At 44.3% G+C, this 288,358-nt stretch overlaps 3 protein-coding genes and 1 pseudogene across 6 annotated transcripts; 1 reads left to right on the forward strand and 3 right to left on the reverse strand.

Annotated features, from left to right (window-relative positions):
• Nucleotides 1-14,556: 14,556 nt before the first annotated feature.
• CACNB3 (calcium voltage-gated channel auxiliary subunit beta 3) lies at nucleotides 14,557-185,410 on the forward strand. 4 transcript variants are annotated; one of them, XM_083169063.1, is made up of 14 exons: nucleotides 56,796-57,070; nucleotides 122,497-122,619; nucleotides 129,631-129,753; nucleotides 132,091-132,206; nucleotides 132,734-132,804; nucleotides 151,144-151,163; nucleotides 157,223-157,303; nucleotides 160,753-160,811; nucleotides 161,060-161,169; nucleotides 163,183-163,334; nucleotides 165,571-165,666; nucleotides 169,975-170,133; nucleotides 170,623-170,679; nucleotides 176,948-177,085. In XM_083169063.1, the coding sequence occupies exons 1-13, from the start codon at nucleotides 57,026-57,028 to the stop codon at nucleotides 170,650-170,652; spliced, it is 1,185 nt and encodes a 394-aa protein (XP_083025189.1). In that variant the 5' UTR covers nucleotides 56,796-57,025; the 3' UTR covers nucleotides 170,653-170,679; nucleotides 176,948-177,085. The 4 variants fall into 4 exon arrangements, with proteins under 4 accessions (XP_083025188.1, XP_083025187.1, XP_083025189.1 ...); XM_083169062.1 differs by lacking the exons at nucleotides 56,796-57,070; nucleotides 170,623-170,679 and adding an exon at nucleotides 14,557-14,703 and having other exon boundaries at nucleotides 176,948-185,410; XM_083169061.1 differs by lacking the exons at nucleotides 56,796-57,070; nucleotides 170,623-170,679 and adding an exon at nucleotides 31,483-31,650 and having other exon boundaries at nucleotides 176,948-185,410.
• On the reverse strand, nucleotides 116,789-116,908 carry LOC146061279 (5S ribosomal RNA; annotated as a pseudogene).
• A 16,086-nt stretch (nucleotides 185,411-201,496) lies between the features above and the next one.
• DDX23 (DEAD-box helicase 23) lies at nucleotides 201,497-220,661 on the reverse strand. Its single transcript, XM_083169065.1, has 17 exons — nucleotides 220,523-220,661; nucleotides 217,041-217,228; nucleotides 216,458-216,541; nucleotides 214,897-214,990; nucleotides 214,707-214,772; nucleotides 212,746-212,884; nucleotides 212,238-212,371; nucleotides 210,244-210,356; nucleotides 209,400-209,543; nucleotides 208,049-208,274; nucleotides 207,411-207,556; nucleotides 207,111-207,288; nucleotides 204,116-204,358; nucleotides 203,881-204,032; nucleotides 203,621-203,729; nucleotides 203,203-203,377; nucleotides 201,497-202,992 (listed from the first exon to the last, which is right to left on the reverse strand). Exons 2-17 carry the CDS (start codon nucleotides 217,226-217,228, stop codon nucleotides 202,769-202,771), a joined length of 2,415 nt encoding a protein of 804 aa, XP_083025191.1. The 5' UTR covers nucleotides 220,523-220,661; the 3' UTR covers nucleotides 201,497-202,768.
• Nucleotides 220,662-267,378: 46,717 nt separating this feature from the next.
• Nucleotides 267,379-274,820, reverse strand: RND1 (Rho family GTPase 1). The gene is made up of 5 exons (XM_083169066.1): nucleotides 274,594-274,820; nucleotides 273,425-273,512; nucleotides 269,201-269,310; nucleotides 268,524-268,658; nucleotides 267,379-268,152 (listed from the first exon to the last, which is right to left on the reverse strand). Exons 1-5 carry the CDS (start codon nucleotides 274,711-274,713, stop codon nucleotides 267,907-267,909), a joined length of 699 nt encoding a protein of 232 aa, XP_083025192.1. The 5' UTR covers nucleotides 274,714-274,820; the 3' UTR covers nucleotides 267,379-267,906.
• Between the last annotated feature and the right edge of the window lie 13,538 nt (nucleotides 274,821-288,358).

Genomic DNA, 288,358 nt, shown 5'->3' on the forward strand with positions numbered 1-288,358 from the left:
CATTGGTCACATTATACACTTAGAAAAAAATCCTTAGAAAATATTGTATTTTAAGCACCTCCATGGCCACTCTGCAACCCAGCACAAAACAGTGTGTGCTGGGCAGAGGAGAAGAGCTGCTGCAGCTGCTGCTGTCACTTAAGGGGAGGGGGCCCGGGGCCCCCACTGGGCCCTTCCATTAGACTTTGGCCTGGGTAATTTGTACCCCCTACTCCTTTCTCTGGGCACCCCTGATAATATCACACAGGAATGCCCTTTACACATGACACACATTATGATATGTCCTTATAAACATAATGCCCCTTACACATTATGCCAACCTTTATTAATGCCCTTCATACACATAATGACACTTATACAGTACAGTATGTCGCACATTATTAATGCATTTATACATGACACACATAATGCCCCATACACATATGCCGAACACTATCGCACAACCAACCCACCCGCAGACAACACTCGCACAACTGCTTACACTGTGACCTCTGCTTGGATACAGATGTTTCCTCATACATCTTGCCTCAATAGGCAATTCAGCTCCTGGACAGTTCTGCTAACGTTGGGTGCCTATTTATTTATTTATTTATCTTATTTGCATTGTTATGTGACCACGACACACAAGGAGCTTCCGATGATTAAAATGATATGTGGCATGTCTATATTCTGTGTGCGACTGTGGCTGTACCTGCATACGGAATGCTACAGTATTGTCACAACTGAAGGGCTGGATGAAGTCGTGTGGTGTGTAGCAACCGGAGACGGACCAGAGGAGGAAGGGTTAAATCGTGCAGGTTTAATAAAAGAATTTATAAATGGAACAATACACACTTGAATACTTTCTTTAAGTGGCAGTTAGTGGTAATAATGATTGGGGCAGCAAGGCACTTGAAAGAAGAAAAAGTTCATTTAAACAATGACGGTTCAAGGCACTGAGGACGGCAGGCTGGGGTCTTGAAGAATGAGGGAATCCGGAAAGAGAATGTGCTTGATGGTAATGAGGGATCCTTGAAGACTGAAAGAAGATGGATGATGACTGAAGAATGGGAAGTTGCTTGGAAGCAGACGCTTCAAGAGCGTAGGCCAGGAAGCTCAGGGATGCAGGCAGAGACCAGACTGTGGAGAGAACTGGCAGCGATGGGGTTAAGCTGAACCGAGACCAAACACAGAGCACTGAAGCAAGGCACCAAGTCAGGAGAGGTGAGTCAGAGAGCCGGAGTCAGCTGGGAGCTGTGAACGCCTCTGGAGACTCTTTGTACTGACACTGAACAGGCCTAGGCAGATCCCCTATATCCCTAGAGGGCGGCTGCCATTGGCTGTCAGGTCAGTATGGGCGGAAACCTCAGACAATGACCAATCTGCTATTTGCCCTTAACCAAGATGGCGGCGCCGGCCTCCCAGCGCCCCTACAGCACATACCGCTACACTTGCCGGAGTTCCACGCTGCCTGCTGCCCACCAGACTGCCGCTGCCCGCTGCCGCTGACCTGGAGACCACTACACGCTAGCCGACGGCGGGCGCGAACGGGTGAGTAGTATGCCCGCCGCGCACCGCCGCGGCTGCGTGTGACAAGTATGTTACAGTGATTTCCATGAATACACTATTTCAGGGGTCCTCAAACTATTTTGTTCTGGGACCCCATCATACAATAAACATAATTGCAGGACCCCAGCAAGTTACTGCAGAAGGTCATCACATCACATGTGTAGTCAGCAGACAGCACAAACATGGTAGCATTGTGGAGGCACAAAATAATGGGAGGAGTCTAAAATAACAGACAATTCAACAGATTTTCCAGACTGAGATTAAAAAAAGTCATCGACCCCATGCTGAGAAGGTTGGGACCCACTTTGGGGTCAGGACCCACAGTTTGAGAACCGCTCAGGGCCAGCGCTACCCACTCAGCAGCTCCTGCAAAGCAGGGAGGCGCCATACTGAAAAGGCGCTGTCTCCATCCCTGCTCTGCTAAAGATGCATCAGCCCTCACTGTCACTGCCTCCTGCACGCCACCCGCAGTGCCTGTCTGACAGCGGGCGGCAGTATGGAGAGGCTGAGCAGCTCCCTGCACCGCGCACACACTGTCCTCCTCCTGCGACCTGCACCCTCTTCCTCACGGACACTTGCGCTGAGGCATGTAGCGCTGTCTGTGAATGCCTGGATGACATGTCATGTCCGGATCCGCCCCCTGCCCATTGCTCCCTGCGCCTGTCAGCTGTCTACCAAATGACGAACAGGCAGCAGAGCCACCTCCCCTTCCTTCCCTCTTCTCAGTGTGCTGTGCCAGTGCCGCTGCCAGTCCTCAACACTCTGCCCCTCTATCTCCTCCCCTCCTCTTCCATCTCCTCCTTCTCTTCCCTCCTTTCCCCCTCAGTCACGAGTGCTGCACATACTTTTGTACTGCTTTTGGATCGCATCACACACACATTGCATGCATGCCGTGCGATGCGATCTAGCCCATAACGTATGCGATTCTCGCAGTGTGTATGGGCACCTTTAATGCCTGCAACATTTTGCGGACACAGCACTGAGATGGTGTATGCATACATGTACATGCACCCGAGATCCTCCATAGGATCGCATGTTGCATACACTCCCACAATCGGGCTGCAGCTTGTTGCAATGGCAATGTGAAAGGGCGCAAAATGTATGGTTTGCAGAAGGGCGCCGGACACCCTAGCACCGGCCCTGGAACCGCTGCACTATTTCATATGCAGATACAGCCTCACATTTTAATCAGCAGAAGTTGCCTATGCCTAGGGCCGGCTCTGGCCGGGGAGTAGCTGCAGCCCTTAGCATTCTTCCTGTCTCCGGTTCAGGCAGGTTCCCCACATGGCTGGGCTGCAGGGAAGGAGCCGGGGGAGGCAGCGTGCGCTTATATTGAGTGGAGCAGGAGAGCACAGAAATGTTATGATCAGGCAGCATCACAGAGACACAGAAAAAAGTAAGAAGCTACTGTATTTTTTTTTTTCAATTGATTCAAATGAAATGAAAATGGTGAATGTATATATAATATATATAAACACACACAACCCATGGAAATAAGCATGTGACTCCCTGTCAATGAGCATAGATCCCCTCCAACAGCAAGCAGGGGCGCCAGAAATTTTTTTGGCAGGGGGGCGCAAAATTCCTAGTTACACCACTGAGTATGCAATCATATTGGCTGGATGTATCATCCAGCGCAGCAAACATTTTTTTGGCAACACTGGAACTGCTGCCTTCATCAATGCACCATAAGGGTAAATAACAAAAATAAATAAGAAAATGGGTTCAGTGTGTGCGGTGGAATGGCTGAGTGGGGATACGGTCATTGGGTCACCAGCAAGTAGGTCGACACCATCAGGTCGACATGACTTAAGGTCAACATGCAGGAAGGTCGACATGGGAAACGTAGACATGGGTTTTTTTTTACTATTTTTTGAGCCGACATGTGCCAACAGGCTGTATTTCATGCCATACCATCCACTAGGGCGTGGTGGGAGAATAAAAAAATGTGCCGAGCACAGCGAGGCACCAAGCATTTCCAGTGTAGCGAGCCATGCCAGGGGACGCGGTGGTATGTTTCAGTGTCCATGTCGACACGACTGTTAAATGCCCGACAGATGGGATCCTGACTTACAGGGACTATTTTTCCTCAAGGGTGTCCACGAGGAAGAATACAACCTGTGGCGAGCCACCGAGGCCACAAGGGGCTTCATTGCGCTCACCCCACCAGTTGGAGTTCTGGCAGTCAGGATTCCAACATAGGTCTAATGGCCGTCAGAATCCCACCTGTTGGCAGCTCATACTACAACCTACAGACACATCCAGTGGTGGCTTATCAGAGTGGAGAACAGATGACCACATACAAGCTCACAACACTCATCTATAAGTGGGATTTCCAGGTAAGCCCAAAAGTCATCCAGTCAGTTGCAAGGGGCATTGAATAATTTGGGTCAGCATTACTCTCTGTAGTTTATATTCTTTCAGTAAACTTTTTCAGCATTCTGACCTGGGAATGAATGCACCTTTAAGTAATGTAATTATTTCTGGTTTTGTAAGCAGTCCCAGAATCAAATTGCCTGTGAACAAAGTCTTCCATTCAGCAAACACTTCCTTGCTGAATTATGTATAAACTGCTGCAGGACTGTCATGGTTTGTCCTATTTCTGTAGCAGGAGTGGCTTCTGGGGAAAACAATGATTTCCTGGGAGAGCAATGAGCCCACAGAACACTTCCCTGACTTTATTTACATGAGGACTGGTTCAAATGTCCCTGTATTATAGATAATTGCATTAAAAATATGTAATCCATTTAAAAAAAAACATTTTTAAAATGTAGATTACACTTTAATATCAATGCATAAAAAAATGTATACACACGGTGGTAAATTACCTAGATTTATTATGCCATCCAATTGAACCTTGGCCTACATGGAAATCTCAAAACGGAGCCCCCATTGGGGGCTTATGAAAATTGGGCAATTCTCCTGTTCTTCGGAAGGGTAGGCAAGTCTCCCAGAGCTAGCTGAAGTCCCTCCCAGGGCCGGTGCTAGGCACCGGAGTGCCTAATGTGGGGAGCCCGATCACTTACACGCTCCAGGGGGCCACCTGCCGGGTCCAGTGATGCGCCGCACACAGGGCCGGCTCTACCATTAGGCAGCTTTAGGCAGCTGCTTAGGGCGCCGGGATCTGGGGGGCGCGACCAAGTCTGCAAATAAAAAAATAAAGGATGTCTATGAGGATCCTTGTCGTACTTAATGCAGGTGGCGGCTGTGGAACTTCTAAGATCTCACTCCCATACTTTCCCCTGAGACTGTACATCCCTACTTTGCTGCCAACTCCTCCTTGTCCTCTGTTGTGGGTGGCAAAGAGGAGGGTGCAGAGGACCTCCAGAGAAGCAGAGGACTTGCCCACCTTCCTGGGGGGCTGGGAGGACCACATGATGTTTTTTTTTTGGGGGGGGGGGGGGGAGGGGGAGTAGGTTGAAGTCTCACCTAGGGTGCTGAGAAGCCTTACAACGGCCCAGGGCGCACAGCGCCGTGACGTTCGGTGGGGGGGCTGCCATGTGATGTGGCCCTGGCCGCCGCGACTCTCCCCAGGGAGGGGAGGGGGGTGTCCGGCGCGTGACATTCTAGGGGGGGGGGGGGCTTGGCAGGTGATGTGGGTCGCCTTGACGTGACGCAACGCTCCCCAGGGAGGGGCAGCTTGCTGGGTGAATGTGATGCGGCACGGGGGGGGGGGGGGGGGACCAGCTCCAAACTGCTGCCCTCCAGCAGCCGGTACCCTAGGCAAATGGCTAAGGCTGCCTACTGGTGGCGCTGGCCCCTCCCCATAAACTGCAAGCTCTTACAAGCTGGGCCCTCTTTCCTCAAGTGCTTTTCCTTCCTGCACTTGTTCCATCCTCTCCTTATCACTGCCAACTTACCTAATATATCTGTCTCTTCTACAGGAGCATACTGACACACGAATATACGGCTTCTAGTGCGTATGAGCAACACAGAAATGTGTTTTTTTTTCTGTAATAAAACAGAAGTACATCCACCAACACATGACACCCACACTGTGCCCTTTTATTAGTGTTTTCTTATTTTAGATTTTCTTCAGAAAACCACATGACTTTTACCTGATAATACATTTTTCCACATTAGAGGGTTGTCAAAAATATTGATAAGTATTGGGTAAGTGTATCAGTCCTTAATAGCCCAGTAGAAGATAGAGACTAATGACAACATACAAGGCTAATGAAGGGCCCAGGGAAGCAAAAAGCTGTAAGATGGTCTGCAGGGCCGTAGAAAGCGGTGTCGGCCCTGTTAACAAGGTGTGTGGTCATGTTCCATAGAATTAAATACAATGAAGGGAAAAACTAATGGTGGGTCTGTGCTCTCCACAGAGGGCGCTGTTCAGATCATCTCTCGGCTATCTTGGAACTACAAGATGCTTCAAAGGCATGTAAATATATGCTGGAAAGACAGGTACCGGAGTAGCCTGTGTGAGTTATTATGCCAGCAGCAATCAGGTAGTACCGTGCCCAAGATGGTATTAGATCTAATCTGAAAGTTTATCATCTTTCAGCCCCGGGCGCTGCGTACACACACACAGCGAAGATGGATGTAAAACCATCGCTGGCATGCTGGTAGAACCAGCAGATGGGAGACTTTGCTAGCGATGATGCTGGAGCGCGCATCATCGCTAGTCTCCCATCGATGGCCCATACACAGTAGGCGATTTTCAGCACAAAATCACTCAAAACGGCTGTTTTAAATGATTTTCAGCTGAAAATCACTAAGGGCGGGATGTATTAATATACATCGCCACTCTTTGCATGGCAGCCTCCGCGATGCTGCCGCATATGACTAAAATATGCGGCTAGCATCGGGTTGCGGTGACGGAGACCCCCGCAATACCTTTGATGTGGTCTGCGGGGGTCTCCGTCACCTCCCGGCGGCTGCCAGCGTCCCCCTGCTTCTCCTCCTCCCCCCTGCAGCCGGATGTCCTTCCGGCTGGGACACCTGCTGGGGGAGGAGGAGATCAGGAGGACGGGATGGGGGGGGGGGGGGGGTGAGTGGACGGCGGGCGGCGATAGAAGCCCATAGGGATAGAAATGCGTTACTGAGCATGACAATGTACTACTAGTCTTCTGAAGCATGCCAGATTGATGGGTAAGGCTGCTTCAACCGTGTCCACTAATCATGCGCAGCAATACCCGGATTAATCCACCTGACTTTGCAGAAGATACATAAAAAATACCCTGAAACATCTATTTAAAAACCAAATGCCTTTTGGATTTCCTGAACTGCTTAATCAGTGAAAGAGGGAGCTGCCGAGGGCTGTTTTCCTACCTCTTGCTTTTTCCCTTTCAGAAACCTAAGACGCCTGTCCAAACCCCAGGGATTCCTGCAATGTGAAAGCGTCCATTAAATGTTATCCCAGGCTGAGGCTGCTGCAGGAAATCAAAGTGTGTATAATAGCTCTTTCTTACTTTTTAACCCTTAAGGCAGAATATCTGTGCTATAATGACATTTTGCCTTGGATTTGTCACAAATTAATAAAAATAGTGTAGGAAGGTTGCAAAGGGGATCCCCTACAAAATACTGCTAAATCCAGCGCTGTCATTTCATGGGGTTCCAGTCAGAATGTTGAAACCAGAGTAAAAGAATGTAAACACTATGGGCCACATTTAACAATGTTACAATAAGTATGAGCAACATAGTACCTGCCCGCACTGCCACTGCCACAGTGCAGTTTTGGTGGTAATTAAAACGATTGTGCCGTGAGGTGAGGGGAAGTGTTATACCGTGTTCTCACTGCGAGTGAAAAATACACGGCTTTTCCCCTGCATTGAAATGCCGGGGACTGTCGCGTTGGACCCCCGTTCTTACTGGAAGGCAAATTCCCGGGTGAAGAAGTTCTACCCGGGAATTTGCCTTTTAACACGGGTTTTTCGGCAGTGTGAACGGGTCGACCCGTGTCTGCATACCCGGATCTCAGACACGGGTAAAAAGAAGGGTTTTACCCCTGTCTGAGATCCGGGTATGCGACCCGTTCACACTGCCAAAAATCCCATGTTAAAAGGAAAATTCCCGGGTCTACATGCTAGACCCGGGAATTTGGCTGCAGTGAGAACGGGGTATTATTGACCTACCTGACCCTCTCTGTCGCCTACCTGACCCTCTGTTCCTGGACTTCCCTGGTAATGTACGATTACCATCACCTGTGAGGAGCTAGGTAATTGATAAGAAAGGTGTTTCACCACAGGTGATGGTAATCCTACATTACCAGGGAAGTCCAGGAACAGAGCATTTTCTCCCTGAAGGAGAGGGTCAGGTAGGCAACCCTGTGTTATTTTACCTGGCAGCAATCTTTTTCTGCTCTCCCAGCCAGTGGCGATGGGGTTGGTAACACCCTGTGCAGTAAATAGTCCCATCACATGTGCTGATGATGCATGGCCATGGTCCTGAAAACGGAACATGGCCTTGCATGAAAGAGCTATGGCCTCACATGAATGGGGAGTGGCCTCTTGTGAAGGCTCCATTTACCTTAATCCAAGTGTGTGGCCCCATGGGAGGGCATATTATTACAGGAAGTCCTGTTTACATCATCCCCAGAAATGCGGAGCCGACCCAGGAAGTTTGCCTTCACTACTGGCTCCTCCTCACCCCCTAAGTGTGTATGTGTGTGGGGGTGAGGAAGCGCTACGGAATATGTGTGCGCTATATAAGAAACTGTTAATAAATAAATGTAGTGATACATACAAGGGCATAAAGTGTAATGATAAAGTGCTGCATATAAGGGCATGTAGTGTTATGTAGTGCAATGATGTAATGCTGCATATAAGGGCATTTAGCTTAATGATGTAGTGCAGCATATAAGGGCATGTAGCGTAAGGATGTAGTGCAGCATATAAGGGTATGTAGTGTAATGATGTAGTGCAGCATTAGGCATGTAGTGCAATGATGTAGTGCAGCATATAAAGACGTGTAGTGTAATGACATAGTGCTGCATATAAGGGCAGCCTGAGTAGATAATCTGAACTTTTGTCAGTTTTCTTTTAAGTAATTACTGTATAACAGGACAGAGTGAGACTCTGAATGTTTGTTCAAATGTATGCTAACTTGCAGGAACAGAAGTGAACTATGTTCTTACACCAAAGATTGGTATGTGCCTATTGTTTGCAGTATCAAGATACAGTTTGTACAAATGTATTTTTGTATCCATTCCAAGGTCACTACCCATGCTTTCTTATGAACAAGAGATCTTTATTAGTTGCCAAGTATAGTAGCAACAGTGTAGAAATCAATAATTAGTTGTTTATTCATAATAATAATTTAGGCAATGTTGCCCCCTATTGCTAAATACAAGTAAAGCTTAGATGGTGTATACCAGAGGTGACCGGACTTTTGTAACCCAGCATCTACTGTTTGTACACTTACGTACCGGTGATCTACTGGCATCTCCCCCTGAACCAAATATTTGCCTCCCGGTGCAATACGCCCCTTACATATTATGCCACACTATACGAGCCAAAATTCACACTATGCTACACGATACGAGACAAAATTCACATTATGCCACACGGTACGAGCCAAAATTCACATTATGCCACACGGTGTGGGCCAAAATCTTGCACGTGCTGATCCCTCTTCCTAGAGGCTTTCTTCATTTCACTACGCTGATTACCTTGAACTCTTCTATACCAAGCTTCTTGACAAAGGTCCATGGCAGGGACCGAAACGTTGGGGCATATTGAAAGATATGATTTCAGCACAATCCTATGATTGGAATAAAAACATATAACTTTGATGGATTTATAACAAAGTTTGATACTTGTTATTCCGGCGAGTGTCTCACATCCATATTTGGGTGCATGCGCTTGTGCACCTCTTGTAAGGCACCCCAAGTTGTACTGGGTTGAGTGAGAGTGCGGTCTCCCCTTGAACTATATATATATTCGGTACGGATGAACCGGCACTCCGACTCAATTGGCAAATGCCCCGGGTGCCTACAGTAGAATGTAGGTACAATGGAAATAAACTGAGTCAGTCCTGGGGTCTTTTAGATGAAAGAAAATGTGCTTTATATGGTAAAAGCAAACATATGCATAAATGTCGACGTTTCAATACACTGAATGGTATTTTCTTCAAGACAACATATGCAGTGAGACTTACCCCGCACGGGAGTGACTCAGGAGTGACTCAGTATATATATATATATATATATATATAGATGGGTGGATGTCCGGCACTCCCCGCTTGCTGGTGTTATCTGTGCCCGGGTGCCTTCCCCTGTGGCAGTGCAGCCACCAATATAATTTCCAAAGTATGGGCGTCACTCCGGGTCTTGTGAAAGCAAGTGAAGTTTATTAGCTTCTATATGGTCAACGCCGTTTCGGGAGTTAACCCTTCGTCAGGACCAGAAGACAGTCAAACGTGCACTTCACTTACTTTCACAAGACCCGGAGTGACGCCCATACTTTGGAAATTATATATATATAATATATACACTAAACATCATCACTCACCTTTCCTAGTTTTGGGGTGCCCTATGGCTTGTGACCACATTGTTTAAACAGACATTGTAGGGGATCTGCACACACTAAGTTAACTGATAATAAATATTGGAGATTTGGTTCATGAATTGATCAATGCATTTAAGCCTGCAGCCCCCTTCACGGGACCCCACTTTTCTGCAGGTCCTAACATTATTGCTCAAATGGATACAATACACATAGCTAACACATCAATGTTTGATTCCAGGCATGCTATCTGGTCTAAAGCTCACAGCAGACTGTGCTTTTATAGGTGAGCAGTTACCAACACACCTGTCACTAATCAACTAGGGAACTGGTTAACATAAGCTATGCACTATAGGTTAAAATAGGGTGCATGAGAGAATGTGACCACAATAAGACTAATTTAAAAAAGTAATCTAATAAACAATATATACACTAAACATCGGCACTCACCTTTCCTAGTTTTGGGGTGCCCTATGGCTTGTGACCACATTGTTTAAACAGACATTGTAGGGGATCTGCACACACTAAATTAACTGATAATAAATAGTGGAGATTTGGTTCATGAATTGATCAATGTATTTAAGCCTGCAGCCCCCTTCACGGGACCCCACTTTTCTGCAGGTCCTAACACTATTGCTCAAATGGATACAATACACATAGCTAACACATCAATGTTTCATACATTTGAGCAATAGTGTTAGGACCTGCAGAAAAGTGGGGTCCCTGGATACATTTGAGCAATAGTGTTAGGACCTGCAGAAAAGTGGGGTCCCGTGAAGGGGGCTGCAGGCTTAAATGCATTGATCAATTCATGAACCAAATCTCCACTATTTATTATCAGTTAATTTAGTGTGTGCAGATCCCCTACAATGTATATATATATATATATATATATATATATATATATATATATATATATATATATAATGAAAAATAACATCAGGGGGGCACTGTAAAGTATTCCACCTCCTAAATTTATTAACTTTCCCTAAGGGTGGGCTGTAGAATATAGAGTAATCAATACATATGAAAACTTTAAAAATAACAGTTTTATTCAGAGTAAACAATAGTAAAAATGTGAATCCACCATTACTGTTATGATTAGCCCCTGTTCTATAAGGATTTAACAGAGAACTAGAGCAATAAAGTACCTGGTGAAGTAGCAGGATGATCTAAAAATAACAAATTAGTAAAACTAAACTGAATATAGGATATGGATGTATGAATGAAATATGGGAATAATAAAAACCAAGCTGTGACTAATATTAGGAAAAGGTCACAGCACCCTACTGTAACAGCTACACCCAGAAACCATTGGATGCCTGCAGTGCTAAGGATTCACCTTTAACAGCCACATTTGAAGGGGCAAATTAGGTCCATCCCAACTCCAGTGCCACCAGGTCTTACATTGAAACAAGTTACCAGTGGAATCTAAGGGAAGACAAGAGGAAAACTAACTAAATAAAACCTCACTGCTAATAAGCAAGTTTGTCGCAACCAAATATAACAAGTGACTTCGTCACTAATAAGCCATGCAAAATATACATGTAACAATACTATACAAACAGAAGACCTAGCTGCAATGTGCAGAAGGCCCAAAGGACTCACGACACCCGGAGTAAGTGACTAGTGAACCAGAGGTACAGATGATCAGGAACCTCCGGAGATACAGCTTGCTGTAATGGATACCAACTGCAGGTGTAGAAACTCCAGACTAGGAACTCAGACAGGGAATACAGGCTAAGGTATGCTGGAAACAGGAGGCTGTGCCCCAGGCACATGGCTTGGAGCTCAGGCTGGGAAATGCACCCAGGAGCTGCACTGTGTCAAACTAATGCTGATCACTCAGTAGGAGCTCAACAGGAAAGTATCACCTGCAGGGAGGAGCTGATCAGAATCCCTAATGAAGGGTAACCATCAAATTAGATATCCAGAACCCAGTCCAAGTTGCTGAGCAACAGCTTCATAACAAAACCAGAAAAAGCACACATGACAATTACATTCAGGATATAAAGTTTTATAATGGTAATTAAGGATTAATCTTTTTCACAAAGAATGCAGATAGTGAACTTCAAAACCTACATTTTTCGTCCTTAGGACTTCATCAGGCATGTGTTAAAAAAAAATATAGAATTGGGTTACCACCTAATATTTATTCACATGGCATTGGGTTTCCCCATTATATATGTACTGGCATAAAGGGCTAGATGTCCACTTTATGGATTATAGTTTATAGCAATTTAAAAGATATTTCCAGGATAACTTGGTTTATTTTTTAAATTGCTGCTTGGGTGTTGATGCTTGGGTTTTGATAGGTCAACTGTGTCTAGATAGACAGGCCATAAGTTGACACCAACAGGTCAATATGCACAAAAACTGATGTTTCCCTATTCAAGTGTCGATGTTTTCCATGTCGACATTTTGCTTGTGTCAACCTTTTGTCATTGTTGATCTTGGGCATGTAGACCCTTTGTCAAGGTCAATCATGTACATGTTGACCATTCGGTGTCCATCTATTGACTGTCTACATAGAAACTGTCAACCCTTTGATCCATAACTGGCTTCAGATTGTGTTGGAGAGGGGAGGGAGTAAGGCTGTGACGGTGCTAACAGGGATAAAGGGAGCTACTAGCTTGGGAGCCCCAGGAAAGAGGGAATAGAAGGTAGTTATGACAGATGAAAAATTAGGACCAATTGTCCACACAAAAAAGTGACCTGTATAACAGGTGGCCCCACAGACAATTCAGACAACCAGGAATCTTACTGGGGACTTACAGGGGTCCATTTGTTCTTTACACAAAAATCCAGCCATGCTTGCAACTCTTGGAAATAGGGGAAGGTTACTTTAAACCCATTGATTCAATAGAGAAAACATGAATCCTTACCGGACTCAGCAAAGGGTTCATGCTCATGTTGGCATAGTCTAGTATAATGGCAAAAAAGGTTGATAACCAAGTTATCTGGTGGAGGTGCAGAAGCTAGAGTGGTTCTGTCAAGCTGCAGTACAGTAATGTGGGGGTGTCACTCCCCAGAAAGTAAACAGAAAAAGGAAGGGGTGACTGCGCTAAGTGTGGTAAATGAGGTTGAATAAAATTAGATAAAATTATGTTGCCAATTAACATGTGAAAAATATTTAATGATGACAAATAAAACAAGGATTAAAACGCAATTAAATAGGACAATAAGAATTGGTTATCTTGTAATGAACCCAATAAATTGGCTAAAAAGATATCAAGAAAAAAATCAGAAAAACCAGGGGGTATAAGGACTGATTTAGAAGTCCATACGGTACCGTATTTAATGAACCAGCCGGTTTGTGATGAAGTCCTGTTTCGGTTGTATCTCTCCTCATTAACATATGGCTGTATGGAATCTCTCCTCATAAATATATGGCTGTGTGGGTGGGTATGGGTAACCCCATGGGCAATCTTGATGGAGGATGCAGAACCCCCTGTAGTTCTTTGGCCCAGTAGATGTTGTGGGGTGCCTCTAAGTGGGCAGAGATCCCAGTGATGATGGTCCAGCAGAAAAGAGGTTTTGCAGAGATTTTAAACAGGCACTCAGCAGAGAGTTAGTAGGTCCAATTGAATTGGTCAGTCAGCCCCAAATGGTTTCACCAACGCGTTTCGCTCCTCTTGGGAGCTTTTTCAAGGTGTTTATAGTCTAGTATCATATTGGGTATTGGGTCTTCATGTCTTTATGGACCTGCCAGAAGTAGGAGGACATTAGCTTGATGGCCACGCCCTGGTGGTAGAGAAGTGACTAAAATGTCTCAGAGGCACTTTCAGGTAGGGTATTTAGTACACTTGTTCTTTATCAAATTTAGTATACTTGCAAGTCTTTCTAAATCCATAAGTGATGCTCTTAATTTGGCCTATATACTGTATGGCTACTTGCCCAGTGTTTCAACATGGTGGATATATATTAAGTCGGTAGTCTCATCATTTATATCACTGATTGGTTGTTTTAAGTGCCCACCAATTGTTGGCATTCTAGTTGACCACTTCTGGGACGAGATATACTAAGCCATGAAAAGTGATAAAATGGAGAGTGATAATCAGCTCCTACCTCTCATTTTTCAAACACAGCCTGTTACATGGCAGTTGGGTGCTGATTGGCTGGTGGTTTATCGCTCTCCATTTTTTTTTTTCACTTTTTAAGCTTAGTACATCTGGCCGAGGTAAATAACTGAGTGATAAAAGATACATTTTGTGACACTTTATATTTCAGGTCTTATCCATTTCCCTGGTTTGCATTTGATATTCTACTGCTTTCTGCAACTGCTCTCACTCCCACGCTGCATCTGTTCTCAAGAGATCTCTGCTTTACCTCATCTGATTCCACAACTTTACATCTCCACTGAGAGCTCACAAATCCATTACTCCACAGTTCCCACAACTTCCTTGCTTTCACATTTCTCTTTGACATACCTGAACATTTCTGTGCATATACTGTATATAGAAACAATGATCTTTGTCATCCATTAGTCATCTGAGCAGTGAGAACAGTGTAGTGATGATGCTGAAATAATGTGGGCAGGTCTACACTAAAGTCCTGTAAGACCAAAATGCAGAGGGCTGAGCTTCCAGAAGCTTTGCGTGCTGTGATGTGAGAGCTGTGGCAGCAAGTGCTCCTGATCTGCTCTCTGTCTGCAAATGGTCCTCCTTGCATGTCGCTTTCCAATTCCAGTGTGTTCCTGCTAAACGAGGTAATGCTTTGCTTCAAAAGTGTTTTTATTGGTAATCCGAAATAGATTTAATATTTATTAATAAAATAAATGAGTGTGTATATATATATATATATATTTATATATATATATATATATATATAATATTTTTTTTGCACTGATACAATATAATTAAAAATACAATTGTAACTTTTTGCATTATAATAATAATTATTATTATTTTTTATTATTGTGAATATTATTATTGTGATTATTATTAAGTAGTAGTATTAGTTTTGTCTTATCTTATAGAACTGTAAGTGTTACGGTATTTGCCGTGGCAGTGGCAGTGGAACAGGACGTTATGAGGTCACAATCGTGATAAACCAAAATTATATTGAATGCCAGGAGGGAGATTAAAAGGAGCCTGTTAGAACCAACTATCTCCATCTTCTTGACCGCACACATTTGCTGTGTATGTCATGTAACATTTGGGACTCCTAATGCAAATAGCAACTGTTTAAGTTTAAACTTATTTTAAACTTAGATTAGAATGTTCACCTATGGATGAGCCTTGTAGCCTGATACTAAATTGCATTACAAACTGATCATTAATTGCTGGCCTATTTATTTAATAGATTTCATTTATCAATAACTATATATCAGTGAAGAGGATACTTGCTTTTTCTGTATATTTTCAGCTGGCAGTGCTGCTCTGTAATGGGTAGAGTAATGCTCTGCAGGGTTTTATAAGTGACTATGTAATACCAATTTATCACAGAAATGTCCCTAAATCCTGGCATTTAGTCGGCATTTAAATGCCGGTTTGTTTTGCCAGTCCCAGTCTGACCCCCCTTTCACACAGAAAAGCAAATTACTGGGTCAAACCTTTCTACTCGGTAACTTGCTGATCCACACAGGTGTTTCTTCTGTATGAATGGGGTCAACCCGGGTCAAACCCAGGAATTTCGACCTGGGCTGACTTCTCAATACAAGAAAAGAACCCTTGTTGAATGGCACAGTAGCAGGTAGAGATGCTTAACCTGATCATTTTCTGTGTGAAAGGGGTATAATAGTTTTCTAAACTACTCATTAAAAAATGCAATCTCGTTCTTAATTCCTTTAATGAAAGTCATGTGTTACATAAGAACATAAATAATATTTCAAGGCCTTTGTTAAAGTATCTATCACCTACACCCAGTGAGACAGACAATATTCATAAGAACGTAAAATATCCAACCATGACAAACAAGCAACTTATTTCTAGTTAACTGATAAGCTCAATGCCCAAGAATAAAGGTTACAATTATACCCCTTTCCAGCAGAAAACCAGATTACTGGGTAATTTGCTGTTGAACACGGGTCCTTCTTCTGTGTGAAAGGGCCAACCTGGGCCATAAATCCCGGGTTTCCGATCCTGGATTTACCAGAGTGGAGGACTTGTGATACATGACCCGGGTTGACCCTTTCACTCAGAAGAAATACCTGTGATATTCAGCAAATTGTCGGGTTGAAATTTTTAACCCGGTAATTTGCTGTTCAGTGTGAAAGGGGATCAGGCTGCTCCCCGCAAAATGACTCGGCACTCTAATTGCCGGTTAATTGCTGGGTCAAATGTCTGAGAGGGGTAATATATGCTGCTACCAGTGAAACCTATTTGCAGGAAGTTACATGGGTTGATGGGAAGAGTTAGTCAGCGTGAAGTAATTCTGTGCAATGGGTGGTGTACAGTATGCAAACTGGTTCACATAGTTTTGTAGCGCTACTGAAAAACTAGATTTAATTTTGCAGAGCCAGATATGGTGGAGAGACACAGATTGAGCACTGATCCAGTCTCATACTTATAATAGGGCACAGCTAACATCAGAATGTTGCACACCAGCTGAGAGCACTTCTAGTACGCATATAATAACAACGTTTAATTGCACATAAGTAATGCATGCACTAAAGACAGTTCTGATGTCCTCTCATTCTCATGATTAACCCCACCGCTGCTGAGATTTTCCTTCTCACCCACCTATGAGGAATGCAAACACTCTTATTTTAATGTTAGGCATTTTTCTGTCTAGTACCCACACAAATCATGCTTTTGTCAGAAGTTCCCAAACTCTGCCATTACAGTAGTTTTAAATATATCCATGTTTTAGCACAGGTGAGTCAATTTGATATAACCATCTTAAGCATGGAAATTCTTAAAACCTGGACTGTAATGGCAGAGATGGGCACCTCCCCTTTATCTATATATTGTTTTGAAACCAGAGGTTCCCCAACTCTGCCATTACAGTACAAATTATAAAGACATACATGCTTTAGCACAGGTGAGAATTTTTATCTCAGTCAATTAGATACTGAATAACCATCTGGGGTTAACTATGGGAATTCTTGAAACCTAGGCTGTAATGGTGACGTTTGGCACCTCTGCTTTATATATTTATTGTTTGAGAACACATGGGGTCAAATTAATAACCTGCAAAAAGGGGGAATTGCCATTGTTATGGCATAATAACGCTGGCATTGGCATCTCATCTCACCCCCTCGTGACAAAGATCCCAGACTCTCAGATTTGTACGCTGCTCTGTGGGGTTGTGAACAAAAATCATAAAGTTCACAGCTGCAGAGTATAGTCAGCAAGGCTCGCTAATTAAATCAACCTCTTTGGATGCTGCAAAGTGATACTGCTTTTTCTTATAACTCAAGGCAGTAATGTAGACTAGTTTACTGAACGTAACAAAATGGTATTAGAACAAACATCTCATTTTTCATACTTAAATACAAAAAAAGGGGGGACTAGCACTGACTCAGCATTCTACTGTAATATTCAACTGTAAAGTTGTTCTCAACATTCTGGCCTCTACTTTGATCAAGCCCCTCATTCGGTCCGTTCACTGTCCTTGAGACACACGGCTGAAAAGCAGGAACGATCAGAGACCAGAGAGAACACATTGTATCTATCTCCACTCAATATTAAAATAAAATAAAATATATATCTAGGTTGCTCAGATTTGTTGCGTGCATATATATGTATAATTATATATCTTTGTGACATTAGCCACAACCGCCTGGTACCACAGTGATATACACTGCGGTTACCTACAGTGACAGCCCACACAATATTTGTAATACTTTCGCCATAAATGTATGGTCCCAGATGACATACATATCTTTTTCGTATAGAAATTAAGATTACAGACCTAATTAGGGTCTCTTTTATATGAATTTTCCCTATTTATTCCCTTTTTTCTTGTCACATACCCATTAAAAATTAACATCAGCCAGGCTATCAATGTATCTCATGGGAGAATATCCCCACATTGAGATTATATCTGACCGAGGCTGATACATACACACCTTTACTTCTTATCTTATCTCCAACCTTATTCTAATTTATCTTCAATTATATAATCCTTGGATATTGTGACATAGTTCTTTCTGCCCTGTCATACTATAATCGATAAAGCAATACTTGCTTTCCCTCTTCTCTTCTTTTTCCCTTTCCCTTTTCTCTTGAGACTTTATTAATAATCGTACTAGTTTTGGAGGTTCTTGCAGTGAGTTCAATATTTTAACGCATATCAATAAAAATTTATATATTTTATATTTAAGTTGTGCCCCAACAAAGAGAGTCATCCTTTTCTCCTTTTGTATAACATTTTTCATACTTGTATGACATCAAAGTTGGAAAATATGTACATTACATAGCTTGTTGTACCTTGTCGTCAAAGGTCTTCTGAAAATGAATGGAACTACTATTTTGTTTTTGTGTATGTAGATTAGTGCAGAAATAATACAGTGTTCCGAACCCTTCATAATTTTACTTCTGAAGGAGAGTACTATTCTCTTTAGAAATAAAGTAATGTTTCTGTAGAAACCAGAGCATAGTTGCCTACCCTCCTGCATTCTGCAGGAGACTCCCTGAAATAGCAGCAATCTCCCTCTCTCCCTCATTAGTCTAGCAATCTCCCTCATTTCACCTAGCCCAAATTACACTGTTACATTTTTGAGTAAAAAAGGAATGAGAGATAGATACATTTACATTGAATCATCAGCACCATTTCCCAGCACTTTACCAAGTATAGTATCTCTTACTACCTGCTCTGGGGCTCATCTACATTTGGATATACTGTAAGTCATTTTAACAGATACCTCTCAGAGATATAGCAGTGCACACCCACACTTCTAGGTGCCCCTTTCACAATTTCTTTTCACAATCTCTCCATATATGGAACTAGACACGCCCTTTGGGTGGATCATGACACGCCCCCTCAATGGGGAGCTGTGCAAAATTCTGCTACCAACTATAATCTCCCAGAAACTAGTTTTCAAAAGTTGGCAAGTATGAACCAGAGTGGAAGAGATTTTAGCTTTTTTAGCTTTAAGTTTTAGCATGGCCCTGAATATGTAAGTATGGGCTGTTGGATATATACAAAGACCCCGCTTCTTGAAGTAAATGTGATTCTATAGTCTTTAGGCTACAATCAGTGGGGCAGAAATAGGTGGGGGTAGAGTAGTATCTGCCTAGGGCCCTGCAGGTCCTGGCTATCCAAAATTGTGGAGGAGCATTGTGCAACTACTGCAAGATGTTCATGACATGACATGGACCTGTCCACACTCCCAAAGTCTCTTTCTCTGGCTTTATTCCCTATACTGTATGTGGGAAGTCAGTTTACTTTACATACTTTACATGTGACACAGTATTTAGCTTACTTCCAAATGACCTAGAGCCTGATTCAGATTTCTGCGCAATGCTGGTGTTCACACAGCTGAGCATTTATCAGTAGACTGTCCACACGCCGGGGTACTCTATTAATGCCACTGCAATCAGCAGCAAAAATATAGTGCTACGGATTGTTTGAGGGAGGGAGGCCCCAAACTGGAATCTTGCCTAGGGCCCCATGAGGTCTACATCTGCCTCTGGGTGGGGGAGTGGGTACTGATTACCCAGGCTTGATGGAGGGGCCTGGCGGTGGCCTGGCTCTACTAATTGCCTTGCTCCCTTCCTTGCCTGTCTGTGCCTTCTGTCTATGGGGCAGATGTATTAAGCCTTAACAAGAGATAAATGCAAGGGTGATAAGGAGAGATAAACATCCAGCCAATCACCTGCTAACTGACTTTTTTCAAACACAGCCTGTAGCATGGCAGTTAGCACGTGATTGGCTGGGCATTTATCTCTCCTTATCACCCTTGGATTTATCTCTTGTTAAAGCTTACTACATCTGCCCCTATGTGTCCCCAGGCTGGGCTGCTGTATGTGTTGTGAGGCTTCTGCTGTGCAGACCCTGATCTGTTCCTGGCTGGGTGGTACAACAGTGCCTCCCTGACTGTGGAGTGTACAACATCACTTTGTGACATTACAAATGCTATTTTTACTGAGATATTTTGTAAGGAGGCGTGACCATGCCCCTTATTAGCACAGCCATGCTGTCTACAGCCACAGCTACACTGGTCAGAACCAATCACCAAAACCATTTTTTTGTGATGCTTGGTAAATTGGGCATTTATGCAGTGCCCATAGAAAGCTATGGAGACTGCTGTTGCTATTGTACACATCTCTGTTGCTATTGTACACATCTACATCAATATCTTTGTAATAAGTGTCTCTCATTGTGGGGGCAGTTCTCTAACACAGAAATGCGGTAAAAAAAACGTTATCTGGGTTTTTACCGCATTTCTGTATGCTCTAACCCCCCTCCGCAGTGCCAGTGCTGCGGAGGGAATCACCTGATGATTCCCTGCAGAAGCCTATGGGCTTCTTACCGCAGCGCTGTTTGAGGGATCCGTCACGGATCCCTCCCAGCATGCCCTGCGGCCGGCGCATCACTCTGCGCATGCGCAGATGGACTCCCGGGTCACAGACCCGGAAGTCCAGTGCCGGCACGCATCGCAAGGGACAGCTCTTATCGCAAGAGCTGTCCCTTGCGTTAATAACCACATATGTTAGAACATATGTCGTTATTAAAAATTCAGTGGCCGGTGAAGGGGGGCGATAAAGGGCTGCGGATGTTACAACATCCCGTCCTCTATATAATAAATAGCTAATGCTTTTCCTCACCTCTAAGGGGGAATACACAAGACCAGGCTTGTCCAACTTGCAGCCCTCCAGCTGTTTCAACTGCACATCCCAGCCAAAGTTTTGCTATTAGGGAATGCCGAAACTATGGCAAGGCATTCTGGGGTGTGTAGTTTCACAACAGCTGGAGGGACACAGGTTGGACATGCCTGCACTAGATGATGCTCAATGGAACAATTCAAGTGTAGTTCCATTTGGGCGCACCCAGCCGCTGGTGCTGACATTACTGTTATGTTGTTCCGTCATTTTGACAGGCTGGTAACTAGTACTTAAATAATGTGTCCGTCTCCTGAAAACAAATATACTATATAAAAAATCTTAGTTCAGAAGTAATAGTAATAGGTCATTTAAAGAGGAAGTGATGCTGTAAATTTAATTTCCTTTTCATTGGATAGCAAGTATCTAAACATAATCCTTAAGTATTTTCAGAGACAGATATGTACAGTAGGAGCATGACTTGAGGCCTCCACATTAATGGTTTCCACTGTGGGGGAATGGGGAGAAGGTAATATGCAGATAGAGTAAGTGCAAGGGGGGGGGGGGGGGGTGTTTGATACCCAATCCAATATACTAGTTCATCAGTTCTCAAACTTTGGGTCCTGACCCTAAAGTTGGTCGCGACCATCTCGACATGTGGTATTACTGTCTGTCAGGCTGATGACTTCTCTAGTCTCTCAGTGAGTACCAGATGCACTTAGCTTCAAAAGTGATAAAATGGAGAGTTATAAACAACCAACCAATCAGCTCCTGCCTGACATTCTTCAAACACAGTCTGTGACATGGCAGGTAGGAGCTGATTGGCTGGCTGTTTATCACTCTCCATTTTATCACTTTTGAAGCTTAGTGCATCTGGCCTTCTGTGATCCAAGAAGTCCGAAAAATCAGTTGAGCTGTGCCATGCAAGTGCCGTCTACTGACAACACGTTTGTCGTGCATTTTGCAGTAACTTCCTGGGGTCCTGTTATAATTTTTATGGTCTGACGGGGTCCCAGACCAAAAAGTTTGAGAAGCCATATATATTTTATATACTATTCTTCAACTGCATTCAGATTTGACTATGTACTGTATTATACTGTAGCTATGTGCTTTAATATATTATTTACCTAAAAATAGCAGAGCAGAAGCATTTTGCTGATAGCATTACTTATCATCTACATAGTCAGCAAGAACTTTGCAGTATCCTGTATTATTGATTTGAAGAAAACAAAAAGTAATTTGAACCATCAGTTAATTTTTTATCTGTTCTTTTTAAATTTCAATTAACAGAATATTCCTTTTGTTATTCTATGAGGTAAACATCCATATATTATATAAGCAGATTTTGATATTTGTATATATTTCAGTTAAAAGTATTTTCAGAGTAACTTGATACGTTACTAATGGTTTATTGATTGGTATTTTAATGTTGCGCAGCTGTATTTCTGTCCATTTCTGAGAGGAATGAGCTACAGAGTATGATACTGTTCCAAGAAATCAGGCTCTAGTAGAGTATTAAAAGCCCTGCAGTATACACTACATAGCGATTTACTGTCTGGGAGATGCTTCTTTTTTACATCAAAGATATCCAAGCTGGTCTCAAAGCACCAATGCTATACTCTGAGCTGGTCCTGAGCACCGATGCTATAATCACTCTGGGGCATACTTATCAAGCTTATCAGCCTCTTAAATAATGCAAAAACAGCAGTTCCCACATTATGTAAGTGTCCTTGCAATTGTACAGAGGAATACAGGATACTGCAGTCCTCACTATTTTCAGTAGGCACTGTTGTCTAAACCAATATACTAAATTCCCAAAAGCTCAGCTTGCTCTGATAGCTGAAGCCTCATACACTGCTTTTCTTCGTGAAATAAAATCCTAACAAATGCAGACACTAATAACTAAATATAGGTCTCATCCATTTTGATATAAATAGTTCCTTACACGTAATAATTGGAAGGTTATAAGGCAAGGATAAGTTAAAAAAAAAAGGCATTAAAACTTAAAGTAAAAGTACTATAATCCTACTTTTAGAGGTAACTGATGAAAATCTCCAGTATATAAGCTAAATCTCTAAATATCATGGGTCAAATATAGGGTGAGAGATTTTTGGAGAGGTTTCCCATTTTTTTTTAAGTGGCAATCAGTTACATAGTAAAATCAACCTGGTTTTGCAGTGTAAATGGTGTAATGGTTAGCATTATGGCCTCATTGCACTGAAGTCATTGGTTTGATTCCCACCATGGCCCTAACTGTGCAGAGTTTATTTAATCTCCCCATGCTAATGCAGGATTCCTCCGGGTACTCCGGTTTCCTCCCACAATCCAAAAATATACTGGTTGGTTAATTTGCTCCTAACAAAAATTACCGTAGAATGTCTGTGTGTGCCTGTACATGTGGTAGGGAATATAGATTGTAAACTCCACTGGGGCAGGAATTGATGTGAATGTTCAAATATACGCTGTAAAGCGCTGCGGAATATGTGTGCGCTATATAAGAAACTGATAATAAATAAATAATAAATAATTGCCACTTTAAAAAGATGGAAAACTCTCCCAAAATCTCTCACTTTCTGAAACTCTCACCTTACTACATATGGCCCGATATGTCATATGAACTGTAGGCAAAGGATATACTAAACTGACTGACTTTACAATACATATGGTAAGTGGAACCTGAGCAATTTTAAAAATCACACGTTTCTATAAAACATGTTAATTGATATCTAACTTACCAACTGTACACAGCATATAATATATTATACATCATTTTACTATGATAGTTTTTCAATTAGTTGAACACATTCTGTTTCAATACCTCCATACACAAATTGATCCCTTTCTGATAGGGCATCCCTAGCTCCCTTTTCTACTTGTAGTGTTCTTAGTTATACACCACAAATCCATAGCACAGGATTCTATTTACAGCTGTGGGTCTCCTAATTCTGTGACTGGAAATTAAGCAAAGCATTACGCAGGGGCATTACTGAAAGAGACTTCCCATTTACTGTGTATGTGTAGCCTATCCAACTGAATGCTCTTATTGGACATGCTAAATGTATTTGGAGTACGAGATGGGCGTGTACCAGCAGCCGAGAGATCATACAAGTCCAGGGCAGCTGGAACTTATGAGATGCCACTTTCAAACTTTTGTTTGAGGTGCTGGAAAGTGGGTATTGGTGACAGTGTGGGGTTAGTCAGGGGTGTGACAGATGCTGTATTTACATGCAGACAGCAGCATCAGGAGTGTATAATATGTGATTGTATGTAAAAGCTTGGTTCAATTTCACCTAGGTCCTAGATGGATCAATAGCCTCTGTCCTATTTTTGAACCTCATGGATAAACAGACCTGGGGGATGAAGGTCTCTTTATCTCAGGATGTCAGTAAAGGATCCCTCACCCAGAGCGTACGGCTCTGCGGGAGGGTTGCCCGGTTTCTGGGAGGAGGTCCCAACTTTCCAGGAGAGTAGGCAACCCTGAATCACGTCCTCTACTGCCACAAATTCATAGTGATCAGTTTGTAGCGCCTTTGACCCCAAAGAGTGTATGGCAGAAATATTGTACTGAATGAGATCCCTGTTAATTCAAGGCAACAGATTTGAAGGATGTTTGTTGATGTGACTTTGAGAACAAGAATTAAGTTTTAAAATGTATATGGCTAAATACGATTATTGCTTTTGATTATTAAACCCTGGCAATGGTTTTGTGATAGCACTTTGGACATAACTTATTCTTCTTTTACAATGTGTTTAGCTATGATCATATTAATGCTTCTCTTCTACACTTTGTAATGTAACTTAGATCTGATAGAATGACATCATCCTTTGAACTGACCTTTGTTGGGAACTGGTGCAAATGGAATCTATTATCTAGGGATTCGGCAGTCAAGAAAGCTTTTAGGTGTTAAACATTTCTGTGTACAAACTTATGCAGGTCTAGTGATGCAAGGGGATATTCTTCACTGGTAGTATTGGACGCATTAAAGAGAATATTAATTTTTAATTTAGATTGATTTATGGGGAGCAGTAAATTCCCGTCTTTTAAGCTGACAGCTGAAATTTGTAAAATAGCTAAATGTATTGTGATATACACCTTTAATTCAGATTCAACATCCACAAACTGAATTAAAATATAAACAATTGTGTGCATGGAGCTAAGCAGGTAGTCAGCCCAAACAGGGATATTTAATAGGAGTGTTCATCTCATCTTCATCTAAAATTTAGTGGTGTCATTCATGAAGAAATAGGGGGAAAAAACAAGTGAAAACCAAAAGGAAACCCAAATCAAACACAATAAATGCACCAACCACCAGGATTGCAGCTTAAACTTCAATTTGGGTCTCTCTGTGGTGAAATTTGAAAAGTTGTTTTTGAATTTGCTGCAAGTCAATATTCAAATCTATTTTATTGAAATTTATACATATCGAAGTTTCAATATACGGTACTTGTGTATTATAGCGGCTCCCATCGCATCGCATACCATAAGGCAGGGGTGGCCAAACCTGTCCTCAAGATCTACCAACGGTGCATGTTTTCCAGGCAATCTGTGGATCTATAGTAGGAATGAATGCAGCATGTTTTAAAATGTTACAGTTAGTAACGACTACAGCTGTGCACCAGCTAGGTAACCTGGAAAACGTGGACCGGTGGTAGATCTCGAGGACCGGTTTGGCCACCCCTGCCATAAGGCATGCGATGGTATGCGATGCGATGCGATATCGCGCGATATTGTACAATGTCATACAATTTTAAAATTGTATTACATTGTGTATGGCATACAATGCCATACAATGCGATGCAATGCGATTCAAAATTGTATAAGCACCCTAATGGGTGCTTACAATGTGAAATGCACCCCCACGCCACCCCCCCACTATAAACGTGAACCCGAAGCGTGGCGAGCGCAGCGAGCCCACGAGGGGTGGCGGTACGCGTCCTCCGACCTTTTCATACCCCCACTATCCACGTCGGCGTGGAGTTGAGAATAGAAAGTGTGGTGAGCGCAGCGAGCCACCGAGCCCGAAGCGTGGCGAGCGGACGCGGATACCTTCACAGGTATCGGCGTCCCCTCGCGGGCTTCACAGGTATCCGCGTCCCCTCGTGGGGCTCGCTGCGCTCGCCACACTTTCTATTCTCAACTCCACGCCGACGTGGATAGTGGGGGTATGAAAAAGGTCGGAGGACGCGTACCGCCTCCCCTCGCGGGCTCGCTACGCTCGCCACGCTTCGGATTCACGTTTATAGTGGGAGGGGGTGGCGTGGGGGTGCATTTAACATTGTAAGCACCCATTTGGGTGCTTAAAAGCACCCTTTAGGGTGCTTATACAATGTTTCATCGCATAGGGGGCAAAAATTGCGCATGCCATCGGGTGTATGGCATGCGATGCGATAAAAACATTGCGCGATGTACATCGGGGGCACCGCTATAATACACAAGTACCCAATATACTATGAGAATAAAGCATAGAACAAACATACAATTAGAAATAAAAAAATAAATATCAAATCATAAAACATCTTAATGGTTGATGAATGACCATGTGCATGAATAAACCCTTAACACTTAACTTAATTCTATAATAAAGACTCGGAGTCTATTGTTTGGCAGAAATTGTTAGCCGATTTATTCAATAACTTTAAATGGCTGAAATCAAATTAAATAAATAAAGGTGGTCAAAAAAGAACAGCTAACTTCTATACACACCCATAAAACTGCGCCAACTTAATACTCAGCCTAACAACAAATGGTATCCAGTCAACCTTCTACCTTGACTACCCATCAGGGTGGGGTTGCTGTCCGTGCTCAGATGATCCAGCAGATGTATACAGTCAACGAAGGTGAATGTACCAAACAAACCTAAAATAATCAATAAACAGCTAGATATGATCTAAAAACAGGTAACCTGCTGTTCTCTCCCGCCAAACAGCTAACAAAATGATGATTCCACCCCCATGTACCACAAAAAAGGGGAGGGAGGGTGTGAAGATTAGGAAAAAGAGGAAGATTCCTCCTCTCACCAGCCTATATGAACCAGCTAGTTCCTGCAATCCCCACATCCCTATTGGATGCCCAGTCACATGTTCCCACAAGGTCATCCTCAGCCTATAGATAAATGGAAATTTGGGGTATCCCTTCTACCTGTGTACAATAGGGAAGGGAACCCTTAGGGGCGCAGTAAGCTAAACTGCTTAAACTGCAGCTGCAAAATATCAGGTGTGTCAGACCTGAAAAGGTCTGCGGTAATCTCATCCTATAGATGTTTAACCCTCTCCACTCCTATCTCAATCATCCGTTCTTCTTTTAGAAAATTTAATCTAAAATTTTGACTCACCAAAGAAGTCACTGTTTGCAGATATATTTCCCAGAAATGTGTTACACTTGTAGATTGTTTTGTTTTTATCATTTCCAGTTCATCTAAAACCAGATTGATATGGTTTAAGTCTTGAGACTGAGCTGGCCATTCCATGATTTGAATACTGTTCTCTTGTTCTCTTTCTCAAAGGTAGTTCTGATACAGCCTGGAGATAGGATGTTTGTCATTATTTTGCTGTAGGATAATCCTGTGACCAACTAGAATTAGAATTTGGAGTATTGTATGAAGTGGCAATCCACTGTGGTATCCTTATTGGTTCCTTTTACCAATTACTATGTGTTTGTTGCCAATTCAGGATCCAGCAATAGATCCTGAGGCCAGCATGCATCCGCCTTTATTTTTTAGCAGTTGGTGTTACATTTAGAAGAACTATCTCATTGACTACTAGATGGCAAAGAGATGAACAAAATATGTATTATTTTATGTGATAAAGAAAAAAAGATTTAATATTTTGATAAATTAATTCATTAAGGCTTTCTTCTGTTCTTCAGTGGTCTACTGGTGGTGCTACTTGGTCAAGGCTGGCTAATCTTATTTTTCCATTTGAGAATGGATTTCTCATTGTCACTCAATCTGTTGCCTATTAGACAAGCTGTTGATTTACATAATCCCCCCAACTAGTCAGCCCTGGCCCCCCCAGGGCACCAAAGGGCCAGGGCTGAAGCCCGGGGCTATCCCCGGCACCCTTGGGCTGTGGGTGTCACGTTGACAGCAACTGAGTGTAAAAATGTAAATACATCTTTTATTTGCCTATGGAACTGCAAGTACCAGCATGCAGGACATTAAAGGGTCCACTTGCACTTGTAGTTCTACAATCAAACAAATATTCAAATAAACATGCAAATACACTGTTACAGAAAACTTTAAAAAACATCCATCCACACTCCACTCACACATAACTATACTCACCTATATTCCCACGTGGCCCTCTTCTCTAGTAGTAATTCATAGGTACCTGTAAAAAATAAAATCCCTCTAAAAGTGAGATGTGTTAAGTTTAGAAGGGATGGAAATGCACAGGAAAAAAAAACTATTGTATCCCATTGAATACAGTTACAACTTCTTATTGGTTATCTAGACCTGTTAAAAGACCTCCGTTTTGACATGTTTTCAGTAAAGCTGAAAGGAATCATATGGTGCAACTCACATGGGTGTTATGCCAAGAACTAATCATCCTTTTATGTAATTGTCCATCTGTGTGTAGCTAAGAATGCTGTCATACAATATGGATGGCTGTGAAATCACATTTCACTTTTCTAGTTCACTGCGTTTTGTATGATCAATATAAAAACGGATATGTAACATTAGGAGCCCTTAATGTAATCTAGAGTCAGGGTCACAGAATTTTACATTTTCTCTTTACACACATTCAGCACCTTTTGAAACCATCATTATCGTGCTGTATCTTACAAATCCAGTGCCACCTTATATATTTCTACAAGTCCAGAACTCGATGGACTAAAATATTTTTCAGCATTAAATTCTATGTTACTATGTTAGACAAAGTGATATATTGTAGAGCGGGTTCGGATTTCCTTGGATCTCCAAAACGGCATCTTATTGGCTATCAGCTCTCATGTGTTTTCACTAGCTAATAGTCATATAATCCATATAAATCCAAACTTGTGCTAGATCATCTTTAATATTGTACTACTTTATTGAAAAGTAACCTTAACCCCTTCCTTGGCACTCTTTTCCGGGCTATGCTCCAGTGCCCAGACTGGCAAACCTGGAAAATCCTGGGGATTGCTGCTGTCTGCACTGCTTAGCCCCGCTTCTTCTGACGGTTTGACAGGGGCAGGGCCGGGCAGTGGCTGATATAGTGCTCAGCAGCGCTGCCCAGCCCCCAGGACACTCAGAGGTGTTTTTTTTTTAGGGAGCGCTCTCTAAAAACTGCCCTGTGGGGAGCACTTCCTAAAAAAAAAAAAAACACCACTGAAGGGGGTTAAACAGTCATCTCCATCATGAATATTTTAGATATACTGTGTAGGCCAACTCACTTCTTTAGTAAGTAAATCCATTTTCTAATTAACTAGATTTATTGCTGTGAGGTTATTGAGGCATATATCAATTTCCATAGTTGGAATCCAAAATGTATTATCCCTTATCGCTGCGTAAAGCAGGGAGCAGGAACAATTGTAGTAGGGAATTTATCAAAACAAACCTTCCCAGCAGCTCCCACGGAAGCCTGTCCTAGCAAAGAGGTTGTCTGGAAAGCTCTGCAGTTGCTGTGCATTGCCAGCCATCAGCACAGAATTAAACTGCTATAACTGGGAGGGGAGGTTTTGGGTGAACCTGGGCATTTAAGACCATGAGGGAGGGGCCTAAATAACAAGATTTGGGACACACATGGTATGGTCACACATTTTACATCATGCGCATAGCATACACTTATACACCAATGTAGTTCTACACATACATACATAGTCATACACACAAACATATACTTTATATAAGCACTTTAATCAGAATTTGGGCAAATTCGCTGAAATATATATATATATATATATATATATATATATATATATATAAAATAAACAGTAAAAGGCAGCCTATCTCGCACGGTTTCCTGTTGTGGGGAAACAGGTAGGATACACAGAGACAATTGTAAGATGGCGTCCAATGTTATAGTCATTATTTAGAACAGCCCTATAGGGTTAACAACATTAAGCAACCCCCAAAAAAGTCCTCGTTTGTAATTATTTTCATAAAAAGTATTTTAGTTCATAAAAGTTGATACAACTCCGCATGAAGATTTTTTTGACATATTATTCACACTGTGCTGTGGAGCAGGTAGACGGCGGGGCGCATTCCCCCTCCCCCCCGACCAGGTCAGAGCGGAGGGGGGAGGGGGATGAGGGGGGCCCACAAAGTCAGAACTTTGTGGGCCCTTTAGTAACAATTTGAGGCACCTCTTTCTGCAGCCTGTTGTTCATTTTATGAACCATAGCAGTGCCCTAGTTAAGGTTCTGCTCCATTGTAATGCCATAGTTTATTGTATGCTCCATAGCAGAGCACTAGTTCATCTCATGCCTCATAGATGTGCCCTAGTTTCCATTATACAGTACTGCACACTTCTCCAATTCACATATTGACATACAGTGCACCCAGTACATATTATGCCACACTGTAGTTCCCTAGTTCGTATCACTAGACAACTAAATGACCTGGGTGCCAGTAAACTGGGCTCCCCCTGCTCCAACTATAGCTATGCACATGGTTCAGCTGTTGTTATATTGTAGGATACTTATTATATTGGTGCTGTCTTAGGTTTTTTTTTTGAAGAGGGCCCTCCATATTTACTGTATGCTACACGCAAGTGCTCACAAGCAATCTCTCTCTGGCAGACGCTGACGGCTCGTCTTTTGGGGTTTATTTACTAAGATGGGAGTTCTATTTCAGATGGTATGTTGCTATGGGCAACCAATCAGATTCTATCTATTATGTTCTAGAAGGAGCTAATTTATACCCCTTTTACACCGTCGCAAAAACCTGGGTCCCGTTTACAGCAATGAGGGAAGCCCAACCTCTGTACCGCAGCGTCCTGCGGTCAACATGGAAGTTGGGCCGGGGGTGCACACAGCCTCCACTGCTGACAGCTGTACTGTGCAGACAGCAGCAGAGGCAGGGCGGAGGTGGGGCTGGGGGGATGCATGGGGGATGAGGGCAGCCCAGCAGCTTACCTTGGTGCTGGGCTTGCCCCTAGCGCAACGATCGACAGTCCTGGCAATTGAAGATGATGTCCCTTCACCTGTTTCAGGCCGTCCTCCTCCTTCGCTCTACTCCCCTCGCCCATTCTGACTTTATCATTTTACTGTACATTCTCTTCAATCATAGCGTACCACATTGTTCAGGGTCATTCACCTCTGCTAAACCAGTGTATGTACTGTAATTATTGTATTTGCTTAATAAAAATTTTTGAATTAAAAAAATAATGATGCCATGCAATAGGGTTCATGGAGTTTATCAAGAAAAGTGACGGTAGCAATAAAGTTATGGGGTCACATGTGTCCTCCAGCCCTGAATTATTTCTCTTTGTCCTGTCGTGGAAATTGAAGATACATTTGAGCTCAAGCATTGTATTTGAATCAAACCACTGTGAATGGAGAACCCACTACTGCCTCCAGCCATAGAAACACTGGTCTCTGTGAGTGGCATCGCAGGAGAAGCAGAAATATCCATGCCAGGGGCTGTGCTTTTGTACAATAGGAATATAAGGCAGCAAAATGCATTTTGTGTATCTGACTACAGGAAGAATCTTTCCTGCTTGTTGCTATCAGACATTAATACAATTATTCGGCACTTAGATATCCATGGATCCATAATTATAACCACATTGTAGCAGCGAGAGGTAGACCTGAAATGAGAGAAATGGAAGGAGGAGTAAATGGAAGAGAGGGAGGGAAGTGGAGTGTCTGGGTGATGGAAAGCTATGAACACAGGCAGGCAGATCAACAGAGGATGCAAAGTCTGCTTTTGCTATAAAAAGAGATTTTGAGAGTGCAGCTCTGGGCTATATGTGCCCCTTCTATGTCTTTTTCTGATTCCAGTGCCACATTTCTTCTGAATGAGGTAACCATTTGCCTTTCTTCACTGCCTTGGAGGGAAGGTTGGGGTTGATGTGTGTTGGGGGCTGAAAGGGGATATATCTCTAGGTATAGAGCTCTCTATTCGGGATGTGCACTGAGCCATATCGTGCATAAGGCTTTTTAAAAAGCTTTTTCTTCTTGAGAGTAATAAAGAAAATGAAGTAAGACAAGGTAAACAATAGTATAGAAAGTCTGGAATAAAAGATTGTAAAAAAAAATAATCAAGCACATCATGAGGTAATTATATCATTGACTGGTAGCACGGGGGGGGGGGGGGTAATAATTTAAGTAACTGGATGAGAAAAACGCAGATAAATGTTATTATAGTGCAATGGATTAGGGTATAAAATCACACTGGGTTTCTGTAAAGCATTTCTGATGGGGAAAAAGGCTAATTGCCCTTCCTAGCAAGGATGGGGTTACTGGATGTGTCAGATACCTGAGGTGACAACCTGAGCAAGCACACGCATCACACATATGTGAAATGTACAGAGGAACAGAGGACATATATATATATATATATATATACACACAAAACATATTTATACGTGTGTGTGTATGTATGTATATATATATATATATATATATATATATATATATATATACGCACAAACAAATACATACATGCATTATTATCTTTCTATATATATATACTGTATGTGTGTACATGTGCTTGTATGTATTATATATACGCGCACACACACACACACACACTAAAAAGCACATATTACAGTATAAATGATGTAAATCCACATGTATGTATAATATGTGTGTGCGGGTTACAGATGCCAGAATGCACACATTGAGTCACATTGTGATAAGGGATAGATGACAGAGGGCTTGAGATATGGAACAAATTAACTTGATTTAGTAGTCTGTGTATAGGGTTGACAGAAATAGAGACTGGGAAATAATCAGGCATGACTGACTCTAGGAGAGCGGTGATGAGATTGTAGAGTGCAATGCTGTTGGATTATTTTAACTGTTAACTACTTGACTCCTAACCATGTCTATATTTACACTGCATGAGTTGGTTGTCTGCCCACTGCCATTTGTCTAGCAAACTGTCATGGTTCTTAATGATATTAGCCACTAGTGATGCTGTACCATAATCCAGTGATTTGACACAAGACCGTCATGATGTTGTGTAACTCGGTGAGAATGTGACCCTCTAAAAAACTGAATGGTTTATTTATTGATTTATTTTTGTTTATCACAACCTACAAATCAAAGTATAACAGGTCTGTACTAGTATTCGTCTTGCCAACAAATGGTTAATTTTAGCAAATCTGTTTAATTCAATTAATTCTGGAATCTGATTTTTTTTCTCCTAAGCTAAGCAGTAATATGACCGAGTGTGATGTAATAAGCTAGAACCATAAATAAATTGTTTATCCATTATAGCTTGGTCACACAAGCTATTTATTGTATTTGTGATGATAGCTTTATGACTGCATGTAGGACCCTTTTTTTGTTATTAGGGATGGTATTTTATAAAATAAAATTTTCATTAGTCTATTATAAAAAAAAAGTGCAGAATGGCTTTATTAAAGTGACCACTCATCCCAAAAGCTGAGTTACATTATTTAAAGCTGACCTTTTAGAGAAACTACAAAGATCTGTTTGGTAGTTGCCATAGCAACATAATAATGCAGTAGTGAAGAAGGGGGTGTGTGGATAGTAATAACACAAATTATGGCCATAAGGCCCATTCACACTGGGCGACTTTAAGCTGAAAGCAGCTAAGTCTACTCGTTTGAGCGGCGTTCAGCTCGAAAGCCGCCCAGTGTGTACGGGGCAGCGATGTGCAGTGAGCGCTTCCACATCATTGCTGGCCCGGCAGTTCAACTGCTGGCATTACCAGCAGATGAGCGATGGGGTGGATAACTTTCCATAGCGTCCTGCTATGAAAAGCCATCCACCCCTGGGAAAATCGGCAAAATGGGTGAAAATCGGTCAATGTGTTTCAGCCCTGCAATTTTTCCCATCATCTTTATCCATGTGTGTTTCAGCCCTGTGATTTTTCCCATCATCTTTATCTATCCAAAATAGCCCAGTGTGTATGGACCTTTAGCTTCTGATATATTGTGCTGCATTAATGATTATTATTTAGTATGGGATCAGTTATTATGCTGTGTATTGTTTTTTTAACAGTTTCCAGGACAGTAGTGATCAGACAGCTAGTAATAGTTATGTACAGATGGAGCCATCCTCATGCTTGCAGGGGATGGCGATAGAATCACCAGCCCCCCCGCCAGCTGTCAGGTCCCGCCATCCGTCGGATGGGGGCGCGTGCGTATGAGATGATGCCGTCTGCCGCCTCCCCGGTACCCATCGCCAGTCCCCACTGCCTCCCCGAACCCCTCCCTAACCCTGCCTGTCACCCAGCCACCGAGTGACTAGGATGCACGTGCATGTGAGACGCTCGCGCATCACAGTCTAATGGAGTCTCTCTCCGCCAGCGGGGACATTCTGGTGAGGTCTGGCAGTGAATGAGAGGGGCTCCATCCGTATGGGTGCCTGTAGTACATTACCACCTGCGCCTGATTCTGAGTAGCACACAAGTCCCAATGCAACAAGTGGGCTTTTTTTTTTTAGCATACTTACAGTATGAGCGATTTTAACTTGTACACATCTCTATGATATGACTTTTGGGTGTTACTGAGGGGCAGATTTGTTTAGCCTGATGAAGTGATAAAGTGTCTGGTAAAAAGTACCAGCCAATAAGCTCCTAACTGTCATTGTTAAAACACAGACTGTAACTTAGAAGTTAGGAGCGCATTGGCTAGTACTTTATCACCAGACACTTTATCACTTCACCAGTCTTAATCTATGTGCCCCTGATTGACAACTAGGTAGCAAGAAGAGATAGTCATGATCTACTCTGTAATACGCATGCACACTGCGTACCATTTTCAATCAAATGCTCTACATATAGCATCAGGTATATGAAAGTGCCACTGATTGCAATGTTAGCTTCTCTTGCGGTCGGATGGCTTCGTGCAATGTGATTGCAAAGATGCATATGACTCAGAACCTGCGCATAGAGCTACATACTGTAGTTCTTGTGATTACTCTAGGCACAGGCAACTGTAATTACAACAGCATTGCAGGTGACTCAGAATCAGGCCCCTAGTGTGCAGTTGAAGGGATACAGACTCTACCTCTTCCCTCCTGTTGTCAAAGCCCACTTCTCTTCACATGTCACTCACAGCTCTCCTATTCTCCAACACTCAGTGACCATATTCGTCTGCATACTCATCTCCATCATTGGCCTCAAGCCTCTAGTTGTATGTTGATTGGGTCCTCACTACTTACATTTAAGCTGTAATGTGTATTGAACTGTGGTGCTCTTTATTTGTACTGTATTTTTGTTATTTATTCAATGTTATGCCAAGTTTTGTCTCCCTGTATTGTTCCTTTGTACGGCGCTGCGAAACACTTGTGGCGCCTTATAAATAAAATAATAATAATAATAATAATAATACCATAACAAGGGAGAATGCAGTGCACTCCTTTCCCTATAATGCATGGCGGAAGATTCTCAATGTCAGTAGAGCCCTTATTGAATAGTCTAAAAAAAAAATACATACAGTATTATTTTATTCTGTGAAGACATGACACCAGGCAAGACTGACAGATAAAGGGGGTTATTCTGGTTGATTCGCAAGGCTGCAAATTTGCAGCCTTGCGAGTCCACCAAACCATAACAGGAAGGCTGATGCACTGTGATCATGCCTAGTGTCCCAAATAATTCTCCACTCTTTAAAAAAAGGCTGGCTTCACTCACATAATAATGACACACTAATATCCTTAACCTCTCCCTCTTCATTGGTATCTTCCTATCTGTAGCAGGCTGGAAATCTCTCACATATGAAGAAATGGTTAGGCCTCTATGACTCATACTCCCTTTCTTCAAATAAGAGGAACTAAGTAGGGAGGCCAATCCGGGATCCCAGGATTTGGGCCTAAAATCGTTGGGATTTCAATCACGGGATTGAAGCTTCCAATCCCTGGATTAGTACCCCATAGTACCCCGGCACTTTTTTATTTAAAGCCGGGCAGCCCTGAGCATCTAAGTATATGGCTCAGATGCTGCCCGGGTGACTGCTACTGACCCCCGACGGTGCCGCTGTTCGGGACAGTGTGCAGTGCTGACAGGCACTGTATATCAGTTATGTGATGAGGGACAGGATTTGCTTCTGTTTGTCCACATATATTATGATTGGCAGCCACCAGCACTGGTTTTGCCTGGAACATTGACCATAAATAATATGAATTGATCTAGGTCCACCAACCCAAGGCACCCCTGCAAGTGTCCTGAGGCACCCCAGGGTGCCTAGGCACACAGTTTGGAAACCACTGGTATAAACACAATGTACTTAATATTTTTCTCTAAATTTCTCAATAAGAAACATTTGACTTATGGGTGCCTTAAAAACATTTTGTAGGGCGCCGTGATTCAAAAACGTTTGGGATGAACAAATAGGGTTCAAGTTACCAAAACGATAAAAGAAAAAGGAGCACACTAGTTGGGCCACGAGGTTCCTAATCTGCTGTCAGCTGCAGATTATTTTATTTTAGCTGGATTGTACCCTCATGGGTACAAGCGAGGGAAAAGTCCAAAAACAGAAGTGGTTCTAGCTGCGACCGATTAATTTTCTGGAAAGATAAGTATACATTAATTGCTACTTAACAAAGCTATGTAGCGCATGGAACCAATGTGATATATAGTGAAAGTAACATATAACGCACATCTAAATAAATAGACATTTTAGTCATCAATCCACTGGCAAAAATAAAAATTACATTTTTTATTATGTCTTGTGTTAATAAGCAACCAACTGGCTTTATACATTACCACTTGGATTTTTTTGAAGTTGAAGTTTAATGAGTCTTGCCCTTTAATATAAAGAAGAAAAAAATCTAGGTTTAAACCCTCTTTACACAGCGATCTGTGTCAGTCATAAGAAGCTTAATTAACTGGCTTCTTACACTATGCAGCTGCAAAGCAATCATTTATGGCAAGCTTCAATTACATTTTATTTTTATTGTTGGTGTCAGAACTGAATACAAATACGTTGTCACTAAAATAAAATGTATATTTGTGGTTTGAAATCTGAATTTGCGATATAAGGTCAGTTTTGGAATAACTCTACCTATGCATTTGGCGCTCTTAAACCCCTTTCACATCACACTTTTAAAATGGTATATTGCCGTTTTTTTCCCATTTTAATACGTTTAAGGCTGCAATGTGAAAGTGCCGAAGTTGATTTACCGGTTAAAGTTAACTGGTATTTCAACACGGTTAAAAAGCAGAGTCCTACACGTTTTAAAGCCGTTTTTTAGGCAGTGTGAATGGCTCTATTTCAGTGGCTTGAAACGTGTCCCTTGGGGGTTAAACGGGTTGAATGTTTGAATGGTATTAAATGATTTTTAAAACGGTTTTCACCTGCAATGTGAAAGGTCTCAAGGCTCAGACCCGTTTTAAAGTCCCATTTAAGAATACCGTGTCATTACCCATTTCTGCAATGTGAAAGCAGTATTTGATATGTCTTTGTAATAAGATGTTTCATTTTTCTGTGTAGTAAAATATGCTTTATGCGTGCAAGGGTATGCAGGAGAATTCTACTTAACGTTTGGTTTTACTTAATGGCTAAATTCCCACTAGATCCCGCAAATACTAAAGTTGGCCATACACATGTGCGACTTCTCCCCTCCAAGAAGTAACACGCGATTCCCCTTGAGCCAGGCAGGATTGCGTGCAATATATTGTATGTGGTCTTTTTGCATACCATATATGGCATGCGATCCCAGCCAAGCCTGCCTGGCTGCTATCCAACATATCTCTCCTGCAGCTGTGGTGACTTGCCACCGCGCACCGCATAGGACCTGATGTCACATGTGATTTGAACAATTTTCATGCGACTTATCACCGCAATCGCATGAAAAGTGACCAAATCGCATGTGCGTCTCCCTAATGAATGGACACCATTAGGATTACGCTAGGTCAACTTTGGAAGACTGAACTTTGACTTTCAAATAACGCACTTGTGAGACGCCTGTACATCAGTTTTATATCAAAGAATAATTTACAAGGGCCACAATATATTTAAAAATGATTACCTTTACCATTTAAATAGATGGCTTATGTAATAGCGTAATTTCTGCAGAGTGTGCAGCTTTCAGGCTGTTACATAAACTCTATAGTGTCAATCCAAGGTCTAGTTATTTTGTAAGCCGTACCCTGCAAACAGAAAAGGAAAAATCACCAATGGAATGGGTCAGGGGCCCCAGGCAGTTTATCCCTTGTACTTGTTTCCTCACCCATACCTGGATATACTGGGGCAGATGTACTAACCCCCCCTTAGCGCTTCTCAAATAACGGTCCTGCTTCTCCTGCATAACGAGGAGAAGCAGGCACCCGTTATTTGCTAATGTATTAACCCCCCCCCCCAAGCCGATAAGGAGAGCCGTTATGCCCAGCGTTAATGGCTCTCCTTATCGGCTCCCCCGGCGTCCCACGCATGCTCAGTGCGCTTCCCCCCCCCTGTCCGGCTCTAATGGGCATGCGCGAGATCTCCTGCAGCCCGAGCCAGAAGCAGGGCTAGCGTTGTCCCCGCAGTGGGGGACAGGACAACGCTAGCCCTGAGCTTGCGAAGCGGCGGGGTGAATTAACGCCTGGGCGGCTGTTAATACATCGCCCCGGACGCTAAACACTGGGGGGGATTGCAGGGGACAGCCCTGCCGAGCGTAACTCAGCGGGCTGTCACTAGCGCACGTTAGGTGCGCTAGTAATACATTAGGAAAATCGTAATCCCCCCCAGTTAACCAGCGTTAAGTGCATTTTTGCACTTAACGCTGGTTCATACATCTCCCCACTGTTTGTTATTTTTGACACTGCTGGATATTTGCTCCCTTGATAAAGGTCCCCAGCAGACGGAAATGTCAGCAGGTTCTTTTCTGTAGCAATAAACCTTGGACCCTAGTTGTTGCATTTGGAATGATCTATCTATCTATCTATCTATCTATCTATCTATCTATCTATCTATCAATCTATCTATCTATCTGTATTCTCAGTTCTGATTTTCTTGGTGTCTCCCAGATCTTCTGAGATCTCTGCACTCTCGCTGGTTTTTGGTTCTAAAGGCCCCATCCACTAGTGCGATATGGACACTTTTTATGCGAATGCGATGCGAATGCGATTACACAACGTAATTTCCCGGAGACTGCGATGTGAGGTGTGTTCCCGTGCGCCTTGCATCGCAGATCATACAGGCTGCCATGACTATTTGCTACAGCCCGTAGCCCCTGCTTGGATCACATGAGATACATTGTATGCAAAAGGCTACATACAATGTATTTTATGCGATCCTGTCCCCTTGGAGCCACCGGGTGAGGTTGTGGGGTAATGCATGCGAGGTACGCATGTGATACCTTGCACTAGTGGATGGCCGCCTGTACTCTAGTTCTCAGTATACTCTTCCCTTGTGGTCTGACACAGTGGGCCAAATGTAATAGGGTGAGAGTTTCAGAAAGTGAGAGATTTTGGGAGAGTTTTCCCATTCTTTTTAAAGCAGCAATCAAATACATGGCAAAATAAACCTGGTTTTGCAGTGTAATTGATTGCTGCTTTAAAAAGAATGGGAAAACTCTCCCAAAATCTCTCACTTTCTGAAACTCTCACCCTATTACATTTGACCCCTCATCTCCATGTCTCTTGCAGCTACAGTGATACAGTATGTGCTGCTTGCCCTGAGAAGTCCTGAGCTAATATTCCTGGGTCCCAAGTAGGGAAGCCGATCCCAGGGCATTTTTTTCAATCCCGGGATTCTGGATTGAAAAATGCTCATTGGCTTTCCTAATAAAAAAAGGCCCTGGCTGTCCCGCATTTACTTACATTTGCAGGTGAAGCAGGTTTGCGGGGTGGATGGGTTGCCGGGTGCGCGGTCATCTTCATACTGCCAGGTTGCTGGGTGTGGGGACGGGTGGCCCATGCTCCTTGCTTGCTGGCGCGCTGGATAGTTGGGCGGGCGGCGCGGCTTCATACTGTCAGCATGACCTTGGCCTTCGCAGCGTGACCTCTGATCTCGTCACGCTGCGCAGCACTGCTCTGCCGGGTGCCGGGAGAAGCCGGGCAGCATCTGAGTGGGTGCTCAGACGCTGCCCGGCATTAGACTGCGCATGCGCAGTCTAATCCCGCCAATCCCGGGATTGGCCACCCTAGTCCCAAATCATGACTGAGCGGCACCAAGTCCAACTGTGGCTGCATCTAGAGATTTTTCAAAAAGCTGGGCATACATTACTCACTGTATACACATGTTTATGAACTTAGTCATTTTCTGCAGCCACTATATCACTGTGAGAATGTTCTGAGTCGCTCTGAGAGTAGCAACACGCTGTATTTTTCTTTAAATGTTGAGTCTTAATAACATGTCATTAACATTAGGCTGCAACTTCAGGAATTGGTTTCACTTACATACACGCCTATGAATGACAGATGACCTTGATGTTAGAAAAAGCAGCAGCCACTCGCTTTACAGCCCCTCTTACGCAGGCTCAGTCACACACATATCTACAAATGTCACACATCATAGTGATCTCTCTTCCAGTTTTATTTATGTAAATAAGATGCACATTTCAGCAGAGAAAGATGCTCAGTGCGGCAGAGACGCACAGCATCTGGTGCTCAGAGAGAGAGACTGTTTGGTGCCACAAAGCAACAGAAAGAATAGACTGTAGCATGTGCTAATGACAGCTGCACTCCTGAGCCTCTCCTGAGCGCTACAGTGGGGCATAGATATGTACAAGGAACAATGCAAGCATATACAGTAGTTGCATTAGTCACATTAGCAGATGTTCATACTGTATGCCTAATAACCAACATAATCCTAACTGTCTAGCGCAAAGGAAAATGCCAGCACTGTTTCAATAATTGTTAATAATCTTCCTACAGAATTCCAAATAAGATATTCACAGTACACATGAGGTTTAAATATCTAATGTGCAACATTGTTCTTTTCTCCTGCTCCGGTCTGTTTGGGGGTTTATAATAATGACTCTTTCACCTGCCCAGCACTTGGGTGCTTATATTTTTTGAGTGACTGGTCCAAGTTGCATTCTCTCAGAAGATGAAAGTGGCAGGGCCATTTCTTCCATTGGGCAGTTGGGCCCCAGAATTCAAAGGGCCCATGGCTGATAAACCTTCCCATCCCTACCCAGCTGGACTTAAGTTTATAGGTTGCGTAATTTGAATTGGTGGTACTATTTTTATTATTATAATTTTATTTATAAAGCACCACAAGTGTTTCACAGCGCCGTACAAAGGAACAGTACAGGGAGACAAAACTTGGCATAACATAGAATAAATAACAAAAATAGAGTACAAATAAGAGCTCCACAGTTCAATACACATTACAGCTTGGATATAAGTAGTGAGGACTCAATCAACGTACTACTAGAGGCTTGTGGCCAATGATGGAGAGGAGTATGCAGACGAAGATGGTCACTGAATGTTTGAGTATAGGAGAGCTGTGAGTGACATGTGAAGAGAAGAGGTCTTTGACAACAGGAGGGAAGAGGGCCCTGCTCGGAGGAGCTTACAATCTAGTAGGAAGGGGAGACAGACAGATTACGAGGTGCAAGCAAGTGGGTGGTGGCTAGATAGCAGGATGTAAACAGGCAAGGGGTCAGAGAACCAGCTAGTTTATGCAGTGGAAGGGTACGCTTTGATGAAGAGGTGAGTTTTCAGTGCTCGTTTGAAGCTTTGCAAGGATGGGAAGAGTGTAATGGAGCGAGGGAGTGCGTTCCACTGAAGGGGTGCAGCATGGGCAAAGTCCTGTACTCTATCATGGGAAGCAGTGATCAGGGTGGAGGAGAGACGACAGTCGTCGGCCGTCCGTAGAGGGCGGGACGGTGTTTGAATGGAGATGAGGTTAGAGATATATGGAGCAATAGAATTAGAGATGGCCCTGTATGTGAGTGTGAGGCGTTTGAAGAGGATTCTGTAGGGGAATGGGAGCCAGTGCAGATTTTGTTGAAGGGGAGTGGCAGCATTAGAGTGGCTGGAGAGGAAGATAAGCCTGGCTGCAGAGTTGAGGAAAGAATGGAGAGGAGCCAGTTGGGATTGAGCGAGGCCGGTGAGGAGAGCATTACAGTAGTCAAGCCGTGAGATGACCAATGAGTGGATGATCAGCTTAGTTGCACTCTGTGAGAGAAAAGGCCTGATGCGAGCAATGTTGCGTAACTGGAACTTGCAAGAATGGGCCAGGGCTTGGATGTGGGGTGCAAAGGAGAGGGAGGAGTCGAGAGTGACACCCAGGCAGCGGAGATGGGGAACGGGGGAGATGATGGTGTTGTTAACAGTGACAGAGATATTAGTAGGGGTCATATCTCTGGGTGGGGGAAAGATAATAAATTCAGTTTTGTCCATATTCAGCTGTAGAAATCACTCAGACATCCAGGAGGAGATGGCAGAGAGGCAGTTGGAAACCTGAGAGAGTGGGCTATGGATAATTAGGTCACCAACATTATATGAGTCAACATAAGTACTAACGTAGCACCGCATCCCCTCGCATGGCTCGCTACTCTCACCATGCTTCGGGCACAGTGCCTCGCTACTCTCACCATGCTTCGGGCACAGTGCCTCGCTACTCTCAACACACTATTTATTCTCCCACCACGCCCTAGTGGATGGTAGAGCATGAAATACCTCCTGTCAGCACGTCAGCTCAAGAAAACAGTGAAAAACCCCATGTCGACCTAATGACCCTGTTGACCATACCCATGTTGACCTAATGACCCTGTCGACCTTAAGTCATGTCGACCTTCCTGCATGTCGACCTTAAGTCATATTGTCAAAAAATGCATGTCGACCTAATGATGTCGACTTGATGCTTGTCTACCATCATGCTGGTGACCCAATGACCGTATCCCATTGTGTGACTACTCCCCTTCTCAGTGAGGGGAGGAGCACCGTAGCTCTGGCACCAAAATGTCTAGCTACAGCTCTGCAGGGATGTTGTAAGAGAGGAGACCCATGTGCAGCCTACTCTGTCCAGGCCCCCTCCTCTCTGCCAGCAGCAACGCTACAGGGTCTGAGCTCTAGAGGGCCCAGACTCCACTGAGCGTATTTCCGGAAAAAGGTGCAGTTGTCATTTATCTGCTGACATACTCGTGACGCTCTGGAGTGGTATAAAAAAAATTGGGTGCAGAGTGTGGACTCAGGGGCCTGTGTGCACCGCGTAAACTGCACCAATTATAAATACATTACTGCGGCTCTGCCATTTACATTTGTATTCCCATGAATAGATGTGCATGGGGCCCCAGTGCACTGCTCTGCCCAGGGGTTTACACTGCTGTTAAGACAGCCCTGGCAAGTGGCAGACAATCTTCAAAAGGATGTGCATCTGGTGCTTTCAAGCATGTGAACCTAGAATATGCCAGGACTAGTAAGCTGGGTACATTCTCAGGTCTCAGCTCCATTACTCTGGTTGGATGTAGGGTCGTGGACCCAGGATTTAGTCCCAGGGCATTTGCATTAATAAATACAGTAATCCTGTATTGATGTGCTTCACTACCGCTGAGCTTGGTACACCTTTTCTCAATGTCAACCTTTGATTGTCGACCTAGACTAGAGGGGTATTCAATGCCCCGGACGGTGAGCTATGACGGCAAGAAGTGCCGATAGCTTGCCGTCAAGTATTCATTGCCCTCCCCTTCACTCGCTTTTTCCACCTTGCCAGTTCCCTGAGGCGAGGCGGAAATAGCGAGTGTGGCCATTACAAGACGGGGCTTGTAACAAAATGCAGCGGACTTGCTGCATTTGCGGCGAACCTTGCCGTTTAAGGGGATCCTCACTGTCCTCCCAAGGTGAGGATTTGTCCCTTTCAATGTATACGGGGTTTTTACGGTGAGGATGGCTTGTTTTGCAGTGAGGAAAAGCTATCCTCGCTGTACAAACCCCCCTTGCCGGCCGCATTGAATACCGCCGACTGTCTGTGAGTCATCCAGATGATTTCAGAACACATCTAGCTGCATGCATCCATTTATCATGTCCACCTCCCCTATATTACTCACTTTATACAGAGAAGGAGAGGGGGTGGAGAGAGGAGGAGCAAGGTGAGAAGAAGAGTCCCAAACTGCCCCTCGCGGACTCGCTTCGCTCGCCATGCTTTGGGCACGGTGGCTCGCTTAGCTCGCCACCTGGTTACTAAAGGCAACCAGTGGTGGTGTGGATAGTAAAGGAGCAAGCCCCCCGGCCTTGCTCCTCCCCCTGGACGTGGAAGGTCCTTTAGCCCACTACAATTTAGCATCTACCATGCACAAAACCTTTAGCTAAAAAAAATATATATATTTTTTTTGTTTTTAAAAATACATGTCGACCATAGGGGGCCCCTAGCTAGAGGGGGGCCCAGGGGCACTGACCCCCTGTGCCCCCCCTTTAATCCAGCCCTGTCTCTACCACTGCTGATCAGACTCTCCACAAAAGTTTAAACGGGCTCTCAAGAACCTCTTCTTTATTAAACTCAGCCATCTTTCATCCTAACCTTCCAGCTATGCTCACTTCTACACCTGTGTCGCTCCTGTCTGTCTGTGTCACTCTCTTTAGAATGTAAGCTCAAACGAGAAGAGCCCTTCCCATGTGCTTTTACCTCTTTTTATAATAACAGACAATAATAATGATAATCCTTGCTTCTGAGAAACCTATTCAGCAGTGCAGCAGTTAAATGCGTATTTCACACAAAGAAAATAAACCCCTGACACATCCACCTCAGAATAAACCTTTGTATGCAGTAATTATATTGGAAGAGTTTTGTTTATGTCCTTCACACACTTCCCATAGATAAATGACACTACCATTGCCCTTCACTTGACACTTTTACATGCATATCCAAGCAGTAACTGCCTACAGAGAAAACTTCTGAGTCTGCTGAAACTAAAAGCAATCCTGAATATTTCAGTTATTTGACTCTATCTCTTTTCCTTATCTGGCTGAAAAGTTGCCTCTTGAAAGGTTTCTGCCTTTATATCTTTCCAATTTCCATAAGAGCTGTTTAGGATTCTGTTTCCCAGTACAATGTCCTTGTTTCTACAGTGTCATACACATGCTTACAAAGTTTTTTCTGCTACCATACATTGTCAGTACTGTCCGGTAATGCTGTGTACACGTGTTGCTATCCCAATGCGATCTGATCACATCGGGATCGCACGGCATGCAAACGATCTGCATACAACTTTGAATATATAGTGCAGATCTGCACTATATAGTCAAGGCAGCCAAGACTTTCTGCTTGCGATACGTGAACGTGCATCGGGATTGCAATGGTTAAATACCCATGCGATCTGCATGCGATCCCGATGAGATTTTGACTATATAGTAAAAATCTCATGCAGATTGTACTCGTGTTCACACACCATAAGACTGAGGTAATATAAATGTAATGCTGGGCGTACATGCTAGATTTATCAGGCCGATACACCAGGTACCATCAGATCAGCCAGATAATTGTACTGTGTATGCGACTGAGGGATCCAGAAATATTGATCGGTTGGGCATGCACAATTGGTACCTCCGGAATTTTCTTGATTCCCTTAATATAAGTGGAGGGAGAGTGGAACTCTCCAATCGTGTAGGGAAAAAATAAAACAACACAGTTTCCTTATTAGTACAGATCTGTGAATAAAGTTCCACAAGTTCTGGATCCTAGAATGACTCACCTAGTCAAGCTAGGAGATGTTCCCGTAACGGTTTCTTTTCAGGTTATCAACACATATAATAAAAATACGAGAACTCACCAGGGGACAGTGCCCTATTTTCATCCAAAGGTTTCTTTTTATTTCATCAACCAAAAGCCAGGACCATACGGATATTCCAAACAAAGAAGACTTTTTATTCCATAAAAGCAGGACATCCACCCTCCCACTGCACCGGACGCTCCTCTCCCACCCGGAATGAGAGAAGTGTAGTCCAGGACGCGTACAGATGACAACACACTGGTGGATAGGGGTTCAGTCCAGAGTTAAAATTGTTCCTTAACACCAACCCGTTACGAACTAACACAGTTTTTCCTCAGGGTGTGGAGTATGGATATTTATACCTAACTTGTCCCGGTCTTTACTAAAACATGGCATCAATAATAAAAATCTTTCTACATAAACTATAAAATCCCCGGTGATTTCCATTCTAAAATTTCATATACACATACATAGTTAGAAACAACATATAAGTACACATACACATTTGTAAATACAATAATCTAAAACATCCTAAAAACTTCATCTACCGTTCATGTGCATTCCGTTTCGTATATTTCCTGATCAAATATACGAAACGGAATGCACATGAACGGTAGATGAAGTTTTTAGGATGTTTTAGATCTCTACGCCGACATGGATGGAGAAGTAAAAAAAAAAGTCATGAAACCCTTTCACGTGTCGACCATTACCATATTGACCTTTTGCTTGTATCAACTTTTTGTCATGTTGACCTTTTTCATGTGACGACCTATTGCCTGTCAACCAATACAGGTCAGCCTAGACAAATTTCTGAGCAAAAACAGTCATTTACTGCAGTCGCTGGTATAACTTGCCTATGGTCTCATCAGTCTAGGTTACCTACTCTTATCAAACCCTTTGTGGAACCCCTGGCAAAAGAGAATACAACTTCCCTGACTCCTGTGTTCTGTGTCTTCCTAGCTCAGTTGCCAGTGTAGTATGTGTGTGTTCTGAGGAATGTTTTACTAGTAATCTTTTGTTTTAAAAAAGTTTTAAAATGTGTTCCTTACATTACAGTAAGAATTCGCACAAGGTCAAATTGCATTTGGAATTTATTGTAGACGCATCACATTTATCATGTATATTGCGAGAAGAAAAGAAATATCACAATGAATACATACAAATAAGAAATCCAGTACTGCAGGCAAAAATGTAATTATCAATAGTTTCCAAATGTACTAAAATATCGGGCTACTAATGTTATATACTATTACATTACAACTATTGAAGCGTAGATGTGCCCACATGTCAAGATTGAAATGCCATTTGGGTTCAGCCTGCGGCCCCTCCCCCCCCTTGGTTATGGATAAGCATTTCATCCAGAAGCCTCATCCCACTGTCTCATCCCACATTTCACCCAGAAGCCTCATCCCACTGTCTGTGTTTCTACAGCAGTATCACCCCACTTCCGCCGTGTCTCCAGCAAGCTCATACTCTCTGTGTCTTTCCAGCACCTTTATCCTCATTGTGTTTCACCAGCGACCTCATCATCATCCCTGTGTCTCTTCAGCAACCTTATTTCCACTCATATCTCCAGCAGCTTCATTACTCATGTCTCTTCAGCAGCCTCATCGCCCCCATGTCTCACTATCAGCCTTATGCCCCATCCCATATCTTTCAACAGCCTCAGTACCGTCACTGCTCCAGCAGCATCATACCTTTCATGTCACTCCAGCCAACATGTAACTTGTCTGTTTGCCAGCTCTATGCCGGCACCCTGATCACAGGCACAGTTGGACTGGCCTGGGGAGAAGATGGCATCTGTGGTCCCAAGTGGCAGGAAGCCCTCAAAGTCTGAGGGCACAGTACAAATGTAAACCCTTGTAACCTTGCCTGCAACCAGCCATTTATGGATTAGCCTACTGTTTGGCTAAGAATAGTAAATACACATTTCACTGTTGCTCTGATTTCATTATTGATTGCATACATGGATATTGAGATTAACATGTGGTGATGTCAGGGGCTAGGGAGGCAGTCTCATTACTGCAGCTAGGAGTAAGGGCCGGCTAGTCGCTGCTGTCCTTTATATACAGATAGGAAGCCAGGTACTGATGCTAATTACCCAACACGTCTGTGCTACTGGCAACTCGGGTCCCAATCTCCATCCTCCACAACCATGCTGTTCAGGTCCCCAGCCATGCTGCTTTTCTGGCACATCCTGGATTGGTCAGATGACCAAGGTGTCCCTCAGAGCTCAAGCATGCACTCCACCGTGAGGCATGCCTCAATTTTTTGCAATGTTATTGACTGCAGTGTGATCCACCTTAAAGTGACATGAAGCTGAGCTGTTTCTGCCTCATCCCTCATTTATCTCTGCAAATCCAGTGATCTCTGCAAATGTTACTAGATTGTAAGCTCCTCAGAGCAGGGCCCTCTTCCCTCCTGTTGTTAAAGCCCTCTTCTCTTCACATGTCACTCACAGCTCTCTATACTGAAACACTCAGTGACCATCTTTGTCCCCATACTCATCTCCATCATTGGCCTCAAGCCTCTAGTTGTATGTTGATTGAGTCCTCACTACTTATATTTAAGCTGTAATGTGTATTGAACTGTGGCGCTCTTTATTTGTACTGTATTTTTGTTATTTACTCAATGTTATGCCAAGTTTTGTCTCTCTGTACTGTTCCTTTGTACGTCGCTGCGAAACACTTGTGGCACCTTATAAATAAAATTACAATAATAATAATAATAATAATAATAAATGTGGTAATTAAAAAATAATAGCAATGGCCCTTATTCTGATTGACGCGTACTTTACCGCATACTTTCGGATCGCGTCTTTACGGCGTCTGCGCATGCGTGGAGAACGCCACGCGCATGTGCCACGCCTTGACTCCGTACCTGTTCGGGCAAATCCCGTACAAAACTGTTCACCGCAATCATTCGGGAAATATGGGCGTATTATGGGCGTCATGCGGAATGACACATGGGCGTAGTTTCAAAGTGGGCAAAACGGGGCGGAAACATGGGCGGACACGGGGGAGTACACTTATGTTGGGGGGCGTACATTCGGATACCACTCCGAATGCACGCGAACAAAAAGGAAAGAAATGTGCGGTGTCCAAAAGGCCACTATTGCTTTGCGGACACCACTCGTTCCTGCGGGAGGCGAACGGACCGCCTAATGACTACAAGCATTAACACCTGAACCCAATAAAATCGACTCCTTTACTCATTAATCACTAATAGGACGCTTGTCAGTGCTTTAATTGAAACCATTGCACTTCAATTGCTGTAAGGGTTAATGTGTGCAATGCATGTGTTAGGCATGCTTGTAAGGATATATTGGCATCTAATTGATTCCAATTCCAAATAAGCAATTTTTTATGAGGATAGGTAATTGAATAAGTGGGTCATGTGATGTATTGCAGAATATACATAATAGTGGGTTGTTTGGCGTAAATACTCCGCTTACGGGCGGTAGCACCGCTTGGCTCCCGTTCGGATGCGGTATTCCCGAGCATACTCTGTAATACTCTGTAATACCGTGCAGAATCTGAGTGTTTCCCCCGCACACGCATGGTTTGTATGTCGTCCGTAAACACGCCCTGTTCTTAAAGAGTGAGTCCGTCCGAATGCGGAGGACACGTGGGCGTTTCTACGGACGATGGCCGCACGCGGCAGAACACCGTGGCGTGCGGACCGCTCCGTAAGAATGCGGGAATATCCGCACCGATCAGAATAAGGGCCAATGATACAAAGAAGATGCTTAAAAGTTATAAATATCTTCTTTGTAATTTTTATAGTAAAAAATCTGAAGAATTAGTTTTTGATCAATGGTTCTCAATAATGGTGATCTGTGACAAAAGATCGCCCCCGTGTGGCAACATATGAGACCTATAAATATATTAAGTCTGCACCAATTGTAAGAGTAAACTGCAAACAGTATCCAAAACTGGGGTCATTTCAATAAGCCATGGAGTTGCCTTTACAGCGGCTTTACAAAGCTTGCAACAGCATCAGAACTCTCGTCTACCCCCACAGCACTCCTTACAGCCTTATCTAATCACAGACCATAGTGTGGCATAAGACCTACAGAAACAGACCAATGGCCTGTACACACTGGGATATACCAGTGGCAGCGGTGACCTGGCAGAGTGCATACACACTTGCGATGAGCAACGGCTGGTGGGGTGTTATTAAAGCACAGGTACAGATGCTGGAGGGGTTAGTTAATGACCTGCGAGAGCACTCATCGACTTTCAGGTGCAGCATACACACTGGACAATATATCGCTCAGAAGAGCAAAAATGAGCGATATTATCGCCCAGTGTGTATGAAGTTTAATGAAAGCAACCCAACTATCAACTTCAAAAAGTAGAGACTGTATAAAGTTTCAGTTTATTTTGCATGAGAAAAGTTAAGTTTGTATTGTGCTTTGTATTTTACAATAACATTTTTCGGTACTTGTGTAATATCTGGGCGCCCGATTTTGTGATTGTATGCCTTACCTTTTATATAGCGTGGCGAGCGCAGCAAGCCCCACGAGGGGAGGCAGAATACATTTTAAGTAATCCGCGGCCCCTCGCCACGCTTCGGGCTCGGTGGCTCGCTGCGCTCGCCATGCTATATAACATCAACTCTATGCCCACTTGGATAGTGGGGAAATGAACAGGACCATGTTAACATTGAATCATATGGAAAATCGTATCGCATTGCATGCGATTTCGATGCGATTTTCCGACCCGATCTTAAAATCGGGCCCCCAGTTATTACACAAGTACCCATTTTTCAGATGATCATAGTGATAAATACATTTTCCTCCCCTTATATATGAATCAATGAATACCTAAGAATATATCTACATATACTGGATAACCACAATGATAAAATACAACCCTGAATGCCTTCAAACAAATGCTTCAATGCCCACTAGATGGTGCTGTGGTACTACTATTTTATATAGAAGACCACGCTCTCTATCTATCTGATGCTGCCCATACATATGTGAGATATCGCATGCAATCATTAGATTTCGACCACATCTGGCTGATGAATCGAATGATTGCATGCATTTTTAAGCTGACATTCGACGCAATGCGCAGGCACGCCGTTGAATGTCGCATCGATAGATATTATGAGCTGTACATAATATTTATCGAATTGCATGAGCAATCGCATGTGGTTTTTAACTCGAATGCAATCAGTGGCGGGTTCGGGGAGCTGGGCTGAGATGGGGAGCGGAGTGCTGGCGGGGAGCCGGTACCTTAATGCTAGGGACCGGAGGGACTCAGCAGCAGCAGGGGAGGCATGGTGGCTATGTAGCGGGGACCGGAGTGGTGGAGTTTTCAGGCGTCGGGACTCGGAAGTGGCAACAGATGACTTTGAAACACTGGTCGGCCCTCTGATTGGCTGAGGCTGCTGAGAATGAGCTCTCTCAGCCAATCAAAGGGCCGTCCAGTGTTTCAAAGTGAACTGCTGCTGCTGACAAGTCCAGCCGCCTGAAAGCTCCACCTCTATGGTCCCCAGCTCCGGTCCCGCCTACATAGCCCCACACCACCCCTCCTTCAGCACCCGATGTCCATCGCAGGATGGCATGCGACATCTGGTGCTGCACTGGGTCTCATCGCATCTGATTGCATAAGTGTATGGGCAGCATAAAAATCCATTTTGTGGGATGTTATTCCAGAAGGGTTCCCGACGCTGTCAGATATATACATTTCGCATTCATGATATTGATACATCTTGCAACATCATATCCCCCCATAGAAACCTATGGAGGGATGCTGCTGTGATCCCTTCTTCTTACATTGCAGGGATACATAATATTTGTGGCCCCATAGAGAGAGAGAGATTCAGTAGAGAGAGCCAATGAGGTATTTTGTGTTTTATGCAAGATGCCCAGAGAGAGTAGAGGTGCCGGCACACGGTACGTTTTGTACTGCAGGCGTTCTGTACTAGCTGTGATCTAGTACAGAAACTACGGGCTGCACATACTTTTCTAACCTGTGATATGCGATGCGTGGGAGCGTGCATTGCAAGCCAAAAGAAACATGGTGAACTGCATGTGGTGCATTTTGAACTAAAAAGTTAAAAACTCATCAGACCATTGCACCTTAATAGAGACTCAAGAGTAAATTTACTTAGAGTCATGTGGGTGTGGATCATCAGGTCAATGGTGTCTAGGTAGACAGGCAATAGGTCGACCAATATTAGTTTGACAGGCAAAAGGTGAATGGAACATGGCAACATAAAATAGGTCGACCTGGGTAAAGTCAACACAAGCAAAAGGTCGATGTGGAAATGGATGGCATCGAAAAAGGTCCACACAAGTTTTTCACATTTTTTCTGTGTGTCTATGTGGACATGTGTCTATGTGTAATGCGTCCCCTCGTATGGCTCGCTAGGCTTCGGGTGAGGGGCCTCACTGCGCTCAGCACACTGTTATGTTCTCTCTCTCTACGCCGACATGATGGAGAAGTAAGTCGGTTAAAAAAAATCATGAAACTCATGTTGACATTTCATGTGTCGACCTTTTGCTTGTATCAACCTTTTGTCATGTTGACCTTTTTTCATGTGACGGGATACATTTGACTGCTGCCTTGCCTGGGAGATCAGTATATTGCTTTTAGTTCTGTCTACGTTTGTAAGTGCACATCATTATTACATGTTATGTTTGGAACATATTGCACTATTTGCTCTCTTATATATGTCTACAGTGGCAAACGCAGGATTTTCAGAAGGGGGTTTCCAGAGGGGCGGAGCAAAGCACGGAAATGGACACTTAGGTGACCCAGTATTTGCCGGGTCAGTTAAAGTATTATAGACAGACCAAATGTATATAAATAATAAAAACAAATATATATATATATATATATATATACATACATACAGGGGCATCAACAGCAGTGTAGACCCCTGGGCATAGCAATGTATTGGGGCCCCTACCGATCCTCCAGCGGTAAGGGTGGGGGAAGCTTTGATGTCCCCCGGGTGGTAGGGGGTATTATATCAACCGCTCAGCATGTAGGGCCTGGATCAGTAATTTCCCCTAATTACCCCTTTACTGCACATATGGTGGGAGATGAGGTGGGAGAAGGGGGCATTGGGCTGAGTGAAGGGGCCCTGATACATAACTTCCAGGGTGGTAGAGGATGTTTAATACGCAGAGGAGGGGTGTATAGTGGAGTGGGCTTATTATTCATCATTTTCTGGTGGGAGGACAGCTTGCTTGACTGCAGATATCTCCAGTTCCCGGAAATAGATTTCTTAGACTGCAATGGAATTAAAAACTAGAGAATCCCACCTACCAAATAGTACTGGGGACTAGGGGATCAGAGTTCAGGAGGCAGAGCAATCTGCCAATGAGCATATAAAACTACATACCAGGTGTGTGGAGCTGGAGCAGTAACCAGCTGCTGGAAGGCTGATATCTCTGGTTCTGGGAACAGTAGAGACCAGCTTCTAGTGTCCATCAAAGGGGGAGAGTCCCAGCTTTTGGAATATACCCTCAGAAAAAGTCTAAGTCAGACAGAACCTGAAATATCTGACTGGGAAAAGCAATTAACAGGCTTGGATGAGGACAACTGCTTTGAAGTCATATATCTCCGGTTCCCAAGGGCCCAAGGGATTACATGTAAGGTAATCCGCGTCCCCTCGCCGCGCTTCGGGCTCGGTGGCTCACTGTGCTTACCACACTTTATAAGATCAACTCCACACCGACGTGGATAGTGGGGGTATGAAAAGGTCGGGAGGACGCATAATGCCGTGGATAGTGGGGGTGTTTCAGGAACACATTCACACCTGCCATATCATACATCTGAGCAATAGCTACTCAGACGCAGGAGCGTATCATTGCAGGAGCGTCTGAGACGCTCCTGCGTGTCAAACAGATGGAGCGCCTCTCCCCCGGCACCAGCATGATCTCCTCTCCGCCAAAGAGGCTTGACAGGGACGCCGGGGACAGAGATGCAGTTACCGGCAACAGTTCTGTAGTTACTTGTGTGGCAGCCTACGCTGATAACGTAGCTTAGGCTGCCGCCATGAAACTACACAAGTAAGGCAGCCAGGGACGCTACGCTACTTCTGACTGACTACGCTAACTATGCTGGGTGCGGGAACACAAGGCCGATTCTGAAAGGGACGCGAGGCTGATTCTGATGTGGACACATTTCCTTTTTCAGCAATACCCCTGCAGCACTTACTCTCTCCTTATTGCTAGATCTCACTGGGTAGTTCACACACAAGGCTTCTGGCCATGGGCATAATTATAGTGGATGCATTGCTATAAGGCCAGAGGCTTAGGGGGCTGGACCCAGGTTAGAAAGTTGCATACCAATTTCTCAGATTTGGCTGCTTAGCAATGTGATCCATTGAACAACCGAATTGTGGGCCTTATTCAGATCTGAGCTCAGTACAAATTTGTTTGGAAAATGGGCAAAACCATGTGCACTGCAGGTGGGGAAGATGTAACATGTGCAGAGAGAGTTAGATTTGTGTGAGTTACTTTGTTTCTGTGCAGGGTAAATACTGGCTGCATTATTTTGCCAGGTACTTTATCACCGGCCAATCAGCTCCTAACTGTCCCTTTTTAAGCCCAGCCTTTAACAACAGTCAGGAGCTTATTGGTCAGTGATAAAGTACCAGGCACCTTATCACTTCTCCTCCCTTATCACTGCTTCATACATCTACTCCTGGGTGGCATAATGTGTACTGTCAGCCCTACAATGTGCCCTTGTGTATACTAGGGAACTACTATGGTTCATAAAATAAACTAGGGCACTTCCATAGGGCTAAATATTGACTTGGGCACTACTATGGTTCACAAAATGAAGTAGAGCACTATTATGGGGCATACAATGCTACAGAGAGGTGTCTCTCAAGAAGCACTGGGACAGGGCAACCTTCAATATGTTGCTATGGGACCCACAAAGTACTAGTTACCTCCCTGCTTCTGACTGTAGATTCTCACATCGCAAAATATTTCTCCACTGGCGTTAGAGGGTCATCGTAGCAGATGATGAGCACCTTCAGTGTATAGGCTATGTTTCCTACTTCGCCATGCCCCCTGCCCTTTTCCAGTCCTACTACTTTCGCGTTATCAGGTAATCAGTATTATAACATAGGAGGGGTGTTATTCCATTAAAATCCCCTAGAGGGTGTTACAAGTGCAGCTAAAGTACTTCTCTCCCCAATCTGTAGCCTGCAGATTACAATGGTCCTAATTCAATTGCAGTTTTACGATGATTTTCAAAACTACATTTTCCAACGGTAGCATGCGGGGAGCCGCCCACCATAGGGCAAGGCCGCCCCCCAATTGCCAATTTTTTTGATTGCATTGCTACTATAGGAGAGCATCTCTATGTAGCAAAGTGCTTACATGATTCCAGTGGGCCTAATTCAGCAAGAATCGCTAGTTAGGGAAACAATCAGTTGCCTACAATCAAAAAATTACTGCCCAGACAGAAAAAAAACCCGCCCCCTTGCAAAAGCATTGCAAATAGCGATCCATTTACAAAAACTGAACTTTCAAGCAGTTTTTTTTTCCATCTGTGCCAGTCTAGGGTTTACACTAATCTGCTAAAGGGCTATATATATAATGCCCTGAGGGCCAGCTATGATGGCCAGCAGTGCCGATAGCTCGCCCTCAGTATTCAAACCACCCCCCTTCACTCGCCGTTTCCACCTCGCTGGTTCTTTTGATCCAGGTGGAAACAGTGAGTGCAGCCATCAAGATGGCAAGGCTCGCTAAACAAAATGCAGCGTGCTCACTGCATTTACCGCAAACTTTGCTGTTTAAGGGAGTCTCCCCAGAACATTGAATACATTGAGCGGGTGTGACGCCGAGGCGGCAGTGATTACCGCCCAAAGAATCAGGCTGGATGTGAATCATCGCTGACATCAGGGACCAACACCAGAAACGCCTGGGCCATCATTTTTACAAACACACCCAGAAAACTGTCTCCTCCCCTAAACGCTAGGGATGGTTATCGACCATCGACGATTAGAAATCATTGATGGTTTATGACAAATGTCAAATAGTTTTGACATCGATGGGGTAAAACCAGATGGTTTCCCAACATCAATCTTAAGCTTAACTGAATATTTAAGTTTTTCTTTTTCTCATCAAGGGTCCGGGACACGGAACATAGCTCCGCCCCCAACACCCATAAAGCCCTGCCCCCGTATTTTAATTGGCCCACAGGCCAATCTTTCAAAGCAAGTAGATGACCATCGATATGAGAAAACATCGATGGTCATCCATTGCATATTTATACACCATCGATGACCAGTTGCACTTTTTCCATCAACTGCAACCATCGATGGCAAAGGCAACGATGGCCATCCCTAATAAAGCTGGCTTCCTGTCACTAAAACATGGTCTTCTGTGTGACTGCTATCTGTATGAAAATTGCATGTGCAATACAAATGCTATCCAGTATGATAATGCACACGTAGTCATTCGATAACCATTTACAAATTTTCTGATTAGCAATCACTGCTGAATTAGACCCAATGTTTGGTAACAGGTCAGTGGACTTCTGTGGTGAAGAGGCCCAGTTATCAGGTGATAGGTCTTTTATACATAGATACAAAGCAATTGTGGGGCCATACATACATACAAAGCAGTTGTAATAAATATAGTTGATATGTGCAATAATTTCAGAAATATTAATATTATAGTCAATTGGCATTCCTTATCAGCAGTGTCATTCCACTGTCATTCCACTGTCATTCCTTTTAGTATGTCCCGTGAATAGACCCCACTACGTATAGACATAGGTAAAACACGAAATTCTATATACTCAAGTGCTTGCTTAGATTTGCACCTTCGCCTGCACTCTACTGCAGGAAATAATACAATATCTGGTAGTATTGTTGCTTAGTAATATTCCATGCCAAGGGTTCTTACCAGTGGAGTAACTATGGGTTACCAACTCACATGCTCAGCCATCAGTGGGGCATCCCCGGACCCCACTTACTAACAGCACAGTCCTATCACTCGCTGCTGGGGGCAGCCATAACTCCGGTTGCTTCTCCTCTGGTGTGAGAGGAAATAATCAGTGACCCTGCCAGTGGTGATGGGGTAATTGTTAACAATAGGTTCTCTCCGCATGCTCATAGAACGAAGCAATGCTCACATGCTTTTTAGAGGATATAACAATAACCAGTAGACATGGGCCATGTCTCCCGTAAGCAGCAATGCACTAATGGTATGGTAAGAGACTGCTGCCTGGCTGCTGCTACACATGTGTCCGTGGCTACAGCACAGCAGCAGCAGCATCGTGGGCAGGTGCTTATCTCCTGCTGCCTGCATCAGCCTCCCAGCTGCAGCCTCCTGCTCCAGGGACGGCGTGCTTCTGCCAATCGGAGGAGCCATCTCTCCGTGTGTGTGACGGGGAAGGAAGGGGTGGGTGGGTGCTATTGTTCCCCTGCCTGATTGTTGGGTACAGAGAGAATTAGCCTGGGGCTTCCTTCAGCCAGCATCTAGGGTGGGACCAAAGCAGCCAGTGCTGCCAGCACCCACCGCTCCCAGCTCTCCCCTTTGCCTTATCAGTCCCCCATCACTTAGCCAGACACTGCTCCTTCACGGATCTACAAGTCCACATTCTCCTTCTCGATTCCCACATTCTGGAGTCCCTATGTACGACGACCTGTACACCCATGGATTTGAAGACTCTGAGGTGGTAAGTGGCAGAGTTTAACAATACTTGAAAATCTTACATGTTCGAGTAAATGTCTATCTATCTATCTATCTATCTATCTATCTATCTATCATTGCTGCTAAACAACATGTGTCTGTGCTAATGATCCATAATGATCAGTCACATTGCTAAATGCACTGACTGCTGATATAGTTATAGCAGCGAGGTTCATCAAACACACACTCACACACCCAACTCACATTCTCTCTCTCCTTATAAAAAATAACAAGTTATAAAATATTAATGTTTTGCTACTGTTCTGCCCCCACCCCCTCCCCATACACTATGCACGCTCAGAATGTCTGTATAAAACAGTATACTAGTGTGTTGCATAAGCTTCCAGACTGCAGAGGTGTATTCAGCAGTTGTGGGAAGACATCAGGAATGTATGACTCTGGGTGTCTATATAGCTACTATTTTGTATTCAGCTATGGATGGAGCTGGCACAGCCTTTTGCCATTTCTAAGGCAAAAACTATAAACACATAAGAATGGCATTATGGAATAAGCATTATGAAGAGAAAACTTCCGGAATTTTACGTGGTTTATTGTTGTTTTTTTTAAATATGTTACTATGTTTCTGGTTTTATCTTCTTCCCTTCTAATTAATGTGTTCCCAAGTAAATAACCATTGTGAAAGTTGTCTCTAGAAGTGTGCAAATCATATTTTGGATCCTTGTATATCCATGTGTATGTATGTATGTATGTATGTATGTATGTATGTATGTATGTATGTGTGTGTGTGTGTGTGTGTGTGTGTGTATATATATATATATATATATATATATGTATATGTATATATGTATATCTACATACATACAATGTTCAAAATTTGCCTGTGGACACTCCCTCAATGCATAGATGGCAAAAAAAAAGCAATATATAAGCACTTAACAATGGTCAGGAATGAGCTGAAAGCTAGGATTTCATAATTATAATAAACTCAATACTATTATTCCATGTATGCAAAAGTAATAATTGCACTGTGCCTTAGCTAATCCTCTGTAGAATGCTGATCACATGTACCTATATGTACATGCATTATTATAACATTAAAACGCTTGTCATTGCCTTATGTAACTACACATGACATTGCTTGTGCACTGCATATGTGTGTGTATATATGTGTGTGTGTATATATATATATATATATATATATATAAATTAGAAATATTACTAATGAGGAGATCCTTCTGTAAACTCAGGAATGCCTCTAGGCATGATGTGTTACATGGGATTTTAAGTGAAAAACAGGCAGCACAAGCACCACAACTTGCGGCAAAATATTGGTTTTGTGGAGCCGTATACTTCTTTAACTACTTATTTGTATAACTCACAACAGTAAAGAGAAATTGTTGCTGCCTTTATTTCCGGTGTGATAGTCTTTTTAATTTACACTGGCTTATTTTAATTACCCTCTCAAAGAAACATTACTAGATAGAGCAAATGGTGTCCCATCAAGATTGTAAACGAGGTGTCCTCCTCTTTGTTAATGAGTGAGAAGAAGACACTGAGCGCCTGATTCATGTTTGTATAGAATTACTCTGCCGCAAGGAAGCGGCTGTGCAATTCCACCTAATTAACTATATAGTGCAGCAGGAGGTGGCTGTAGGAGAAAGACGAGTGATGCTTCTGAGGAACAAGGTGAACATCAGTCTCCATTCACAATGATTACAGGCTGATGGCTATCCTGTGTACTCAGATCCGGACACCGGTGTCCAGAAAGTTTGCAGACCATGGACCAGTCACACCTTCAAAATGGTGGGCAACAGAGCCCCAGTTTTGATGAATGGTGTCAGGTGCTGGCCCCACTCTTCCCCTCCAAACTTTGCAGCATGTCAGCCATGTTGCGGATGACAGGTGACTGCTACCGACATTAAAAGCACATGCGCACCCCTGGAAGACTGGGTAGTCCTCCTGCATCCCACCCACTTCCTAAACATTTTGGCATGAGCCATCATCAGCCATCTGCATTTGCTCTCTGGGCGTCTCCCAGGAGGAAACTTCACAATCTTATGACTGTCCCTGGAATGTTTAAAGCAACCTAAGTACACTAAAGGCCCCCATACACTAGATGACTTCTTCCCTCAGAGAAGTCGCATCCTATCCGCTTTGAGCCGCCTGGGACCTTCCTAGACGACAGGATTGCATTGGATACATCACATGTGGTACCTCCTGCTCACTGCCACCGAGAGGGGTACGACCCGTAGATCTTACGTGCAGCACATACTGTATGATCTCCGGGTCAGCTCCGATGCGCACGGAACCATGCATCGGATCGGAAGTCACACACATGCTATTTGGGCCAGTTTCACCATCGCATAGTGTATGGTGGGGGCCATTAGATTCTATGAAATATCTATGTAAATGTGATTACTCAAATAGTAGACATTTTACATTTTAATGGGGATACACATGGTGCAATATGAGCTACCGGTTATGACTATGGGGTGTATTCAATGCAGCCGGTGAGGGGGTTAAAGGGCGGGGATCGCAGAAAACAACGGATCCTCACTGTTTAACCCCCCGCACCGGCCGCTCACCCTATTCAATGTTACGGGGGAATCCTCGCTGCCTGAAGACGGCGAGCATTCCCCCAAACAGCGAGGCTCACGACTAATGCAGGGAGCCTGCTGTATTTAGCCACGAGCCTCGCTGTTTTAGCGGCTGCATATTCTCTCTCGCTCCAAAAAGCTAGCGAGGGGGAAACGGCGTGTGCAGGATCAGTTGAGTACTGACCGTGCGAGCTGTGACAGTGAGCAGGCAGCACTGCTCGCTGTCACAGCTCGCCCTCCGCGTTGAATACTGCCCAATATAGTCAAAATCGGAAAAACCTTAGCACATATCACACCGTGTGTATATTGCTTGTGAGGCCTATGTGCACCCCCAAGGAATCGACATCACAAGAAGAATTAGACTATGCAGGCAAGGCAATTTTGACTATATTGTGTAAAAATCTAGTGTTCTATTATAGTCAGTGCATATATGTGCATATTATTACAGCAAATGGCAATAAAGGAGATTTAAAAGCCTAATATGAGCTGAGAAATAAGCAATGTCCTGAGATGCTTCTCTTTGCACACTGGTACCCATAAGAAGATGCACGAGCCCTTTCAGCACTTGAGATGTTGACAGCAGAAGATTGTATTGAGTATTGAACTCTCCTTGCTACATATGAGGAAAGCCAACACTTACATCATTAAAGTCCTTTCCTCAAAGAGTGTTTACTTTGTTCATCTCCCGGCACAATTCAATATGTTTTCTGGGCATTTAACACTTCAAAGGGAAAAAAATTATTCAAGTGGCGAATATTTTCACAGTACAGTATGCATTGCTTATCTCAGATATCTGCTGTACAACCCTGCTTGTAACTGATGTATAGTTCACTTCTTCCTGTGACAAGTCACTGTGACTTCTGTCTATGATAATTGCTGACAGCATAAATTAATTTCAGTTAACACAACTCGTAAATGAAATGTTTTCTGATTGTGACATGTGAGTTGTTCTGATAGGTCTTAACGTGTGGTGATCCCTTCCATTCATTTAGAAGAAAAGCAGATAGAGGTATTTAGGTTTTGCTCAAAATAATAGATGCTACAATGGCCCTTATTCTGGTTCACTCTTAAAGGCAAATTCCTCCTCAAATGGACAAAACCATGTGCACTGCAGGGGGGCAGATGTAACTTGTGCAGAGAGAATTAGATTTGGGTGAGTTATTTTGTTTCTGTGCATGGAAAATACTCACTGCTTAATTTTTCCACTGCAATATAGATCTTACTTTGAAGTAAAACCCCACCCAAATCTAATCATATCTGTACGTTACATCTTCCCCACCTGCAGTGCACATGGTTTTGTCCATTTGAGAATTAATTTGTCTTTGCGAGTGAACCAGAATAAGGGCCAATATTCTCCTTCAAGGGTAAGTTCGCAATCTAGCTACCTTGAAGAGGTCCATTTTATTTTGGGCTGTAACTGCAAATTTTTTGTATCCTACAGATGTTTTACTAGTGACAGCAGTAGGTATCTTCGTCACCTGCTACGATCATTCCATTCCCGCCAGCAGCCTATGGGTGCTGTATATTTACCAACTTACAGAATGTATAGTATTCTGGAGATTAGAGCCGCGTCTTCAAATAGTGGTAGCCCACTGAAGCCTATGGACTACATATCGCAGATGCACAGTAGCCCCGCGTCAGCACATCGCACATTATTATGTCTCCCAACCCACCAAAATTCCGTAGTCAGATTTGTACATGCTGTCATTTCATCATTTGTGTACCCAATCTTGCATCGTTTCCATTTTTAGTGTAGTACAGGTTGAGTATGCCTTATACAAACTGCTCGGGTCCAGAAGCATTTTGTATAATGGATTCTTCCTTATTTTGTAATATTTTATTGAAATTTGAATGAGGTATCTTGCATTTATGTTGTATAAACACATCAAACACATGAAATACATACAGATATATTTGATCACTGAATTTGAATTCTAAGCAATCATTTTCTTGCACATATATAGTGCCAGTTACATATCATGTCCCCAGTAGTGCCAGTTACATATCATGTCCCCAGTAGTGCCAGTTACATATCATGTCCCCAGTAGTGCCAGTTACATATCATGTCCCCAGTAGTGCCAGTTACATATCATGTCCCCAGTAGTGCCAGTTACATATCATGGCCCCAGTAGTGCCAGTCACATATCATGTCCCCAGTAGTGCCAGTTACATATCATGTCCCCAGTAGTGCCAGTTACATATCATGTCCCCAGTAGTGCCAGTTACATATCATGGCCCCAGTAGTGCCAGTCACATATTATGTCCCAGTAGTACTTTTAACAAAAAAAAAAATATATATATATATATATTTCTGCACTTCAGTTTTCAAAATATCTCCCTACTCCTCCTCTTTGCACATGATCTGAGTCTCTCATCCACACAAAATACTTGACCTGGGTCATGGTTATAAGACTAAAGCCCCATACACACTACAGGATGGCGGCCGATAAAGCTAACCATATCAGCAGCCCGTGGCTGATATTGCCCTTACACACTAAAAGGTATTGGCCATCGCTACCGTTAAGTGACATCACTGGGGACCCACTAAACATGCAGGTCATTTGGCTTTATTGCTAAATTTACCTGCATGTTCAATAGATATCTCTCATTGTTAACGATGTGCAGGAACACGCATCGATAATGATATGGAGTGTGCACACTTGACGATATTATGAACCATATTGCTCAGAAGCCCCTTTCTGATAACAATATCACCTGTTATGTATGGAGCTTTATTTTGGGCTGCACCTACTCTGTGACATACCCTTTCTTATGCAACAAGACTTTCTTATAGCCAACAATCCTTCAAACGTTCCATGAGAATGGATCTCTCCAGGCAGCTTATAAAATTCTAGAACCTCCATAAGCTATGTATCAACCCACTTACCTCTCCTCTGCAGTTTACACAAAACTTACATATATTATTTTACACTCTAATAACCTTCTGATCCCAGACCAACTAGCTCATGTTATACCCCTTTCACACCAGCCTAAATTCTCGGGTTGGGCCTGGGAACAACTCGCGACTAGCGCTGGTGCATAAGGTTTCGGGGCCAAAATCCCTGCAAAATTTGCCAGGATTTCAACCCGAGGTGATGGCCAGTGTGTAGGGGTACTCACCCGGGTTTCCGGTCCTCCGTGCGTGCGGTCAGACCAGGGATCCACACAGGCAGCGGATCCCCGGTCTTCACCGAGGACCAGCAACCCGGGGTGAGTACTCTCCGACGCCGCCATCCCGCCTCCTGCCTGCCTCCTCCCCACCTCCTGCCTGCCTCCTTCCCACACCAGAAAATGCAGGGCCTTTTCTGGTGTGAAAGGGGCCAACTCGGGAATGCCCCGGCATGATCCCTGGGCCGTATTTCTCTGTGGGTCCCTGCATTTCCTGTTGTGAAAGGGGTATTAACCATCAAGAACATTTTACCCTTGCAATCTGGTGAAGTGGAATGTGAACTTTTAAAATAATGTTGTTGTTTTTTTTTTATTTGGTGTAAAAAAATCAGGAATTTTATTCTGAGAAGGGGCATGCTATTTTTATTCATCTGCTTACAGCACATGAATATATATTTAATTTAAAAAAAATATATATATTTTTTTACACATAGCAGCCAGCAGGGGGCCGGGAGCCGAGAGCCGCTCATTAGATATTCATATATTCACTGCTCCCGATCATTACATATGCACGATCGGGTGCAGTGAATACCCGGTCCCCTGTTGGCTCTCCCGGGGGGCAGCCTGTGCCCACATCCCCCCCACATACGTTCTGGGGCAGGCAGGGAGACTTCCATCTCCTTGCCTGTCGCCGTCCGCCGCAGGGGTTCACATTCGCGGTCAGGGGCAGCGAGCCCCTGCCTCATTGAATAGGGGCATAGCAGGGGGACAGCGAGGCTCCGGAACTCCTAAACAGGATTCGCTGCACGCCGTGAATATGTTCATTGAATACTGCCCTCAGTCTTTTTTCATTGCTGTTTTGTTCCCATTTGTAAATTGCAATGGACTATGTTGGCATAACTGTATATTTATAAGTGCTAATGAATACTAATTAAATAAGATTTATTTTTCATCTTACATGTTTAGTGTTGTTAGATGACCATTATTGTTGAAGCTTTGCAATGCGAAAATGAACTTTGGCCATATTTATGGCATTTGGTGTTTTTGTCTTTTTAAAATGCGTCACAGGACACAGAGTTATTGCTTAGCAGTATTAACAGTTGGTTACATGCAGTCAGCTTCTGTCTGTGTATTCAAAAATGTAAAGTAAGGGTCTGATCTCATTCATTATTCAGCTATCAAAGCATCCATAACAGCTACTCGGACCCCTGCTTTTTGCCCAGAGGGACAAATTTAGCATTAGCTCCACTATAAAGCTTCTGCACTGCTGAGAGAGTTTCATTTTGTTTCAGAGGATTACTATAGAAGCAGAGTAAATTAGAAATGAATGCTACTTACCAACAGGGGAGTTGGGATCACGGATGCCATTACTATTTATTTATTATCAGTTTCTTATATAGCGCACACAAATTCTGCAGCGCTTTACAGAGAATATTTGAACATTCACATCAGTCCCTGCCCAAAGTGGAGTTTACAATCTATATTCCCTACCACATGTACATGCGCACACAGACATTCTAGGGTTAATTTTGTTGGGAGACAAATAACCTACCAGTAATTGTTATTTTGTGCACTGTGCAAGATAAATAATAGTAGCTGATTGGATCCTATAGGCAACTTCACTATATCTCTCTTGAAGGTTTGATACATCAGTTCCCTTGTCATGTCATGGCTTTTGTCACAACACTTATGTTCTGTCTGCATTCTGTGTGTATGTACAACACACACTGTGGCCCTCGTACAGTTGTTCCCCAAGTGTTGTAACACAGCCTGTATGTAGATCGACATGCCATTTCAAGTGATTGTGGGAGAGTTTTCCTGTTGTTTTTTTAATGCGGCAATAACTCACACAGAAAAAAAAACATGTTGATTTTGCCATATAATTGATTGCCGCTTTAAACAACCAACACCCCCCCCCCTTTTTTTTTTATGACTCTCACACCCTATTACGTTTTGCCCCATGTTGTCCGTCACCCTGAATTGAATACCCCCAAAGAAATGATTGTGGTCACATGCTTCACAACTGAGGGACTGTAGAAAAGATTAAGATTATCTCTTTCACTGCAACCCTCAAGCTTTTTTTTGAGAATTAAAAGTTTAAGAATATAGAGAGTAAAATAAATAAATATATGAAAGAAAAGAGACAAATACCCCTATTTAAGACCTTCACAGACTTTACCTGCTGTAGCCGTCTTATCCCTATAAACCTGATGTTTCATTAAGTAATATATATGCACAAATGGTACACAAACTGTCTCCTAAAAGATAATATATAGAATTTTCACATGTATATCAGGGTTTACTAATACGTATGCATGAATATTTTAGCAAATTACAACTTTTGCGGTAAGAGACATCCTTTTCGTTGAACGGACTTCTGGGGTCAGGATCCATAGTCATGTGTTGAGAGGGGGTGGTCAGAGTGATCCGGTTTGATCCCTCACAGCAGGGAGGCATGTTAGAAGCCCACAGGCTTCTACGGAGCAATGACAAACTGAAGATGGTGTTGCCCCCCGCATCCAACTCCGGAATCTATCTCATTCTGGGCTTGGTGCATAAGTGGAACACATTTGTTTTTTACACTTTGCAGCATCTCGGACACTGTCCACTTTTGGTACATCGTCCCCTTTATTTCATGAATCAGGAGAGAGGGCGTGGCTACATCACAATGGGCTATGGGTGTGCATGACGGCTTGGTGTGTGCTTAGCACTTGGAGACCGCTAGGCTGTCCTTTAGCCCCCTCCTCTCCAAATAAAAGTGCCCGCAGTAATGGGCCCCATACATCAGCAATCACAATTTATGGATTTTCAGATATAGGGATATTTTGGCCAGATAAATGGATTTTACAATCTATCTGACTTTGCCCACACATTACAGATTTTTTCAGTGATCGGCAGATTTTTCCATCTAAAGATTGCATCTTCATATTTGGAAATTGCCCCAATCGATTGTCATTTCAGCTGTTCATAATGTAAATAGATGAAGAAAACGAATTGGGAATGCCCACACATCTAAAAAAGATCTGCAGATAATACCAGATTATTAAACATGTTTAAAAACCTGATTAAGCAATCGATTGGCGATTGTGATTGGGATTGCCAAAAGGGGGAGCCCACACATCTAAAATTAATTGTGGCAATCATCTCCATATCTGAAAATTGTCACAATTAATTGCTGATGTATGGGGCCCTTAAGGCAGACATAGCTGAGGGCGAGCGAATCCTTCATTTGTCACTGTTTTACATTGGGCTATATGATTTGTATCATCACTTGAACGAACAAAACAGAAATAAAGTAGTACATACAGTATAATAAGAACAAACAACATTTACTTTGAAGCATATTTGCACATCCAGGGGGCTCACGAATATCGAGTGCTGTTTCCATCAGGAGTGGACAAGTCTCTTGGAACCAATCATCTCCCTTGCTGCCCACTTACTGTACCAAGCAAAAGTAGATGATCCAGGTGGCTGATGATGCGATTCAAGATGAATCTTATCATGGTGGTCCCATCTCTTGCTTCATAATGCCAATAGCACTTTATTATGTACTGGTCAGGACGAGGCCATGATTCAATGTCACTTGAGGCTGCAATGCCCAGCAATTATACGGTATATTGCAGAAACTCTATTGCATTGATCCTATCATCTGTTGTGATCTTGCAATGGCACATCCCACCCTTTGTAACTAATAGGATTGACGCAATATGAATCTTCCACGTTCCCACATTGAATCTCTCTACAGCGCACAGCACCATTCTGCGTACCAGCGCTTCAGTATCTCTGGAGAATGTTTTTCCTGTGTGGTTTCCTCATGTCATACACTCCCTATCCTATTATAAAAACAGTAATATTTTACAGTGACAGCTCACTAGATGAGGTGCTGTAAGTGATTTATACAGTAGGGCCATGTGTGTTCTCCTTTTATAGTCTGGACCCCCTGTGACAGGACTTTCTATATGTATTCCCACCTACCCTACTTTTAAGACAGCTAAAATAATGATATCTGAGCCTCTTTGCAGAACAATAGATGGAATGCAATGTCATCAATTCTATGCTATTGTATTCCCTGAAGATAAGTGATAGGTCATTTCTTTGCGCGTAAGCATTTCGGAAACCAATAACTACGATATGTAAGAGCCGACTGTGATTTTGTTATCACTAATTAGCAGTGGCGTTAACATTTTTTTTATTTATTGCTGTAAACATTCAAACGTATTGGCCTGTATGCAAGTTACTTTTCTGTATTTATGACAACCCCTTTAGAGGGCTCCATTACAGATATTAAGAAGAGGGGGAAAACCCATTTGTGGCAATGAGCCTGATTCAATCCTACAAGCAGTTTCCTGAACTCACAGATTGTGACTATCGGGAAACTGCACATGCGTGCACGTGAACAAGCATTTAAACTGCGGTCGCTACTGTATTTTTGGGGTGATTCTGATTGACTCACTAAGCACCGAGCTTAGCGAGCCTTCTAACGCCGCCCACAAGGAGTGCGAATACACGAATGCACACCCCAACGCCCCTCTCCAGGCATCCCTGCCGCTTTGCGAATGGATGTAATGCATATACATCCATTCACAGCGTATGGGGCTGAAATCATTTGATGGACGCCATCCATTGAATGATTTCTACCCTGTTCGCAAATCTAAGTTAAGGTGCCCGTACACTAGTAAGATTTATCTTCAGATCTGGCTGGTTGGACCAAAAACATGGTTATGGATGAGTGACAGTTTGTCAGTTTTCCAGCATTTCCAAGCAAATGGTCAACTGTCATTTGCTCTCATCCATAACCATGTTTTTGTTCCAACCAGCCAGATCTGAAGATAAATCTGCGTGTGTATGGCCACCTTAAGACTTGACTGACCTAGACTTGCAGGGTCCAAAAATGGGGCGGGCAGCTGACATCCTATGATAACAGCCGCCCACCCCTGAAAGGCAGGTGCCCGCCTGCATTCGCATGGGGACACCCAGCGTTTCCAGGGCACACCCATCGCTTTGGTGGGTATGCCCAGGAAACCCAGGGTGTTTGCATGTGAACACCTCCTGCCTGAGAAACTGTGCCCAATAAATGTTGACTGGTCTTTAATGATTATACTTTGCTGAGTGAGACAACCACCCAGGCTATTCTCAGTCTAGGGCTGGCAGTATTTAGCATGGGGGATGGGGTTCCCAACATGCAGTGTCTTATTCTGAATTGATAACTAAGTACTTATCTGGATTCCAGGCATTTTGGATGCATGAAAGATGGATTGCAAATGATTCAAACTGAATAAATTGATTTTCATGGCATTGACGGTGCATTGTGTTGCCCTATTTACAATGTATAACGCTGCATTTTTTAATCTGTTCCCATTCAGTCAACTGAATAATGTTAAACTCAAAGCATGTAAAGAAAATGTACCTTCTATTCAGATACATTGTGCATGCTTTGGTCAAAATGAGCCGTGGTGCTCGTCTTCCAAGGCCAGAGCATGACATAAAACTACCATGCCCACAGCCCTCATGCCCACATTATAGAATTGCAGTTCTTACAGTAGACCTTATGGGGGACATTTACCAAAATGGATTCGTAGAAAAAAGGTGTATTCGTAGGGAGAAATACACCTTTTTTTTACGAATTTGTATTTTCGGGATTTACAATCCCAAAAATACAACAATTCGTAGTCCTAAAGATGGAACATTCGTATTTGTAGTTACAAATACGAATGCCCTACACCATCGATAGGATACGACAGAAATCACCATTCAAAAGAATGGTGATTCCTGATTTACTAAGCAGCCGTACTGATAATACGGCTGCTTAGTGGTGTGAAACACCCACGCAAATACGACAGGAAAATAGAACACCATTTTCCTGTTCTATTTGCGTTTTAGCCTGCACGGATCAGTCAGATCCGTGCAGGCTACAGTGTAAAAAAATAGAAAAATAAATAAATTTAAAAAAAAACGGCGTGGGGTCCCCCCCACAGCCATAACCAGCACCAGGCTGAAGGAGCCGGGGCCGGTAATTAAAAATCAGGGAACCCGACAAATAGGGGTTCCCCAATTTTTAACAACCAGCCCCAGGCTCCAGGTCCGGGGCTGGTTCCCAAAATACGGGGGACAAAATGAGTAGGGGTCCCCCGTATTTTAAGAACCAGCCCCAGGCACAACCAGCCGGCAGTGTAATGTCACAGCCGGGGGACACTTATAATATAAGGTCCCGCGGCCAAAACATTCTCCCTACCGACCAGTCAGCCTGGCCAGGGGCCCTGGGGGAGTGGGGACCCCCCCAATGAAGGGGTCCCCCCCCTCCAGGACTTACCTGACCAGGCTGAAGCCTGGTGCTGTCCTCGATGCCCCTGGGCGGTGGGCATCGAGCTGATAAATGGTGTAAAAAAAAGATGAACCTATTGTTTTTTACTGTGGCACTACAAGTGCCAGCAAGCCTCCCCAGCAAGCTGGGACTTGGAGAACCACAAGTCCCAGCCTGCTGGGCATTAAAGGGCCCGCTGGCACTTGTAGTTCTACAGTTAAAAAAATAGTGCACAAAACACACTGACACACTTTTAAAATAAAACTTTATTACACACAAAGCCCACACATACTAATACTTACCTATCTTCTTCCCATAGGTCGCCCTGGTCCTGTGTCGGCGTCTTCTGGTCCTGTGTCGTCTTCTTCCTCCATGTCGACCGTCGCTGTCGCCGTCCGGATCCGACGAAATCCATTTGGGAAGCTGTGGAAGGAAACCATACTCACCTGTCCCAGCGCGACGTAGTCCAGGTAAGGGTCTTTGCAAAAAAACAAACCGACACCCTGAAACCAGACCGGACTGACGGAGACGCACGGTGTTTACATCGTGCGGCTCCGCCTCCCGAATGCCGCTATTGGCCGCCTTGCGGCCTAGCGGCCAATCAGGAGCCGCTAGGCCGCAAGGCGGCCAATAGCGGCATTCGGGAGGCGGAGCCGCACGATGTAAACAAACACACGTGCGTCTCCGTCAATCCGGTCTGGTTTCGGGGTGTCGGTTTGTTTTTTTGCAAAGACCCTTACCTGGACTACGTCGCGCTGGGACAGGTGAGTATGGTTTCCTTCCACAGCTTCCCAAATGGATTTCGTCGGATCCGGACGGCGACAGCGACGGTCGACATGGAGAAGGAGACGACACAGGACCAGAAGACGCAGACACAGGACCAGGGCGACCTATGGGAAGAAGATAGGTAAGTATTAGTATGTGTGGGCTTTGTGTGTAATAAAGTTTTATTTTAAAAGTGTGTCAGTGTGTTTTGTGCACTATTTTTTTAACTGTAGAACTACAAGTGCCAGCGGGCCCTTTAATGCCCAGCAGGCTGGGACTTGTGGTTCTCCAAGTCCCAGCTTGCTGGGGAGGCTTGCTGGCACTTGTAGTGCCACAGTAAAAAACAATAGGTTCATCTTTTTTTTACACCATTTATCAGCTCGATGCCCACCGCCCAGGGGCATCGAGGACAGCACCAGGCTTCAGCCTGGTCAGGTAAGTCCTGGAGGGGGGGGACCCCTTCATTGGGGGGGTCCCCACTCCCCCAGGGCCCCTGGCCAGGCTGACTGGTCGGTAGGGAGAATGTTTTGGCCGTGGGACCTTATATTATAAGTGTCCCCCGGCTGTGACATTACCCTGCCGGCTGGTTGTGCCTGGGGCTGGTTCTTAAAATACGGGGGACCCCTACTCATTTTGTCCCCCGTATTTTGGGAACCAGCCCCGGACCTGGAGCCTGGGGCTGGTTGTTAAAAATCGGGGAACCCCTATTTGTCGGGTTCCCTGATTTTTAATTACCGGCCCCGGCTCCTTCAGCCTGGTGCTGGTTTCGGCTGTGGGGAGGACCCCACGCCGTTTTTTTTTTTATTTATTTATTTTTTCTATTTTTTTTTACACCTTGCAGCCTGCACGGATCTGACTGATCCGTGCAGACTGCTAGAAATAATTCGTATTAGCGGCCGTATATACGGCCGCTAATACGAATCATTACACCATCGGAGGGTTACAAAGCAGTCGTATATGACTGCTTTGTAACTGATCCTCCGGAACACGACTTTGCATACGACTTAAACAGTCGTATGCAGTCGTAGGGAAAATACCAATACGAAAAACTAGGTTTTTCATATTGGTAAATTTCCCCCTATATGCCTTATTCCAGAACATTCTCCTGAACTCCCAGAAGTGAAGGCCACCCTACTGTCTTGCCCACTTTCCTAGGGATGCGGACTGGAGAGGTGCTGAATGGTGCCATTAATATTAAAAGGCACGATCATGTTTCTGCCCCAATGTACAATATCAAGTGAGGGACGAGGACAAAATTAAATATAGCGCATCAAATTAAACAGTATTACTCATGCTCAGCATATACAGTAAAGCTCCTGCTTGGGTATACAGTACAGATTCTATGCTCACTTTCCTCATGCTCACAGTATACAGTAATAATCATACTCTGGGTATACAGTACAGATTCTATGCCACTTTCCTCACGCTCACAGTATTACTTGTGCTCAGGTTATACAGTACAGATTCTATGCTCACTTTCCTTACGCTCACAGTATTACTTGTGCTCAGGTTATACAGTACAGATTCTATGCTCACTTTCCTCATGCTCAGAGTATTACTTGTGCTGAGGGTATACAGTACAGATTCTATGCTCACTTTCCTCATGCTCAGAGTATTACTTGTGCTGAGGGTATACAGTACAGATTCTATGCTCGCTTTCCTCATGCTCACAGTGTTACTTGTGCTCAGGTTATACAGTACAGATTATATGCTCACTTTCCTCATGCTCACAGTATACAGTAATAATCATACTCAGGGTATACAGTACAGATTCTATGCTCACTTTCCTCATGCTCAGAGTATACAGTATACTCTGTACTGTACTGTATACCCTGAGCACAAGTAATACTGTATACTGTGAGCATGAGGAATGTGAGAATAGAATCTGTACTGTATACCCTCATCACACATTACTTTTGCTCTGGGTATACAGTACAGATTCAATGCTCACATTCCTCATGCTCACAGTATACACTATTACTCATACTCTGGTTATACAGTACAGATTCTATGCTCATCCGCCGTCCTTGTGCTCAGAGTATACAGTGTTACTTGTGATGAGGGTATAGAGTACAGATTCTATGCTCACTTTCCTCATGCTCACAGTATACAGTATTACTTGTGCTCAGGGTATACAGCTCACTTACGTTATGGGCTGGATCTCATCGCAACACATGCAATTTCCGTGCGATGCGATCAGAAGGCAGTACAAAAAATATGTGCAGCACATAATTCTTGTTCTGCACGATGAAATGCCCGCGGGAGCGCGCATCGCATCTCACAGTGCAAACATATGTGCACCTTAAGGAGTTTATGTATCAAAGTTTGGAGAGAGATAGTGGAAAGAGAGAAAGAACCATCCAGTCAACTCCTCTCATTTTTCAAACACAGAAAATATAGTTAGGGGTTGATTGGTTGATATTTTATCTCTCTCTCCCTTTTATTTCTATTATGTACTTAACCATTTACCAGTGCTAGTTAATACTCTATGGTTATTAATTGATTAATACTCTATGGCCTAATTCAGACATCGCAGGACAAATTTATTCTCAAAGCCATGTGCACTGCAGGTGGGGCAGATGTACCATGTGCAGAGAGATTTAGATTTTGATGGGGTATGTTCAAACTGAAATATAAATTGCAGCCATTATTTGCTCTGCACAGAAACAAAATAACTCAATCAAATCTAATGGGGCATTCGTTCGTTCTTAATTCCTAAGTGATTTGGCTAAATGGCTTAGAAATTAAGCACAAGTGGCTCAGTGGGTCGCTATCGCCGATCTAGATCATTCAAGCTTGCAGTACCGTATATATCTAGTCAGATTGATTAGCACAGGGTTGCCTACCCTCCCGGAATGGCAGGGAAGCTCCTGAAAATTGGGTCCCCCTCACGGCCCCCGGAAAGGTGGGCAACCCTCCCGGACACCAGCACCTCTCCACCGCTGCAGCGTTAATTTCCCGCGATTCTCAGCTTTTTGTGGAGAGGGGGTGAGACTAAAGATGCAAATCGTGTCATTCAGCCCTGCCCCCTCCTTGAAGACCAGCGAATTGCAGGATTTGCAAAACTGCGGGCGGGGCTTGATGACGTCGACAGCAGGCCCCACCCCCAAAGTGCTGCTAAGAGTCTCCTCTCCGGGCTGCTCACGGAGAGGAGAATTTAAAAGCAGGCAACTGGATTAGCAAGGGACTGCAAATTGCCTGTGTTTTAAGAAGCAATCTGAGTGATCTACATCACCTTCAGTGCTGTTATACCAACCCATTATTTACATTTCTCTGTCGTCCAGCCTGAGTAGGTCTGGCCAAAGAGGAAAAACAAACCCCTAGCTACTCTAAAGCAAGGCTGCGGTCTGCAGCCATTCAGCATAGCACCCACTCCAGTGGGCACCTAAAACGAACTGAGGAATGCTGACTGGGATACAGAAGGGAGGAGCCTGCCTCTCAAAGAAGTTATCATAAGTACCTTGCTCCTGCGGACCCTCCTACATCCCATGGTTAGCTGTGTCACCAGGATGGACTCAGAGAAAGGGATTTGAACAGTAATTTCGTGTGCAGGGCTACCTAGCTATGCTAGGTCGGGCTGTGCTGCGCCGCTATCGCATAGCACACAGAGCTGACAGCCCACACACAGAGCGAGCTGTCAGCTCTGTGTGCTAAGCGAGCAGACAGTACCAGTGTTCTCCGGTGGGAGAACCCTGCCGATGCCGAGATTGATGGACACTGTCCATCAATCTCGGCCAGCGATAAAGACGCGCGGGGACGCGCACTGCTGCCGATATAGCCCCCACACATACACCGATGTGAGGGCATTTGCTAAGTGACTTTGCCAAACTAAGCAAAATCGCTTAGAAATTGCCTTAATATCGGCATGTGTGTAGGCCGTATATGGGAGATATAGACTGTGGGAAATATCCCACACTAAATTGCTTAGAACACATCTCTGCTTAAATCTTACTGTGTGTATGCCCCATTTCTCTCTCTGCACACATTACATTTTTAACTGCCCGCAGTGCACATGGGGGCTGGCCGAATTCGGCTCTGTCTCCGATGGTGGGGGTGTGCGCATGCGCATAGTCGCTAATGCACATGTGCAACCCCCAGGAGCCTTCAATTAATTTTTCTTTCGCTAGGGGAATTCACAAAATGAGTGACAGACCGGGGACAATCATTGGGGTCTGTCCAACATTTCAAGGGCATGCCCACAAAAACGTTTTACATGGAAACCCCAGCAAACGCAGGCGTGGCCCTACCTGCTTGGGGCGGGAAGATGACGTCAGCATCCGCCCCGAATACTGCAGAGAGCTGCCATATGAACAGAGGATTAATCATTCAATGGTGAGTAACCATCTAATGATTCTTCCTCTGTGTGGGTGCATGCGAATGGTTATTTAAGTGTACACATCCGCTCGCATCGTAGCACAGGGATTCTGGCAGCGGGGTGGGCGAGTGTTCGGCGGGGGGGGGGGGGCGTTTACCAGCTCATTGGCAGCAAATATATGCAGGTCTGAATTACCCCGATGGTTTTGCCTATTTGGAGAACAAATTTGTCCTGTGATCAGGTCTGAATTGGGCCCTATAGTGTATATTATGCTTTTTGGGAGCAGCAATATGGTGTGTGCTTTCAGAGTGTGTAGTCAGCGACATTTGTGCCAGACTTTCCATTTTAAGTAAAGAAATGTCTGGTAAGATAATTTCAGAGTTAGAGGAAATAAGCGTATCTGGCTGCTTTATGTCCAGTTAAACTTCTGTGGACGTAATACCTCTAATTGTTTGTTCATCAGTGTTTGTGAAAAGTTCAGCATTATATCGTAACACACATTGCACCTAATTCAGCATGGACCGTTAATCAGAGAGTTTGCAAATCGGGCGATTACCGAATGAATACGTAGCATTTGCATTGCGCATGAGCGGGGTCAATTAATAAAAAAAATATCCGTGCACATAGAAGTCGCAGAGTGGCCGCAGTTTGATTGGCAGGACGCTGGCATTTAGGGGCGGCAGCATGATGTTTTTTGGGTGTGTTTGTGAAAACGCAGGCCTTTTCCTGATGGGTCTCTGACGTCAGCGATGATTCTTGAGCAGATTATTGGAAGCCCTAGACTGGCGCAGATGGGGAAAAAAACTGTCCCATGGTTCGTCTTTAGTGAGTGGATCTACAAATACACTATGCTACATGCGATGCATTCACAATTTTGCAAGGGACTTTTTTTTTCTATCTGGGCGACGGCTTTCTGCTCGCAGCCCACTGCAAATTCTCTCATTAGCGATCCGTGCTGAATTAGGCCCAGTATACAATATGATACACTGTGGCTGGGTTTGTGCTACAATGCCAAGCACAGTACAGGCAACCGGCGATACGTGGTAACATACACTGGCTCTTTTCATTTAATTAGTATGTGATGACCATCTGGAAGAATTGGATTTTGTCTCCAAGAGGTATTATTTTCAGCTCCAGCCTTTACTGTTTTTCTTACTGTTTTGCAGTTGTCGTCTTGGTTTAGTATTTTCTGTCACTTCTCATACAAGTTGTAAAAACGTCTTTACATTCTTGTTATGTATTAATCTGCGACCTGCACCTTTGCTTATTTATTAAGGGTTTAATTCTCCATGGTTGAGCTTATATTTGTTTACATGCCAGAACTCTTCCATTCCCACTGGCTACACATTTTCCAACACAGCATTGCAGCAGTGTATTGCCATTCCACCCCTCTGAGCCGCCCAGGACCTTGCGGTCCTTTCACATGTGATATATCGCAGGTGACCCCATTCCCCTGCCGGGAGGGGGGCTGAGTTGGAGGTCGGACAGGCAGCAGGTCTGACATCCGGCTCAGGTCCGATGAGCACAGGAATGCGCTTCGGACTCGAGGATGTCAAACACATCCGATTTGGCCCGATTTCTTGGCCTGATCCACTGGGATCGGGTCAAATCAGTCAAATTCGGAGTAGTATATGGGGGGCTAAGGGTATATGATGACCTCGCCCCCAACACTTGCTATGCCATTTGCCAATGTCTTTAAAATGATAGCTCAATACATTCATAAACCTATTTGCTAGGGTAACTAATGAAAATGTATGCATGCTGTTTCAATATTCATATTTGTTATCATTTTAACTCCTGTATGAACTTAGTGAAAGTATACGACTGGGCTTCATTTCCAAAGCCTATGTGTGATCGTCTAGTAAGGTCTGCATGCAAGCGCACTTCTCCTGAGACTAGCCAAACAAAGCGGCAAGTTATGCCTTACCACCCCCGGCCAGTATGGCTGAGGAACAACAGTATCACTCAGCTGCCTTGTTGAGATATTAATATGTAATCGCTGCAATGATCAGCAATAGAACATCATCTGTATCACTTCATATGGGCCAATGTATCCCTCTCTCATCCTCCAATCAGCACAGCTGTAGAACGTTTTCTGATATTGCTGACATTGCAAAACAAAAGGGCGGTTGACCTCAAACAGTTCATCACATGATATAAAAATCAGGAATTATTGTAAGCAAGGAACCTAGGCTAGCTCTGTCACATGATCAGGTTGTTTAAGTATGTTCCTGCTGTTCACTGTGCATTTATTTGCAGATTTTGCATCTGCTCTACTTCTCCCCAAAAATGGCAGTAATGGCAATATCCACATACAAATAAATCATAGTAATTCCAGATTTTTCTTTCCACTTGGTTGAATGTGATCTCAGCATGGAGCTTTTGTGAGAGTAGTGCTGACTAAGCCTTTTGGTGTGTAAAAGAGATTGAAGGATCAACCCATTAAAAATGTTGTACATCGATACAAGCGATGGATAATGGGGGTATTCAATTCCGGACATTCCTATTCAATACAGTCTTTTTCGATCAGCTTTCTGCTGATGCAAGATCAAATGGTCAAAAAACGGCTGCATTTTTTACTAAAACATGTGGATTGAGTAATTTGCCGAACCAAGTGTTTTCCGGCTGTGCCAATTTTCTCTGACAGTCCGAAATATCTGAATGTAAATTTGACCGAAATCGTTGAAAAGTGCTGATTTTCTGGCTGTCATACAAATCAACGCAGATTGAATACCACTGTATGTGTTCCAGTGGGTCTGCATAGCCAGAATGCGTATTGCTGGTGGGATGCTGTAATTGCCTTTGCGAGTGAACCAGGATAAGGGCCACTGTGTATACAATTTGACAAAATTAGAATACATTTAGAGAATATGTGCATATACAAGTGTTATTAGTCCACTCACAGTATACATTTCAACCTTGTCCCCCGCTTTAGCCCTGTTAGCACAGCTGTTGAGGACCCCGGTAGTTTGTCAGTACTCCCTCAGCCTTACTACACTAGATCTTTCCCATGGCATCAATCTGGAAGATTTAAAAAGTACATTGTGTTGTGTTATTTCCTAACAGATGCTGAATGGCGAGTTATACAGCTCTGATGTGGGCATGGGGAAATAATATGTTACTGCATCAGCAGGCATAGTGCTACTACTGGACTATGGCATACCCTCCAACATGACCCATTCCATTAGGTACAAAATGCTCTGTTCCTGGACTTCCCTGTCAGTGGCAGTTACAGAGGTTGGACTCCCGCACAGTCCAAAATTCAAAGAGGGGGGTCACATCAACTGCCATTGAGTCCAGGACAGTGATGTGTGGGGTGGCAGGAGTTGTGGCTCCCCTTTTTGAATATTGGTCTGTGCTGCAGCCCCAACTCTGTAACTGCCACTGGCAGGGAAGTCCAGCAACAGAGCATTTTGTACCTAATGGAATGGTACATGCTGGAGGGTATGCTATGGGCTCCCCAGCACGAGACCTGTACATGCTTGCTTATTGGGAGCAGGGTACAAGTGACTGAAATGTAAATATTTGGGTATACATACGTACATTTCAGTAACACTTTGAATATATAATTTAACACTATTATGGCTTATGGGGAAGTTCTGCAATGCCCATTCAGTGGATTCAGTAGAATACATATATATTTGTATATATATTGATTGTTTTTATATTAGACTCTGCAAGGTGTGGTACTGTAGTGATCTAAACACGCCAGCTATTATGTGGCAGAACAAGGATTTTTAATTGACTGGCTGACATTACCACGGCTGCTGGCATACAAGTCAGGAAACAGGCAGATAGGGTTGAAGGGAAACACTGAAATCATGTCAGCTATTGCTATGGAAACTATCCAAGGCAAGAAATGAGAAAGCTGATTATCTGTACTTAAGATATCTCTTCCGGTGAGTTGTCTTTCCCCTCATAGAGGGAAGAGAAAGGTCCGCGGAGGGCACAGAGTGTAATATATCCTTATAATACAAATCACTCACACAGTAAAATGTGTAAAAGTCATTTACAGTTTCTCAAGTAAAAAGAAATAACAATTCTGCAGACTTACATACATTCTGCAGATTTACCAAGGGTGATACTATGCCCAGTGTCAGCTGGATTTCCTACCAAGTCTGCTGTGTATGTGTCTGTTAATCTGAGTGCTCAATAATCGCACCAGAGATAGAATCTGGTTACCATGATCATTGGTTCGTCTACATATGTATGGAGTACTGCATTACATAAACTGCACGTTGGGGCACGTTGCTAATTATACACACTTCATGAGCTGGTGACAATCACTTTAAAACAGCGGCTCCCAACCCGTTGTACGCATACCCCTGGGGTACACTGCAAGACCGGTCAGGGGTACTTGAAATTAATACCAGTAATGGCGGTTTCCATGGAAACAAACCGAGCCTCCTCAGCTTCTCCTGCGTCTCCTCATACCCCACTACCTGAGCTGCCCCCAGAGTCAAAAGGACTGCGTTCTTCTGACACAGGGCATTAATCATGCAAGGCGTTAGCTTGTGCAGGAACACAGCCAGCAGGAAGACACAGTGGGCTGCTGGCTGTGAGTACAGTAAGTACAATACTACGGTAAGTACAGTACTGTGGATTTTTCTAATTATTACACTATGATTAGAGCAAAATTATGCTTATTTATAATATTAATTATAGCAGTTTCCAATGTTATTTTCTGTAACTACATAGGTACATAATCATACAATAAAAATCCTTATAATTGTATTAATATCATAAATAAGCAGAATTTTGATGCATTTATTAGAGTGTAATGATTACACTAATGATTACAGCAAAACAAACAAAATAAACCTTTTGGTGTGGAGCAATGTGGGCGGGGGGGGATTTATGATGCAAGGGGGTATTGAGAAATGAAAAGCCTAATCAAGGGAGAGAAAAAAAAGTTGGAAAACGCTGCTCTAAAATCAAACATTGTAAAAACCTCTACAGGTTTAATAGGGGGCAAACAGAACACTTTTTATTTATTTTTTAATTTTTTTTTTTACTTTTTTTATTAATCTAGCACCTAAAGCTTTGTACACACGGTGTGATTTGGCCAGGCGATTTTGACTAGAAAGCTATTTGTAGCATCACCTGTTTTCCATTTTTAGAAGCTTTAGTAAATTCCACCTAATAAATCTCAATATACCTTTCTTCTCACGTTTGTTGTTGTTTTGAGGTTTATTAGGGTCCAGCACCCTATTTTTGTGAGCAGAAAAATAGATGCTAGAGGTCTTACTGTTGCACGCCGCCGTCCGGGACCCCCAGCACCCGGACGGTCGGCGGATGTCAGACGGCACAGGAGCACTGGGGACGTTGCCGGGCAACGTCACAAGCCTCTCTCTGATGCCGGGCATCGGGGCGTTGCTCGGCAACGTCCCCGAACTTCCGCCTGGCGGGCTCCGACGCGCGCGCGTGACGTCACTCAGGCGGCACAGACGCCGGTTATAGCTTTCTGCTACGTACCCGGTCCCTGGTTCCTGCATCTAGTGAAGGATCACTGGATTATTTTCCTTGCTCTGTCCCGGTCTCCTTGTCTTTCTGGTTCTCCTTACGTCCGCAGCTCAGCCCCCGTGTCTGGTCCGGATCCACTGTTACCATCTTCCGTGGGTCTCGTAAGTGCTCCAGTGGAGCCTGGTGTTTCCTTGCCTTTTTATTCGGCAGCTTGCCGATTTCTTTAAGTTTATTTGGGGCTGCTCAGCCCATTGTTTATTTTGGGGGTTCTGGACTTTGCCCCGCCGTGGGCTTAGGCCACCTCCTTCTCCAGAAGTTACCTCTGTATATTCTCCTGTTCCCCTTGCCCGTCTTTCCAGTCCCTGGTTAGGCAGGACTCCTCTTCCTGCATTGTATTCTGTTTTGGGGACTCGCTGTGTTGTACCCCTTGTTTGGAGATTCCCTGTGTCTGTCTCTGGTGCTTGCGACTGGGTCGCATTCCCGTCATTTGGCCAGGTGCCGGCAGATAGGGGTATTATTTAGTTAGGCCCGTTAGTTAGAACATCCTCTTGAGTTACCTCTGAGCTAGCGGGGTCTGTCTGAGCGCCGAGAATAATTTAGCTGCTGCTGCTCAGGGAAAGGCATTGACAGCCACCAGTGCCGAATAGAAGGACATCCTCTGTAGTCGCCCGCCCTCCCTCCATAGTCTGCCGCCCGCTCACCCTCCCTCCGTAGTCTGCAGCCCATTCACCCTCTCTCCGTAGTCTGCCGCCCACTCACCATCCCTCCGTAGTCTGCTGTCCGCTCACCCTCCCTCCGTAGTCTGCTGCCCGCCCTGCATTTTCCATTGCCACTGGCTCAAAGCTTGAGCCTTGTAACCCATCTCTGCACTCCAGTGTAGAGTCACATAGGAGAGAGGAGCGGAGATGTAGTGCTGGCTACGTCACCAAAAGGTAAAAGCCAGCCTGATGCACTATAAATAAGTAGTTTGAAAAAAGAAGTATTTTTGAAATGTAAGCATCGGCTGCAAAAGTCTGATCACAGTCGGCGGCCAAGGCACGGCTATGCACGGCTATGGTTTCCACTTTCACAATTGATGACCATCAACAGGTTCACCAGCTATGGTTTCTTCTGATGATTTAAAACCATCCATAGCTATATGGATATACCTATGGTTTACTGTGTCCCAGTAGTTAGTCAGTGTGTTTTTGGTGTGTTGTTGGTCACTGAGGGGCAGATTTATTAAGCTCGGTGAAGTGATAAAGTGACTGTTTGTTATCACCGACCAATCATCTCCTAACTGTGAATTTACAGGCTTGGTTTGAAAAATGACAAGTAGGAGCTGATTGGCCGGTGATTAAAAACCAGACAATTTATCACTTCACAAGCTTACTAAATCTACCCCTTTGACGGAAAATCAGTTTTTACAGAAAACATATCAATCAGATTTCATGCTGCACCTCCATCTACCAGCGGTATGCGGTCATGAGGTCGACAGTGCCTAGGTTGACCACTATTGGTCAACAGTTATTAGGTTGACACAAAAGGTCGACATGGAAAAAAAGGTTGATGTGACATTTTCATGATTTATTTTTTTTAACCGACTTGTTCATACGTGTTCGACGTGTTCATATAGTGTGCAGAGCACAGGGAGGCGCTGTGCCCAAAGCATGGAGAGCGGACGCAGTACACTAATACATTGTCTACATGAAAATCTCATGCCGACCTTTGGCTTGTGTTGACCCTTTGACCATGTAGACCTAGTACATGTCGACCTTTTTTCATATGTGAACCTAATGACTTTTGACCAATAGTTGTTGACCTAATGATTGTCGACCTAATGACCCCATACCCCTTCCAGTTTGCAAGCTTCCATCTATGTAATGTGCAGAAAATATATGTAGGCTGTGATTTGAATATGGCAAATAAATGGTTAATGCAATTATGTTGTTAATAAGAGGGGATGGGAGAGATAAAAGAGCAGGAGACATTTACTGTCAGCCCTTTTCTTTTAGGTAAGGACGGAGAGTGGCAGCACTGTAGGGCAGGGACCTTGCTGAGAGATGAGGATGTGGTGTGCACTAATGTTAGCAGTATTCAGCAGGAGCTCATGAATAATAAATAGCACTCAATATTTATGCTTTTCCCATGCCACAGTCAGGACGTTCATAATTACACCCTGGGCACATGCCGCACAACAGTCTGCGCTAGGATTAATGGACGACATGGATGGAGCTTACAAACATGGAAACTGCTTACTATTCTGGCAGCGGAAATCTAGTAGATGTAATCTGTTTGACCTTACTCCAAACACAACTATAATTAATAGTAATACTTCTGCACTCCATCTCTCTGAGGCTGCTCACTGCGGATTTAGTATTACTCAGTGGGCCTCATTCAGATCTGAGCTCAGTACAAATTTATTTGGAAAATGGGCAAAACCATGTGCACTGCAGGTGGGGCAGATGTAACATGTGCAGAGAGAGTTAAATCTGGGTGGGGTGTGCTAAAACTGAAATCTAAATTGCAGTGTAAAAATAATGCAGCCGGTATTTACCCTGCACAGAAACAAAATATCTCACACAAATCTAACTCTCTCTGCACATGTTACATCTGCCCCACCTGCAGTGCACATGGTTTTGCCCATTTTACAAACAGATTTGGGTACTTGTGGATTATCACGGCTCCCATCGCATGTCATATATAGTGGCATGCGATTGGATGCGATTTTTGACGATTTTTGCAGTTTTTACAAAATCGCATGCGATCGCATCGCATGCAATTTGATTGCATGCGTTTTTTAACAGAAAAGCATCCAAATGGATTGAAATTAGTATGAAACATGTTCAATGGCCCCTAAATGTCATTTTTGAGGCTGTACCACCCCCACTATCACACGCGTGATGAGCGCAGCGAGCCCGCGAGGGGTGGCGGTACGCGTCCTACGACCTTTTCATACCCCCACTATCCACGTCGGCGTGGAGTTAAGAATAGAAAGTGTGGCGAGCCCGAAGCGTGGCGAGGGGACACGGACACCTGTGAAACCCGTGAGGGGACGTGTATACCTGTGAAGGTATCCGTGTCCCCGCGCGGGGCTCGCTGCGCTCGCCACGCTTCGGGCTCGGTGGCTCGCTGCCCTCGCCACACTTTCTATTCTCATCTCCACGACGACGTGGATAGTGGGGGTATGAAAAGGTCGTAGGACGCGTACCGCCGCCCCACGCGGGCTCGCTGCGCTCGCCACGCTTCGGGTTCGCGTTGATATTGGGGGTGGTACAGCTTAAAAAATGACATTTGGGGGCCATTAAACATGTTTCGTACTAATTTCAAAGCATTTGGATGCTTTTCTGTTAAAAATCGCATGCGATCAAATCGCATGCGATGCAATCGCATGCAATTTTTTCCCGTGCGATGGCCATCGTGGGAGCCGTGATACTCCACAAGTACCCAAATTTGTACTGAGCTCAGATCTGAATGAGGCCCAATGAGAGCTCGTACACCAATATTAGTGCTGAGAGCTCGTACACTAATACCACTCGCTCTCGGCACTATTTAGTAGATGTGTGCCGTTTCATGGGCTTAATGGAATTTACCACAGCTGGCATAATCATATATACTTGTATATAAATTTGTTTTACAATTTTAATTTGTCATTTCATTTCATAATGTTACAACTGTTAAAGTGAAGATATATATTATATATGTAACACACAGTTGATAGGAAAAGGGAAATCATGAAGTTCTACTGCATCGCCTGGAGGTAACAGCAGGTGGTTTGTGGGAAAACCATACATGTATTGCAGGCTGTGATCTGGGGCAGGATGCACCTCCCTGGTTTATCCTGGAACACGTCCCATGGGCATCGCATCCATACTAATTGCATATGCATTAACAATTGCGATTAGTCATGCAAAAGACAGCTCTGCCAATAAGAGTTGCCCTGTTCAATGCCAGCGCATCACCGGACTTCTGGGTTTATGACCTGGGAGTCCATTTGTGCATGCGCAGAATGACAGTGGCGGATGCGGCGCATGCTGGGAGGTACCAGAGGTGGATCCCTCAACCAGCTCTATGGAAAAAAGCCCTTATGCCTCTATAGGGTAACAACAACAACAACAACTATAACTGATGTCACCCTCCACAAGGGAGTTTTTACAGTATTCCTCCTTTAGTGCATCCCACCCCTGATAAGATACAGTAGCATGCAACTATAAATCAGACCAACAGGGCATGCCACTGCATACCTCCTAACCGTCCTGATGTCACCTAGACCAGTGGTTATCAACCTTGGTCCTCGGGACCCCACACAGTGCACGTTTTACAGGTGAAATAATTAGCTCCACCTGTGATCTTTTAAAAAGTGTCAGTGAGTAATGAATGCACCTTTGCACCTGCCGGGTGACCTGGAAAAGTTGACCTGGACCGAGGTTGAGAACCACTGACCTAAACAGTCCTACTTCTCAGGCAGCAATACTGAAGTGGATTGGTATGAAGGGGCACTCTGTCACATACCGCTCATAGGTTCGATGCTCATGTGCGACTGCACCCTGAGTAATGGTGTGTACACATGGGCCAATCCAGTGGCCACCGATATTAGACATGGGTGCCGGCATTGGCTAGCAGTGTGTGTGTGTGTGTGGGGGGGCACGGGCCAGGCTGCATTCAGCAACTTGGCCCTCGTTCTGAGATAATAGAAATAGATTGTGCTCCACAGCCTATGTCTACTTTCGATTCTGATACCGCAAGGCTGCACATTGAGATCAGATCGCGATCGAGTGCGGAAAACACGTTGCGATCTGCACTAACTTGCTAATGATTTTGACTATAGAGTCAATATCGATAGCCCAACTCACACCGTGTGTACACAGGTTGATGATGATGATGCTGATGAATCGCTTTATTGAATACATGGCAACAAACATTCAGTTTTAGCATCAACCAGATACAGTATGCAACATTTATAAAACGTATCCCCACCTCACACTATATTGTACATTAATATATAAACCCTAACACATCAGACATCAGAATTTAGTGCCACAACCTGTCTTGCAAAAAGAAGCTATTCCTTAGTCTACTTTTTTTAACCTTAAGGCATCTAAAATGCCTTCCCGAGGGCAAAGTGTAAGCAATCCCTGAGCCAGGTGAGTCTGATCCTTCAGAATATTACGTGCTCTTCGCAAGCAAATATTTTCATTATCCAACACCGTTAGGAGGGGAATCCCAAAAATCCATTCAGCTGTCTTTAGTACCCACTGAACCATCTTGCACTCCGATACTGTACAGCTCCAGTGCCATACTGTATTGCAACAAGTCAGGATACTTCCAATCTCACAGCGATAAAAGTTCCTCAATATTTGTACCGATAAGCAGTGTGTTTTTAGAATCCTCAAGAAAAAAAGCCGTTGAAGAGCCTTTTTAACCAAGCTCCCAATATTAACAGACTAAGAGACACGTTCAACATCAGTTCCCTCAATTTGAACAGGATTATCTCTTTTGTCTTACTAATGTTGAGGGCCAGGTTATTATCATTACACCAGGTAGCCAAATGCTTTATCTCTTTTCTGTAGGCTGTCTCATCATTATTGCTAATGAGTCCAACAACTGTTCTGTCATCAGCAAACTTGATGATGGTGTTCGAGCCGTAAGCTGGTGTACAGTCAAAATGGAATAAAGAAACTGACTCAGCACACAGCCCTGCGTAACTCCTGTAGAGGAACACATGGATCCTGACCTCTCATCCTGGGGTCTGTTGGTCAGGAAATCCATGATACAATTACACTTGGATTTATTGATTCCTAAATCTAACAGTTTAGTGATTAAGTTTGTCGGGATAACGGTATAAAATGCAGAACTGAAATCTATAAACAATAATCGAGCATATGAGTTACTTATATCCAGATGTGTTAATACAGAAGGTATCAGCATGGAAACTGCATCTTCCGTACTTCTATTATAGGGTATACACATCCTACAACTTTGATATGTATTCGATTCTAGAGGCAAAATCGAATGGAAAATGACACTGAATCGAACAGTGTTTAGCTGCTTCAATCTACAGAATCGTGCAGTGTCTATTTCTGCTTCAATCTACAGATTGAGTGCAGCATCTCCCCTCCCTCCCCCCGCACGCTGTCCATCCCACCCTCCCTGTCGACGCCGCCACCTGCCATGTCCCGGCGGCCGTTGATATCGAATCGGTATCAAGGGTCGGTTCGAAGTGTGGGTGCACCTCTTTACTGCGATATGCAAACTGATATGGATCTACTGTAGGTGAAAAGTTAGCCTTAATGTGCACTAAGATCAAATTCTCAAAACATTTCCTGACAATCTGACCTTACTCAAACTTTCAGCAGTAGGGGGCACTGCAAAGTCAAACTGTTTACACGAGGCAGTCCTTGGCCTCACCATGCATGCAAAGCGATGGGCAACACGCCCCCGTTTTCCTGAACGCCAGCCACCTCCACCACTGTCCCTCCCCGTTCCTCCCCCTTAGCACCTCTGCCTGTTATTCAGGCATTTGCATTTAATTATTTATTAGCAGTTATTTATATATTGCATATTCATATATAATATTCATATTCTTCAGCGCTTTACAAATAATATTTAAACATTCACATCAGTCCTTGCCCCAGTGGAGCTTGCAATCTATATTCCCTAAGATATGTTCACACACACACACATTCATTCTACGGTTATTTTTTATTTATTTTTTTGGGAGCCAATTAACCTACCAGTATATTTTTGAATTGTGGGAGGCAACCGGAGTACCCGGAGGAAACCCACGCAAGCACAGAGAGAACATACAAACTCCACAGTTAGGGCCATTGTGAGAATTGAATCCATGACCTCAGTGCTGTGATATAGCAATGATAACAATTATGCCGTCCATGCTGTCGTGCATTTTTTAGATGTGATCGCAGAACTCGTTCCGATTCTTCACCAGGTTGTCTCTTCAATCCCCCAATCTGATAGAGATAATGTTCATTAGCAGCCTTATGGCAACCCTTGGCAAGGTATTTTTGTTAAATAAGTCCTAATATAATTAATCTCTATAATATGTAGTAATAAGAAATTTATATTTTACATATTGCCACAAATATTAAATAAAATAAAAGCCATAGCTACTGTACGTAAGGGTGACCCAGCCATCACCTAGCAATCCCTGCATGCATGTAAGAATTTGCCTAAACCTACTCGCACAGTTCTTTAATTACCGATTCTCTGTCTTCCCTCTCTCCTCCTTCCCACGCAAATGGCGTGTTATACAGTTGGCATTGTGTGGTGCCAATTAGTGGAGCCTCTGAGACTGCCTTGGGCACTGTATTAATGTAAACATTCAGTTACCGAGATGACTTAAGGCTGAGATGCTGCATATGGACAGTATAAATGCCAGCCCTGTGACAATCTGTTCTGAGCAGTGACACACACAGAATCATGTTTTTTCAGCCTGCAAATAATTAGTCATGTGACAATATTCTGCTTATTCCCTTGGGAAGCAATGTGGGATCTCTTCTATCTGTAGCTGCAGCTAGAATGATTCCCGAATATACAGTATATGGGTGGAACTGACATTGCGATCAACATTTTTCACATACCAAGCTCTTCATTTCAACCTCTTTGATTTATGTGTTCAGCTTTTAAATGTGTGTATTGTTATTGCATGTATATTTCAAGTGCAGTACTGATTTTAAATTTAGAAACGGTACTTGTTTCCTAGAACGGCGCCTAGATTTTCTACGTATGCAAATGTAGGGAAATCACATTTTTAGTTGCATAAGATGCAATTTTTTTAATATATAGAAAAAATCCCAATCAGGGGAAAAACATATCGACAACAACCAAAAAACCGTTGTTTAAAACCAACAGGGCCAACTCAAAAAATTGGAGGGTCAATCAAAATGACCGCTCCACAGTTAGGACCCCAAAAAATAGGTGGAACAGAAACAGGCAAAAATGGGGCAATAGACCTTACAAAGAAGATTGGGAGTTTGATAATGAAAATAACAGGTATGAACCGTTAAGACAACAAACACCAGTTAGTTCTCCTTTTTTGGGGGTTACCCCGAGGACCAGATGGCGACGGTAACCCCAAGAAGGAGGAACCGCGGTAAAAGAGGCGGTAGAAACCTCCGAAACAAAAATAGGACCAAAAAGAAAATAGTTGATCCCCCTACCCAATCTGAAATGTCTAAAGATAACGGCACAAAAATCTTTAACTTAAGTAAAAAAATATTAACTAAAGATGAAATGAATGTACTTAAGAGGGGCCTTAAATATTGTCCGACAAGTAAAATTGAGGACTTTGACTTTTTTGTTGATCTACAGAGATACATCAGAAAACTCACTGTTAAAAAGTTTTTTCTAAATAGGGAAGGAACGGAGACTGAGGAAACCCCTAATCTGGCAGTTCCACAGTTCCGTCCAAAGTCCACTTTTTACCCTACACACCAGAAGGGGACATTCATAGACTGTTTTAGTAAAATGGTCCTTGAAGAAGTGGAGGAAGTCCTAAAGAAAAAACGTAAGAACTGTAATTTGACTAAAAAGGAGTGGCAAGCCTTACAATCTCTAAAAAAACAGAAGGAGATAATAATAAAACCGGCAGACAAAGGGGGGGGGGTGGTCCTTATGGACCTGGAGGATTACATTAAAGAGATAGATCAGCAACTAACTAAGGGTAATACCTATGCTAAACTCAAAAGCGATCCGTTACCCAGGATCACCAAAGCTCTTTTAGACCTGACCTCGCAGGCTTTTGAGAAGGGAGTCATATCAAAATCGGAATTGGACTATCTTAATCTCAAACATCCTTCCACTCCCACCATCTATATCCTCCCAAAGGTCCATAAGGACCCCCTCAACCCCCCCGGTAGACCTATAGTCTCCGGTACTAAAAGCATCACTGCCAATCTTTCTGCGATGCTAGACCATTACCTTCAACCCTTAGTAAAACAAACAAGGGCATATCTGAAAGACACCAATGATGTCCTAAAGATATTAAGTGATGTCCAATGGAAAGAGGACTACATTATGGCTAGCGCTGATGTATCAACACTGTACACTATAATACAAGAAGAAAAAGGTATTGAGGCCATTAAATTCTATTTAGAAGCTACAGAATACTCTGCCGATTTAAAGGAATTCATTGTGGATGGTATTAGGTTCATCCTCAGAAATAATTATTTCTTTTTCAATGGCCAGTACTATTTACAGAAGGTTGGTACCGCTATGGGCACCAGGTTTGCGCCCAGCTACGCAAACCTCTTCATGTCATATTGGGAATCCGAATCCGTATGGCATGGAGGGGAGCTGGGTGCAGGCCTGGTGCTCTGGCGTCGATATATCGACGATGTTTTGTTCATTTGGGACAAGGGATCCGAGCAGCTCGAATCCTTCTGTCAAACACTAAACGCCAATGACTGTAACATCAAATTGACATTCGATATAAGTGACAAAGAATTGCACTTTCTTGACCTTTGCTTATACATTCAGGATGGTAAATTGAATACTAAGGTCTTTCGTAAGGCTACAGATTCCAATAGTCTGATAGAAAAAACCAGTCAGCATCATGCCAATTGGCTCGATAGTATCCCTTATGGGCAACTACTCAGAGTCAAAAGAAATTGCACAGACCCTGAAATTTTTCATGAACAATCACAGGAAATGGAATCTCGTTTTCTGGAAAAAGGATATTCAAAAGCCATCATTGAAAGGGCAAAAGAAAGGGTGGATCAAGTTCCTAGAGATTCCCTTATCCTTCAAGATAGGAAAGAAAAAGAGAGGGATGAAAGCACACAATGGTGTTTTATTAGCCAATACCACTGCCAATATAGGGAAGTTGAAAGAATTTTCAAAAAGAATTGGAAGATCCTATTAAAGGATCCTGTTATTGGCTCTAAATTACCTCCGGCTCCTAAGTTCATCTATCGACGCTCCAAAACTATTAAAGACACCATAGTACGTAGTGCTCTGGATGTACCTAAAAGGAGCAGTATTCGGAGCCAGGGCTTCCATCGGTGTGGCACTTGTCATATATGTCGCTGCACCAAGGGCCCAAGTAAAATTAAAGAGTTCACAGTTAAAAACACAACCTATCCCTTGAAGGATTTTATAACATGTAATTCACGAAATGTGGTATATGCTGTGGAGTGCGAATGCGGCCTGGTCTATGTGGGCAAAACCACCAGAAGCCTCAAGACCAGGCTGTATGAACATGTAAACAACATAAGAAAAGGGTTAGAAAGCCATACCCTCTCTTCACATTTCAAAAAAAGTCACCATTCAGACCCCAGATTCATTAAATCGTTTTGGGGCATAGAACAAGTAAATCCAAATTGGAAATGTAATGATATAGAAGTGCGTCTCGCAAAAACTGAGATGCACTGGATATATAAATTAAAAAGCTTGGTTCCTGGTGGTCTGAATGGTGACTTTGAGTTGAAGTGGTTTTTGTAAAATTCAATGCACCTGTCACTTTAACCTTTAGTGCAATATTTTAAACATGTGTTTATTATGTAATTTTAATCAATTCATTGCCATTTATATCGTTTGGCTTTTAAACCCATGAATTATGCTTTTATTTATTTATATATGCGATGTATTCTTTCTCCCTGCTTATATCGCATGAAATGAGCGGACATTATTCCAACATGTCCGTGCGTTCCAGCAAAGAAGGAAGTACACATTACGCTGGAACGCAAACAACACATACACTGTGGGAGACATATTCAAGCCGGACTTCTGACGACAACTTCCGCTATTGAGGACAATGCCAAATGAACGCACCTCGCGATCGCGTCACTTCCGGTCCGGACGAATGGAGAAATCACCTGTTCGGAATGTTTTTTTGATTTGAACGGGGGGATAAAAGGTCCGCCCCGCTCGATGATGACACAACGCTTCTGAAGAAGGGCTTTGGAAGCCCGAAAGCGCGCTTAAGCTTTTTGTCATCACCGATCGATCCGGACGTGGGACACTTGTACTTGGATGCCTGTACCTGTATTGTGACCTGCCTGCCGGACCCTGCTATCCCGGAACGGGTGATATGCTGTTTTAACTTTTTACTATTGTGAGTGCACTGAATAAAACCTTGTTACATTTTTATCCAGACTATATTGCACTATTTCAGTTTCTATTCCTATCAGACCTACAAGGAATACAGGAGGAATTCCACCTCTTATAAAAGACCCTGCTACATGCCCATATATGTTGGATCTATGTGAGTGAACTGAGTAAAACCGATATATCTCCATCAACATAGCATATTGCACTATGGTCTTTTCTTTTTTATATTTTCTTTTTTATGTTTTTTGTCTTAAGCAATTTAGATCAACTGTTCATACCTGATTGAATTCAATATTGTGTGAGTTTATCGCCATCGCCAGTGGGTACACCTATCTTTTTTCCTATGTACTGTCTCTTTAAGCTTTATGGTGAAAGCTTTATTGGTGTCACCCTGGGCTGAAGGTTTGTTTGCGCTGTGGTCAAATCACCAAACTTGTCTACAATTTTTTTAATGTCATTTATTCACTGCTCCCCAGGGCATTGCATCGCACCTCCCGATCGCATGCGATTTAATAGGGTGTGCGATGCCATTACATTAGCTATACAATGATATGCTTGTATGACATCCAATGATGTTTTAGGCACCCCCCCCCCCCACACACACACACTATCCACGCCACCCCGAAGCGGCGGTACGTGTCCTCCGACGTTTTCATACCCCCACTATCCAAGTCTGTGGCGAGCGCAGTGTGCCTCGCGCTTCGGGCTCGGTGACTCGCTGCGCTCGCCACACTATATGAAATCAACTCCACGCCGACGTGGATAGTGGGGGTATGAAAAAGTCGTAGGACACGTACCGCTGTGCTCGCCACACTTCGGGGTGGCGTGGATAGTGAGGGGGGAAAGCGTAAAACCTCATTTCATGACATACAATCGTATTATTGAATTCATGCAATGCGATGCGATTTCCCTACACAGAATACCCGACTAAGCAAATAGTTTAGTGGGCGCCGTTCTAGGAAACAAGTATTTTAAAAACTATTGGGGCTATCATATTGTCCATAAAAATCAGGTGTAACCCGAGGCTTATCAGGGATTTTGTTTCACCTGCCTCAGGAGAGTGAAACAAAATCCCCATAGCAGTCCAAAACAGAAAACAGAGTTGCAACCGCGAAAACGCGCCAAAAAAAAATCTGCCTAAAAACAACTGGGAAAATTGATTATTAGCCGCTAATTGGATTGAGTTAGAAATTAACTAGAACAAAAATGGCCTTACCAATGAAGTCTGTTTTTCTATGCAGTCCTATGAGAGTCCGTAGAGGCCACAGTGCAGCCACAGTCCAACATGAACACAATTGGGTCATTAGTTGCCTAGTTGCAGACAATTTGATTAATTCACCTTTGTATTTGCAAAGATAATCATAAATCCTAGCTGCAAGGGATTTCTCTAAGGATTTGGCTAAAATACATTTTCCTCGCAAATACTACTGTAAAAACATGTTTCTAACATCTAGCAAAAAAGAAATACCAGTGCATTATCCCTTATCTAACATATGTGGGACCAGAAGTGTTATGGATTTTTTTTTTCAGATTTCAGAATATATGCCAATTTTAAATATTGTCCGGCACACAAAGGTAGGTATTCAATCCCCCGTAGCTATCTCCCGTCGGGAAATGGCTGCGCGCCTCTATTCAATGCTGTCTTCTGCAACAGCATTGAACAGGGGATCTCGCAGAACGAGCCCGACTTGTGAAGGAGTCGGGCTCGTTCTGCCTAGAACGGATGGGAAGTGACGAGATCCCAGCTGCAGCTTGCCTCTTCCCGGCCGCAGCTCGCAGCCACACCCCCTTCTCGTCCCGCTGCAGGCAGGACATTTCTTAGTTGAGCAGACTGAGAACGGGACAGGGTCACAGCTGTCGAGCCAGCTCAACAGCCGTGACCCCACATTAAATACCCCTGATATAGTGTACTCCACTTATTAACCCTTTGAGTGCCAACATCTCTGTGAAAGATGTTCAGATTTGAGCATCGCTCACATTTGTAATATAAATAAATAAAATATAATGTTATGGTAAAAAGGATTATACTTTCTATATATAACATAAAAATTATAGATCATGATGAATAAAAATGTTTGCTTGGCAATTTTCACACCTATTTTGACAAATTCACTTGTCACTCAAAGGGTTAAGCATAGACCACACTTCAGCCTTACACCCTGTGGTATTGTGTGTAACAGTATACAAAAAGGGCCTGACAGATAATACTGTTTATCCTTTGGACATCTAGAAGGATTGTACTTATGTGACATCTCTATAATTTTATTACCACAAGCACTATCCGCAAGGCGAATTTTCTGTTTCAAGAGATTAAGGAATAAACATCTTTCCTTTAAGGTGACTCTCCTGTGACCGCTAGAATTGCAGAAATCACTATTCTGTTCTTCAGTTTCTCTGGACTGAGCCCAGTATCTTCAAGTACAAGCCAGCTACCCATGTATATAGAAAGGGACCAGTGGAGGTTAGTCAACACCACCTAGGAGGTGTTATATGCTGTCCATGCATACCCAGAAGTAGGCTGTTCCAGGTACCCATGATAGGAACTGGGGAGAAGTTCCAGGTGCCAGTGTACCAACCTGGTGGTTGCAGTAAATTACCTTGCGCAGTGGTGGAGTCTGTAACAGGTGGTTATTGGATGGTGAGAAGGAATCCCTAGGAGAGGTGAAGTAAGCCCACTTATGAATGAGTGACCGCCACCTATTCCAAGTGAGAGGGACACAAGTCTGTTATAACCAAGCAGAGGTGGGGATGTATTAATATACATCGCCGCCCGGCCGCCGCGATGCCAGCGCATATGTACTAACATATGCAGCTGGCATCGCAGTGCGGTGACGGAGGCCCTCTGTGATACCTGTACTGTGGTGTGCGGGGGGGTCTCTGTCACCTCCCAGCCTCCTACTGCTCCCTTCATGCCGGGACAGCTCAGCGTGGCTGTCCCTGGCGCCCCCTCCTCCCCCTGCAGCCAGAAGGACGTCCGGCTGCATTGCTAGGGGGAGTAGGGGTTTACCTTCTTGGGTCCAGGAGGACCTTCCAGGAATGTAAGCTGGAGGGAGGGGGAGAGGGGGTTCGGCGAGGCGGCGGAAAGAAGGCCCATAGGCTTCTGCCCGGCGGTATCGTGCGGTCGGGTTTTAGTACATAGGAACATGCGGTAAAACGGGGGTTTTACCGCATTTTCCGCTTAATACATGCCGCCCAGAGTGAGGCCACAAGTAATACAACCATAAAACAAATATAAAGTAAGCTGTACATTCAGCCCTTATGTCTGGTTGTAAAATTCGGTACTCTTTACCTACCACGGCGCCCATCGCGGGCATCACGGCCATCAAATGCACTAAAAAACGGGTGCGACGCGATGCCCGCGATTTCCCATAGGGAACAATGTTAAAAGTGTGATTGGACGCGATTATAGAAAACAATGTTAAATGGGCCACAGAGCCCAAATAGTCCCCCTGAAGTCTGAAATGGCCCCCACAATTGTTAACGCCACCCCACGATCAACGTGAACCCGAAGCGTGGCGAGCGCAGCGAGCCCGCGAGGGGCGGCGGTACTCGTCCTCCGACCTTTTCATACCCCCACTATCCACGTCGGCGTGGACTTGAGAATTGAATAGTGTGGCGAGCGCAGCGAGCCACCGAGCCCGAAGCGTGGCGAGCGCAGCGCGCCCCGCGAGGGGACGCGGATACCTTCACAGGTAAACGCGTCCCTTCGCGGGCTTCACAGGTATCCGCGTCCCCTCGCGGGGCTCGCTGCGCTCGCCATGCTTCGGGCTCGGTGGCTCGCCACACTATTCTATTCTCAACTCCACGCCGACGTGGATAGTGGGGGTATGAAAAGGTCAGAGGACGCGTACCGCCGCCCCCCGCGGGCTCGCTGCGCTCGCCACGCTTCAGGTTCACGTTGGGTGGCGTTAACAAATGTGGGGGCCATTTCAGACTTCAGGGGGACTATTAGGGCTCTGTGGCCAATTTAACATTGTTTCCTATGGAAAAATCGCGGGCATTGAGGCATTGAACAGTAAAATCGCGTCCAATCACACTTTTAACATTGATCCCTATGGACATCGTGGGCGCCGTGCTAGGTAAAGAGTACCTAAAATTCAGTTACAGAAATCACAACTAAGGGCCCAGAATGTTTGTGTAAATTCCCTCACTGTATGTGGATTTTCAGCACTACACTTCACTAATTCTCAACAAATATGTACAGTACAGTAGTATCCCCTGACATATTGATCTACAATATTAATACTTCTGTGCATCGCTAGAAGTATGGGGCAAGCTCCCTTCTTGATTGAGAAATCTGACAAAGCAAGTCACAGATACCCTAATTAACACCTGCACTGAAAAGGTGGCGGATAGGAACAGTTGGAGAGGAATAAATGACAGGGAGACCCGTGGAGTTGTCCATTTCATATGAGAGCATATTATGGTGGAAGACACGGCAGCATCCTAACTTAAGGCCCCCATACACTAGGGCGACTTGTCCTGAGGACAAGTCGCCCCCGACTTCCCCCTGAGCTTCCCCGGCAGCTCCCCGGGGGAGCTTGATAAGATTGGCACTTGATGTGCCATTTTTTACATGTGATAAATCGTCTCGATTTATCACATGTAAACCCGGGGAGCAGGGGGGGGGGGGCTGCAGAACAGGGCTGCTGGTGGGGGGCGCTGCTAAGGCAGCGTGCAGGGGACGCTGCGGGGGACAGTGACAGAGCCGGGCAGGGGGAGGCGGGAGCTGTCAGTGCTGGAAAAAAAAGCCCATACAATGAATGGGCAGCCTGTGATTGGCTGAGCGCTCTCTCAGCCAATTGCTGACTGGCTGAGAGAGCGCTCAGCCAATCACAGGCTGCCCATTCATTGTATGGGCTTTTCTTTTCCAGCGCTGACAGCTTTTCCTGCCCGGCTCTTGTACTGCCAACTCTGTGTCCCCCGCAGCAACCCCCTGTCTTACTAGCAGCGCCCCCCCCCCCCCCCCCGCATTGACGGCTCCCTGCGGAGGTAGTGCAGGCGGGGACCGCAGGCGTCGCAGAGCAGAGACCGTCGGCGCGGCGGGAGAATAGAAAGAAATCTTATTCAAAAGACCGGGCGGCCGCTGAGCTCAGCCAGTCAGCGTCCGCCCGGTCTTTTAAATAGGATTTCTTCCTATTCTCCCGCCGCGCCGACGGTCTCTGCTCTGCGACGCCTGTGGTCCCCGTCTGCACTACCTCCGCTGGGAGCCGTCAATGCGGGGGGGGGGGGGGGGGGCGCTGCTAGTAGACAGGGGGGCTGTATATAAAGATATATCGGATCTGAACATCGTGGGTGCTAAAAAGCACCCATGATGGCTCAGATTCCGATATATCTTATGATCTGCAGGTCCGAGGCCGTGATCCGATGCGCGCGGGACCGCGCATAAGATCAGATGTCAAACACATGCGATTTTGGTCCGATTTCACCCGATTTATCGGCCCAAAGGGCCGAAATCGGATGATATCAGCCGAAAATCTGTGAATTTTCCTTTTATTTAATGGAAAAAAAAAGGTATGCATTACAGTTACTGTATGGGTTAGGGTTAGTTTAGGTGTTACAGAATTAGGGATAGGGTGTGAGGGTTGGTTTAGGATATGAGGTTTGTTTAGTAGTTTAGTATAGGGTTAGGGTATTAGGGTTAGTTTAAAGGATTAGAGTATTATCAGTGGGATAACTGTTGGTTTAGCAGTTTGGGTTAAGGTATTATGTTTAATGGTTAGATGGTTTAATGGTTAGAAAAAGATTCAGGGTTGGGTTAAGGTATTTGGGATAGAGTATTAGGATAATTTATTGCACTGTAAGTTAGGGCACATTACCTGTCACCCGCCTATCTACAACTCTTCAGCCTTGTAGTCAGATATATTCCAAACCCCACCTAAATAGCAGAGATAGGTAAATTAAATCCGTTACTTAGTTACCTGTTTGTCCTGGGACCTGGACTGATTTCTCCAACATGATCGACTTATCAGGTTGCCTGCAAGTATCCTCCACACTGTTCACTCCATCATGTAACTTTGCAGCAGGTTCTGTCAGCTCTGTCTTTGCCAGATCAGCAATCCAGCGCTCTTGTCACACTGCTCATTCTCTCTCAAAATGCTGCCCTCTCTACTCTGGAGTTAGGAACTAGAATAGATATTTAAACACCAATGGTTGATGTCTTTACCATTGATGGCGGTGATACAGTGGTTCCCCACTATCAATGGCACAGAGCAGGGATGACCATTGGTGGGTGAACCCTTAATGGTTCTCAGCCAATGGTTTCATACCATTGAGGTTAACTTGGTACCATTGATGGTGACCATCCCTACTCTAGAGTTTCCCAGTCTCCAAAACATGCAGGCTTGTTAAGCTGCACCTCCTTTTCACTATAGCCTTCTGCGATATGTAGTTTCTTTACCTGGACCGATGAAAAAAAATAGTGTAGTATATTCTTATTGAGGCTCAGTAATATAGAAATCAATGGGACAAAGCGAATAGACCATAGTTTACCATGGGAAAGAGAACTGCATTGGTGGTCCGAGAAGAGACAGCTGAAGCACGATGGGCAGTTTAACTTTAGGCACAATGGTGAAGGACACATATGTATGTTAAAAAAGTCAGATAAAAATTCAGGTTCAGCATATTAACAGCACAGGGTAACTGGCCTTCAGAGCCACTAAACCAGAAACAAGTGGCGCTTACTGCTACTAATTACACACTGTAACGGTTCCTTTTGTAAAGAAGTTATTGTAAATTATATATTCAAAATACATAAACTTGAAATTGCACAGGTCAAGCGAACACAACATTGGTAAAAGAACATATATACACACAGGATATAGAAAAACTAGTATGACAGGTATATTACAGCTGGTTATAGAGGAGTCTGTATGCAATATATGAGTCACCAGAGAGCAGTATTTATTCATTACACCAGGCATTGAGAGGCCGATTTAGAAATGTATGTTTGGACTCTTTTCTGACAGCCTAGCCAACAGCCCCTGAATTTCACAGCAGTAAAAATGCTGTCTTTAATATGAATAGGAACAGTTCCAACCAGTCCATGTGAAATAAATATGAAATTCCAGGATGTAAAAGGGTTAATGACAATGAAAGTGTAGATACCCATTGTGACAAAATCGTCTTCCTTGCAGCAGCTGCGATTTTTGGCAACATTTTCCGGGCACCTCTGTAGAGGTCAGATGAACTACAACTTGGTATAATCTCCCAAATAGCCCACACCCAATTCCTAATGTTGTGGATATTTGTGTGTGAACTAGTTCCCAGGACTTCTACACCTCTACACAGGACCTCGTACAAAGCATTAAGGGGGTGTTTCTGGTTGACCCGCAAAGCTTCCAAATTCAGAGCTTTGCTGGTCGTTTAAACACCGCCTGCATGAACGCTCCCCCCCCCCCCCGGTATGCACGTGCCCAGTCCCAAACCATCGCTCCCCTGTGTGAACATGCAAGGGAGTGTGTGGATTACAATCAAGGCCTAAATCCACATTGGTTTGTGAGCATTTAAAACAACAGGAGTCTGCAGAGACTCCAGGAATAAATCTCAATTTAGGAGTGTAATATGGGCGTTGTAATAGTAAATGTTCCTATACCTTGACTAAACTTCCTATACCTTGCGTAACTGTAAAAGTTCCTATACCATGATGAAAGTATTTTTGAACCTACCCTGCTAATATTTTTGCATAAAAATTAGATTCCGCAGGTGATAGTATTTTTGGCAACGTCCAGGAATTAGGAGTTCCATTTGTCCCTAATACTTTGTATTAATGTGGAAGTATGACAACATATTACTGTCAGCCAGATATACCTTGTACAGGAAGAAAAGCTGAGATCCACATAAAAATCCTTTTATTCAGCAAGTCATTTCTACGGAGACTGAAGAAAAAAATCTCAAGACAAATGGTGCTCAATCATTAAAGAATAATTCATATCAGACAAGTGAGATGGTGTCAAGCACTCCTGAGGCGTTTTGTGGTGTGGGCTTCCTGCACAAAGGTTTGGAAATGCAGCCTTTGATGCTAGTCTGCTGAATGAGGTATTCCTAGTGGAATTCTGATAGCTAAAGATGGAGATAAGAAATTATTTAGTAAAAAAAATCCAGCAGAATAATCATTATATGGAACCTAGATTTGTAACCTTGTTTTCAGGGCTGTATTAAAGCATTGTAGGCCCTGGGCAAAGCAATGCACTGCCTAAAATGCATAAGGAATGCTACTGTGTGGGGTAACGTGTTAATATGAAGCACTACTGTGTGGTGTAACATGAATATATAGAACACTACTGTGTGATGTAATGTGTAAATATGGTGCACTACTGTTTGGCGTACGTTGTATATATTGAGCACTGCAGTGTGGGGTAACATGAATATATGAAATGCTACTGTGTGGTGTATTATGTATAAGGAGTACTGCTGTGTGGTGTAACGAGTATAAGAGTTTATATAGTGGAACAGCAGATGACGTTGATGACTGCTTTTTCAAGTGGAAGAATGGGAGAGGTGCAATGGTATAGATGACTCATGCTCTGAATAAAATTCCCACCTGTTTCTGAATATGCAAATCTGCCAAAATTATGACAGCTTTACGTGGAAGTATGGAACAGGCCCTAATACCTTGTACATTTAGCAGCTTATTAGTTAATGCAGTTCCTGTGATTTTTTTGATGCTTCCACATTTCTCCATAGATGTACTGCGGTCAATCAGGGCTAAGGAGTAAGGTCGGCGACATGCAAAAACAACGGCCCGAAGGTCATCTGTGACAGTCGTTCTCCATACAGCTGAAACAGGAATATGCCAACACTTTCATGATATTCTAATAAGTCTGTACAGTGGCCACCTAGTTACTACCCAAAAGCACTTTAAAGTGCTGGTCCTGTCATCCAGTTGGGTGTGCATTTGAATTGGTCTACCCAGCTGTGACGCCAGCACCTGCAACTAGTGTAAGGGTGGTCGGCGGAGCTCCTGTACACACAGCAAAATGCACCAATATTTCTGAAGGTATATATCTAGCATCCAAAGGCGTAACTACCATTGGTGCAAGGGGTGCAACTGCTATGGGGCCCAGAGCTGAAGGGGGCCCATCTTTACAGTCTAAGGTATATGTGCTATATTCATTTATTACCAACAGTTGCTAAATAGGGGGCCCATATAAACTTTTGCTATGGGGCCTATGAATGTCTAGTTACGCCTCTGCTAGCATCAGCTGGGCTGTAGGGCCGATGCGATATGTTGTTTGCATAAATCTGCAGACCCACTAGTGATATATTTGTCGTTCGAGTGAACTCTTTAAGATGTGTTTCCTTAAGTATTTGTGATATGTAATTGCAACAATCACATTTGTGCTACTTATAGAATACAGCTCAAACCACAAAATAATATTGTGTACAATTCAAGAGAGACTCTAGGAGGGCACACAGATGGCAGCGAGGGTACTCCTAGGTTTTCTAAACTGTAGCAAACATACATATTCAACAGGCTCAGACTCAGAGGAACTAGCTCGCAATAAACAGGACTCTGAGGGTGAGATTTAATAGGACGAGAGATTCAGAAAGTGAGAGATTTGGTAAGAAATCTCCAGGGGTTTTTTAAAGCAGCAATCATTTACACTGCAAAACCAGTTCGATTTTGAAGTGTAAATGATTGCTGCTTTAAAAAACTGGAGATTTCTTAACAAATCTCTCACTTTCTGAATCTCTCATCCTATTAAATCTCACCCTCAATCACTAAAGCACTACTTATAAGTAAGTTGTCACTATCCAGGTAACAAGACCTCTATTCTTACCTCTAAAGTGTCTCTCCAGACTGCCACTGTGCTCCAAATCTGGATATCGTCAGTGCTGTTTGCATGTAGTCCACAGCACAGCTTCCCCACAGTCTCTCCAAAGGTCACCTGATGCTGCAGCAATCCCTGCCCGTTATGTCTGCCTGTTAGCTCCAGTCTCCTGTGGTTTCTTTGCCGTCGCCATTGTCATAGGCCACAACCATATGCTGCACAAACACTGTTTCCCGCCTTCCTTGGACATGGGAACAGCCATGTCCATTCCAGGCACCTGTTTGTTCATAGCCAATCCTGAGAGTCCTCCTGTCCTGCTAATTGCCCAGACAATCACCACAAAATGGGGCAGATGTATTAAGCCTGAACAAGAGATAAATGCAAGGGTGATAAAGAGAAATAAACATCCAGCCAATCAGCTTCTTACTGCACAGTCTGGCTCCTTCCAGTGTTGCTGGAATTGGCTCCTTCAGCTCCAGCTGATTCCTTGCACTCCTGTTGTTCACCAGCATCAAACTCTTGCTGTGCTATCCAGTCGCTTCTTTTCCAGTGGACTCTGCTCCTTCCAAGGACCTGTGTATACTCCAGTGTGCAGCTTGCCTGGCACCATTGATATCTTTATGCCATCGATGTTCCGCCATCTATTGCAAGCTCCATCTGTGTTCTACCATCGATAGCTCCACACCATCTGTGTTCCGTCATCGATCCCAAGCTCCATCGGTGTTCCACTATCGATTCCACATCAACCACTCATCAGTTCCAGCCGACCTTCTGAGTCCTACTAGACTCCTGTGTCATCCAGTCACCACTGATTCAACGTTGGTTCACCATTGATTCCATGTTGATTGCTCTTCGGTTCCAACCGACCTCCTGAGTCACCTTCTAACTTCCCAGCTAGTCTCCTGTTCCATTGGTGTTCTACCATCATTACTCACCTCCATCGATGTTCCATCATTGAACCAACTCCATCGGTATTTACAGTAACGTATCTTCCAGGTTATTGTGCTTCACTGTTAATACCTGCAATAAGAACTGCATCAGCGTTTACAATGCACCCATGGCCTCTGACCATCGATGTATATACATCTCATGCCATGCCAATGACTATGTGATATTATTATGTTACTACATTTATTCAAGTCACCAGTTGCAAGTCTTTTCACCACTGTTTACCATCCTGCGTGTTTAATAAAGACTTTGTATTATACTTACCTGCTTCCTGCATTCTTGTCACGCCCTCAGGCAATCCTACCAATTACCATATTCTGGTTCATGCTTCCAAGTTCCCAGAGTCTTCTATTGAGTCAACCCCTACGCCTGTGGCTTCTGGTTGCAACCAAGCCTCAGGCGTGACGTAAGTGCAGCATGGGGAAGAGAGGGGAGGCCAGGAGGGAGCATGAGCACAGACTTTATGGTGTGTGTCTGTGGAGGGGAACACGCACTGCCTGTCTCTTCCATCCCCTTTACACCCACTTTTGTCTCCGAATAACCAGCTAATTACTGGAGGGAAGGGTTCAAGGAAAATTTAAGGGAATGCTACTTCACAAAAAGAGTAGTTGTAAGTAGTAAGTTAAAAAGTCTCCCGCCAAAGCTGGTTGAGGTTAAGTCATTAGCGCAACATGCTTGGTATAGCCCTATGAATATCCTTACAAAGAACAAAGGAGCAAATAGGGTTGAGGTTACCTAAAGGTTAAAAAATAAAAGGCCAGACTAGATGGGCCGAGTGGTTATTTTCTGCTGTCAAATACTACGATTCTATGGGGCCCATTCAGACCTATTTGGCCAGGTCCGAATTTGGATGCTGGCCGATGCTCTGGCCACTGCGCATGCGCTTTGTCGGTAATGCTCCTTTGTAGGGCCGGACTGCGAGCGTCTTCAGCCATTTTTTTACTTGGCATTGCACTTGCAGCCTGACACAAAAATGCTGGGCTCCTCCATAGAAACTGGGAGGGCCTGGTCAAACACAGGCGCTCCTTTGCCTGCTGAGGCACTTGCCCCGATTTCGCATCAAACCCAGCAGCCGCGAGTAACCATCAAATGATTTTTCCTCTGTGCGGGCGCTAGCGAATGGATGTGTACCCAAACCCATCCTTTTGCAGCCCTGCACAGGGGCACGGACAGCGGGAGGGAGACGTGCGTTCACTGGGTCAGCATTAACCTACTCGCTGGTCTCTGAACACTTGCAGTCCAGCGAGTATGTCTGAATCGGCCCCATTGTTCCTACACAGCCATGTAGTACTGTGATGCTCAAACCCAGTATATAGGAGGGCAACGCACATGTGGCCATCTTGGTAAAGGGCTTTATGCCTCAGTAAAGGCATAATGGAGATAGTGCAGGACCACACTAAGAGCCTAATTAAGGTTGGACCCATTCTGTGATCTCATCTCAAAAAGGCAAACAGGCAGAGGTGTTCATGGTGAGGGACAGGGGCAGCTGGAGCTCTTGAAAAATGGGAGCAAATTTTTCAGCCATGGCAAGACCAAGGACTGCAGTTGCAAAGTAGTTTTCTTGCCCTTGCAATGCCCCTGCGATATCTCCAGTCTGAGAAAAGCCTGGCTGCAGGCGCAGATGAACATCCCAACCGATCACATTGCAATTTTACCAATCACAAATCGAGGCCGGAGGTGGTATGCACCTCCTCCTGCATTTGAATTGATAAGGATAGCAAATACTCGACTTACAAGAGAATACAGTTTATTTTATGAACATTCTTTTTTAAATACCATATCAGCTTATTGTCGATGTGCGCACTTTTCTTAAACTGTGGGGTAGATGTATGAAGCAGTGATAAGGGAGAAGTGATAAAGCGCCTGGTACTTTAAACCCAGCATGCAACTTAACAGTCATGAGCTAATTGGCTGGTGATAAAGTACTAGGCACTCTGGGGGTAGATGTATGAAGCAGTGATAAGGGAGGAGAAGTGATAAAATGCCTGGTACTTTATCACCGATCAATCAGCTCCTTACTGTCCCTTTTTAAATCCACCCTTTTACTTAACAATCAGGAGCTGATTGGCCGGTGAAAAAGTACCAGGCACTTTATCACTTCTTCTCCCTTATCACTGCTTCATACATCTACCCCTTTATCACTTCTCCTCCCTTATCACTGCTTCATACATCTACCCCTGTGTTTTGGTGTAAGTGCCTTTATAATAAGTGCAGTCTCCAAATCTGCCAACTCCTTAAATATTTAAACCTGTAAAATGTATTCTTGTTTTAACAGATCTTGTCACAATAGGGAACATAATTCGTCCTTCCATCTATGCATCTGGCTGCACACAGCCATGGGCTGTCTCGTACATAGGAGCACATGCATGGCGCTCAGCTCATTGCTTCAGTGATGTCACAACACAACACCACTGAGATAACAACACAATCTATGAGCCTTAAGGCCCCCATACACTATGCGATTTTGGGACGATTTCATCCGATTTCGGCACTTTGTGCCGATAATCGGATGAAATCGGCCCAAAATCGTAGGTATGTGACATTTGATCCGATCCGATGCGCGGTCCCGTGCGCATCGGACCGGATCAGGGAGGTCGGACGGTCTGTACAAACGATCACGTCCGACCTCCCTGTATGCATATGCCTGCCACCTGACAGGCATATGCATACAGACACCGGGGGAGTAGTGGGGGCGGCCAGCGGCAGCGGTGGTGGGGGCGGGCAGCGGCGGTGGGGACGGGCGGCGTGTGCGGTGAGCGCAGTGTACTTACACATAGCAGCAGCGGCGGGGACGGGACGCGCAGTGGCGGCTATTATATTTTTAAAATACTTGTCAAATGACCGGCCGCTCGCTCTCTGATTGGCCGGAGAGCTCTCAGCCAATCAGAGAGCGGCCGGTCATTTGACAAGTATTTTAAAAATATAATAGCCGCCACTGCGCGTCCCGTCCCCGCCGCTGCTGCTATGTGTAAGTACACTGCGCTCACCGCAAACGCCGCCCGCTGCCGCTGACCGCCCCCCCCCCCCCCCCACCGCCGCCACCGCTGCCCGCCCCCACTACCGCCGCTGGCCGCCCCCACCACCGCTGCCCGTCCCCACTACTGCCGCTGCCCGCCCCCACTACTGCTCACCGCCCTGCAGCTCCCCGGGTTTTTTTTTACATGGGATAAATCGCATGCGATTTATCCCATGTAAAAATGGCACATCAAGTGCCAAATTGTATGTGAGCCTCCCGGGGAGCTGCCGGGCGGCTCGCAGGTAAATTGGGTCCGACTTGTCCCTAGGACAAGTCGACCTAATGTATGGGGGCCTTAACTCAGACTTAGGGGCAGATGTATTAAGCCTTACCAAGAGATAAATCCAAGGGTGATAAGGAGAGATAAACGTCCAGCCAATTACCTGCTAACTGCCATGTTACAGGCTGTGTTTGAAAAAAGTCAGTAAGGAGCTGATTGGCTGGACGTTTATCTCTCCTTATTACCCTTGCATTTATCTCTTGTTAAGGCTTAATACATCTGCCCCATTATCGCTTATTTGTGCCTGGCTGCAACCCATTTATGGCACAGTATACATCCCTGTGATCCTATGGATTGCGCACGCATGCCCATTGCACATGCATATCCATAGGCAAACCTATCATGGCAAATGACCCCCATTTGCTGACCTAGGACTCATCTCTACATCATAGATGGAAAATAATCCCCACATTTCAGGTTTGTTGGTCCAGTGGTTTGGGCTAGGCATTGACGGTTGTTTTTATATGGTATTTTAACCCTTTGAGTGGCAAGTGAATTTGTCTAAATAGGTGTGAAATTTGGCAAGCAAACTATTGTAGTCAGCATAATGACCTGTAATGTTTACCTTATAGGAAAAATAATGCTTTTTTTATTTGAATTTATATAAAACATTTGAGTGACACTGGCATTTTTAGAGGATATTTTGAACATCTCTCACAGAGATGTTCGCACTCAAGGGTTAAGATAGATAGATTTGATTGATAGATAGGATACAGATGGAGCCCCTGTCATCCTTGGCAGGGGCTAACCAGAGCCTCCCCTCTGGTGAGCGCCGGCGGACAGGGGCTACACTGAACTGGGACGTGCGTGCATCTCTCACGCACGCGCGTCCCAGTCTCTCGACGGTGGCGATGCGGGTCCCTGCCCGCCTCCACTTCAGGGAGATGGGCATGGTTGGGGGGGGGGGGGTTTCGGGCGGCGAGGGGGACAGACGGCAGCAGAGGCGGCGGAGACCCGGGGCAAGCTCCGTTGCCACAGGGCGCATGAGCGTCTCGTAGATAGTAGATTGATAGATTTATTCATATACATAATGAAAGAAAACCACGTGTAGGTAGTGTACTGCTCTAGAAATTGGCTGATTGGCTGTATTATATTGTCTGTTTTATACAGAGCTCTTCATTTTGTCTTTGATGTTTCCTGAATTTGTTTTATCTCTGATAGGGACTGTTCTTTCTGCACATTTATCACATTAATTTGTACATCAGACAGGTTGTTTTTATTTTATATCCTGCAAATACTGAATGATAAATATGCCTTCAAACCTCCAAAGAGCATCTATAACTACATAAGCAAGCAGAAAATAGATTTCATTTTCAAAGCCGGGGCATGATGATGATGATTGTTGTGTTAAATCTAATTTTTGGACAAGATGTACTGAAAAAGATGCACGTTCAAGGGTGGAAACAAAGATTACATCTGGCAGAAGTACAAAAATGCATTTTCTTTCTGCTGTGGTGCAGTTTAAGTCCCTCATCTTTTTTCTTTGTCAGTTTTAAATTATGGATATGAGCACTCTGTATTGTATTCTAGCAATGTACAGCATGGGTCTTTGGAGAATGTTGTGGGCAAGGTGTAGTGCTTGGGCATCTCCCACTTCTATGTGTGTAAGTGGAAACATTTGTGAATTAAGTTTTGGGGCAACTGGTTTATCTATAATGGGTGCAGTGTATGTGGGTTACACAGGCCCCGGGAGGAACCAAAATGCTCACCCAGCACCCATCATTTCAATATCTGCTCTCTAAAGTCCCACATCTGCAGCAGTAGTGCTGCAGGAATGCCAGGCAAGTGGCACGTGGCCATTTTCCTGGTGTTTTGTGCATGCGCAGTAGGAAGATCACCAGGAAATTGGCACATCGCCCATTTTCCTGGAGACCTGAGCATGCACACTAGACTGTGGGCCAGCGCTAAGGTTTCCTTGTGACCCAAGTGCCCAGAGTCTGTTGGGTAAAGTGCCCAGAGATCTTTACCCATCACATTCTAGAATGTCTCCACAACTTCCCCACATTCCACTCACCTCTTCATACTACCCACAATGTCCACCCATCCTATTCCACTCTACAGAAATAATCAATTTGGAAGTGTGAGTCTCCAGAATTGTAATACATTTACACAAATACATATAGGGGGAGATTCTCTAAACAAAAAATGCGGTAAAAAACCCGTTATCTGGGGTTTTACCGCATTTTGGGATGCTCTTAGCATCCCCGCCAGGTTATCGCGATGGGGGGTATCGATAGAAATGTAGGCAATGTCCCATAGAAGCCTATGGGCTTTTACCGCGACCCACCGCTGACCCGCACCGACCCCCACCGCCCCGCAGCGACCCCCCCCCCCCCCGCCTGTGTCCGGGCAGCACAGTGCTGTGCTGCTCGGACCTGTGACCCCCTCCTCCCTGCACTATGATCCTCTTCCAGGTGCAGGGAGGAGGAGAGCCTGGCGCAGCAGCAGCAGCGCTGGGTAAGGGAGGGAGGGGGGAGCTGCCGGTCGCTGATGGGACCCACTGTCTCTCACCGCAAAGGACAGCTCTTAACGCAAGAGCTGTCCTTTGCCATAATTATCGCATATGTTGAGCATATGCGATAATTATGTAGGCGATGTGCGGCGGTAAGGGGGTGCGGATGTTAGAGCATCCCCCCCATAATCTCTGCACTCTTACTGACACTCCTTCCTCTTCTACGTTTAGGCCTTAGTAGCACTGCAAAGAGGCGCTGCAGCACCTGCATTGCAATATTAACAAATTAAAGGCAACGGTATTGTCAGACAATGTAATGCTCTCTTTAGCTGACATGCTCAAACCACTTCACGAGTTTATTTTGACATCAGCTCATTTATCACTCAGAGTTAATGGCTGCAAAAGTGTTTGCCTGTTATTCTCATCCATGCTATAGTGCTGAGACAGACCTGTAATCCTCCAGAGAGCCTATTACCTCAGGAGGAGAGCTTGGATGGAGGAGGGGAACACAGAGAGGCTTTCATCCTATTGCACTGTGGGAACAAGGAGAGCACACAGCGAAGAACAGAGCTCAGATATGGAGTATGTTTAGTGTATAAATATAATTGGCAACATAGGGATCTTTTAGAGATTAAAAATGCTACAGTATGTACCACATTTCCATGCGGCCTACATAACATGGTGTAACTGCGTTCTCTCCTCACAGCAGAAGAACAGGTCATTTTTCATAAAGAACATGTTTGTCGTGTATCTGCAGTGCCGAGATATTATACTTAGATCTTTTATATACTGTACTGTTATAGTAAAAAAAAAAAAGAATGTGCACATCTTTTAAAGTATGGATGTTTCCTTGCACTTTCTTGATCGCACCAGGGTTCATGTAGACTTGGATGCATTGTACATGAAAAAAATTGTGTTGATGAATAAAAAAAATACAATTCTGCATACTGATCACCCATAACATTAAAACCACCTGCCTAATATTGTGTAGGCGCCCCACATACCACCAAAATATCTGTGGCCTGTAAAGGCCTGGACTTCACAATACCTCTTAGGCCAACAGTGGTAGCTAGCACAAAGACGTTAGCAGAAGATACTTGAAGTCATGCAGGTTGCAAGGTTGGGGCTCCATGGCCTGGATTTGTTTCTCCACCACATCCCTCAGATGCTTATTCGGATTCAGGACTGGGGAATTTGGAGGTTTGAACTCTGTCATATTCCTAAAACCATTTCTGAACAGTTTATGTAGTGTGGCAGGTCACATTATCTTGCTGAAGGAGGCCACTGCCATGAAGGAGTGCATTTGGGCAGCAACAAAGTTTAAGTAGATGGTATGTGTGAAATAACATCCATATGAATGCCAGGGTCAAAGGTTCCAAGCAGAACATTGCCCAGAGCATCACACCACATAGCATGCCTTCTTCCGATACTGCGTTCTGGGGCCATATCTTCCCCAGTTAAACGTGTCTGTCCACATGATGTTAAAGAAAATATAATTCAGCAGCCCATTGTAGGTGTTTTGACAATGGGTAGGGTTCAGCGGGGACACTTTGACAGGACTGGTGCTATGTAGCAAGCTGCAGTGCATTGTGTATTCTGGCACCTTTCAATTGTAGCTCATCTGTGTGATAAGACTAAGTGGTTAGCCTACACTCCCCCATGCATTAATGAGACATGCATTAATTGACCACTGTTGGTAATTACTAACAGCTGCATACCGGTAACACCCCACAAGATCGGACGTTTGGCGATGCTCTGACCCAGCATCACCATTGTCAAAGTCGCTCAGATCCTTACGCTTGGCCATATTTCTGCTTCCATCAAATTATCTTCAAGATCTGAGTGTTTACCTGCTGCTCAATATAAGCCACCTGGATATAGAGAGTGCCCACTTGTGAGATTTTATATCGTACCTGTTAATACAGCTTGCCGAATATCCAGCATACCGTAGCAGAGGTGTGGAAAGGAGAGAATAAGGGTAAATTTGCTAAGAATCGTATTTCACCCAAGTTAGACCAAACACGGGTGATATCTATCATACATAGCTTTATTTTTAAATACAGAGATTTACTATGCTCCCGTGTTTGACAGGATCATGGTTTTCCAGGGTTTGTGTGTTCAATGTCGACCCATGTTTTGTACGTCTATTTGACCGAACACTCCAGTTCTTGACTGGTTGCAGTATGAGACAGCTGTAAAGGCAAAGACACATCTGTCAATATCACATTAAAAAAATATGTCCGTCCTAGTGTGTGGGTTTTCTAGGCACTCCCACGGCTAAGTGAAAGGATTCGTAAAGTTAAGGTGCATTTTAATCTGCTTATGAATTGAAGTATTTTTCTGTGTACAGACATTTATTTATTTATTTACAGTTTCTTATATAGCGCAGCAGATTCCGTTGCGCTTTACAACGGTAATGAGCACAGAAGGGTTGCATATGTTCAATTCTACGTAAGGCCCCAGTGAGATGACGGTCAAATAAAATTTCCCTGCTGAAATCAAACTTACAATCAAATTTGTGATGGGCTGGGAGACAATGGAACTTGTCCACGGAGAAAATATTGAATTGAAACTGATGTTTTCAGAACATATTTAAGTGTTATCCAGCAAACTTAACCATTAAGGTACAGCTTCTCTGTGAGGACAGAGAGAAATAATTTGGTGGTAGAGTTCTCTGTGATGATGTTACTGTCCACTGTACATCGGGGTACTGAACATGGGTTTGCAAAGGTGAAAGAATGAAGAGACAGTGCGTTCTAAATGCACGCGCATGTTTTACTCATTCCCTGTTCTTAACATATGAGTTATTTCATTTTTTAAGGGATGTGTAATATAAAATTTTATATAAATTAAGTAAATTAATGCAGTACATTTAATGGAACAATATTAGAAACTAAACACAAATATTGGAATGCCGTCAGTCTCCTCCTGAGCATTGTTATTAAACTTTCATGTCCTAAAAAAAATTCATGACTCCTAAAATTCTTCTAACAGAGATGGAATTGAGGAGTAGTGGGAAGTATTGGGTTTTATATAAACCAACTATCTGAATATTTCAAAAACATGACTGAGTTGGTGGTGCTCTTTACAGTCAGATATCAGTTATCCAAGTTTAAGAGAAAACAAATTAAAAAAATGAATAGTAACTGCTTATCTGCAATTACAGAAGTTAACTGATGACTGAAACAGTGATCTAACCCATACTTGCCTACTTTTGAAAACTAGTTTCAGGGAGATTATAGTTGGTAGCAGAATTTTGCACAGAGCCCTACTGAAGGGGCGTGTGATGCTCCACCCAAAGGGCGTGTCTAGTTCCATATATGGAGAGATTGTGAAAAGAGATTGTGAACGTGGCACCTAGAATCGTGGGTGTGTACAGCTAAATATGAGAGGAATCTTTTAAAATTACTTATATCCAAATGTAGATGAGACCCAAATCAGTTAATAAGAGCTAAAGTGCTGGGAAATGGTGCTGATGATTTAGTGTAAATGTAGCTATCTATTATTCCTTTTTTTCCCAAAAAATGTAACAGTGTAATGTGGGTTAGGTGAAATGAGGGAAGATTGCTAGAGTAATGAGGGAGAGAGGGAGATTGCTGCTATTTCAAGGAGTCTCCTGCCGAATGCAGGAGGGTAGGTAACTATGATCTAACCTCCATACTGAACGAGCAAATGAATCCCTCACAACAATTTTATATACCCTCTTTTACTGTAGTGTTTACAGGGAAGTGATACCTCTTAGAAAGTTTTCTTGGGAGAAGAGTAATATCCATCAGCAAATCATTAGGGTGTTCAAGTAACAGAAAGATGGTTTTGAATCAAACAGCACATAAACGGGATAGGGAAAGAGACTTAAACTTGTTACATACAGTATTTGGCCCTCATTCTGGTTGGCTTGCAAAACAGCATTAGTTTGCTAGCCTTGTAAAGCTGCCTGCCAGGCGTGCGAATGCCCGGCCCCCTGCTAAACCCCGAACGTCCCCAAAGCACTCCGGATGGATATTTTGCATAAACATCCATTTGCAGGCTTGCGTGTGGGCCCAAAATCCTTTAATGGTCGCCGACCATTGAATGATTTCTGTAGTGCTCGATAAGCTAAGTCAGTCTGGCTACCTGCTCCAAGAACAAGGCGGGCAGCTGACATCCGGTGACATCAGGTGGCTGCCCCTGTCTGCACAGGACGCCCAGCGTGCAAACGCTCCCTGCCCACCTCCCACACGCCCCCCACTTTTCGACCACCTCATTGAAGCCCTGCACATAAGCATTTATGCGCATGAGCAGACCCTCAACATCGAAGTCCCTGTGCGAACCAACGGGTGAGTTCACAAACCTGAATGAGAGCCTTTGTTCACATATCACGGCATAGCCAAGTATTATCAAAGTCATACCAAGTTATCTGTGACAGAGCAAACCAACATGGTGAAGCAATATGTGGAAATGTTAGTACATCCCATGAGTCAGTAACTTGTTGAACCTCCTATAGCAGAAATCATTTTAAGTTTGAGTGTCTAATTTTCTTTCATCTGCTGGTCAGCCATACATCAGAATGACCTGGTCACAATCGTGATTGTGCCCGGATTTCCCTTCAGCTCCCCGGCAGTCCCAGACTCATAAATTGGTGGTTTTTGGATTCACAATGTACACACAATCTGTCATAGAAATCAGCTGCTGCATATGACCGGTCGTCTCACAATCGATTGTATGCACTTAAACTGCCACTGAAATTACGCCAGTCGTATGAGCCGTGGATGCACATGATGCAATCTGCTCCCAATTATGACTGATCGTGCTGCACGTCTGATTAGAGGACCAACCATTTGACTTGCGGAACCGCGCACTGCACAATTGTGTGCACACTATGTGCATACAATCCGTCGTGCAACCCCTCGAGATTGTACTCTTGGGTACAATCTCATTCTGGTGTATGGGGGCTATAGTATTTAAGGAATCATGGCTTTCTTTAATTGATGTTCATGGGCATTTGCTTATGCACGTCTCTAGTGTTTCACCAGAGCTACACAATGGAGTAGAGGTCTGGACTGAGGCTTGGCCATACAGTGTAGCGCTGCTGGTACATGAAGGATCACTGGGTTGTTGTATTTACATATTGTGGTCATGAATGAGCTGTTGGACAGGCGTCCTCGTATATTCCTTAGCAGTACTCCAGTATAAAGGGAGTTTGTGTTACACTCAGGGGTTAAGATGCATTGAGATTCTATGTTTGCATAACACCGTTTAGTCATTACCAATGTGCTTGATGGGGGCTGTGAGGTTCCTGTGTTGACTCTTGTGTGTGTGCTGCTTCTTTTAAAACATTGCATTGTACATTTGTCTGAACAAATCCATGTTGGGCTTATCTGTCCGGGGAACATTGTACCAGAAATATTGTGTTCCATTTAGGTGCAACCATACCTCCCAACATGACCCATGCCAGGAGGGACAAACTACTCTACTCCTGGACTTCCCTCTGAATGTATGATTGTGGTCACCTGTTTTGAACAGGTTATCTAATAAGAAAGGTGTTTCACCACAGGTGATGGCAATCATACATTAAGAGGAAAGTCCAGGAATAGAGCAATGTGCCCCTGCTGGAGAGGGTCATGTTGGGAAGTATGGTGCATCTATGAAAACCTAAACTCTTATAGTATTTGATTTGTATAAAAGGGTTTCTTCTGTCTCCAATTCATTAAAAGTCATACTTGTTCCCTGTGTGATGTGACACAGAGGCCTGTAGATTCCTGGATGTAACTCTCGGGTTCTCTGTTATTAATCAGAGCATTATACTATACTGTCTGAGGTTTAGGTGGATTTGCTGGGACTCCTATTAATGGGAAGATTTTTGCAACTACCTTAAGTAATCACCATTTGCATATAATATTATTGCTTACCTCGGAAAGTCTCAATTTGAGAGCTGGACAGTGGGGGGAACACCATAAAGCCCAGTCATATTTTTCTGGGATTACTGGGTCTGCATGGGCTGAATATGGGTTGAACACTGCAAATTGCATTATTGCAGTCCATCCTCTGGGACAGTTTCACAGGATTGTCAACTTGGTGACACTGGGGTGGGGGTGTGTGGGGTGTGTGTGAGTGTGGGGGGGGGGGGGGCAGGGCTGTGATTCATAGCAAATCACATCATCAAGACCCAGGTCGTGCCCACTTCACAGTCTGCAGATGGAATGATTTGAATTTGTTCACTTTGCCAAGAGCTGGTAGAGTTCAGCAAAGTTGTGAGTCTCCTGGAAATCTATGTGAATGGAAGGTAAAGTAGGAAATGTATCAAATCTTAGAGAGAGATAATACCAACCAGCAATCAGGTTCTGTCATTTGCAAGTTGTGTTTGAAAAATTGTAACTGTAGAATATTAAACTTCACATTGGGCCAGATTTAGATCTGTGGTAGTGGTTGGAATTGCTCTACATGGAAGCAGCAGCGATAGCACTAATATGGTAATGTCGCAGGCAACGTCACACCTCCTGCATGCATTATTGATCCAAACTGCCTCTAGCACACAGTATCGCATCATCTGCAACACCATTGGCCAGATGCGTGACTCATGGGGTTGTGTGGCTGCCTCAGCAACAAGAAAAAGGCCTTGAAATCTGAGAGATCCTAGCTTCATTCCTTCCCCGCAACACCACATTTTTCAGAAAGGAAGGTCAGCTTTATTTATTTTAATCTAATTAAATTATGTACTTTACTTAATTAAACTAATAAAATAATCAACTATATAAGGAGGTAAAGCTGGGTATACACTATACGATTTTCTTGAATGATATGCACGATAACGATATCGTTAACATGACCCACTATATCATTAATGATGCTTGCTCTCGCGGATCGTTAACTCCAATTGTCTGAAAATACAGTCAGATTTGACAATATCATCAGTGACTGCATGTTTTGCAGGGGTCCAGGTGATATCACTGAATAATATCGTTCAGTGTTTACCCACCGTTCCATTCCTTTTTTATATCGGCAGTGTATTGTATAGTGTGTACGGGGCTTAAGAAAGACAATGTATGATGGCACCTAAAGAACGGCCCCACAATGCAAGATTACCAGCTCCATACACAGTCCTTCAACATGGGAGGCTACTAGCCAGCCCATTACCATGCCCAAGGTATCCACCTCCCACACCAATTACACAAAATAAGGCCCACTTGTACCGGTGGTGCTGCTGACTCCAGTAGTGAACAATCAGCCTAAGCCATATATTGGAGGGGGGAGCACCTCAATCTCCACAGATGGTGATTGCAACCGTTCTTTACCATCACTACCAGAGCTGACACAAAGCAAATATACCAACCAGGGAGAGAGGGCGTGGAACAGAAAACCAAGATAATCCATAAAATGGCCGCTACAGCAATCTCTGATATTACCTTTGAATCCCACCCCAATGCATTCATCCTATACGCTAACCAACCTCACCTCAACCCATAACACGACCTCAGAACAAAGAATTAAACCTTTCAAGTCCAACATCTAGTCAGGCTCAACCGCCCTAGCGCTGGTAGCAGATCCAATGGTGAGCCACTTTAAAATAAGAACATTAACATATCGTTCAACATTCAATGTAGACCATTTTTTAAATAAAATAATAAAAAAATTACAATTAATTTAAACATTTATACCATTTATACCAGACCAGCACTCCCTGGCTCAGGTGTTTAATTCACGTAGGAGGTTATTCTGGTTCACACACAGAGATGCTAAGTTTGAAGTGCTGCTTGTGATTTAACGCAGCCGCCATTCACAATATTGCCCGCCCCCACCCCCCAGCTCAGCGAATTCGCCGGCACGGCTGCATATGGATGCTTTGCATAAACATCCATTTGCAGCCTTGTGGCCGAGGACCGCACAATTCAGTGGTTGCCGACCATCGAATGATGTGGAACGAGCACACAAAACTAAGATACTCTCAGGTGCCGTAACTTTGCGTGCGTCTTGTGTGAGGACAGGGCGGGCAGCTGACATACAGTGATGACAGCTGCCCGCCCCTGGCACCTGTGTCACTGCCTCATTACAATGGGAACACACAGCGGTTTTATGGGAACACCCATAAAACGCTGTTCGTTCCCATGGGCGCGTCCATCCTCCGCCGCCCCACACCTGGTGGGTGTGAATGGGACGCCTGTTTGAATGCATCACATGGACATGTGCAGAAATGAAGCGAATGCGCAGGGAAGCAAATGGATCAGTATAAGGTCCTTATTGCATATAAAATGCACTCCGTCCTATTGTTTGTAACAGGCATTCTGACCTCATTCCAAATTGATGAGCAGCAGCATTTGCTTCTGTGACAACATACCTCCCAACATGACCCATTCCAGGAGGGACGCCATGCTCTGTTTCTTGACTTCCCTCTTAATGTATAAGAAAGGTGTGTCACCACAGGTGATGGCAATCATACATTAACAGGGAAGTCCAGGAACAGAGCATTGTGTCCCATCTGGATAGGGTCATGTTGAGAAGTATGTGACACCATTGCAGGTATCTTCTTGCATTAACACAAAGTTGACTGGCCCAGACAGAACTGTCCAGGGTGCCAGGATCTGAGGGGGGAAGCCACCAAGTCTATATAGTCAAAATCGCATGCAGATCGCAAGCAGATTGTATGCAGATCACACAGGTTTTTTACCTTGCAATCCCGATGCGTGCTCCCGTGACAGCACAAATCAAAACCCAGATAGACAGGGCAGCAATGACTATATAGTGCAAATCTAATGCAGATTGTATGAATTGTATGTTAAAAGTACAGAGATAGCAAAGATTGCATAGCACTCAAATCTAAAGTCGAATAGCAAGGGGATCTCATCGCATGTACACACCATAACACCATCCTTGCCTACCTGACCCTCTCCATGTGGGAGAAAATGCTCTGTTTCTAGACTTCCCTGGTAATGTATGATTGCCATCACCTGTGGGGAGCTAGGTAAAGGTGTTTCACCACAGGTGATGGCAATCATACATTACCAGGGAAGTCCAGGAACAGAGCATTTTCTCAATCATGGAGAGGGGCAGGTAGGCAAGTATGCATTACGAATGTAGGGTAGGGTTTGGAGCCGCACTGACGTTGATTAATTTGTTGTTGTTATTTATTATTTATTATTTAGATGACCAACATGGGGACTATAATGAGTAAATTCTAATAGTCAATGATTGGTGGTGCGCCCACGATTTCAGTATGGCAACTGAGTGGGGGTTTTTGTTTGCTCGGAAGAGGGCAAACACAAGACAGGAAAATGGCTTTGTGGGCGCACTCTTGTTTTTGTATACTGTATATGAAATTAGTTTAAAACTTAGCATTTATTTCGGTATTTTAATGTAGAATAACTAAGGTTTTGAAAAAATATCCAAGGTTTTGAAAAAATAAGAAAGAGAGTACAAAGGGTGAGGAAAGGGCACCAATTGTATGAAACATATAATACATAAAATGTTGTGTGATGGCACTTTTCACACCTTACTCTCCATTCAGCGCATTACGTCCTTATCATCATTGATATATGGACAATGTGATTGTGGGCGAAAATGAATGGTTTTAGTCCCCTGTAGGTTTAGATAACCTGTAGGGATATATGTTGCCCCAGCAACGGTACTTATGGTATTTTCACAGCTTGTATTGCTCATGCAGTAGGCGTGTCCAGTGCAATTTACTTAGGGATACCTCTACCTTTTATTAATACCACACCAGATGTTCTTCAGGGGTCTCCCACAAGAGTACTATTCTGGCCCGTCACTGCTTAGCTTCCAAGTTCGGGAAGTTTTTGGGCAGTTCCAGTGAGGTATGGTGGTATTTTTTGAGGATTACTTCCCAAAATTCAAATTGCCTGGTTAACTGCGGTTAGAGCATTAATAGCTGACTGGATACCCGACTTGTATGGCCACCAATGGATTTACAGGTAAATACTTATCCTCAGAATTGCTGCAATTATGACATGACAAAGGAAAATAATAAGAGGGGGGGAGGGTAGGGAGGAGACGGGAAGTTAGGGGATTGGGAAGGGGGGGGGGTAGAAGCAATTAGTAATTGATAAAGCAGAAATGCTTAGTTGATATAGGTAATATTATAAATTTGAGGTTAGTTGTATAACTGGAATTAAGGCCTGAGATGGTATTTAGTAAATGTAGGGTTAAATGCCTCTGCGCTTAGTTTAGCTTGCCTGCTTGTTTCTGGTGGTAAGTAGCAAATGGGGTTCTCCAGTATCCACAGTTATATCCACAATACTGCTGCCTCAAAATGTAGCTCAGCTCCAATGCTGGCTACTGCACAAACTTGCTAACAAAGATACAATCACCACTTGTTACAATGTAGACATCAGTGTTTGTAGCAGTTTGTTTAAAGAAAAGGAAGTGTCGCTCCACTGCCAGACGCAGAGGACACTGGTACCTGGGACGCCGCCGCCAGGCATCAATGCGTGGAGTCCAGGGAAAGTTCAGGTGCGGCTGGTTGAGGGTCACAGTGTGGAAGGTCTCTGTTTCATACAATTGGTGCCCTTTCCTCACCCTTTGTACTCTCTTATTTTTTCAAAACCTTGGATATTTTTTCAAAACCTTGGTTATTCTATATTAAAAGATCGAAATAAATGCTAAGTTTTAAACTAATTTCATATATACAAAAACAAGAGTGCGCCCACAAAGCCTTTTTTCTGTCCTGTGTTTGCCCTCTTCCGTGCAAACGAAAACCCCCAACAAGTATGCATTACACCTGCCCTGTGTCCATGTTTCGGTTTCTGTATAGGGTTGGCAGCACTTCCCTTATGATCACATAATAACTGGCACATGATTAGCAGCACCTGGCTCAAATGACCTTTTTTTTAAATATTAAGAATGTGCTTACTTTTCCCACATGTCTTTTTCTTGTTGGGTTACTTTATTGAATAAACAATATCACAGTAAAATCTCTTTCTGGCTGTTTGTCTCCTGACTACATGGTTATTAATTATGTCCTGATGAGTAACACTCAGATTGTACGTTCTTTGTACTGCAGCTGTATATACATATATAATGAAAATGTAAGTAGCGAAAATACAGTTATGTATTTTTAGCATTGAACTGAAATCCTATGCTGGTTTGAATCACTTCTTGTATAATATAAAACATGCACAGCCCAGCATATTCCTATTACTCTGTATAGCAAATTACATTGTAAGCATTTTTTTCACTGGCAGCACACAAAACAAATTAATTATATCTATGCTGAATTGTGAACATGCCCAGTATGTGATATTTGCAAGTTAAGTACTAATAAGGATTGGTATTGTCAACTGTTTTGCATAAAAAAAAAATCAGAATGGAAAGCCGGCTCGCTATTACACAAGCCGGAGATAGCGGCTGTCGTGCTGTTGGCTTTACATAGTAGATTTTGTGAGTAATATTTCATAGGAAATATATTTTTGTGCATATGACTTCTTTTTATCTTTTTATTACTGAATAAAGGGCCTTATTCTGGTTCACTCTCAGAGGCAACTTCCTTCTCAAATGGACAAAATCATGTGACTGCAGGTGGGGCAAATGTAATTTGTGCAGAGAGAATTAGATTTGGGTGAGGTTTCTCTTCAAAGTGAGATCTATATCGCAGTGTAGAAATAAAGCAGTAAGTATTTACCCTGCATAGAAACAAAATAACTCACCCAAATCTAATTCTCTCTGCACATGTTACATCTGCCCCCCCCCCCCCTGCAGTGCACACGGATTTGTCCATTTGAGAAGGAATTTGCCTGATAGTGAACCACAATAAGGCCCTAAGTCTTGTGTAGTTACAGTTCCCTATGGGCCTGATTCAGTATTATCAAAACTACAGCTCCCGGCGCTAGTATGCAAGGGGTCGTCCAGCACAGGGCAATGCCACACTGTATCCTGGGTCATCGTCCCCTTGCAATGTGATTGCAAAATTTTGCCTAGCTGCAAATGCAGTCACCAGGCCGACATGTCATTTGCAGGAATGCAACGACTGCGAGTGACATGAAGTAGCCACCGTGGCACACCCCACAAATGGTCTGTGTTGTCCTGTCCACACCCCCACAACACCTCATCACGTTGACGATCCCCTGCTGACACTTAAGGGCCTTATTCGAGTTCACTCTTTCAGACAAAATCCTTCTTAAATGGACAAAACCATGTGCACTGCAGGGGGGCAGATGTAACTTGTGCAGATCTAATTAGATTTGGGTGGGGTTTTACTTCAAAGTGAGATCTATATTGCAGTGTTAAAATAAAGCAGCCAGTATTTACCCTGCACAGAATCACCAAAAAATCATCAAATCTATTTCTATCTGCACATGTTACATCTGCCCCCCCTGCAGTGCACATGGTTTTGTCCATCTAAGAAGGATTTTGTCAGAAAGAGTGAACTCGAATAAGGCCCTTATACTGCATTTGCATTTTCCTGAATGCAACCACAGTTTTAGGGGAAACACATACGCACTACCGTATGGACAGACTAGCAGAGATTGCCTAAGAGCTTTTGCTATGTAGAGATAAAGCTGAAATTCACAACAGTATGTCAACAAAAGAATGTTGACAATTTTAATGTGAGCAGTTACATGAGTGTAAATGTCAGCATGGACAAAATAGTAAAAATGTCAATGTTAGGGTTAAGCGTACATAAAAACTGATTTATTAATATTGCATTAATGGCTAATGTTGAGGTTATGAACATGTTGACATGTTCTGTGTCGCCATTATGACCATATACTGTAGACATTATCATGAATGCTGACATGGTACTGTCACCATAATATACCAAACTCCTGTGATTTAGAAGAGGTCTATTATTATGATGTCCAGTGGGCTTTACATGTTGTATAGTGTTTGTGGGCCACGTGCAAAACCAGCTAGTATTTATTCTGTATGCAAATAAATAAATAACATTGCAACATGGTTTATCCTGGAGCAAAGATACTTGCTCCTATTACTATTGTTATTATTATTATAATCAGTTATTTATATAGCGCACCCATATTCCTCAATACATGTATATATATAATTTTTTTAAATTTACCGTATTTGCCGGCGTATAAGATGACTGTTTTCCCCTGAAAAACATGCCTCCAAGTGGGAGGGTTGTCTTATAAGCCAGGTGCACTTCCCTCCCGATGCCTGCCCACCTCATTCTACATACCATCCAGTGTCGCGTGGTATCCAGCGCGGCCGAGGTGGGTCATCAGCGTGGCCGCGACAGGTCAACAGCGTGGCTGCGGCGAGCATCAGCAGCGAGACAGGGGTGCCAGCCTTTTCGGCGTGACCGGCCCGTCCTGCTCGGTGGGAAGCAGCTGCGCTCTGGCCCGCCCCTTGTCTACGCAGAGCTCGCCCATGCGCATTCGCTGGGGCGGGCCGGAGGCGCTGTGGTCGCGCTGCGGCCGTACAATGGTGACAATGACCAATACTGTAATGGCACTCATGTAATACCGGTATAATATGGTATAATATAAATTAACATGTTGAAATCAAATCTGATGTTCTTTTACGTTTTATTTGGTGTGTGGAAGGTGTGCGGAAGAGGGGGTAATCTTATACTGTGAGTATATAACAAACTATATTTTGAGTGGAAATGTTGGGGGGTCGTCTTATATGCCCAGTCTTCTTATACGCTGGCAAATACGGTATATATATATTTTTTGGTACTTGTGAGTTATCCGGGCGCCCGATTTTTTGATTGTATGCCTTAAGTTAAGGCATACAATCAGATGCGATGCGATGCGATATCGCATCGCATCGCATCGCATGCGACCATCGGATGCGATGACCCGATTTTTCCATAGGAATCAATGTTAAAATGATTCCTATGGAAAAAGGGGTCCTTTTCATACCCCTACTATCCAAGTGGGCATGGAGTTGGATATAAACCTGTGGCGAGCGTAGCGAGCCACCGAGCCCGAAGCGTGGCGAGCGAAGCGAGCCCCGCGAGGGGACGGTATTCCGTGTCCCCTCGCGGGGCTCGCTACGCTCGCCACGCTTCGGGCTCGGTGGCTCGCTACGCTCGCCACAGGTTTATATCCAACTCCATGCCCACTTGGATAGTAGGGGTATGAAAAGGACCCCTTTTTCCCATTGAATTCCATGTTAAAATGGACTCAGTCCATTTTAACATTGATTCCTATGGAAAAATCGGGTCATCGCATCGCATCGCATCCGATGGTCGCATGCGATGCGATGCGATGTCCCAATCCGACCCGATTTTGAAATCGGGCGCCCGGATAACTCACAAGTACCTATTTTTTTTTATAAATTAATGTAATTTTTTCATTTTTAATTGTTGTTTTTTGTTAATATATACAACATGGAAAAGGTAGATAGTAGAAAAGGTCAACAGTTTCAATATATTGACATGGAAATGTTTTTTTGGGGGGGTGTCATTTTCTGCATTTCGCCATATGTGACCACAATTACAGCAAATGTATACCCTCACACCGTGCTTTGGTCCCACTCTCCTGCCGCACTCAGCCAAGTTTACTATTCCCAATCATAGTCGACGTGGATGATAAATCAAGCAAAAGTTGAAAAATATGTGAAAAACCTTTCTATCTTTTGACCATAATGCATGGCAACCTCACGGATCTCTGTAGGGTTACACACATGGCAAGGGTCTGCTGTGTACAGTAAAATGAAAGATATGTTCTTATCATGTGCATGCCAGTTCTGTGTCACATGAATTCTGTCTATAGGGATCATCATGGCACTTTTTCTCATAGGAATCAGTGATCCATGATACAGCAGGCATCCCTCCTGCATCTCTCTTACATCTGCTGATGGAAAAACAGAATTAGAATGAGATTAATGAAATCACCCTTGTGCACTAATCCTTTATGAATCTACTCAGAATTTGCAGAATGTGTTAAATGTTTAATATTACTTAGGTGCAATCATCCAAAATAGTGTATGTGCAACACAGGCAAATAAGATGTAAAGAACTGTACACGACAATCGTCTTATCCCTATAAATGACAATGATTTTCTAATGGATATTTTGAGCACCTCTCACAGCAACGTTGGCACTCAAAGGGCTAATCGGCACCAACCAGAAGATATCAATACCTTAAAGTAGAGGTTCCCAAGACTTTCTTAAAGCATTTTTTTGAACGATGCCCTTCTGCTCCACTGGAGGTTTCTGCCCTCCCTGTGCTCACCTTAGGATAAGGGTCATCCTTAGCTTGGCCTATGGGGTAGTGGACAGAGCTGCACTTCTGTATATCCACAAATATTAATGATTGCCAGCCACCAGCACTGTTTTTTGCTTTTTCATATTGACCGCATCATAAATTGATTTGATGATGGACTGTCAAACCCATGGCACCCCAGGCTGCCACAGCACAGAGTTTGGGGGCCACTGCCTTAAAGGATGACTAGAATGAGCTTTATACTAAGTGACCTTATCATTTTTTGCAGGGTTCTGCTGATTCCTACACAAGTCGTCCATCGTTAGACTCCGACGTGTCACTGGAGGAGGACCGGGAGGCTGCCCGCCGCGAGGTGGAGAGGCAGGCTCAGCAACAGCTCGAGAGAGCCAGGGTGTGTATATCTTACTCTTTACAATTGCAATGGGAAATAATAAAAGCACTTAAGAAATTTAGTAATGAAGGGTTTTGCTGTGCTTAAAGGAACACTAAAGGGGTGTACACACGGAGCGATCCTTCTAAGCGATTTTGACTACATAGTCAAAATTGCTTAGAAAGTTAGCAAAGATCGCTGTAAAGGTTAGAGAAATCGCCCTATAAAATCGCCTAGTAAAAAAGAGTTGCCAGGCAAGAATATTTTGACTAGATCGCTGGCTGTCTACTCAAAATCGCTGATATTCACTGCTGACGGAGATATTCACTAGGCGATATGCAATGAATACTAAGCAAGTATGTTACTTCTAGTATAGTCAAATCGCTTAGTCAAAATCGCTGTTGTATCTAGTCAAATCGCTTAGTCTAAATCGCTTAGTTAAAGTCCCTCATTAGCAAAAATGTGTACACCCCTTTACCTTGTATTTATTTTTTAATATGTATGTGTCTAAAGTATTAAGGGATACATGAAAACAAATGTTCTTGTAATAGGACTTTTCTTAGTTTCTTAGTTACATTCTAATTAATCAGCTCGTATAACTCAGCATTCATAATAAAATGTAACATTGTTTGCCTTCTCTTGACCATAATCCTTTTACTGTATCTAATCTTTAACCTCTGGTTCCAAAGGCAGTTTCTGAGATCTCTGACATGAGCTCTCTTCTATCAATATTACTGATACAGTGATGATTCTATCTGGGAGTATGTCCTTGTGTAATGGAATATGGTGTCAATGTGGCCATGTCTAGTGTGGCAGACTGACTGTCCTGCGGGTGTCCCGTGGGTGGTATCTGTGACAACTGTCATCTGGTGAGGGAGAGATTACAGCTTCTCTGTATGATCCGGATGGTTTTTACCCCTTACCTTGACCATACAAGGAGGCTGTAGTCTCTCCTTCCTCTTCTTCTGAGTGACAGCTGTCACAGAAACCCACGTAAAGGAGCCAGTCTGCTACAAGTCTAGCCATGACCACAGTGACACCATACCCTATAACATATTCCATTACACAGAGAGCAGGGTTAACTCTAAACACCCCCATACACTAGGGCGACTTGTCCTGAGGACTTGTCCTGAGGACAAGTCGCCCCCGACTTCCCCCTGAGCTTCCCAGGGGGAGCTTGATAAGATTGGCACTTGATGTGCCATTTTTTACATGTGATAAATCGTCTCGATTTATCACATGTAAACCCGGGGAGCAAGGGGGGGGGGGCTGCAGAACAGGGCTGCTGGTAGGGGGCGCTGCTAAGGCAGCGTGCAGGGGACAGTGACAGTGACAGAGCCGGGCAGGGGGAGGCGGGAGCTGTCAGTGCTGGAAAAGAAAGCCAATACAATGAATGGGCAGCCGGTGATTGGCTGAGCGCTCTCTCAGCCAATTGCTGACTGGCTGAGAGAGCGCTCAGCCAATCACAGGCTGCCCATTCATTGTATGGGCTTTTTATTTCCAGCGCTGACAGCTTTTCCTGCCAACTCTGTGTCCCCATCCCCCCCCCCCCCCCCCCCGCATTGACGGCTCCCGGCTCCCTGCGGAGGTAGTGCAGGCGGGGACCGCAGGCGTCGCAGAGCAGAGACTGTCGGCGCGGCGGGAGAATATAAAGAAATCTTATTCAAAAGACTGGGCAGCCGCTGATTGGCCGAGAGCTCAGCCAATCAGCGGCCGCCCGGTCTTTTGAATAGGATGTCTACATATTCTCCCGCCGCGCTGACGGTCTATGCTCTGCGACGCCTGCGGTCCCCGCCTGCACTATCTCCGCCGGGAGCCGTCAATGCGGGGGGGGGGGGGGTGCTGCTAGTAAGAAGACAGGGGGGCGGTATATAAAGATATATCGGATCTGAACATCGTGGGTGCTAAAAAGCACCCATGATGGCTCAGATTCAGATATATCTTATGTTCTGTAGGTCCGACGCCGTGATCCGATCCGATGCACGCGGGACCGCGCATCAGATCAGATGTCAAACACATGCGATTTTGGGCCGATTTCACCCGATTTATCGGCCGAAAATCGCATAGTGTATGGGGGCCTCAACCCTAACACCCAGATTGCTGCTGTAGTGCTGCGTGGTCATAGGGCATCCTCTGGTTCTCTAGTCATGCACCCTGTAGTGTGTCCAGACCGCAGTTGTCTGACATCTGCATTCCCAATATGGACCACACCCTTCAGAAATGATTATTCACTGAAGTCTATACAGTTGTCAGCAAAGTTCCACCGGGTCCGACCTTACAAAATCGTTGCTCATTTGTAATGAGAAATGATCAAAGAAGGCAGTGCCTTCGCTACCATCCCTGAGGCACTCTGCGGCACATCGCAGGGTTTTGAATCGCCCCTAAACAAAGCAGAAATTTGCTGTGCACCTATCAGTGAATATGGCATTAAAACTGGTACATGTTTCCGCGGCACCCTAATGATAACTAGGGAAATGTATCAAACTTTGTACAGTGGATAAGAAGATAAATGCACATAGCATTTTATCAAGTACATTCTGTAAAATGATAGAAAGAAGCTGATTGGTTGCTAGGGCCAATGTCTCCACCTTTACACTACTCCACTCTTTAGAAGGTTTGATTGACATTTCTCCTGCTATATTTCCATAGAGAAGTCTGATGGTGCACAGGACCCTTCCCACATGGCTGTCGGGGAACAGGACAGCTGACCAGGCAGTCAGCCTAGATGCCATGCTGGATAAATAAGATCAGCCATGCAGTATCATTTATACAATGTTGCATCCACTAAAGATTCTTTAGTATAGGTTAGGTAATATCTTATAATAATAGATAAGGTAATGCTCCCAATGGGAATAACCTCAATGGTATAATGATGTAGGCTGAGCCATGGCTGCAATGTTTGGAGACTATTGCATTTGTTAAATGAAATAAACTTTTACAATATACTTGCACAATTCCAGGTCTTCATTGTCCCTCTCTTGAGAACAACTTGCAGTTTACATCTTCCCGAAACCCATCAATAACTTGTTGGCAAGAAGGCTCTGTTGGATCATTATCACAGACAGTCTAAAGATTTGCCGTGTTATTGTTTTTTTTTCCCTGTGTAATATTTGACTCTTGATAGCAAGAGTCAGTCCCAAGAGTAAAGTGTGATGAGGAACAGCCAACATGTAGACATTAGTATTTAATATATTTTTCAGTCAGGGAACTGTAAATGGATTTGTGGTTCCACGCCTTGCAGACAGGCCCTACATACAGAAAAGGTTAGCAGAGTAAGTTTGCAGTGTCAAGTGTTTTGGTGGTGGTAGTAGACTGAAATGTGTACGAGGGTTTCGTTTTTTTATTCTATGTGGTCAATCCAATTCCAGGCCAAGTTCTTAAGAGTGCGAGTTAACACAGCAACAGTCGCACTTTACGGCAGCAAAATTGCTGTAAATTTGGGCTTATACCAGGCCATAAGGGGTGCAAGATGTGGTGCCATTGCTGCCATTCTCCACTGCAAAGGCAATTTGCACCCTTCGCCTGGAATTGGATTGGATTGAATAGGTATATGTTGCCTTTTCCTGTTAGTATTTGGCAAATCAGAGCATTGTTAAGAAACTGTATGAAAGAATTTAAAACAAAGTTTCATCATATAAAAATGACACGTGCTAAAGGCAGGTTTGATGTGGCCTCAAGCTTTTGATTAATAGAGAACTATCGCTTTGGAGTGCAAACACACACACGCAGAACAGTCTGGTCTGGCAGCAAATATCGCTCCCCTGTGCGAACACCCAGGGGAGCGAGTGTTCCAGAATAAGGCCCTAAAGCTTGAGCCTAATAAGATGGAGGTGGTGGAGCCGCAGGTAGTTTAGCAGGGAATGGTACGGACCATACCCTGCATTTTGCACCAAGGTTTGTCTAGAATGGCATCCAAAGTGCTTACAGGTACAGGCAAATGCGCTCTATGCTGCTTCTGATCCCTTCCTTAAAGCAAGTACCTGCTTGGACATGACATTAAGCAGGTACTTGCCTTGAGTAAGGGCACATAAGTAGCCCAAAATTACAAACCAACCAGCTCCTGTCATTTTTTTTAAACACAGCCTGTAACATGGCAGTTAAAAGCTGATTTCTTTTTTTTATACTCAGCTGTCAATTCACCAATCAGCATGTTTTTGTCTTGCAGGAGGGTAGACCATAGGCATGCATACCCCTTAGGCTGCCTCAAGCTAAGGGGTAGATGTATGCAGGGCCGGCTCTACCACTAGGCAGCTTTAGGCAGCTGCCTAGGGCGCCAGGATCTAGAGGGGCGCCACCAAGTCTGCCTATAAAAAAATAAAGGATGTCTGTGAGGATCCTTGTTGTACTTAATGCAGGCGGTTGCTGTGTAACCTCTGCGACCTCACCTCCATACTTTCTCTTGAGGCATACTTCCCTATTTTGCTTCCCTCTCTTCCTGTACTCTGTTGTGGGTGGCAAAGGGGAGGGTGCTGGGGGCCTCCAGAGAAAGCAAGAGTCTTGCCCACCTACCTGGGGGGTTGGGAGGACCACTCAATTTTGGGAGGCTCCCTGCTATTCCAGAATGTTAATCAAGTATGCATTAATGGGTTGGAAAATGGTTATTGGTGGCAGTATGGGGGGGGGGGGGGGGCAGCAGTAGGCTGGAGTTTTGCCTAGGGTGCTGAGAAGCCTTACACTGGCCCTGGATGTATGAAGCAGTTATAAGGGAGGAGAAGTGATAAAGTGCCTGGTACTTTATCACCGGCCAAACAGTTCCTAACTGTCCCTTTTAAACTCAGCCTGTAACTTAACAGTCAGGAGCTGATTGGCTGGTGACAAAGTACCAGGCATTTTATCACTTTTCCTCCCTTATCACTGCTTCATACATCTACCCCTTTATCTCAATTGGCTGTACCAGTATCAGCAAACACCCGGGGCCTGGGAAAGCACAGGTAGAGATGTTGGTGGATGCTCCAATCCAGCACTGCCACATCTGCCAGCCCCAGAATAGGTCAGCAGGCTGTGTTGAAAGACATAGTATGCAACAAAGTTTTGTAGATCCACTGGCAAGTTTTCATACAAATAAATGTATATATCACTTACACAATTATTAATATACTCAAAAATGGAGTTCTTTTGGATCTAAAAGAAACTCAAACAAAAAAAAGGAGACGACCATAGTGCAGTAATGTTTAAACGTGGAGCAATGATAATTTGTTATTCAGTGCACTCACATTCCATAAGATAAAATGTGCATATCAATGGGTCTTTTTCTTTCACTCCAACATGATCCTCCACATATATGTTCCCTAGGGACTCGATGAAAGATATATAGTGCAACACCGTTTGTTTATAATAAAATTAACAATTCTTTATTACACTCACATGTGGTTGATAAAAACAGGCAAAATACCCCTCAGGGTGACAGGATCGTCAGACTGTGCCGTGGAGCATCTGGTATAACCCTCTAGGTAACCGACCAGCGGTCCTCAGCGGCGATACAGCTTCCTCCAATGGCCTCAGAATAGGGTCCGTTCGGTGGTGTTCATCCAGCTTAAGCTATGAACTGCAGGTTTTAGTGATATCCAGGCTTGAGCACAGGTGACATAATCAGTACCTGAGTGATTCTGCTCCACTCAGCACCACCGAACGGACCCTATTCTGAGGCCATTGGAGGAAGCTGTATCACCGCTGGTCGGTTACCTAGAGCAGTGATTTTCAACCTTTTTACCTAGCGGCACACTAAATACGATTTTAAAATTGCCAAGGCACACCATGAGATCCCCACAGGGCAAAACACATTGGTTCCCACAGGGAAAAAACCTACAGTATTGGCCCCCATATAAAAAACAATCACACTGGTCCCCACAGGTAACAAAAAATAAATTGCATTGGCCCATTTAAATGAAAAGAAGAGACCAGTAAATAACAGTTGAACTGGTGGTGGCTGTAAACTGGTTTGGGCATCTCTAGATCTGAGGGCACACTTGAGATTAGTGCCACGGCACAGTGGTTGAAAAACACTGACCTAGAGGGTTATACCAGATGCTCCACGGCACAGTCTGAGGATCCTGTCACCCTGAGGGGTATTTTGCCTGTTTTTATCAACCACATGTGAGTGTTATAAAGAATTGTTAATTTTATTATAAACAAACGGTGTTGCACTATATATCTTTCATCGAGTCCCTAGGGAACATATATGTGGAGGATCATGTTGGAGTGAAAGAAAAAGACCCATTGATATGCGCATTTTATCTTATGGAATGTGAGTGCACTGAATAACAAATTATCATTGCTCCACGTTTAAACATTACTGCACTATGGTCGTCTCCTTTTTTTTGTTTGAGTTTCTTTTAGATCCAAAAGAACTCCATTTTTGAGTATATTAATCATTGTGTAAGTGATATATACATTTATTTGTGTGAAAACTCGCCAGTGGATCTACAAAACTTTGTTGTATTCTATGTCTGTTTGAGCTTTTGTGGTGAAGGCTTTATTGTATTTCCTGGGCAGAGTGTCACTAATTGCGCTGTGGGTGGTTCAGTAAAAATCTTTTTCTATCCATGTGTTGAAAGACATGGCTGAGTGGGCACTGCTGGGTGCCAGATGATCTCCCGATGGTCAGTACACCATCGGAATCCTGACTGTTAAAAGCTTGACAGTCGTGATCCCGACTTACAGGGGCTATTCTTCCTCATGGTGGACTACGACCCACTTAGAGAGAGAATAGAACCAGTGGCGAATGCAACTTGCCACCGTGCTTGCCCCGTTGACGAAGTACTGGCAGCCAGGATTCCGACGTCGGTCCAATGACAGTCGGAATCCCGACTGTCGGACCCCTATACCACACACACACACACACACACACACACACACACTGCTATAGGTGAAGTGGCTTTGCCATGAACCGGCCCCCCCACTCAAGAAGACCCTACACATGCTTATGGACTGAGCACCTTGGTGTGTGCTGGGCAGACCATATTAGGCGTAAGCCAGGTTTTTCTAGACTACACATCTAGTATGCATCATAATGGAGGTCCTGTCTCTCCACAGCTCAAGCCAGTTGCGTTTGCTGTACGAACAAATGTCAGTTACTGTGGAGCTCTGGATGAAGAGAGCCCAGTCCAAGGATCTGCTATCAACTTTGAAGCCAAAGATTTTTTACATATCAAAGAGGTGAGCAAGGATATAAAGTGTGCTGACGTTATACCTTTACTTTGTATAAGAGTTTTCTATTAAGTTCCATGTTATTTCTGTCATATAGAAAGCATATTATGAAGATTGTTGTATGTAGTATGTGCTTAGTATGTTTACGGTCCCATACCAATAAACAGTGTGGTTGGTGGGATTTAGGGTGGCTTTGTTACTTTCCCAAACTGATAGAGAATAGGAAATGATATTGGTAATTTATTATACCTTTTAGGGGTATTCAATCCTGGACAGATTTCCTAGCCAGGCAAAAAATCGCCAATAATTCGTTGTTCAGTATTTAATCAATTTTTCCCAGTTTTTTAGTACATTTTCGCCGATGCCGTTTCACCTTTTTTTATGGGGTGGGGGTGAATTGGCATAGGCGCAAACGGCTGCGAATTTGACAAAACCATGTGAATTTGTGGCAAATTAGTCAATCCACTCGGTTTTCACTGATGCTGGATTATTCGCCCAGGCAAAATATCTGCACTTGGATTGAAATAGGGCGAATCAACTTTGCTCTAAAAACAGGTGAAAATTGCCAATAATATCTGCCGATAATTCTCTATTACATCCTAGAATATGATAGACAGAATAGATTGGTTGCTATGGGCAACATCACTTTTCGTTTTACAAGCTTTGGTAAATTTGCCCCTAACAGTATGTCAGCGATTGATCCTTAAATGCAATTCATAGAACGTGTTTAAGGTAATAAACCAGCTGTTGCTCTAACAATTTAGCATTGAAATCATTTATGTAAATCACACATATTAAACATGCAGTCTATATATATACATAGAATATTGCAAAGTGCATGTAGTTTTTCTGTAGCACACATTTCAATCTCCTGATTTATACTCTGCTCACTAGGATTTACATTTTATAATTAAAGATTAGAACTTTCATTGTCTGTTGTTATTACACTATGATTGAAAAACCTTCTCCTTCTGAGGCTTATCCGCTTGCAGTTTGCCATTCATGCCGAAATATTGCAGCAGATATGCTGCAATTGGCTGATACCAATAGATTCCTTCTTGCACATGGTGGAAAATGCATTCAGATTTGTGCAATCGCTTTGCCACATTAATGCTGGTTACACAGCTCAGTAATTTGCACAGAGCTGGAGCGGCCATCTTTAGACTCCGTAGATATGAGTATTGAAGAAGTGCACGGTTAGCCGTCAGGGCCAAGTTCCTAGGAGCTAAAATATTTAAAGTTTGATACGTTTGTCATTAGGTATCTCTGATATCTGCTGGGGTACCCTTTTAATAGGTTGCTGGGATTAATATGATTTCACTAAATGCGTCTGCCTTCCGAAAACAGCCGTTATTTGAAGAATTGACTGCAAAAGTAGATTTATACATCAGTACCAGAGAGTTCTCAAGCTTAAGGATACATTAATGCTTCAGGCAATGTTTATATCGACCAATGTAGAATGAAATTAACACTTTTCAATTACTTCTTGCATTAAAGTACATATAGCAGGCTCATATTGAAGGTCTGATTTCAGTGCCTGCAGGCCTACTTTCCCAGAATGTCTCGGATATGTGCTGGGGTCATGATTATGTGACTCACAATGCCCTTCCTACCTGCAGTTGACCCTATGACATAACCTTCCTGAATGTTAACAGAGTGCAAGAAAAGATAGATACAGCGGTAGGACACACACCATGCGATTCACTCCCCTAGTGATATCGTTAACGATATTGGTGGAGCGCCCAGGCTAAGGATATAGGAGGGTATTCAATATTTGCCGACACCTATTCAATGCTGTTGTTAACGTCAGTCGGATCTGTTTCGTCGGAAATTAACACAAATTGCAGAATTCATGGACTTTTTTGACAATCCGCGGCCATTTTTGCCGATCTATGGACTTTCCGACACTCGACCGCTGGAACATTAAATTCTGACTGTTGAGTTACCATCAGAAGAAACAAAAACGTCCCAGGATTCCAACTGCTGGGATGTTCCGACAGTCAAAGGCCCATGTTGAATACCCCCCCATAGTGCATTCACAATGCTTTTAAGGATATCTATACCTGAATCCTGATGGTTAAATCAAATTGACTGAGGTACTATTAGATTACCTGTGCTGTAACATAGATGTCCTTGAAACCTGGACCGTAATGGCCGAGTGTGGGAAATTCTGATTTACAGTGCAATTATATCTATTCTATATTATATTATTAACAATGCTGATTGTATTATATTACAATTGACTTTGGTGTAATCATTTCCAATCAATTAACATATCTAATCCACTCCAGCTAGCATTTCTAGTAGAATTTTACAACTTCCATTTCTGTCTAATCTGTCTTCTAGAAATACAACAATGACTGGTGGATCGGGCGGCTAGTAAAAGAGGGGGGGGACATCGCCTTTATCCCAAGCCCTCAGAGGCTAGAGGCCATTCGACTGAAGCAGGAGCAGAAAGCAAGGCAAGAGTCAGATAGCGTCTGCATTGCTTATTTTTCTTATTGTGGGTCAGATGCGGTGTGGTATATGGTCAGGGATCCCGAAAGTCATTAGCCCGACGTCGGGATCCCGACTGGCCGGACTCAGACAGCGGGGCAAGCACAACAAAGCCCCTTGCGGGCTCGCTGCGCTTGCCACACTGTGGGCACGGTGGCTCGCCACCTATTCTATTCTATTCACGAGGGAGAATATCCGGTGGCCATCGGGACCCAGAGTGTCGGGGTTTTGACTGTCGGGATCCCGACGTCGGGGTAATGACTGTCGGGAAACTGATCGGCACCTGGCCAGATGCACTAAGATATATATAGAGTGATAAACAACCAACCAATCAGCTCCTAACTGCTATGACACAGACTTATTTGAAAAAATGTCAGACAGGAGCTGATTGGCTGTCTGTTTATCACTCTCCATTTTATCACTTTTAAAGCTTAGTGCATCTGGCCCTGTATCTTGTAGCAAATTCCAAAATAACATTTTGTTTTCTGCCCAGGCGGTCTGGTGGTAACTCTGGTTTGGGAGACATGGTCTCAGGAAATCGGCGTTCGCCTCCCCCATCCATAGGTAAATATTGTATATTATTATGTTGTTACTATGTGTTACTAGACTCATCTAGTTTTGTACAAAATTCCTATAAATATGTGCAGTATGTTATATGAAGGAGGTGAAATATGAAGCATGTGAACAATGTTAAAGTGAATATTACTCTACTGAGAGTAAACAGATGCATGACGGTAGTAATCACTGGGGCGTTATTGGAGAACTGCAGACGTGCAATAACTCACAGATTCATTCACAATGATTGATCTAGTACAGGGGTTCTCAAACTCGGTCCTCAGGACCCCACACCGTTCACATTTTCCAGGTCACCCGGCAGGTGCACAGGTGCATTCATTACTGACTGACACATTTTAAAAGATCCACAAGTGGACCTAATTATTTCACTTGTGGTTCTGTGAGGAGACCTGCAAAACATGCACTGTGTGGGGTCCTCAGGACCGAGTTTGAGAACCTGTGCTCTAGTACACTATACAATAAAAGCTAATTCTGTTGCTATGGTTTTCTGCACAGTTGCATGTTGTTCATAAATGCTGTGAGTTCCACTAATGCTGAATGGTTATTCTGATGTTACTGGGTAAGAACATATTATTTCATTATCATTTACTGCAGCCCTCATACATAGAGTGTAATTCATACATTAGGCTCCAGCCCCAAGCGGCAGAGAAACTTTCTGTCTGCTTAGAAACTCTGTGCCATGCTTGCTCTTTATGTATGGCACGTCTAACGTAACAGACCCAGGTCAAAACTCTTCCCTGTTACATCTTCCTACCTCATTCATTTCAAGGATTTCTGATTCTTGTCAGTTGTAGTGGATTGTACTGTATCTGACCCTCCCAACATTCACATACATTGGTTCCCTTGCAGCTACAGTAACTGTGCTCTTACTTTATATTGTGCTCTTAAATTGAGCGAACGGTGTCTCATTGAAAGTAATGAATAATGCCACCTTTGAGGTTGTGTGCTTTTATGCTGGGGAAAAGCTCTGCATGCCAGGTACAGTAAATGGCTAGATTGTTACACACACTCACACACACACACACACACACACACACAAAGGCACCAATCTACGCCTCATATAATAAATGTGTCTTTGTAGCAATAAAATTAGACTGGGTGTGGTATATTTACTAAAGCTTCTAAAAATGCAAAAAGGCGGTTGCCTATAGCAACTTATCAGATTCTATAAATTTTCTATTGCAGCCTAGGAAATGATAGACAGAATCTGATTGGTTGCAATGGGCAACATCACCTCTTTTCATTTTTCAAAGCTTTATTAAATGTACCCAGGTTGATATGGTGTTTTAGGCTATTTTTCTGTCCATGCTGCAAACTGACTGTTTACCAAAAGTCGGCAAAACTACCCCAAAACATTTGGGACATCGGAACAAACTCCATTTTTACAAAGCTGAGCTTAGAAACCAGATATTTACTAAGGATAGTTTTGGAAATAAAAAAATACTACATTAAAACTACAGCACATCCGCCCGACCTATATTGTATACCTACCTGTTGTAGTTTGGTTCGGGTGAAGCCCTGGAAAGTAATCTTAGTAATCTGTGCAGATAGTACATTTTTCTTTACACTTAACATATTAACAGTGCTGCACAGATCATAGTGATCTGGGCAGGATTTCACCTCTACAGCAGATTGCTGGCAGGTTGGCAATTGGATCTGTCATGGTACAGGGGTTTAAAATCCGATGGCTATCACCATTGGCTTTTATAGATATTTTTTCAGACTGCAAACCGACGTAGATAATTGTCAATACCCGTCGGTTTTGAAATAGACCCAAAACCGATCTTTAGCAAATATTACAGGAGCTAAAGATGCACCAATATGAGATGCTGTATGAACACTGGCAGTCAAAATCCCCCCCCCCCCTATCTTTTGCTTTGGTTGCTTTTGTACGTTTTTTCCACTAGATAATTATGTGCAATTAAATAAAATGTTCTGCCCATCATTCCGAGCAGCCACGTAAAGCTTTGCAGAAGCCACAATTCCCCTGTGTAAAGGCAGGCATACTGCATGACATCACAAATGGAGAAGGTTATGGCTTTGGTGCCCTCTTGAGATGGGCCCTCTGTTCTCAATGACCCCAATACTTTGCTTCCAATTTACTAACTGGAGCTATAGCTCACGTTAGGCAATTACATGTGACAATGCCTGTGTATACCAAGTGAAGATATACAATAGTGACTATATTATTTTTTATTTAAACAGTCAATCCTGAGAATTGCATGGTATGAACTAAGATAATCGGGATGAAATACTTTTAGAAAATATCAGACTTCATTAGCATTATGAAAGCATGCCAGACATTTATTGCCTATGGTGGAAATAAGCCAATTATTCTTGGTCACTCTGCTGTGATGGCTTATACCCCTTTTACACCAAAACGCCGGGTCGCACCCGGCTTTTTTAGACCCAGGTTCAAGCCGGGTGCGACCCGGCGTTTAGTGCAATTTACACCGGGCGGACAGCCGTCCCGCAACCCCCCCCCCGGTGCTTGGAGGTGACAGGATGATGTCATCTCCAATCGCCAATCACCGCCGCCGCCGGACCGGAACGCTGCTGGGGGCAGCCCAGCACTAAGGTAAGCTGCTAGGCTGCCCCCAGTCCCCGCGCGCACCCCCCCGCCGTCGCACAGGAGGTGAATGGATGCCGCACACAGGCATCCGTTCACCTCCCTCCCCCGCCGCCGCTGCTGTCTGCAGGGTATAGCAGACAGCAGCGCCGGCTGTCAGTGTCAGGCTGACAACCCGTCCAACCTGCGGACGCTGCGGTCCGCAGGTTGGACGTTCCCCATTCATGTAAATGGAAGCCGGGTCATCCGACCCGGCATCCCATGTTAATGGTGATTAAAATATAACCAGAGTGACGATAAGTGAAAAGCGTTGGTTACGTAATAAGTCCGCAACCAACGTACCCTTTATACCTAGCTACGTGCGAACAAAGCGTAGCGCAGCGTAGCGTACCTTTTATTGTATTATGTATACCAAGAACCAATACCTTAATCAGAGATTCCTTCGCAGTACTTTGTCTCTAATCTGCGAATATACCTTATCGGACTGTGTCCGCAATATACCTTATCGCTATTATGCGAATAAACAGACAACGACCACTGTATAGAAATATGGAGATAAGAGCTCCGTAAAAAGATTGTATTTGAGTCCCTAATGGACAAAAGGGGGTTACAGAAATAAGAATAAACAGGTATAACAAGTAATACAATATACTAACAATGAATACTAAACAGACTCTACTAAGGGGAGAGAAAACAGATACAAGACACAATCAGCCAATCAATACAATAAGGATAACTACCGTTAATGCAACCGTTACCGTTCTCATCAAATATGCGAAGTGTAGTCCGGTCAGAGCTCACTATCGTTCAGGGATGAACTATAGTCCGGTGGTCAGGTCAGGGAAAAGTAGATGTGCCGAAGAGACTTTGGCTGCTCTGGGTCGCCTATCTTATAGGGTCAGAAAGGGGAGGTCAAAGGCCGTTCTCATTGGTCAGGGGTCGAATGTCAGGTCAGCTGTGATTGGGGGGTAAGCTGATACACCTGGTTTGGCTAGGTCCAGGGGAGTGAACTTTAAGAGTCCTTTGTTCGGTGGTTTCGGCGTCAGCAGTGATTAGAACTGGTTTCATCTGGATTTCTTTGTTACATTCTTTCAACAGAAACTGTCCCTGGATTATGGATTATGTCCATAACTATCGGGCAGTGTATATTGCGAAATATTCGCAATGACCGGAATACTTCGCATAATGAACTGAACAGAACGGTACTAAACACGATACAGATAGATGTATGCAGGGCTAACTAAGCTATGTGTGGCGTTCTAAACCTTTAACTATTTTTTACTTAGGGTCAGTATGTGTTTATGAATTTATGTGTGATAGTATGGCTACTCTTCTGGTCCACTTTGCCACGCATACTCGGGTATGGAAACTTTATTTGCGCAACTCTGCGAACCAAAATGGCGGCCATACTATCCTAAAATGGCGTGTGTGTAACTCGACTTCCATAGTCCACCCTTTAACAGTAATTACAAAACTGTTACAATACAAAACATTTCACACGAAAATACAGAAATTCATAATCCTAACAGAGAAATTGGGATACATGAATTAAACATATAAGGGGAGTAAACCATCTGCTCTCGGCCGATCCAGGATCATGGATAAACGATGGGCCGCATTTATCGAACAACCTACTCAGGGTCACGAAGGATAATGTACAATTTTGGGATAAAAATAAAAACAGGGGTGGTTACAACATATACACGTTCACAAATATGGTTTCTTTAAAGGGAGGTGGTTTCGATTTTAGGGTCATATACCAAACCCTGGTCTTCCTCTGTATCTCTCGTTCTTACACTCATGATTTCGGTACGTTTTGTCTTTCCCCGGGTCACCACCTTTAAACATTTGAACAATAGCACAAAGACTATGATGGCACCACCGATACAGAGAAGGAGTTTTCCTATGCTAGCTATGATCCCTTGCGCCCATTCTCCTAAACCAGAGAACCAGTGCATTGGATTCAACCAGGAGGTCCATTCACTAACTTTGTTACCTATTTCTGCCAGGCTGATATTATGTTCCCTTCTAAATTCCCATTTAAGCTGAAGAATCTCATCCATCCGATGATCGATGACTTCTTCTGGGTCTTCAGTATTGTTGGTGATATATGTACAACACTTCACCCCAAACTGGGTAGAGAGGGTGACACAATATCCTCCTGTCATAGCTGTCAGATAGTTCAGCACCATCCGATGTTGGACTAGCTCTCTTTTATATGCTTGCAACTCCTTCCCAGTGTATCTAAAGGTGTCATCATAAATCTCTGTGATGTTATCTACCAAGCTGGCCAATGCTTGTATATATTTAAAATTTATGACTCCTCTGGCGGTATGGGTGATATCTAAAGCAATGAGGAGTTGGATACCGAACGACTCGTGTATCATTTCAGAAGCTAGGGGTTCTTTCTTGATTGTTAAATCCCTTTTATGGATTTGGTCATAATGGGTATGAGTGTAAGGAGGAGAAATACCTCTGTGTATGTTCATCATCGCATCATGTGTGAGGGTCATCACTTCCGGTAACACTCTGCCTAGATAACAAATACCAACGTAGTTCATGGAGAGCCATTTGTACGCCCTCCTACCACAAATATAATAAACATCGTCAGGGAGAAAATAAGGGACAGAGTATTTCATGATCTTGTCACACATTATCCATAAGAACATCCCCGTCCCCTGTTCCCTGACTTGTTCCTCACAGATTTCTGGCTGTAGGGTTACATTACAGTAGCCGGCTGATACTCTGCCGGCCATCATTTTACTTCTCTTCACCGTGTAGACATATTTATAGTGTCTCCCACTGGTTCGGATTTTTAACAACAATTCTTTATCAATAGGCTCTCCATCTGGACGTTGGGAGTAAGTTATTGTCTGGTTATGCCATGTCACTTCCCAAGTACCAATCGCTCTGGAACTCGAGAAGTTCATACATACCAGGGATTTATCCACTTGGTATGGGTGTAATCTAAGACTAGGGGACCTGGTATACAGGTATCTCTTATCCAATGGCCTCCCCTTATTTAATACGCTTATCTCTGAAATGTTAAGCGGGTATGGGACTAGGCCTACACTACTCCTTTTATGTAGCACTTGTGAACACACCCAGCATTCTGTTTGGTTTAAAACCTTACCCACTAGTGAGTGGTAATCACTCAAGGGATGTCGGCCGGTAGTTGCCTTACTTGTCGACTGACATCGCTGGATGCATTCTTCTTCCATTTTAGGTTGACAATATCTACAGACACAGTACTCACCAGACAATAACTCATCACATAGCCCTTGAACTACGTTTCCCTCATACCTTTTACCTTCTCCTGTCATGGGCAAAGTGTCAAGCTGGTTTAGGGATTCTACCTCACCCATATCTGGGTCCATTATTACACTGTCAGAACTCCGCTCCGATCGCTCTAGGATGTGGCAGCCACCGAGTATCTTTGGGTGAATAAAAGAACACAGAAAGAAAACAAAGACATATATGCATAGCTGTGAACCTTTTGCTTGGAGTCCTTCCATCATCTCTACCAGGGGACTTTTATTTTGCTCTGCTCTTAGACCTTTGTTCGCTCAGGTTGCTCGACCTTGGCTGCTTCTCAGTGTTCCCGAAACAATGCTTCTAGCGACACTTCTTCTCTCTCGCTCTCTGCACACTGGGACTCTGGGTTACTGGCTTTCTTGCAGTGGGACGAATGTATCCAAGTCTCTCTCTCTGCGACTTTAATAGATGTAGTGCTGGTCAACAAAACTTGGTACGGTCCTTCCCAACGGTCTATCAAACAACCTGAGCGTAAAAAATTTCGGATCATAACAAAGTCTCCTGGTTTAAGATTATGACAATTCTCTGTAGGCATATCAGGGTTCAGTAATTTCAGCTGCTTTTGTTGCTCCCTTAGCTGTTTGTTTAGCTTTAGGAGATACTGTACAGTTAGCTCATTGTTACATTTGAGATCATCCTGTGGGTCTATCATGATGTGTGGCTGCCGACCAAACAATATCTCGAAGGGGGACAAGTTGAGCGGAGTCCTGGGAGTGGTCCTAATGCTATACAGCACAATAGGCAATGCCTCTGGCCATAACAACCCTGTTTCAGCCATAACTTTACCCAATTTGTTCTTAATAGTACCATTCATTCTCTCAACTTTGGCGCTCGCCTGGGGACGATATGGAGTATGAAGTTTACTATTAATCCCCAGGAGTTTACACATGATTTGGAAGACCTCTCCTGTGAAATGAGTGCCTCTGTCACTCTCAATGACCTTTGGGATACCATACCTACAGACAAACTCCTGACATATTTTCTTTGCTGTAAAGGTAGCAGTGTTGGAGGCAGCGGGGAAAGCCTCCACCCAGCTAGAAAACATGTCAACACAAACTAATACATATTTCAAATTCCTACAGGGTGGTAACTGTATGAAGTCGATTTGTATTACCTGGAAAGGGCCTTCTGTAGGAGGGATGTGGGATGGCTCTGTTGGGATGGCTTTTCCAACGTTCTTCCTCAAACAGGTGAGGCATGACATTGCCACTCTACCTGCTTGAGAAGCGAACCCTGGTGCACACCAGTAGGCTTTTACCAGCTTGCACATACCTTCCTTCCCAAGATGTGTCAGCCCATGGGCCGCCTCGGCTAGACTAGGAAGGTATGCTCTGGGGGCCACTGGTTTCCCGTGTCCATCTCTCCAAAGTCCGGTAGACTCTTGGCCACATCCCTTCGACTTCCATACTGCTCTTTCCTGTGGGGAACACAAATTCTGCATGTCTATCAGTTTGGATGTGGATACCATGTTCAATGTACAAAGGTTGGTGGGATGGGTGAAAATATTTACAGGGCATGCGGCCCTTTTCGCTGCCTCATCAGCGCGGCTGTTACCAAGTGACACCGGGTCCTTCTCTGATGTGTGAGCTTTGCACTTGATAACAGCCACTCTGTCTGGGAGCTGAATAGCTCCCAGAAGTCTCCTAATATATGTCGCATGCGCCACTGGTGTGCCAGCCGCCGTCATGAAATTTCGGAGGCGCCATAGGGCTCCAAAATCATGGACTACTCCGAAAGCATATCTGGAGTCGGTATATATGTTGACTGATTTTCCTTGGGCCATTTCACATGCTCTGGTCAGTGCCACCAGTTCCGCTACTTGTGCTGAGTGAGGTGGTCCCAAGGGTTCAGCTTCCACAATACCTTCTCCATCTACTACTGCGTAGCCTGTGCACAGCTCTCCCGTGTCCGTCTGTCTATGACAGCTACCATCTGTGAATAAGGTTATGTCTACCTCACTTAATGGGCTGTCGCTTATGTCAGGACGTACTGTGAAGGTCTGATTCAGGTAGGACATGCAATCATGTTTGTCCTCACTCTCACTAAACTCTGCTTTACCATATTCAGCAACATTCCCATCACCCTCCACCCTTTGTGCCTTGGAAGGCACATGAGGAAGGAATGTGGCTGGGTTTAGTGTGTTGCATCTTTTGATGGTAATATTTACTGGGGCCATCAGCGCCAGTTCCCACTTAGTGAACCGTGCTGAGGACACATGACGTGTTTGGGCAGAATTTAGGAGGGCAGAGACAGCATGGGGAGCATGAACAGTTAAATCGTGTCCCAACACTACGTCCTCAATCTTACTTACTAGTTGTGCTATTGCAGCCACACTTCGTAAGCAAGTTGGGAGTGAGCGTGCTACTGTGTCCAGCTGGCCACTGTAGTACGCTATTGGTCGGTTGGCATCACCATGCTTTTGTACAAGTACTCCTGCCGCACACCCACCTGATTCAGTTCCGTACAGTTCAAAGGGTTTTCCATAATCTGGCATTCCCAGTGCTGGGGCCTTTGTTAGGCTCACCTTTAGTTCCTCGAAAGCCAGTTCAGATTCCTCAGTATGAGAAACCCGATCTGGCTTAGTTGAGGAAACCATCTCTTGTAGTGGTAATGCCAGAATAGAGAAACCTGGGATCCAATTGCGACAGTATCCACACATGCCTAGGAACGTACGGATCTGATGCTGGGTCTGTGGCAGTACCATATTCTGAATCGCTTGGATTCTGTCGTCGGTGAGGTGTCTCAGCCCTTGGGTAAGGCAGTGGCCCAGATACTTAACCCTGGTCTGGCATAATTGCAGCTTATCCTTAGATACTTTATGTCCTGTCTCTGAGAGATGCATCAGCAGCTGTCTAGTGTCATCCACTGATGACTCCAGTGACTCAGAACACAACAATAAGTCATCAACATATTGTATCAGTATCGAACCACTCATGGGTTGAAAGGATTGTAAACAATCATGCAAGGCCTGGGAGAAGATGCTGGGGCTGTCTATGAATCCTTGGGGGAGTCGTGTCCAGGTATACTGTACTCCTCTGTAAGTAAAGGCGAACAGATACTGGCTGTCAGGATGCAAAGGGACGGAGAAGAATGCTGAACACAAATCAATGACTGTGAAATGAGTACAATGAGGTGGGATTTGCATTAGGATGACAGCTGGGTTTGGCACTACGGGGAATTGGCTCTCAACTACCTTGTTTACCCCTCTTAAATCCTGCACTAGTCTGTAGCCCCTCCCCCCGCTCTTTTTCACAGGAAAGATGGGACTATTGGCCGTGCTGGAAGTTCTAACTAGGATTTCCTGTTGGAGCAATCGTTGGATCACTGGAAATATTCCTAGCTCAACTTCAGGTTTTAAAGGGTATTGCGGTATTTTTGGGGCTATCCTGCCTTCTTTTAAGCGGATTTCTACTGGTGCTACATTTGCCATTAGCCCAGCGTCCTGTCCATCTTTAGTCCAAAGGGAACTCGGTATTTGTGCTGTAATTTCAGCTACCCTAGATGGATTTGATTCTACAACAGTGGAATACAACATTAGCCTCTGAGGACTGTCCAGCATATCTTGCACTTCTTGTGTAAGATTTTTAGGAGTATCTAGGAATACCCCATCGGGAGTGCAATAGATGACACATCCCATTTTACATAGTAAATCTCTACCCAGGAGGTTAGTCGGGGCCGCTGCAGCCAACAGAAAAGAGTGTTTGGTATGCAGAGGCCCGATTGTAACCTCCGCTGGTTTCGTCAGTGGGTAATGTTGTATTTTTCCTGTTACCCCAATTGCCGCTACTGATTGGTTAGTGAAACCCAAGTGAAGAGGAGTGTTGAGAACAGATCTGGCCGCCCCTGTATCAACCAAAAAGGTTTGCCTTACTCCAGCTATATCAACCTTCACCTGAGGTTCCTCTCCAAGGTGTTGTGTTAGTCTAACTGGCTGTAGGATACAGGTATGACCTGTTTCCTATGGTCTGACCTGGGTTGCCCTTAGCACAGTGTCAGCCATCAGATGGGGAGGAGGCATGTTGCGTGACCTGTCTGTCTCCTCCCATTGTCTAGGGGCTGGGTATCTCCGTGTCTCACCTCTGTGAGATTCCCATTCTCGCTTATGTGTTTGGTAACTCCTGTGGTTTCCTAACCTACAATGAGCTGCAATGTGTCCCTCCTTATTGCAGTTGTAACAGATAATTGGCTTTCTACCTGTGTCCCTGGTGTTTCGTTGGTATGCAGCTTTGTTTGGGGCATTAGTAAGGGCTTGGATGCTAACCATCATCAGTTTGTCAGTTTGCAGTTCCCTGTGCTTCTTAATGTTGCGGTCGTGGTCCACAGCCGATTCCCGTAGGGCATCCACTGTCATTCCACGCCAATTTGGAAAAGAGGTTTGGACTCTGGCTCTCAGGTTTTCCCTAAGCCCTTCCACCAGCACAGAGACAATCATCTCCCTCAGGTGGGGGTCGTCCTTAGGCTCGGAGACACCAGTGTACTTTGATACCTCCAGTAAGGCCTTTGTAAAATAATCAGCAGCAGTTTCGCCATCTTTCTGTTTGATGGTGAAAATCTTGCTATATTCTACTGCCGCAGGAAAATATACTCCCAACTGTAAGTTAATCAGGCGTATATTCTCCTGGTTGATCTCATCATTTATCTCCTTGTCCACTTTCAATCCACTATCCTGAATGAATTTCGGGATGTCAATGTGAGTGGGGAGACAGGCCCTCAACATGATTCTCCAATCCTTGTTGGTGGGCTCATCAGAGTTTCCCAGATCCCTTACAAATTTCCGGCACAATGCCAGATCTTTCCTTGGGTCAGGGAAATCTGTAATGATGGACCGCAGCTCTAACCGTGTCCATGGGTTTAGCATGGTCATCTTTCTGGTAGGTATCACACCCTCTCTGTCTGCCTTACCATAGGGAACCTCCAGTGTGCGTACAGGGTATGTTTGTACCACATTCGCATTACTGGGACCTGCTTGGGAGTCATTTGTGTCTGTGCTGTGTGGTGCATCATTACCTGAGTCCAATACTATGCTGTTGGCATCAGCCGTCTCCTCCTCCTGTGCTGGGGCCTCAACAGCGGGTTGCGCTTTTCCCTCAATCATATTAATTGCATGAGAGATGGCCAGTGCCAACAGCTGCTCGTTTTCCTCTCGGGTTTCCTTGTAAGGGGATAAGACAGGGTACAGGTTAGCAACGGATACATTATTACTTATTCCTTTCTTATGCGTCATTATCCCCTTCGGCACATATGGGGGTGGGGGAGCTGATTCTATTATGGCAGCGGTTGCATTTATATTTTGGCTGATTGTGTCAGGTATTGCCAGACCTCTGCTTCCCCATTGTTCCTGTCCTTCCTTCTGCCACAATTTAAGAATATCTATATGCTTCACTCTCTCCTTACGACTGGAGAGTAGGCATATTTCATCTTTTACTGCCGATAAGATTTCCGGATCGAAGCTACCAACACTGGGAAATTCTAACTTGCTGCCTTGTGTCATTTTTCTCCATTTATTTTGGTAAACAACTGCGAGTTCACCGTGCTTTCTGCACATAATAAAAGCAGCCGATCCTTTTGGCCGGCTTGCTTCCTCCCTAACATGCACGTTATCACAGCGTGACCCGTTATTACCCATAGTTACAGGAATAAACGTTCACAGCTTAATAGATATCGGTGGGTTATTACTTATCTGAGAGCTCCCCAAACACTCACTTCTACAGCTTCCTAGAACATCCCACAGTCAAGCAGGTGCGAAGGATACGAGGTACGATACTCAATCACCAAGTCTTTCAACTAGCAGCGAACTTCTAGCCAACTTGCTTGGCGCGGCACAATTTTTCCAGGGTATAACAAACTTGTTTTCCTATACCCCCAAAAATTGGATTTCTAAAGTAGCTAATCGGAAACAAGTGCGTTCCGATGTATCTTCTTGTACCCTCCTAGCGGAATCAATTCCACTGAAGGGGCAGTTCCTATGGGCACGTCGTCACGTGAACCCTAACCTTGTCCTACCTGGACTGTCCTACACTGGACTACACTGCGCTTGAGTCGTGTCGTCACACACCCGTTCGCCTCAGTTATGTTTCACACTGGGCGCTGGTTACACCTTGGTCTTATGCATATATTTGAAATATTTCTGTACAGAAAATCTTCCCAGGCCGGTAGCTTGTCACTAGATACTTATGCAGGTATAAATCCCTTATAATACGCTATAGGAATCTATTAAAATAATGCTTGAGTTGCTTGCTTATGAAAAAATGAACAAAAGAAAAAAAACTTATTTTTTTCTCTTTATTAAATCACCACCTTATCCACAGTATATTGCTATACTGTTTAAATAAAGCTAGTGGTTCGATACTGTTCACCTTTGAGTTCCTATGTGTGCTGCATGTGCAGTACCAATGAACAGCCACGTGTGTACATGCGCTGTTCACAGGCCGCCGATGAATCGGCCACCCACGTGTTCTATAGTGTATTTGCAAGGTTGCGCTCGGGTTTCGCTATACGCAGTAATTGCGCCTAAATGTGGAATAAATCCCTTAACTCTGTCCTAGAGTTACGTATCAAGATGCGAAATAAATCCCGTACTTAATCCGTAAACCACGTACAAAGATGCGAAACTTTCCCGATGTGGGCACGTGCGCGCGCACCTTGCGTAATACACAATAGACGCTTTACGAGCGTTACTGTAAAAGGCCCAGGACTTGTCGCCACGTGGCGGAGTCCCTGGTTTTGCAGTAACTAACAATAAACAACTATAGTTTTGCACAGAGGGGATCCTCTATGTACTATAATAAACACAGATTCCACGTGTGCGAACCTTATCGCACGTGGTACATATACTATAATAAACAAACAGCCCAAGACACTATACCCCGTTTAAACTACTTGTAGCAGGCAGAAGTACAGTTTACTAAACACTTAGGTATGATATGCTTTAAAACACGTGGCTTTCACTTATTGTACTCCGGGTTCAGCGCTAGCACTTCCCGAACCCCGCACCGCCGTGGACTCGGCCTATCCAGCAATGGAAACAAATAAATACTTCCACCCTTTTGCTGGTATAGGTCGAGCCGCACGCCTGGTACTGAGTTCTGGACTGTGGAGCGGACGGACGAGCCCTCAATTGTTAATGGTGATTAAAATATAACCAGAGTGACGATAAGTGAAAAGCGTTGGTTACGTAATAAGTCCGCAACCAACGTACCCTTTATACCTAGCTACGTGCGAACAAAGCGTAGCGCAGCGTAGCGTACCTTTTATTGTATTATGTATACCAAGAACCAATACCTTAATCAGAGATTCCTTCGCAGTACTTTGTCTCTAATCTGCGAATATACCTTATCGGACTGTGTCCGCAATATACCTTATCGCTATTATGCGAATAAACAGACAACGACCACTGTATAGAAATATGGAGATAAGAGCTCCGTAAAAAGATTGTATTTGAGTCCCTAATGGACAAAAGGGGGTTACAGAAATAAGAATAAACAGGTATAACAAGTAATACAATATACTAACAATGAATACTAAACAGACTCTACTAAGGGGAGAGAAAACAGATACAAGACACAATCAGCCAATCAATACAATAAGGATAACTACCGTTAATGCAACCGTTACCGTTCTCATCAAATATGCGAAGTGTAGTCCGGTCAGAGCTCACTATCGTTCAGGGATGAACTATAGTCCGGTGGTCAGGTCAGGGAAAAGTAGATGTGCCGAAGAGACTTTGGCTGCTCTGGGTCGCCTATCTTATAGGGTCAGAAAGGGGAGGTCAAAGGCCGTTCTCATTGGTCAGGGGTCGAATGTCAGGTCAGCTGTGATTGGGGGGTAAGCTGATACACCTGGTTTGGCTAGGTCCAGGGGAGTGAACTTTAAGAGTCCTTTGTTCGGTGGTTTCGGCGTCAGCAGTGATTAGAACTGGTTTCATCTGGATTTCTTTGTTACATTCTTTCAACAGAAACTGTCCCTGGATTATGGATTATGTCCATAACTATCGGGCAGTGTATATTGCGAAATATTCGCAATGACCGGAATACTTCGCATAATGAACTGAACAGAACGGTACTAAACACGATACAGATAGATGTATGCAGGGCTAACTAAGCTATGTGTGGCGTTCTAAACCTTTAACTATTTTTTACTTAGGGTCAGTATGTGTTTATGAATTTATGTGTGATAGTATGGCTACTCTTCTGGTCCACTTTGCCACGCATACTCGGGTATGGAAACTTTATTTGCGCAACTCTGCGAACCAAAATGGCGGCCATACTATCCTAAAATGGCGTGTGTGTAACTCGACTTCCATACCCATTTACACCGCCCTCTACCCAGGTCCCAGCCGTGTTCTACCCAGGTCAGGACCTGGGTAGAAGTCCCGTGTAAAGGGACACGGCGTTAGGGATTTACACCGCCGAAGATCCGGGTCTGACCCGCCGCTGACCCGGATTTTTCGGCGGTGTAAAAGGGGTATAAGTTAGTACCAGACATTGTACAGAGAAAACTCCAACATCCCACAGTCTAGGGGCCTAATTTAAGGTTGTATGGAATTGAACAGCTGCAAAGAAGCGGCTATGCAATTCTCTGTAATTAAAATTCCAATGCAACAAGAGACATCCGTAGGTGATATACATCCTGCATGTATCTGAAGATCTGAGCATGAAGCCTAAGATCACCATCATTTGTGATTGTTGTAGGCATCGGTCATCCTGTGTAACATGAAACATACTCAGGCTGGCTGTCAGATTTGGACACACTGGTCCAGTAAGTCTGCATCTGTCTACGCAGATTCTGTACTGGTCACAGAAGTGACACATCCCAGTTTTGAAGAATGGTGCCCGGTGCCGGCCTTGGCACCTCAAACGCTACAGCATGTCACTAATGCTGTGGCTGACCGGACAGCGAATGATATCGCACATGAGCTGAATGGTTCTTGCGTCTGCGCAGCCCCGCAACCTTTGGATTTGTATGTAAACCACTGGCTTTACGTACAAATCTGAATTATGCCTTGGGCTGAAACAGCAACAAACCCATTTGCTATTGTGTGCACAAACCAGGAAATGTGTCCGTAATCAACTGAGATGAATCTGACGCTTCATTAATTCTTCTGTTATGCAAATATGAATCCAGACGAGAGTGTTACATGATAAAATAAGCAAATACATGGAAAAGGCCGTCGCAGCCCTGATTTAACCATTTCCATTAGAACACTTTCCACAATACAGCGATAACAATTTACCCAGGTCCCCTTACTCATGCAGAATTAAAGGACCACTGTTTTTGGTTTTGAATAAAAGTATGATGACAGTGCAGGCACAGTCAATTTAGGATCTAGATTCCCCATAGCTTAACTACCGACTATATTCCAGGTCATCATTATTTCAAATTATTTATATATTATTTATTTACGAACAGTTTCTTATATAGCGCACACATATTCTGCAGCGCTTTACAGAGAATATTTTGAACATTCACATCAGTCCCTGCCCCAGTAGAGCTTACAATCTATATTCCCTACCACATGTACACGCACACACAGACATTCTAGGGTTAATTTTGTTGGAAGCCAATTAACCTACCTGTATATTTTTGGACTGTGGGAGGAAACCGGAGTACCCGGAGTAAACCCACGCAAGTACGGGGAGAATATACAAACTCCGCACAGTTAGGGCCATGGTGGGAATTGAACCCATGACTTTAGCGCTGTGAGGCAGTAACGCTAGATAGGTAGGAGGAAGGTAATATGAACAAATGGCAAAGTCAGGCTACGCCAAACATCTCTGGAGGGGGCTACAGATATGGCGGATCATACAGTGGCATTGGAAGAAGTGACAAGTACACCATGACACAGTTTTTATTGAAACTTAAGGGGCACACAGGCATTGTGATTTTAGGCTTTTTTCTAAGGGATCTGTCTAGATCGCTTTTAGAAATGAAGAACAGATGGCACCTGAGTACACCCCATAGCGATAGCCATGTGCGGTCCCACCCATCGCTATCGCTGGTTAAGATCTTGTTTTGCATGCAATGAAAATCTAGTTAGATCGCTTAGCACGTGAGATCACATCATTACGTGTGTACAGAAACAGCAATAGCGATCTACCTTGTAAAATAACTTTTTTGCTTAGCACACATCGCTTTGCAAAAAAGGCTCATTGCTACGTGTGTATGGGCGTTCTAGACACCGGGAAGTTCAAGTGAAATCGCCTACCCTACATCGCTTAGCAAAAGAGGCTATCACAAATCTTATCATGTTTATGCCCCATTACTGAGATTTGAAACCTGTTACTGCTGAAATTACCCTTATGAATTGGGATCATGTTATTTATTAGTATAAATGATTAATTGTATTATATTATTCATTGTTTTATTGCCTGGCAGAAATAATAATAATGGTTGAATTTACTTATACTGTACTTATATGAATAAGCCAGTTAATGTAAAGGTAATCTTTGTTTATATTACTGATTTGATTATAACACTGATACAATTTTGTTTTGAGAATATCCTGGTATATTAATTTGTTGCTTTTTTCAGTGCTGTTTTTTCTTCTGTGTTTACATTAATTATCACGTCCTATAATTATAAAATCGGTCAATAGTTCCTATTAATTGATTACTACAGTATGCTCTTACTTAGTACTGTAGTTACCTACTCTCACGTGAAGTGTGTTGTCCATGTGTATTGACGCATTTCACCATGACTCACCCCATCTTGAAGAATCATTGTAGTCAATCAATGGCCGGGGGGGGGGGGGGGGAGGTCAAATTATGCAAGTAAATAAGAAGTCCCCTGCACCTCCCACTGCTCCTACTCTCCAAAAATCTCCTGGGTAGCCTTATTAAATATCATCAAGTGTGATCTACTCTCCACTCCACTGGCGGGTGTGATATAGCACACCAACAGTTGGGATCCCAACAGCCATTAGCCCGACGTCGGGATCCTGACTGCCCGGACTCAGACAGTGGAGGGGAATGAAACGAAGCCCCTTGTGGGCTCGCTGCGCTGCGGGCACAGTGGCTCGCTGCGCTGGCCACCTATTCTATTCTCCCTCTATGGGGGTCGTGGACCCCCACGAGAGAGAATAGCCGGTGGCCGTCGGGATCCCGAGTGTCGAGGTTTTAACAGTCGGGATGCCGACGTCAGTGTAATGACTGTTGGAATCCCAACTGTCTGTCAGCCATCCGGCATCCCCACTGACTCCCTGGGCCAGATGTACTAAGCCATCAAAAGTGCTAAAGTACCAACGAAATTGCTCGTAACTGCCATGTTACAGGCTGTGTTTAAAAAAAGGACAGGAACCTGTTTGTTGGTACTAGGGAAGCCAATCCCGGGGCATTTTTTCAATCCCGGGATTCGGGATTGAAAAATGCTCAATCCCGGGATTCCCGGGATCCCGGGATTGGCCTCCCTAATAAAAAAAAAAGCGGCCTCTCCCCCAGATGACAATATAAATTTCTCCTAAAGCTGCCCCCCGCACTGTCACTTACGGCGGCGGGGGTTGTGGTGACAGGGCAGCAGCAGGACGGCTATCTCCGGCGGGTGGGCGGAAGGCTGGGGTTGGCACATCGGGCGTCTGTTCGGCTTTTGGACAGTGTGCTGTGCTGACAGGCAGAGCAGCGGCCGGGCTGCACAGCGTGACGTGGTGTCAGGGTTTACGCTGCGCAGCCTGGGCGCCGCCATGCTTGTCAGCACAGCACTCAGTCCCTCCCAAATCCCGACAGCAGCACCGGGGGTAAGAAACAGTCAGCCGGGCAGCATCTGAGCCATATTCTGGTGCTCAGTGCTGCCCGGCTTTAAACCAAAACTAATGGGGTTACTAATCCCGGAATCCCGGGATTGGAAGCTTCAATCCCGGGATTCAAATGCCGGCAATTTTTGGCCAAAATCCCGGGATCCCGCAGATCCCGATCCCGGGATTGGCCTCCCTAGTTGGTACATTATCACTTTCCAAAGCTTAATTCATCTGCTCCCTTTCTTATATGCCCTTAAATACTAAATGATAGTCTCAGCCGTTTTATTATATAGCTTTTTTTATTTAAGTTAACTGCCAGTGTAATATTGCAGTTTTTCTACATTTGAGCCTCTTTGCTCATTTCTGTTTTGACTGAAATGCATAGTAATAGAATCACCTACTGTAGGTCCACTGCTCGGTGATGTCCTCTGTTCTTTACAGTGTATTCATAACTATTGGCACAGACCGTTAAAATTTTTTAAACGTTGATAAAATCACATTTTCACAGCTTCTAAGAAGCTTTTTTAAAATTTATAACTGAGGTTGTTTTTAATCCCATATTTATAGAAACTAAATTCTAAAAATGTAAGCACTAAAAAGATCACAATTGATGAGATTTCTTGTAATTATGATCTTCATTAAGTAAGTTACCCTCAAGTTTACATTATAAATCTTCTAATGCTTCTCAATATTAATGCTCTTTTTCCCCAATAAGCAAAACAGAAGCAAAAACAGGTAAGTTTGTTATGGTTATAGCATGTTAAAAATAGATAAAAAAAATAATGTTAAGAAGATATATATTACATTAAGTAAATTGTGCTTATATCATCCTTAGGTTAAGTTATGAGGTAGTGAATATAGTTGTAGTTTGCATTGTACACATATATTATGAATGCCAGTCGCTAGCACTGATTTTGCTTTGACTGTAAATAATTTGTTTTGGAGCTGGATCACCAATCCGAGGCACTCCTGCAAGCATTTTGCGGCACTCCAGGGTGCCTAGGCACACAGGGGCAGATGTATTGAGCCTGGTGAAGAAGTGGCGTAACTAACATTTTTGTGCCCCCCCCTCCCCCGCCACTAAAACTTGTGCGCCCCCCCCCCTCTTCTTACCCCCTCACCGCTGCATGATCTACCGCCACTGGCCTGCCGGGACCAGCAGAACCTCCTGTCTGCAGTCCTGTTGCTTTTCCTGTTACATTTCAAATATCACTTGCAAAATGGCCACCGCCTTACAGCAGACAGTTATTTAATTTATTTAATAACAGTCTGCTGTGAGGGGGCGGCCATTTTGTGAGGGGTATTTGGCGTAACAGATTTGGTGGTGGTGGCCCCATTACCAGCAATAGCTTCCACAGACCCCGTGGTGCGACAATACTTACCCAGCGCCTCCAAGCCACCGCGGGATCTGCGGTTACACCACTTTGGTGAAGGGATAAAGGGGAAGGTGATAACGCACCAGCCAATTAACTCCTAACTGTAATTTTTTCAAACATAGCTGATTGGCTGGTACATTATCACCTTTTACTTTATCTCCATTTTATCTCTTTACCAGGCTTAATACATCTGCCACACAGTTTGGAAAAAAAGTGCCATAGGCTAAAGCGGTTAGTACCACCAAGTTGCCAACTTCCAAAATGAGGTAAATCTGCCAGCTTGGTGGCTGTGGCTACCGTCACATATGGAAGAGATATATGAACATATCTGCTGAACTCTCTCTTCATAGATTTGGGGAGCCTTACTATTATGAGTATCTCCCAAAAGGGGATGCAGTTACAATCCCGGCAGTCGGTATCCCGGCGTTCAGAATCCCGACGCCGGAATCCCGACCGCCGAAATGCCGACCGCCGAAATGCCGACACATTCTCCCTCCGTGGGTGTCCACGACACCCCTGGAGGGAGAATATATTAGTGTGCCGAGCGTAGCGAGGCACCGGGCCCGCTGCGTGGCGAGCGCAGCGAGCCCGCAAGGGGGGGCGTTCCACGTCCCCCCCTTGTCGGCATTTCGGCTGTCGGGATTCCAGGCGTCAGGATTCTGAACGCCGGGATCCCGACCGCCGGGATTCAATACTGAATCCCCCAAAAGCTTGTGTTTTCAGGGGATATGCTGCAAGTATTTACGGTATTCAAAATAAGAGAGAGTTAATTACATAGAGGTTTCTGTTTTGGAAAGGGTAAGAGCATGCAAGTCCAAATGCGACTATATCTAGCAATGTTTAGCAAACTACCATGTGTCTTACACAGTACTCTTATCTTGTCTGTATCTGTGTACTTGTCTGCGTCTTTTCTCTGTGATGGCTTAATTGGGCATTACTAGGTGGCAACGGGCATTTCCAACTAAGAGAAATAGGTGTTTAGCCAAAGTTATATGTCCTATTCAACAACACATAACATTTTCAGACATACTGAAATCTTATGCACCAATCATGAGGAGGGTCTAAGAGATAGTGATCCTGGTTGCTCTCTCAACTGGAGGTTCTCTTGCATTGATACATATAACTCAATGTAGTTAGGATATCTATAGACTATAGTCACTAAGACAACAGTGACTATGTAGACATATTAAAGCTGCAACAAATGTTAGACTGTTGGTGCTCACACTGTGTGTCATGGCACCCTGGGATGCCTCTGGACACTTGGAGGGTTGTCTCGGGTTGGTGGTCCAGGACCACTGAAAATTATTTGTGGTCATAGTAATAAGCAAAACCAGTGCTGGTAGCTACTAATTATAAACTACTGTATGTGTATGAACAGAAGTGAACTCTGACCCTCCCCACATAATTAAACCTAAGGATGACATATCAACACAATCTACTTCATTTAATATTTTCTCCTACATTTCTCAATAAGAAACGTTTGGCCTAGGAGTGCCACAAATTTGATACTCTAGGGCGCTGTGATTCAGAAAAGTTACTGAGAGGCGATATTAGTGTCCAGAATCACATTTCACTATATTACTTAGGGTGAATTGTTATGCAGCACCCCCGGGGACAGAGGCTCACACCCAGTTGACTGCACATGTGCCACTGCCATTGGATTTAGCCGGAAAAATTCAATGATGAGTAGGCCTCTAATACCACTTTTACACCAAAACTGCCAGGTCGCATCTGGGTTTTTGGACTTGGCTCGATGCGGCCCGGCAGTTGTCCCATTTTACACCAGCGTCCCCTTCGCCGGCTCTGAGCTTTTTATATTTTATAAGTTTTATATATTTAATAAAATAAATATAAGGGTAAAAACATTTTTAAACAGTGTTATATTTAGTATTGGCCTATACACTATCACAACATTAAAAACACATGCACAATAGGATTAATGGTATTCTTACAACCACAGTAACAGTAATCACGGTATAAATTAGCTCCCACAACATGGGCAAGTGCTTCCGTTGCCTGCAAGGACCTGTCAAAGCATATACAGCCCTTATGCTGTTTGAATACAGAACAGCTGATTTCCCACAGTCTTTCAGTATTAGATATGGTGATGTTATTAAGGGTTATATCATTTTATTATGTAACCAGACCCTTAAAATATTGAGAGCTACAGTACTGTATTTACGTAAAACACACATGGCACAGGGTATAGCAAATGCTGATTTAAGGCAGCTTACCTGCCAGATGAAATCCATTCACATACAGCTTATTATGATGTTTTATTTATATGGCACCACAAGTACCATTTATAGGGGGAAGAACATTCAACAAATTAGAAAGGGCATGTTTAGCAAGCTTTGTAATACCCATTACACATAAAGCCACAATGACAATTACACATAAGGCCACACATGATGCCCATTGCATACTATATAACACACCGTGATGCCCATTGCATACTATATAACACACCGTGATGCCCATTGCATACTATATAACACACCGTGATGCCCATTGCATACTATATAACACACCGTGATGCCCATTGCATACTATATAACACACGGTGATGCCCATTACATACTATATAACACACCGTGATGCCCATTGCATACTATATAACAAACCGCAATGCCCGTTACACATTTGACACATAAGTGCCACTTACCTACATGCTCGATGCCAGGGGCTTCATGCTTGATGCCAAGGGGGACTGAAATTGCTCATTGCCAAGGGGGACTGAAATTGATTGTTGCCAAGGGGGACAGAACTGTGCAACAGCCCGCTCTCAGCTCCCCGCCACTATTTTCAATTCAATGAACCACCAGCTCCCCTGCCCGCATCTCCCCCGCTCGCTCCCAGGGCGGCAACAGAAATCATGGGGCCACACACACTGATATTTGTGGGGCCCATCAAGCACAGTAGTGGTGTGGAGCAGGGAGGGAGTAATAGTGCGGAGTAGGGAGGGAGGGTGGGAGTGATAGTGGGGAGCAGGGAGGGAGTGAATTTTAAATAGCAGCACGTCTCCTGGACACAGCGGGGAGTCGGGAGTGGGCGGGCGACCGGAGCTTGTACTCCGCTGGCTCCGCCCTCGCTATGCCCCTGCTCGTAGGAACTTACATTCTAAAGGGAATGGAGGGACGGGAGGCTGGTAGATTAAATGAAGAGGGAAGTTTTAAGGGCTGGTTTGTTGGACACCATAAATCAGCTAGACAATAGATATGATCACATGGCATTGTTGTAGGTACTAGCCGCAGTGTGATGCTGGAGACATTTAAAGTGGGCGTGTTGGTCCTTTTTACAGACAGATGCAGGGAAGGGCTCAAAGCAGACATCGTGGCTACAGACTCAGGCCCCTGTGTGTTATCTTTTCAAAAACTATCATTATAAATTGATTAATAAATAAATAACTAAATACATCGAGGTGATTTGGTAAATTGTGACCAATCGGCCTGTTAAATCGGACCAAATCGCCTCTCCCTGTCATGCCGTCGGGTCCGACCACCCGTTCCTCCAGGCGGCGAGGCGGGCAGGAAGCAGTGATGCATGCGATCCATCACAACGGATCGCATGTGTCCCCGCCGCCGGGAAGGTCCTCGCACTCTGTCGGGTGTCCGTACACTGCTGCGAGACGTGGCAGGCAGTGTATGGGCACCTTAACTCTTCTCTTTCCATATGAGTGATGCGTGTTTAAATAGTATAAAGAGGCATCATCTTACAATGAGGGAAATTTACTAAGATAGGAGTTCTATTTCAGATGGGATGTTGCTGTGGGCAACCAATCAGATTCTATCTGTTATCTTCTAGAAGGTGCTAATTAAATAAGAAGTAGCTTCTGAATGATTGCCCATAGCATCAGCCCATGTAAAATAGAACTCTTATCTTAGTAAATTCCCCCAATGAGAAATAAGTAAACGTTTCCATGCATTGTGATCTCCCAGATCATTCACTGGTATAGGTTATCCAGCTGATAGAGTAGAAAGATACAGTAGAAACATGTAACATGTAAACTTAATTTGTGTACATTGTGGGATTTATATGAAACATTTGTACTGGATATAAGATGTTTTATAGTCTGGAGAGAACCCAATTACAGGAGTGATAGAAACAACAGAGCTCACACTTTTTCTGCGTTCCCTGCTCTGCCTTTATGGACAGTTTGTATTACTGTATCAGTGCAGTTGGGATGCGGTCATTTGGTGTACAGCATTATGGTAGACAGTCCTTAGGTCGACACCAGTATGTCGACATGGTAAAAGGTCAACATAGGAAAAGGCCGACATGTTCTAGGTGGACAGGTCAGGTACTTGTGTAGTTTCACGGCGCCGTGCGTCTGAGTCCCCTTGCGGGGCTCGCTTCGCTCGCCCACACTGCGGGCTCAGTGGCTCGCTACGCTCGCCATGCTATTTAAAATCAACTTCATGCCAACGTGGATAGTGGAGGTATGAACTATCCATGTTGGCATGGAGTTAAGTTACTTTTTTTTAACATAGTTTGTGGCGAGCGTAGAACCCTAAAGTAGCACGGCGCCGTGAAAGTACCACAGGTCATTAGTTCGACAGGTCATAAGTTCGACAGTGTCTAGGTCGACAGTCAAATGGTCGACATGGGGGTTTTCACTATTTTTTTTAGCAGACATGTGCCGACATGCGGTATTTCATGCCCTACCATCCACTAGGGCGTGGTGGGAGAATAAAATAGTGTGTTGAGCGCAGCGATGCACCGTGCCCGACGCATTGCGAGTGCAGCGAGCGATGCGAGGGGATGTGGTAAACTTTAAACTGTGTCCATGTCGACTGTGTTGACATTCAGGTAAAAAACTGGGGAAAACCCCATGTCAACTGTTTCACTGTCGACCTAATGACCTGTCGAACTAACGACCTGTCAAACTAATTACCTTTCGACCTAGAACCATGTCTACCGTTTCCCACGTCGACCTAGACCCATGTCAACCTTTTCCCATGTCGACCTAATGGTGTCGACCTAATGACTGTCGACCATCATGCTGTAGACCATATGATCCCAACCCGTGCAGGGAATGTATGACTGACTGAGGAAAAGAACAGGGAAAGAGGGTCCATATTCAGGAGTTATAGAAATATAGTACATACCTGTAACATGCTTTTCCAGGGTGCTGTTACTTTCTGTTGTTTTTATATTTTATTTTATTTTATTTTGATATGCAGTGAAATCTGCTCAATTAAATCAATGCAGAGTTCACTGTAGCTATGCCTATGTTATAGTCAGTTTTGAATGTAGACTGCTTCCAGACCAATATTAATTATGTGCTGTAACCATAAAACACTAATTGCAATGGCAAGATGCTGGCAGGCTTTCCATGAAGCACTTAGCACACATCTGTTAATTTGTAGAATATTACAGCAATATTCCATCTGCTAAAGGAATCTTTTTGCCTTTCAGACAGAGCACGTTGCCCCATATGATGTTGTTCCATCCATGCGCCCAGTGGTTCTTGTCGGCCCTTCCCTCAAAGGATATGAGGTAAATAGGAGAGGAGAGAAAGGGATGCAGGTTTTTTTGGTTGTTGTTGTAGAATTACAATTCTAAAGATAATACAAATGATGTAACTAATGGGTTTTCAATTTTATTATTTATCATTTGAATGTTTGCCATATAATATTTTTTGTTACATTTTTCACCCACCAGAACATCTGTCATACTGTTGTGGTAAAAAAGGTTTGTATGGGGAACTGAAATTGTATAAGAAGGGATTACAGGGGAACAGCATTTCAATATCATGCCACTGTGTACAGGTGCCCATACACAGGTGCGATTTGGCCTATTTTCATCCGATTTGGAAGGATCGAATGAATATATTGAATGAAAACTGGCCAAATTGGAGGTGTTTAGGCCAAACCCCCCCACACACACACACCCCATACACAGGTCTGACTTTAAGTTGGACCTGATTCCCCTAAAATCCCCCGGCAGCGGTAGTGTCAGGGGTCAAGAGATTTAATTTGAATAGGAGTTTTGAAATCCCCTGCCAGCCCGCTGCTACTGCAGCCTCTCTTTCCAGCTGCCAGCGGCGGGGGAAGGATTTGGGGGTTCTCGTAGGTGCAGAGTGGGGAGAGCATATCTCCTGGTTGGCGCATTCCTGATCTGGGGTGCGCGGCACCACTGGCACACACCTATCGCCCTGTTCAGATGCGATGCATCACGGGTGCTAAAAAGCATCCGTGATGTGCCACTGATGGGTCCAACCTACAGGATCCGATCAGATACGCACGAGAACGTGCATAAGATCTGACCTGCTGTCAGTTTTCATCCTATAAATTGGGCCGATCCATCCGAATTGGATGGAAACAGGCCAAATCGGACCTGTGTGTGGGCACCTTTAGACAGCAGGTTGGATCTGATGCACATTCCAGTGCGCATCACACACACAGTGCTGATAGTGGTGCCAAGAGCGGGGGGGGGGGGTGGTGGATACTCTTTTACCGGTCCTTTTGAAGTGGGTCAGTTGGTGCTTGTCCACCTCCTTTTACCTCTTCCTGTAACGGGCAGCAGTGCAGCACTCTTGAAAGGGAGAGAAGAATTTTCTGCTTCTCTTCAGCCCAGCAGAAGCTGCTGGTGTCAGGCCGGGAACAGTGCCTACATTCTCAGTCCTCTCTCAGACCTACTTACTGCATTAGGGAACACCATTGTGTGACTTTCTAACAACCTGAAATCTTGTGACTAATAATTCTTGTCACTAGTTCTCACAGCATAGCTCCCAACATGACCCTCTCCAGGAGGGACACAGTGCTCTGCTCCTGGACTTCCCGCTTAGGGGGGTATTCAATGTTTAGGTTACGGTGGTCGATCTTGCTCGACCGCAGTGAGCCTGTCCGGTTCTTTGTCAGCTCGACCGAGAACATTCAGGCGGGATTCAATGTCCCGCCTGCTGGGGAGTGAGAAGGGGGCGTGGCCACGAGTTGCGGCCAGGAAGAGGCGAGCTGCAGCCGGCAGCTAGTGAAGTCGGTCTCGTTCTGCCGAGAAACCCTGCTCAATGCTGTTGGGGAAGACAGCATTGAATAGGGCCCGGCGGCCATCTCCTCCATGGGGAGATGGTCGCCGGTTATTGAATACCTTAATGTATGATTGCCATCACCCTGTGTTGAGCAGGTAAATTGCTAAGTAAGGTGCTTCAAAACAGGAGATGGCAATTGCAAATTAAGAGGGAAGTGAAGGAGCAGAGCATTGTGTTCCTCCTGGAGAAGGTCACGTTGGGAGGTATGTCACAGGTCTCAGTGTCTCCCCCGCCTGCTCCATGAAAATGCCAGCATAGTCTAACATTGGTTCCCATCCTCGGCCCTTAACCCTTTGAGTGCATCTCTGTGAGAGATGTGCAAAATATCCGCTAAAAATGCCAGCGTCGCTTACTTTTATATAAATTCAAATTAAAAAAATGTGTAGAAAAAATATTTATATCCTATATAAGGTAACATTATAGGTCATTATGATGAATAAAAATGTTTGTTTGGCAATTTTCACATCAATTTTGACAAATTCATTTGGCACTCATAGGGTTAAGTCTTCTCACAAAATAGCAAGTGAAATAATTATCTCAACCTGTGATCTTTTTAAATGTATCAGTAATGAGTGCACCTGTGCACCTGCCGGGTGACCTGAAAAACGTGAACTGTAGGGAGTCCTTGAGGACTGAGTTTGGGAATCTATTATTATTATTATTATTATTGTCATGATTTTGCCCTTTTATTAATTCACTACATAACACTTGTTCCAGGACTTCAAATATCCCTAAAGTGTATTACTATCCGGGTGTTGGAGAGCTACTCACAACTTAGTGATTCAGGATAACATTTAATAGATTTAACAGAATTCATATATTTTATTAATGGGAATCCAAAGAGAAGGAGCAAGACATAGCTGAGTAAAGTGGTGTTTGCCAACTTCGCTCCTCAAGGCAGACCAAGGAGTATATTTACTAAAGTGTGGGTTTCTAGAAGTGGAAATGTTGCTCATAGCAACCAATCAGATTAAAGCTATTCTAGAAGGTGCTAGATAATAGATAACTAGAATCTGATTGATTGCTATGGACAAAGTTTCCACGTCTATACTGTCCAGATTTTAGTGATATACAGTACATGCTTGAGCATTGATGGTTAAATCCAAATAACTGTGGTACTAGTTAAGTCACCTGTGCTCAGTATGGCTACCTTTATAAACTGGACTTTTGTTGTGCCTTGATGTCTGAGTTTGGGAACCACTGGACTAAAGGGATCATTCTCACACAGGCTTCATTTAATATAGCGGGTATTTAATATAGCGGCCATTTCCGACATTAATAGGTACAATGTCATTCGACCTGTTCAATATGGGGTCCGTTCTTCTGACTGGCGGAATATATTCAGAAAGTCCCGGCATCGGCGAAAACAAGCGCCGATAATTGGAAACGGCCGCAGATTCAACAATCCAGCGGCGGTTTCCGACAATAAAGGTTCGCCTTCATAGGGAGGTAAACCTGTTGCAGGCGAGTCCTGGCAGAGATTGAATAATGTTGGCAGATGTTTCCACCAGGCGGAAATAGCAGTCGGGATAAATCATCCCCCATTATCTGCTGCTAAATGAACCACAACTCAAATACATACTATTTCAAAAGCATACAGTGAAATAGTTAACTGTATGAGTACGACAGAAGAATGAACTCCAGAAAGTGTGTCTGTAAGGAGAACGGGAGGCTTTCAAGCCAACTGGCAGCCGCAGTGCGATGCACAAAAATTAATACTATTATAACCTGACAACTTTCCAAATGTGTCATCAATTTAAATCCAGTTATACCAGCAATTTATGTGCCTCAATGCAGTGTCCACATATACATTTAGCAGATTGTCTTATTGTTATTCATACAATTCTTCTTCTGTTTATCAGCTGTGTCTGAGAATAACGGTATTTCACCTCTTCCCTGTTTCCTGCCTGTAACATAGGTGACGGACATGATGCAGAAAGCTCTGTTTGACTTCATGAAGCACAGATTTGATGGCAGGTGAGAGCATCACTTTTTGGCATATCACTTGACTGGTCTCTACATCAATGCTACTACAGTAGTTTAGTGAAAACCTCCAGGAAATGATGCACTGCTGGCCAAATGCTCATCTATATAAACTCCAAACTGAGTTCCAGTGCTGTCAATTATTTTATCAATAATGATTCAATAGTTGCATTGTATTTATCAAAAGTTGCATTGTAAACCGCTAAGGAATGAGCATGTGATCTTCATATTGTTCTTTGCAGGATCTCAATCACTCGGGTAACAGCTGACTTGTCTCTGGCCAAGCGCTCTGTACTCAATAACCCAGGAAGGAGAGCCATTATAGAGCGTTCCAGCACCCGCTCCAGCATTGGTGAGAACACAACTTTGTCCATTAAGAGAACGAAGATCTTACTAGATTCAGTGAAGGGGACATTGGTTTCATTGTTAACGCTTAAAGGAATTTGTCAAAATAGGTGTGAAAATTGGCCAACAAACCGTTTTATTAATGCTTTGAGCGCCAACGTTGCTGTGAGCGATCCTCAAAATATACGATAAAAATGTCAGCGCCGCTCACAGCGACTGTTCTTTTTTGGGTGAAATATTTAACTAAACTTCAATGAATTGGCTTGGCTGTATTCGGATTTATTTATACTTAAAGAAAAGTTGCTGTGAGCAATGCTGGCATTTAAAGAACAGCTGCTGTGAGCAATACTGGCATTTTTACCGGATATTTTGAGGATCACTCACAGCAATGTTGGTGCTCAAAGGGTTGAAGTATATGTTTAATTCATGACTAAGAACTCTTGGAAGATACAGTAATAGCCAGTCATCTTCTAACTTTCATTTTATAGATTGTTCGAAAAATGACAATTAGGAGCTGACTTTGTTGGTACTTTATCTCGGTCGACTTTCTCCAAGTCTTAGTACATAGACACCATAAATCTATATGCATATATAAAAAGTCTATGAACAACTACACTCCTAAACTGTTAGTTGGATAGACTAGGCTCCAGATTTAGCAGTTAGGATAAGAGGTTGATAGATAATAAATCAAAAACAATCCTGGGGCTCTAATCCTGCGGCAGCACTGAACAGCATGGGTTTATAAAAGATACATGAAAAGTTGAATCTGATTGGTTGATATGGGCAGCATCTCTCTTTACTTTAGTAAATATTCTCCATTAGAATTTGACGGCAGATAAGAAACGCTTGGCCCATCTAGTCTGCTACCATAATGTACTTATCGGTACTTGTGTATTATCACAGCGCCCGATTTTACTACATACGCAAACGTAGTAAAATCGCATCGCATGCCGTTATGGCATGCGATGCGATTTTGACACTTTTAATGGCATTTAATGTACTATACTATTAAATGACATATAATGTAATTTATTAAGGCCCCCCCCCCAGTATCGACGTGACCCCGAAGCGTGGCGAGCGCAGCGAGCCCCACGAGGGGCGGCGGTACGCATCCAACCGACCTTTTCATACTCTCACTATCCACGTCAGCGTGGAGTTGATTTTATATAGTGTGTCGAGCGCAGCGAGCCCCGCGAGGGGACGCGTATTATGTTACATGTACAGTATAACGCATGCGCTCGCCACGCTTCAGGGTCGGTGGCTCACCACACTATATAAAATCAACTCCACGCCGACGTGTGTAGTGGGGGTATGAAAAGGTTGGTCGGTCGGACGCATACCGCCGCCCCTCGCGGGTCTCGCCACGCTTCGGGATGACGTGGATAGTGGGGGGCCTAAATAAATGACATGATATGTAATTTAATGGTATAGGACATTAAATGCCATTATTATAGGTTCAATCAGAACCGATATCGCATCGCATGCCATACAATAATAATTTTTTATCGCACAGTATCTTTTTAATGGATTCACTGACACAGAGCAGTGAATACATTATATAGGAAAATCGCATCGCATGCCATACAATTATGGCATGCGATGCGATTTCACTACCGTGAATAGCCCACTACGCAAATGCCGTAGTGGGCGCCGTGATAATACACAAGTACCTACTTATCTCTAGTGGAAGTATCTCAAAAGTGCCAGAGGCTGTCCTGCGCTGGGAGCCTCACGGCCTTTCTTGGTACTGTGTCTGCAAGTATTACAGAAGGTAGATATGCAGTGAGCCCAGACATAGATATGGGGCTGGCTGTTGGTAAATGCAAACCGTATGTAGGAGGAATCTGGTGGATGGTTTATACTTCCAGTGTTTCTTATATGTGACTTCAGATTTGAAATAATACACATTTTTTAAATATTAAATAGTTTCATTTCTATGGGAGAGGTTACATATTGCGCCAAATCCTAAAATGATGGACTTACTATATTCCTTATTTAAGCATAATATCCTATTTTGCAGCTGAGGTACAAAGTGAAATTGAGAGGATATTTGAGCTGGCCAAGACTCTCCAACTAGTTATCCTGGATGCGGACACAATCAACCATCCCACTCAGCTGATCAAAACATCCCTGGCGCCAATCATCGTCTATGTCAAAGTTTCTTCCCCTAAGGTGAGAAAGGTGTAATAGACATGAATCATCATTTATATACCGGGGTACAGGGGAAATTCCTAGTGGCCTCACTGCCTACAAGCCCTTCCCCTCTCCTGATGTCAGGCTTCAGAGTGTGCAGTTAAGTATGCAATAACAAAGAGGGAAAAGGAGGCTGGCTGCAGGAAAGGAGAGGGCCCTTCCCCTCATGTCTTTCCTAGCTCCACCTCTCTGACACAGTCCTCCTACTGTTGCTGATCTGACATCCATGACATGAAAACTTGAAGCAGTGGAGCTTTGTAGCCTGATAGTAATTACTGTCACCCCACACCCAAAGCTCTCCTTCCCAGGCTGATATGATATTAGAGGTTGCATTCTTCTATAAAGTATGCAGTACTGTGGGGTAGATGTATTATAGCAATGCTTGTTCCTGCTTCACCTCATTAACGAACAGGAAGGGACACCGACAAGATGTACTAATAGCTTGCCCGCCGAAGCGGGGGAGCGCAAACTCCCCCTTCCGGCGATGTCCCCCTCCTGGAGACAGCGCATCACTTCAGACTGATGCGCTGTCTCTGCCTGCCCAGCCAGCTCACTGGGTATGCGTGAGATTTCGCTACTCATGCGAGATCTCTAACACAGCTTGGAGCCAGCAGCAGGGACAGCACTGTCCCTGTTGTAGGTATAGGGCATTGCCACCTGCAGCTGTCGAATTGGATAGTGGCAGGGGCGGAATGGTCAGGGCTGCTGACCGTTCATACATTTGCCCTGCATATCGGCCTTCTATAATTTAGATAGCAGCTTCTTACATTTAGATAGCTGCTTCTTACATGGCGAAGAATCAGTATCAGTGCACATAACGTGCGCTGATACCCCTTCTCCCTCCTTATCGCCGCATAATACATCTACCCCTCTGTGACATAAGGTGTATAAGGGGAACTATTGTGTGGCATAATGTGTATAAGAATACTGCTGTGTGGCATTCTAAGGGTGACTTAATCAGTACCTGATTTATTTTGATTTAACCTGTGCACAGCTATAGATATCCTTTAAACTTGCATTATGAAGCTGAGTACACACCTAAAGATATTTTTGCAGATCAATTGATCTGCAGACATATCGAGCAGTGTGTTCACACACTGCCCGATAAGTCTTGATAGATGTCACAACTGGTGATACAGAAAGGGTTAACTGTGATAGGTGCGCACACAGTGCTCTCCAGCAGCCTATTTCAATTCGAGGTGTTATTCTCAAACCACCTTAACAGAACATTAGGAAAGTACAAAATAAATGAATTGAATGAATTCATTTATTTTGTACTTTCCAGATGTCACAACTGGCCAAGCATTTACATGTGCTGCCCAGTTGCGCTGTCAATCACTGCCAGCTTGTGCTGTAAGTGTATGGGTAGTCGGCGGATCGCCTGAACACCATACATAATGATTTATGAGCCCCTCCTATGAGAAGGGGCAGCAAGGTTGGCTTTAGGGGGCGTGGATGGTGGGGAGATGGGTGGGTCAGGGGTGGTGAATGCATCATTGTGGCTCCACCTCCTGCTATACAGCACCGTAAAAACGGGCATTGCGTAGTGGGGGACAGGGTGATGATGACACGATTCAGCGCAAATTGCATTACTGGATCCCCTTCAGCCTTCCTATTTGGAATTGGGCAACCAAGGGGGGGATTGGGCAACTTGCCCAACATTCCTGGGGGCTGAGAGGGTCACTAGATTTTTGGGGGCCTTTGACTGTTCCAGGTGGGTACACAAGTATTCTGGGCAGACAGCACAATGTGCTAAACCGCTTATATGTCTGACGCTATATATCTGTGAAAGACGTTGGTCACAGACATATGGCTGGTATACACTAGCCGACAAAGCAGCAATATAACGGACATTATATTGAACGGCCCATATATAAGTAGGCCAATGTGTAGCTTTTAGGGTGCCTTCGGGAGGGAGTTTGGGAACTGGTATATGCATATTCTGATACATTAGCCGGAGAATTTTGCTTTGAACTAGCAACGGATTTTTGTTCTCATGCTAAGTAAGAGCTCCACAGCCGTGGGCAGCTGCCCAAATATTAAGATCAATCAAGGTTTATAGATTTGGTGCCAGCAAACTGACTCTTGTAATGGAGACAGAGCGATAAAGCTTAATTTGGCCTTTTGTACATTGGTATAATGGATACATGTATCTCTGTGCCAGACAGCTGAACCGAATTCTGTGTCATCAGCAATGTGCGCTTATTTCTTCCAGGTGCTGCAGAGACTTATAAAATCTAGGGGGAAATCTCAAGTTAAACACCTCAATGTCCAGATGCTGGCAGCTGACAAGTTGGTACAGTGTCCTCCGGTAAGAATGTGAAGGGGCGAATACTGTGTGTTATCATACATGCCCTATTCTATGGGACGTAACCTTATCCTGTGGGTAGGTGTGAGCAGGGTGGAGCTCAGAACTAAAATTCATTAACAAGTGAAGAATATTTGACATATTGTGAATAAAGCAATATTTAGTTCTTAATTATCACAAGTGGGTGGTAATTTGGGCCTGAGCTAATGTGTATACAGATACTCGGTCGGGTTTAGGTCTCAACATACTTTTGGTGCATGCAGCAAATACCGTTATTGGGTACTTTGCACATGGGCTGGACCTGTAATGTGCATGTGCAGTATTGGTTTGCAATGGTGGACGCAGTACGGCATTAAACTATCAGCGATTGACATTCTGATGCCGTTTAGGGGCTGGGAGGGGTCGGCAATGGCCTCAAGTTCCCAAACTGGTGGTCTGTCACTGCCATTAAGGGACAGAGCCAGGATCTCCATCTGAGAACAGAGATTTCATGACCTCTTGCTCACACATGCGGCAGCTGGCTTGCCAGTGGGTCACACAGCCGACTGATGTGTCGTAGTTGATCCGATGCTGCGTTCTAGAATGCTGTTCGGATCAGTAATGTATTCAGGACACATGACGCCTGCTGCTGTACTAACATATTAGTGCTGTCACTGCTGCTTCCATGTAAGCAGCAGCGATAGCTCCTCCAATCAGGCGTATTGTGCAAAAATATACAAATGCTACAGCCACCTGGATTTGTCCTGAGCCGCCCACCGGCAGCTTGGCAAGTCCTAATGGCTGCTTACAAAGACACAGTGTCACTCGCAGATAAGTGGATTATCAGGCTTTAGCGTAGCCCTATGGCTGTGCAGCATGGCCACAGGAGATGGAGGAACCACTGATGTAGGATGACAATCGCTACGAAAGCATCGGGTTGTGTTACTTCAGGCCCTTTGTATCATCCTTTCATCAGGGCCTGTAGCTATTCTACACCACATGTGTCAGGAGACTGAGAAACCACTATTGTACATTAAATGGAATGCATGAACATATCTGCTGTAAAGGCACTGATTACAGATATGGAAATATGCAGTGTTCAGGTGCATATCAATTATGCAAATATTTTGTATGAATATTCATATTTCTAGAAGATCAAGGTTTTTGACAGACATATTTATTTTGATAGTCATTTAATCTGAACGTTGAAGGCTGAGTTGTGGGAGCGTGGCTTTAGAGATTCAGGGGTGGATGCAGTTGAGAACACACACATTGACAGCGACATGCAGTACACATGCACAGCCCAGAAGAAATCCTCATTGCTGGCATGCAAATAACAGGGGTAGATGTATTGGAGAAATGTGCCATGGCAACCAATCAGCTGCTACCCATATTTTATAAGATGAACTTGTTAAATGCAACTTTAAAGCTGATTGGTTACCACTCCTATCACTGCTGCATATATCTACCCCAGAGTGGGATGGCATATATATTTGTGAAAGACGCCGATATTAGTTGAGGCGGATTCTGCAATGTACGGGTGGTTCATGGTGCTGTGTGTGTTAGTGGAGTGTCATATGTGTTTTCCAGAATGCGGCTGGGATCTCTTTTGTACCACACAGCCACAGGGGCCATGTATTAAGAAAGTTACACGGGAGATTCTCCACCAGGCAGGGGCTGCTTAGGGCGTAAATGTTGCATCGATAGTAGAGAGATTAACTCCACCAAGATAGTTGAGCAATGCTCAGATAAGAAAAGTGGGCATAGCAAGGAATACACAAGAGGTATGCTTAAACTGGTATTTGCATCTTTTTGCACCGGAGAAACCATGAGTAATCACTATACTTACATACATTGTTGGTGCTTAATTATGTGAGCGTGTGCAGGATCTGCAGTGCACATGTGGAGATCTGGTCCTGTGATGTTGCTTGCAGTGCTGAAGCCAGTGGTTGCACTGTTGGACGCAGTTACACTGCCCCTAGCAGCGTGACTTTGTAGGACATCCTGAGTAACCTGAGGGTTATCCAATGTCCAATACTCAGGCAGTTGATCCAATGCTGTGTCTATGGACAGGCGCAGCAGAGGGTCAGAGAAGCCTGTAGCCGGTTCTTTTCACTTAAGTTTCAAGCAGATTTGCCAAATTTTGCACAGCAGCTCTTTTATTAGCGTTCATCTCTGAATCAGCCCCATAGTTACTTATTAACTCCAAGAAGTGAGACAACAATTTAATTGAAATTTCCCTTTAGAAATGAAAGCTATTGTACAGTAACCAGTAATCTACCTGTATAACACTGGGCAGGGAAACACTTGCAACTCAAGTGCATGCTAATTTCTTTTGGAAATACCCATATAACATATTTCTGCTCTGTTTGGCAGTTGGAGGATATAAAAATCCAACCCACTATCACTACATTATTATTATTATTATAAGTAGTAGTAGTAGTAGTAGTAGTAGTAGTAGTAGTATTGTGATCTTTTTTTTTATATGGTGCTACATGGTGTCTTCAACACTGTTCATCAGTACATGGGGGTCACATAAAATAACAGCGCAAATATACAACAAAAGCAACCTGGAGGGTATGACGGAAGTGATGGTTCAACTCTCTAATACCCCTGTGAAAGGGCCTTTTGAAAAATCTTGGGTCCAGCAAACCGGCAATCCGACTTGGGTTAAAAGAAGGTTTTTACCCGTGTCAAACCCAGGTTGCTGGACAGTGTGAACAGGTAACCCTGGTCACGCGACCCAGGTCCCGTTCACACTATAAGGAGGATGCAGAGTCAGCTCCAAGTGCTGCCTCCTCCTCCTCCCTGTCCCCCAATGATGTTAGCGATCCCGGGTGCGACCTGGCATTTGGGATGTGAAATGGGGTTAAAGTAGAAAGCCCTGACGCGAGGGTTTAATGTCTAAGATGGAGGGATGTAACTGGTAGGGTAAACTGATAGGCCAGATTCTCTAAGCTTCAAAAGTGATAAAATGGAGAGGGATAAACAGCCAGCCAATCAGCTCCTACCTGCCATGTCACAGACTGTGTTTGAAAAAAGTCAGACAGGAGCTGATTGGCTGGCTGTTTATCACTCTCCATTTTATCACTTTTGAAGCTTAGAGAATCTGGCCCAGAGTCATGTCTGTCTTAACAGCAACTGACTAGGGCCCCTACCCACCCATTCATGGGAATAAGAAATGTTAATTCATGTAGGCCAACACATCTCTCCATATGCCATACAGGAAATGGCTGTAGGCTCTCTGATTTGTGGATGGCTCCAGCCCAGTGGTTCCCAAACTGTGTGCCTAGGCTCCCTGGGGTGCCTCAGGACACTTGCAGGGGTGCCTTGGGTTGGTGGACCAAGATCAATTCATATTATTTATGGTCTATGTACCAGGCAAAACCAGTGCTGGTGGCTGCCAATCATAATATATGTGGACAAACAGGAGCAAATCCTGTCCCTCACCAGATAAACACAATGCACTTAATTGAATTTTTTGTTCTGAATTTCTCGATAAGAAGCATTTGGCCTAGGGGTGCCTTGAAAATATTTTGATGCTCTAGGGCACCGTGATTCAAAAAGTTTGGGAACCCCTGCTCCAGCCTATAATAAAGCTCCCAGGATGTGGGAGATAATACAGGAAATTATGGGTTTGTATGGAGGGGGTGGGACTAGATCATATGACAGCCAAACTCCACCTCCTGAAGTAGTCAGCAGCAGTGTACTTCAGAGTAGATTATAAAGTAGGTAACTATGGTATTATGTGTGTGTTATGGGAGGATCATGGGCTTGTTGCTGCAAGTGGGTATGTACAGACGTGTACAAAGATGCTTTATGTAGGAGGAAACTGCATATGTCATCGGGCTGGTCCAAGTTTTGCTGGTGTGACCGATCTTATGGTGTGTACACAGCATTAGTGTCTATGCACTAGACGGTGACACATAGTCACGGATCTACATCAGGGAGGGGATTTGTAGGGGCAGTAGCATCGATTTTCCATTGATTTGACTGCAGCAAAAGATTAAGTAAATCTGTGTGCAAGCAACTTAGAATCAGGCGCATAATGTTTGTATTGTTCCAAAATCAGTTACTACCCTGTACACTCTCAGCTCAGAGGACAGATCTGGGACCATCAGTTCTAATAAATGGTTAAGAATTAACAAAGGAATTTTTGTCATACATGTGTTGTTAGAAATTTATAGGTGTGTGTGTGTGTGTGTGTGTGTGTGTGTGTGTGTGTGTGTGTGTGTGTGTCTGTTTGTGTGTGTGTGCACCTTTCTACTTAATTGTATTTCCTTCCTAGCAGGTGACCTTATGCGTATTCATGATGATTATTTTCCTGCTTAGGAAATGTTTGATGTGATTTTGGATGAGAACCAGTTGGAAGACGCCTGTGAGCACCTTGCAGAGTACATGGAAGTGTACTGGAAAGCCACTCACCACCCCCTCCACCCACACCCTGGCCAGAATCCCATGACACCCCCCACTGCCATTCCAGGCTTACAGGTACAGAGATACAGGAATTTAGGATTGGTGCGAGATGGGTGCATATTGCAATATTATTACGTGATCACTACCTTACTGCAGCTCACGAAGTTAGCAAAACCAGTCACTTATTTTTGTTAATGAATTGATACCTCTGTGTCCTGGCACATGTTTGCAGTCCATGTCTTGAATCCTGTAAATTTGCCCTGATACACAGCAGACAGTAGAGATTATTTTAGACTATGATTATCTGCATCGGGTATATACATAAAGGGTCTGGTAACATGGTAACACTATACATGTATTACTGTAGCTCTGCCCAGATCTTAGAACTTGGCATTATCTTGTTTTCTTCCCTCAGAAACTTACAGGTCCTATTACAATAAAGTAGACAGGTCAGGAGGTATTTTGTGGAACATACAGCATTGATTCTTGTTACAATTATCAGTCAGGATACATCAGGGAATCACCATCTAGAGGTCAATTGCAACCTGTATCTCTGCCCTGCAGGTGGTCAGTGAACTAACTGCGCGGAGTTAAGATCTTCAGCATCTACTAAACAGAAAGGTATAATGGCTGTATTGCCAATTACAAATGTGGTAGGAAGATATTATTATTGTCTTTTATTTTTAAAATGCCACAAAGTGTTCGCAGCACCGTACGTAGGGCATGATTCAGGTTTGTAAGTAAAGCAAATTATCAAAAGCCTGGGCAAAACCATGTTGCATGGCAGATGGAGCAGATATACCATGGCCCTTATGCCCCCCATACACGGTCCGTTTTTTCGTTCCGTTCTGTACTTTTAAAGTACACATCGGATCGGATCGCATCCCTAGTGCATGCAGTGTGCATGCACTGCGATCCGTTCCGATGTGTACCTAGTACAAAAAGTATGTGCAGCACATACTTTTTGTACCGTACTATGTGATGCGCGGGAGCGGGCATCGCATAGTACAGAACGGAGCCCTACACAACGGACTGTGTATGGGGTCCTTTATTCTGGATCACTCGCAAAGGCAAATTCCTTCTCAAATTGACAAAACCATTACACTGCAGGTGGGGCAGATGTAACATGTGCAGAGAGAATTAGATTTGGGTGGGTTATTTTGTTTCTCTACATGGAAAATACTGAATGTTTTTTACACTGCAATATACATCTCACTTTGAAGTAAAACCCCACCCAAATCTAATTCTCTCTGCACATGTTACATCTGCCCCACCTGCAGTGCACATGGTTTTGTCCATTTGAGAAGGAATTTCCCTTTGCGAGTGATTGAGAATTAGGGCCCATGTGCAGAAAGATTTACATTTGGGTGGGTTACATGTTTTCTGTGCAGATTACATACTGGCTGGTTTTGCATGCAGCCCACAAATGTTAGACAGCTTTATTTTTACACTGCAGTATAGTTTTTCAGTTTGAACGCACCCAAATCCATCTCTGTTGACATGTTGCACTGCCCCACCTGCATTGCATTATGTTTTTTTCCCGGTTGCTTGTTAATTTGCTGTGCTTACAAACAAGAATATACATAGTGATAGTATAACTTGACATAAATACAAAACCATGTATTTGACATATCAAAGAATATTGTAGGGTTAGCGGTGGTTAGTTGCAGGCAGTGTAGGCAGATCAGCCTGCGATAATCCTGGAGGTAATGTAAGCCCAGACATACAGTAATCGAGTCGGTGAATGGGTCTTTGAAACAAAAGACACAGAGTACTGGTGGCATCAAGAGTTCTTATAGAACAAGAGGAAAGAAGGCCTTGCACAGATGAGCGGTCATACTTTGGTGTTAGGGATTATACAAGTCTAGCCTGTGGGGGAAATTTACTAAAATGGGAGTCCTATTTCACATTAGATGTTGCTATGGGCAACCAATCAGAATCTACTTATTTAGCACCCTCTAAAACAGGCATGTCCAAACTATGGCCCTCCAGCTGTTGTGAAACTACAAGTCCCATCATGCCTTGCCACAGTTTTGCTATTAGGGAATGCTAAAACTATGGCAAGGCATGCTGGCATGTGTAGTTTCACAACACCTGGAGGGCCATAGTTTGGACATGCCTGCTCTAAAAGATAATAGACAGGATCTGATTGAATATCCCATCTGCAATAGAACACCCATCTTAGTAAATTTCCTCCTATGTGTCAGACATGGAGAGTGGCAGTGATAATGTATCCCCTTGTAGGTCAAATGTGGTGTAATGACTTGGTGTACAAACTGCAGCTATGAACTTCCATGTGCAACCTCCCACACACCGCACTGTATACACCATTATATGTGGTAAACTTAAGTGCGCAATAGTCCTGGGGAGGGGAAAACACCTCGCTAATGATGACCTGCACCAAGGGTACTGGACGTTACACTGCGGCCTAGTCATGGGGTAGTGTATCTTTAAAATGTGCTGCTCTTAGAATAATGCCACCAGTGACAGATGTTAAAAGTGCATCCACATAGTCACTAATCGCACGTGGAAGCGTTGGAGCAGCTAATAAGAATGTTAGGCACACTAATGGTTGGATCACATCACCAATATCTAGCCCTTAGGAAGTAACTTTGTATTTACAATTCTAGGGACAGGCCAAGAAGCTATTTTATGGTGTCTGGTGCAGCAATAATGCTGCCTATGGGGTAACTCCTTGCCCTCTGGGTCTCTCTCTTCTGTAAGATCTGGAGACTTGGCCTGGAGTGCACTTAGCATGTGATACCCTCACACTCCTGAAGATGCCAGAGGGCATATTGCTGCCCTGAGCCCCTTTATTCTATATTCTTACTTGTACAAGCTCTCTAGGTCTTTATCTCTGTGTTGCAGAGGGAAGCAGGGACGTGATTACATTTAGGTGGGCATTAGGTGCTGGCGGAAGGCACTGCCTGTATAATATGTCCCTACTATGTATAAAATAGTCAGTGCTAAGTTGAATTTATGTGCAGCTGCTGAGTATAATGTAGGCACTGGTGGTTAGAATGGGATAGCTGCTGGTTACAGTGGGGACATTGCTTGTTGTGGTGTAGGCATTGATGGGTAACACAGATGGGGACACAGGTGCAGAGGTGGCACTGGGCTCAGTGACACCTGGGGGGAGATGTAGGAAAAAGTAAAGTTGCTGATGCTACTTGGATATATGTTATCTTAAAGCTAATTGGTTGCCATGGGCAACATCTCCCCTGGCTTACTTCTCCACTCTTTTCATTGCTTCATACATCAAACACGACAGTTTTGGGCAAGTTGGCTGGTACCTTATGTCTCTCAACTATATATCTCTCCAAGGCTTAGTACATATGCCCTATGACACGAGTGCTGTTGGAGAATGTCACAATATAGCACCCGGCTCCCTGTCACTGTGAAGGAGACAGCATTTAGGCGGCACCCCTAGTGACACCTCTGCATGGGTGCTTCTTAGTATGAACTAGGTGCTGCTGGGTGTGAGTGCGGACTAGTTATAGTCAGGGTAATGGATGGTAGGATTTGGACATCGTTCTGTATTACTCGGCTTCATTTGACCACTGCTACATACTATATAGTATATACAGTGCTGTATATAACTCGGATTAGAGTGTTAGTCCTAGGTTACAGTGGTAGGCACCGCTATGCATGATCTGGGCACTTCTGCATTTCTTTTTGGCACGGCTCAGCAAGGGCAGGATGCTTTCCCCTGTCTTTTCATATTCTGTATGTCCAATATATGTTATTTTGTTGTGTTTACTAGGGAACATGGGAACATAGTATTGACAATTCCTGTTTGTAAGTTAATGTAATTCAACAGTCTTCCCACTATAAAAATATGAATATTTTGCACAATTAAACTTTAGCACCTCTATCCACATGTACAAAGCATCTATGTGGCGTTAGGAATCTTACTTCCCATTAACCTCAGGCCTTGCATTTCTTTGTGATGGCACTACCAGAAACCAATGGTTATTAGTACAGATACGGCTAGATATTTTTCATGCAACTTGAATGGAGCCGTAGGACTTACTACATTTTAGCAACACTATAATAGCAAATAGGAGGTAATAGGCACATACAGAAGATTTAATATAATAAAAGTGTTTTTTCACACTCTATTTTATGGGCACACCTTCTAAAAACTATGGGGTCCATTTATTAATGAATTTAAGCTATTTAAAACTCTTTGCACAGTATAAATGGTGCTCCAACCAATCCGCTCCTAACTGTTATTTTTCAAACACATGACAGGAGCTGATTGTGTGCAGCACCATTGAGCAAACACAACAAGTTTTAAAAAGCTAAAACGTGTTGATAACACGGTGGTTAGAATGGGATAGCTGCTGGTTACAGTGGGGACATTGCCCAGCAAGGCCGGATATTCTTAAGCCTTGCTGTGAGCAATCCTCAAAATATACGCTAAATATACCAGCATCGCTCCCAGTGACTGTTCTTTAGTATTAATAAAATACAGCCAAGTCAATTCATTGAAGTTTAGTTAAATATTGCACCCCAAAAAAAAACAGGTGCTGTGAGTGACGCTGGCATTTTTAACAGATATTTTGAGGCTCACTCACCACAATGTTGGCACTCAAAGGGTTTTTCTTGGCAATTTTCACACCTATTTTGAGAAATTCCCTTGGCACTCAAAGGGTTAAGTAGTTCCGTTCAAATCTGGCTCTCACATATGGCAGATGCAAAAACCTTAGTTTGGTTCTGAGCAAACTAAACTGGATAATTATTCAAAAGTGTCCAGTACATTCTATATAAATAGCAGCTGTTCGGGGATTTAGCGGAGTGTGGTGATCCGGATAGGGGACCAGATGCACTAAGCTTCAAAAGTGATAAAATGGAGAGTGATAAACAGCCAGCCAATCAGCTCCTACCTGTTATGTCACAGACTGTGTTTGTTTGTGTCAGGTAGGAGCTGATTGGTTAGTTGTCTATCACTCTCCATTTTATCACTTCTGAAGCTTAGTGCATTTGGCCCCCAGGCTTTGTTAATTTCTTATACCGTTCAGTATCATAGACTGCACTACATACCTCCCAACTTTATCAATAGTAGAATAGTGACATTCGCGCGGAGGGGGGTGGCACTGTAAATAAGGGTGCAGCTTATGCAAATTATGCCGCACCCCCGTTTTAGGCCGCGAATAGACGCGGACGTTCCCACGTTTAGCGGGACAGTTGGGAGGTGTGGCACTATGATGTTTTGTACCACTAGGTGCTGCTTTATGCTACCAAAATACATATAGTAGTTGCCATCAAATGCCAACATTCCAAGTTACCCCAATCTACATTTTATAATGTACGGAAGCATTACTGTCCATAATACTGGCTCCCTGGCACCCTCTGTAAGCATTGTGACCAACATAAACAACTCAGACCTCCGTGGGAAGGGAGGAAGAGATAACGGTCCTTACTCAGATCTGATCGCAGTACAAATTTGTTCTCAAAATGGGCAAAACCATGTGCACTGCAGGTGGGGCAGATGTAACATGCAGATATAATTAGATTTGTGTGAGTTATTTTGTTTCTGTGCAGGGTAAATACTGGCTGCACTATTTTTACACTGCAATTTAGATTTCAGTTTGAACACACCCCACCCAAATGTAACTTTCATGTTACATCTACCCCACCTGCAGCGCACATGGTTTTGTCCATTTGAGAACAAATTTGTACTGAACTCAGATCTGAGTAAGGGCCCATGTGTATTTCCAAGAGATCTGATTGACAAGTATTAGTTGCACATGTAATACACAGCAATAACATTTCAATAAGGTTATTAAAATTACAGATGTGCAGGTTCGGATTTACTTGGCTATGTTCGGATCTGAAAACGCCATCTTATCGGCTATCTAGCTCACATGTTTTGCCAATAAGATAAATCCGAACTTCTGCTACTTTTATCGAAAAAGTACAGAGCAAATCTGAACTGCTCACCTCTCAATAAAATATACAGTGAGTACCCCAGAAGGCCAAATGTATCTCCTGTTGTGGCCACTACTGAATATAGGGGGGGATGTATGAACCAGCGTTAAGTGCATATGCTGCACTAATGCTTGTAAACGATCTTCTTTTTTGTTTTGGTGGATGTATTAATTGCGCACTTGACGTGCGCTAGGGGCAGCTGCCGCTTACCACTCGGCGCTGCTGTTGCCTTGAAGCCTCACTGGTGTTTGCGGCACAGGCGATGTATGAATGCCTGTCAGGCATCCATCCCCAGTAAAAGCTGCTGTGTCCACTTCTGCTGCCGGCTTTGGTCTGCACATGAGATCTCGCGATAATAGTGATAATAGTTACATCTTTTGCATTCCCAATGAGCCGGCCAGGGGGAGAGAGTGCCGGTGCATGCACAGTTGCAATGTGTAGCTCTCATCGGCAGTGGGCTGCATAATACATTAGGGTGATATGGGTGGCCACTTCTCCATGATATTGCAGGAGAAGCAGGACCCGAAACGTTACATGCATGTTAGTACTGTACATCTGCACCTTGGATAGGATAAATTCAGACACATTACTGTCCCCTAGTTACCATTCTAGGTTACCTTATAATAATCTGCCGGTGGTGGCCAGCGCTCCCATCCAGAAGTCTATTGTAACACTATATCAAGTTAATGTAAAACCATTAATTATACCGTACAATAACACTCATTTATTGACTAAATAAGTCATAAGTTGCATTACATTTAGCTTCTCCCATTGTAAGTACAATGTTACAGCACACTATTATATTCTACAATATTGCATGTTGTACAGCAACCCTGTGATTTCACCCTAGTCCATAGTGACAATTATTCTGGGATAACACTGTTTGTGTTATATAAGTATTATGTATTGGACCAACTTGTTTCTTATGTCTCTCTCTCTTTGATCTTATCAACAGAACCAGCAACTACTAACAGATCGCGCCAATGAACACTCTCCCATAGAGCGTGACAGCTTAATGCAGTCAGACGAAGCAAGCGAGACCTCCCGTAAGACCTGGACGGCCTCTTCCCAGAGGAGTTCCCGCCACATGGAGGACGAGTACTCCGATGCCTACCAGGATCTGTACCAACCTCATCGACACCACAACAGTGGACTGCACAACACCAATGGCCATGACTCACAGGACCGGCTTCTGGAACGTGACTCTGAGCAGAACCACAACGACAGGAACTGGCAGCGCAATCGTCCCTGGCCCAAAGACAGCTATTGAACGGGATCCCACTGCACACACCCGTTTTAGCACACATTCCCACACTATTCCTGCATGGCAGTGCATGCCATGAGGCACAGCCACCAAGTGTAAATTCCAGGGTAGCACCAAGCGGCAAGAATGCACTACAGAGAAAATGCCATTTGCTTGGTATCTCCTGCCTTCAAAACATCCTGGCAGAAGGGCTGAATTAGGAGTAGTTCACCTGCTTGCAATGAGTCAGAAGGCAGAACCAAGACACAAACCGTGTCTGTGGCATACAGATAGAGGTAGCGTAGTGCTGAAAACAGGGAACTAATCTTAAATATTCACAAAATCTGCGTATCTTAGACCTCATCCTGTCGGTGTTACGACATTTATTTTAAAAAGTTTACCTAAGCCAGTGTAACACATACAAATATCCAGTAGGTTTACACAATAGACCATGGAAAGGTCTACATGCTGGATTCCCAGCACTGTTTCCCCAAGGTAAGAAGGAGCTTCTGATGGAGGGATGGACTCATTCCTTGATCCCTCCTTCTATTCCAGGTTGCTTGGGGCAGTGAACTTACCCCAAGATAAGGTTACAGCTCCGCATCTTGTCTTGGCTTGTATTGCCATAAAATATTATCCATCACGTTCAAAAGTGTCACTCAGACCTTGTTTACAACAAACATGTTACAACATACCTGTGGGTCTGTTTGTTAGCCAGTCAGTACCCCGAAAACAACACAAATTGCACATTTGGGGAGAAGGCTCCATTAAAATAAAAAAAAAAACATGCCCAGCTTGCCTCAGAAGGTTCTTTTTTGTTCACATAAAGGAAAGTAGGTACCCGGCTGCCTTTGTTTGCATGGAGGACAGCTAAAAGTCAGTGAAGTAGAACCAATGTTACTGTACTGTAAACAGAATGGCAGCCTGCACTTACAGTGCTGTTGTGTATAGGAAGCACACCGCAGATTAGCCGCAGGATCACAGACTGCCGCAAAGCAGCGATACCCCGATAGTTCTCATTACCTTCCTGCATCCACTGTTGGCATGTTACACAAATACCTATTCAGATGTGGGCAGAGTTAAGTATAATGCAATGATATGTAGATGGCTGATAGGTAGAGCCTCAGATATTGGTAGGAATGGCAGCAGGATGTGAGGTGCCAGTAGTAGCATGTTATGTGCCATGACCACACTGCACGTCTGAACGTAATCTTTATACAAACTGACTGATGGATATTATATGTGATCAATATAAAGAGCTCACTGCAGTGAATAATCTCCATACATACATATATCCTTTTAAGATGAGTCGTATAGCCTTATATGTAACACAAATGCATAACGATATGTTGTTGGTTGAAGAGAGTATTTTAATATGGACACAATTTAAAAAGATCTTTAATTTGTTCAAAGCCATTTAAACCCCCTAGCTTCAGTCATGTCTTGGGAACATCCCTGCTTACTCCTGTAATATGGGCTGACAAGGACCTGTGTGTAGAAGTATGGCATCAGATACCAGAATAGGTGTCTAGGAAGGAGTTCTAGACAACCTGCTTTAGTGCAGCTGATTGTTCATGATTGGCAGCAGTAAGGATCAGCTAGATGGGGAGGAAAGATGCAGCTTGCTCACAGGACACCAGAAGGCTGGATCAGTGACAAATGACTGAGCTCCCTCATGCCTGGCACTACTATCATACAGTAATTAGCAACACATCACAGTACATGATATTGTTAGTCTCTTAATGGTTTGTGAACTGACATGAAGGCAGCAGAGATACAACACAGAACTGGGCATTAAATGAACTGTTATCTCACTGTATGATTAATGCTCATATTAGTTGTGTTGCTGTATTACAGTATGTATTCATTATGATTACATAATCCAGTACATTTACAAAGGTTAAAGATATGAGTGGAAGCAGAGCGATCTGTATAAGTAATAACAATGTTGACTTCTGATATACATCTATTCCCATGTCAGTGCAGCACTTGTTTAAATAATGCACTGTCCCAGTCTAGATACAAGGCCTCAAGGGCCATATTTCATATGATTATAGGAAGCCATATTTAATCCTTCATAAAGAGATCAGATGCAATCTGTATGCAATCCCGGGTCACAACTATCGATCCGTCCCGACAGCCGTGACCCTGGCCCGTTTTTCGGTTTGCTCCACAGCATATTGCCAGGTGGGATTCAATGTCCCGCTTGGTGATTGGCGAAAAGAGGGCGTGTCGGAGTAAACATTGTCGAGATTCGGCCGTGATCGCAACAATTCTCAGCTGCTAACGACAAAACGGGCCCGACAGCTTTTAGAGTCAGGCCTGTTCTGACGATCTGCCTCTTCAATGCGGTTGGCCAAGACAGCATTGAATAGGCGCCCACTGCTATTTCCCCTGTCGGAAATAGCAGCGGGAATTACATACTTCCCTATGTATTGATATTATCCTGCCATATTTCACTTCTCATGCCAAAGTCATACTTTGCAGATGGTCCTTTTATATGGGGTCCTGGGGACAGGTATACAGACCCCAGCTGCTAGCTGCTTGTGTATTGGTCATGGAACTCCGCACCTCCCAGCATTCTTGATGTAAACATGGGATAAACAAGACTATGATGCTGATCTTGCCCCATGCAAACTAATTTGAGCACTCCCTGATATGTTGGTTGTTCCACATTTTGGAAAACTTATACTTAACCAGGGTCCATCTTTATGAATTGGCACACTGGTTCTATGTGCTTTCAAGTAGAGGTGGGCTGGGCCGGGGGCTTCTGGAGCTTCTTGGGAGTCAGGTAGAGAATACTGCCTGGCCTCTCTGATTGGGAGTTACACACAATCAGAAGGCAAAGACAGCATTCTCTACCATTCTCCCACACTTGCTGACAGATACAGTCGTAATTGCCTGTCAGCATGTCAATTGGTGGATGGCTGGCGTAATTGTACTGTATACACCACTCAGAGTACAACATTCTCTAGCTGCCTGCAGCCAGACAGTGGAAGGCTGATTGGTGGACAGCTGGTGTTATCCACCAATCAAAGTGTGGATAACCATTCACTGTATGGAAGCATGTGGAGAGATGCAAGACTAGGGAGGGGTAAGATATCTTTTTGTTTACATGTAATCCTGTGAATGGGTGGGTAGGGACTCCATGGCATTTCTATGCCCTGGGCCTACAATGAGTATCCAAATGCCTGACTTAAGATATAGGGGTAGAGCTGCTAATGCTTCTAAAACAAAAACTTCCTATAGCAGATTCTATAATTTTCTTGAATGCAATGGAAAAATGATACCTATAATATGATTGGTTGAATCTACCCCTTAAGCTGGCCATACATCAGGACGACCTGCATAGGACCAGGTTCTATGCAGGTCGGTTGAATGAACAATCATAGGTGCTGTCTCTTGTTCAACTGTAATGAGAGCCAATGGATGAGACTAGCGGCACGTCTCATCTAGGGGCCAACCTCACGACCCATGGGACCGCACATCATGCAATTGTGCGCACAATGCATCACATGACCAGTCGAGATTGGACAGTTGGGTCCAATCTCGTTCTGGTGCATGGGGGCCTTTAGACTCATGCAAAATACTAACCTCCAAACTGTAACCAGTTTTGCCAATACAGCCCCACCAAGCCCTTTATGGCACGCTGATCTGCTACTGACAGTGAACATCGGATGGATGAGGAATGATATAACATTTTTACAGTTGGTAGTGGTATTTTTGTGACATTATGGGCCCAATTCATGTTCATAAGGAATTGTACAGCTGCAAGCGGCTGTGCAATTCTGTGTTATTAAAATTGTAATGCAGCAGCAGGCTTCTGTAAGGGATAGATTCCTCCTGTTAGCATTAGGGAGAATTGAAGTGTCATCGGATCACCATCGTGTCTATTGGTTGAGATTAGCTATGTTTTTAGGCACTGGTCGGCCTTCATAAGATGAAGCATGCCAATCATGTCAAGGCTACCAATGATATTGCTAGACCCATTCTGCACATGCAAAGATCAACAACCATTGGATCTGTACAAAAACAATCAGGTTTACGTTGAAATCTTAATAAGGCTCTTCATCCAGGACTGCTATGACAAATCACAAGTCTCAGGGCCTGATTCAGAGACGTACACATATCCCATCAAGGCCTGTGAATTTGTACACAGCGGCTGTGCAAAAATATGCAGTTGTCATAGGCCCCAGGATTTGTACTGATTCTTCTGCTGGAATCATCACTGCACCACCGCTTGCATACAAACACGCAACCATTGGACGAACATCAAAGCAACATGGCTGCTGGAAGGGAGATATGCCTCAGACATGGTTATGGCACATTTGCACAGCTACTCTACTGTCACATCCCACAAAACAATCCCTGGCTGTCAATCACTTTGTGGATAAACCCTATCGGCAGCCACTGTCACAAGACCATGTTAGCACATGTGCAGTACGACTGACATGTATGCACAGAACACAATAGCTCCACTACATAAAACTTTAATTGTGTAACATCTGAATCAGGCCCTAAGTATACTAGGGGACGTGTGGGGAGATGCCTGGCCACTCCTTCTAATGTGCAACCCTCCTTTCTCAGCTCCCCTGATTATATCTAGACTGGGCAAGCTTTGGGGGGAAGAGGTCAACCTCTGTTAGAAAGCTCTAAAGCTGGAGTTCTGTACATGGGCGGATCCAAAAGAAAATGGGGGGGGGGGGGGTGTAGTGTTAATAGGTACATTTGCACACGCCTAAGGCAAGCATGATGGTCTCACTAAAAGGGGCATGACGCAGGGACACACACATGGTGACATACATGGGGCAACAGAGGGGCATTCAGGTGGTGAAAGTGGGACATGCTGTTTGAAGCAGGAATTTCTGCATGGATAATAATGCCACAGGCCAGCGTACCCCTTCCGCGGATCTGTCTATGGTTCTGTATTGAAAGCTGGCAACCCCTCTACGTACCATAAATACACATAGAAATTACAGGGATTTACATGTATATTAATTTTACGAACAGATTACTTTAGCCATAAGTTTACTAGACTCAGCTTTAATTAGCATAATTTGCACAGGAAAAGAAAGGGAGTACTAAATATATATATATATATATATATATATATATATATTATCTTTATACAAAATATAGGTGAGGATAAGGCCAACCTGTGGCTCTTGCGCTGTTGCAAAACTACATGTCCAAGCATGCCATATAATGTTTTTCTATTAGATCATGATAAACCTGTGGCAGTGCATGCTGGGATGTGTAATTTCACAACAGCTGCAGAGCCACTGGTTGGCCTAGTCTAGGGCTAGTGGTAGTAAATAATAGTGCAGACTTATGTGTGCTTACCAATCACCTTTGTTATAATTGGGACAAAATGTTCCAAAACCATTGGAGAACACAGTGGGCGAAATGCATTAAGCCTTAACAAGTTATAAAGTGGAGAGTGATCAATGACCAGCCAATCAGCTCCTAACTGCCTCATTACAGGTTATGTTTGGGAAATGACAGGTAGGAGCTGTTTGGCTGGTCCTTTATTACTCTCCACTTTATCACTTGGTAAGGCTTAATATATTTGGCCCAGTGTCTTTTACAAATCCAGTACATAGAAGCCATTATTGTGATGCCAGTATTGTAGGACCATTCTAAAACGTTTGCATGTGAAACAACTGAACAGCTAGTCTTCCTGATACCATTACAGTCTAGTGGAGGGTATATATGCACTAGAGTGGAATGTGTAACTGCAATATGGTCTATATGATGTATGTAGTTCAGCTAATTCCCTGTGTCCATTCATGCATCAGTTCTGTATTCTGTAGAAAATCCTGTAGCCTTGGGGTCTCTCGGCCTATACACAGCTCTGCTTCCATGTAACTATTCACTGACGTCAAACAGATGCTTCGTTCTGCTCACCTTTCTCTTCCTTCCATCTTCTCGCCAGATCCTTCTCATGATTACATTATGGCTCAATGAATGCTTGTGCTTGGACTATGAGCAGCCCTTATGTCATGTATCACAAATCACTAGATAGAGATATATACACAAGACATTTATAGACAAAGCAGTTAAGTGCAGGATAAACATGGACAGAATATTCTGCACAACATAACCATTAATAGAGCACTTGCTCGCCATGCTGGACCAATCAGAGTGCTACTAATGTGCAAAAAAAAAAAAAAAAGTGTTTATTTTCTTGTTAAAGCATGTTTTATTTGTATAGTGATGTTCTTTGCTGTCCATGTACCACAGGCAAAAAAACACAGCAACATAGAACAATTAACACTAATTCAGTCATAAAAAGGCATTGGCAGAGATCAATGAGCTAATATTAAAGCGCACGCATCGTCACCAACGCAGAGTTGAACGCAAGTCATCAGTATTTGCACCTGCATTGTGTACGTGAACCTAAATGTGTTGTATCCATTCTGATACCCTTTCTAATTAGTGCATTTATGCAACAGTACCATCCTTGGTCCAAATGCCTGTGAAAAGAGGCATAATTATGTATGGGATTATGTATTCAGTGCTGAATGATGCCACAACATTGTGAAATGTCAAAATTGTTAGAATGTCAACAATAGGGTTAGGCAGTGGGATGGGAGGGTTAGGCTGTGAGAATGGGAGGGTTAGGCTGTGAGAATGGGAGGGTTAGGCCATGGGATGGGATGGTTAGGCTGTGGAATGGGAGGGTTAGGTTAGGCTGTTAGATGGGTGGGTTAGGCTGTGGGATGTGAGGTTTAGTTTGAGGTATGGGAGGGCTATGCTGTGACATTGGTGGGTTAAGCTGTGGGATGGGTGGGTTAGGCTGTGGGATGGGAGGGTTAGGTTGTGGGTTGGGTGGGTTAGGCTGTGACATTGGTGGGTTAGGTTGTGGGATGGTAGGGTTAGACCTAGGGTTGGGTCGGTTAGGCTGTAAGATGAGAGGGTTAGGCTGTGGGATGGAAGGGTTAGGCTCTCAGATTGGTGAGTTAGGCTTTGGGATGGGAGGGTTAGGCTCTGGGATGGGAGAGTTAGGCTTTGGGATGGGAGGGTTAGGCTTTGGGATGGGAGGGTTAGGTCGTGGGTTGGGTGGGTTAGGCTGTGACATTAGTGGGTTAGGTTGTGGGATGGGAGGGTTAGACCTAGGGTTGGGTGGTTTAGGCTGTAAGATGAGAGGGTTAGGCTGTGGGATGGAAGGGTTAGGCTCTCAGATTGGTGAGTTAGGCTTTGGGATGGGAGGGTTAGGCTCTAAGATTGGTGAGTTCTACTGTGGGATAAGACAGTTAGGCTGTGGGAATGTTATGGTGAGTTAGGCTCTGGGATGGGAGGGTTAGGCTGTGGGAATGGAATAGTGAGTTAGGCTGTGGGATGGGAGGGTAGGCACTAAGGGTGGTTAGAGTTAGGCTGTGAGGTGGGGTAAGGGTTAGGCACTAGATGAAGGGTTAAGAACAGGGAAGGGATGCCTACTGGAAGAATGGAGGATCACAGGGTCTGAGCCGAAAGTAACGCACTGGTCATGTAAGCCACTCTTCCAGTGAGTGCAGCAGATACGTTAATGCTGGGCCACCAAGGACCATATATATATACATTCAATCATGTCAACATTTCATCAGTGTCTGCATGATGAATGTACATGTGGTGGACAGCTCACCCACAACTGCTTGCGCTCAGGTCTGGGGTGTTCACAGCACAAACACATTCAAATGACATGTGTATAACTGACTTGTGTTCAGCTCTGTGACAGCCTATAATCTACTTCCTGTGGACATACAGTAGCTCTGAAATGATGCTCATGAGAACTCAGTTTATTTACTACTAATTTCTAGTGAATTCAATGATCTGTAAATTGTAGATAAAAGGTCCACTTAACTTGACCTATACACCTCTGCCATTGGCTTTTCAGTCATCCTTTCTACCATTGTAGAACGCTACCCTTCGTATGGCATGTTTGAATGTTTTGATCAGTTTGCACATTGTGAGACAGAACTAAATGTTGCACTTATTATGTATCAGAGCCTGCACGTAAGATAAGCAAGAACCTGCTCATTAACACCTTATCTCTAATGTTCTATCTGTAAATAGTGGATATCTGTTTACCGTCACTTTTTTGGAGAAAGCATTTTCTTTTCTACAATTCATTGTAAGATGTTTCTGGTTTTCTAAACAAATGGAAATGAAAAATATATAATGTTGTTAAACTTATTTCTTTGGAGGATGAAATGTGTATTATTACAGGAACTGAGGGTTTACCGTTTATCACCTTCTGTATTACGTGATCTGTAAAAAGTTACTGTTGGGTAAAGGTACTAAAGCTTCTAAAAATTAAAAAAGGTGATTTTGCCCATAGCAACCAATCAGATTCTGTCTACGATTTCTAGGATGCAACGGTGAAATTCTAGACAGAATCTGATTGGCTGGATCCGGTATGTAATGCCGGCGGTCGAAATCCCGACATGGGGGGGACGTGGAGCGCCCCCCCTTGCGGGCTCGCTGTGCTCGCCACGCAGCGGGCCCGGTGCCTCGCTACGCTCGGCACACTATTTTATTCTCCCTCTATGGGTGTCGTGGACACCCACGGAGGGAGAAAGTTTCGGGATTTCGGCGGTCGGGATTCCAGTGTCGGGATTCCGACTGCCGGGATCCCGACCGCCGGCAAATTGACTCCATCCCGATTGGCTGCTATAGGCAAAATCACCCTGTTTTTTTAGAAGCTTTATTGGGGTATTCAATATGGCCCAGGACGCACCGACAGTCGGAATCCCGGCCATTTTTGTTTGATCCGATAGTAACTCAACAGTTGGAATACAATGTTCCGGCTGTGGAATGACTGAAAGTCTGTAGATCGGCGAAAATAACCGCGGTTTGTTGAAAAACGGACGTGAATTTGATAATCCGACAAAACAGATCCGACATTTTTAAAAAGTCAGATCTGACACCGTTTAATGCTGTCGTTAACAGCAGCATTGAATAGGTGAGTGCTGATATTTCCCCTGTCGGGATATATAGGCACAGATTGAAACCCCCTTAGTTCATTTACCCATGTGAGTCCAAAATGCCATCAATTGCAGTTCATCCCAGCTGTTTGCTACTGCCACCTAGTGTCTGGTTTCAAGATTCAAACTGCATTATTTTCCTGTTGCCACAAAAAATGAAAACATAAGAGGATATTTTAGTGTGCACACCTATAGTAAGAAATGACACTTCTATGCTATCAGCTTTAGCGCCTCTTACACGGTTAAATTAATTCCCCTTATTTTAATCTGATTCTAACTTTTCACGTGCAGGTGTTTGGAGAGGAGTACAGACGTGCATAGCGCAACTCACACTGCACGCATGCTCAGAAAACATCTTCAATAGATAAATCTCCTGCTGCCAGCGCATCCAGGGGAAATTGGCATGGGTGAAAATAGCCACAAATTTGCCAAAACCATGGGAATTCGCTGCAATTTTACCGTTTTATGCAGAACACCTTATTAGCTCTTATACTAAATGCACCTTCACCTTGTGTGTTTTCCAACAGTCACCTCTGCTTGGAAGTTACTGACTTTTTTGTTTAAATTATTTTCCCATATCCAAGTAAAAGATTTCAGACTCCTACTTCTGAAATGTGTTGTATGACAAATCACTACAATCACATAAACAAAGTAAAGTGCTATATGAAGTACATTAGCATACCAAGAATATAAATATTCTCAACAACTCTATATGGTATGCTGCACGTAGTACAGGGTTGCCTACTTTTGAAAAGCAGTTTCAGGGAGATTTAAGATTCTGAGGGGGTGTGTCATGTCCCAACCAAAGGGCATATCTAATGCATACCTCCCAACTTCGGCAGTTCAGCAGTCGGGACGCTGCTGCACGCCGAAATTTTCGGGGGCGTGGCCTATACTCGCGGCTCTCCCCCCGCGAGGCCACGCCCCCATTTTGCCACTATGGGGGCATGACCCAGAGGCTCTGTGAGCCTCTAGCCATGCCCCCAGCCCCCTGGCTGCGGGAATAGATGCTGTGCGCATGCGCACAGCGTTTATTCCCCGCTGCTTAGCAGCTGACAGGGGGGACTCCCAACAGCCCCCCCACACCGCGGGACACTGCCGCCCGTGGGTGGGACAGCGGGACAGGCCCTGACAATCGGGACTGTCCCGATAAAATCGGGACTGTTGGGAGGTATGTCTAATGACACCTATGGGCATGTCTAGGGACACTTATTGGCGTATCTAGTTTACCATACGATATTTGGCCATGCTCTCCTGAGAAACGATATGTCCTTAGCTGTAATACAAACTTTGTCAATAGGAGCAAGGAAATGCTACAGTCCTCTCCCCCCTCCAGGCCACCACGCTGCTGCAGCTACATAAAAAATTATCCCCCTCCCCACTGCTTCCCCCAAAAATGTTTAAGGCGGTGGGGAGAAAAAAATGTTTATGAAGCAGAAGAGGGGGCAGGCAGGGGAGAGGTTTTATGAAACTGCGCTGCTGCCGTAGCATGAAGGCCTGGAGGGGGATCCCTTCTAAAATATCAGCGGGCAGCAGAGGGACATAAATAAGCAGCCAGTCAATCTTACCTGCTGCCTGCCGCTGTGTAGTTCTTATACCGCAGTGCGGTCACCAATCTCTGCCGCTTCTCCCGCTCTCCGTCACCGTGCTGCGATGTGAACTTGCCTGCCCGCCGCTGCTGCATAGTTAGTGTGTAGCGGCTGCGGACAGCGCTACCCACAAAGCCCCACAGTGGCCGGCATTAAACAGGACAGCGCGACATCATGACGTCGCGTTTAAGAGCCCAACCCCGGCAATCACTGCCTAGTGCAGTTACAGGTTTCCCCTGTAAACCTTAAAAACCGGGAGAATCCCCTCTATTCTCGTGAGACCGGGAGTTAGAGCCAAAACGTGGGAGACTCCCGCGGGAGGGTCGGCAACCCTGACATAGTAGCCTACCTTTAGTAACCCTGCAGGAGGCTCTTGTTTCAGTCATAAATCTCCTGCTGCCTTGCATTTTTTTTTTTTTACACACAACAGCCAGCAGGGGGCAGAGAGACGCTCATTAGATATTCATATATTCACTGCCCTAACCCCCCCCCCCCCCACATACATTCTGGGGCAGGCAGGGAGACTTCCATCTCCCTGCCTGCCGCCGTCCCCCTGCGACGGTTAAGCGAGCCCCTGCGGCATTGAATACGGTGACAGGGAGGGCTGGCAGCGAAGGCTCCAGCCCTCCGGAACATGGCGATTTCGCTGCACAAGCCGAGTATTCACATTGAATACTGCCTTTAGTTAGGTAGGCACAGTGTGAGGATTCTAGGAAATTACTCACACTGACAGCGCAGCAGGGGCTTAGAGAAGTGCATCCTGTCAGCACCCTGTGTGCAGAGAGACACTGTCTGGTTTCTCTGCACTGCGCTTTTCAGCTTCCTTACAGAGAAGCGCCCTGGGCCCGGGGGATCCCGGAGCCGGCTCCCTGCAGGTGGAGATTGTGGGTGACGGGTACCTCCGCGATGGCGGCCGCCATCTTGACCGGGTTTACAGGTTTACTTGGAGGTTGCAGCCTGTCCGGAGGATGGGCGATTTTAAGTGATCGCCAGCCAAGGGGAGGCACTAGGAAGAGGAGAAAGCACAAGTCAGGAGTGGCTGACAGGAGGTAGATGGCGCCAAAGAGCCACGGACCCGGCTGTAGCAGGGACTTTTGGTCTCTTCCTGCACTCTGTTTTTGGCGCCTTTGGAAGCACTTGCTGTGCGGAGCTGAAGGGAAATTCCTGACAGAGTGATTGATTTCTCCTGGGCCTTGCTACCCCCGCTGACCAGATAAGGGTCCCCGGCAGACAGATAAGTACTCTGGCATACATTGACTTGGTACTGTCGCCTGACATTTTGCACTGTGCTTAAACAGGATAAACGCTTATACCACCAGGTTGGTTGCTGCCTCCTGGGGCGGTGCGCCATGGAGCTACGGCTGAACAAGTCTGCAGGGCGGCCACTTGGTCATCTGTTCAAACTTTCAACAAATTTTACAGGTTCCATGAGTTTGCGTCGCAGGACGCATCATTTGGGCAAGCAGTAAGAAGAACTGCAGACCTGAGCGTACCCTCCCAAAGGACCGGCTCTTGAATGTCCTAAGGTCAAGCTGTGTCACCAGGATAGATGAAAGAGAAAAAGGGATTTTTGTAAGAACTTACCGTTCCAATCCCTTTCTCTGATTATATCCTGGTGACACAGTGATCCTGGTGACACAGTGATCCTAGTGACACAGTGATCCTGGTGACACAGCGATCCCTCCATTAAGTAATTAACTCCCTTAAGGAGTAAGTAATACTGTTTCATGTATTGTCATGTTGTAATGGTTATGTTAACAAAATTGATTGTGCATATAATATGTGCAGGCTGAGTTAATGTATCCTAGTGTGCTCTGGAAGTTGAACTGAGGATGCGGAAGGGAGGAGCCTGCCTCTCTGAAAGTTTAGCATAGGTGCCTGGCTCCATTGGACCCCTCCTACATCCCAAGATTAAGCTGTGTCACCAGGATAGAATCAGAGAAAGGGATTCAAACGGTAAATTCTTACAAAAATCCCTGTTTTCTGTAGCTTCTCAGAAGTCCCTGCTGACAACCCTCATCCCTCCTTTGTGGGAACCTCTGACAGGAGAGAGAGACAGAAGGACATAATCACACAGGGATTTATTTGTGTTGGTGGGCACTCATCCATAGCATGCTGCTGCTAGCAAATTTTGGTACATGTGTATTATAGTGGCGCCCATCGCATACCATAAGGCATGCGATGGGACGCGATATCGCGCGATATTGTACAATGCCATACAATTTTAAAATTGTATGACATTGTATATGGCATACAATGCCATACAATGCGATGTGATGCGATTAAACATTGTATAAGCACCCTAATGGGTGCTTACAATGTTAAATGCACACCCCCGCCACCCCCCCCCCCCCCCACTATAAACGCGAACCCTAAGCGTGGCGAGCGCAGCGAGCCCGCGAGGGGCGGCGGTACGCGTCCTCCGACCTTTTCACACCCCCACTATCCACGTCGGCGTGGAGTTGAGAATAGAAAGTGTGTCGAGCGCAGCGAGCCACCGAGCCCGAAGCGTGGCGAGCGCAGCGGATACCTGTGAAGGCCGCGAGGGGACCCCGATACCTGTGAAGGTATCCGCGTCCCCTCGCGGGGCTCGCTGCGCTCGCCACGCTTCGGGCTTGGTGGCTCGCTGCAGTCGCCACACTTTCTATTCTCCACGCCGACGTGGATAGTGGGGGCATGAAAAGGTCGGATGACGCGTACCGCCGCCCCTCGCGGGCTCGCCGCGCTCGCCACGCTTCGGGTTCAGGTTTATAGTGGGAGGGTGGCGGGGGGGGGGGTTCATTTAACATTGTAAGCACCCATTACGGTGCTTAAAAGCACCCTTTCATCGCATAGGGGGCAAAAATCGCATCGCATGCCATCGGGTGCATGGCATGCGATGCGATGCGATTAAAACATTGCGCGATGGAGATCGGGGGCGCCGCCAAAATACACAAGTACCCAAATTTTTGCTAGTACTCTTTCTATAGTCAAACACATTTGATTAATTAGAGTATCTGGTGTCCATAATGATTTGGCTAATGCTATAATGATATGGAATACTGCACATCCAGTAAATGTAGGTAATACCTAAAAGTTGCAGACAGTCAGTGTTCACAATAAAATAACATTTAATACACCAGGAAAAGGGAAGGATTCCCCATAGGGCTCTTACGAGAGATTCCTGGTGGGTCGACATACATATGTGATGCCTGTTTTGTTTGCTGACATGTGGCCACACCCCTTGCAGACAGCCCGCCATACTCATTACACTGCATTGTCATCTCTACAGTACAGTAACTCTGCCATCCAGTGATGCTGACATTGCTGCCCATGTCGGGTCACATCAATCAGTATCAATCAGTGGCGGCTCCTACCTCCATGTAGGAGGGGGGCTGCTGCGATGCTAAACCCCCTCCCCTCCGCTGCTGGTCCCTGCCACCAACACTGGTACTCATCGCGGTCGCGGCGCATGTGCAGTATCGTCCTCAGTTCTGCGCATGTGCTGGCCCCAAGCTTCTATGGGCTGCTTCAGTTTGTCAGAAACGGCGGCGGATTGTCGAATTCACGTATGTTTTTCAACAATCCACGGTTGTTTTCGCCGATCTATGGACTTTCTGTCACTCAACAGCCAGAACATTGAATACCAAATGTCGAGTTACTATACCAGTCCCAGCGCCTGTACAGTGCAGATGTGCAAGCGCAGTATCAGCCTCGGTACCGAATTCTATGGCCTGCAGACGAAGCAGCCATCGAGGCATCACAGAGGGAAGGAAAACTTCCCAATGGGACTGCCTTGGGTGACTGGCAGGGTGGACTTCCAATAAGAAGTCACTGCCAGTCACAGTGAAGCCAGTACAGTCTCACAGACTGCATCTAGCTTCACTTAGGAGAGCACAGTGGCAGATGTTACCTGGAGATGCTGCAGCCCATAGACAAAAACCGTCACTCACGTGTATCAATACTTGCAAAACTTCTCAAAATATTTTTTTACCAATGTTATATGGAGATATTTCGCAACAACATGCATTTAAGGTAGACATGTCCCTTAGGGGTAAAGTGTGACACGCCTCCTCTATGACACACATAACACATCCTACTACTGCAATCTCCCTGATTCTAGTTTTCCATAGAAGGCAAGTATGATGCTGCAGCAAAGTAGCAGCTCATATTAGCATCTCTACGGTGTGAAGACTGAATGAGCATAGGACAATATATCCCAGTGATTTATCATTTCTATACTGTCCCTAGTTCTTTCCACCATACAGAAAATGCAAATGCACTACTTGGAATTAATGTACATTATATCAAAGGCTGTATAACAGGGACTCAGTAATAAATGTGAAACGCCTTACGATTTTATGCTTAATCTGTCCACCAAAGTCTCTCTAACGAATTTACAGAAGGTTACCATGTTAGGACAAAGGTTAAGGCAGTCTTGCTCCAGAAAATGCAGTATGCAGGCTGATGGATTCCAGCACAGCAGGATCAGACCGAAACGTCAGATTTTTTTTTACCTGAATCAGCTCTAGTTATGAAATGGTCATTAGGTTATGGTCTACTTATACCCACAAGAAAAAATGCAGGAAAAATAAAAGTGTGTACTGTATACACATGAAAATTGCTGAGGCCTAGCAATCACGCAGCATTTCTTGGTGTGTACATTGTACTAGTGTGATCACACATATCAGATAAGCTTCCCCCCAGACACTTGCTCTTACCATGCCATTTATTGGAGCACATTTAATTAACAAGGCAGCTCCCGCACCTTGAAATGAAAAATATCCTATTTAGCATCTCACAGTGGTACAACGTGAGCTGCTGAATCTGCTGCTTTGCCCAGGTAGAATGGAATGTACTTAGAAGAATTGGAACCGCTCCTGTGCTGTGCTAAAGGTCATGATAAGTGCAATAAACTTTGTTTGGCATTTCCAAGCAATGTTATGATTTTAATTAAATATTTCTTGGTTATCAGAGAACATTGGATTTATGGAGAAAACGATACAAGCAGTGCGTTTTTGCACCACAAAATTCGGTCAGCTGTCTCAGTACTAGAAGCGCTAACAGATGGCTGTAATTGTGGCTAATGATGAGCACAGGGTACAGCCAAGTTTTGGGGTAGCACTAAATAGAGTCCATTAAGCTAATTCATTGCGTGCCATGAAATTTCTATATCAGATAGGGTGTTTGGCCCAATCCCATACTATAGAAAGGGACAGAAAGAGCCAAAGGTGTACTGCAAAAGAGAGGTGTGGTCTCACAAGAAAGGGGTGTGGCCACACAATAGTACTCACTTTTCAAATTACGCCACACAGTAGCACAATTTTATTTATTTAGTTTCTTATATAGCGCAGCAGATTCCGTTGCGCTTTACAATGGTAGACAGTGATAAAACAAACTGGGTAACAACAGACAGACTTGGAGGTAGGAGAGCCCTGCTGCAAGCTTACAATCTATAGGAGGGAAACACGAGGGCAGGCACCAGTAATAGCATAGCAGGTCCAGAAGGAAAGCTATATAATACATAAGTGCCTCAGAGGGTTATGTGTGTGGTACTTAAATATGATAGGCTTGCCTGAAGAGGTGAGTTTTCAGGGAAGACTTGAAAGTTTGGAGGTTAGTAGAGAGTTATTGTGCGTGGAAGGGCATTCTATAGGGTGGGGGCGACCCAATGAAAGTCATGTAATAGTGAATGGGAGCTAGTGATCCGTACAGAAGAGAGACGCAGATCTTGTGCAGAGCGGAGTGGTTGGGATGGGAGATATTTTGTGATAAGTAAGTAGATATATGCTGGTGCAGTATGGTTAATAGCTTTATATGTGAGTATAAGTATCTTATATTGAATACGGTAAAATACAGGCGACCAATGGAGGGACTGGCAGAGCGGATCAGCAGATAATGAGCGTCTTGCTAGGAGGATCAGCCTAGCAGCAGCATTTCAAATGGATTGCAGTGGCGAGAGTCTGTTTTTGGGAATACCAGTTAGGAGACTATTTCAATAATCAATGCGGGATATATTGAGTGCATGGATAAGAGATTTAGTAGTGTCTTGTGTGAGATAGGGTCGTATTTTGGATATGTTTTTCAGCCCAATCCTATTTACATTACACCACACAGTAGTGCCTCCTATTCACATTACGCTGAACCAGTAGTTACCAAGCTCTTGCAACCAGGGCTGCCAAGAGAAATCCTGTGCCCCTATACAACTTCCCCGGGCCCACCTGGAGGGGGTGTGACCACAGCATTTTGGGGGCATGTTTAGCACATAGGAGGGCATATATGCAGTGGTCAAAGAGGAAATACCCTTTATACACATTATGCAACTCAATAGTAGACCCCCTTATAATTGCCCCTTACACATGATGCTACACAGAATGAGTTAAAATTCACATTATGGCACAGGAAATTATACAAAAGTCACATTATATAACACAGAATGAGCCAAAATTCAAATTAGTCAAAATATTGAATAAGTCATGAGTGCCACACCTAAATTCATTGAATGTATCTATTTTTTGTGAGGGCACCGGCTGCAATTGTTTATTGTATTGTGGAGCGCCAATCCTCTAACTACTATATATTTTTATGGTACTAGTTTAGTTTCATGGCGGCAGCGCGCGCCACTCTGTGTTTGAATCTTGGCAGCTTGCCAAACTGACTTACTTCTCTAAGCTACGTTATCAGCGTAGCGCCTGTTTGAATCCTGGCAGCTCGCCAGCTGCCTTACTTCTGTAATCTACGTTATCAGCATCCGTAAACAAGTAGTGCATAGTCAGTCAGAAGTAGGGTAGTGTAGTCAGCATAGGCAGTACAGTTTTCACGACTAGCGTAGTCATCGTATTTACTGAAAAGCTTCTAGCGTTAAAGTTCTAGCGTAGTCATCGTAGTCAGAATTAGCGTCCCTGTCAGAAACAGCGTCTAGTTCTCGCGGCTAAGTCAGTCAGCTGGTAGATTGAGCAATACGCAGTTAGTGTAGTCAGTCAACTGTTGCGTAGTCAGGCAGCTAGTAGATTCAGCGGTACGCAGGTAGCGTAGTCAGTCAGCTGTTTGATTCCGTGAGTCATGGAGAAGCTGACCATCTTTAATCTGCCTCAGACTGAGGAGGAGGCGGTGGCTTTTTTACAGGGCCACAATGTCCTACCCAAGATCCATACCTGCCCCGATGGACACCCAATGAGGCTCAGTGTGAGGGAGCGTATGTGGCGCTGCCATTTTCGCAGCTCTGCCAAAAAGGTCAGTCTGAGGGCAGCACAGTGGTTCAGAGGGTGCCACCTGACCTTTGTCACCCTCATACGATTTGTATTCTGCTGGGCAGAGGATATGACCAGCATCAAGTTTTGCCAGCGCCATCTCTCCATATCCCAGGCAACCACTGTCCAGTAGAGTAATTTAATGCGGGAGGCCTGCACCATCGACCTCCTGTCACAGCCTCACCAGCAAATTGGCGGGCCTGGCACCATAGTTGAGGTTGACTAAAGCCTGTTCGTCAAGCGCAAGAGCAACGTTGGCCGCATGCTGGGTTTACGGGGGCATCTCCAGAGAGACCGGAGAGAGTGTTTTCTGACAGCTGTTGAGAGGCGTGATGCCAGCACCCTCATGGCTGCCATTGAAAGGCACGTGAAGCCCGGGACCACGATATATTCTGACTGCTGGAGGGCATACCAGACAGAGCAGCTGGAGCACGCTGGGTACCACCACGCCAGAGTGAACCACCGGTACCACTTTGTGGATCCGGACAGCGGGGTTCACACTCAAAATATAGAAAGGCTGTGGGGATCCTGTAAGTGGCACAATAAGCGCCAAAGGGGCACTGCGTGACATCAACTGGACTCGTACCTGCAGGAGTTTATTTGGAGAAAGACAGTTGGTGCAGAAAACCCCTTCCTGCGCATCGTGCACGCACAGACCCTGCTCCCCCAGGCAGACAAAGTTGATGCGGCAGAGCCAGAGGCAACAGCGTCGACTTCAGCTGCTGCGTCGTCTTCAACTGCTGATTATGGTGCTGCAGTTTTTTAAGAATGACCTTTCTAAAAAAAATTGTGTCTTTTTTTCTTCTTCAAATTAATTGCATTGTTATTTAATCATTTTTTCTTCATTCATCTTCTTTATTATTCACTAAAAACCAGTTAACACATGTCGTCATTACTGTCTCAGGTGTATGATATGGCAGGTGTAAATGTGTTCCTGAAACACCCCACTATCCACGCCAGCCCGAAGCGTGGCAAGCGCAGCAAACCCCACAAGGGGACGCGGTACGCGTCCTTCCGACCTTGTCATACCCCTACTATCCACGTCAGCGTGGAGTTGATATTATATAGTATGGTGAGCGCAGCAAGCCCGAAGCATGGCGAGGGGACGCGGATAACTTCACATGTATTCCGCATCCCCTCGCCACGCTTTGCGCTCGCCACACCATATAAAATCAACTCCACGCCGATGTGGATAGTGGGGGTATGAAAAGGTCGGTAGGACGCGTACCGCGTCCCCTCACCACACTTTGGGCAGGCATGGATAGTGGAATAAACAAGATCGACAGCTGTTACGTCGACATGTGTCATTGTTAACAGGTTTAATAGTGTTTTGCACACTGCTCCCCTATGTATCCCTATACCCGACTAAAATTTAGACGCTGTAAGGGTCTAAATTTAGATGCACCCTTGTTAGCGGTTTGCGGAGCATCTAAATTTAGATGCTAAACATCTAAATGAGCAGTTTGCCGGCGCTGTACTTAGACGCTATAGCGTCAAAGTAGTAGATGCTAAATTCAGACGCCCCTATTGTTAGTGGTTTGCCGGGGAGTCTACTGTTTATATATATATATATATATATATATATATATATATATGGATAGCAGTTGTGGGTTGGCGCCCCTTAGTGAGACCTTTGGTAATTAGATCTGTATAGCCTTTAGTCAGAATTCCAAACACATGAAAGTAAAGTCCAAGATTCGTATAAATTTATTAAAATGTCTCTGGTTCCACACTACAATGGTGGTTAGATCAGACCATAAAAAGTTTAGTGGTATAGTTCATAACAGCACTATAGAGGATCCCAGCGCGTTTCGCCCGCACACGGGACTTCATCAGGGGTTCGCCATAAACATACTTATATTCACAGTTTAACATCTTACATAACAATTTATACATCTACTGTTTTAATAACAACTTAAAAAATAGAGGGACTTTACTTCTTTAAAAAACATTTTTACAATTTTGTAGGCAAAAATTGTCAGAATAAATCAATTGACCATTTGTTATTTAACGGGAAGATGGAGAAACAGGTGATGAGAAGAAAAAAACGCAAGAGTTCTGGTTCCAAGAGGTTTAGAGGTTTAGAGGTTTGACATACCAAAAAGCATAGGGACAATTTCCACAGTTTTCTTGGTAAGGGTGTCTCCGACTGGATGTTGAACACTAGGTCCTTAAAAATTCAAAGGTACCTGATAAAAAGACGTGTCATTTCTTTAGAGAACACTCTGATAGTTGGAATTAACTATAGGTAGAGGGTTTATAAAGGGAGGGATTCCTTACAAATTATCATTTACATTGGGGTGTTTATACCATTAATATTCAATCAATCCAGATGTACACTCACTTTTTTACTTTGGGGCTTGATTTCTCAATATTTCAATCGGTACAGATCATTTATTAAGTCCGTATATGTGCAAATGATTGAATAGCTGTGGGTATATGTACGAAAAAATAAAAAATATATATACATAAGTATACTGTTATGATTGTACCCTTTACTGGGGATGAGGTTTATTTATGATCTATAGCCTTTACCTTGGGGTTTAAGGGTTCTAGGGTATTCACCCCGCTAATCCGTCCAAAACTCTGTTCACCTTTTGGGGATAGTTCTGTTTGATAATAATTAAATAATAATTCAAATCCAGTTTTAATAATTCATTAAAAAAGGTGTGGTATTATATTGAATAACAATTCACATGAACATATACCTACAGGTATAGGATCCGTTTGGATAAACACTTGATATATCAATTAGGACTGCTCCGATTAACTTTGTTTGGTGGACACTCTCATTCAGGGACCGCCTTAGATCTGTAGGGAATGAAGTGCTCTGGATCAGCTGGCATTCTATGTCAATGTTTCAGGATTTCTGAAATTGCTCAATAGTGAGTAAGTTCACTATTGAGCAATTTCAGAAATCCTGACGCGCTGGGATCCTCTATAGTGCTGTTATGAACTATACCACTGAACTTTTTATGGTCTGATCTAACCACCATTGTAGTGTGGAACCAGAGACATTTTAATAAATTTATACGAATCTTGGACTTTACTTTCATGTGTTTGGAATTCTGACTAAAGGCTATACAGATCTAATTACCAAAGGTCTCACTAAGGGGCGCCAACCCACAACTGCTATCCACATTCTCCTTGTCCCCATCCAACAGGGGTCCGTGTGAGTCCGGCAGCCCAAACATAGTTATGACAAAATTAGTGGCGCGAAACTAGAGTTTTGTTCCCTATATATATATATATATATATATATATAAAATTGTAGAATTGTAGAGTACATATATAGTACATATCTACACATACATATGTAGTACATATCTACACATCAGGACATACATGACAACCAGTCAAAAAATACATTTATACCCCATCCTTGAACACACTACCATTGCTACCCTGAGCCCCCTTCCCCACACACATCGCTGCTGCTCCTTGCACACACTACACTAGTACCTTGAACCCCCCTTCCCGTAAATATTACACTACCAATACCCTGCACCCTCCCCTCTCTGCACATTACATTGTTGCTGCTGTGCACACACTACACTACACCTGCTACCAGTGGCGTAGGGTGCAGCCAGGGCACCCGGAGCAAGCTCATGTCACGGCACCCCCCATATACACAAACACACAAATATTGAAGATTTGGAGTGCAAGTTGCCAAAATATATGTTAATATAAGGTTAGCCAAAATCTACCAGTATTTCTCCTGCTTAGTCAATATTGTCTAGCATAGATTGCTTAGCATAGAATGACCGTGCAGGCAAGACAATTTTTACTAGATCATAGACTAACATTACGAAGACAAAATCGCTTAGTCAAAGAAAAAAGTCCTTCAGATGCTGCTGTTTAGCTTTATTGGATGATGGAAACTAAAATCCTTACCTGTAGTAATTTTAAGGCCCTCAAATGAAGCAGGAGTTACACAGAGCCTCCATCTAGGTCAAACTGTCACCACAAAATGGCTGCGAGTAGCTGGGCATCCTTGATGTAAGGCTGTGACTTAGATTGTGACATCACAATCAGGCCTGCCGCTAGAAATGATGGGGCCTGGGACTGACCTTCAGTCCGGGCCCCCAGCGGCACAGCGCCCCCCACCCCCAATACTTACCAGCATCCAGCAGTGTCGGCATCTCTGTCTCCCTCCTTCACGGTCCAGAGTGCACACTGCTCAGTGCAGCGTGCCGAGCCTGTGTCCTAGGCTCGGCGCTCTGCAGGCTGCACTATGTATGCCTGGATGGGGTCTGCCGGGTTGGGGAAGCCCGGAGGAGGGGTGCGGGGGGAAGGTGATACATGCCACTGGGGGCAGCTGCCCGGGCCCCTCCAGAGGCCGGGGCCCGGGACAGCTGTACCCACGGCACCCCCCCTGTCGGCGGCCCTGATCACAATGCATGCATACAGCAGCTAGAAATGGTTGCAGCTATATCAGCTCTGGGCCACACCTGCCACATTTATAGAACAGTAAATGTCTGTGATGGCTGTTGCTTCCTTGTTGAGTGCAGCTGCTTCATCTCATGGGGATCAAAAGTCCTAGCTCAGTGTCCCACAACCAGAAGAGGATGGAGACTCAGATATTACAAATGCAGAGGACAGGTATGACTATTGTAAGGTTTCTACAATGGCCGGTTCTGGTATTAGGTCTCAATGTGTCACCCATGTTGCTCAATCAGTAGCATCACAGATTCATTCACTGAAGATAAAGCTACTGGCCCGTAAGAACAACTTGCTCTCACCTCATATGCTACCATAATATACACTAATATTCTAAAAACATTGTGACTGTTTGTTCCAAGTTGGTGCAAAAACTACAGAACCAATTTTCATGAAGGAAAGATTGTAGAGACCTTATTCCCAGTAAAGCCCCATACACACTAGACGACTAGGGGCACCTAGTTAACTATATTGGCAGTAATGCCCCTTATACACACAAGGCCTGCAGCAGTGTCCCTTTTAGACATGTGGCAAATAAGACAGAAGAGTATTCCACACAGGAGAAAAACTCAATTAACGTAGTATCTCAAACCAGCAATCATTATTTATATACAGTCTATGCTCTTAAGCGGATTTAGACTGAGAAGGTTAAGTTTTAGATTGAGAATATCACAATTTATAAAAGTGTGCCACCACAAAAGAAATCCCTTTTTTTGTACAGCTGATTGCACTTGGCAATTAACGGTATATATTTGAGTCCCTTCTAGACATATCTGCCTAAAGCTCCAGCATATCACTACTGCCTGTGTCCCTCCAGCAGCTTCCCCACCTCTGTGTGTCCCCACAGCCCCCTCTCAACTTTGTCTTCAATGTTCACAAAGCCTGCTCCTCTTAGTGGCTCTTCTTTACTTCAGCGGCAGTGACGGTATGACATCACATACGCCGTGCCACAATAGGAAGTGGCTGGGACAGGCTTTACTGTGCAGAGCTGTGGTGGAGGGGGAACTAATTCCCCGTACCATTACAGGTGGTGGAACGCCACCCTGTGTATAAAAAACTTCAAACTAATCCGTTTTGTCATTTTACAGGCTGTATCACAAAAATGACAGTTATTAGCCAATTAGGGTGATTACAATGTGAAATGCACCCCCACGCCACCCCCCCACTATAAACGTGAACCCGAAGCGTGGCGAACGCAGCGAGCCCGCGAGGGGCGGCGGTACGCGTCCTACGACCTTTTCATACCCCCACTATCCACGTCGGCATGGAGTTGAGAATAGAAAGTGTTGCGAGCCACCGAGCCCGAAGCGTGGCGAGCCCCGCGAGGGGACGCGGATAGCTGTGAAGCCCGCGAGGGGACTCCGATACCTGTGAAGGTATCCGCGTCCCCTCGCTGCGCTCGCCACACTTTCTATTCTCAACTCCACGCCGACGTGGATAGTGGGGGTATGAAAAGGTCTGAGGACGCGTACCGCTGCGCTCGCCACGCTTCGGGTTCACGTTTATAGTGTGGGGGGGAGGGGGGGGTGGCGTGGGGGTGCATTTCACATTGTAAGCACCCATCAGGGTGCTTAAAAGGACCCTTTATGGTGCTTATACGATCTTTCAATGCATAGGGGGCAAAAATCACGTCGCATGCGATGCGATGCATGCCATGCGATGAAAACATCGCGCGATGCACATCAAAGGCGCCGCTATAATACACAAGTACCGAAACGATATTTAGAACCCTGTTCGGGGGCGATTTTCTTTTACACCTTACTTCCTGCATTATTGTAGTTTTGTTCTCAGATTTCCAATATATGTTTAAATACAACACACATGAACTTGAGTCTCTCTGATGTTTTGGTTCCCCTAATTTAGAGAGCCATTTGAGGAAATAACCAGTGATTCCTAATCTCATCCAAAAAGGATTCTTCACAAACTTCCCTCCTGTAACTCGTTTTCCAAGTGTGAGCGGAAGAGGTTTTCATCTGTTGCTTTATAATAAACAGCTGCAAATGCTCCAGACCAAAGGTCTCCTAAAATAAACTAGACTTGTTACTTTGACTAGAGATTTAATGTAAAAATCAGCAGAAATTTGTATTTGATAGACAATATTAAAAATACACTTCAACACAAGTATTTACAAGCACAAGTCACCTTACAGTCCACAGTGGAGGACATTTACTGTATAAAGAATATGTTTATGAAACATTTTACAAGTCCAAATGTAGTAGATGCACAAAGCTTGGTCAGAACTACAGATATTCCGTACTGTACACATTCTACAGGGTTCAGTTGCAGCATTTTGTGGTTCAGAAGCAGTGGAAAGGTGAAGGATGGTGCACAATGACTAGGGCAGAGCTGTTATGCTAACATACAGCAAGCGATATGTGGAACACATCAGCGCAATGTACAAAACTACAGTATTCATTTTTTTTAACAGGGCCCATGTAAATTTCTTATGGGTAACTGGTGGAATCTTGTTGGTATTAAAGAATGTTTCTGTATGCAGCCTGCAACTGAAAAAGATTCAATGTGGGGGGGAGGGAGGCAGATTCCCGTAGTACGCAGCTATGGTAGATTTTCATCACATCTAATATTTTGCCCTTCAAAATTTATATATATGCCCTGTTCGCAGATCAGGACCCTGAGCCTACAGTGAACACTAGGTTAAGTTGGGACCCAACAAGCTATAGGCTTGTGCTCATTGAAATAACTGCAAGAAAAATGTAACCACATTTGGCTGCCAGACAATACACAGGAACAAAGATCGATCTGATCAGAGTATAATACACAAAACAAGGTTCTACAAACCAAAATAATGAACCTTTTCCAACCACCAAGAGGCTTGGTACTCTGAATGAGAGGAGTCTGCTTATGGCACTTTAGCGCAATTACCAACACCATCACCCTTCCATTACTTCATTTAAACCCAGAATATCTATTGTGCAGGTTATACGCTGACAAAGTTTCATTCATATTTAGTTACTGTCAGAAATAAAAAAATAAAAAAGAAAATGGAAATAAGTGGACTAGAAGATGCTCCACCTGCACTATAAGGTCTTTATTGTCCATAGGTGGTTAATGAAGGAACATCAGCATTTTGTAGACCTTCGTGCCTCATAATCATGTTCATATCTCTGGACTGTTTCAGTTATCTTTATTTCTGTACAGGAAATTTCTTATTTGAAGATCCTAGCAAGCAAATAAACAGTCATTGATGCAGATCTTCCCGTGTCTTGCTCAGCAGACTTCATCCATATAAAACCAGGAATAAATAATGACAAGTGCCAGAATACAGTTCTAGCAGTCTCCAGAAACCGCTCAAGCAAAGATGGTCTCTTCCCTTCTCTTCTTGGTAAGGATGGTGCCAGGTTTGTGCTGGGCATCGGGATGGTTTGCAAGCTCAGGTGGGCAGGAGGACACTGGACTTTCAAGGATGGCTTGCTTAAGGTCATAGAACACAGAGGCATCTTCTCTGGTAAGGAAAGTAATGGCAACACCACTCTTACCAGCTCTACCCGTTCTACCAATACGATGGATATAGTCTGTGGAGAGAGAACAGTACAACTCAGCAGAGATCACCAGACAGTGTTTCCTGGTAATGTTCAATCTTTTACCGTACAGGCACTGATGGTTTACCATTATATCACATATGAAATTGGTTATTTTAAAAAATGTATATGATAGCATATTGGAGTAAACCAGTATATGCCAAATGTATACAGAAAACAGATAGTGATCAGTAGGTGACTTACCTTCAATATTTTTAGCCATATCGTAGTTGACGACCATGGAGACATCATGAATATCAATACCTCGACCAGCCACGTCTGTGGCCACCAGTATATCCTTAGCTCCAGCCTTAAGGTTAGACAGGGCAAACTCTCTCTGTTCCTGACCTTTACCACCATGTAGAGTGCAAGAATTGTACTGTGGAAAATGAGACAGGCCCATGATAATCCTGAAATCACAGTGCTTCCTACTATTTCACCTGACAGGTCTCACATACTAAAGGAGAAGCACCAACAGAAATTGTGTCCGACTCCTTGGAAATGCAAGCTCCAATATATGGAAAAACATATCAATACTGCACACAGAGGCCCAAAGTCGGAGGAACTCCTGACAGAATTGAGGCTACAGCACAAATAACAAAAAAGCATTTAGGTTACATACCCCCATCTTCTCAAGCGACTTGGCCAGTACGTCACAACCCTTCTTCTGGTTGACGAAGATAATGATTGGAGGATCAAAGCCTTTCTCCAGGATGTTAAGCAGTTTCTTCCTAAATGACAGGAAACAAGGAATGGTCAACCACATAAAAGCAACGTAGGGTGGAAAACGTTTGCCGTATCTTTCTTTCAAGCATCTGGGCTGAATCCACATCTATTATCAACAGCCACAAAAACATGGAGACATGATGGACAAAGACCTACCTCTTCTCCCCTTCAGACATAAGGAACACCTTCTGTTCGACTCTCTCATGAGGTTTACCAGCTGATCCAATATACACCACCGCAGGACGACGAAGATAGCTTCTGGCCAGCCGCTCCACAGCTGGAGGCATGGTGGCTGTAAACATGACCGTCTACACATGGAGAAAGGTGTATATTTATTCTGTGGTAGCAGACATCTAAACAATAACGCAGGCAAAAATAATGAAACACTCACTTGTCTATACTTATGTTTCCCAGACTCAAAGTTGGCAATCATTTTCTCTGGGTCTTCCGCCTCATCTGTATCCGGCTTCTGGTTGGAGACTGGCACGTGCTCCAAGATCTTCTGGACATCAGGCTCAAAACCCATGTCAATCATACGGTCAGCTTCATCCAGTACCACATAGGTGCAGCGACTTAGTACTAAGTATCTGTTTTCTAGCACATCGATGAGACGTCCAGGGGTAGCAATCACAATCTTTTGGAAAGAGAAGCGAAGAATGAGAATCAAAACATGTAAAATATTACACATCCAACAACTCATTGCATGTAGAATGCGTTGCATTTTTTTGTAGCAGCTTTAAAATCCTTTTTTTGCAGTCTATTTAAGAACATGGGTGCAATGTGGTGACAGGGAACTTTAAATTTACCAGCAAAAAGATCACACAGCACCCAGCAACACCCCAGGCAGGGAAGAGGTGCTGCATGGGTTTTCAAATATGGCGGGCACTAGAATGAACACTACGTACATTGTGTGTGTGTGTGTGTGTGTGTGTGTGTGTGTGTGTGTGTGTGTGTGTGTGTGTGTGTGTGTGTGTGTGTGAGTGGTGTGCAAAGGGTGAAAATTCATCTAGAAGGTGCAGAATTTACGACCCATTTTGTATAACAATATTTCTTTGACACTTCATGTATCAGCAGCATCTATCCATCGAAGTTACCCGAGAGCAAGCACTGTTATACAATTCATTCCAATAAATATCAAGAATGAAGGCGAGGGAGGAGTCTAGGACAATGCCGGAGAAAAGGACCTAAGAACATCGAAAGTGAGGGCCGTCAAATAGAAAGTGGAGTTTTTTTTATATTCTAAGTTTAGAAAACAGCTGGGATGGCGCAGGTGTTTATGGAGGCTACACATTTATCACTCCCTATAATGTCTTCAAGTAAAGGAGCCAGCTTTCTCCGAAATAAAACCAAAATAGTTGGAACATGAATCTTCAAAGTGCTGAATCCCATTTACAGACCATTCTGCAGATAGAACAGCAATTGGTCCAACTGAGAAGTAGAGGTAAGAAATTCCTGCACTTCAAATCAGGCCTGGAGCTTGGTATGAAGCACAATAAGGAAAACCCTCAATTCTATTCTTACTTCAATTGCTACACCATTACAGAAGATCAAGATAAATTGAGGGATGAAAGGGGGTACTAAAAATATTGGATCTTGGAGACAAATGCCACACAGACATATTTATGACTTCTTTGTACCAAGACCTTCGGGATCAGTCCTATTCCAGCATCACCAGAAAGCATTCTCTACTTACTTTGAGTACCTGTGAAAGCATAGCTACTGGAGGGAACAATTAAATCAGAGACACTGAATAAACTAGAAATGCCTACGGATCCCTTATCTGAGTAGGTGTGTGCCATCTTGTGGTTTAGCTGGGATGTCAACTCCATGTTTCCCTCAATCTCACCAGATTTTGAAAATGTTTAGTAGAAGGTCCTATTCTCTAGATGAAAACCTGTCTACTGAGGAAGTCGGCATCCCAGTTCTTCAGCCTGGGATGAAATCTGTGCAATGGCTGTAACACGGTTCTCCACACTATATATGATCCTTCTAGTCTCTCTCATGGCCAGAGCGCTCTTGTTGGCCCCTTCTTACAAGAGCTGGTATCCATACAAGAGCTTCTAAATCCACTCTAAGCCTAGCATGTCTATAGGAAGTTTTGGATTGTTTTATTTCCAAAACCCTGTAAATGAGCCTGAAGATTTAGGATTCCAAGCAGGCAGACATCTATCATCAAGGTCGTCCTGTTGAAGATGAAGTCTGGGCAAGCCTTACTGAGATTATTGCCTCTCAATAATAAACTCACTCATGGGTTTGAAGAACAAATACTGGGAAGACTATTTTCAAGTCTTAAAAGCTGTAAATTCCTTGCATAAAACGGCAAATTGCACTGCGTTACACGTCCAAAACCTTTCCTAGAATTTCCATATGAAGGGTAAACAGCTGTCTTAAGGTGCCCACACACTAGAAAGATCTGCGATCGTAAGATGTGCGCATAAATTAGCCTTCAAATCTTTTGCCTGTCCTGGACAAAAGATTTCAGGCAAGCGCACACCTTTACCAAAGATTTTTCTTAAGATCCCGTGTGCGTTCCTATGGATCTTTTGCTAAATCTTCTGATCTTTCATGCAGCACGTAAGATTAGAAGATTTAGCAAAAGATCCACGGGAGCGCGCATCGGCCCGAAATCGGCAAACATCGGACGATATATCGGTCGATTTATTGGAAATCGGACAAAAAATCGTTCTAGTGTGTGGGCACCTTTAGAGCCAACAGTGACTGGATAAGTCCCTTTAATGAGGATCTTTTGTTCCAATAAGAACACCAACAGATCATGATGATGAAGATCATCAGCTAAGAAGGTTTCAGAATGGATTTCTTAAACTTGAGAATCCAAAGCCTGAGAGTTAATCTTGATCAGTAAGATAACAGGATTAGATCCCAGGGGTAGCAATGTCACTAACTGTGAGCAGCATAACTCGATTGGAGGAGAAGTAGTCCTTGTTCCTCTCCAGAGACTGTGGCTTGGTTGGTTCTGTCATCTCAGCAGATGCACTAACAGGAAAGTATGTCCACTGGTCCAGTCTCATGTGCCATGCACAAGACCTCTGCCACGGACCGGCACATGACAATTTGGAGTGACATCCAAAAGGTACATATCTGTGCCACTGTCTTTAATGCAGGATTAGCCCTGTACAAACTCCACATCCCAGACTGAGAAAATTAGCAAAAAAAAAAAGGCAAGACAGCTGCACAACAAAAAGAGGATTTTTTTTTTTTTTAATGGAATCTTTGAACTTCAAAGATTCCATAAAAAAACCACAGCCCCTAAATACACCCCCCAATACTTCTCCACAGATCAGAGGGCAGAGCTGCAACACAATACAGTGTTCCAATGTGCCCCAGCTGATTAAAACAAAAATCACTTGATATAGAACCTAACTTACCTCACAGCCCATTCGCAGTTTGAATCCCTGGTCCTCACGAGAGATACCTCCAATAACAGCCACAGTCCGAATACCCAGTGGCTTTCCAAACTTGATAGTTTCCTCCTCAATCTGTTGGGCCAACTCTCTTGTTGGAGCCAGAATGATTGCATAAGGTCCTTGGTCAGACTCTTCAATCCTAAAAAAACATAAAATGGAAATGATAAATACCCATAGAAATTGAAAGAGATTTGATAGTATCACAATTGGGAATTATGACCTCCATCAAGCAGATTTCTTGCACAATATTAAGGTTCTAACCTGTCCATCTTGGGCAGAGTTGTGATCCAGACCAACAGGGGAATGAGGAAAGCAGCAGTTTTACCACTGCCAGTCTCAGCCACACCAATGATGTCACGATTCTGCAGACCAATAGGAATGGCTTGTCTTTGAATGGGTGTTGGTTCCTGTAGACAATGAAGACAAGATTAGTTTCAGATAGTGGAGAGGTATATAGTTCCATTTTCTCATGGACACCAGAAGTAAGGTGTTAAGATGGGTTTAGAAATGGAGAACATATGCTAATCTCTGTGTACCATGCACTATAAATCCAGAATAGAATAATTCCAGAAACTAGTGGGGAAGATGTTTTATGATCCCAAACAGAAAATTAAACCGTTTTCTGAGCATACACACTAACAATAGCCTCATATAAACACCTCAGTTACAGGTTTCGCCTCTTACAGCAAGGAGTCTATCACTATAATCAGATTATATCTGTACTCAATATTGTAGCTTTCTAGTACTTATTCCTAAATTCACAATTACAATATGATCCCGTGAACACAATTTTATTTTACATACAAGGAACTTCATGCAGTCAGTCATTCCTTACAATATAAATCTATGCTAAAGAGAACAACCAACTGCACCAGGAATCTCTTCTCATTACAACACACCTTGTATCCACACTGGTCAATAACTTCCAGGATGTGGGGCGGCAGGGAGGAGTCAATCCAGGAGCGGATGGGGTTGGGAATTTTGCCACCCTTAGTGGTGATGCTGTAATCCTCCCTAAAGATACGCCAGTCCCTGTCTGTCATCTCATCAAGCTTCTTCTGGGACCAGTGTCTGTCATCCCAGCGCTGCTTAGCTTCCTTCGTCCTCACCTTACGCAGTCGCACTCTGTTTATGTGCAAAACAATGTGTTATACCTAGATTCTCCTTAGATGACAATATGGATTAACGAGATGCCCTAATGTAGAGTATATTATTGGCACCTAAAGATATACTGCACACTTACCAATAACTACATGTAAGCATATAATACCCCTTTCACATTGCACAAATGACCTGGGTCCGTCCCGGGTCAATGTGCGGTGTGAAAGGGCCTTCTGAAAATATTCGGGCCCAGCAACCCAGCATGATGACCCAGGTTAAAAGGAGTCGGACTCGGGTTCGAGTAACCTGATTCCCGTTCGCACTATAGGGAGGAGGCAGCATCAGCTGCAAGCACTGGCTCCTTCTTGGTACCCGGAGGATGCGCTGGCACTCAACCCCCTGATGACGTCAGTGACCCAGCTTATTGCCGGGCGGCTGTGGGGGACCTTGCATCGCAAATGCCGCGTGGCTCCTGAGACAGTCTCGTGTCCAAATGCCGAGTGAGAGAAAATATCTGTGGCACCAGTAAGGTACAGTGGAGGCCGTGTTCACACATTATAAGTGGTAATGACAACCTGTAAGTACACTCCCTCCACTGTCCTTCAGTGACATCACTGCTTCTAGTGGATGGTAAGTTTGGTCTGCCATCCGGATGTTAGTAACACCCAGCATCCTCCCTCTAGTGCCTGACCCTAACCTCCAACAGAAACGTCCCAAGTCTAGCCCAAAATGTCACCATTATGTAGAATGTAAACATATCGATACCCTGCGATGTAGAGCAGGTCTACAGCATAGCTGACACAGCATAGCTGACACAGCATAGCTGACACAAATTCTGATATAATCAACATGGTCACATGCAGAAGCCATGTAAAACCCCATTTCTGCAGTATTCAGTTTTATTTACGGCATGGGTCTTCAACCTGTGGCCCTCCAGATGTTGTGAAACTACATGTTCCAACATGCATTGCCACATTTTTTCCTATGAGAGCATGCCAAAACTGTCAGTGCATGCTGGGATATGTAGTTCCACGACATCTGGAGGGCCACAGGTTGAAGACATGTGATTTACAGGAACCGCTAACAAAACTCAGGGCTTTGCTAACCAGATAACTAGTTAGAGTAATATGGTTTATGAGGCCCACTTACTCCTCCTGCTCCTTCTCCTCCAGTGTCCGCCTCTTCTCCATCAGATCCCCATAGAACCGAGACTGTTCCCGCTTCTGTTGTTTTAGGTCTATACCTGCAATGAAGCCACGGCCCAGAAGCTGGACATGGTGTCGTTCCTTGTACCTGAGAGAAAACCAAACAGGTATGTTACTATATGCATATGGGACGTCACAGACCAGTTTCTTCCTGAGAGACAATTGCTTGCCGAGCACTGATTGGCAGTGAATCCCCACACATTGTGCCTGCTAAATCAGGGGCTGGAACTTTCCGTTAACTGGAAATGTCAAATACTTAAACATTCAGAAACAAGCATATTGCAGCACATTCCATAATTCCTGGTCATGTACATCTCCAAACTCAGGTGCTTACTAAAGAGAGGGTGATAAGACAGGGACAGTCCAGTCTATATATGATACAATGCTGAACAGGGGCTAGTTTAAAAAAAAAAAAAAAAATCAGACTACTTTTCAATAGCAAAGAACTCCGTGACTAACGAACAATGGGGCAGATGTATTAAGCTTTAACAAGAGATAAATGCAAAGGTGATAAGGAGAGATAAATGTCCAGCCAATCAGCTCATTACTGACTTTTTAAACACAGCCTGTAACATGGCAGTTAGCTGGTGATTGGCTGGACGTTTAGCTCTCCTTATCACCCTTGGATTTATCTCGTTAAAGCTTAATACATCTGCCCCAATGGATCCAATCCAAGTACTATTGCTAGTGGTAATTAGCAGGAAAGGTACATAACTGTGTACAGCACTCCACTAAAGGTGTATGTACTAGAGAAGAAGTAATCATTTGTTTTCGTAATCACTACTTACAGAGGGTTATAGTCAATTGAAGTATCCTCCGATGCATCCCATTCAAACACAAACTTTCTGTCATTCAAGTGGCGAGTACGTCTCCTCTTCTTTATACCCCCCAGGTAACGTTCCTATGAGTGACAGTATATATATGTCAGTTGTAACAAGCACATTGTTCTGTTCTTCCAGGGATAAAACCTAGATTGATAAATCGCTCTTTGAACGGCAATACATTTACAATGTTTTTACACCCAAACTACATCCAGCATGAATTAATTAGTATATTACAGTAATGGTTACTGCTGTGGGAACAGATAACAGGAGCCTCCAAACTTTCAAGCGTTCCCTGAAAACTCACCTCTTCAGGAACCACCCCCCACAACCTCCAGAAACATTTATATCTAATTGCATCCCATCAGGACTGTCTTGTAATCACATGGGACTGCCATGCTATGGAATTCTACCCTTATGTCTCCCTCCTATTATCCCTATAGATTGTAAGCTTGCGAGCAGGGCCCTCCTACCTTTATGTCAGTTTGTTTCTACCTAGTTTGTTTATTCACTGTTTCCAATTGTAAAGCGCAACGGAATATGCTGCGCTATATAAGAAACTGTAAATAAATAAATAAAATAAATAGTGTATTGGTCGCGGTAAAGGGGAAATGTGTGTACCTCTTTAGCGCTCAAATGGTGCAAGCAAGGCCCCTTAAAACATATACTTTCTGGTGAAGCATTCTAACCAGTATATTATGCATGTGCTAGTCTAGCATATTCACCATCTGCTTAGTCCAACAATGACACCAATAAAACACCTTAATAAAAAAATACAGAATAAGCATATATTCCTTCATAAATGGATTACAGCTCAACACACTCAGGGGCTGCTGACAGAGTGGACATGTCAATATTTCGCAAAGGAGGGTGGTAGCCTGCTTTATACACGGAGAGCACAGAACGCTGACAGCTTTATTCTGATGCTCTTATTCTTATCTTAATACAAGGACAGACGGGGAAATAAATTCTGCTGGTAATCTGTTAAACTGGTAATAGAACATTTTATTCATTGAGAAATTGGGGAGTCTGTGTGCTGCATTACTTCTGTAATAATGGTCAGACAGACAAATCTGCCGGACTGGAGAAACTGAGACAGCGTCGCTTACAATGTTAAATTGTTCTACAATTATTCAAGATCATGATACAAAGTACCAGATTACCTGTCACCTGCACTCAAGTAGCTCTTAGTGGCTGAAGCACTGGGAATAGTGTTTCATGAATATTGGCCATGAGATGCACAGTGAACAGACCGCGATCTCTTATGAACTGACCGGCTGCTGCAACTACTCCATAGGAACTACAGAGCATGTTAGAACCATAGAGAAAACTCATCTTAAGGGCTATAGAGAATGTGAATAGAATCTGCCCTCAGTTACCTTTACTTTAAAGTATGGGTGGGGAACCTCCAGCCTGCAAACTGCCCCTGTAGAGTGGTCTGCCCACCCGCCTGGCCGGTAGTCAGGTATGGGGGAGTTCTCACGAGAGGTCGGTAGCTCTCACGAGACGACTCTCAATCTGCAGCAGCCGGACACTGGGAGCGCTATTCTGCAGCAGCTGTCAGAGTGTGGGACGGCTTCCGCAGGGCAATTTGTAAGTGGATTTTTTATATTTGGCCCCTGAAACATTTTTCCCCCATTACAAATAGCTCTTGGCCCCAAAAAGGTTCCCCACCCCTGCTCTAAAGGCCCCCATACACTGTGCAATTCAGGTTATTTTCCTGTGCTGCCCAGCGCGCAACGCACTGGAGCCTGTGAGTTGCACCTCAAGGGTGGGGGGGTGGGGGGGGATTTGCAGGTGACTTTTCTGAAGGAATGCCATAGGCCACAGTAAGATACTTTCAAGCAAACAAATTGCATCCCATAATATTTTTCCATACATGTCATACACCCAGATTTCTCTCAGTCATAAATCTCATGACAAGAATTGGTGCAGTGTGTATTTCACCAACTTCTATTTACCTTTATCGCCTGTAGTTCTTTGGTTTTATCTTTCTCCTCTCTGACTTTTATCCTTCCCTCATCATTCTCATTGCCATTATTTTCCCGCTCCATCCTCTCCCTCCGCTCACGCCTCTCTCTTTCCTGTGGATCTTCTGTAAATGGATAACACAGACAAAGACATTTCTCCAATGAGGTTCAACTTACGCAGACAATCAGGACCGTGGTGCACATTTAACATTTTCCTGATTCTCTTAATTTGGCTCAAAATATTCTGTATTCACCCAACAGATGTATATAAGTACACAGTGCTATTAAGATGCTGCCAGTTCTGTAGTGTTTCCGAAAGTGAAGAGAAGTCGCTAGTTATACACTTAAGATATCTGGGTCTGGATAGAACATTTTTCTTGTCACAGAGGAAAACAAAAATCCCTGCTGTATCTGCTACATCATCATGATTCGGTATATTCATGCTCTGCTTTACCAGAATCTTTAGGGCTATGCAGAAAGGGCGGGGCTAGGACATTACCCATCATTCTCCTTCCTACGTCCTGAAACTGCTTCCTTCTTTTACGCTCATCTTCTGTTGATTTCAGCTGCTCTTCAACCTGCATTTGCCTGCGTTTCAGGGCCTCAGCCTCACGCTCTGCTTTGGAGAGGAATTTCGGCTGGAGGATGGCGAAAGCAATATGTTAAGAAATTATTAATAGCAAAAAAAATTCTGCCCCAACAAATTCCACACTTCAGCCACAAACTGGTAGATGAATTGTCATTGGTCAAAAATGAATTTTTGTGAGTGGGTGAATATTTTTTATAAACTCAATCAGGGCAAGGAGGGGAATAAAATTCTCTGTAAGAAAAAAAAAAATAAGTGTGTGATTTGCAGGCTTTGCCTAAATAAAAACGTGATTGGCATGATTTGTTTTCATTGGTGAGAAAAAGCACAAACGCCACTTTACAATAATGTGAATGATTAAAACACTTTGTAAGTGCTGCGTAATATGGTAATGATAATAACATAATATTCAGCTTCTAGATGACAGCTCTGAGGCAATGTTCCCATTTCAAGAAATAAAAAGGTAATTAAGCAGAAGGACGAACTTCTCGATAAATGGATGGAAGAAACATGAAGAGAAAGGGTGAAAGAAATTGTGGAAGTAAAGGTGCCCACACACAACGATCCCGGCGGTGCGATGCTATACGATGGGGTGCGCGCTCCCGCGGCACCCCATCGCACAGTACAAAAAGTATGTGCTGCACATACTTTTTGTATTAGCTTTTTCTAGCATACCATCGCATGCACAAGGCATACGATGCGATGCTATGTGTGCTAGTTAAGCCCACAACGCACGCCGGGATCGGTGCGTGTGTGGGCACCTTAAGAAAGGGTGGAACATGAACACAATTTTTTTGTTGGGTAATCAATGGATGATATGCAGAAAAGATGACAGAAAATGGACCATCCTCTCTCCCGCCGGTGCATGTCTAACTGCAGCATTGAGAATTCCTCATTTCTAGCACTTGTTGAATGCGTGCTCTTGTGTAAAGGACCCATTTCAGGTCCCCTTGGATGTACAGCGCATGCCGCAAAGTACCAATGTGTGATACTTTAGGCATACACCAGACGCACACTGTTCTGCACTGGTGCACTACAGTTGTCAGTGATTCAGTCTTCTGCAATTTGGGCGAGAGGGACGCAATCTCCTAAAGCAGAGGCATGACTGCTCAGTTTTAGTGGAGTGAGGAGGCCAGGATCTCTGTTGGAAGATTTGTTGCCTTTCTACTTTATCAGCAGAAGCGGGCGTGTGCCAGCCAATGGTGTCATTGGTGATCCGATGCTTAGTCCTGGGATGCAGCACAAACCACTAATGCAGGCAGGAGATTTGGACTTATATCAGAATTACCATATTATTAATGTCACTGCTGCTTACATGTAAGCAGCAGCAAATAGTAACTCCAACCACATCTAAATAAGGCCTGAAGTTTGTATGTTTAAATTCTTTCCACAACATAATACTTCCAGAAGACTGAGTAGGATATTAGGTGTAGCAGCTGCATTAATCCATAACAAGTGATAAAGTGGAGGGTGATAGAGTGATAAAGTACCAGCCAATCAGCTACCAACTGTCATTTTTCAAACCCAACCTGTTACATGGTAGGTAGGGGCAACTGGCTGATATTTTATCACTCTTTATCACACTCCACCTTATCACTCATTAAAACTTTATACATTTGGCCCACATGGAGGAAATCACTGTCTTACATGAATGTAAACCCCAGCACATAATTTGTTAAAGCTGCTGAATTTGAGGAAAAGCCCTGAAGAATATAGCAGGGGGACCACGTGATTTGCATTCCTGGCCAAGGCAAATGACAGAATACTGCAACAGAAAATGGTGTAGTGCCCACTGACATGAACAAGCTGCCATTATGAAAAACATGTTATTTGTAAAAGGAAATGAAAGGAATCAACACAGACTCTGGAATTACCTTAGATTCTGCCTCTTCCTCTTTCTTCTTTTTTGCCAACAGCTCCTCCAATGAGAGGGGCTTAAACTGCAAGACAAATACCATAAAAATCAAAGCTGATCTTTGAGATACAGTAAGAAGTCTGGTTTGTAACGATGAAAGGATAAATTAAATGCACATTAAATGAAGTAATGCAGAACACTGAGGATACCTTTTTCTTTTTGTCAGTCTGTGTTTCATCTTCGCCTTCCTTTTTCGGTTCTTTTTTTAGTTTGCCATCTTTACCTCGGCCGGGAGAAGGACTTCTATAAAAGATAAAAATACAATAAATAAAACAGACCAACAACTATAATCCTTGAAAAAGTGCCTGGTGAGGCACAAAACGCGTTGGAGACCACCCCAGAGCATCTATACCAAGCTGCCCTGCTTCCTGCAATCATCTGCCGTCACCCGCTACAGACGAGTGGTGACATCATCAAGCCGCGTTCTGGCGGCTCAAGCTGTCCGGCCATTAATTTCACATTAAAGAGGACAGCCCTTAACAGGCTGAGGAATACCGCTTTTTAGGGTAAGACAGGGAAAGTGCTTGGCAGGGACTATACTTTCTCCAAAAGGAGTGTAAACATGGTTCATTATTAACCAAACTTTTCTTACAGGTGTCACACACTCATTTTTATTTATTACTCCATTCAGCACTCTTATATTTGTATATTTTAAAACTATAAAATACAACTAATCGCAGGGAAATTCAAAAGGGAGAACATTTTCATAAATAGGATTTCCCTTCCCGCCAAACCAGTGCGGTACCAAATTACAGGACTAAACACTCGGGCCACCAAATACTTGTGACAGGTGGCGTTGGCCTTGTGAATGTCATAATTCTCCTGGCAGAGATAATGTCCGGCCATGACAGTACAATGAGGTATCCAGGGTGCACAGTGGGCAGCTTATCCAAATTCTGCTGGTCTGTCATTGGCGGAACAGGTAGAATCACACACAATGTAAAGCTTACACTAAGACTAATTCTAGCCCGTTATAGTTCTGTATTTGAAGTTTTTTGCTGATAAATACCTATGTTCATTTAGTTTACAATTTAAGTTGCTGCAGTCACCCCATGGTTAAGTGTGTAGCCTTGTACAAAACCAGATAAAGCACAGAAATGGTCTAGACCCAAACATTCTTTTTTTATTGCTTAATGGATTTGAAAATATATACACTATTAGTATAGCATGCCATTTACTGGGTCGCTAGCTTTTGGCCCAGGGGTGTTACTCCCTCTATTTCAAGTCTGTCCAAATTTTTTCAGGTCTCTTCACACTTCTCCCATATAAAAAGTCTCTGTATTTTTGCTTATCTCTGTCCCATCTCTCTCTCATCATCTTGCCCCCCCCTTATCTCCCTTGCCCTGACCTATCCCATTTTTCTCTACTGTCCCCTAAATAAGTGCAAAGAGTGCACTTATTAAACTAAAAAATTATAATGGTTCCTCCAAATGATTGCTACCCCGAGGAGCTCATTTCTATATCAGCCCTATAGTACTGCTACAGGGAGATGTGTAACCAAACTGCCCCCCTGCTGGGTGCGACTTCCACTTTGCAGCATTACTTTCCAGCAGGCTACAAAGAAAACACAACCACCGGTACATGGGCACCACTACCTTGCACTGAAGTAATTTGCCGAAAGTCAGACGGTCACATTGAAACTAAATGTTACAGTCTGGTACTTTCAAATTTAATGAAAGAATGTTTAGAAAATGGTTGTGCTACTCTTACCTTGATCTTTTCTTTTCTTTGTCCCGACGATGTGGGTCCTTTTCTCTCTCCCGCTCTTTCTTCCTATCTTTCAGTCTTCGATCCCTATTAATCAACAAACAAATACATTTAAAATAATAAGGAATTACATGGATAAATTACAGCACTGATAGCTTCCAATTGATCCCCAATGCAATGGTAACACGTTGGAGTGAATCCACAATGTGTAAGATGCAGTGCTTTACTACAATATGCAGACAAAAGTGATTGGACACCCCCACGCAAAATGGCGTGCTCCCGCCACAGACACGTGTCAGTGAAGGTATAAAACTTTTCAGATCACATCTTGGGGGGGGAGGTATACATTCCCGGATCTGGATCACGACAGCCATGTGATCCTGGCCCAGCAAATTGGCAGACGGGATTCAATGTACCGCCACTTTGACAGCAGATGAGTACCACTTGGCCCATCCAGTCTGCCCTTTTTTATTCTTTAGACAATATCAACCCTTTTTCGAACCATTAGATCTTTGTAAGGATATTCACAGAACTAATGGTATGTGATGTTGTGGTAGCTTTCCATCAATGCCAGGTTTGTTCTTACCTTTCATTAGATTTAGACCGTGAACGTGTACGGCTTCGAGAGCGTCTTCTCTCCCGAGAGCGATGCCTCTTCCTATCCTTTGTTGGAGACGGTTTCCTATCACGGTCCCTCTCAGGAGATCGGGAGCGTGACCGCTTACGTTCCTTGGATGGAGACCCATCACGTTTATCAGTCAGCTCCCCAGCCATCTGAATGCAATAAAAAATAAATATATATTTATATACAATATCTGTTGTAATATACATCACCATAGTTACGGGAAATTAAGTCTCACTTTGCGCCACAGTGTGGCGCTGTGTAGATGACGTCACTTGTCAGAGTCACTGAATTGGGCTTGCAGCCCCTGAAAAGGCAGACGCAGGTTGAAGGTATACTGTTTGTTTATATTGTTAGCCTGAGGAAAATACTAATGTTATATTGAAATGTTGCTGTGGATTAAAAATTTGATTTCCATTTATACTGGCCGGAGTGCTTTACTTTCTCCGTGAACTATGTATTCTGATTCTAGCAGTGTGCAGGCACCCACTGAAGATAAAGAGATAGATATATATAGATATATATATATATATATATATATATATATATATATATATATATATAGATCTCTATATATCTATATATGTGTCTAGCAAATTATATGGTCAGATTGTCTATAAAATAAACTGTGACCTTAAGGTGCCCATACACAGTACAATTATTGTATACAATTTGGACTAGATCGCATCTCATCCCAACGCATAGGTTTTGCAATACAATGAGATGAGATCTAGTACAAAAAGTATGTGCAGCACATACTTTTTGAGGTGTGCAATGAGATGCCGTGGGAGCCCGCATCTCATCGCACACAACAATTGTACCATGTATGGGCACCTTAACGCCAAATAACAGCTTCACTTCTTTAAATTACAAATAAATAGACCTTTGCCTTGCTCTTATACAAGGAATACTGCAGCCTATTTAGGTATTTTTTTATGGAAGATTCCATTGATACACTGGAAAGGAACAAATGAGACTTCAAAGGAGATGAATTTAACGAAGAGTGATGGACAACATTCTATGTAATAACATGACCTTTAATATAGAGTGAAGACATTATTATTTATAACTAGTTACCAGCCATCAAAATGACATAACAGTAATGTCAGCATAGGGGGCTGACCACGGCCACGGAGCAGCACTTCAATTGTTTGACGCAATCTAGTGGCCACTGGTGCACAAAACACACTATATATATATATATATATATATATATATATATAGTAAAGAGAAAAGTGGTCGGCGCTATAACCTCTTGGGCAATATTATGGTCACCCGAGCTGCTGGTCCTCAGTGGAAAGGGAGGGCTACCCTTTAGAGATATAATGGAAGACAGGGAGTGAGGGCCTGCGCTCAGGGTGTGTAAAAATGAGATGATGCCGATGTTTAAGTATCTGAAAGTTTTATTCACTGACAGTATACTGTACACGCTGCACGTTACTTGGATAAAGTAAGTGGGGGTAAATGGTTAAAGGGTGGTGGTAAGTATCAGTGGTGCTGCTGGATAAAACACTCACTGTATGGGTGGGGAGAGGCAGTCAATGGGAGAAAGAACACAGTCACAGGCTTGCAGGTGTAAGTGGTGCGGGGGGCTGGCGTCCCGTACCTCCCGCAGTGCACTTTTACCTGCTAACACCGTCCGGGTGGTGCTGATCCTTGAAGTCTTCTCCTATGTCCGCTCTATCACACCGCGGCTGGATCGGCGCCTTGACCGCTCGACCCGCCGGTACCACAGCCTAACACAGACGAGACTTCCGGGGTTCCGTCTCGCGGGATTTCGCCGCCGGCGTCTGACGTTCTGTGTGAGTGCTGCGCACTCGACTCCCAGCCGGGAGGAGACTAGGTTAGGTGTTGGTGATGAAATCAATGGAACTCCTATCAATGGACGGAACCCCGGAAGTCTCGTCTGTGTTAGGCTGTGGTACCGGCGGGTCGAACGGTCAAGGCGCCGATCCAGCCGCGGTGTGATAGAGCGGACATAGGAGAAGACTTCAAGGATCAGCACCACCCGGACGGTGTTAGCAGGTAAAAGTGCACTGCGGGAGGTACGGGACGCCAGCCCCCCGCACCACTTACACCTGCAAGCCTGTGACTGTGTTCTTTCTCCCATTGACTGCCTCTCCCCACCCATACAGTGAGTGTTTTATCCAGCAGCACCACTGATACTTACCACCACCCTTTAACCATTTACCCCCACTTACTTTATCCAAGTAACGTGCAGCGTGTACAGTATACTGTCAGTGAATAAAACTTTCAGATACTTAAACATCGGCATCATCTCATTTTTACACACCCTGAGCGCAGGCCCTCACTCCCTGTCTTCCATATATATATATATATATATATATATATATATAAATAAAAAAAAAGACATCACAGTGAGCCCTGCTGTGATCATAATGCATACTTCAGATGGGATAAGGTCATTAGGTCGACACCTGAAATAGGATGATATGGCTAAAGGTAGACACAAGCATTAGGTCAACAATGGGGAGGGTGACAGTCAAAATGTCGGCAAGTTTTTCACTGAGCCGACATGCGATATATCTTACCATCCAATATGGCGTGGTGGGAGAATACAATAGTGTGCCGAGTGCAGCGAACCATGCGGTACACTTGTCAACATTCGAGCCAAATTTTGGGGGAAAACTCATGTAAACTTTTGAGTGTTGACCTACCCATTGGCAACTTAATGATTGTATCAACCTTCCAACCCTGTCAACCTATTTCAGGTGTTGACCTAAGCCCTGTAACACAGGGTAGAGACTAGATCCCCTTTAGTTTGATTATAGGATGTGATGTCCAGCGAGGGCGGAAGTTGTTAGATGCCCTCACAACGTTTTTTTATTTTATCTGGAATTCACGTAGGTGTAGGTTATTTTGTTTTATTTTAGCTGCATTGTACGCTCGCACGCTTCGGTTACAGTATCTCGCTTCACTCGCCACAGATTTATATTCCCCCTCCAGGTATATGTGGACCCAGGGCATGATGGGAAATTTGTCAAAACTGAAGGGGATCTAGACACTACCGTATTTTTTTCACAGGTGCAGAGCTTTCTGACATGCACTGTCCCTGCATGCAGTAATTGATAGATCCATGAGATTTAATCTATTATCGGATTGGGACAATTTTTTCGCATCTGCTTTCTCAGATGCAGGTGGTAATTTAATAGGTGAGGAGCAGCGTTCCAGAAAAGATGCCATATGAAATGTAATCTAGCAACGCTACAATGGCTACGCTGGAGACACATAGACCATCACTTTAAAAAGCCTTATAGGTAACCAGCTGCCTTACACCCTGTAGTCCCCCCAACGTGGAAACAGACCAATGTAAAAAACCACGCAGAGCACACGGAATATCCACACAACACGCAGGACACCTCTATATGCAAGCCCTGTACTCTGCTATGGCCATGATCACACCCACCCCGGCCACCGTTACTCACCTCTATTCACCGGCAATAAACCGAGCAATATTATACGTCGTCAATCCGTACACACTAGGCCGCCATCTTGGCTTCCTATGGAATGCTGGGAAGGCAGCCGCACGCCGTACGGAAGTGTGCGTATTACGTATCTGGCTGGTGGTGGTAGGCTGCTTCTATAGCGCTTCTAGCGGTTACTGTGAGGTTTGTTGTTGCTACAATTTCCAGGTAATCTTATTTATTTTATGGTCTATTTCTTTTTACAAAGACTGCTACATAAGAGGGAGAAAAAAGTTATGCTACCCTATCAATAGGTGGAGATTAAGCAGTGTATTTGGTATTAAACTATCAGCACTCAGAATGTGACTAGATGTATAGATATTGGACATCATTTTCAAAATGCCCAGGATGCAACAAGTCACCGTTATTAATCCACACATTTAATTTAGCTTTGATTTGTGCCTACATGGTTCATGTTTTGCGTATACACATTAAGGGTTTACTAGACTTTTCGCACATATGTTGTAGCAAATAATCACTCAACTGCGCAAACATTGGTTCTACGTCCACCTGTGAATCAGGCCCAGAATCTGGTGATCACGTTTTACAAGTTATAAAGTTGCTCACACACACACGGTGCGTTTTGTACTGCATGCGTTCTTTACTAGATCTCACCGCATTTAGTTCAAAGTGCATGCAATGCGCTACAACATCGTTCAATTTAAACTAGACGCGATATAGTACTGAAAGTTCAGGCTGCACATACTTTTTTGACTGTCATTAGGTCGACCCCGGAAGGTCGACTGGCCCCAATGTCGACAGGGTTAAAGGTCGACATGGGTTTAGGTCGACAGTCATTAGGTTGACATGAGTTTTTCACTGTTTTTTGAGCCGACATGTGCCGACAGGCGGTATTTCATGCCCTACCATCCACTAGGGCGTGGTGGGAGAATAAAAAAGTGTGCCGACCGTAGCGAAAAACTCATTTCGAAGCATTGCGAGTGAAGCGAGCGATGCGAGGGGCTGCGGTTCAACTCCAACTGTGTCCATGTCGACTGTGTCGACATTTGGGTCAAAAAACTGTGAAAAACTAATTTCGACCTAATGACTGTTGACCTAAACCCATGTCGACCTTGGCCCATGTCGACCTTAAGGCATGTCGACCTTTAACCCTGTCGACCTTGGGGCCAGTCGACCTTCGACTGTAGACCTAAGTCTGGTCTGACAGATGTACCGATTCCGATATGACCTGTGATAGTAGGGGCTGCAGATGAAGGTTCATATGGGTTTATGCCACTATTAAATGGATTCTACTTGTGCATTTTTCTTTTTAAGATGTATATATTGCAATGAGAGACAGTGAGTCTCTCTGTATTTCATATTCCATACTCTATAGCCTGTGAATAAAAGATCCTGGATGTGGATATATGATCTGAATGGGTGTAATCAAATATTTAATAGTTCCTTTGAAAATGTTATTGATGATGGATGTAATATTTCTTGGAAGGCTGTCAGTGGAATCTCTCTATTCAGCATTGTAACTATACTATGATAAGGACAGGATATATGAAGGAGGGATCGCAGCAGATATCTGCTGTGGTCCCTCTATTCCCAACAGCAGCTGCAGATCTCATAGGTTTGTAAGGGGGAAAACGATTCTGTCAGATTTACTAAGCTCAGGAAAGCAAAGCATACCCGACCTTGGCCCCAGCCTCTAACACCATCTGAAAATTATGTTAACATACCTCCCAACTTTCAAAGCAGCGCTGGTGGCATGCTCCCAAAATTTAGGGTGTGTCCTCAGAGTAAGGTGGTGTGACCATCCAATCGCATCACCCACACGAGGCCACACCCCTGTTTGCTGCTGCTGCCCCCTTTGCCTGTGGGAATAGATGCTTTGCACATATGCCCAGCATCTATTCACTACTGGGCAGCGGGGACTCCCAACTGCCCCCCTCCCCCCCCCCCGGGTAGGGTTGCCACCTCTCCAGGATTTCCTGGATTCTCCCTGAATTGGTGGCAACCCTCCAGGACGTTCTTGCAGTCTCCCGGATTCTGGGATTCTCCCAGAATCCGGGTGACTTTGAAAGCCTCCACAGCCTCCCAACTGAGTGTGCACACTGTCAGTGGCATAGGGAGGGTAGTTCCAGCGAAGCGCGAGCTCTGGGTGCCAGAAAGGCCACAGGGCATGCACAGTGTGTCTCCAGCACTTGCGAGTTGCTGACCGCCCCATAGCTCCCTCTACCTATAGAAATATTTAAATTGGGACGCGGGAGAGGATGGAGGAGCACTGTGCAGCTAACAGCTTAGGATGCTGCAGCAGTGCTTCCTCCCAAACTGCAAATATATCAAGGGTTTAAACATAGTTCAGGAGGGAAATTTTCTTCAAAGGTAAAGAAGTAATAGAACACGAGGACATGCAATGAAACTGGAGGGAGGTAGGTTCAGGGGAAATGTTAGTAAAATTACTTCACAGAAAGGGTAGTGGATAAGTGGAATAGCCTCCCATGAGAGGTGGTAGAGGCCAAGACAGTAGAACAATTTAAACATGCTTGGGATAGGCATATGAATATCCTTACAAAGAAATAAGGATTAAAAAGGGTTGAGATTACCTGAAGGATATAAAAGGGGCAGACTAGATGGGCCAAATGGTTCTTATCTGCCGTCAAATTCTATGTTTCTATGTTTCTAACTGAGCCTCAGAGGAGAGATAAGCCTGCTGCTACTGTGTATCAATCCCAGGGGACCTCTGACGTCTGTGCTGTCAGCTGAGGAAATGGTGAGGTCAATGTGGAGGGGGGTTTGTGTGAGTGGATGGTCAGTGTTTGGGGCAGATATTCATGTTAGAGAAGTGAGGGGGTGTGGGAGGTTGTTATGAAGTTGTTGTCCCTGGTGTCAGGGTGAGGGGAGGATGTATGATGTATCTCTGTGTAGGAGTTGTCAGTAGGGGAAATGTGTTATTAAATGTATCAATAGGGACTTCAATACATGTCTGTATTAGAGGCCACGCCCACTTTTCTGAAGCGGTCATGCCTGTTTTACAAAGCCACGCCCACTTTTCCAGGAGTGTACGCGCACATGAAGGTGTGTGTGGGGGGATCTCCAGGAATCAAAGATGCCTGAGGTGGCAACCCTATCCCCCGGGACACTGCTGACCCTAGGCAGGACTCGGGAACGTCCTCAAACAACGGGACGTTCCCACAGAAAGAAGGACAGATGGGATGTATGTGTTAGCTTGTTGTAGTGTATGGGCTACACTTAGCCAGCAGTGGCAGCTGCACTTGCTTGGTCTGTAGACATATTCAGCACAGATTTCCTCTTTTAGAGTTGTAACACACAGCGGGATGTCTTGGTGCATAGGCAAGCCGTGTAGTATGCTCTGACAGCTTTCTTTCATAGCCATCAGTAGCTGTTCTGTGGGATTCAACAAGCTAGGCATCCATGTGCTTCAATCAGCCCTAGGCCGCCATGACACTATCGCATATTCACTGGTTTCCCTTCCTTGAACCACTTTGGTAGGTACTAGCCGCAGCATACTGGGAACATCCCACAAAGCCAGATGTTTTGAAGATGCTCTGAACCAGTATTCTAGACATCACAGTTCATCAGATGCATACTCTTGTGCATTTGTCCTGCTATCGTGTTGATTGGGGGAATGCAGCAGAGCATGAGGTTTAGCAAGCACCTTCCTTGGGTGCCACCAGGGTCTCAGAGCAATTCCCACTGAAAAATCAGACTTTCTTTCTATAGCAATCACTGGGTCCCATTATCCGTCAAGCAATTGAATAACCAAAAACACCTCTAATCAGGGCATTTATCTTGGCATATTTATGGGTATATTTACTAAAGCTTCTAAAAATACAAAGAGGTGATGGTGCCCATAGCAACCAATAAGATTCTGTCTTTCATTTTCTAGGTTGCAATAGAGAAATGATTGACATAATCTGATTGGTTGCTATGGGCAACATCACCTCTTTTAATTTTAAGAAGCTTTAGTGGTACTTATGTAGTATCTGGGCGTCCGATTTAGAAATCGGATCGGATCGCATCGCATGCGACCAAATCGTATGCGATGCGATGGTCAAGATTTTTCCATAGGATTCAATGTTAAAATGGTCTGAGTCCATTTTAACATAGAATTCAATGGGAAAAAGGGGTCCTTTTCCTTTCTCCACTATCCAAGTGGGCATGGAGTTGGATATAAACCTGTGGCGAGCGTAGCGAGCCACCGAGCCCGAAGCGTGGCGAGCGGACACAGAATACTTTTTAAGAAATATGCGTCCCCTCGCGGGGCTCGCCACGCTTCGGGCTCGGTGGCTCGCTGCGCTCGCCACACTATATAAAATCAACTCTATGCCCACTTGGATAGTGGGGAAATGAACAGGACCTTCTTAACATTGAATCCTATGCAAAATCGCATCGCATCGCATCTGATTGTATGCCTTAAGGTAAGGCATACAATCACAAAATCGGCAGCCCAGATACTACATAAGTACCGCTTTAGTAGATTTCCACTCAAGTGTCTGACAACCCAGGCAGGGGGCCACGGGCTGCACATCAAGCGCAGCCAAGACCAAGCTTTGAGGGTCCCTGGTGAAGACGCTGGCATGTTAGAATCTGCGCTCGTGTTCTTGTTTTTTTCAACTATCTGACTTCAAGTAGCTGGTTATGCGCCAACTCTATATTAAGCCAGCTGCACTCCAGGCTCCGGTCACTAAGTCTGCTCATACCTGAACAGCTCAACCGGATCCACAAAAACCCTGATCTGTGACAGTCAAATCCCCCCAAGTCTTATTATTTTAACTACTTTGACCTTTGTATACCTCTCATTTCTTCATCTGGATACAGACATATTGGCCCTTCCTAATAATAAGTAGAAATGATCATATCTTTCCGTTGTTCCTGGTACAGAGAACTCACACCATCAATTAATAGCAGGAGACATTTAAATCTGTCAACTAACTAGACTTGCATTTTATTATTTAATCTATTATAGTTATGTCAGTGCACCCTCTGGCGAAATGAATTAAACATAATTCACATAAATTGGTAGCCAAAGGATCAGATATTAATCTGAAAAAACTCAAAACAAGAGAAAATAGTGCAATAATGTCTGACACTTGGAAGCTGTTTTAATTCACACAGGCCACTCACATATAGGAGGTCACAACTGCACATGCAGGTCTTTAATTTCTTCTTCCTGGGTTATTTTAACCTACAGGGACTTTAAAAAACTCGATAGTGCAATATTGTATTATAAAAAACATTTAACAATTTATTCGTGCACTCACAATGACAAAGAAGATAAAAGCATATGACCCGTTTTGAGGGTAATGTGTTCCGGATCACGGCTGGTCCATCTGCAACAAGGGCACAGGTGACACCTGGAGGTGGCCAAATCCCATCTGGTCCGTTCGGTGATGATGATTTGCTTAATCATCATTGGGTCAGCTTGAATGGCGTCCACAGAAGGAGTGTCCCCCGAGAACAGGAGGGATGGCCACGAGTGGAGGCCTGCCGTAAGAAACGGGAAGGGCACCCTCCAGGAGCTTAAAGTTGGTCGTGGGAGGTGGACAGTGGTCGTCCAGGAGCGGAGCTTCCAACAGGTCCGGGAGCGGAGTTTCTGACAGGTACACGGCTATGAATGGTTCCAGGGTGGTGCTTCGGACTGTCCCTAAATCAGCTGAGGGGGCTGGCTGGTGGCAGGGGTGAATGTGTGATTAGTGATATTAGTCTGGGTGGCCGGGAGGCAAGTGGGCTTTACTGTTTGTGGTAACAGCCAGGAAAAACATTTATTCCTGTTGCCACTGGCTGCATTGCAGGACACTGTGGGCCTTTTTTAAAAGGTGGGCCTGGAGCTGCAGCTCCATCCGGCCCCTTCCAGCCCCCACTGAGCGCTGCACCCGTGGCTGCCCTTCCAGCTTCCACGGACACTACCCGCGGCTACCCATACAACTCCTGCTGATAGTCCTGCCTGCTATCTGCGGCCGCCCTTCAGGCTCCAGTCCCAACCTCTATCATGACTACTGTCTGTCCGCACTGAGCTGCTCTGCATGCAAAGACCAGTGCAAAGGTACAGAGAAAATAGGGGTCGCCATAATTATTCAGCTGGGGGGATCAACATTTTTAGTTATGCGACTGCACCCCGCCGGTCAGTTCCCATCTGCTAGGGATGGCCATCGATGCCTTTGCCATCAATGGTTGCCATTGATGGCAAAAGTACAACTGGCCATCGATGGTGTATAAGTATGCAATGGGTGATCATCAATGGGGCCATACAGAATACAGAAATGCGGTAAAAACCCAGATAACGGGTTTTTTACCGCATTTCTGCTTTAGAGAATCTCCCGATATATCATTCAAATCTGACTCACATGCAGTGCATGAAGTTCTGCTCTACTCCCAAGTCAGTGGCAAACATATAGGGCTTTTTCACACATTGCGGCTTAAAAGCCGTGCCGTCCCTGCAGTGAGTAATGGACTGCTATGTGTCCATTCATACGGGACGGTCACGGCGCGGCCGCTGGGTAGCAGCTGGATCTTACCACTGCAGAGGACGGCTGTCCCCAGACAGGAATCCTGTCTGGGGGCAGCCCCCCCAGACAGGAATCCTGTCTGGGGGGGCTGCCTGTGACACCTGTCACCAGGGAGTGGAGGAGGGGGGGGGGCTCCCTGTATGGTCCGGGCATGTAGCAAAAACCGGACGGTCCAGACCACACGGGGAGGCTGTAATCTCCCCTTCCCCATGTCCCTGGTGATAGCTATCACAAGGAACCCCCTGGACAAGACACCCCCCGAACAGGACACCCCCATGGACCGGACCCTTCAAGCTCTGGACTGCAGATTTTGATGTCCGTTCCGGGGTTAAGTCCGGGTCCGGTTTTTACATAGACCCCGAAGGAGCACTTCTGCTGGTTCAGTGTTTCTTTGGAGAACATCAAAAAGAAGCATGCAATGTTGGTAACCATCACAATTCCAGGATGTAATGTTAAAAGCTTTACCCTCAGATCGGATATATTGATGGGTGCAAATCATCTGTTTTTGATGGTTATAAATATTCTACCTGCCACAACCAGCCTCTACTCGACCTGTAATATAGAAGCTTCATAAGGAGTCCATCCATATGTCCATTTAACTTGATTAGCCCTGAAGATTTTCCCCTAGAAACCACCCAAATATGCTGACCCTAGTGTCATACTCTCTGTCTCACCTCTCCTATTTCCCATCATATCCTCTCCTAATTCTATCCATGATTAAGATTCTTAAACTTTGAATAAATGATACACAAGTTATATAAACTGGACCATGAAATGCTTGAACTTTTTTGTTTTATAACAATTTCCCACCAGGTGGCACTGTCCTGTTGTGGTTGGTAAATTACATGTTACTACTAAACTTATAGGACGCCACAGTATTTTGCTGTGTGGTATTTTGAATATATATAAAATAGTGAACTAACTAAAAAACAATAGTAGTTGACAACCATTAATCATAACGGAGAACAAAGATCCCCATCTTGAGAAAGTGGGCCTGATTCATAGTTGCACACTGTGCGATATTCACGCAGTTGACCAATTTTATTAGACTACCGACCCACTGAGACAGGTTTGTACCACCACTGCAAGGGGTCTCAGTAATCACAAATTGTCTGTGGCATTAGCATATAGATGTAGCTGCATTTGTGTACAACTCAAAATTAGGCCCAAAAAATATAAAAGAAACTATGTAGAACAAAATAGCTTCTGATCTAATAAAAACACTGTTTATTAATCATATCGACAAGGGCGGGAGGTGTGGCCACTCCCACTCAAAATAAATAATTGCGCTAAGGCATACCTCCCAACTTCCAGGCTCAGGGAAGAGGGACAGGTGCTGTGGCTTGCCAAAAAGGGCCTATAAGTGCGTCTTCTCACAAGGCCACTCCCCTATTTTGGCTGCGGGAATAGATGCTGTGCGCATGCGCACTGCGTCTATTTTGCGCATACTTGACGACTTTTTAAAACTCCTCTTCGGGAGAAGCCTGGAGAGAAGTGAAAGGGGGCGGGACAAGTCTACGTTTTGGGGGGGGTGAGGCTGACGTCACCAAGTCCCTCCACCACAACAGGCAGCCGCATTAATTTGCGGGTCCATGGATGGGGGAGGGGCTAAAATGACGTGATTCGCAGGGGCTCTGGCGATAATGCGGGAGACTTGCCCTCCTTCCCGGGGGGGCCGGAAGGGGGACCTGATTTGCGGCCATTCCGGGAGGGTAGGCAAGTATGATTTTGTGCTGGCTCCCAAATGCCCCCCCAAACTGCTGGCCCCAGGTGGGATGCGGGAGCATCCCCGAAATCCTGGGATGTTCCCACGAGAAGCGGGACTATTGGGAGGTATGGTTAAGGAATGCACTGCACGCTGCAATGGGATACATTTGTCACCCACAGCAGCATTGTTCGGCAACTGACCCAGTGCTGCCACACTGCACACTGCAAATGGGGACAACAGTGGCCCTGATTCAGGTTGGTTTGGTAAACTGCGAACATCGCAGCTAACTTATACCCCTTTTACACCAAAATCCCTGGTCAGACCCTGGTCTTTGAACACAGGAGTTTCCAGGGTTGGACCCAGCTTCCTTCCCCATTTACACAGCACTGTGACCCAGGTCGGACCCAGGTCTGCGCCGTTTACACTGAACCTGGGTTAGCACTGCTTTTCCCTATGGATGACATTAAAAATGTCCATTTTAGGACTGATAAACTGCCAGCCAACCTTCCTTCAATGATTTAAAATAAAAATTAAAAGACATGACTAGTTAGCATTGAAGAATGTTGGTTTGTTTATTTTGTAAAATAAAAAAAAAAGAACATAAGTGATACTGCATCCAATTATCCAATTATGATTTGTGTGCACTGCCCTATCCTTCCTGGCTGCTGACTTTTGCCACTGCAGCACACTGTGGAAAGGCGTCCAGCACTTCTGGTATCCTTTCAGCACTACCCGGATGTCCCAACCTGGGTTGGGACCATTTACACCGCCCACGACCCAGGTCCAACCAGTGTTCAACCCTGCTCAGGACCTGGGTAGGAGACCAGTGTTACTGGACCTGGGTTGGCCCCTTTTACACCAAAGCTGACCTGGGTCCAACCTGGGTTTTTCCTTGGTGTAAAAGGGTAAAAGTGCTTCAGACGCGGTCCGCCCCCCTAATTCTTACAGGGGAAGTGATGTTATTGCAGCAGTGTATGATTGTGTAATAGTGTGCTTTACACAGTGACTTGCCACAGAGCATTTTTATACTGAAAAAATGAATAATCTTCACATTCTCATGGAATGCAGTCTTGATTTCATAAATGCTCCCAAGACCACAAATTAGGGAGCAGCAGCAGTATAGCAACCCCCAAACTGCACATCTAGTGTCCCCCTATCAGCGCCAGTAATGTGTAGATACCACGACTGCTGCCAATCACTCCTCCTTTTATGACACACAGTATATTGTAGGGATAATCAGGCTTCTGTGTGAAAGGGGTTGACAGGGGAAATTCCAGGGTCAAATGTGCTGTGTGAAAGGGGGTCAGAGCTTTCAGCTGAGTCCTACCCAGGTTTTGTATCTGGGAAAAACCTGGGTTTTGGGGATTTTTTGGTCTGAAACTTGTATTACTCCGCACCCCTCAGCACCACTGGTTATTGTCTGATAATAAACAGTGCTATATGTAGACCTTAGTTTCTAAATAAGCATGTTTCATTAACACTGATAATTAGGTAGTATGCATTGATTCAAAACCTACTGTCCCCCCCCCCCCGTCCGCCACCCCCCCGTCCCCGTCCCCTCACTCTGAAATGATCCTTCCTGATAGTGTTAAGAGTTTCACATTATCCACAGCATTAAGCTGTAATCAGTGCTAGTAGGTTTAGCTGCCCCTATTAACAGGATTCCAGCTCATTCAGGGCTTGCTGGTCACAGTTCTCTGATGACCTGTGGAGTCTTTTGAAGTGTTAAGGCATTTGCTTGATGATTCGGAGTCACACTCAGCAGGACAGGTATTAGTAAGGGGAGGGGGCGTTAATACACAACAGACCCCTTGTTCCTTTTTCAGTATCTCCAGGTGATGAATAATTTGTGCCTTATTTAAAGTTTGTGTAACATACATGTCCCCCCAAAAAACTAGAGGGCCTACTTCACAAGGGGGTCGCAGTGTGATTTCAGGAGCAAGCAGCTGATGTTTTAAACGTGCACATACTTTTTGTCACACTACGCTTGCGGCCTGATGATATCGGCCAGGGGAGGCAGAACAAATTCAGTTGCAGAGAGGCAATTTCAATGGGCATTCCAGGGAGGTAACAGGAGGCCCACTAGTCAGGGGGGGGGGTCAGGCAGCACCTATGTCCAAAGACGCAGTTGTACTGTCACCATTGGCCTTTTCCAACAGATATTCTGAGCAACCACAGGGCTCCTCTAATGTCTAATGGTGTGACAAGGAGTGACCGATGGTGTGCTGAGCAACCGATGGTGTGCTACAGCCGTCTCGAATTTCCTCAGCTGTGGCATTAGCATGAGGTCACTCTGCGTAAAAAGGTGCAGTTGTGGATACATTAGTGTCCTCCTCTAAAACAGACCTCGACACTTATTCTTCAAAATCACCTTTTACCATTTCAGCTAAGTTAATAGCACACATGAAGACGCACACCTGATGTGTCCTTGGGATGTAAACAGCATAAGTGTGTGTTCGTCTACCCATTATTGTAATTTTATGTACACAGATAGATTTCCTTCTCTTTTATCAAGGGAATCCCAACATTACCAGTGAGCAAATGGTAAATGCACATGCGATCCTTAGCAATGCAAATTAAAGATGCGATGCACACCACCTCCTTCTTGCATTTGCGATTGTTAATACAACAATGCAGTCACAGTTCTAGTTGGACATTGCGACCATAGATCACGATGTTCATCTGCGATGGTACGCCTGAATAAGTTTGACCTGAGACTTGCAATCGTAAGGGCCACTGCAAGGCCAAGGAATCTACAAACACGACTCTGTCCTTGGCCTAGGTCATGGAGCTGGAGCACCTGAGATGCTAATCGGTGCTCTGCTCCGGGGCTCTTTTACAACAGCAAGGACACGCAATGGGGACAATGGAGTCAGTGCCCCCTACAGGCCAGGAGCCCGGCGGCAAATGTCTCCATTGCCTGCCGGAGTTCCGCCACTGGTGTGACCACTTTTTTGTGTAGCAGAGGGAATGACTTGTGTGGGGATCAGAGCATTCATTGCACACAGGAAGTCTTGGCCAAGGTGTGAGAGCTCACCATCAACCCTTGCACTGAAATCCCCATGAATCAGCTATCATTGATGCTCCTGAGCTATTCCAGCAACATATGTGCAAATTCTTGTAGAAATATCTTTCCAACTTCTGTTGAACTCCAGGCAGTGATGCACTCAAATTAGTAAGTCAGTTCCATTGTGTAGACCCTAATCTTAAGAGATTTTGAAAGAAGATGGCCAGCCACTCCACCTCCTCTCTCATTCTGCCTTGGGTTGTGAATGAAAGAGTAATTTGTTGGAACTGCAGCTTCACAATTTCCCAGACCCAGATGATAGAGCTTATGAGTGTAATTTAACATAAGATCTATCGTAAGATCTGCAACTGCCAGCATCCTGGTCGTTAGCAGCATCCTCAGATCTTACGTGCAGCACATACGATCATATGATCCATCGCATGACCTGCGGGCCTGCACATCGGATCGTAATCATACCAAAACACCTCTCAATGTGCACAAAAGCACACACACAGGGCATCGTACGAGCCATAAAAATCATGCATTCGGCCCTGAAATCGTTCTAATGTATGGCCAGCTTTAGATAGGTGCCGCACTTTCGTCTAGCCAAGTCTCTGTCATACAGGCTAGATCTGAAGATTCAATAAGGTCAACAATTGTAGCAGTCTTGTTTCTTATAGATCGGGCATTACAACGGATGGACCTAATTTGGCAGACCAAAGTCCTGCAGTATTCAATGGCATATATTCAATGCCGTGGGCGAGCGGTGACTGCGAGCAGGACTTTTTGCTCGCAGTCACCGCTCACCCTGTCAGTATTCAACTGACCCCCCTCATTCGCAAATTCCCCCTCGCTCCGTTTTTTGAGCGAGGGGGAATTTGCGAATGTGCCTCCAAAAGCTGCGAGAGCCGAGGCTAATTACAGCGAGTTTGCTGCACTAGCCTCGGCTCTCGCAGTTTAGGGGAATCCTCGCCATTCTGTGACTGCGAGGATTCCCCCGGAACGTTGCATAGTGCGAGCGGCCGGCGCGGGGGTTAAACTGCAAGGAACACTGGTTTTCTGTGATCCTCGCAGTTTAACCCCCTCGCCGGCCGCTCGCACCGGCATTGAATACTGGCCTTTATGTTGAATGTATTTTCCTAGACAATTAAAGTGAAATGGGCAAAAAAAAAAAAGATAATCTTGCTGTTTGTTGATTCAAATATTGTGCTGAAAACCAGGTGAGAGTATCTGGGTCTTGAATTAATAGCTTCTGTGATCAAGCTAGCACAGGGTTGCTCTGATTTTTGTAGTCTCCTCTCAGCAGCACTTTGGGGGGGGCGAGGGGGGGGGGGCTTGAGTGTGACACCAGGATAGAAAATAACCCGATTTTCTGATCTCCCTGGAGACGTGATTATGACACTTTAGCCCCCACCCCCTCCTCATAGACCTGCGGATTGCGGTATTTAAATGCCGCGGTTAGGGGGGAGGATGCCGAGATCGAGGGCGGAGTGGGGGTCTCCCAAAATCCAGGAGGGTTGCCCACCTTTCCAGGGGGCCAGGATGGGAAACTCCCGGCCATTCCGGGAGGGTAGGTAGCATATCTGCATTTCAAATTCTGGTCTCATGATCCTCAAAGAGATTTTCAAGACATATAGACATACTCATTAATGCTCGAGCATGCGCAGGATGAAAACACACCAACCAACAGGTTCATAGGCAGCACTGCATTTAATGTCTGCTATCTGACGCCCAACTAATAGAATTAATGGGGAAATAAATCAAAGCTTCAAAAGAGTGGACAAGTGAAGACGTTATCCTTAGCAACAATGCAGCTCTACCTATCCTTTTATAGAATTTATTTGATAATCGATAGCTACTGTAGAAGTGAATTAGTTGCTATGGGCAACGTCTCTGCTGGTCTATGTTTTAGAAGCTTTGATCTCCCCCTTGTAGTCTCCATGAACTTCTTTCTAGGTCATATTTTAACTGGTCACTGGTATGGTATTAGTCATGTAAGTGAAATTTGGCAGATTTACCATAAATTGGCCCAAAATCACTACATGTGAGGGCCCAAAACATTTCCTGTTCAAATCTGCGCAGGATCGATTATATTTTAATTGTGCACACAGGGAAGCTCGATTTACGGTTCCAATCTGTCTGTTTCCTCGGACCATAGCTGTCCGCACTAATTAAGTTCTTTTGTAAAGAGGATATTACAGTTCAGCACCGAACAGATGGTCAGTTTGGCAAAGCACTAGTGTGAGCATATTGTGCACAGTTGCTAATGTACAGGATCTGCCCTTGCGGGGATGTTGGGCAGCTTTAGGCTAAAGTGTCTCATCATTTGCAGCAACAGTTGGCTCATGCTGACCATGAAAGCCCTGGTGCAATCAGCGTATACTGTGAGTGTGATTTGTTGCTACAATTACTGTTGTAAACTTGTAACAAAAATATCTGTGTGAACAAGGAGACTTATGTGAGATAGTTGTGCCCTCTCCTAATTGCAACCCACCAGCGGAGCAGTGAAAACTTAAATCCTCTCTACCCCCTCTGGCAGCAAAAAAACAACAAAGTGAAATTGCTTGGAGAATTAAGGGCCTAATGTATTTGTTTGACAGGGACAATAGGGAGAAGAGTCTTTTATTTGTTACTTTATTCAGCATTAGCTTTAATCTTCCTTAAAGTGTAGGTTCAGAGTACATATTAGGACACTTTTGGAAGGCCTGCATTACTTGCCTTTGTCACCACTGATCTTAACTAACAAAAATTGATTTAAATCCATTAATGAGCAGAGGTGAAGGTGAGATGTTGGTGATAGAAACACGTTTCACTGGTCATTACATATTTACACCCTACAAGTTGTAATTGCAGTGGAAGTTGGAAGTGGGGTACGAGGTCAGCTGTGTAATGAATGTAGGGGGTTGTTCTAGTTTGATCGATCCCCTGCACGTTCGCACAGAGGAGCGATGTTTAGAGACTGCACATGCGCATAAACATTTATGTGCTTGTGCCGCTGCATTGAGTGAGCGGCCACGTCAAATTGATTATTGCGGGTGGGGGGCATCGGGCCATAGCCGCAGCCCAAGGATCATGCGGGTGGCAGGCGGCCCTTAGATGACCCACAAAGCTGGGAATTTCACAGCTTTGCAGGTCAACCAGAATAGCCTCCATAATCTGTAATGAGCAGGGCCCTCTCCTCACTCGCTTTTATTTATATATATATATATATATATATATATATATATATATGCCACCCTAATAGTTGCTTCAGTGTCCTGTCCCCTGATGCAACTATGGTTACTTAACATGTACTTGTCCTAAATTGCCTTGTCCTGTAATTAGTTTTTTTATTGCTCATGTATGTATTGTTAGGCACTGCGGAACCCTTGTAGCACCATATAAACGCTAATAATAATAATTATGTTAAGTACATGTCATGTAAACTTATAATACTATACACATGCAGGATCTGGATCTGTTGTCCTGGCAGCTCTGCAGCATACCAGACGAATTGATGCATACCTCCCAACTGTCCTGATTTTTGTGGGAACATCCTGTTTTTTTTTGATGGTCCTGGGCTGGCAATGTCCCGCAGTGGGAGGGGGGGGCAGTTGATAGTTCCCCCCCACCTGGCGCTGCTCTTCTGAGCAGAGCAGCGAGGAATAGACTCATGCATGCGCACGGCATCTATTCTGGGAGTCAGAGTGGCTGGGGGCATGGCCAGCAGCTCACAGAGCGCTGGCTTTGCCCTCACAGTGGCAAAAATGCTGACCACCAAATTTTTGGTACGCGCCTCAGGGACGCACAGGAGCTTCTCGATGGCTAACATTAAGGTTGGGAAGCATGTTGATGCACTCTTTTTATTTAGATGACAGAAAACAAAGGCATGGAAAGACTATTATAAAATTTAAAGAAAGCAAATAGAAAGAAAGAAGCAGAAAGAAAGAAAACCGTGTGCTCACAATAATCTGCTCTATAATCTGATTTAATGCACATAGAGACTTCGTAAATTGAGCAATTATGGAATGACTGCACATGTGCACCGTACGCATTACGCATGCACACAGGGAGTTAGTTACTAAAAATGTGTATGGTTCATAAACACAATGGAGTCTGACTGACAGAAAGTCAGCGTTTAGGGCTGGTTCAATGGCGTTTTCTAGGTACGTTTGAAATGAGGCAGGGTGTGCCCAGGTGCTTTTGGCTTTTGAGGAGGGTCTGTAATTGTCAGCCCTGACCACCTCCACCCTGTCTCAGTTGCAGATTAGCAGCAGCCTCAGACCTACTCACATTTGCGTAGACGGCAAAGTTACTTTGATGGTTTGGGAATTGCAAATGGTTTTGAAAGTGGATACTGATTAGCGATGCATTCGCAATTCATTCACAAATTCTTCCTGTCTGGGTTGTGGCTTTTTCCTCACAGTCTACTCTAATTTATCTGATTAGTGATACATGCTGAATTAGGCCCATAGTCCAGATCAGATAGGAATACTGGGCCGGATTCAGACATGCACGTAGAGAAGCATATGTTCAATACCCTACAACTAATATGCTAATGCTGCAGGAGGCATCTGAAGAACCCATGCTCAAATTATGTGATTGGAGGCTCCGTGAGGAGAAGGCGGGGATTAATGATGCAATTGATAATCCCCGTCCTCTCTTTATGGACCTGCAATTCTCTGTAAAATCTCCTCATCCTGTCTGCTGCACTACTAAGTGGGCAAGATTTGGGAGATCTGCCCACTCTTCTGTGGTTGTGGGGGGATGGCCGAAAAACTGGTAGTCTCCTGGGACTTGCAGGAGAATAGGTAAGAATTATCGAAGCACCTTTTTTTCCAGCTAAAATATTCCAGTTTTTGGGCGATGACACATGGTAATGAGTACACCACATTAGGACGGACAGGACAGCCCACCATTGGATCAATTAGCAGTGGTAAATTACTGTTACTAATACAGGGTTCCACAACACATTTGTTGGCAAGCTGCTCAATCATTATAATGGTATTTAAGCTCTGCGCTCACCTTTTATATCTGAAAATATGACATATCTGCTGGTTGTGTGGAAAGTCTGTGAATTGTACAGTGTGTATGCCCACTTTATGAAGAAATGCGAGGGAATGATGTAATGCTAAAATTATTTTTATTTTAATGGTGTGCTAAGCAAGGGTAGGGGAGTGGGGAGTGTCCTCTATTGAGGATGGGTAAGTCCTGGTAAAGTATCGGAAAACCCCACAGGTAGGGTACCTCCACGTCGCTCACTTATGGGAATGTGGTGTGAGGAGGGGGTCCTATAGCTGTGTGATAACGAAAGTTAATGCCTGAATACAGTGAAAGGGACCTCTGCTGTGTGTAGGGAGAGCCCGAAGGGAGATGGCCGCGGTTTCAACAGATCCCCTTAGATACCATAAATTGTGATATGGACTTATGTCACTCCCTGTGTGCAGCCGGGTCAATAAGCGAAGTTAAGCAGTTTATGGTGGGTGAAGACAAATGCTGAGTGTACAATGCAAGCGGTGCTGTGAGGGGAGAGGTAGTCTGGGTAGGGGCAGGTAGTGGCGTCCCACTCCTTACCTCTGACCCTGTTGCGGTAGTTGGCGGTGTCCAGCTGTTGGAGAAGGTTCTGGTCAGGAGCGGGTTGTGCCGTGTGAGCGATGCGCTCCGACTGTCAGAAGATGTTAAGAGACCGCTTGCTGAGATGACGACCTGCGTCTACACTGACTGTGTGTCAGTGCTGCGGGGTGCCGGTCGGATTGATCTGGCGTGTCCGAGCACACCACAAGCTGGTCAGTGTGCTCAATTTGCTGGAGGGACGAGACTTAGAAGGGGTGTCTGGGTAATGTGGACCAATGCGTTTCGGCCGTATACCGGTCTTTTTCAAGGATGTGTTCACTGGTTGCTGATCGTGTTTTTGTTACATAATAATCAGATAATACAGAGATCTTGGTTGCATATATCTACAGATATAGGGCTAAGCCCCCAGGCATCTCTGTGTCACTGGGGGTCCCTAATACTGGGTATGGGTCTGGGGTGTGGGCCCCTATCATGCTGGCACAGGCTGACCACTCCAGGGCAGCACACAAATGAAAATTAGTAGGGGTTAATAAGAAGCACAAGTGCTATGTAAGGAAGTGAAGGTGTGATTAAAATAATACAAAATATATACAATGTGATAGGGAAAACATAAGTGAAAACATAACACAAAACTTATGTGCTTCTTATTAACAGTGTTGCCTACCCTCCCGGAATGACCGTGAGGCTCCTGAAAATCGGGTCTCCCTCCTGGCCCCCCGGAAGGGTAGGCAACCCTCCCGGATACCGTCGGAACCCCCCTGCAGCTCCCCCACAGCGTTAATTGCCTGCAATGTGCGACTTTTCAGGGGAGGGGCTAAAGATTCAAATCACATCATTTGGCCCTGCCCCCTCCTCAAAGACCCGGGGATTGCAGGATTTGCAGTACTGGGGGTCGGGCTTGATGATGTCTACATCAGGCCCTGTCCCCCGATGTGCTGCTGACAGTCTCCTCTCCGGGATTCACCATCTTATAGAATCACATTTAACAGCAATTGCATGAAGTAATAATTGTCTGTATGAGTTAATCAGTCTCTTGCATAAAAAAGATTGGTTCATCCAAGGGCTGGTGCAAGTTTTTTTTGGCACCCTTGGCAAAACTTCAGCTTACTGCTCCCACCACTACCCACACACCATTACCGACTTTCAAGAACCTCAGGTGAACATGTGGAGGTGGCATATTAGAAATTCACTACCTGCTATTTGCATCCTTCACTGTGCGATAGTCAGAGCGTCCCACAGATTCTGGTGCCCCTAGGCAGCTGCCCATAGCTACAAAATAATTTTTAGAATTTATCCAGAGAGCTGTCTGTAGCAATTCTTCCTTCTTCTCCAATTCTCACCAGATAATGATATGTGAAAAAAGAGAAGAATTCAATGTGTAGGATTACTTTATACTTTTTGAAAAGAAGATAGAAAGTACCTGAACGGAACGTACCACACTCACAATAGAAAGTGTGTGTTAAAAGCTCATAAAGGTGTCTTTGGTGGTGTTGATAGCCTTCACCAAAATGCACCGGGTGTGTGGAGAGTTTTTTGTCAAGGCCTTGACAAAGATTTGGAACTCGAAACGTGTTGGTGCTATCTGGACTTGCACTCTTTTGGACGACTTTTTGTTATTGCTGGACACTGTTTGGAGGGATTTATGTGGTGGACTCCCTAACATTTAAGACTTTTCCGGACGGTCTTCATTGTTATTATAGAGGGTCTATGACATCATCCACTTGCTTCTGACCTGTTGTCCCAGTATAACCTAAGTGTGATCCTTTTTAGAAATATTATCATTAAAGTTTTTTTATTCAAATACCCATCATTGATTGTTTGGATTTTCAAGACAAAGATACCCAGATGTGATTGAAACATCCCCGTGAATTGTGAGTTATCGTTACGCTTATTTAAAAGAAACCGTTACATGAGTGCACCCCTATTTTGTACGTTTGAAAAAAACTCTCCACACACCCGGTGCATTTTGGTGAAGGCTATCAACACCACCAAAGATACCTTTATGAGCTTTTAACACACACTCTCTATTATGAGTGTGGCACGTCCCGTTCCAGTACTTTCTATCTTCTTTTCAAAAAGTATAAAGTAATCCTACACATTGAATTCTTTTTTTTTCACATATCATTATCTGGTGAGAATTGGAGAAGAAGGAAGAATTGCTACAGACAGCGCTCTGGATATATCCTACAAATTATTTTGTATTATATTATCTCTACTTGTTTTTGGATTGAACAAGTTTTTTGGGTATTGTTGAGCTGCTCTTCTGTTCTTTTTGCGCCTTGTAATCCAGTGTTTTTTATTTAATTATAGCTGCCTAATGGTAGAGCCAGCCCTGGTTCATCCCCAGCTAAATGAATGTCCAGTGCAAGAACCAGTGTAGGCTGATTACTGCTAAAGCAAGGTAATAAGTTGCAGCACTGGACATGCTGAGTTGGACACTGCATAACAGGGATATTTACAGAAGAACCTCTTAAAAATGTAAACCTGTCTATACCAAAAGTGTCTAGAGTCATAATAGTCATGCTGACTAGCACTGGGGATGTGTCAAAAACAGATCAAATATAATTGTTGAGCCACAAGTCTGGGCAAAGCTCTGGCCTCCAGAAGCTGTGTGTGCATGTTGGGACTTGTGACCTTACATGCACCAGCACGCCCATGGCTGCCACAACATGTTTGAGCTTCAAGCATCAACATGACTCGGCATAGTTCTATAATAGTATATATTCAGTATATTAAAAAAAAATCCATCAAGGCCCAAATGTAACAGAGTGTGAGAATCAGAAGCAGAGAGGAATTCAATAAAGAATAAAATCAGGTGCTTGGCAAGGGCTGGATTTCTAAAAAAGCAGCTGCTTAATGTGGGGGTAGTCAGTCCCCACTAAAAGAAAAGAAAATATACAGTCACGCAAAAAGCATGTAGGCAGCCCTATTACATAAAAATAAAGTATCGCAAGTGTTTGGATAATGTAATAAATCTTTACGTATAAACACAATTGATATACATGAAATATAAATCACAGATAATAAAAATAAAAAAGATGTAAAGGAAATGAAATTAATAAAACCACTTTCACGTTCTCAGGAGATAAATTAGGGGATTTGATGAAAGCCCATGTGGAAATAAGTCATAAAGGCAGCGGTGTAGCTAGGTGCCATGGTGCCCGGAGCAAGGGCATATTTCGCCCCTCCCCCGGTAATAAATTGGGGGCGTGGCTAACATGTGTTGGCATGTTACATTTGAAAAGAAAAAACGTAAAAAATAAGACACTATATAAGACGCTGTAACGGAATCTGCTGCGCTATATAAGACGCTGTAACGGAATCTGCTGCGCTATATAAGACTCTGTAACGGAATCTGCTGCGCTATATAAGACACTAACGGAATCTGCTGCGCTATATAAGACGCTGTAATGGAATCTGCTGCGCTATATAAGACGCTGTAACGGAATCTGCTGCGCTATATAAGACGCTGTAAGGAATCTGCTGCGCTATATAAGACGCTGTAACGGAATCTGCTGCGCTATATAAGACGCTGTAACGGAATCTGCTGCGCTATATAAGACACTGTAATGGAATCTGCTGCGCTATATAAGACACTGTAACGGAATCTGCTGCGCTATATAAGATACTGTAACGGAATCTGCTGCACAGATGAGGAAAGTGGGAACTACCTTAAGGAAGGAAGCGAGAGGTGATAGGAGAATACATAGTGGGAGGGAGAGCAGGGGCTAACTCAGGGATCATGGGGTGGGTTTTGGGGGTGGTTTCCACATATGATACATTGAACACATACATAAATGCATATACTGTTCACACAAACACATACAAATAGAAGATAACACTTACAAATGTTTTGTGGCAGTGCTGTACTGTTCCTGTAGCTGGATTTAGTGTGCTGCAAGAGCTCAGAAGCTCGGAGGCGTTTAAAGGGACTCACGCAGGCACTCTCCTAGCTTACTGAGAGTCGGCATCTAGAGGAGGTTGTGCAAGCCCCCCGAAGAGGCTCGCATATACACAGTCAGCGGGCCCCGGGAGAATTGAAGTGTGTAGACTGCGGGTAGTAGGAGCCGAATGCGCTGTACTGCGATACGGCTCAGCAGTCAGCACACTGACTAGGCAGGGACAGCGGAGGGGAAAGGAGTTAGGTGGGTGTTGGGAAGGCTCAGGATGACGCCCGCCAGCGGAGGGAGGAGTCTGGAGGAGTCTGGCGTGCTGCTGCACTGCCGGGGAGCCGGTCCCAGGCAGCAGCGGCAGCAATTTACACAGGACAGAGGAGTTAGTCAGCCGCCCGGATGGTGCACTTGGCAGCAGGGACCGCCGGGCGAGCAGGGCAGGAGGCAGGCGCCGGAAAGGGCAGGCGCCGCGCACGCTGCCCGCTGCTACCGTTAGATCCTTGATTCCTTATGCAGGGATCATTTGCGGAGGGGGGGCGGGCCGGCGGCGCCATTTGACCAATCGCCGCCCGGAGCATAAGCTCTCGGTGGCTCCGCCCTCCCTACGCCTCTGCATAAAGGTAAGTGCACTTTACCAATTTGTATATGCCACCACTAGCTGGTGGGCTCTGGTCCCCAGGTAGTTGCAGTCCTCACTAATTTTACAGAGCTCACCTTAATCACAACTCCTTTAATTTGAAATTTACACACAATTATCACCCCCACACCATTAATTTCCTTGATATCACTTTAAATATTGTTAATGACGGGATCCAGACATGCAACTATCAAAAATCAGTCAATACGAATTCTTATTTGCATTTTAAAAGTGCCCACTATCCCCCATGGGTTAAAAATATTCCCAAGAGACAGTTGCTGCGTCTTAGACATGTACATGAATATTCTTGCAAGGGATTATGTCAAGTGGCTTACCTCCGTCTCCCTTTTACTTCCGGTGGGACGGCGGAAGTAATTCTGAATTGATTGTTGGAACGCATTTGCGTTCCAGCAGTTTTATCATAACATTCTTTACTATAATTTTGGGTATATATATTCCCTTATAGTTAATAACTGGCAAATTTGTCAACACCAGTATCAGATTTCATTTTAATTAATCAGACTTGTTATAATTTCGGACATCTATTATTAGTGCCGATCACGTGATTTACATCATGAAATAAATATATGAAATTGGTTTTATATCTATTAAAATGTATGAATTTTTTCATTTTTTGTTCTGTATATTATTAGATATTAATTATGTACATCTGTCTCCCCATTATGTTTTACTATTTACTACTTTGTATAAATATGCAAGTGTTTGAACCACAAATGTTGATTATTTACTCATTATGAAGGGTATTTATACCCAGACTAGGAACAATGTCAGACACCTTTGATAAAGCTGCAGTCGGCAGTGAAACGCGTTTGATGCCTTTCCTTCACTTTTAGGATCCAACCTTGGGATACAAAAGCTTTTGTGGACAACCCAGAAAATCTGCTCCATTTTTTGCTTCTCTCCCCCACTTCAACTGGTGGATCCCGCATCCTGGACTCCACCGGCGGCTTAATCACACCGGCCACCTGTGTGAGAGGACGCAAGTCCAATCTTGCGAGTAACTTGTCCCATCTACCTCCAGCGGCTGCAACTACCCGGGGACCAGAGCGCACCAGCTAGCGGTGGCATATACAAATTGGTAAAGTGCACTTACCATGACTTATTTCCACATGGGCTTTCCTCAAATCCCCTAATTTATCTCCTGATAAAGTGAAAGTGGTTTTATTCATTTCATTTCCATTACATCTTTTTTAATTTCATGTATATCAATTGTGTTTATGAGTAAAGATTTATTACATTATCCAAACACTTGCAATACTTTATTTTTATTTAATAAGCGCTGCCTTCATGTGAGAATCAAAAAGTGAGAGATTTTGGCAGAGTTTTCCCTTTTTTTTTTAAAGCGGCAATCATTTACATGGCAAAATCAGTGTAAATGATTGTTGCTTTCAAAAATGGAAAAAGTCTTTCAAAATCTCTCACTTTCTGATTCTCACATCCTATTACATTTGGCCCCAAATCTAGTCTTTAAAAACATTCTTATTTTAAAAAAAGTAAGCACACTATAAAGGCATTATTATTATTATTACTAGGGAGTACTAATTGCGGGAGGGGCGGATCGCGGGGGTCCGCGAATCGCAGGAGGGGTGGAGGGCGTGCGGGGTGCCGTGAATCACGGTGGGGGGGTGTGTGAATGGTGGGAGGGGGATTTGGTCGGGGGGCCGCGAATTGCGGGATGGGGGGTTGTGGGGGTCCGTGAATCAAGGAAGGGGGGGCGCGAATCACTGGAGGGGGGCGCGGGGGGGCCCGCGAATCGCGGGAGTGGCATGAATCACGGGGCATGCAAATCGCGGGAGGGCCCGTGAATCGCGGGAGGGGGGTTGGAGTCCTGCGTTACACGAAAGGGCTCGGCTAGCTCAGAGCCGTGAGGGGAGGTGTTTGCGCCGGGTGCCACTAACCCGCTGGGGGGAAAGAGGTGCGCTTAGCAGCCGCCGGCTTCTGCTCTTCTGCTCCGGGGGGAGAGGTGGGGATGGCAGCCGCTGCTAAGCAGCTGGGGGGGGAGGTTGCAGGGGCTACCGCTCACCTGCTTCGTGAAGAGACATACGCTGGAGGGTGAGAGGTGAGGTTGCCAGGCGCCGGCTGTCACTATCTATCTCCAGGGGCAATGCTGTGGAGGCAGCAGTGTCTTTGCCTGGCAGCATGGGGAGGCAGAGGGTGTCTGGCACTGTGGGCTGGTTCTCTGTCACTATGTGAGTGTGTGTGGGCGGAGTCAGAGGCTCTGATAGGCTATTAGCCTATGACTCCACCCAGCATTATAGACACACTCACACATTGAGTGACAGATGTAGCCAAATATATAAGAGATTATTATTATTATTTTTTTTTTTTTTTTTTTTTTTACAAAATCCAATGAGAATATTGTTTTCCAAAAGTTGTCTAAATGGGAATGGAGACCCCATAATAGACAGGGTTTCAATGAATGAAAGAGTGGTTATCAATGAATGAAAATAGTGGTATCAATAATGAAAGAGTGGTTATCAATGAATGAAAGAGTGGTTATCAATGAATGAAGAGCAGAGTGGTTATCAATGAATGAAAATAAACTCAATTGACCTGGAAGATCAATACCCTCTCAGCCAATCCAAGCACTTTTCCCATGCCAACCACTTCAGATTGATTAGCAAGCACTGACCCTCCTCTCTGGCATGCTGGCTGCATTACTGTGTTCATAAGGGTGCCGGACGGGGTCCCGATAGTCGGGATCCCAACAGTCATTAACCCAACATCGGGATCCCGACTGTTAAAACACAGACGGCCTGGTTCCTGACGGCCGTCGGCTATTCTCCCTCTTGAGGGTCTACGACCCCCAGCGAGCGTAGCGAGCCACCGTGCCCGCAAGGGGCTTTGTTGCGCATGCCATGCTGTCTGACTCCAGCTAGTCGGGATCCCGACGTCAGGCTAATGACTGTCGGGATCCCTAATGTCTGAATGGCATACCACACCCGTTCATAAAGGAGCTCCAGTGATAAAAGAAAGAGCCCAGTGCCATACATGTGCTTACAAACTATGCAGTTTGGTGAAAAACAAAATAAACAATGGTTATGTGTGCATGCAGCTAATTGTTACCTGTGCTCTGTTTTTGTGCTTCAGTTACTGTTATGTTTAGTTATGTATGGCGCTGTGAACCACTTGTGGCACCTTATAAATAAAATGTAAATAATAATAATAATAATAATAATAATACGCCCTCCTCGGACAAAGGATAAGAATAATTTTTCTCCCTTCTGCTTCCACAAGCCACTGGTCACTTGCCCCGCTCCGGCCATTACACATTTCTGTGCCTTCTCTATGTCATAGGAAAAACCAATGCAGTTAGCTGCTGATTGGAAGTAATGTGGACAGCTCGAAGCACAGATGACTCTTACACCAGGATAAGAATAGGTCCGGAGGTGAAGCGGGTCCTTACACATGGGGGCCATTCAGGCCTGCTAGCTAAGCTGTGTATATATATATATATATATATATATATATATATATATTAAAAAAGTGTAACGTGACATCATCTGTCCACCCCAAGCAGGCAGGGCCATGAACAGGTCTGAGTTGGCCCCATAGTGCATCAGCTAGAAATTTTGGTGCCCTGACCAGAAAGGGAATTGGTTCCCCGGCATACTTAAAATAGGGACAGTGCGCATGCGCTCTATCACACTGCCATGCTTCCTCATCCTGTGGCCTGCGCTATTTCACACTGACACGCTCCCTCTTCCTGTGGCCTGCGCTCTATTACACTGACATGCTCCCTCTTCCTGTAGCCTGCGCTCAATTACACTGACGCTCTTGATCATCCTGTGGCCTGCGCTATATCCCACTGATGCTCTCCATCATCCTGCAGCCTGCGCTTTATCACACTGATGCGCTTCCTCGTCCTGCGGCCTGCTCTCTTTCACACTGATGCAATACCTCACCCTGTGGCCTGCGCTCTATTACACTGACACTCTCCCTATTCCTGCGGCCTGCACTCTATCACACTGAGGCTCTCCATAATCCTGCGGCCTGCGCTTTATCAAACTGACGCTCTCCCTCTTCCTGCGGCCTGCGCTTTATCACACTGATGCGCTTCCTCGTCCTGCGGCCTGCTCTCTTTCACGCTTACACAATCCCTCGCCCTGTGGCTTGGGCTCTATAACACTGATGCAATACCTCACCCTGTGGCCTGCGCTCTATCACACTGACACTCTCCCTATTCCTGCGGTCTGCACTCTATCACACTGAGGCTCTCCATAATCCTGCGGCCTGCGCTTTATCAAACTGATGCTCTCCCTCTTCCTGCGGCCTGTGCTCTATCACACTGAGGCTCTCCATCATCCTGCCACCTGCGCTCTATCACACTGACGCGCTCCCTATTCCTGCAGACTGCGCTCTATCACACTGAAGCTCTCCATCATCCTGCGGCTTTGGCTCTATAACACTGATGCAATCCCTCACGTGCGGCCTGCGCTCTCACACTAATGCAACCCCTCACCCTGTGGCCTGTGCTCTATCTCACTGATGTACTCGCTCATTGTGTAGCGGTTGCACTCTTTCGCCTCCCTGCTCTGCAGACTAGGTGTATACCAGCAGATGCGCTGTGGGTAAGGCACCACTGGCACACACCTAGTTATGGCCCTGCTCTGGAGCATGTATATTAATCAGTGGTGTAGCTATAAATATTGCTCCCCCCTGCCCAAAAAAATGTTGTCCCCCCCCCCCCCCCCCCCCTCCATGGCATTTTGGTAAGACAAATACAATAATACCAGGGGGTGTGTTGCAGGGAGCTGGCATCCCTACTCCCTGCATTGCACAAGCCCCTGGTTTACCTTTTGACAAGTGTGTTCCTAGTGTCCCCTGCTGTTAGATCAATCCCTCGTAGAGGGTGGATGCTGTGGCCTCCTCTGTGCGGTGATTGCTGCTGGCGGTGGGTGATCTCCGGAGTCTCTAAACAAACCCAGGCGGTTTCCCGGCCGCGCAGGGTGATGTCGTCACCGGGGGCCGCCGAGGCAGTGAGTGGCGCTCCGAGCACCGGGGGCTGCCTGGGCAGTAGAACTCAGTGCACTCGTGTGCAATGTGACATAGTAGAGTGTGATAGGCTAAAAAAAAATCACATGGCACATATGTGTCACTGTCAGTTATGACAGTGAGAAACAATAGCTCTCATGGGTCTGCAAGCACTGACAGTGACACATATGCGCCATGTGATTTATTTCAGCCTATCACACTCTACTATGTCACATTGCACAACAATGCTAGCTGTGTCCTCAGACTCCCGGGTAGCGCTCTCTGTTTAGCGCTCTCTGGTCAAAACCCTTTTGTCCCGCACTACCCGGCGCCCACGCAGCCCCCGCTCCCCCAAGCGGCAGCAGGGGGCTGCCTTACACTAGCTACGCCACTGATATTAATATATCTATCTACCCTTCTGTGCACTATAACTAGTGCAATTTTCCAGTAGGAACCCGCAGGAACTCAGTTGTGGAACCTTTTAATTCAATATGACATCTTCAGGGTTAGGGTTCCTGAACCTCTTCTGGCCTAAAATGTACTTTTCCATAAGATAAGTTTTTATTTTAAAGTCACCTGTGAGTGCCTTCGTTTTTAAATACAATACTGTACTGTGTGTGCCCAGTGTGACTGTCTTGGGCGTAGGATGATTGTGACCAGAACAGCTGTACATGCCGCATCAGATTGATTACAGAGTACTATGCATTTCCCAACAACTTTCTACTTTGTACTTCTCCCGAGGAAACTCTTTTTTTAGTGTACAGCTGAAAAGAAATGCCTGAAGCAATGAATTTGGCTGTTATCAGATGTTCTTTTTAACGAGCAGTGTTAATGATATAATTAATAATAAAAAAAAAGAAGCCAGCATTGATGGAACGGTTTTTGATATGATTATACATTTTTGAATCTCCAGAACTATGAGCATCAATCTGGTTTAAGAACTTTGAGCCTTGTTCTGTGCTTAATAGAAGTGGACAGCTGCCCAGTGGCATCTCAGCTCACCCTGAATCTGTCACAACAAGAACACTGTGTCAGTGCAGCACAAAGATTCTATTATAGTGCAGTGCTGTACAGTAGGTACACGGAACACTGTGTGAAATGGCTCCTGGAAAACAGAAAGTAAGGAAAATGTCTAGTACCTTCCCTAAAAAGATGTACATTTACAGACACCACCTATTACTGATTTATTTGTACTGTATAAGCATTAACTTGATACCATTCATTCTACATGTATCTGTTGTGTATTAGATGTAAAATGGTTTTACGAGTGTGTAGGTTTGGGAAGGGGAGTGGGGGGTGGGCTGCCATTGTAGAAAAATTAAGAATTGCCACTACTACTTCTGCGATCTACCATATTGATTGTATTGTATCCAGTGTCTAGGTTGACAGATGAAAAAGGACGACATGGTCTAGGTCGCCTTGTAAAAATCTCAACACAAGCAAAAAGTCGACATGTCAGACATCAACACAGGAAAATGTCCACATGAAATTTTCATGATTTTTTTAATTTTAAAATGGACTTGTTCTTACATGAAGCCCCGCCCCTAGTATGGCAGAATCCCGCAATTCGCGGGACTTCTAGGAGGAGATGGGGCTAAATGACGCGATTTGTGTGTTTAGCCCCGCCCCCTCCCCCAGAAAAACCACAGGTCGCTGGAAATTAATGCTGCCACGGGGGAGATGCGGGGGTTTTGGCGCGGTTTCGCAGGTATCCAAATTTTTGGCCTCATCTGATTCCTTTGAAAAAGCCGCTGATAGCGCAGAGCAGGCGGGGAAACGCGTCAGAGCCTATATTACACCTTTTCGGATGCTCAGTCTTATTTATTGCTGGCAGGTACCCACAGTGGACATGACCTATCTATTTAAAATCAAGACTCCGGATAAAGCTGCACACCTTGGGTGATTCGGCACCAGCGGCTGGGAGAATTGAACGTCAACACTGCGTGTCAACATAACAGGTACCTTCCACACAATGTCTGGCCAGACATATACAAAATAAAAAAGGATTTCTATACTAACTTTCCAAGTTTGGAAATAACAATATATTAAACTCTGCATAAAATAATTAACCCCTGGCAACTAACATCGCTTACTAACTTTGCATGAGAGCTGTATTAAATCTGCCCAAATTCGGAGCCATCTTTATTTCCCTGGGGATACATTTTTAGTATGTGTGACATTGTTATAAACCTTTTATGAATTTCTATTAAATAAATTCACTGTTTTAATTTTACCTCAACCTTTGCGCAGTTCTGTTTTGTTTGTGTCTTTTCTGTATAATCACAGCCTAGCCCACCTAGAAAGCCCACCTCCCCCACCGCCAAATTCCTTCACTAGCATGCAAGGGGTGTGTGTACACGAACACATCCCCTCGCATGCAGCTATAGGGGAGAGATATCATTCGATGGTTACTGACCATCAAATTATTTTTATCCCCTTTATTAATAAAAGTCAGCCAAAACTAACTTTTATTTCCACCAATGATCGCTGGGCATTCCTCTGATCCAGCCCCCTGTCCGCCACCGCCTGCCCCCTGTCCACCACCGTCCGCCCGCCCCGGCAAATGGGAAACTCACCTAATCCATTCCCTCCCTGGGTTTGCACATGCGCAGAAAAGTGCATGCTCAAACCGGAAACATCAGGGTAGGGGCCTAAATTGGCCCGCTATGATTGGGTCTAAATGGGCCCCCTTGGGCAGTGTATAATACATCCAAAAAGAATACAGCCCAATTCGTTGTCTAAGCAGTACTCGGGATTTTATGTTGTGTGTGAAGAAACTTAACGATTGGCTGCTGAAAACAATACATACTTAAAAAGGGATTCTAAAGGAGTAAACCAAAAAAGGAAAATATATCGCAAGGATCAAGTAAAGAAACCTTTATGTGAACAGCAGGGCTTAATTGTATTTAGTTGTATGTTTGTTTACGCCCACCCCTTTTTTATTTTATACACACAATTGTGTCATTTCTGCACAAGTTGTACATCTGACACTTAAAAGAGTGAGTGATCCGTAAAGATACCTTTACTGGTGCAAACTACTACACATGAGTGTGAGTATGTTAAGCTATTTCAATTATACCAACATATTAATGGTGAAAGAAGTAACAAAAAGGAAACTAGTATCCAACTACTATAACTACTAGACATAGGTGAATCTAGGAGGTGGTCCAGGGGTGCACAGGACCACCCATTTTGTAGCTGAGGGATGGGGCTTTCCAACAAGCCCAGCCCCGTGTCTCTAGCCCCCTGGGAACCGGAGATATACGGGCAGGCAAAGCTGGAACGTTTTCCCTATAGGATAACAAGGGACCCGCTAATTCCGACCCCCACCCATTTCAATGGCTGCCAGTTCCCCCTTCGGCATCACTGAAACTCGAGGTTGATCTCAGTCAAACCCAAATCGCTGGGCCTTCAATCTGATACCAGGCTGATATCCATATGGGTTAATTGGTTCCAGGGATATTGAGGTTAAACCGTTTTTTTTTTTTTCATTTCTTGTAATTTCATGACTGTTTATGTTCTTTGAGGGCAGATTTCTCTGGAACCAAACAGCCCAGTTTCACGGGACCAAAATCATTCTAAGCCAACTCAAAAGTTCTTCAATATGATATTACTCATGTAAATGGGTCAGTTGGTTCCGAAGATATAGCTGGTTGGTTAAAGGGGGGTAGGGAGAGGGGAGTGGTTGTCTCTCCCCCTCCCACCAGAAAATGCAGGGACTAGGCTGGTGTATAAGGGGTCAGCCTGGGAATGTCCCTGCATGATCCTGGGACCATATTTCCGGGTAAATCCCTGCATTTTCTGTTGTGAAAGGGGTATTATTTCAGCCCGCCCCCCCCTTTAATCATGTGATGCCGGCGCCCGGCGTGCTCCCCCGACGTCACGCACAACAACAGCACGCACAATATTTAAAATGTCCGCTCGGCTAGAGGGGACACCAGGAGGGGAGTGGGAGCGTGCTCTGCGCTGCACTCTGCTCCTCTCCCCATAGAAGCAGCTGCATCGCTCTCCATCTCTCCCTGCAGCAGCAGCGAAGGCTCATATAAAGATTTACAGTAAGTGGCACTTTTGGGGGAAATTGCTTAAGGGACTCTACAAGTGGCGGTATGTGGGGGCATTACGCATAATGTGTCGCTTAATGTGTTAGGGGCATTACGGTGTGCAGCATCATGTGTAAGGGGCATTATGTGTGCAGCATCATGTGTAATGGGTACTATGGTGTGCGGCATCATGTGTAATGGGTACTATGGTGTGCGGCATCATGTGTAATGGGTACTATGGTGTGCGGCATCATGTGTAACGGGTACTATGGTGCCAACAAGTAAGAACCCCCTAGCAATGAGCACGTAGGTAAGCAACACTAATGTGGCAAATATGTAATGGGCATTACGGTTGGTTATATAGTATGTAATGGGCATCATGATGTGTGGCACAATGTGTAATGGGCATTATGATGTGTGGCCTTATGTGTAATTGGCATTATGGTGTGTGGCTTTATGTGTAATGGGTATTACGGAGTTTGCTAAAAATTTTAATGGGCATTACTGTGTATGGTCTAAAGTGTAATACCACACCCCTTTTTGTAATGCCACGCCTCCTTCCCATGAGGCCACACCCCCTTTTTGACACATGGCTACGCCGCACAAAGGTCCCCCTGCTGTTGTGTCTAGATCTGGGACCACCCATTACCATAATTCTAGATTCGCCTATGCTGCAAGAATATTTTCTTATTTTTCTCAATTTGGGCCAGATGTATCAAGCTTAAATAAGTGATCAAATGGAGTGTGATAAACGACCAGCTCCTAACTGTCATGTTACAGGTTGGGATTGAAAAATTACATTTATGGGCTGATTGGCTGGGACTCATTGTCACACTTTATTTTATCACTTTTTGAAGCTTGATACATCTGGCCCTTTATGTTCTACGAGAAACGCCAACAAAGGAGGACATTTGTTCCACAATTAGATACAAAGAGGACTCATTGAATTCTCCCTTCTAGTTTTGTACCCCCCCCCCCTTCCATACATGGAATTTCTCCAGAGCACTATACGGACTGTGTTTTCCCTTTTTTCTTTTTTATATGTTATGTTTATGTTGGATGAAATACTATGAACATAGGGGGTCATTGTGGTCTGTTTGCCCCATTTCAATTTTGCAACGGGGGCCGATGTTAATGCGGTGCGCATGCGCATAATCTCTTAGGAAACTTGCATAGTCTCCGAGGCGCTTGCAACGGAGGGGCATGCAGGAGGCGAGCAGAGGGGTGTTCGCGAATGCGAAAATGCTGGCTGCGCCCAGGAAAATGCTGGGCATCCCCATGCGAACAGGGGAGGACACCTGCCTTCCGAGGGCGGGCTGCTGATGTCACTGGATGTCAGCTGCCGGTCCTGTTTTCGGAGCAGGGTGCCGCTAATCTAAATCAGCAGAGACTGACTTAGATTTGCGACCGCTATAGAAATCATTCGATAAATGATTTTGGACCTGCATGCAAGCCTGCGAATGGATGTTTATGCAAACCATCCATTCGCAGTTCTGCTGGGAGATCCCCCGAGTAGCAGGGACAGTCGGCATTACATGGCTTGCAAAGCAGCGAACTAGTCTGACTAGTAAGCCCGCTCTAAGCAAATGCTTTCAAAGCTAGTCTGCCACCTTGCGCTTGCCTCTGTGTTTGTGCATGTGTGAGAAAGAGATGTAGTTTCACTTGCTACCAACAGATGGCAGTGTTTTGGAGACAGACAAACGGACACTAGACATATATAGATGATTAGATGCCCTTGGTGTGTGCCGTATTAAAACCTGTTGTTGCCATACTCCCTTTAAGTTAGGCCACACCCCTTTGTAGGCGGGCCGGGTGTGGAGGATATGGAGTGTGCACCAGGTGTCGCTTCTGCATTTGGGAAAGGAGTATGTATGAAGACATTTATAGAGGCTAAAATTGGTTGTAGAAGGTCTGCAGAATTATCACAATATAGCATCCATTTTATGGCATTTATTACAGCCCTCACTAACCTCCTAAACTATGTTCTCCTTTGGCTTCTCAGACCTGCTTGAAGTTGTACTAATAAAACATTTTACTGTCAGTGATGAGCAAATGTGTTTTTAGGGTATAGGTCACATTTTGTAAAGGCAGATTGGCCTCCCCAGGAATTTCCCAGTGGCAGATGCATTTTGGGGCTGCTAAAATTTTTTTTTTTTTTTAAATACATGAACCATCGCCGATCAGGAGCCAGACCTGGCATAACAGTGCTTTAACTTGACATGTGTTTGGGTTGTCTTGACCCCTGTCCTGGGACCATCCACTTAAGGCTGTGCTTTGCAGATCAGACCACTCCTTCCTGATCCCTTACTTGCTACTATCGGGCTGTTACCAATGATGCTACTATCGGGCTGTAACCAATGATTCTACTATCAGGCTGTAACAATGATGCTACTATCGGGCCTAACCAATGATGCTACTATCGGGCTGTAACCAATGATTCTACTATCAGGCTGTAACCAATGATTCTACTATCAGGCTGTAACAATGATGCTACTATCGGGCCTAACCAATGATGCTACTATCGGGCTGTAACTATGATTCTACTATCGGGCTGTAACCAATGATGCTACTATCGGGCTGTTACCAATGATGCTACTATCAGGCTGTAACCAATGATGCTACTATCAGGCTGTAACCAATGATGCTACTATCGGGCTGTAACCTATGATTCTACTATCGGGCTGTAACCAATGATGCTACTATCGGGCTGTTACCAATGATGCTACTATCGGGCTTTTACCAATGATGCTACTATCGGACTGTAACCTATGATTCTACTATCGGGCTGTAACCAATGATGCTACTATCGGGCTGCAAACAATGATTCTACTATCAGGCTGTAACCAATGATGCTACTATCGGGCTGTAATCAACGATTCTACTATCGGGCTGTAACCAATGATGCTACTATCGGGCTGTAACCAATGATGCTACTATCGGGCTGTAACCAATGATGCTACTATCAGGCTGTAACCAATGATGCTACTATCGGGCTGTAACCAATGATGCTACTATCAGGCTGTAACCAATGATGCTACTATCAGGCTGTAACCAATGATGCTACTATCGGGCTGTAACCAATGATGCTACTATCGGGCTGTAACCAATGATGCTACTATCGGGCTGTAACCAATGATTCTACTATCAGGTTATAACCAATGATGCTACTCTCGGGCTGGAACCAATGATGCTACTATCAGGCTGGAACCTGGGGCTATTGGATTGGAGCCAAAGATGCTACTATTAGACTGGAACCAATGATGCTAAATATAGGACTTGATAAAATGGAAAAGAGTTTCGCGTGTACGTGAATAACAAACCTGCAGATGAGGTAGTAGTCCATAGTCTAGAGGCCAGGGACATGGCTAGTATAGCAACGTTGCTCAAGGCAACTGCAGACTGTAAAAGCAAGGCTAATTTCTCCCCTGCAGTATGATGATTGGAGGACTAAATCAGATGCTTACTGCAATGCCTGGGATTGTAGAGCTAGGATTCAGCAGTAGATTGGTAAGCAGAATCAGGTGACTACTGTTGAGTCTGTCACTGGTAGAATAGTAGTCAGCTGAACAAATTTTTATGGTGCCCAAGCCGGAATGGTGGGAACTTCATGGGGTACATGCTGGGAAGCATGGGGTGCAGTGATAACTGTAACATGTAACAGCAGCCACAGGGCAGAGCATTCGGAGCTTGCATGACCTCAGCGGCAAGGCACAGCAGCGTGCAAGTAAACAGCATTGCATCACGCGGCAATTCCTGACAATACAAATATGGTGAAACATAGAAAATAACATCCAAAATATAGAAACAAACTTTTTTGTGTTGACTATTTCCATGTCAACCTTTTGACCCTGTCGACCATATGGGGTCGAGCTAATGACTGCCTACTGCAGATCTTCTACCCATCTGTGACATGGCAGTTAGGAACTGACTTCCGCTTTATCTCTTTCTAAAACTGGGGTTACGATTTTGCAGATTCCGACAGGTTTGAACAACAAAATCTTAATATTGTTCAGTATGTACACACTATATTGTAATGATGCTCACTTCTGTGTACACACTATATAGTAATGATGCTCACTTCTGTGTACACACTATATAGTAATGATGCTCACTTCTGTGTACACACTATATAGTAATGATGCTCACTTCTGTGTACACACTATATAGTAATGATGCTCACTTCTGTGCGTCATCAGTGGCATCCTCCATCATTTGAACATGCCAGATAATGAAGGACATTACAAGCGAGCATGGCTCCAGCCTTCGCTACATTGCTGCCAGCATTGGCAATTGTTTATGCACTTGCCGAAGGCAGGTCCTGTTACCAGTGAGGTTGAGCTGAGTCCACAATGCATAGTGTGTACCCAGCAGTAGGCTTAGTACATATACCCCTTACATCCCAATGCTCCATGAGATGCATATATTGGCTGTTTATGTAAGATGTCATGTCAAGGTCTTCGCTAGGAATTGTTTTTTTAATAATTTGACAAAGCGGATACCTGCACCTTAAGGGAACCTAAACAAAGACCCAACTTTAGGCCCCACAGGAAAAAAAAGAAGAAAGAAAAATCAGGAGAAAGAAACTTGCTTTATAACACCATACAATATAATTTTTACAGACTAGAGGAAAAATTGGCCTTTTTGTTGTTGACATGAGAAGCCATTAGATATATCTCTCTACCCCAGTTTTACCAGACTGCTGGATGCAGAGACCATTTTCTGGTAGGAATGGACTGGAGACTAAAAGCCTGCCTTCCAATTTCTTTATTCCAGGGATAATGGATGTGGATATTGCCTAGAACATAAATCACTTCCCAAGAGATAATCTGAAAAGATTCTCTCATCCCTATGGAACATATTGTCCTTCCCTGATGATTTATGTATGCTACTGCTGTAGTGTTGTCTGACTGGATTCTTACGGCTTTCTGAATAAGAAACTGCTTTTTTCAATGTGTTTAGAACAGCTCTTAGTTCCAACACACTGATTAGAAGGGGTACATTTACAAAGATGGGAGTTCTATTAAAGATGGGGTGTTGCCCATAGCAACCAATCAGATTCCACTTCTTATTAATTTAGCACCTTCTAGAAGATAATAGATATAATCTGATTGGTTGCTATGATATGTCTTGTTTCCTTTCTGGACCAAAGTCCCTGAAGTATAACAGAGCCTTTTCTCTAGAGATTGGGGTTCCTTGTGATTACTAATCAATCCTGGATGAGGAAACTCCTGCCTTTGTGCAAAGTTTCTGACCTGGTTTACCCTCCGCGAGTCTTGTCTCTGTTGATGAACTGTGCCAAAAATTGATAGATAAAACACAACCAACATTTTAGCATTTTCAATTGAAAAATCTTGGCATGCAATCTTGCATACTGGGCCACTTTGAATGAGCCCTTCATCTTTCTAAATAACACCCTCGATCTGATGGACTCCTGACCTTCAAAATATTCTAAATTACATTTTTAATGTGTCTGATTTATGAGGTTAATTGGGTATTGTAAACAAAGCCTAAAAACTTCATTCAGTGACTGGGAATTATCCTGGTCTGTTGCCAGTTGATAGCCCATCCAGAGACTTCAGCACCTCCACCGTTCTTAACAGGCCATCTTGAAGAGCATCTTTGCAATCTGCTTTGAAAAACAAATAGTTTAAATAGGGAACAGTATTTCTTTCCATAAGGAAGAGCTTTAAATTGGAAATGTCCTCCCTCTGCTGCCAGTGTCTCCTAGCGCCCATAGAGCAGCCTCTGACACCAGGCTGCCACTGCTTGGGGACTATTATTTAAGTTGTGTACCTCTCAGTCAATTGTCTCTGCTGCCAGAGCTCCTCTGACTGGGTATTCACCTCAGCACATGACCTGGGAATGGTTCCTGACCTTTGCTTGCCTCTGCTCCTAAGAATGGTTTCTGCCACAGTACCGCAACTGCCGGGTGTGATCAGGACCCACTGATGCCATCCTCCTTCCTCCAGTACACCAGAACTACACAGCACTTCTGAGCTGCGACCTCCATGCCTCTGGCATTTGTACATATGGAAAGAGGAGGTGAGCAGGAAAAAGAAAATCCTTGATAAAGACAAAAAAAAAATTACCAAACTGTGGGCCTAATTCTTCATGGATCTCTAATTAGAGAATTTGCAGTCCTTTTGAATATTGAACTGTGCATGTGCAGCATTTTCATTGCACACGCGCCCCTGCAAATAGCAAATAAATACCCAAAGCAATCACATAGCAGTTTGATTGACAGGAAGTCAGCGTTTGAGTTTTCTGGGTGTGTTTGTGAAAATGCAGGCGTGCCCAATCGTTTTTGACGATTCCAGCCTAGTTCTTTAGCAGAGTAGTGAAAGCCCTAGACTGGCGAGGAGGGGGGGGGGGGGGGGGGGGCGACATTTTGTTGGCAGGCAACTGCTTCTATTGACAATTAACCATTGGAAGGGTTGGAAGGCTTCACAGGGGAGGACCTATATTATTTACTAGAAGGTAACTTATTAAGTGCAAGTGGCTCAAACCTCTCTATACCTTATTAACAATAATAGTCCTCAGATGGAGGCAGGAGAAATATGTGCATTATACTGTAGCTTTTACATTGAAGTAATTATTTTAAAACATGAATAATGTAGTAATTATACAATTCATTGATTAAATATTTGAAAAAATAATCAAATTCTTCCCCTTTTAAGCATTAAAACCTAGCTCCAGCCAGGAATCGTCCAGTTTTTATTCATAAAGAAGGGACTGTGGTTTAATTTAAAAATCAGACAGCACATATTTAAATGCAGAAGTATTTGCTGGCTCATGGGCTTTGGAATGAGCCAAATAGAAAAGAATGGAAATATATAGAACACCTCTATACAAGTTAACACTGATGATTATGGCAGAGGTGCAATAAGAAATATAAACTGTTTCCTTCAATAATCATTGTGATGGAGACAATTGGTATTTCAATGGACCAAAAGAACTGTATTTTTAACAGCACTTATTGCACGTGTGTAATAGAGATAAACTATATGTATTAAGATTGCCTGACTATTACACCAACAAGGACTGCAATAACGTTGTAGTCAAATACAAATACTTCAATATGGAGTTGGTCTCCATATTTGCACCTATAACATGCCACTCTTCTTGGAAAGGTTTCCACAAGAGTTTGGAGTGTTTCTGTGGGAATTTGTGCTGATTTATTCTGTAGAGCATTTATGAGGTCAGGCACTGATGTTGGATGAGAAGACCTGACTGAGCTCGCAATCTCCATTCCAGTTCATCCTAAAGGTACTCGATAGGGTTGATGGGAAATCTCTACGCAAGCCAGTCTAGTTGTTCCACACCGAACTCATCAAACCATGTAAAGTGCCTTCCCCAAACGTTTGCCATAAAATTGAAAACATAGCATTGTTCAAATTATCTTGGTATTCTGTAGCATTAATATTACCCTTCACTAGAGATAAGTGGCTTAACCCAAACCCTGAAAAACAGCCTCATACCATTGCCTCATCCCAAACCAAACTCCACAGTTGGCACAATGCAGTCAAGCAGGTAATGTTCTCCCAGCATCCACCAAACCCAGACTTGCTGACCTGTCAAACAGAGAAGCGTGATTTGTCACTCCACAGAACAGGTTTCAATTGCTTCACAGTCCAGTGTCGGTTTGCTTTACACCACTCCATCTGAAGCTTGGCCCTGGTGATGTAAGGCTTGCAGGCAGCTGCTCAGCCATGGACCCATTCCCATTAAGCTCCTGCTGCAAAGTTTTTGTGCTTACATTTAGGCTATTGGAATTTCGGAACTCTTCAGCTATGGAATCAGTAGAGCGTTGGCGACTTTTACGCACTTGCTCTTTAGCAGTTGCCCTGTGATTTGACATGGTCTTCTGCTTTATGGCTGGGTTGCTGTTTTTCCTAAATGCTTCCACTTTCTAATTATATCACATACAGTTGACCATGAATATCCAGCAGGGATGACATTTCCTGTTTATTGTAATGGTGGCATCCTATTACAGTACAATGCTTGAAGTCACTGAGCTCTTCAGAACATCCTAATTTGTATCACAGTTGTTTGCAAATGGAGACTGCATGATTAGGTGCTTGATTTTATACACCTGGCAACGGGTCTGATTGAAATGCCTGAATTCAATAATTAACAGGTCTCACCAAATACTTTAGTCAATATAGTCCAGTGGTTCTCAAACTCAGTCCTCAGGACCCCACATAGTTCACGTTTTCCAGGTCACCCACCAGGTGCACTCAGTACTGACTGACACATTTTAAAAGATCCATAGGTGAAACTAATTATTTCACTTGTGAGTCTGTGAGGAGACCAGCAAAACATACACTGCGTGGGATCCTGAGGACCGACTTTGAGAACCTGTGATATAGTATGTATATACGTATTACAGAAATAAATGTAGCTTTTTATTCACTGACTGAATATCATTTATATCCAGGATTATTAATATGTGAATGAGGTTCAAGCAGTGAATAAACAGCTACATTTATTTTAAATTTAGTGAGTGAGAATGCTGTTAAGATTCTGGAGGACAGAATGCCAGCAGTCAGAATACCGACACCAAATCACGATGTTGGGGCTAAAAGACTGGTGCTGCAATCTGGACATGACGACACCAGAATCCCAATTGCCAGCATTCCATTCATGAGTATGCAGGGTGGGTTAGGGGGGAAGGTTAGGTTTGGCTACTAGCAGGGGACACAGATTTAGGCTGTGGGGAGGAAAGGCTAAGCACTAATGCTGGGTACACACCAAGACGACTAGGGCCCGATCCCCTCAATCTAGATCCAATTCCGACCAATTGGATGTAGATTGTAGGTAGATTGGGCCCTTTTTTCCCTGTTCTGGTCCGATCCCATGCACGGCCCCGCGGGTCGGTCGGTCGTTATTCAGATCCTACCTGCTGCAGGTAGGATCTGAAGAACGACCATACAGCCGGTAGCGGGTCGCCATCAGATCGGACCCGCTCACGGTGCACATTGTGAGCGGGTCGTGCCCCCCCGCGTCACCGTGAGCGGGTCGGACGAGACACTGACGACCCGCTCACGATGTGCATTGTGAGCCGGTCGTCGTGGTGTGTACCTTACATTAGATGAGGGGTTAGGCTGCATGGAGCGAGAGTTAGGTTTTGGTAGCAAAGTAGGAATATTTGGGTAAGGCACTAGAGGGGAGGGTTATGGGGGCTGGGAGAAGGGAAGTATAAGTACCCCTGTTGGGATTCCCTCCATCAGGATGCTGGCATTGGTATTCTGACTGCTGGTCATCTGTATATATTCCAGTGAGTGCATCCTTTATTTCTGTACCATTACATTTTATTCACCTTTAGTTGTGATATCCCAGGAATTATTTACATTAACAAATGGTGGTGCTATTCAATCCACCAGTAATTGTGTGCTAACATCATAGCTCATCTATTTTATTGCTCTTCATATGCCGCAAAACAATGTTTCCTGTATGCAATCTAACCCCAATATTTTTTTATCTAAGAACTATATCAGATATAACAATTATAAGTTACCAATGGCTCACATTACATATCTTTATATCATGAGCCTGGTAAGAGCAACTATCGGGTAACATATGATTCAAAAGTTTCAAAGCCACTACATCTATAGAGCAGCTGAATAAGTAACAGCCTAGTAAATATACCTGTAAGAATTTGGGGGTCTGAGCAGGACATCGAAACAACTTTTGAATAGGTTATCCATGCATAGCAAAAGTACAGTTAATCTTACAGCTTCTTAGTAACAGAGTTACTGTAAATATTTTACCAGTATGGAAAATTCTTGTTAGCTGCAGCAACAAAATTCTTCAGATTCCTTTGCAAAAGGAATCCAGTCTAATTTTTAGAAAAAGGCCTTTGAAGCAACTATAAAATGGTCACAAGTTGCATATACAACACTTTGTCTTTGAGGTTATGTGAAGTATAGATTTTGCAGGGTTCTTTATTTTAAAAATAAATCACCAATAGAAAAACATGGTGTTCACTGAAATTCTAGCAGGACAGTGTGGCCACACAGAAATAAGGAATTTGGTACTTACCGATAATTCCCTTTCACCGAATCAGCAGGAGACACTGCAGTCATTACATGTGGGGATAGAGTAGGTGTACTGGAGGAGTGGCACTTTAAGAAAACTTTACTGCTGCAGGCTCCTCCCTCCTCTATCCCCACCCAGACCCCAGTCTTAGAAAAACTGTGTCCGAGAGGAGAAGAGAGACCAGGGCCAGCCCGGTAGGGAACGGAGCTAAAACATAAACAGAGTTAGTAGACAATGCACATAACGTGAACATACTAACAAAACAGAACACATAGGATTTTTGAAAAGTTCCCTATGTAACAATAACTATGCAACAAACATTGCAACAATAGAAAGAGCGTAACTTTCACACACACAAACCACACTAACATCATGGCAGGAGAACCAGTGCTGGGTGGGCGTGCAGTGTCTCCTGCTGATTCGGTGAAAGGGAATTATCGGTAAGTACCAAATTCCTTATTTCACCTACATGCAGCAGGAGCCACTGCAGTCATTACATGTGGGGATACATACCCAAGCTTTTAAGTCCGGGCGGGAGAGCTCTGGGGCTCCTGTAACACTGCCCTACTAAAAGCCGTAGCCGAGCTGGCGAAGGTATCAAACCGATAAAACTTTGCAAACGTGCTAGATCCCGACCAGGTAGCCGCTTTGCACACTTGTGTCAAGGAGACACCTCTCGCCATGGCCCAAGAAGTACTTACTGACCTCGTGGAGTGCGCTGACACTCCCGATGGTACTTTCTTTTGTGCATACAAATAGGCTTCCCTAATTGTACAGCAAATCCATCTTGCCAAAGTCCTTTTTGTCGCAGGCCAACCCCTCTTAAGTGCATCGTAGAGCACAAAAAGGCTGTCAGATTTCCTTAGATGTTGGGTTCGCCTAACATAGACCTGTAAGGCTCTGACTACATCCAGAGAAGCGTCTTCACCCTGAAGAACCGGTACCACAATAGGCTGGTTTACATGAAATGCAGAAACCACCTTAGGAAGGAAATTCCTGCTAGTACGTAGTTCAGCCCGGTCCCTGTAAAAGGTAAGGAAAGGAGACTTACACGATAGGGCTCCTAATTCAGAAACCCTACGTGCTGAGGCCAAAGCCAGCAGCATCACCGTCTTCCAAGTTAGAAATTTGAGATCCGAGGTGTCCAATGGCTCAAAAACATCTGACTTCAAAAACTCTAGAACCACCACTAGATTCCATGGTTCCGTAGGAGCAGTGAACGGTGGTTGAAGTCGAAGTACTCCTTTCAAAAAGGTTTGTACCTCAGGAATCAGCGCTATCCTGCGATGGAAGAATACTGAGAGGGCTGAAATCTGAACCTTGAGAGAAGCAAGCTTCAAACCTGATGCAAGTCCCGCCTGCAGGAATTCAAGAAGTCTAGCCAGAGAAAAGATTGCCTTTGGCACCTTCCTGGCCTCGCACCAGCGGATGTATGACTTCCATATTCTATGGTAGTGAGACGCTGTTACATCCTTCCTTGCCTTAAGCATTGTAGGAATGACCGTTCCTGGTATACCTCTTCTCTTCAAAAGTTCGGCCTCAACCGCCATGCCGTCAAACGTAGACGAGGCAAGTTTTGGTAGACGAATGGACCTTGCTGCAGCAGGTCTTCTCGCAGCGGCAGGTGCCAAGGTTCCTCCACCAACAGGTCCCTGAGGTCGGAGTACCACGGACGCCTGGGCCAATCTGGAGCGATCAAGATGACTTCTGCCGCTCCCCTCTTTATCCGTTTGAGTACCTTTTGAAGTAACGGAATAGGAGGGAAGAGATATACCAGGTCGAAGTCCCAGGGAATGGAGAGGGCATCCACTGCCGCAGCCGCTGGATCCTGAGCCCTTGCACAATACTGAGGAAGTTTGTGATTCAGTCTGGATGCCATGAGATCTATCTGTGGCATCCCCCATTTCTGAACCAGTTGTTGAAAAACCTCCGGATGAAGGCCCCACTCTCCCGGGTGGAGATCCTGCCTGCTGAGGTAATCCGCCTCCCAATTTTCCACTCCTGGAATAAAGACTGCGGAGAAACCAATGGTGTATGTCTCTGCCCAGGACAGAATCGGGCGGACTTCCCGCATGGCTGTCCTGCTTCTGGTGCCCCCTTGTCGGTTGATATAGGATACTGCCGTGATGTTGTCCGACTGTATCCTTACCGGCAAGCCGACAAGTAGGGGGTGGGCCTGAGCCAGTGCCAACCTGATAGCCCGTAACTCCAAGATGTTTATGGGTAACCGGGCTTCCTGGCTGGTCCAAAGACCCTGGAAGGTGCGACCCAGCGTGACCGCACCCCAACCCCGAAGGCTGGCATCTGTGGTCATCATAGTCCAGACCTGAGACTGGAAGGAGCGACCCTTGGTAAGGTTGGATGTATCCAGCCACCACTGAAGAGAGAGTCGAGCTTCCTTGGAAAGAACAATGGTCTTGTGGATTTGAAGATGGGACCCCGACCATTGAGCCAGAAGATTGCCTTGGAAGGTCCTGGAATGAAACCTTCCGTAAGATAGGGCCTCGAAGGCTGCCACCATCAGGCCTAACAGCTTTGTGCATAAATGCACCGATACTCTGCGAGGCGTCAAAACCTGACGAACCCTCTGCTGGATAACTGTGACTTTTGATAATGGCAGAAAAACTCTTTCCTGGACAGTGTCGAACAACAGACCCAGGAACAAAATCACTTGTGTTGGTTCCAGCTGTGACTTTTTGAAGTTCAGGATCCATCCGTTCTGAACCAGGAAGTCGCAGGTAGTCCGGGCATCCTGTTGTAGCTTCTGCGGTGAGGATGCTTTTAGGAGTAGATCGTCCAGATAGGGCACAATCGTTATCCCCTGAATCCGAAGGGCTGATATCATGCAAGCCATAACCTTTGTGAAGGTTCTTGGAGCTGATGAAAGACCGAAAGGGAGTGCTCTGAACTGGTAATGCTGATTGCGAATAGCAAACCTGAGGAACCGATGGTGTGGTTCCCAGATCGGAATATGCAAATAGGCATCCTTTATGTCCAGAGATAAGAGAAACTCCCTTGGCTCCAGGCTTGCAATGACTGACCTTATGGATTCCATCTTGAACCTGTGGTACACGATGTAATCGTTGAGGTGCTTCAGATTGAGAATGGGTCTTACCGAACCGTCCGGCTTCGGTACTAGAAAAAGACTTGAGTAGTAACCCAGCTTTTCCTGAGCTTTGGGGACAGGTATAACGACCCCTGCTTGTAAAAAACTTTGAATGGAGTTGACCAAAGCTGCTTGTGTTGTTGCTAAAGCAGGTAGGCCTGTTGTAAAAAATCTGTTCGGCGGAGCCTGAACAAACTCCAGTTTGTACCCGTGTTCCACAATCTGAAGCACCCAACTGTCTCGACAGTGAGACCTCCAGACGTTCTCGAAGAGGGATAACCTTGCGCCCACCTTGGGGTCCCCCAAATGGGCGGGAAGCCCGTCATGCCACAGGTTTGTCTGCAACCTTGGGTTCTGCACGGCGGGTAGAGGTAACTGCGGCTGCGGCACCTCTGCCACCTCTGCCTCTACGCCCTCGAAAGGACGAAAAGCCTCCCCTGGCACGTCCTCTAAATGAGGCGCCCCCTCTAAAAGCCCGAAAGGACGGACCAGTAAATTGTCTTTTCGGTGGGGGAGTGGCCGAAGGGAGGAAGGTAGACTTACCTCCGGTAGCTTGAGCAATGAGCTTGTCAAGCTCAGGCCCAAACAACATATCTCCCGCATAAGGCAAAGCTTCTACTGCCTTTTTAATGTCGGCCTCCGCCTGCCAAGACCTTAACCAGATAGTACGTCTGGCCAATACAGCTGAAGCTGAGATTTTTGCCCCCAACTCAGCTACATCTGAAGCAGCTTCTCCTGTATAGGCAGCTGCATCCTTGACATACAGAGCCAGCTGTAGCAGCTCTTCACGGGGCCTACCGCTCTGTAAACCCAATGCAAGCTCCTCAGCCCATTTCTCCATGGCCTTACTGACCCAGGCTGAAGCTAAGGCTGGTCTGAGTAAAACCCCTGCCGTGGTGTAAATAGATTTTACCGTGGTCTCAAGACGACGGTCAGGAGCCTCCTTCAGAGCCACAGCAGCCTGAACTGGAAGCGTGGTTCGCTTGGAGAGCCTGGACAGCGAGACATCAGCTGGAGGCGGAGTCTCCCATTTTTCCCTAGATTCAGGAGAAAAAGGGTAGAGCAGTTTCATGCGCCTAGACAATTGGAATTTTCTGTCTGGCGTTTTCCACACATTAATAAGTGGTCTGTCCAATTCATCCGAATCAGGGAAGGTAACCTGATGCTTTTGTGTCCGACCAAATATGGACAAAGGAACAGGAGCATCCTCCTCAACCAAATTAAGTGTGGTGCGAACTGCTTGAATCAGGCCCTCTACCCCCTGAGGATCATCACGCTGTAGCGCCTCATCCTGAATGTGTTCAGGTTCATCTACCTGAAGTAAATCCACATCCTCATCCCCATCAGTATCAATATCAGCTCCCTGTATTGAACCTATGGGTGATCTAGGACGCTTTTGTGGAGGGCGTGAAGGGCCAGCCACTGGGTTGGACAAAGAGCCCACAGACTGTATAAGGGTCTTAACCCAGGCTGGTTCAGTAGAACCCATCATGGAGAGGTGAGCCTGAAAACGCTCCCTGTCCTTCCTGGAAGCAGCTAATTCTGCAGCTAATCCAGCCAACACATCCTGTAGCAAAGGCTCAGTAGAATCTGACTGAGAAGTCTGTGTCTGAGGCTCCACATCCTGTGTGTGCTTTGCCTGATAACAAGATTCACACAAAGAGACACCCTTTATATTAAGTAAAAAGACCTAACTCCCTGAGGAGAAGAGGCCCAGAGAACCTACTCCTCCGGGCACTTTTTCTAAGACTGGGGTCTGGGTGGGGATAGAGGAGGGAGGAGCCTGCAGCAGTAAAGTTTTCTTAAAGTGCCACTCCTCCAGTACACCTACTCTATCCCCACATGTAATGACTGCAGTGGCTCCTGCTGCATGTAGGTGAAAACAGAATTTCACACATGTACAGTACTGTATTTATTAGAGATGTGCGTGTTTAGATTTCAAAACTGCGTCTTACTAGCTATCTGACTCACATGTTTTTTTTGTAGTCAATAAGAAAATCAAACTTGTGCTAGTTTTGACAAAAAGTGTTATCCCGCAGCCACCTCCTGACAGGGGAGATGGCTGTATTCCCCGACAGCATTGAACAGGGTGTCTCGGCAGAACGAGCCCGACTTCACAAGCAGTCGGGCTCGTTCTGCCGGGAAGTGACGAGCTCCCGGCTGCAGCTCGCCTCTTCTCGGCCGCAGCTCGCGGCCACATCCCCTTCTCGTCACGCTGCAGGTGGGTTCAATCTTCGGGTCACGGCAGACGAGCTTGCTCGCCTGCCGTGACCCAGTCCCGTTCTCGGTCAGCTCGACCGAGAACATGCAGGCGGGATTCAATGCCCCGCCTGCAGCGGGACGAGAAGGGGGCATGGCCGCGAGTTGCGGCCGGGAAGTGACGAGATGCAGCCGGCAGCTCGTCACTTCCCGGCAGAACGAGCCCGACTGCTAGAGATGTCGGGCTCGTTCTGCCAGGAAACCCTGTTCAATGCTGTCGGGGAAGACAGCATTGAATAGGGCCTGTCGAGCATCTCCCCCACGGGAGATGCTCGACGGCGATTGAATATCCCCCTTGATCTAGTCTGCTTTTTCTCGGTCGAGCGGCCCAAGAACGGGACAGGGTCAGGGCTGTCGGGCCAGCTCGACAGTAGTGCCTCAAGATTGAATTGGTGCCCTTAATCTGAATTGGTAATCTCTAAATATATATCGTCAAAGGGGGTTTGGACCCAGAAACGTTGGTCATTCTGCACTATAGTAAAAATACTTTGTTGACAAATGACAGACACAGAGTGCCACCGAATATCTACAGAACTTTTCGAAATAAATGATATATATATATATACTGTAAATATATATATCTCCAAATATATATCTAAAATAAAAGTGTACAGTATGTACTGGTAACCATTTACCACAAGGATCTTAATGACAAAAATCTGTGGAATACATGTCTCTAACTTTGTATGATTCAGCCGTTTTATTATTATGCAGAATTATATACTTTCTAACAATGACCCAGTGCTTTACAGTAGATAAAGAAGAATAGCCAACTGTAGCTCACATGTTGCCGGGCAAACCGCAAACTGGCCAGGATGACGGCTGTCAGGAGGGATCAACAGCCGTGCTCCTGGTTTGAATACCCCCTAACACTCGAAAATAATTATATTTTGTAATTATTTTAGGAAAATTTTCCATTCGCTAAGCAATATTAATATTGCATAGAGAGAACCAGACCTTTGCAACTGCTGTTCCAGAGTTTGCTCTCGTAATCTAGGGTCCAGTCTACACACAGACAAAAATAAAAATGGTGCTGCTTGTACATCCACTACTGTAGATTTTTTGCAATCTGAAGACCGAATTACTAAATTGTGTTAAGTTCCGAAATAAATAAGTCAAGGTTTGTTTTTTCCCATATATTTTCAATAAATAAAATTAAGGTCACATATCAAGCACATACAAGTTTACAGTTGATTAAAATAAAAAATAAAGTTTATAATCCTCACAGCGCAGGGAAGAAAACCACTTGAACCAGTAGTCTCACTAACAGCTGCTACCTATACAATAATGTACAGGCACAAGTACCACAGGGTTAACACTGTAATGATAATGTTTCGGCAAGTCCAGGGGGGTAGCCCAAGGAAGGAAAGGGATAATTTTATTAAAATTAGCTTTTTATTCTAGTGGTCTTGAAAAGCTCCACAACACCATATGGTTTAAAATTGTCCTTCATGTGCAAATATTTTCAGCTTTTCTCTCACCAAGCCTGTGTGCCAGCTCAGCCCCTGGGGGTGAGGTTACTGCTCTCAGGATCTTCACCCCCGGGCCTGGCGTTCTATGCCAGTGATAAAGAACGCTGGGGAATGCCCAAAGTCTGATACAAGTGTCCGTGTGTCATGCCCGGCGTACAGCCCTACATCAAACAACAGCTTTTGGCCTTCTCTTTCTTGAAAGTGGAAGAAATTAATTCAGACCGGCTGGGCAGGTTTAAGAGTCTCTTGGATAGGCTCCGGACAGGACTTCTACGATTTGGAGGGGAAGGTTTGGACAGACACACCGTGGAAGCAGAACGAAATATGCTGTGTACACTTTTTTCTGAGGTAAAAGCTGAACACTCGAGATAGCTCTCTGCTCCTAACTGTTTGGCAGCTGCACAGCCCTGGAATTTAAGAGAAAAGGATGATAAATATTGCATCGAATATCTGGTCATATATTTAGCCTTTAAATTACAAAAAATATGGACTGTTACAACATTGCTAATTTACAAAGTAGTGCCACTGTACAGGAAATTAAATATAAGGAAAACAGAATAATGAAGTTGAACAACTTTGCATGTTAATGCTGTATGGACCTATGACCTTTACACATTCCCCAGTAGGGAAACTGCACATTGTTGACATACATAGAAAGACGGTGTTTCATAGGGTTACAGAATATAATGCAATGTGCACTTTGTACATATGAAAGGGGGATAGAAAAAGGTCTTACAGCGGATTCTCTACTGCATTGCAAAAAAAATAGTGCACAAACCTGTTCATAAGACACGGGCGTCTGTTTCTGGTTGGACAGCTCCATGATCGTGCTGAGGTCAGTCCGCAGGTCTATTTTGCAGCCAATCAAGATTATTCTTGTGCTAGGGCAGTAGTCCATGACCTCGGTTTTCCACTGCAAGTACAAAAAGGGATCAGAGTCCATACAAATATAGCCATGGCATTCTAGTCATCCGCATCCAGTATGGAATTTCCCATCTGCACTATAGATAGCAAGGTAAAATGAAAACGGAGACCATTTTCTCTAGAAGCTGCAGGTATAATATGAAGCCTTGCTCCAGTAAAGGGCCCCTTACACTTGTGAGATTTTGTCAGATTTGACCCAATTCAGATGGCTTGGGCCAATTTATCTGACAAAATCTGATGTGCCTGATGCTGTAGGATCCCGTGTGTATTGGATCTAACCAAGAGATTGATCCTCCTGCACATAGGATAAATCTCAAGTCAATCAGGTCGAACTTGTTGGACAACCAGTTAAGATTAGCTAAACGATAGCTAGAATGTAATTAGTTACTATAGGCAAAATCTCTGCTTCTCCTTTGTAGAAGAACAGACAACTCTTCTTCCTATTTTCAAAGCACAGGAACATACAACTAGTACAGACCATATAAGCCTCACTCATACAGATCATGAGTGGGGTACAGTCAATTTACTCACCTTCTTTAAAGCGCTATCTAGACTTTCTGGCCGGCTGACATCAAAGCAGAGCAACACTGCATCAGAGTCACTGTAGCAGAGGGGCCTGACATTATCATAATATGGAGAACCTGGAAATGGAGAGAAGACAAATGGTCAACAGGTGTGAAGGTCAAGTAACGCTTATAGCTGTCACCCCCCAACACAGATGGGAAAGAAACTCCACCCTTTCTGGTCAGCTTCAGATAAGCATGTGAACTCAATATAAGGATAAACTACTGTTCCAGGCTTTTGAATGACCGGCTCAAGATATGAACTGCCTGATAGCAATCCCATCAGCAAATTCATGGCACATAGGAACAGCATTAAATCCTGGCCCTGTGCAATATTTCTCAGTTGATTAAATCATTCTTCCAGCTATAATAAAGGAATTGTTGGCAAGTAAAACTAATTTTATGTGCAGGCTTGCTTGTTACAGAATGCATTGCTCAACCCTGTAAAAAGACCATTTTATAAGATATACGCATTACCTACTTACAGTGGAGGCAGACAGCTTATTTACTAAATCAATACCAAGAACCAACTCACTAGTGAAAACAGAGGCGATACCAGCATTTAGTGTGGTTACTGGCCACAAGGCAGCCCTTTCCGCTGACTGACAGGTAGCCTTTAAATGAATTGCGCACTCAACACGGCTTATGATCCAATAAATGCAAGCGATTCAGACTCTAGGACGTATCCAGGTCACACAACCGTGTCCTCTATGAAGGCTATGGAATAGTCTCCAGCAATGAAGTGGCTGTTCACAATCACTCACACGCAGCACAACTTCAGAGACCATTTGGTCAATCAGACTGAACATGTGTTGTAGCACTGCAGCAGTCCTTTCCCTAGGAGGCCATTATCTGCTATGCCCTTATGAGAACACATCCTCTGTGCTATAAGAGGTCTGGGACAGAACATCAGTTTAACGATTGCCTCACAGAGCAAGCAATCATGCTGTCCGGGCAGAGCTTGCTATCAGAGTCATATGCACAAGTGCCCTCTTTATTAGAAAGCCTCAGTGTTGAGAGGCAGCTTATAGAGGGGAGGGTGGGGATAACGCAGTTCTTTTGTGGGTATGTTGCCCAGACCGAACCCCTCAGGCACACAGGGCAAGGAAGCTGCAAGCCTTAAGGTTTTCCCACTTCACCCTCCCTTTCAGGTTTCAGCTCAGCAGCTTCGTGCTTAGAATAGCAAATACCCCCTCCCTGACTAGGAGAACAGTTTCCATAGCAACAAGGCCAGACCAATCATGTTAGGGACAGGAGGCTGCAGAATATCAAGACATTAAGTATAAAAATATGTACAAACAGGAGTTTAACTAGTTAAAAAGGTGTATTCAGCACTGCAGTGGCCCTGTAGTATCTACAGGGGATGGCATGCTTCAAGGGTATTAATATTAAGAACTATGCCAAAATTAGACAGACAGAAGACCAATGGTATGGTAAATACCGAGAGCTACAAGCAAAAGCCCTACATGAAGAAGGTCAAAGCAAGCATGCATTTTTTTTTTTAATTGTACAAGATATAAGTTCACTTTGGGATTTCTTATACAGATCTTGCATTTAGGTATTTATTATGATACAATAAAAAAAATCAGCTAATTTATACGGTTAATACCATGCCTAAAATGTATACATATACAGTATATAAAAATAAATAAGGCGCCAGTCATCCAGAGTCCGGCTGGCTACCTGGGATGCTAGAGTACTGCACAAGGACTGGCTGGTGCCTGCTGCATCCCTTCCCCTGGGGCTTTTAGAGAGCTGCGTAGCTGAATGTGCAAGTCTGAGCCACTCGCTACCTCCCAGATTCTCACCACTGATCTGCAGCAGCGACTAGACTGGCTGTGCATAGCAAGTAGCCAGCTGAAATCATTAAGTGCCAGCACTGCACCTCCAGAGGGAAGCTAGAGCCAGCAATGGAGGGACCACATTACTCAGATCTTTCCAAACATACAAATCAAGATCTTATGTGTAATTAAAATAAAAATCATTAAGATTTTCCAAAACAGTTAACCTAGGAAAAGTTTAATGGTTCACCACATCTTTTTCTTTGGGAAAGAGATGTCTGTGCATTGACCATTCATATTTTGTTTAAAAAAAAAAAATAGAAAGGGAAAAAAAGGGGGGGGGGGGGGGCTCAGGTATGTGAAACAGTTGCAACTTGTATGGTGCAAAGCCAATGCATAGACACAGGAGTATGTATCAATGATCGGAAATGACATATCATTGGATTTCTAATGGCCCACATACATCTAAGAAAAACTTTTGTAATTTCCTAATCCTCTGATGCCTGCGTCAGGCAATCATGAATATTCATTAAGTTTACAAATCTCGATTCCCCATCAAAAATGGTCAGGATTGGTAAATCAGGAATCGTAACATTAAGGGGGAAATTTACCAAGATGGGAGTTCTATTTCAGATGCGATTTTGCCATGGGCAACCAATCAGAATCGACTTTTTTAGTTATTACCTTTTGGAAAGTATCTGATTGGTTACCCACAGCCACATCCCATCTGAAATAGAAATCCCATCTTAGTAAATTTTCCCCAAAGAATTTTCCAGCTCCAACGGATCGCAAATCATAAATGGCCATCAGGCAATGGCTTTGGCGGGTGGGAAATTGGGGAAACAGACGCTTGATGTATGGGGGGGGGGGCCATGAGACAAGCACAACTATTTATGTTGTATTTTGGGCAGATGTAACTGTTCCACAGTCAAAAGCAAATCCAAAATAGCCTAGGAAATTAGATTTAAAAAAAAGTCATGTTTGCAAACACAGTATAATGTAACCGCAAACACATTCATTGAAATCTTTCCTAGAAAAAACAAAAGTTATATTGCATTGGAAACATCCCAGTATGTATACAGCAGGAAGTAGGGGTAAGTAGAGTAATTAGATTGGTGTTTTGGGAACAACTTTGAGAAACTAATGAGGTATTCAAGCTGCCAATTAACAGTTGCAACAACAAATTCCTTTTAACAGTGGAAGTGGCCAATAGGTGTTGACCAGCAATGTTTCTCATCCCAGTTTGTCCTCAGGGAAGTTTCAGGCCTGAAAGACTAGCTAAACATCTCCCAGCAGGAAGCACAATAAACCTTTGATTACAACTTTCTTCTGTTAGAACAATTGGAAAAGGAATGTTTTAAATCTACGGTCTATTCCCACCTACAATTGTTTGATAGCATTTCCCACTCCCTCCAGCTGTACTGAAATGTTTGCACATAAACAGTGCATATAAAAACAATGCTAATAATATGTTTGGTCATTTTGACATGTCTGGGCCAAACCCCGATACAGCTCTCTATAGATCTGGGCACAGAATAAAGGCACAGTGTGTATTCCAGAAGAGATGTATGGGAAAAATAAATAAAATAATGGGACAGCACTGTATTTAAAAATCCCACCTTCTTTACCAGCAAAGTAAGGGTTATACAGCAGTTCATTAGATTTGTCATAACTAAGAAGCGACAACTACAATAGAGAGGATTAAAATACTTAGCATGTGGTCTACTAGAGTCAGGAATTGTACAGTTTGTACACATTAACAAAAATATATATATATTTATATACTGTATTTATAGTACAGGCTCAGATGAGCAGTTTTAGGACTTCCTATGGAATAATATTCACTAAAAATACACCAGGAGGTGTTCATTCTAGTTCGGTTGTAAAATAGGCCGACATGCCTAAGCTCGACACAAGCATTAGATTGACAATGGCTCGGTCGACAGCCAAACTGTCGACATGGGTTTTTCACTCTTTATTTTTGAGCCGACAGGCTGTATTTCATGCCCTACCATCAACTAGGGTGTGGAGGGAGAATAGAAGTGTGCTGAGCGTAGCAAGGCACCGTGGCTGAAGCATGGCGAGGGGTCACTGTACACTTTGACAGTATCCACTTCAACATTTGGGACAAAAAATAATAATATATAGAATAAAAACCCATGTCGACCTTTTGACAACCGACCTAGCCATTGTTGACTTAATGCTAGTGTCGACCTTCCAACCATGTCAACCTTAGGCATGCCAACCTATTTCATGTGTCACCCCAAGCCATGTCACCCTACAGTGGTCTACCCAATGCATGTCAACCTAATATTGGTCGACCCAATGACCCATGCACAACTCATGACCCTTATAATATTTCTCTATAGAGGTAAAAACTAGCTATACATTTTGTCTCACTGAATACATACCTGATGTGTCCCAAAGGCTGAGCTCTACGCGATTATCCTCCGTCTCCAAGCTAGCTGTGTAGTTTTCAAATACTGTAGGTACATAGGTCTAAAAACAAGAGACACATATAGCTTACTGACAACACTGCAGCCAACAAATATTATAATGCAACGTAACAATGCTAGGACATAATTGTAGCCAACACAAGCACAGCGGTTTGACACCTACGCAACACAATGGAACTGCGGGCAATACAGCTCACTGACACCACTGCAGCCAACGCAAGCACACGTGTCTCAATGGCATCACTGCAACATACAGATATTGATACGCAAGGCAAATGCACCACACAATAAGACAATCCAGACAGGAAGGACAAAGGAGAGAAACCAGAATCAGACTTAGAAACTATGGCAATAAGAACCAAACATTCAGTACTACTAAATTACAGCCAACTACAGTATTGAATTGACTAGTTATCCTAATGCTTAATTCTCCTGCCCCTCAAATACATAATAAATTACTACTTGTCTAAAATATACCCCAAAACCTGTAGACATTCACCAATGACAGCTAAAAAGGAAAATCATTATTTTAAGCTCTAGTGCCCAATCTTTATACTATACTACTATAAAAAAATGTTATTAAATAAAATTATGGCAATTAAGATTGGTATGCAGACATGCCAACCTGGAGAATATAAATGACCATTTGCTTCCAGCACCTTTGTTCTAAACAGGGACTATATTAAACAATAACCAAACTATTTAGCACAAAAGAAGTAGTAATAATATCTAATAATTATTTCCGTAAAAGCCCTGTGCCAGGATGCAAGATGCCCGGCTTAGCTAATCACATTAAGCACAGTAGTAATGACTGGCACAAGTCATGTGGGCACCAATAAAGCAGCCTCATACAGCACGATGTGCCCAGGGTCACCCTGTAACACGCAGGCCACATGCCTAGGTATAATCCAGCGGTACAGGCGGGCGATGCCAGCAGTGGTAGGCAGCACGATGCAGGAGCCTGGGAACATGCTGCAGTCACAGCCGGGTGCACACAGGCATGCCAGCAATGCAACACCCGGTTACGCTGGGAGGGGACCGCCTGGGGCATGGCAGGCAGCAGTTATCAGTGATCCCGGTGCTGATGGCGGGTACTCAGCATAGTGCCCGCATGCGACCCTCACCTCTGGGTAACAATCCTTGGCCAACACTTGTAGCATTGCCGTCTTCCCGCAGTGTACTTCTCCCACTAGCACCAGCTTGCACCGGACCACGGCGGGCTGGGGACTCCTCTTTTCCTTCATGGCGGTAGGATAGGAATAATTCGGGGACAGAGCTGACAATTAGATTCTCCTGTTGGCAACACACGAACTCAGCGGCGCAATGACTGGATGCAATGCATGCCTCCCGGATGCCTTATATATAGAATAAACCTCCAGCAAATGACGAAGCGAGAGCCCAGTGACCCAAGCCAATCACCGTCTGGCTCTGGGAGACGCCCCGCCCCTGTTTTGCATGTCCCCTGGAAGAGTGAGATTCCGCAGTCCGCCTTCCAGCAGGGAGAGACTGCTACTGTACGTGTGGTGGCACCGGCGCAATGTGTGCTGTATCGGACTGTCTGCGTCTGCTGCTGCTGCTGTTGTTGCTGCTGCCAGGGTGCTCCTATCGGAATTCCTATGGCCTTTGCCACTGCCTCTAAATAAACGCATATTTACGTTTATATTTAATGTTGTTATTTATTTATGTAGTGCCAATTAGTTCTATTTATGTTTATACATGTTCCTTTTTAAATTAAATAATCAGATTATAGCTGGGTACCCACTGTGCGATAGATACCTAGTGATATGGACAATACCGGTATCATTCATGATATCTTGTGCAAATTGTCCAGTGATGCACGTGGCTTCGGGTCATTATCACCAGGTCAACTGTACATGCAGCTCAATCTGACAATCTCTTCAGCGACTGCATGTATGGAGCGGGTGGCATCACTGACCGATATAGTGAACGATATCGGTCAGGGTGTATGCCCTATATCTTTCTCCTGCGGCACTGTCGATATAGGGGGTTATTCTAGTTGTTTTGCACCCTTGCGAATCAACCAATCCCCGCCTTGCGTTGTAAGGCTGACTCAAGCGCAGGGGCCTGCGATGGATGTCGCCGACCATCGAAAGATGTGGAAGGTGCACGCATATGTAATATTGCTCTGAGCAACCTTACATATGCGTGCAAGTTCAGGGGAAAGTGGGCAGGCAGCTGACATCCCGCCTGTCCGTCATGCCCGCATAAGCATAAGAATGCCCAGTGTTTTAATAGAAATGTCCATGAAACGCTGGACGTTCCCATTTGGTGCTGGCCGGCACCCCATGCTCTTCTCCGCCCCCGCTGTATTGGTTGCGTGCACCCGGCAAACGGGTTCGCCGTGGGTGCACGCAACCTGCGTATGCACGTGTGCAGATATGCACATGCGCACTAACACAACATCAGTCCCCGTGCGAACACAGTCCTGCTGCAAAGGAACCTGAATAAGGCCCCAGTGGCCGCTGGAATCACTCCAGTATGTACCCAGCATTAGGATTTTATTTAGAATGCTACTGCCATTTCCACAGATATGCACCTGTAATGCATACATCAACGGTGTTTGCAAAGTGCTTTTTCTAGCATTAAAAAACATCTACTATAGAACATTGGTGCGTATGTCCCTGAAGTAATCACACATGTTATGGGCCTGATTCAGAGGTGCAGTTGCACAATAGGCCAACGTTTGCGCAGTTGTTCAAAGTTGTTTGTGCTGCACATGTATCCTGATGATTACCACTAGGCAGGGACGAATCAGGAACTAAAAGTGGCATTTGAAAATGTTGTAGACGTGGCCCAACATGGGCGACACAAAAGGTATAATACGATGTGTAGCCATGACAGCGCCACTGGATTTTCTGTACTACAGATATAGTTTGGGACAATGCAGTGTTCTGAGTGTGGTGGGCTGTCTGTCATGTGGGGCCACATGTTAGCAAACAAAACGGGCCTCAGAGGTATGTCAGCCTATTGGGAATCCTCCCTGTGAACTCTATGGCTGATCTGCCCTGCCGCTGGTGCGTGGACACATAAGAATTTGAACAGAGTAGTGGAGTTTGAATAGGGGGGTGGATATTTAAACACGGGTGTGTCACAGGCATATCACTGTCAGTGACTGTGACTTTTTTTTCCCAACAGTTTCCGTGATTTCAGCAGCCACTTTCAGACAGACAGTTTGAGCAATCTCACAGGGTTGCTCTGATGTCCCTTGGTGTGACGGATGGTGCCAATGGTGCTGCCTATTACACAAATCACCAGATTATGGATGCAGCCGGGAGGCATCTCTGTATGGATTCCAATAGCTGTATCAATAGCATAGAACGCAGTTGCATTGTGATAATCACCTTTGATTCAGACACTATGTAACATAAACAGTTTTCCTGCAATGTAGATAATTATATTATGGGTATTGTAAATAAGGCTACAAAGTCTGTCACGTTTTGTATCATTATACTGCATAGTACGTCTATCTTCCATTACACTATAATACCCCTTTCACACTGCACTTTTAAAGCGATATATTGCATTTTTTTTCCATTTTAAAACGTTTAAGGCTACAGTGTGAAAGCGCCAGAGTTGATTTACCGGTTAAAGTTAACCGGTATTTCAACACGTTTAAAAAGCAGAGTCCTACACGTTTCAAAGCTGTTTTTTAGGCAGTGTGAATGGCTCTATTTCTATGGCTTGAAATGTGTCCCTTGGGGGTTAAACGGGTTGAATGTGTGAATGGTATTAAATGCTTTTTAAAACGGTTTTCACCTGCAATGTGAAAGGTCTTAAGGTTCAGACCCGTTTTAAAGTCCCATTTAAGAATACCGTGTCATTACCCATTTCTGCAATGTGAAAGCAGTATAAGGCTGGACAATCTTGTCTTTATATTTGGTGTGTTTATCCAATGAGGTGTATGGCTGGGGACGCACTGGCTGCTCTCAGAACCAGATTTACACACATATATATATGACTTGGTGTTGCATATTGACTAAAAATAATAGTATAAAACAAATATGAAATGAATAATACAAAGATGATATAAATATCTTCTTTGTATTATTCTAATCATTTTTATCCCAAAAAACTCTGTAGAATACTGGAGTATGGGGCCAATCCAGGATCGCTCACACCGATCCGAATTCGGCCCGAGCCCCGATGGTCAGGATTTGCGCATTTCTACCCTGGCACCGAACGGCTTCGCGAGTTACACACTCGCAGGGCTGTTCATTGCGGGGAGGGAGGGACAGGGGCGGAAATAGGGCTGGACCAATGTTGTATGGGCGTTCCCCTGGGAACGCGGGTGTGCTGATGCCTGCCAGGATCAGGCGGTTGACATCACATAATGTCTGCTCCCGCCCCCTCTTCGGTGGACACCAACGGAAATAAAAGTCAGTTCAGACTCACTTTATTTCTATAGGGGAGAGACCATCATTCGATGGTCGGGGACCATCAAATGATTTCTCGGTACTTATGTATTATCACGGCGCCCACGATGTTGATCGTACGGCATCGCATCGCATGCAATATAGCGGCATGCGATGAGATGCGATTTTTAATTGTACAAGCACCCTTTACATGTATTCCGCGTCCCCTCGCTGCGCTCACCACGCTTCGGGCGCGGTGGCACGCTGCGCTCGCCACACTATCTAAAATCAATTCCACGCCGACGTGGATAGTGGGGGTATGAAAAGGTCGGAGGACGCTTACTGCCGCCCCTCGCGGGCTTGCTGTGCTCGCCACGCTTCAGGTTGGCATTGATAGTGGCGGTCGTGTTGACAATGGGGGGGCATTTAACATTCTGGGGGCATTTAATATTGTAGGCACCCATCAGGGTGCTTGTACAATTACAAAACGCTTGGCATTGCATTGCATGCCATTTGCTGGCATGCAATGCGATATTTAATTGTACATTCTGGCTTTTTCACGCGGAAATCGCATCGCATACCATCGCATATCCTATTAAGTGGTATGCGATGCGATGGGCACCGTGATAATACACATTTACCGATTTCTCTCCCCTTTGCAGCATGCGAGGGTTGTTTGCGTACATCTCCTAGCATGGTACCGAGGGGATTCGGGACAGACGGGTGGCAGGTGGTGTTTCAGGGCTCGCTAAGCAGCGATTGACCGCTGCTTAGCGAGCCTTGCTGAATTAGGCCCTATGACAGGTGAGGCTCTGCCTTTCCTGCCTACCCTGACAGCACCTCACTGCATTTATTACTGCAGTGTGTATAGAGTGACCACATGCTGGCTAAGTAGGTTTATGATGCAGTTAGTGGAGATCTCTGCTGCACAAGTAAAACGCTGTAACTAGACTGTATAGCCATTCGGCTAGCAAACTTTTTTATTATAATGTATTTATTGCTAGTCTACAAGTAAGTCATTGTGGTCAATGAATTAGTTATTTTGTCATTAGTATAATGTACATTAATTTAATAATAAAGGCTGCTTCACTGAGCGCAAGAGAAACATCACCATTGTTTCTCGCAAAGCACTTTATGTAGATGGACATCTTTGCAATTACAAAGCAGCAAGTTACCATCTGCAAACAATATATCTTTCCTTTGTGGTATTGTCAAACAGGAATCACAGGGACAATGCAACTGAAAGACCCGAGGACATCATGAGCCAGAGCCCCATGGCACTGTAGCGTTCCTCCCAGCACTGTAGATGTAACGACTGATGTTAGCACCAACAATACAAAGGGTCATGGTCATGGATGTCACACAGGGGCACTCGCTGAAGTATCAATACAAAAAAAGTGACATTTTCCTGTCATTGGCAATGTCAGATACCGTAAAATAAATGTAGAGGTATAATGGATCCATCAATCACAGTGAAAGCAGGTGTCTATTTTACATTCTAACTTTGTGTTTACTTCACTCATTTTTCTTGTGCTCAAAGTCCATCTACCTGCAGCATCCAGAAATTCTGAATGGGGCCCTATAGCTGTCCCTAGCCTGCACAGTTAAGTAGGGGAGGCCGCATGATAATAAGAGCATATACAGCAAATTGTATAGAGAAGATCTCCATTATCAGAGCATATTCACTATTTTTGCACTATATATATATATATATATATATATATATATATATATATATACACACACATATATATTTATATATATATATATACATATATATATATACATATATATTTATATATATACATATATATATATATACATATACACATACTTACATACATACACAGAGCTGTTGTTGAAAAGCATAAATTCTCCCTGGCTTCAGGCAAGTAGCTGGCACTCATAACTTTATTGTGTAACTTGGAACAATCCTCTTTGCATTGCTTCCGTAAGGCTTTCAGGAACAGTCTGAGCAATAGGGATTTTCAAGAGGATGGAAATTAAAAGGGTGTTTCAAAATAGATCCAAATGAGTTTCCCTTTTCGCACTGGAAAGGTGAAAGAAGACAATAATTCTTGTGAATATTCCAGGAACAGCTGCACCTCTGAGGAATTGACTCATTTTCTCTCTGATTACATTTTGTAAAGGAGAAGAAATAAATCCAAGAAGTGTATTTTTAGTTAAATTCTAACAAGTGTTCTGTGAACAACAGAATTCCTGCCTGTAAATGTAGTGGAGGAGATGAATCAAGACACACGTACAGTCATTTCTACTGAGTTTCCACTAAACCTGCAGTATAAAAGCAATTTGTAGGTGCTGCACTTTACATTTGGCAAGCAGCAATACAGTATATGAGCCAGTCCAGATTACTGGTTATTAATAGTATGCGGTCAATAGGTCAACAGTCAAAGGTCGACCGCTATTGATCGACAGGTAGAAGGTCAACACATGAAACAGGTTGACATGTATTAGGTCGGCATGAACAAAAGGTCGACATGGAAAAAGGTCGACATGGGTTTTTCATGATTTTTTTGTTTGTTAATATTTTACCATCCCAGTGGGCATAGAAGGAGAATATACAAGTGCCCAATGCATGGCGAGCGCTGTGAGCCATGCCAGTGGACACGTTACACATATAATGAGGTATATTCAATTACTATCAAAACTGCCATCTTATCAGAAAGATGGCAGTTTCTGACTTGAATTGGTCGGAACGGGTTCCGGCCTATTCGCTGAGGTTTTTTTTCTGACAGGTCTGAATACTCTGACCTGTCGGAAACCAGGTGGATTACCTAAGTAGCCACCAATCAGGGCCAGTGTAAGTAACCCTAGCGCCCCAGGCGGGGGGGATTCGGGGTGCGGGTGACACTCACGGCGGGGGACTCTACACGAGGGGGGGGGGAGTTAGCGGACGTCCGTCGCCGCCGACCTGTTCCAGGGGGGGGGGGGAGTTGCAGTCGAATCGCTACAATGGGGGGGTGGGGGGTGCCTGAAGCTGTAAATCCTGCATGTTCCAGAGGAAGAGGGGGGTTTGCGGCACCGCTCACCTGCACAAGGGAAGGGGGGTGCGGCAGCCCCACCGCTCACCCGCCGCTGACCTGCTCCATGCTCCAGGTTCCAGAGGAGGGAGGGTAGGGAGTTTACAGCGCCGCTCACCAGGCTCCACTGAGGGGGGGCCCAGTAGCTGCTCTCAGGTGCCGCCCTCAACTGGCCAGCGCCCCAGGCAAATGCCTAAAGCTGCCTAGTGGTGCCACCAATCCACCTGCATTTGTCGGAAACTCGGCCAAATCTGTCAGGTTTTATCTGACAATTTCAATCCACCTTTAAAAGCAGTCGGGCTGGGTGAGCAGCAGCACACGTTGAATAGTGGCTGCATTGAATAGGACATGTCAGATTCATTCCGACAACTGAATGTTGGAATGGATCTGATATTAATTGAATATACCACATGGTGTCCAAAAAAACATGAAAAACCCATGTCAACCTTTTTCCATGTTGACCTTTTCCATGAGGAACTTTTGCTTGTATTGGCCTTTGACCATTTAGACCTATTGCATGTCGACCTTTTTCACATGTGGACCGTCTGCCTGCCGACCAATAGTGGTTGACCTTTTGACTGTCGACCTAATGATCCACACTCGTTAATAACAGCAATACCACCATGGTGTTTCCTCTTACCTCAATTTTTCTTAATGCTGTGTTTTTCTAGGACATAAGAGGGCTGTGCTACCACAAGCAAACGTTGCTGTCTGCCGCTAAGTATTATAGTAATTATACCTTGAGAGCATTTTTTCTATTAGCATCTGAATAACATAGAAAAATTATGAAATTATGAATACTGATACAAAATAACATTTATATGAACTCTTCTGTACTTCAACTATAATAAACATTTAAAATATTTTTAAGCTGTTGTTGTATGTGAACAATTAAGGAGCAGTTTTACTCTGTGGCTACAGGTTGCCTATAGGGCTAAACCGCACACATTGAACCCATTATAGAACACCAATGTTACACAGACAGTGCCATTCAATAAGCGGGGATTGTAGTTTTTGAGAAAAAAAAGTCTACAAAAAGACAATCTGGGTTTTACATGTTGGAAAAACCCACTGAATCCACAGTTTCTGTGTGGTTATCCCCAATTTTAGATGTGGGGAAAAGGCTTTTTAATTGAAAACTCTTTCCCTGCACCACACAACAATTATCTGAGGGGTAATTGAATTTGCCTTTGTGTTTCTGGGGCTTTTTATTTGAAAGCAAAGGACAAAAGAGAATGTACATTTGAACCACAGTAAAACCACAATGTGCTACAAGTGTGGCAGATGTAACAAGCTATTTAAGGGCGTGTACAAGCTAAAATCTAATTGCAGTGTAAACATAAATCTGTCCAGTATTTTTGGGCTTCATGCAAAAGGAGACAGTATTTTCCTTGCATGCAGAAGAAAAAATGCATTTGCACCACTTGTGTTGCAACATGGCTGTTCCAGGTACAATAGGCCCAATACAGACCCATTCACAGCCAATCCAAACATCGATAGACTGTGCGCAGTACGCTTTGACAAAGCTGCACTTGAATGCAAGGAAACGCGTCAGGAGCTGTCTTTGGACATTTGCCCTCAGCACTTTATTGCACCTTATTCTGGATCCGGACCAGCCGCCCCAATTGACCATCTTTCCACTGACTCCATTACCCCCTCCACCATTTCTGGACTTCATCATCTTCACCCAATTCTGGAGAGACATTTGCTGACATGCATCCTAAATGGAACAATATCTCCCAGTGATCTTATTGTGGTGACTATAATCCAATCCACACACACAAAGACTGGTTTATTGGTGGCTAATCTGAGGGGACTCAATATTCCATCCATTCAGATAAATTGATTTATTGGAGCTAGATGTGGATATGCATTGGCGCATACATAGGAACGGATCCTGTTGCATTCATTTTGAGGTGTTTTTAATGTATTTTTATGTGTTATTAAATGTATTATTGTGAATGTTCATTGGTGTAGTAGCGCTACTTTTTCTTTCCCTACCTTTCTGGACCGTGCAACTGTTAACCATTTGGTGTTGACCTAGACATTGTCAACCTTATATACCCAACCCCCACCCAACTCAGCCCATCAAAACTTTGCTTACCACATTGTTGCCCACAAATTCATGCACTTTCCAATGGACAGTCAAAGAGCTGTGTTAATAAAGGCAATGATACACTATCGCAGAAGAGCCTGCGCACTTTTGTGCCAAAAATTATTATTTTGAATTAATATTTTGTGATAGGTAATAACAATTATTGATAACTAGTTGGCTAGTGACAGCTGAATAAACAATTCATCATTGGCCTAGTGCTCCATGGACTCCTGCTGATTGTATACTGTTTCCTTATTGTAAAATATGAACATTTGTATTGTGCATGTCCACAAAAAAGTGAAAGCCAACTCATTTATTCATATCTGGTGCTTTCACCTGGAAAGATAGGACAGGTGATGGAAGGTGTGTGCAGATGTAGAGTAAGGGTGTGTTGATGTAATCATGAACTAAGGCACACTCTCCCGGAGGTACAGAGGGCCTGATTCAGATGAGGAGTAATCATCGCTGCTGCTTAATTGGACAGATTAATATTATCATTTTATTTATAAGGCGCCACAAGTTTTTAGCAGCGCCGTACAAAGGAACAGTACAGGGAGACAAAACTTGGCATAACATAGAATAAATAACAAAAATAGAGTACAAATAAAGAGCGCCACAGTTCAATACACATTACAGCTTGAATATAAGTAGTGAGGACTCAATAAACATACAACTAGAGGCTTGAGGCCAATGATGGAGATGAGTATGCAGACGAAGATGGTCACTGAGTGTTTGAGTATGGGAGAGCTGTGAGTGAAATGTGAAGAGAAGAGGGATTTGACAACAGGAGGGAAGATGGGAGATGGGCGTGGTATGACGGCCAGACAGTTGGAATTCCGATGGTCAGTATCCGACATTGGAATCTGGACCGCCGGTATTCCAACAAGGGGCAAGCGCAAAGAAGCCCCTTACAGGCTCCCTGCGCTCACCATGCTGCGCTCGCCACAGGTTCTATTCTCCCTATATGGGGGTCATGGACCGCCACGAGGGAGAATAGCCCCTGTCAGTCGGGATCCTGACTGTCGCCATTTGAACAGTCGGGATTCCGATGTTGGTAGGAATCAGTCAGTATAATGGGGTACTCTTCCTAATCTCTAAGACCTAACCCTGATGAGTAGCATGTGTGATCATAAAATTAATGCCTAATGAAAAACTGCAGGTTTTTATACTGCTAATTATTGCTACAAATTCATCAGAGGACATTACTATGTGGATGTGTTAATATATACTGTACAAATCTGACATGACAAAAAGGATATTTTCCTTAACCCTTTATCACATCTGATGAACGACCTGCAATGAAAACTGACAATTAGAAAATGGCTGCCCCCATACTGCAGACAGTTTTCTGTCTGCAGTATGGGGGCAGCCATTTTCTAAGAGTCCGTTTTCATTGTAGCAGCAGGAGCCGGCCGGGACCGTGACGTCAGGAAGGTCCCAACAGAGAGCCGGGCGAGACGCAGACCGCAGGTAAGAAGGGGGGGGCAGGTTAGGTGTGTGTGTGTGGGGGCGCCAAATAAACGTGCGGCAGGGGGGGGGGGGGCGCTAAATAGTTAGTTACGCCCCTGATAAAAGGACAACTCTCTCAGTTTCCAACACCTAACTCTGATGAATGGCACATATATACAAAAATAATTCTCAGTGAGAAATTGCAGGTATTTACACTGCTAATTAAAGGTGCTATACATTCATCAGATAATATCATTAGGTGGACATTTAATTATATACTGTGGGAACTTGTTACTATAGAAGAGTAATTTAACCCAACATTTCATCTAACCCACTCCACAGTATATTATAAGGACTGAGCAGCTATATGGTACCCAGAGACTGACAGTTGACAACACTATAGAGACTTACTGCTATCTAACATACATAGTGACATAGAGTCCTTACTACATAGTAATTAATTAGAGATACTCCACACTATTAAAGGGATATATCTATCACTGATTCCTATTCCTTTCGGGGTACAGCCACAGAGCCAATAAGTCATTTGACCAAAAGACCAAAGACACATTGAAGACGGACAGCTCTATTTTAATTTTTGATCACTTTAATGCACTTTTTTTCACACCATTTTAATATTTCGCAGTTCTTAACAGTAAAATAAATAAAAGTTAAGTTTTAATACTATTTTCTTGGGACACTAAAAACAATATATGGAATATATGCTGATGAAATCAGAATATGTCAGCCTAGAGTGCCCCTTGTAGGAATTATTTTTATTTTCGTTGCTTGTACATTCCGATGTTGGTATACTGACCTGTCGGGATCCCGACTGTCGGGCCCTCAATCTGGCACCCTGGGAAGATATTGTAATGCAGCAGGAGGTGTCCTGCATGCATATCTTTTTCACTGCTTCATTTTAGATTGCAGCATCAGATCACTTACGACACCATCGGCTGACGAAGTGACCCATGCAGACTGCAGCTCCTTCAGAGAGGCCAGGAAATCTCCATCTTCTGAAGGAGATCCTGGCCTTGGCCTTCTCCCAAAATGGAGGTGACACACTTCTGTTTCAGAAACAGCTGCCATTGCCTCCCAAATGGCTGCAGACTGTCAATCTATTGACGAAGGACCTGCCCTGCACATGCATAATAACGGATGCCCCTTTTTTACAATCAAAGCAAATGTCATCAAATGTCCTTTGATTGATTGAGTGTAAGTATGGATCTATGTATGTGTGTGTCAGTATGCCTGATGTACCGTAAATTTGCCATATATCAGTGTAGGGCAGGATGCTATGCTGGCCCCAGCATATGGACCTAATATAATACATTAATTTTCTGTGCAGGTCCCCCCCCCCGTTTATGTATATTCTGAAGCCAATTTTATATTGTAGTCGGGCTCACACAGTTGTTAAGATGCTTACTCTGCCACCCATTGTAGTGCAACTGTCCCTCAGGTTACCAAATGTAGGAAGGTGTTAGAAAGGGGACGGTATTCTCACGCAGCACCTGTCTCCCACAGAGACCTGTCTGGCTCTCACATTATCTCCCCAATCAGGCTGTTGACACAGGCTGTTTATGCCTCACTATCCCTGCTGGATTTAATACCCCCTCTTGCTTTAGTAAACAGGGTAATGAGGCCTGTGTTCCCGCAGCCTGGGACTGCATGGGGGTCTGGCTAGGTAGGTGGAGAAATACTGTGATAAGATAAAAAGCGGGACATTTCAATGCTCTTCTATAGTGACACTTTAATACACAGTTGGTGCAATTGCAGTTCTCATCTATACTTCACTAATAATAAGCATTCATTTAGTGGTGAAGATACTTATTAACGAAGGTAAACAGTATTGGGGCCTACACACATAGGGGGAGATTCTTTTTACTAAAAATGCGGTAAAAACCCCATTATCTGGGTTTTTACTGCATTTTGGGATGCACTAAGCATCCCCCGCCGGGTTACCGCGACGGGGGGCATCGCCAGAAAAATCTGGCGATGCCCCATAGAAGCATATGGGCTTCTAACGCGACTCCCCGCCGCCCCGCACCGACCCCCCTCACCTGTGTCCGGGCAGCACAGAGCTGTGCTGCCCGGACCTATGACCTCCTCCACCCTGCACTGTACATGATCCATCCTCTTCCGGGTGCAGGGAGGAGGAGGAGAGCCAGCCCCCCCCTGCAGCAGGTTCAGGCGGCTCGGGCATTTATGTGTTCGGACGCCCAAACTCCCGAGCAGCCCCGAACTTTCCCAAGCCGGGCCTTATCACTGCTGCGGACAGCAGTGGGGACAGTGGCAGGGGAGTCCCGGCAATCCGGCGTACGAACACCGGAGTGGTTGGTGGGGGAGGTGAGCGGCAGGCGGGGAGCTATGTGTGTGTGGAAATTTCCCGGCAGAGCCGCTCCAGCAGCGCAGCTCAGCCCCAGAAATTTCTGGGCATACCACTGGAGCGGTTAAGACTGAAGGAAGAATATTCATAACGAGCAAAAGGACATGTTCTCTAAAGTGGTAAGCTCTGAATAGAATGGGCGTCAAACAACATAAAAGCTTACACAAGGCAAGGAAAAGCTTTATATGAGGCCTTATACATTGGTTGTAGGTACCATTTAGCCACGTAATATCCCCTGGTTTATTGGTTTGGTACTTGTTTAGTTTCACAGCGGTAGATATATCGGATGTGATATCGGCCGATATATCAGCCGATCCGATGCAATTTTTTTACCTGTTCATAACCTCACTATCCACTACGCATGGAGTTGATTTTATATAGTGTGGCGCAGTAATCAGCATCCCCTCACAGGCTCGCTACGCTCGCCACACTTTGGGCTCAGTGGCTCTCCACACTATATAAAATCAACTCCATGCGTAGTGGATAGTGGGGTTATGAACAGGTAAAAAATCACATCGGATCGGCCGATATCACATTCGAGATATCGGCCGCCGTGAAACTAAACAAGTACCATTGGTTTATTTTTTCTAAATAAAAAGCAAAGACTATAATTCAAATACAAGTAGCAATGTATGGGATAAATCTGAGATTCTCTGCGCCAGGGGTCAGCCACAGTGTATTGTATTAGTAAACAATATGTATACAGTAATCATGATTAAAATAGGGATTACAGACAAAGGATTACTCTAGGTGTGAATTTAAACACCTCTTAGTTTTTTTTTGGAAAACTTTTACTGTCAAAAGACTATACTACCCACACATTTTGGAGGAACAGTCCCTCTATTGTTGGAATTTCCTTACACTGTAATAAGTTATAGCCTCTACCTTACATATGTCTTGGGTATTTGTGGGTCTCAATGGGGTTTATTTCAATTTGGTATTTGATATTTAAGCAAAAGACAACAATACTGTAGATAGAGATGTATTCAGGGTTGAGGGCGTCCGTAGGCACAACAATAATTGCCACCCCCCTGCCTAATTGTATTATTTTTATTGATTAGTTATAAGCCCTCATTTGATTATTGCCAATTTAATAGAATAATAAAAAAGCCACCAACGGTAACATTTAGTTTTATTTTATTATGTATACATATTCACTAAGTAGGACAACTTACAGGGGCAGTATATGCATGTCCTATCCATTTACACTCTATTCAAGATGGAATATGGTACCGTAAGGTGGAAACATTTTGCTGGTACTGGTTACTGGTACATTTCAGGCTGACAGTACTATCACATGCACCTTGTAGTATGTATGAACAATAAGGAAATAGCAGAAGTTTAGTGCCTATATGAGTCATACCTGCCTACTTTCCAAAATGTCCGGAAGGCCCCTGGACAGCAGATGGCAGTCTACCCCCCCCTCCCTGGGAAAGTAGGCAAGGCTCCCATATCTCACTGCATTCTTGCACCTCCGCATCCCCACAATGCCTCTCAGATGGCAGAAAGTAGCAAGCCAATGTCACATTAAACATGATATTGCAT

Source organism: Crinia signifera, chromosome 2 (assembly GCF_055691185.1).
Source record: "Crinia signifera chromosome 2, ASM5569118v1, whole genome shotgun sequence".
Classification (NCBI taxonomy): Eukaryota; Metazoa; Chordata; class Amphibia; order Anura; family Myobatrachidae; genus Crinia; species Crinia signifera.

Coding starts and splice junctions, on each gene's coding strand:
- CACNB3 (XM_083169064.1), top strand. CDS start 57,026: ATGTACGACGACCTGTACACCCATGGATTTGAAGACTCTGAGGTG. Junction 132,805..151,143: donor TTCGCCTCCCCCATCCATAG/GTAAATATTGTA, acceptor TTCCCCAATAAG/CAAAACAGAAGCAAAAACAG. Junction 170,134..176,947: donor CTGCCATTCCAGGCTTACAG/GTACAGAGATAC, acceptor TCTTATCAACAG/AACCAGCAACTACTAACAGA.
- DDX23 (XM_083169065.1), bottom strand. CDS start 217,228: ATGGCTGGGGAGCTGACTGATAAACGTGATGGGTCTCCATCCAAGGAA. Junction 214,773..214,896: donor AGACTGACAAAAAGAAAAAG/GTATCCTCAGTG, acceptor TTTGTCTTGCAG/TTTAAGCCCCTCTCATTGGA. Junction 212,372..212,745: donor CGTAGGAAGGAGAATGATGG/GTAATGTCCTAG, acceptor ATCCATTTACAG/AAGATCCACAGGAAAGAGAG.
- RND1 (XM_083169066.1), bottom strand. CDS start 274,713: ATGAAGGAAAAGAGGAGTCCCCAGCCCGCCGTGGTCCGGTGCAAGCTG. Junction 273,513..274,593: donor CCAAGGATTGTTACCCAGAG/GTGAGGGTCGCA, acceptor TCTTGTTTTTAG/ACCTATGTACCTACAGTATT. Junction 268,153..268,523: donor CGCCCGTGTCTTATGAACAG/GTTTGTGCACTA, acceptor CTTAAATTCCAG/GGCTGTGCAGCTGCCAAACA.